This window comes from Chrysemys picta, chromosome 20 (assembly GCF_011386835.1).
Source record: "Chrysemys picta bellii isolate R12L10 chromosome 20, ASM1138683v2, whole genome shotgun sequence".
Classification (NCBI taxonomy): domain Eukaryota; kingdom Metazoa; phylum Chordata; order Testudines; family Emydidae; genus Chrysemys; species Chrysemys picta.
The window spans coordinates 24,590,713-24,861,214 of NC_088810.1; the positions used below are offsets into that span (position 1 = coordinate 24,590,713).

Genomic DNA, 270,502 nt, shown 5'->3' on the forward strand with positions numbered 1-270,502 from the left:
TTCGGACCCTCATCCTCTTCTGGGCACAAGCTGTTCCCAGGTCAGAGCAGTGCATCTGCATCCTGGGCTGCTGTCCTGCCCGTGGGCACCGAGCTGAGGCTGTCAAGCCTTGTTCTCCCGACGGAGCAGCACAGACTGCACGGAAACCCAGGGCTTGGGAGAGGAGCATTTCCACTGCTCACTCCACCAGCTCCTACGGCCCACTCGGAAAACTTGAGTTTGCAGAGCTTGGGTTTTGGATTCATGCCATTTGTGGCCTAGGCACCGGGCTCCTGCGTTCGTTTGGAGAACGAGGGAGAGAAATTGTCTGGCAGGGCATGTCAGGACTTGGCTGGGAAATGCCTTTTTAAAGAACGAGAGCCACTTTAGCTGGTGGAAACTGGCATAGCTTCTTTGAGGTCAGGAAAGCTACACTGGTTTGCACCAGCTGAGGACCTGCCTTGAATCTTTTTCTTCTCCGTGTATAGCGCCTATGCAATACATATTAGCAGTCACAAACTCACAGGGTTAGGAGCATGTGGAGTCTCTACAAATGGGTTGCAAAGGCTCTAATCTACTGACCATTTGCCTTAGTCCCTGTGTCAAGCTAAAATCTGCAGTGACTTGTACTCAGAAACAGACATTTGGACAGACGTCTCTGCCTGCTAACAAACTAGTTTGATACAAAAACGTAATGGAAAGTTACAATACCCTTTATAATATAGCAATAGATTTCATAGTTAAAATAAACTATTATGCTTTTCTCCTATTATTAAAAAAAAAGCAAGCAGTACAGAGGCAAGATGCAAACCCATATTGATGCCCATCATCTAAGTCTGAATATAAACACTTCAGTTTTGAGAGTTGCAAAGAGGATGTTCGATCGTTCTGGCATTCTGCTGCTTTGTGGTTTTTCCCTCGTGGACAGTGCAGAATAGAGGTTCTTGGAGCAAAACTGAGGCTGTGCCAGGAAATGAGATGAGCTGAAGATGGGTGGGTCCTGTCTGAGATTCAGAATGAGCCAGAGAATGGTTATTTTTCCCCTTCCATCTACCATAAAACGTGGGCATTGGCTGGTTCAGTCTGATTTGCGTGTGGTTTGTCACTGCTTTTTGTCTGTAGAATGTCAGCATCTCTTTGGGATGATAACGATGCATTATTTTACTCTTGTGCTTTTCCTCCCTCAGCCTCAGTTCTTCCCTTCCTTTGTTCTGGTTCAGTTTGAGGGGGTGTCATCTCCTGGCCCATTACTGCAGGTTCCAGAATGCCTTTCTCAGGTATGTAAACAGAGGTACCCCCTGCCACTGGGAGATGGAGACTGGTTGTAAAAGACTTGCCCATGGGCGACTCATAGGGAAATTCCAGGTCAGGTTAGGTGTTTCCAGTATAGGAGAGATGCCAGGGATAGTTTATACAAGGAGTCCTGTTGAAGCAGTTTAGTAAATCTAGGAAAACTCACCTGAGTTACTCAGGGCAAGCCTAGGACATTGTGGGAACTGACACTATACAGGAGAACCCCAGAGTTATGAACACCTCGGGCATGGAGGTTGCTCGTAACTCTGAACAAAATGTTCTGGTTCTTCTTTCAGAAGTTTACAACTGAAGATTGACTTAATACAGCTTTGAAACTTCACGATGCAGAAGAAAAATGCTGCTTTCCCTTTCGTTTTTCAGGAGTTTTTGCTTTTTTTGGCTCCGCTGCTGCCTGATTGCAGACTTCCGGTTCCAAAGGAGCTGTGTGGCTGACTGGTGAGTTTGTAACTCTGGTGTTGGAAACTCTGAGGTTCTGCTGTATTACTACGGATGTGCCTGTCTCATTAATATAATCAGTGGCTGGCTTATCCTTCTACTAGCAAAGGCTGTCTGACAGCAATGGCTCTGTAGAATCGTTTAAATGCCATTGCAAACATCATTGCTTTCACTTCCTCACTAACTTGACCAATGCCCGGACAATGGTAGCAGGCAACAAAGGAGTAAAAACGGGTATCAGAGGTAGAGTCAAACATGCTTGCCACTGATGATTAGATTAACCAGACTGCTGTCTAAGGTGCTGAATGTGAGGGACTGCAAAATTGGTGGGGTAGAGGAACAGTAGTGCCTGGTACTGCAGTGGTGACAACTGGAGTACTGGACCAGTCAACTGAATCACGGAACATTGCTTGGGGCAGCACCAGAGATACCAGCTGGCAGTGCAGTTGAGTATCTGTCTCTCTTTATAAACCAGCAAGAAACTTCTGTCAAGATAATAATCAATCCTAATGAAATTACACTGCACTAGACAGTTATGCCCGTAGAAAAATTCTCATACCCTACGTGTGATATTGAAGCTTTCACTGCTTATGCTTCATTCCTCACAAAAGCTTTGAATCTGTTAGTGATTTGGCATTTTCCAGTCTCATGGCATTCAGTAGGATTTACCAACATTGATTATTAGGCACAAGTTTCCTGTTGGTGATACTGATGCTTTGCAACCAATACTCCCTTTAGTGATCTAAAACTTGAGGATCTCTTTTTCTGTCTCTTGCTAGTACTTATATCACAGATTCAGTGTCAGCTGCTGTTGTTTCGTCCTATGTGAACCACCAGAGATGAAGACAAGTGTACTTTATAACACTAGTTAGCATTTATAGAGCCTTTCTCATCCCTAGACCTGAAAACACATTATAAAGATGGATAAGCATTGTCCTCACCATCTTACGGAGGGGAAATGGGGGCAGAGAGATGGGAAGTGACTTGCCCAAGGTCACACAGCGAGTCTGTGTCAGAGCCAGGACTAGCATTCAGGGCTCCTGACTCCCAGGCGAGTGACCTAACCACTGGCCTACACAGTATCTGAAAGGGGGAGCAGATGGCTACCGTGGCTAGAATATCTCCTCCTGGCCAGAGTGGAGGGATGCTGGCAGTGATCTTAGCATAGCCGTCTCTCCGCTCCGAATGCTGCACATGCAGTCAGGGCTGGGAAGGGGGGGGGGGGGGAGCAAGGCTCAAACGATGGCAGTGGAAATGGAAGCACTCCTGAAGTAGGAGAAAGGCCTGATGGCTACGACGGTGAGGGTGACAGGCCAAGCAATGGTTTGGCTATAAACCAAAAACCTCTCCCGCCATGGAAAGGGGTGTGCGAGCCCTGGCTTCTCAAGATGGTGACAGATGTGCTGAGTGAGGAGTACCATGGCTATTGGCGCAGGAAACCCTCTGAGGGTATGTCTACACTACAAAATTAGGTCTATTTTATACAGTCGATTGCATATGTCCACACTAAGCGCATTAGTGGGGTGGGGCTGATGGAAAGGTGTCCACGGTGCCCTTGTTCCTGCTGGCATGGGGCTGTGTAACATCCTGCCTTGCCTCTGCAGTACTTCTTCGGAGGGTGTATAATTTCCCTCCTGACCTCGGTCAATTGTGTTTATGGAGGCTCATTTTGCTCCTGCGTTACCGACGGGGTTACTCAGACCTCTGTGGTACTAGGGCATTATTAGCAGAACTCCCTTGGTATTTCTGCCACAATATGCAGCAGAGCAATACCGTTGTGCCACCAGCGTTAGAGCGGGTGGGAAGAAGGCATATTCCTCTCTCCAACTAGGGATGGTTTCAGTGTAGGGTTTGACCTACCAGCAGCAACAAGGAGAGTTTTGCATGTAAACCCCTCTGCTGCTGATAGATCCCTGCCTAGGTCCCTATGGAATCCAGTGTTCTTTATAGAAGTGAGAGAGTTACAGAGGAGAAGTTTCCAGGCTAAGTATGCCTGGAGTAACAGAGTGACTTTCAGTACAATTAGTAGACACCGCTGGGTGATGTGTAATTAATAGCACAGAGTAATTACATGGTTACTTCATCCGTTTAAAAATATATAAATATCCTCTGCTGAGTTTTCATTGAGAGCAGCCAACCCCATCCCGGAGTTCTAAGAAAGAAAGCCAGCGCCTTGCGGCTGCCCCCAGGACTCTGAACAAAGACCAGACAAGGCATTAAAACAACAAAGGCAGGAGCTGGGGCTGAACAAAGAGTTTTTAAAGAAGTGAAAATGTCAGAGGGAGAAGGGAACATTTTAGTTCCCAGAGGAAGCTGGGAGGTGACAACCAGCAAAGATTAGCCATCTCTCTCTCATGGACTGTCCTCTCCCACAGCCAGTGGTGGTAACTCGCGCGTCCATCCCCACTCCTGACCATTGCTGTTGAAGGCAGCTCCCCCAGCAGATGGCCATAAAGGGCAGCATCCCAGGCTGTGGATATCTGTCTAGCTCAGGGGTTCTCAAATTGGGGATCGGGACCCCTCAGGGGGTCGCGAACTGTCAGCCGCCACCCCAAAACCGCTTTGCCTTCAGCATTTATAATGGTGTTACATTTCTAAAAAAGTGTTGTTAATGTATAAAGGGGGTCGCACTCCGAGGCTTGCTATGTGAAAGGGGTCACCAGTACAAAAGTTTGAGAACCACTGGTCTAGCTGCCTGTGAAGCCGCACATTGCATCATTTACCCCGGGTGGTTCTGCTGCTATCTACCAAGACCCAACAGAATCACTGCAATGAATTCGTCTTTTGTTTTAAACCGATGAAGTGTCCTAATCAACATTCTTTTCTGTTTCTCCCGATTACTACCTCCCATTAAAGCAACCTCATGGTTAGGTCAAGCACTGTTTGAGCTAGTAGAATGTCATTGTTGTCAGACAAGCTGAAGGCAGGGGGGAGAATTTTTAAATTCATGTCACACATTAAGACCCTCTCTCTAATTGGCCCTGGGTGTTTCACCTTTCAGTTCTGAAGCCTCTTCAAAGAGTACCTGGACTGGAGAGGTACTGGATTATTTGCTGAGACTATAAATGGTGGCCCCTGGTGTGTGGGTGATGCAGGTAATTCAAGATCCACCACAAAACTTTTTCTACTCCTCAGAGGGGTTTTCAGGAGGAATGCAGGGTGCCCCCTTGAAAGCCCTGCAGTGCAGTGACCCTTGCTCCAGTCAAACAGGACTGGATGCAGCTCCAGGAGGAACCATCTGGTTCCATTCCACAAAGCCCTCCCTGACCATTGGCTGAATGCATTGCTTCTGCAACCCTCGCTGCCCCGCTGACTCAGGGTGCTTGGAACTCGGATGCCTCGCATGGCTTCACTGGAGTGGCAGTGCATTTTTAACAATCCACGCTGGATTGACTTGCAGTGTGTTTCATCTCCCTGTAACCGCCCTGTAAAGCGATAAACACCCCCGCGAAGCCGGCATGCCCCAGATGCCGTGCCCAGCACCTGAATGCTGCGCTCCAGCACGTGGCTTCAGGCAGAATATGGACTCACTCCTCTAAAGAGACTCAGAATAAAGCAAATGAAGAACCCTCCCCTAGCTGGAAATGTGTGTATGTGGCAGTGTTTTGGCAGGGGGTGGGGTGGCAAATGGGCCTCTGAGCTCAGAGCCTGTGCAAGAAGGCGAGATATTGGCAGTTCCCCGGTAGGGCTGTGGGAGGTGCAGGAGACAAAGGGATAGCAGTCTTGGCAAACTAATTGTCCTCCTCCCCCACTCTTCCTTGGCAAGACACTTAACGAACAGGGCTGGGAGGAATGGGAACGAAGGAAGGCCCTGGAGATAAGCAGCCCCTTTGCCCATGGCTCACAGCCCGCGCTGTGGAGTACTCTCCCTCTGTTGCAGCTCCATTGCTTCAGTGCTTCGGACTTTTTTTTTTTTTTTCCTATTTGAAGACCTGAGATTGAGTGTGGATTTCTGTCCTCCACCAAACACTGCAGCAAGGGCCTTGCCAGAGGCTTCCCCTCACATCCGCTTCCTTCTCATCGCATGTAGAGGCACCGAAACAGAGATTGGATTTCTGGTTCCAAGGCGTTGTTGAACTCCGAGGGCTCTGAGCTAACCTCGGCGTTAGTTCGGTCATGCTTTCAGCACTGGCTTGGCCTGGGTGGTTCTGTGGCGGCCAGAGGGCCGGAAGAAAGTTGACTTGACTCTGAAGACCCACAAGTAGCTCTTCTTGTCTGTCTCCGTGGGGCTTGGGGGCTCAGTCTGCAGTTTAGCAGCTGCTTGAACTGGTGTAGGGGGTTGGGAAGGAGGTGGAGCTGACCCCAATCGGACTGTCGGACAGGGGCGTCTGGGGGGTTCCCCCCGCCATACTGATGCCACGAGCATCAATGACAGCTGCCAGGAGCTGCTGCTGCTGGTGGCGCAGGGTTTCGGCGATGAGCAGGGGAAGAGAGTTGAAGCTCGTGGTGAGCTGCTCCAGTTTGGACTCTAGGCTGCCAATCTGCTTCTCCAAGTCCTCACTCCGGTCATTGAGCTCTGTGATCAGGTCATACATGACGTTCTGCATCTGGGGGACAAAGAAGACATCACAGGGGTTAGTGCAAAGGACACTCACAACCAGAACACGTGGGAGGTAAAAGCCCTGTTTACAGCTGAGCTGGCAAAGGCCTGCAAGAATGGAGCAGCAGCCGGCAGCATGTTGCACATGAAAGACCTGCCCTGTCTCTCTTGGAGCTCAGAAATATTTGGGGGAGAATCTCTTTGGTTGCATTTCTGATGGGCTGGGGAGAGCAGCAAGCTGGCTAACCCTGGAGTGAAGCCTCAGAGGCCGAGAGTTCTGTACTGGGACTAAGAAGAAAACATTTCACCCTGTGAAAGCTAAAGGGCAAACGCTGGATGTTGACTCTCTGTCCCGCCGAGCTGTCAGCTGTAGAAACCTTGAAAATACATCTTGTTGGCAAATCCCGGGAAGATTAAGGACAGAACATTCTCCCAGCTGAGCAACTCCTAACCAGCTAATGGCCAAAAATTAAGAAATTAAAACTGGCTGCTGTCTTTTGGGAACGCTTGGAATCATCAGAGTCAGAACATGTAGGACTAGATCTAAATAACAATGCTGCTTCGCACTCAGGTAGCACCTTCCATGGAAAGATCTCAAAGCACTTCACAAAAGTAAGTGTTGTCTAAGGCGCCTAGAGGGGAACTGATTTGTTCAGGGTCACACGGTGAGGCAGTAGCAAAGTTGGGCTTGCCCCTACTCTAACCATTAGGCAAGGCAGCCTCTCTGGAATCTGGCGTATGGAAATACCAGCTCTGTTGGAAATTACAGAGTCTTCCATCACATTTGGTCTTTTTTGTTCTTGGTGTGGTCTGACATGGGTGCGCACCCATGCAACCTCAGTGAATTGATTTCTGCACACCTCCACCTTGTGATTCTGATGCTGTTCATAAAATAGAGATGGGAACAGACAAATACAGGTGGCTAAAAGAAGAGAAGAAAGAATAGAATAGAGGGAAAATTACAGCAGGGAGGTGAAAGTTTGATTAGAGGGAGTTCGGGCACAGTTGCACCTAGCTAAACCAATACTTGTAACAAATAGAGCAGTGTGTGAACAGTGAAGCCTTTTCACATGGATACTGGGAAGAGGGAAATCTCTGTTCAGAGACTGAACTTCCAGTGCAACAGAGCAAATTGCAACAAAAGTGCTGAGTCAATAAGTGAAGATGTTTCCTGTGTAGCGAGGCACAAGCGTATTTTCCAAATCAAGAGAGAAGTCTTTAAAATGAATCAATGACCCGTTAAAAGAAAAGCCTGTTACAGGATTTTGCTCTAACGAGTTTCTTCCTTTAACAGGTTTTTACCAGAGAGATGCTATGCTCTTCTCATTCGTTGCCTGGTGACTGAATGCCGGGGGAAGCCTGGACAGAGACGAAAGATGTGAGACTTCTGGCTGGTCCACAGCATCCCAGTAAGAAAGACATTGATCAGCAGAACATCAGAGTTCACCTCTCGGCTGCAAGGTGCACACACTGGCAGCAGCTGGAACTGTCTGATTTAACTCTTTTCTGGCAGGACTCAGCCTAGGCTTGATTGTGTCAGATACTTGGATTTATTTACTAGCGGTGCGAGCAGCCTGCGCAGCTTCGCCTCTGGCTAATGCTCCGCAGTTGTTCTGTGTTACGATCCATCTGCACGCTGCGGAGATGATTAAACCTGATCCCCAGCGTCAGCTGTGCCTATCACCCCACAGGTATTTGCATGTGTTCTGCCTCCACCTCTAGCCCTTCATCTTCTGCACTGAGAGCCCTGGAGGCCATGAAGACGTCACCTGTGTTTGTACAACACCGAGTACAACAGGGCCCTCATCCTGAGTGAGGCCTTTGGGCACCCTCATAATACAATAGCAACGAACAGAAGAGGGACCTGCTTTCTGGGTTGGACCGGATCTTCCCCTGGTTTTAGGCTACACTGCTGTGTGGGTAGTTCCTGAGTTGCTTGTGGGTAATTTGGGACACTGATATTTGCATCATAAGGATAATCCCCATTGGGGACCTACTGTCTTAGCCCATCTCCGCCGTAGAGACAAGCCATCGCATTGACAGCAACCCAACTTCTATTTGTCAGGGAGAGGAAGCGCCAAGCTGCTCCCTAAATTAAATCTTCTTCCCAGCAGGACACCGCACGTGAACACTGAGCTCTTAGTCTGGCTCTCCAACTAGGTTTCCCGCTGCTACGAAATCTAACCCGGGACCGAGATGAGAGTAACCAGAAATAATGTCCTCCTCACATCTGAACCTGCCAATGGAGCAGCTGGGCGTGCCAGGCCTGGGAGCTTTTAGCTCTTGCAGTTCTTTGAAGACATGCATATTGCGACGCTGCTGCGGCTCCATTGATATTCGGTCTCAGGGATAAGCCCCTGTCTGCCCGGGTGAGAATTGACCAGAATTTTGTCTTCAGATGAAGAGCGTCTTTGGCTAATGTTTTACGCTGTCATTTTCAACAGGGCCTGAGCTAGTCCAGCTGCTGCTGACTTTCAGCGGGAATTGGGCACCTCTCTGCCTAAAGCCCCTTTGAGAAGCCTGACCTTAAACGATTGATCCCAGATCCTGCTTTGCTGTGTGTGGGTTGCAAAGGGAACTGGCACACCCCATCTGTGCCAGCTGCTCCCGTTCCAGAGATGAGACACAATACTATTGTACCTATCCAACTCCAGCCTCTGTTAGAATCTACACTGCCCCAATCTCCGAGTGCAGTAACAGCTACAAACAGGGGCCCTATCCCTTGCTGCAGCGTATGAGTAATACCCCAACTGTCATTTCCAGATGCCTAGTGTTTGACCTTTTGTCTATTGCGTTCAGCCAGCTCCGACTGATTGATTATACAGTAAATGTAGATGAAAGGCTTGCAGCCCTGTGGGCCTCGGAGAGAACTTCAGAAACTTGCCTTGGAAAGGTCAACCAGCGTGTTGGCCTGGTCACTCAGCTTCCTCTGCTCCATCTTCACACTGCGCAGCCTGTGGAAGAAGAAAACGCTGATACAGCCATGTCCTTTTTCCGTGTGCTGGTCCCTCCATCAGCATTAACTGCTCTGGAAATCCAGCTGGGATTAGTCCCACACAACAAATGGGTCACAAGAGACAAGCATATTTAGAATGGCATCTGGCAAGGAAATGGAAAATTGCTCAGATTTTCTTCTCTATGAACGGAGCTAGAACATCGAGGTCTGGACCATGTTGGTCATTCTCTCTCCCACCCCACTGTTTTTCTGGTCGCCATTTGGAGTGGATTCCACTTACTGGTGAATGGCTTGAAGGAACTTTCTCTGATGCTTCCTGACTTTGGCATGATCAATCTTCTTTAGCAGCTTTGTGTGTTTGTAGATAAACCACGTTTCCCGAAGGACGTTGGCTGCAGCATTCTTGATCTGCAAGACAAAAGTGGAGAGCCAGTTGCAGGTTAGTTTCTCCACCTGGCTCAGCGAGCATATGGGATGCAGTATCTTGTACGTTAGGCCTGGGGCAATGGTTTGGATTGGTCTGTACTGGTCCTACAAGCTGCTGAGCACCCTCCCCTCCATGAAAGTCAGTCAGAACTGAGGGCACTCGGCACCTTACAGCACTGCTTGGCACTTGGCAGGATCGAGCCCTTGCTCACCAGAGTGACGGGTAAGAAAGAGGGTTGGTGGCGAATGGGCAGATCTGATGAGTGGGCTCCTCCTTATGCTGACAAGGTGCTTTGCTGGACACTTTGCAGGTGAGGCAGGAGTGGATTCGGGACCACGCAGCAGTGTTCTTGTTTGGGTTCCCACACACTCCCTAGCCTGCCCCTCGGTTTTTACCTTGCACCTAAATGTGCAACGGTCTACCCTGTTCTGGGCAGGACCACGTTCTTCATGGAACCAGTTCCAGGCCATCCCCACATGCCACTGAGCGTCCCTGGCAGCTACGTTCCCTCTAAGCTGCGTGGGCACATAGCAGGCTATCAAGAGGCACGCAGGTGCGAGAGGCGCCTCTCTCCCTGCCGCAGCCCCAGGGCAGCCTGCACCCCAAACCCCTCATCCCTGGCCCCACCCTAGAGCCCGCACCCCCAGCCAGAGCCCTCCACCACCCCAACCATGTGCCCCAGCCCTGAGCCCCGTCACACTGTGAACCCCTTGGCCCCACCCCCACCACACGTCACCTCCATTTTGGTGCACATAACAAAATTAATTCTGCACATGGATGTAAAAAATTAGAGGGAACCTTGCCTGGCGGATATTTACCCCTGTCCCCGAGGGGGCATGGATTCTGTATCGGCCGCCGGTGTGAACATGCCTCACGTGCAGAGAGGAATCCACCCCCCGTGCCAGCTGCTCCTTCCCCACGGTAGCCAAACCATTGTGACAGCTGTTTCACACACAGGTAGGTTTGGTTACACTGGAAATGGGGACAGCACCACTGCAGTTTCCTGTACTTATCCCCAATGAATAAAGCCAGAGCTTTTCCCCTTTGCAGCGCCCTCTCCATGCAATAAAGCCACATATTCCTGCTGATGGCATGGAAACGGCTGATATCACTCAGTGCACCACCGATTTGAGACAGACCAACAGGATCCAGACGGCTAGGGACAAAGTCTTCATTTAAACACAGACATCTTGAGTAATTAGTGAAAAGAGCAGGGGAAGCGTTCCTTGGTTGCAGGAAAAACAAACTGATTTGTAATTAGCTGTTACCTTTTGGGTTTTGCATGTTTTGCTCTGTGTCGGGAGTTTAAGCACAGATAACCACTGCTCAGACATTTCCAAAAGCATTGCAGATTGCTACGGTTCTGGGGCAGGAGAACAAAGAGAGGTTGTGAGTACCAGGGGGATTTTTATACACAACCTTGTGTGAGTAACCAACAGCCTGGGAGACTCGGGTCCTCTGTCTACAGAACTGGCAGTGCAAGTGAAAGCTTCCTCCAGTCTCTTGTGCTAGTGCGTCGCCACCGCTTGGAGGGACTGGCCGTGGGGCAGCAGTCTTCATGGCTCACTCCGTCTTTGGCCTCGCTGCTGAGACTGCCAACCAGCCAATCGTTTGCTTTTGTTATGGCCACTTGTCCACTAGGGACTTGACTGAGACCCCCCCCAGCAGCCGTCAGATGTTAGTGACTCTCGGGCACGTGCTTCCCAGGTTTACTTGTCTCCGGTAGCAGGTCACACCTGAACACAGGCCTGTTCTGTCATTGCCCGTGCTGGCGAGAGAATGAACCAGGGCTCTCTTCTTTCTACCACCCCCAAGTACTGCACTTTCCATACATGGGTTTATAATTCAATTTCACATTAGGCTGGTGGTTGTGCCCAGAGTAATCAAATCCAGGTATTTCTTAAATCAGGACTCCACGTGCTCTCGTCGTGGCTAGGCCGGGCTGTCAGGTGTGGGAAAACAGGATCCTCCACCTGCGAACACACACGTACAAACCACAGTGCCACACGGACATCACTGAATTTACTAACCCCCTGCTGGTGGTTCGGGCCGAGAGAGTCTGTGCATGAACCTGGCTTGAAGAGTCTGCTGTTAAACGGCCGCTTTGGTGCTTGCTTTGAAATGAATTGGCCACAGTCCACCTGGCCCAAAGCCAGCAGATCAATAGCCACAGGAGGAGAAGGAACAGGTTTTAACCACTGTTTGCTTTTTGTATCGCTTATGTCACCGTAAACGCCACTGTGGCTGTGGTCTCCCTGCACGGCAGGCACTCTGCATTTCCTGCACAACACCCTGTTGGCAGCTTGCTCTTCGCAAGACATTCCTCCCTTGCCAGACACTCGAGCTCAGAATGGGCACCCTGCAGAAACAAATGTCTCTTCGCAGTGACACTGGGGCTGGGAGGGATGGAAAGGAGGAAAGTGCAGATTTCCTGAGGAAGGAGGGAGGCACCAGAATCTCCCCAAGATCCCGGGATATTCTGTGGGGTATGACAATTTTATCCCTAAACTTTTCAGGGGGTTCTTAGGTTTCCACCAGATTTTCCTCTTGGATTTTATCTGTAGCTGCCTTTGATTTCTGTAGGTCCTAGAGCATATTTAACAAAAAAAAATACGTGAGGGTTGGGGAATGGGGCAGAGGGCAAGTAACACGGGGCGCTGCTCTAGTGAGGAGAATGGAGAGACCAGAAAAGAAGCTGTAAGGAGGGTGCATGGACAATTAGGCTTCCTCCGTTTTCCTTCCAAACCATCACTTCAGGGGGTTTGTTGCTTTATAACAGAATCCCGGTTTTATCACCAAAAGGGACCAATCCACTGCATGGTCCTTGGAAAAATACGTCCCACATCAACCTACCGGCTTATTTTTTCACCATGTTTTAAAATCCCTTAAAAATGAGCACAGAGGAAGCTAGTTTTGCTCTTCTGACTGCCCCAAGTCCCTGGCTATGAAGATGATCATTTCCGTTCTCTGCTGCTTATGGGAGGTATCTGGTTTTCCTCCTAGATTTCTCCCTCTCTTCAGCAAGTGGGCACTGCATCGCACTCAAGATTTGTGTAACGTTCTTCATCTCTGACAGTTTCAATTCAATTCCCTGCTCGTGGTCTCGATCTCCTCTACTGCTACATCTCCACAGGATCCGGACACATTTGAAAATTGAGTTTCCAAGTCGTGACGCTGAGCCAGTCCAAAGTCATGTACCTACCTTTGCTTCACTGCCATCTCACTCGTACAAAACATTGCTGGCGCCACTCACATTTGAAATGACATTAGGTACAGTCACCACAGGGTATAAAGTGATTATACACTGCCAGATTTCTAGTGCAGTTCCATGGCTAGGCTGCAAAGACTGGGTCCTCACTGATTTCTTCCCCTCTGAGCAACTCTCTCATTCATGCTGGTGAAATCCAGGCTTAGGGGTTTGTCTGTACTCACAGCGCTGTACTGGTGCGGCTGCTCCTCCGTAGAGCTTAGTGGAGACACTACCTACCTCCGCCTCCCCGAGAGGCAGCAGCTGTGTGCACCAGGGGCGAGGCGGTGTAGATTTTCCATAGTTACACCAGCACAAGTTTGTAGTGTAACTCGGCTAAAGTCAGGAGAGTTGCACTAGTGCCACACTGGTGTAAGTGGAAAGATTAGCTCAGCATGCTTTGCAAGGATCATCCACTCTGACTCATGAAAAGTCAATGGGCCAAATTCAACCCTAGTGTAAGCAATTCCCTTCGCTTCAGTTGAGTTGCACCTATTTATACAAGTGTGAACCTGACTCCTCACGGCGAGAGGTGTAACTGCGCTGACTCCATCCTCTCCTCGTGGAGCGGCTCCCTGGCTAGACTCCCCTGCAGCTGTGAGAACCTAATGCTACCTGCTGCGCTCCAGGCTGGCTTGGTCTATGCATCATTCTAGCTCAACACGAGGGCTCCTCTGGCTTTCGGAAGGAACTCCCCCGGGCAGAGGTGCGAGTGGGGTCTGCGAGCGCTAGGCCACCATTAACAAGGGCACCTGACCTCCTGGTTTGCCTCTGGAAGGTCCCATGAGGGGAGGGGAGCGTCACCGAAATCCCTGCACTGCCCTGAGTGGGAAAAGCTGCTGGCTCTGCGGCTTTCCCTCCAGCCCTTGTCGGGAGCAGCGACTGGAAATCAGAGACATGGGGCCAAATTCTAGGCTGGTGTAAATGGATGAAATTCCACTGACGTCAACAGAGCTGCACCCATTTATACCAACCGAGAAGTTAGTCCAAAATGTGGTAAGCCCCGGATTCGATGTTCTGTTGAATCCCTCTGCTGGCCAACCCGCCAGTATGGCTCTAAAGAACAGAATATCTAGTTCACGTAGAACTAATTCTTCAGGAGACTTTTCCACTGCTCCTACAGCAAAGGCAGAATAAGTCCTATCAAAGGATTTGAAACGTACAGTAAACAAAACTACCTTTTATAATGAATGGATCATGCTCTCTGTTTGTATTATGGATTCCTTGGTTTAGTCCTTGGCTCTGTGGCCCTCTCAGCCCTGGAGGGCTCAGTTGCTGTAGGTATCCCTTCGGCCTTACAGTCTGTCTGAGCGTTTCTGATCATGAGATCTTGGGAGCAGGGCCAGTGTCTTCCTGTGTGTCTGTAGAGTGCCTAGTACACAGTGGGGACCATCCCAGCATAAAGAACGACTAGTCATTGGATGGGCAGCTGTCGGAAATGCTGCCCTGCTGCTGAAGTGCAGAGAACCTCTGAGCGATCATTGGGCCCTGCCCAGCTGGGATCCAAAGCATGTAAATAAGCACTGTGCCTCCAGTCGGCATAGGCCTGCTCTGGAGAGATGAAGAGGAGGATCCCCTTCTGAGAGGGGAAAGGACAGGGTTGTGGCACTTCCTCTGCTCGGGTGCACAGCTGGGCTTTCCAGATTTTCCTAAGTCCCTTGTAAACGGCAGATTTTGGGAGCAGAAGACAGACAGAGAGAGCTGGTGTTACTTGCTCATTACAGACTTGACAGCTCCTCTTCCAAGCCTGCACAGCATTCAGACCATGTACGGCTTATACAATTTATTTTCTATTATGCTCCAGCTGTTGCCGTGCCACTGTAGCGTGAAGTAGGCTGTATTTTTTGTATCGACAGCAGAGGAATATGTCCCTGAACTTTCCTTTTGACCTCTGTATATTCTCCTTTAAAAAAAAAAGCCGTCCGCCAACACAATTTATAGTCAAAGCAAAAAGAACAGGAGTACTTGTGGCACCTTAGAGACTAACAAATGTATGTGAGCATAAGCTTTCGTGGGCTACAGCCCACTTCTTCGGATGCAAAGCAAAGCAGCTCAACTCTCATGAATAATTCCCCAGTGAAACGGGGCTGCAGGGCCAACTGGGCATGCATTGCTACGACTCCACAATAAAAATCACTCCACGCTTAATTCGGGCTGCAGCGGATTAAAGCCGAGCTCAGTTTCTAATGAAGCTCCCAATGGGCGGCAGGCTGACAGAGACCTGTTGAGCACAGCAGGGCTTTGACACTGGTGGCGGTGGTGTTTCAGGATCCTTCTTGGGAAAAATATTCGTGATCTTCATGCAGACAGAAGTGTTGGGAAAACTTGTCACAAAAGCTGTACCTTAAAGAAACAGCTCCTGACGTGTTACTGTGCGCCATTGCTCTGTGATGGACACATCTCTGCCTGCTCTACAGCAGCGTTTTCCCCTCTGAGTGCTGTCTTTGCAGGCCGACCTGCACCAGGGCACCAGCTCAGTGATCTTTTCAGCTCTGCCCCAGAGAGGAGACTTTGGTTTTTCATTTTAATTAGCCACTTCCATAAGGAAATGAGGAAAATTACCTGGAGTGGGGAATTACCTGGGTAAGGGGGGAAATGATTTAGAGAAGGGCACTTTGGAGAGGAAAACGTTCCTGCAGAAATGTGGGGAAACAGAAACACTGCAGCATTCAATGATATTGTTCTGTCAGGGCTCAAGAAAAGCTTAAAGTGCAAATGGCCAGCGGCCCCCTTCAGCCAGCATTGTTGATGCTTGCGGAGTTTCTGGGTACAGGCAAGTTTTCTCCTCCCGGATCAATGTCCGGTCTCATTGTGATGTCACAATCTAGTTTACAAGATGAGAAGGGTCTGGCCAGACTCTCAGCAGGCCTAGAGCAGCATAGTTCCATTGAGATCAAAGTGGATTTATACCAGCTAGCTTAAGGTTTCCTGTGGTTACATTTGGGGATTTTTAACCCCAACCAGCCGTGACAGACACCCCACTGCCTGGAGCACCTTACCCGCTTCGTCAGCTGAGTGTCCATCATGAAGTTGTGCACGTGCTTCTCAGCTTTGGTGAGTTCCAGTTTCCTGGCCACCACGGCCACCACCAGGGCAGTGCAGCCAGCCCCCTGCCGTGGGAAAAGCAAGGGCAGGAGAGAAGAAGGCAAAGAGTTAATCGTGGAGCAGCGAGCGGTCCCCTCCTACTTCCAAAATGCCACTTGCCTTCCCGCAGAGGGACGCTTGGGATGAAACTGTGTAGTGATGGTGCTTTGCATGGCCGCAGCCCCATCCCAGCCATTTACATACATTAATTACACTTCACCCCCCACCCCCTTGTGCAGCAGGTCATCTATTTAATTATTCCATGGGGTCAGCTGCCTACAGTGCTGGACATGTGTCCTTGAGCGGCTGTTTGTGTAATTACTGGACCATGCTGCTGGTTGGCAGGGGGTCATCAGGAAACCGTCGCCCTCTCCTGACCCTCCCAAGACACTTAGAAGCTGCACTCAATACTCCAGCTCAGCTGGTGCAGTTGGCATAGTGCCCCTGAGCTAAGGAGCTGGCCCCACTGTTTTTAGGAGGCGAGCATCAGGATTAGGGGGCATTCCTGGCTCCTGGAGGAAGTCTGTTTTATGGGTTAGAGCGGGGGTGGGAGAGGGGGGAGTCAGGACTCCTGGGTTCTGTTCCCAGCTCTGGATGGGAGTGTAGGCTCACAACTAAGCCAGGGGGACTAGGAGCCAGGACTCCTGGGCTCCATTCACTGCTGTGGGAGGATTGTTAATGCAGGCAACCGGGACTCCTGAGTTTCTTACCCTGACTCACTGTGTGACCTTGGCAGCATATTCCTTCCCCTCAGTTTCCCCATCTGTGAAATGGGAATAATGACACTTACTGGCCTGACTAAACCCTTTGTTATTTAAAAAATAGCTTCCTTTGTGAGAGGTATGAAGGAAGCCCTTTGGGTGTCGCCTGTATTAGGCTGCAGGCCACGTGGCTGGGAAGAGGATGGCTCAAACACCCCAGCAGGTTTGCAGGCACGCTCCCTCGCTCTCTCTCAATCTCTGTTTTCTCTCATGGAGCTCCAGAGAAAAAGAAACCCGCCTATGCTTTTGGCACAGCTGAAGCTGGCACCTTCTCCTTGGCTCTTCCTAAGCGATTCCTTTAGAAAAGGCTGCTGCCACCCTGCACGGTAGTCAGCTACCCATTTTTACTACAATGAGGCTCGGCACAGAAATGAGATCATGTGAATCACTTTCTCCCTCCCCCTAAACGGTGACAGCTGGTAGCTCCTTTTTACCAAGCAATTACAGTAGGAACTGTGCCCGGTTGAGTCAGGATATGTTCCATTTGGCAAGCGGAGAGCCCCGTTGGTAGCTATTATCTCCTGGATAAATTTGGCTTTGAAAGCAAAAGGTGCCAACCTGAAAGCGAATCGGTGCATGTGTTAGAGATAGAGTGAGAGCGTCTGCCCGAGTCTCCCTGTGTGGGAATGAGACCGCCTCCCTTGTGCTGCCTGGCAGAGACCGTGACCTTGGAGAGCGACCTTTCATTCCTTAAAAATCATTAACAAACATCCCGGTCTGAGCTCTCCTGTAAGGCTCTGGACGTACACTTTTCATTCCCTCTGTTCCCTTGGAGTGAAGGTTCTTCTGGTTCGCCCAGTCTAGCTTGGGATTGGACATCTGCCCTTGGCTGTGAGGTTAGCTCGGGGCCGGGTCACTGCTGCAAGCGATTTTTGCTATTGTTCTTCTCTTCTGCCGTGCCCATCATGTTGGTGTCTGAGCTCTGCAGACCCACCCTGGCTCTAACACCAGGCTGATGTCTTTTACAGAGTGCACGTCTGAACGTTGCAGATACGCCAGGCATCCGTGCCTGGGGACTACCTGCCTTCGCTCCTCCAGACAGGACTTTCCATCAGATGGAGGGGGTGGGTTTTCAGGCCATGCCTCAGGTTCACAATAACCCCTGGCTTCTCTTTCAGAGCTTGGGGGGACAAGTGCAGCGCCCCCGGGGAGCTTCCGGGCTCCACCCCTCTGAAAATCAGACCACAGACTCGCTGGAACCCCCAGGAGGACTCAGCCCTCACCTGGAAGTGATGGAGGCTCGGTCCGTTCTCCATGGACCTGGCATGATTCGTAAGCCCCGGGGTCACTGGGGAAACATTTCCTTCCTTCCCTGGCTGTTGTGCAGTTAATTCTCACCCTCCACCCCGAAAGTGACTGCACTCAGGGATGTTGTGTGCATTAGCCTGGGATCTGCTGAGATGCCAGGGCTTGTATCAAGACGCTCTGGTTAGAAAAGGGAGCAGGGGGATAACGATATCCACATTTCTTACATTTTCATTCTCTTCCCCTTTCATCTTCCGAACAGACAGCGAACTAAACCTCACAACCTTGCTGAGAGCGGAGTGTGCTCACCTCCATTTTACAGATGGGGAAACCGAGGCACAGAGCGAGGCAGGGACTCACCCAAGGTCATTCAGGGAGTCGCTGTTAGCCTGAGGATTAGAACTCAGAAGCTCCTGGCTCCCAGCACGTGCTCTTTCCACTAGAGATAACCCAATCTCTCTAATCCTCGAAGGAAACAGCTCACCGATGGGAAAACAGAAGGTCTCTCCCCTGTTATTCATGGGCATGTCTACACTGAGTTTTAAAACCTGGAGTAGCAAGTCTCAGAGCCTGGCTCATGGAGCTCACGCCTGGCACTACGAACAGCTGGGCAGGTGTTCAGGCCTGGGCTGGAGCCCAGGACAGTTCTTCGGAGTCTGCGTCCCAGCCTGAGCTGTAATGGCTGCACTGGTGGGTTGAGCCCCCTAGCGCAAGTCGGTAGAAGCAGGCTCTGAGGCGCAGCTGGCGTTTTGTGATCCCTCACCTGTGCTGACAGGTGTTCCCTGGAGTGGAATGGCTGGGGCTGCACTGGAGGGCTCCTTGTGGTTCATGAGCCCCTGGGGCTCAAAGAACAGTAGGCTAGACTGTGATAGGCAGCATAGGTGGGTCCCCGATGTAATTCACAGCATATTTAACCACGCTGGAGGGCGCTATACAATCCTCTGGGTCTCAGGAAAGCAGGGGCGTACTCAGGTCCCCACTGTTCTGGGACTACGCCTGCTAAACTCAGACTAGGCCATTGGGTGCCTGTGACAAACTCTCCTTTTTGAGAGGATGGGGAGAGGCAGCCAGCTTAACTCCCTCATCAGCAGGGTGGCTCTGAGCAGGCAGGTTCCCTGGCACCCGGCTCCCTGTATGCTTAGCCTCACTCACACCTAAGCCTGACCCCTGTTGCTTCTGTTCAGCTGGGGAGCGTTTCCTCCCAGCTGCAGGCACTCACACGCCAGAAGATGCTGCTTGCTCTCCTCCACCGCGGCTGGCTGAGCAGAGGGGCTGATCTGTCAGCTGTGGCAGGAAGCACCAGGGGCTGTGGCAGGCGCTAACAGACTCATTTTCTGGCTGTTTGCTGGGAAGTGTCACACTCCTCCCGTTTGGCTGGCGTTACTGTGACAGCAGCCAGATAAAGTACTTTCCCAGGCTAGCGAGTGAATGCTCCCCAGGGGAGCTGCATTAAAAAGGTCTGAGCATGCTGGCACAGCACAACAGCAGCAGGAGCTCACCATGGAGGCAGGACTAAAACACAGACACTGAGGGGTAGTTTCTGGCATGTTGAAATTTATCTTTCTTGAGAGTCCGGCGAGCCTGGGATTCTAGGGGCAGGAGAAGGAGGGGGAACCAGTTGCTCTCATAGAACTTGGAAAATCTGTGAACTGGTCGGCCAGTGGAGCAAATTCATGCCTCTCAGTAGTTTGGCATGGTCCCTCAGGCCATGCCAGCCAGCGGGTGGCTCCCACAGCATTGCTCCAGCCTGATGCACTAGATCCCACCCTTAGTCCCACTCAGGAGCTAGGAGGAGCAGCAGATGCAGCCCATAAAGGAGAGGGTCTTGCAAGGGAGGCAGGCAAGTCCGGGCAGCAGAGTGGAGAGAAGCAGAGTGATGACGGAAGAGGAACCCTTGGAATGAAACAGGGCTGGGCTTGGAAATACCTGACGCTGTGTGTGCTCGGAACCGTGTTAGGGGAGCAAGCTGAGCCCTGGTCTATCACTGAAACGTCGACTGCCCTACCTCTGTGAAAAACCCACACCCCTGAGAGCTGCCGTTCAGCCACCTGGAGCCCCCATGGAGCTGCTGCAAGCTTGCCAGGATTCTTCCATTGCCTGAGCTATGGCCTCACTGAGAGCTGGATTCAATCCAGCAATGGGAAAACCCCCTTTGTCGGGGTCATGAGGGTCTACACTACAGCCACAGCACTGGAGTGGCTGCAGTGTAGACACAGCGTAAGCCTGTCTCTCTGGAGTTCCCAACTGCTGTCCTGGCCTTTGTGCCCCTCCTGTGAGCCCACGCTGAGCACCCACCCAAGGCAGCCTGGGGAGCGTGGACCAACCCTCGATGCCAGGACCTGCATCCAGGGCTGTGACCATTTAAACCCCAAAGGAGAAAGCAGGGCTTGATTGGTGCCTAGGCCTCGTGCAGCTGCTCAACACAGGTAGATTTTTACCCAGATTTCTGCGCACCCACAGTGGTTGCTGGGATCTCTCCTGACGATAGAAAGGAAGAGGAGAGAGAAGACACACCCCTATCCCCAGCACCCAATGATTGGGGAGGGAAGACTGGGACAGATCCTGAGCGATGCCAATTTACATCAGTTGAGGACCTGGTGTCGTCTATTGACTGGAGAAGCAGAACCCCACAGAGCGGTTCCAGTGTTGTCTCCTGGTGGATGTGGTGGCATTTGCCTGGTGACAGCAGGTCAGTACACAATAGAGCTCCGTCAAGATCATGCTGCGTCATGGCCCAAACAGTGCAGCACAGCACCAGGGCCTCCCACACGGACAATTTTGTGCATCTTCATTCAATAACGACCCATCCGTCTCTCTGGCTAGTCAAGGCTGCACACCTCCATCTTCAAGTGCCTCTCGGCTTCTCCTTCAGGCCGGCTTCCATGGGACATCTCCAGCTGGAGAACTCAAGAAACTGGAACGTATCAAGAGGATTTTGGAGAGGGGACCCGGTATCTCTCACTCAGCCCTGGGAGAACTGACTTCATTAGCTTAGTTTACGGAACACAAACAAAATGAAATATTAATGAAGAGGTGAAAATGACAAATGGAATGAGGGGGTGTGGAGACTTCACAGCTGGCTTCTTGTCTCTCCCAAGGATTCCTTACAACAGCTGGAGTAGCTCCAACGTGATTGAAACCAGCTGGCACTGAGCAGTTTTAGGATGGAATCTAGTCCCCACAAGTACACTAGGGATGCTCACCATCTCTGTTCACTGTTCTGACAAACAGCTCTAGGAACCAAGCACCAGCCTGCTCCAGAGATATCCCTACCTGTGATGGGGGTGGGTCACCCCAGCCTCCTGTACCGACTCCACCCATCCTCTGTTGGCCTGAAGCTCAGAGTCTGCTTTGCTTCCCTCTCAGAGCGAGACCGAGAGACACTCCTCCGCAGGCAATGTCATTGCACGGGGGGAATCAGCCCCAGTTCTCACTCTGGTTCTGCAGCCTAGAGCCGACAGGGCCTCCGGAGGCCACTGGCTGGACACCGCGCTGTTGGGTGCTTTCGAAAGGCCTAGCCAGAGAGGCGAGCTGTGCCATGCTGTGAGGCAGCTGCCATGGCGTCTCCTACCGAACTGCAGAGGAGCTCCAAGTGTCTGCTGTGGTAGGCAGGAGCCGCAGCGCTCTGACCCCTGCTTGGTGGCAAATCACCGCACAGGTACTCGGGTACTCGGCAAGATGCCTGTTATTAAACCTAGTCACAGCACGCGCACATGCAGCCCTAGCCTTGGCCTCCATGGTCACCATGGTAACCAAAGGGGGAGGTTGCCTTTAACTAATTACTGTAATCATCACCTGTGGTCGGGGAGTGAGGCGAGAGAAATGTCTCAGCAAGAGAGATTCCGTGATGCAGAGGGCGCCCAGGAGGACTAGCGCCTGCCTGGGTAACCCCACGGAGCTGTTGGCCTGAACAGGGGCTGAGGAGCAGAGGTCCCCGCATCCAAGTGTACGTGAAAGAGGAACCGGCCTTGGCTAGCGATATAAATGGCTGTGGGACTCAGACACCGGCTGTAAAACAGTGGGTAGCCACGGCTGGGTCGTTTAGCTTGATTAAGGAAAGCAGGGAGCATTATTTCATGCCAAAGCGAGGATCCTAGTGTATAATGCACAGCGAGAGTCGCCCATCGTAGGCTGCTGAGGAGTGAGGTAGCTGGAAAAGTTTGCTGTACCAGGTGATGTTTCATTCCACTAATAAAAATATTCTCCCTGCTCCCTTCATTCTACGTAGCACTGCGAGGAGGCAGCTCTGCACACTGAGGAAGAGGCCCGCTTTCCACAGCTTTTCTTGAGCTTGGCTGCAGGAGCTGGGGCGATTCGACAGTCAGTGAGACAATCCGGGATAGTCAGTCAGATGGGCTGCAGCTCAGTGTGGGGAGAGAAAGGCAGACGCTTGTAAAAACCAGTGGCTGAGAGGTTGGCCTGTCTGGGACAGCTGCCAAACCCCACTGCTGGGCACCGATTGAGGGATATTTCTGTCACACAGACCAGGGTCTCTGCGGAGCTGCTCCGATGAGATCAGAAAACTTCTGTCACACAGCACTGTTCAGCAGCCTGTACTCAGTGGCAGCTGGGTCTCTGCCCCAGCCCCGTACTTGTTCTAAAGACTCACCTGTGCCCATTACATATCCCCGGCTCACCCTGCGTGGGTTGGCATTAGCTGCAGTGTTCGAGCCTGCCTGCCTAGTGGGCAGCTCTCACTGCCCCTCTGAGGGTTGGCAACCACTGCTGTAGCCCAGGATTGCTGAGACACTATACAGACTACAGCCTTCCCACCCAGCGTAGCTCTGGGCATCCACTGGCTACAGAACTGGGCCCATGGTACTTTGGCAACTGTGTACTTTGTGGGCTTTTCAGGTATCCACGCAGACACACCCCCTCCAAAGTCATGTGTCAAGACCTGTTAGATCCTGTCTAAGTGTCATTCACTCCTCAGACAAAGGACATGTCAGATCCATGGAAGCCCAACGCAGTGATCCAGAGACCGGAGTGAGTTCCACCACTGAGTGCCAGCCTGCCCGGGAGGCCTCCCGTTCGTCCCATTGTCCCAGCGCATGCAGTGGTTCAGATTAACGCTGTGAGTTTTGCTTACCCTTGATGAGGGTTTGACCTCCCCAGCTCCCAGCATCCTGGTTGCTCACAGCCTTGCCAGTTTTCAGCAGGAGCAAAAGCTGTGAAGTCTTGCTCACAGACAAACTAGCTGAGAAGCCCCCGACCAGTGGGGAAGGAAGGGGGCTCTGTAAAATCCCCCAACCCACACCTGCCTGGTCTTGCTTCCCAAGCTGGGTTAGACCCTGGGAGGGGAATCAGTGGAGTCCCAAGGAGTGTGTTCTAAACGGGAAGGGAACTGAGGCAGGATCTCCAAGGCTCAGTATAGGAAGGACCCAGTGGGTGGGTGTGAGGGGCAATCTGCTGGCCCTGGCTCCCCGAAGCTTTACTCCGGATTGTGTACTTCCCCCTCCTGGGCCGCTTCCTTGAGAAAACACTCTTACCATGATGCCGGTGAGGAGGCAGACGCCTTTCCCACAGTATGTGTGAGGCACCATGTCACCGTAGCCAATGGAGAGGAACGTGATGGAGATGAGCCACATGGCACCCAGGAAGTTGCTGGTCACATCCTGCTGATCGTGGTACCTGCCAAGGAGACGTACACCTCAGTGTGGCAGGAGAGGACAGGAAACCAGTCATCTCACACAACTCTCCTCCCGCACCCGGGTGTCTCCGCCAGCTCAGATAATGGTGCTCATGGAAATAGGGCCTTGGCTATCCACTTTCTTGTCCCCAGTGTCAGAAGGCAGCTGCAGAAGACACTTGTCTTGTTCCTGCACAACCCAGCCCTGCAAAACCGACAGGTCAAAAGGGCATTTTCAGTGGCCTCAGGCTGGATGTCTGCAACCCTGCCTCTGTTTGGCCTCAGGACCACAGCTTAGAACCATGCACTGCTAAAGCAGCTGGTCTTAAAAAATTACTTGCAGCAAGATTATGGAATCAGATAAGCGCCACACCCCTCCCAGGACATAATTAACCTTGGGCTGAAAGCCTCTGGACCATATTGCAAAATAGGGAATAAATATTAATAATGCAACAGAATGTTCCCCAGCAGCAGCAATTTCCTCATAAGAACCCCCCCGACGCGCGCACACACACGCACACGCACACAAACACACGACTCAGCAGAAAGATTGATTTGCTTTCCGTCAGCGTCGCAGTCACATTTCAGCGAAATACCCTCCAAGCTCCATCTGCACTGGGGCCATGCTGCTGGACAGGGATGTCTGTTTGATGGGGAAACAGACGTGACTGAATGGAGAGGAGAGAGGCAGGCTGAGAGCTGCTGCTGCTGCTCCGTTCCCACCAGCTGCTCAACCTGTCAAGGTTCCTCATGCACTTTTCATTTACATTTGAACTCACAGCACAATGTTGTCTCCTGCAAACTCATTATCACCACCTCCCCGCGAGTGATGGAGACCTCATGAGAACAGATTCCTTCCCCTCCCGACAGCACTGAAATGCACCTGTGCCGGTTTACACCTCTGATAACTTTGAACAGGATTCCCTACTTGGACTCAAGCTGGCATGGAGACTGTCTGCGTTATGGGTGTTTGACAGCAATGGCAGCTCACCTCCTGCTTTTCAAAAGGAGCGTGCATGTGAAACTGGCCCTGGATTATGGGTTTAGCACACACATGCCCCCTGCGAACAACGAACATAAACTAACAGAGCGTGTTGGCAATTTCAACACCTTTCTGTGGCTTTATACATCATTCTGAACTTCTCTGGTTAGCAGCTTGGTCTTCAGGCGAGAGGCTTGTAAAACAACCCGGGGGGAGCAAATGACGTTAGCATCAACCCAATATTAACGTATTTTTCCTGACTTCTGTTACTACACCTACACACACGCACCCCCAGCCACTGACTGAGGTTAGGGAGACATTAACCAATGCCCCCTGCTCTGCTCCCACCTCCTCCTGGATCTTTCCCTGGCTGCCCCCCAGGTAAGGGGGTCAGGTTCCACTGCAGGAAACCGTATGCCCAATCAGGGCCGGCTCCAGGCCGCCCCAAGCAGCCAAAACAAAAAACAAAAGACAAACAAAAAAGCCGCGATCGCAATTGCGCTCTGCGGCAGCAATTCAGCGGGAGGTCCTTCACTCCCAGGCGGAGTGAGGGACTGTCCGCCGAATTGCCGCCGAATACCTGGACGTGCCGCCCCTCTCCGGAGCGGCCGCCCCAAGCACCTGCTTGAGAAGCTGGTGCCAGCCCTGTGCCCAATCCTGCAAAGACTTGTGAATGCGCTTTACTCGAAGCAGGTGAGGATTCAATGGCACTCCTAGCCTTAGCTAGGAACTCCAGGGAAACTTTGCAATGTTTCCATTGCCACATTCCGTCCTTTGGAACATGCAAAACACTGAATTCTGGTCCATTTCCTGTCCCTGACAAGGTCGACAAACTCTGGCTGGGCCCACAGCCTCCACTGCTTTTCTTCCTGTTCCTGTGCAGTAGTGAGGCCTGTTCCTCTGGCCCCCAGCCTCTGCAGGCGAGCTGTCACAGGCCTCTGCCAGATCCCCAGGCTCAGTTCGGGCCAGTCCAGACCATCTCCTCAGCAGTAACTGAGCCTGTAACCTGGGGGAGATGGACTGGAACCACTGGCTGGCTTGGACGGCGTGTCCCAGCGGCGATGCGTCAGCGTCCACAGCAATGGACTCTGGTCTGGTTACTGCTGGTCTCTTTCCCCGGCTGCAGGTCCAGGACGCCTTACCCTTTCAGATAACCTAGCTAGGTTTAAGATGAAGCTTGACAGGTTTATGAACAACATTCTATGAGGGGTTGCCTGCGACGGCAGGGAGCTGGACTCCGTGACCCAGGTGCTCCCTTCCAGACCTATGTTCCAACTGCTCAAATAACCAGAAACTCTGACTAGTGAGGAGCGGCCTGGCCTGCTAACCTTGTGGGGCTTTGCACTGTCATGCCAGATGGCACCCCCCAGCCTCTCGCTGCTCTGCCCCAGAAGGGCTGCCCGATTCCAGCCAGTCCGAGCAGTGCGGACGAACTCCTAGCGAAGGAATCCAATCCAGACCTCTCCAGCAGAGGGCAGGTGGCTGGGATGTAAGCACTCCGGGGGAAACGCACTGGCACTGGTGCATCCGAAGAAGTGAGGTTTTTACTCACGAAAGCTTATGCCCAAATAAATCTGTTAGTCTTTAAGGTGCCACCAGACTCCTTGTTGTTTTTGTAGATACAGACTAACACGGCTACCCCCTGATACTGGCACTGGTTGGCAGGCGTCAGAGGGCATAGCTCAACGTGCTGTTACGTGATTGCTTTCTGTACAGGTGCAATGGTAGTCGAGACTGGAAGCCACTTCCAACCAGCAGCAGCAAGCCTGTGTCTACGGAGCCTCTCAGAGGCACGCAGCCTTGTGATGCAGTTCCCAATGGCCTGGGTTCCAGACGTGATGAGAACCACAGCTCCTGTTATCTTCAAGACCCAGCCGTGACGCCATGGTTTCCTCTGAGACTTCTCCATCTGCTTGCTGTGTACAAGAGGTTTCTTTCCAGGCCCCTTTGGAGAAGAGGGGAGCAGATGCTTGATGGGGTGCTGTGGCTGGATCGGCCAAGGCCCGTTTGCGTCTCAGGGGCGGGTTTCGCTCAGCTTCCTTGTGAAATCATTAAGGGAAAACAGATGGAGTTTTTGGCAATTTCCTCTAAATCAATTTGTCCAAGTTTCTCAACTCAGAACTCTCTGGATTGCTTTATTATTATTTTTATTTCCCTAAGTCTCCTGTATCTGGAGAGTCTAATGAAATATGCAAGCATAAAAAACTATGTTGACAAGAATCTGTTTAATATCACATTCCTCACCCTAGTATTAGCAGAGAGAGGTCTAGTGGTTAGAGCAGGGGACTGGGGGTCCCGACTCCTGGTTTCTTTTGCCAGCGCTGCCCCTTGGGGAAGACACTGGGTCTCAGTTCTCACAAAAGGGGATAATGATATTTGGCCTCCCACAGGGATTAATGTTTACCTGCAGCGCTCTGGGATGGGAGATGGAGAACACTATTGAAGTGCAAATTAGGAACCAGGCTATTTGTTTTCAATATGGGTGAGAGGCTTCTGGTGTATAGAACAGCGCTAGAGTCAGTTCAGTCCCCTACTCCTAAAGCGGAGGCTTAGAGGCAAAAAATGCCTGCTTTGGAGAAGACCAGACTTCCCTCTCGGTTACAGACTCCAAGTTGCCGTAACGAAGCTGTTCAGGGGTGAGAGAGACCACAATTAATTGGCTAGCCCAGTGCTACAGAGGCAGCCCACCGCAGGGCTTCAAGTGCAAGTCTCCGGAGTGTTGTGGAGGCCGCCTGCTCCGCCCTCGGAGGAGGGAGCACCTTGCATCATCTGGATGGCCCTGGCTGATACAGAGTGACACTGACAGGCTGTAGCGGAGGGGAGTTGTGTTCAGCCCTCCTCCCTCAACGAAAGATCACCAAGGTCCTGGGAGAAGGAGGTGGGAAAACCTCCATGCCCTGAATGCCAGGAGAGATGAGGCAGAGTTCTCAGATGATGCTGGGGGCTTCATTTGATAAAGCCTCATTTCCTGAGCTTGCCTGCAGCTCAGTGTCCCTCTCCCCAGTCCCATAGGAGCTGTTCTGAAAAGCACCTCTGAGAATGGGCCAGCCAGCTATCTGGGAAGTCATATGCTGCAGTGTGGCTGACTGGGAAACCACAGGATGTGGGAAGCCTCCTGCGCTGAGGGGAGTTGCTGAAAACAGCCTCATAACTTTTTAATCTAAGTTAAAGACCATCTCCCAGCACAACATGAAGACAACTGTGCCCTTTGCAACCCACCTGGGGATGCCAGGCTAGAAAAACCAGACAGGCTCCCCACAAGTGCACAGCCGCACTCTCTGGGAACCAGGAGACGGGATACTGTAGGGAGCCAGTGCCTAGCTAGAGGCTGTAGGAAGTCAGAAAGGCAGGTCCCAGAGGCCCCAGCACTAAACAAAACAAGCTTCTCTCTTGCCATAGTCGGTCTCAGATTCATCGATTCCAAAGCCAGGAGGGACCACTGTGAGCATGTAATCTGCTCTCCCACGTAACACTTCCCAGACTTCATTCCTCTTTGAACTAGCGCACAGCCTTTAGAAAAACAGTGTCTGCCAAGGCCAAGGCAGTCCAGGAACGCTGCACGGAACCAGGGGCCGCAGAAAGACCCAGCCCCCCCACCCCTTCCCGGGCTGTATTTGTAAAAGGCAGATGGAGGTCACTGTTGAACTATGCGCAGCGAGGAGATCTCAGTGCCATCTATTCACCTCCCTTTCTCTGCACAACCAGTTACCTGGGACCAGTGTGCAGCTGTGCCAGCCTGGGCGCTCATCTTGCTTTATCACAAAAGCTAAGCGTGTAGCTGTTGCACACGAGACTCCAGGTAAACCCAGGGGCTGCAAGAAGTAGTGTTGTCAGTTCAGTAGGTGGCGCTCTTTCCCCCGAGTCAGTTCCAGCTAAGGCCAGTCTCTCTGTAAAACGCTTTGCCATCTTTCTGGATAAAAGCTGCTATATAAACAGAAGGTGGTGTTAGGATCTCGTACCCCTGGGAAAGAGATCCACCAGCATACAGTCCCACCCTCTAGAGTCAGCAGAGTACTCGAGGAGTGCCACACGCAGCAAAGGCCATTACAGTTCTCCCCAAACCCCATGCAGCCTGGCTGCTCCGCATCACTCCAGCACAGAGCAGTGCGTCTGGTCAACTACATACGTAGCCATGGATAGCGAGAGGTTACTGCAGCGAGGGGGGGGTGGACTCAGGAATCCCAGCTCTGTTTGAGGCGATTGCCAATACCATGACTGCTACTCCAGCCTCGCTCTCCACTACGCATTTAAACCATTCCTCTGCTGCACGTGCCCACACCCTCTCACAGGCAGATTTTCACTTGGTGGGTTACTTCTTTCTCTGCTAACCAGTCAGCAGGGTGTTCCTCCCCCTGGAAAAGTACTTCCCCATCATCAGGCAGCTGTATGCCTCCGCTAAAGGGCTTGGAGCGGCCGTCTGGCTGCCACCAGCAGGATGTGAACGGAGGAGCCTGGCTGATGAGAACAGTTTGGTGGGGTTGAGAAGGAAAAGGGTTAGGGACAGGTCAACATACCGACGTTTTTTTCTTTTTTCCCAAAAAGCACTGTTGAGCAGATGAAGCTTGTCCAGCAGGACAGCTGGCACGCACTGCCATGTGAAAGCTGCGAGCGGCTGCAGGACCACGCTCACACCAAAGGCCAGAGCATTCATTTCCACCACCCGCCTTCCCCTGAACAAGCAAAGCCAGGTGATGCTGCTGCTGGGAGCACTCACCCTGGCTACTTGGCTTCCTCTCGGCTTCCCTTGCCATTGCTTTCCCCCAGTGCAGGGCCATTCCCTACCAAGCCAAGCCAAGCCAAGCCTCTGGGACCATGTGTTCCTTCCAAGGGAGCTGTTCTAAGCTCAGCCCAGTTTGGAAGTGGAGTATCCGAGTCCAAGGATGCATGTTACTACTCCTAGGCAATGCCCACAGCGAGCCAGCGAGTGACAGGTGTCATGGGAGAGGAAGGGAGGGGAGTGACACGAGGGAGAAGTGGGCAAACGGAGGGGTTGAGGCTGGCAGTGGTGACGGAGCAGAGCTGGCTTGGGGAGGCTGAGCTAAGAGACAAGGGTGACAAGTGAGCCAAACACAGCTGCAGCTGGCTCTGTGGCAGGTGGGGAATGCAGTGCCCATCTGGAGAGCAGCCAGCCATACTCACAGGGAGCGCGTCACGCTGCCGCTGGTCACTGGGAACGGATGCCTTTTCCCACAAGCCAGAATGGGTGTGGGGCCCATGGTAGTCCGATAGCCCCAGAATCCCCCCCCCACCCCCCCCGGAAATGGGGTGGAACAAGCTGTCGCTGGGGGAGCTGTGCTGCAGGCTACCTGGCTCCAAGGAGCTTAAGGGGTGTGAACGTTCTGCAATGTGAAAAGGGTCCCTGTGCTCAGCACACCAGGGATAATTGTTCTGATGGGGGCAAAACATGTGGCCCCCTCAGTGGGGGAGCCGGCAACCTCACTGTGCTTCAGTCAGAAGCCCTGTGCCGAGCAGGCGCGGTGTATAAAGCATACTGATGGGTCGCTAAGCAACGCAAAGCCTTTTGAAAAACCACAACCCACCCCTGGCAACTCAGGGGGTTGGGAGGCAGCAGAGGAACGGAGCAGGGACCAAAAGGGCGGAGAAGAGAGAGCAGAGGGCTGTGAAATGCAGAGAGGAAAGGGAGGATGAATGGAGCTGGGGGAAAGCGACCAAGGGACGCAGCATCCCATGTGCCATGAATGTCGGGGTCCCCAGGTCACAGGTGCCCACAGCTCCAAAACCACCCCAATTAGCACTGCTGGGCCCTAAGTGCAACCTCAGCAGAGGCCACGGAGCTCGGGCTCCTGTGTTTAGTCCTAAAAGCAAGGAGCGAGTCTGCCGGCGCAGCCACACCAGCACGAGGCAGTGGTGACAGACACGCACGAGGATCCGGCTCCCCCACCCCCACCCCCACTCACTCACTCACGCTCTCTCTGTGTGGAGCTCTGCGCTGGCAGACACTCCCTGTATTGCAGCTGCCTCTAACGTAGCCACCAGATCTCCTGGCCGTTATGCTTGGGCAGCACTAGTACAACATGTCAAGTCATTATTCTGCGTTCTAACTGCCCCCTGCTCAGCAGAGTGTGTGTAGGGGGTTAGGGAGGTTGGTGGGGGCTGCTTGCCCTGCCAGCCTGTGTCCTGGCCCAATTCCATCCCCATTAATTGCATTTTGACACCTGCCTTTTCAGTTGGATGCAAAGTTATTCTGTATTTCCGGTCTGAAACAGTCATGTAGCATTGCTGCTTCTTGATGGATTCAGTGGGCCACCCTAAAGAGGGCTGCATTCCGGTCTCGGTGGCAGTCATAGTGCTCTGTAGTGACCGGGCGCCCCGCCCAGTCCAGGCACCTGGAAAGCAGATGAAAGGTCTCTTGCTCTCGGCAGCTTCATCTCCCATAACTTCCTGCCCGAGGTGCCAGGAGAGATCCTGAAGATTCCCCTACTCAGGCAGGGATATTGGAAGCACAAGCCACGCAGCTGAGGGGCCAGGCCACCCCTGAGTGGTGCTGCCATCCTGTGCACAGGTAGCAGTGCCGGGGGGTCAGGCAGCTGGGGGGAAGGCACCTGAGTGGGGGAGAAGAGGGTCAGGTGCCCCCCACTTCAAAGCAGAGGCTGCAGAGAGCCACTGAAAGGACCAGTGAAGGTCCCTGCAGTCCCTGGCACAGGTACAGCGGATTTTACCATCTCCATGGCAGGATGGGCTGCTTCAGGCACGAGCCTGCGTGTCAGGAGCTGTGGGTTCAGTTCCTGCACGATCTGGGGCAAATCACGTAATCCCTCTGTGCCGCCGTCTGTAAACGGAGAGAACAATCCTTCCTTTCTGCGTAGGGAGCACGCACAAGCCATCGGGATGGGGCAGCGCCATAGAGTGACCTGGGTCACTTGCTAAGCCGGGCTTATGTGAACAACATACATTTTAATATAACCAGATGCCAGGGCATACATCTCGGGATGCTGGTGCACTTCCGTGTCCTGGAAAGTCGTAGGGTCATGGAGATAACCTGAGCTGAACCTGAACTCGCAGTGCACTGCTGGCTGAGCGAGTCAACGTGATAGGGATGTGTAAACAGAAACACTGAACTGGACCAGGACCCTGTCTAGGGCATCAGTGAGACCATTCCTGGAACGCTGGGGGCAGGTCTGATGTCCACACTTCAAAAAGCATGTTGAAAAATTGGAAGGGGTTTATAAAGAGCTACAAGAATAATTCCAGGCCTGGAAAAACCTGCCTTACAGGGAGAGACTTCAGAAGCTCACTCTGTTTAGTATAACCAAGAGAAGATGAAGTGTTGACCCTGGTCTTTAAGTACCTACACGGGTGAAAAAACAGACTAGTCAATTATTGCTCTTTCCTGTGGCTGAAGCTGTAGCTAGACAAATTCAAACTAGAGTCTTTAAACAGGGAGGGAAACATTGGAACAACTTTCTTAGGAACCTGGTGGATTCTCTCCCTTGACATTTTTCAGTCAGGTCTGGCTGTCTTACTAAAGGACTGCTGTAGCTCACTCAGAAGTTATGGCCTGGAAACAGGAACTAGGAGCAGCTCAGACAAATCCCTGTCAGAGCTGGTCTAGACAATCCCTAGTCCTGCCATGAGCGCAGGGGACTGGACTAGAAGTCCTCTCAAGGTCCCTTCCAGTCCTACAATTCTATGATTAGTGGGTGAAATTGCAGGAGATCACTATAACCCCCTTTGGCCTTAAAGATCTAAGACTCGTGGCTGTTCAGGCCGTACACTCTGTCTCTCACTATGGTTCGTTCAGGCCCTAGCACAATATGGGCATGACCGTAATACAGTTATCATTGCCTGGGGAGCAAAAGCATAAGCCCAGGTTGCAAGAGAGTTTTAATGACCTAGAGCATAAGGTCAGTAGGACAGCGCCCAGCACGGGGGTGGAGGGACATTCCTTGATCGGGGTCTCTAAACACAGCTCTAATATCAATATTAGTCCCCTATTTTCACCCCTCTGATTTGCCAATAACGCCTTTCGGCCTGAAGCTCAAACTCCCCCAGCAGATTGCTCCTGTCAAACCGAGCCTGCGGACAGAACCCTGGCGTGAGGCAGTTGGCGACTGGGGCTTTTTGCACCTCTGGTGGCAGCAAACCCGCAGGGAGCTGATTCAGTGCTGCAAAGCAGTTCGGAGCACGTTTTTCTGTTGATAGTGGCTCGGTTCAGACCCCAAGGATGTGATGTGATAGCACTGAACAGAGTGCTAACTCCAACAAGACATCAAAGGTCAAGCTGTGTTCTCAGGCCCTAGGCTAGGCCGCAGCAGCACAAAGGGGATTTCACCAGGGCCGAGTACTGGGTCCTCCACGACCTCTCTAGGTGGTTACGTCTGTGCTCGCTTCTGGCCCGCACTGGCAGAGAAAACCCTGGCGCGCCGTCTGTACAGACCAGGTTAAAGGGAGAACGTGGTTTCCTGGTGTTTTACAGCCATTGCCGGGCATAGCTGCTCTCGCTCTGCTAGCGATATGCATGAGCACAGCTCTAAGCGGGGTTTGGTTTGGTTGGTAACAGGTTCCAGGAATCCAGACTGAGGCTCCCCTTTCCCAGTGCACCCGCCCCCTGGGGTGACAGCGACCCAGGGTACAGCCAGTGAAGTGAATCTGGGCAGGACCGTCTGCCCTAGGAAACTCCATCCTTTCCTTGCATGGCAGTAGCAGCGACTAACCCAAAGCGGGGCTGTGCAGGGAGGGACAGCACCATCTGGACATGGCAGTGCAAAGCACAAGCTGTCGATCTGCTGACTCCACACTGACACTGGGCTGGAAGCGAGGAGGCCAGAGCTACCCAAGCACAACGGGCGGAAGATGGAATCTGCCCAGCCGGGGAAGAGGCGCTGAAGAGGTGCAGCTGGAAGGTGTCGCCTGTCTCTCCCTCAGCAAACTGGAGAACTGAGTAGCTTTGGCAGGTGCTTTGCGCTACTGAAGCGGTGCTGCAAGCGCTCTTCCCACGGGGCTCCAGGAGAGAGCAGCACTCGCATTCCTGCCCAGTTCCCACCGGGGAGATCCCGACTGCCTGCACTGCGCAGAGGTGAACGGCAGCTGTAGCACCGCCATCGTCTGCACCAGCCCTTTGGAAAGGCGGTACGCTAGTGCATGAATGACGAGGTTCTGGTGGCGGACTGGCCTGCGGTGGGCAGCCAGCTGTGACAGTACTTTGCCCAGCTATGGGGTCTTTCGTCTAGGGCTTCATCTGCAAGTATTGATTAGACCTCGCAATGCGAGGACCCGTCTGCCTACCCTGGGGTGCACAGCAGCACAGGGAGCGGAGGGCCCTTGGCCAGGTGGTGACCAGCCGTGGGGAATATCCTTGAGGGCTTACACACGGGGAGCTTAGTCTGGTTCCTTACGTCAGGGCTGGGCTGGTCCTGGTGCCGGTGCCATGTCCCCGGCTGTGTCTCTGGGAGTTAGGAGAGGATTTTGTGACACAGCCTCCATGTATGGGACCAGAACTGAGAGAGACGTGAATGCTACGGAGGGGGCTCTCCGCTGCCCAAACAGGATGTGCCACTCTGCCGAGCAATGACCAGCTTGCAAGGGCGAAGGCTGGGCAGCGAGCAAGGGCTTCCCAAGGAAGAGAGAGACCCAAAGATCCAAGGGAAAGGGGGGGAGTGGAGAAGCAGCACTGGGGTGGTTTGAGCAGGAGGCCGGGAGTCAGTGCAGAGGCCTGCGTGCAGGTGGCCTGCGAGTCCTCAGAGCGCATCTCCTGACCCCTCATTGGCAGCCCTGATCCTCCTCGCAGACTGACTGCGCTGCTCTCCCGCTCCATGATTTCCCCAGCCCACATGGGCTGGACAAGTTCATCTCAGGGGGAAGGGAGCTGGCCCCAGGCTCCCAATAGCATGTCTAGCCCTGCCAGCCAGAGCCAGTGTCATTGTTAGGCAAATGGCAGGTGCAGGGCAAACAAGGCTGCTGAGAGTCCTTCTGAACAATTAGCTACTCTGGCCTCCTAGTGCTTTTCTCGCCGCTCTGCGTCAAACAGCCCCTGGCCCCCAGCAGCGCAGAGACAGAGCCAGGGCCATGCGCCACCGACTAGGCAGGCTGAGGACTGCCAGCTTTTGAGCCTCTGGCCTACCCCATCCCCTCCCTGTCTGTCCGTCCATCAGGTACTTCCAGGGGCGCCTTACCATAGTGCCGGAGTATCTCGCAGTGCCTGTGCTCCCTGCGCCCCTGCTCTTCTCTCCCTGTGTGTCCGTCCATCCATCAGGTACTTCCAGGGGCGCCTTACCATAGTGCCGGAGTATCTCGCAGTACCTGTGCTCCCTGCGCCCCTGCTCTTCTCTCCCTGCGGCAGGGGCTGTTTGGCCCAGCACCTGGCGCTGCGAGGTCCCGATCTGCCGGGCTCCTGGCAATACAGCTAACCCAACCATTGCCTCTCCCTCCACACAGCTAGATCTCACCCTTGTCTTGGCTGTCTCTCTGGCCTTGACAAATGCAGTCTGCCCTGCTCAGAGCCAGGCAGAGACCATTTTCCTAGCCTGTCCCTCTCCCCAAGTCACTTCGCTCTCACACCCCACGCAAGCGGCTGCTTTTCACTTTCCAGGCCCTTCCCCACCTGCCTAGCCTCTCAGTCACTACTGAGCTTTTGAAGCTCGCCTCTGATTGGCCCATAACACCAGCCTCCGGTGCCCATTTGTTACATTTTCAAACAAGCCACTTTGAACTTTCTCCTGCGCTGCCCTCACGGGTGGGAGGACACCCCCAGAGCCGCTTCTGCACCCGCCTTCCAGTCCCGCTGCCAAACTCTCCTTTGCTGCGATGCGCACAAAGCACTGGACAGCCATTCGGCTGCTGGTGTGCAGAGTCCAGGGCCTGGCATGCTGACCAGCACTGTCTCACTGTTCACTTGTGATCCCGTCTGCCTGGCTGCAGCCCTCTGGTGTCTCTTGGCTTATACGTGGGTTGGGAGCTCCTTGTGGCAGGGACTGTCTTTTTGTTCTGTGTTGTTCAGCTCCTAGCGCCAGGGGGGTCTGGCCCCTGACTAGGGCTCCTACAGTAACAATACAGCAGAGGTGGAAACCTTCCAGAAAAGGTTTTCAGGTGATAAGAGGCCAGAGACTCCTGGGCCGTGGAGGGAGGCTGGGGAGTGGCCGGGAAATGGCCTCTCAGCTGAACGGCAGGCAGGAGCACTGCCAGCAAGTTTTGCCCGTCCACAGTCAATGCCACGCAGCCGGTCTTAAAGAGACGCCTGCAGGGAACTTTTCTCTCCACCGTCTTACAAACATGTCCAATGCACCCAGCTGTGCCCATCTGCCTGCTCCCTGCTAGCCTCACCGCTTCCCCTTTCTGTCCACCGCTCAGTCCGTTTTCTAGGGCTCCCGTAGTTGCTGAGGGCCCTCAGGCAGCAGCCCTGCCTCAGTTGCCCTACTTGTAGGGGCATGAGGCTGTGCAAGTCTTGACAGGGAGCTGGATCGAGGGTGGAGCCTCTGCCCCCTGACATGCCTCGTCACTGCTTGGACAGATAGGGTGCTACCCGGAGAGCAGAGGGATATGAACTAGCAGCAAGAACAAAACAGGTTCAAAGCGACAGCACTAGAGAGCAGGGCACCAGCAGCGGCAGCTTATGTGCCTGGAGTCAAGGAAAAATCAGCAGGTAGTTCCCTTATCCGTGCCCACAAAGTGCTCAGTGCCTAATTGCTGCCTGGCAAGCTGTGGCACCGTGGGTGTCTGACTCACCCGGGGACAGCCTGCCTCTCCAAACCTGTCGCTGTCAGACCAAGCCTCCGGGAAAGCCGCTGAGCTCAGCCCCACGTGCTAATTCCCACTTGGAAGGGTTTAATTAGGAACCTGCATGGACAGATCTTTGCCGTGCTGGGAGAGGCTGGGGAAATGCCAGGCGTGCCCTGCAGGATGCCAGCAGCTGTCAGTCCCCCTCCTGTGTCATGACTAATATAATCCGGCTGTCAAGCCACATCTCTGTTCTGGCCCCAGAACAACGCGGAGAGCATTCGTGACCCCCGTAACCTCCCTCTGCCTGCAGGCGGCCTAGCGGGGTTGTGAGAATGAAAAGCCCAGAAGGAGACGTATCCCTACACCCTCTCCCCCACTCCCTCTCCCAGGCTAGGAGTGCACTCACTGCCCCACATTCACACCTCGTACAGGGCTGTCTCCACAGCAACCTCGAGAGATGTGCACAAATCCCAGCGAGATGCTCGCCCAGAGCTGCTGTGTAACCGTGTTGTCATGACAGTTGCTCTCAGCGAAGCGAGAGTGAGAGCCCGGGCATTGGGGCTTGGCAAGTTATTTTGCACCTTCTGAGTTTCCAGCAGCTCCCCCTGCACTATTCCACAGGAGACTGGCCATCGGAGCCAGCCCGGCCTTCGCAGGTGAGCGGAGTCACCCCAGCTGCCCGCACCTCTCCCCCAGATACAGTTGAGGACACTGGGAACCATTCTCTCCTTCTGACACTTGTGTGACTTGGTGGATAGGCTCTGCCCATTGTCAAACCCTGACCGGGGGGGGTCTGTCATCCTGCCAAGGACGACAGGGGAGCCTGGCATGGCAGAATGGGGCTGCTGGTGAGAACGGAGAGGCCTGGGAGCACGGCATGCACACAGCCTCCCTGGGACAGGAGCACTGAATCCTGGCAAGGTGGCCCTCCGTTGGGTACTTTGGGAAGGCACTGCCTACAGAAACCTGGGTTTCCATTTTCAGGCAGCCACTAATTTATTTTCACTGGCCTGGCCTGTGCCCGCTGGCCGGCATACCTGGACCCCACGATCCCAGGGGCAGAGGGGGTGTTGGATAGCCAGCTGGCCGTGCTTGCACAGCACCACACCCCCATCCCCTGGGTTTGCTCACATGGCACCAAGGACACCCGCAAAGCACTCGGCTCCTGCATCCTGCTCCCTGGGTACGTCTACACTGAAGAGACCCCCATGGCAGTGAGTCCCAGAGACTCAGGCTCACGCTCCGGGGCTAACCTTACCAGTGGAGACCCTCCTCCTTTGCTAGGGGCCAGCCCAAGCAGGATCCTCACCCTGTAGTGAAAACCCAGTCAGCGGACACAGGCCCTGCGACTAGCTGCCCTGGGGTTTGTTTGTGCAGTGCAGATGTACCCCAGAGGCTCAAGGGGTGCCTGTCTTAGGGAGGGAGAGTTCTGTACGGAGCCCACATCATCAAGTCAACCCTTCATCTCTGGGGGGCCTTAGCATTGCTGAGCCCCTCTCCAGGGCTCTAGACAGCTGTGGGAAGACGGGAAGGGTTCCATCTCCTCCCCTTCCTGCCCTGTGCGGAGGGCAGCATGCCACTCGCTGCTCCAAGGAGAAAGCTGGTTCATCCCACCTCTGGCTTACCTCTCGCAGACACGGACCGTCCAAGCGGCGATGATCCACAGGGAGATGCTGAAGACCAGCAGCACGGTGCCGGGGCAGATGGTCATGAGAGTCTTCATGACGAAGCGTGTGTTGAAGTTGATTTTGTTGAGCGCCCCGATGCTGCGTGACGAGGCATCAGTGAAGAGCTTGCTGTGCAGCAGCATGACCCGGGCAATCAGGTACAGGCGGAGGAACATGGGGATGGAGAGGATGATGTCCACATCGGCCTCTGCCCGTGAGGGTGTGTAGGAGAAGGCCAGACGTGCTGTCCAGAAAAATTTGTACTCCCCAGGGATGGGGTGTATGGCACAAACCAGCATCTCCAGGCTGATGTAAAGGATGCGCTCATAAGTCATTGCTATCCGCCAGTCATCGGCGCCGTTGTCGATCACGAAGAGCTAGCGGGATGGAAGGCACGTGATTAGAGACAGCACCCAGTTAGCGACACCCTGCCTTCCTTCCCATGAGCTACGCTGCAGGGCCCGGCCCCTGGGAATGGAGACCGCGGGCAGAGAGTGAGGGAATTCATACTGGCTATGGTACACGGTCCAGAACCCCAACGTGAGCCCTGCCCCAAAGTGCTCACAGTCCAAAGAGCGGGAGGGGAAACAGAGGGGAGGCAGTTTGCCCAACGGCAGCAGTAGGAACAGGACCCAGGTGTCCTGACACTGTGTCCAGTGCCCGAGCTGCCCCTTTTAGACACAGTCTTTCTTGGCTTGACTTGTAGCAGCTGCCCCCATGAAGCCCCAGGACTCACGTTCTAATCCTACCGCTGACACCAACCCCCCTGCTAATGCTTACTCAGGCAGGCAGTGCCGCGGGAATCGTGTACGTGACAACAGCACAGATGGGCAGGATCTGGCCCGTAGCTTTTCATCTCCATCCTTGGGCACCTGTGGCGCGCGGCAGTAACACGTGCTCACTTAGCCCTGTCTGATTGGAGCAGCGCGTGCCGGAGCCGGCTCAGCAGCAGGGTCCCTGCAGTCAATAACGCAGGCTGGAAGGAGGGTCTGTAGGGAACCGGCTGAATTGCTACACTCCAGCATGGGAGAGCGTTTGTAAACTCCAGGGCAAGTTCAAGGTCAGGTTTCTCCCGTGGGGCCCACAGACTGGAACCTGGCTTAGACGAGGTTATTTATCCCAGGAACAGAACCCTCCGGGGAAAAGCTTTCCCTCTCCTGCTCTCGTCTCTGCATTTCTCTGCCTATCACAGGTTCACGCAGGCACACTGGGGGGGGGGGGGGAGAGACGAGACACACTTCTCCAGCTGCTTTAAAAACTAAACAGAGGGAGCGGAGGCTCCACACCAGGGTGGTAGAAAGACCTGTCTGCCTTAGAACAAGGCTTTGAGCAGAGGCCAGGCACAGGGAGAGTCATGAGCAAGACAGCCCCATGGAGAGGGGGCCGGCAGCCCCAAGGCACTTAGGTGAGCTGCATGCCAGGGCCAGATCTTTGCAGGCTGCCTTGGGGGGGATACTGTCTGGCAGAGCCTGGCCTGGGAACGGTAATAGCCACCTGCCGGGCAGTGGTAAGGGGCTCAGTTGGTTTGGAGGCAGGGAGTGGCTCATACAGCTTTTCAGCTGGCCCCATTTGGGGAGGGGCAGCCCATCTGTGCATGTGGCATGATGGGACTCGGATACCGGCAGTCCTAGTGGATGCTGCGGTAGGAACCACTGGATAAAAGCTCTGGGGATTAGCAGGGGCCAACCCAGAAAGAAATGGAGATTGTGGTCTGCGCCCTGCACCTTTGGCTTGTAAATGGAGGGACAGAGCGCTGTACTCGGAGCGCAGGGCCTGCCTCACCGGTCTCAGGGCCCTTCTCCCCCCAGGCCCCTTGCATTGGACACTGGGCATAGCAAGAGCAACGCCCTGCACTGACGAGCTCCGGACAGGAGGGGAACCAGAATCCCAGGGAGGGCAGGTGACTCGTGCAGGGCCACCCAGCAGGTCAGTGGCAGAGCCAGGAACAGAAGTCAGGTGTCCTGGCTCCCAGCCTTGTGCCTTATCTAGCCGATGCTGCCTTTCTCAAGTGCACAGCAGAGCCTGCAGGGGCCCAGGGCCAACCCCGGGCTGCAGAGCTCAGGCGGCCGCAGTGCTCTCAGTCAGCCTGGGAAATGCCTGAACGGCCTTCCACCGAGCGTGAGGTGGGGCTTTGTCCAGCCCCCTTTGCTCTCAGGGGCCTCCCCTGCCAATGAATTTGTTGCTCACGCTGGGCCTTAGAATGGCCCAGCCCCCTGTGCAGAACCTGGCATCACCCGCTTCCACGCTGAGCATCACACTGTCAATTAACATGACTGAATGGCCCCTTAAAGGCCCCCTTGCTCCTAATTGCTGATGGACGGGAAAATCAGAGCAACACAATGGGGCAGCCAGCTTTTCAACTGCACCATTAAACACCCAGGCACCCTGCTGTAAGGAAAGATCCCATCAGGTTCCCATAGCAACAGCAGGTTTATCCTGGGCCAAGCAGTAAGGAAGCAGGGTCTCCTTGGCTTTGAAGGTCAGGCTGGCTTGCGCTGGGGACACCGCACTGGAAAGCACCAGGGCTGGCTCCTGCAAACCCTTGTTTATCTGCATAGCTCTTGCTCCCAGGGGGTTGTGAGTCCTGGGCCCGCAGGCTGCGTACGTGGGGCTCCCATGGGGCAGTGCATTATTGTATTCATTAAGCACTGACCATCACCCAGCTCCATAAGACACGCAGAGGGAGACTTGGTCTCTGCTCCACAGAGCTTACACTCAAACCACTTCTTCAGCTCCTTTTTGCTAAAGTAAAGGCCCAGTTTGCCCCCATCACTGCCTGGCTCAGCAGAGCTTTGGAAAGACGCTAAGGCTAGGAGTCCTAGCAGGGGCGGCTCTATGTATTTTGCCGCCCCAAGCACGGCAGTCAGGCGGCTTTCGGCGGTGCGCCTGCGGGAGGTCCGGCTGGTAATGCGGATTCGGCGGCGTGCCTGCGGGAGGTCCGCCGGTCCCGCAGATTCGGCGTACCCGCCGCCAAATTGCCACCGCAGCTGCGGGACCGGCGGACTCCCACAGGCCCGCCGCCGAAGGCCACCTGACTGCCGCCCCCACAGCAACCGGCAGGCCACCCCCCACGGCTTGCCACCCCAGGCACGCGCTTGCTGCGCTGGTGCCTGGAGCCGCCCCTGAGTCCTAGGCATGACAGCCAGGCTGGCTGCTAGCTGCGTCTCAGGGGGCAACATCGAAGGGGTTCCCAGACTGACAGAGCGAGGACAGCGGCAGCACAGAGATGTCTCTGGGCTCAGACAGGTCAGCCAAGCAGGAGTCTCCTCCAACCACTGACCCCTAGACTGGAGAATGTACTAGAGAACAAACCTGCACAGTGCTGGGGGGAAGGGGATGGGAACTCCTCGGGCTTTTCCATCCCTGGTTTGTGATTCCTAGCAGCTCTGTGGGAAAGACGGCACGCCAGCCGCTGTTAGTCACTGACAAACAGCTCTCTAGCGTGGAGAATTAGGCTTGCCAGAGTCTCAGACTGGAGTCGTGTTCGCTGAGGCGTCACCCCCTCCCCTTTCACTTTAGTCATACCGATGTTACAGCACTGGGGAGTGAGGGGGGGCGCTGAGCTCAGGGGAGCTGGGTGGGTCTCCCACTCTCGCCAGCCACATAAGTAATTAGAGCCCCCCAAAACTTGCAGTCTAAATAAAGACACAGGGTCAGAGGGGAGCAAGGAAGAGACTGTCCTAGGTCCTGCAGCAGGCAGCTCCGAGACCAGATCTCAGGCCTCCTGGCCACTGGATTCCCTTGAGCAGATCCCGGAAGATACTGGCTCCCACGTGACCAGGACCCCACTTGCCCAGCCAGGGACAGCACCTTATACCTGCTCTGCCTGGGGCTGGGTGTGAGCATCCTTTGTGGGGGAACAAACCCACAGGCTGACCCACCCAGCTCCTTGGGCTCTTTTCCCTGGTCTGTTTGGAAAGCTCCGCGGCTTGTAGCTGAAGCAATTGTTTATAAAAATGCTTCAAACTGCCAGGACGATGCTCAGGGGTGTGAGCAGCTGACAGCCCCTTCCTTCCTGCAAAGGGTATTACAAATAAACAAGCAAAGGAAATAGCCCAAAAGCTGCTTGCCTCCTTGTGCAGGAAAGGGGGGGATGCTTTCATGTTTGTTTGTTGTAACCTTACCGCACCAGCAGAGAAGTGAAAAGGGGGTGTGTGTAAAGTTCCCTCCAGCATGCACACTGGGAGTGCACCATTGCTACCGGGGTTTCCATGGAAACCACATCCAAAGTCCAGCCATATCCAATTAGGCTTCCCCAGGCTTGCCGCCAGGGAAAGGCGCGAGCGCACTTGCCCCAGTGGCTAGGAAACAGTGATGCAGCTGGAGAACGCAGCAAGAAACCCAGGGGAAGGAAGAAACACTGTTAAGAAGCACAGGCCTGCACCCATCGGTGTGGGAGAAGTTCCAGTTAGGGCAGCTCTGGCATTTGCTGCCACTTCCTGCGTGCCCTCTTACAGCTGGGGATTCGAGCACGCCGCAGCGTGTCACAGGAGCGCAGGCCTGGCTCCTACAGGACTCCTCAAGGGACGACTTCTCCTTAGTGCTCAGGGCAGGGCTGTTGAGAGGAGCCCTTGACTTCACTCTCAGGGATATGGGGCCATAGACATGGGCAGCTGGGCACATCCTTTCGAGCGGACATTGCAGCGCACGTGTCTGCGTAAAGATGGGACTTTCAGCACGATGATAGCTGTTGTACACCCCATCCGGGCTGTCTGCCTCGTTCAGAGCCCGGCTCCCCTGGGACCTTCCTGCACGCTGTCCTCCATCTCTGCCAGGGTACAGGCACTTCCGCTTGGGCAGCCCGGAGCCAGCTCCGGGGGCTCTGACCCTCCGAGTGTTTTACACCTAAATCAGTCACAGACAAGCCCTTTCCGAAAGCCAGCCCTGCCACATACCTGCTCGCCTTCCGCACAGCACGTAGCAGGCTGAGCCTGTGAGGAAGACATGAAGTTTGCTCAACAGGCACCAGGAACCACCTTTAGAGCAGACACAATCCACGTGCTGAGGGGTTGGATCCTGCTCGGTTAAAGTCAAGGGGAGCAGAATAGGGCCTATAGGTCTTGTGTGCAGAGGGGATCGGTCCCGATTTCAGACATTCATGGCCACCCCCATACAAGCCTCTAGTGCAGAGTTAACTGCTATTAGCCTTGATTTGGTAGGTGCAAGCTACCCTGGTTTCAAGCAGGGTTCAGCTCCACTGCTGCCCTCAGCAGGGGCTTTGCCAGTCTGCGGTGGTGCAGCTGTATGTTGGGCCAGTCCCCACATGGCCCAGGCCTTCGAGAATGCACACGCTGCTTTAAGCGCTCCCAGTTCTGCAAAACCCTTCAGCAGATGCTTAATTTTAAACACAAGAGGGCACCGCTGAATCTGCTCCCCTGTTCCTGGTTAGCTCTCTGGCTTAGTCTGCTGGGGGAGGCAAAGCAGGATGGGGTTCAAAGGCACAAGGGCAGTTTGGCACCCAACTCCCTTTGGAAGCTGGGCAGCTCTCCCCCACGTGCGCCGTTGAAAATCTCCTCCTTACGTTCTCACCTACAGGTCATGGAAGACGGAGGCGCGCTGTGGGGCCACGAACAGTGATGTTGGCCATGTGACTACAATGCCACACACACTTTCTCTCTCTCTCTCTCTCTCTCCTGCAGCAGCAGGCTGAGAAATCCATTTGCAGTTGCCGAACGAGTGCTAATTAATGAGACCGAGAGGCAGAAAATGGGAGAGGATTCCATTTCCCTTTCCCGTGCCTGGCCACAAACCAAAGAGCCGTGCTTAAGGCAAGTTCTCCTTCTGCTGATCGCGGGGACGCGGCTCCCACTCCCAGCCAAAGCTCCAGCAATTGCTCCCCACCAGCCTACCAGTTACTATCCGCTACGGTTAGAGCGGAGTTAAAACCCAGGGACCAAGGCTGGAGTGCACAGTTGGACTCCAGCCATACTGCTGTCTTGATCCTTCCAGAGAGCCTGGGCAGCGGGGAAGGGCCCTCGGTCCGTGCCCTTCCTCGGCGTGCTTGGAACACGATCTGCATTGCGTCGATTGCGCCGAGTTCTCACACCTTGCTCATCAGCAGGGCGGTGGGAATAAAGAGAGGCCTTCCCCCATGCAGGAGGCTGGGGGTACTAGCCCCACAGCACCCCTAGCCCACCACCCAGCCACATCCTTACAGGAGTGCTATGAGACAGGCACTATCATTAACTGCCAGAGGCCTGAGGAGCCAGCAATGATCCTTGCCCACTGCACAGTGCTGGGGGGAAGGGGATGGGAACTCCTCGGGCTTTTCCATCCCTGGTTTGTGATTCCTAGCAGCTCGGGGGGGGGGGGGGGGGGGGGAGGGGGAGCACTGCCAGCTCTCCCTGTAGTTGGCTTGCCTAACACTTTCCATTATAAAAGATTCTTTTGTCCTTTTCTATGAGAAGCTGTAACATCTCCATTGTTTGCAGCAGGCCTTTGAAATTGGGCAGGGACAAAGCCTTGACACTGGCATCCTGCCTTTTGCTAGTGCCAGGCAATTCCAGCCAGCTTGGGCTGAGTTCTAAACTCTTTAAAAAGTCACCATTACCCTTCTCTCACTTGCGCTCCTCAGGCAACACTGACCGCCAACGCTCTACAAAGCTGGGCCCACGCCCTGGCCAAAGCAGCAGCAGCAGCACCCCCTGCACTTGGAAGCCGGGGTGAAAAGAAGTTTGGGCAAGTCCCCGCCGCGCTCTCTGCCTCAGTTTCCTGATCTGGAAAATGAGTTACCTAGGGAGCCACGATGCTTACGTGGTTAATGTGCATCCAACCTGGGGAGAGGGGAAATGATCGTGTTTGTTCCAAGTGTTAGTAATCGTATGAGGAGAGGCTGCCCACAACGAGCACCTCAGCTGGCCGTGGCCAAGGCCTGCTCCTTGGGTAGCACGGAGCCCACACGGGATAAGAGAGGCCCAGCACTGCCATTTGTGTATTCTACACACCCCACCCTCCATTGGCAGGGGAAGGGAAAGGGGGCCCTGCTGTTCTCTCCCCCCAATGCCTCTATTCCAGGCCAGGTTCTGGGTCAGCTGGCAGCCCATTCTGCTCAAGCACTGATCGCTCGGCCCTGCAGAGTGAGGTAATTGGTTCATTGGCATTCTCAGCCTGCAAGCCATTAGCTGAGAGCGAGAAACCCCAGTCCCTGTAGGAGAGGAGAGTCTCTTGCCTTTGCTCTTGGAAATCAGTGCACATCTGCTTCCTGCACTGGGCGTCCCTGCATGGGGGCTGGGGGAGGGAGCAGCAGACAAGCTTCACCCCATGTGACCCAATGAAGTCAGAACAGGGCCACTGCCAAATTGGCAGCTCCACACAGCCTGCCAGCCAGGAGTCCCTGATGACACTGTCTCAAGAGAGGTAGCATCAGGCCCCTCCATTCAGTGCAACGTCTTCCACAGTACTGGCTTGAATTAGGAAAAGAAATGGGTCCCTGCCTAATTGGGTTTCAGACCCCCCAGTAGAGAAGGGACATGGCAGTATCCCAGTCCTCAGCCAACCTGTGCCCATGCCCTGGAGTTTGCTTGGCTGAGGCCTGGCTCAGCCCCGCCCCCCACTGGAAACGTGCACCCCCCCCCAAACTGCTGGCCCAGCCAGGCCAATGTTCAGCACATCCTGATCGTTTTACCGGAGGTAGCTGGAGGTGAAGCAGCTTCATGTGACTAAACAGAGCAAGCAGTTATGGACAGCCTAATCTCCCCAGCAGCTGCCTTCAGCCTTAAAGCTGCTGCCGTCCCACCCCCCCTCGTCTGCTCTCGTCTAAAAGGAGTCCAACAACAGAGAGCGACATTGTCCTCTCACCTGCACGCCCAGGTCTGCACTGAGGGCAGTGAGGTCACGCTGATGGCAAGAGGGGAGGCAGAGACGGTCTCACACCAGCTCTGTGCAGTATCTGGCCCACTTGGCTGGGGCCTCTCGCTGTTACTGGAACGGAAGTAACACTTGCCATCAGCCTCTCCTAAGGCGAGACCAGGTTCCCTTGTCTGCAAAGGTCACAGGCACCAGGCCAACTCTCCTTCTGACGGAAGGAGAGATTCTATGGGAGCCAGGACGGGGCCCTGGGGAAGGTCCAGTCCCTCAGGAAGCAACCGGAAGCACCCACAGCCAGTATCCTCATCTGCTCCACCTGCTCTCAGCCCCTCGTGAGCAACAGGCTCAGTCAGGCACAGGAGACGGGGAGGTGGAAATGCTCACACCTTGGCCTCGCCTGTCCTTTTCCTCATGCCAGTGGTGGTGGCTGGGTGCGGTGCTGTGCTGTGCTGGCGGGAGACGCTCGCTGTTCAGGAAGCCGCTCATCCTCACTTTGTTAACTTCGTAGGAGTGGAGCAGCAAACGGCCCTGAAACCAGAGGCTCAAGTACTCCCAAGTTCCCTAACGTGGCTCCGAGCTTACTCCATCCATGCCTGCGGGCAGCTCACCCATGGGCTGGAGGAAGGGCTCAAAGTCTTTCTCCAAGAATAATCACGTGTCCTCATTCATCTCCTCCCATTAGGTGTTCATTCAGGCTTAAGCTCCCCTTCCTCCCCCAGCCGTGTTCCATCCCAAACCTGACTTAAAGGGTACAAGGAAAATTCAGCCTCAGCCTCTGGATGCAGTGTGCCGCCGAGGCTAGTGCCCCATCCTGCGCTCCTGAAGTTAGCGTCTGGCTGCTAGGCCCTTCCTGGGGCTGGCTGGCAGTGGTGCTGAACCAAGCCCCATGGCCTGAGCTGGGCTCCTCTAACCCCGTTACACCTGCTGACAGGGCAGGGGCTCACCTCAACCCCCGGCTTCTCGAGACAGAGAGAGCACTTGGTCCTGTGTCCGGCTGTAGCTGCCTCACTGAAGCCACCTTCACCCCCGGTCTGGCTGTGTGTGCAGACAGGCACAGCCCATGGCACCGGCGGAGCTGAGTCCCAGGCCAGACAAGGCCTGAGAGCAGAGCTGTGCTGCCTCCAGGGCAGGCAGGCAGGGTGCGACAGACCCTTCAGGGCCAGGCAAGCGCTCAGCAGGTCCAGGGGCTGCACCGAGGCCTTGTCAGGGTTACAGGAACTGGCCCATCCCTAAAATGCTGGATGTGGCACAGGTCCCCTAGATGGTGTAGATCAGTATAACCATCTAAGCCAAAGAAGTGCCACCAATTTACACCCACTGAAAATCTGGCCCAGACACTCCCCCTAAGTTTGAAGACATCCTCGCTGGGAACACGAGCTAAGCCCTTGCCGCTCGGCCACTGACTGATTCTGGGTTTATCTAGCAGGACCTGCCCCACGTGTGGTTATGGGGTGACAGTTCTGTGCTTCTCCACCCAGTGAGAGCCCATCTCGTTTCCAAAGGGGAATGGCATTGTGCAGTCAGCACCCCGTAGGACAGTAGTGTCAGTCTGGGACGGGGAGCAGGAATGTCTCAGCAACACCCCCACCCCCATTCTCGTTCTAGCTGGGCCTTAGCGCTTTCCACTGCCCAGTTCCACCAGGGTCGGGTGCTTCCTTCCCTCATTTCCCAGAGTGCCAGCGCCTCCTCCCCCCACCCCCTCGGAATGGCCTGGTCTTTGCTGACAGCTCCCAGACACAGACAAACAAGGCTCCCTCCCCAAGCAATCACACACGGGAGGCGCATGTGCCGCTCTGCAGCCGGATAGGGATAGCTCAATCCAAACTGGCCAGGCTGGGGGAGTGCTGTAATATATCACACACGCAAACTGACTGACAAACAGCCGGGGCTGGAAGGGGGGCAGCGCATTCAGCACCATCCCACTAGAGTGCAGCTCCCCAGTCTCTCCCCCATTGTTGGGGCACTGCTCACTAAGCAGAGCAGGGGAGGGGCAAGGGTGGCTAACCCCAGGCCCTGAACACTCTGCAGGCTCCTGGCAGGGTCTGCTGTCCCCAGGCTAGCCAATCCCCTCAGGTGTATCTGCATTATACCCCTGTCACTAGGCTGCAGCGGAGCTCAGGGCTGTATGTACAGAGAGGGAGAGAGACCCCACCCTGCCCTAGGAGCTCACAGTGTGAATACACAAGCCCGAGGGCAAGAGAAAGGAAAGGGGATGGCTGCCCTTCTACAGCCGGGAGATCAAGGACCAGGCCAGCTTAAGACACGGATGTGCACAGCGGGTTGAACGTTGCAGCCTCAGTGCCTGGTCCAATGTGACAGAGGGCTGCACCAGAGCCAGGAGCTGAACCCAGCTCTGCCCCCTCCAGTCTAGCGCCACATTCACAAGCCCCTTCTCTGTCCCCTTGGGCTGCCATGCTAGCGGCCTCGGAGCATCAGAGAGGAGAAGGACCCTTAGATCATCTAGTCTGACCTCCTGCATAAGCCACTTACAGATGTTTGCTCCCTGTGCATCATCCCAAACAGCCTAGACTGCCAACAAATCCTCCAACCCTGTCCCACTTCAACGGAGCCGGAAACTCCCTGCTGGGAGCTAGGGGCCTGACCTGCACCAGTGAAAGGGTTAAAGTTACACACCCTGGAGCCAGGGGAAAGGACCAAACTGGCTCCTGGGGCAGGGAGAGGGGAGTTGCTTACTAAAATAAAGAGGCAGCGGAGCATACAGTTGACCACAGGGCACGGCCTCGAAGCAAAATAAGATGGCATTATTCATACAGCGAAACCATCACAAAGAAGAGGGGAGCTGGTGGGAGTGAGAAAGCTGAGTGTGGGAGGAGACAGGCATGGAGAGAAAGTAAGGTAGGCAGGGAGGGAGTCCCTCCAGCTGACAGGGTGGAGGGGCAGTTGGGGATGCGTTGTGTCTCAGACAGTCCAGGACTGACTCCTCTTTGCTGATGCGTTCTGTAAAAAGCATTATGTGCAATCAACATAAACCACAATGAACGATAACAACAGGGTGCGTACCAAGCTGGTGGTGTTTGCATGAGAGGCCCCACCCTATCGGCAGGCGCTAAAAGGGTTAAGGGAGGTCCGCTGATTCCCTGCTGATGCAGGGGGAGGTGACAAGAAGAGATTTGGGAGTAGCGCATTAAAGAGGGGGAATCTAGGGGGTGGGCTGGGCAGTGCAGAGGGAGGATCTTCAGGAGCACCCAGGCCTCAGGAAAAGGTCTGAGCTGAGCTTTACGGTACGATTCAGTTTTTTTGAAAGTGACTAACCGCCAGGAAGGGGGGTTGATTTGGACCCTACCCAATGTCCTGATTTTGTTTCAGAGCGAAGGGGAGAGGCACCGATTCACACCATCATCCCCCAGATTTGTAATTTCCAAGCCACGGTCTTTACGAGGTGTGGTATGGTGCGACCCATCCTGGGCAGGCTGAGCAGGGATCCCGGGCCCTCCCGAGGTGATCGTATGCCCCTGTAGGAAGAGCTGCTAGATGGAGATGTGAGGCGAGGCACGTTCCAGACAAATTACCTTAGACAGAGGGAAAAGCAGGAGCCCTTGGATTAGCATCCACGGAAGCTTTCGGGAGGAACATCCCTCCCGTAACTCTCTATGCCACTGGCATTTGCATTAATCTCCTTAACCTGTTGCCACAACTCCCTCATGGTCCACTCTGCTAAGGCAATGTCCTTTGTACCCTTGCAGCACTGAACTTCTTACCATGTTCTGGGCGCCAGCCCAGCCTCTCCAGCTACCTGGCACCTCCTGAGGGGTGCACCTCAGACCGGCACGCCCAGGGAGCCAGCTGCAAAGCACTGATTGAGGGGCACTTACTGCTCCTCAAACTCACTCTGCTGAAGTGCACGAAGCGGGATCTGAAGAGGCCCCAGCAGCTGTCAGGGCTGCAGATTCAGTTATCAGTGTCCACAGCGAAAGGCAAGGCCGGGTGCCTGGGGAGGTCGGGGCAGCTGGGCCCAGGTACGAGCGTCAGTTGAGTGTGAGCGAGAGTAGGAACGTGCAGCCCAGGGATGGGCAGCGCAGGGCAGTCTGTGAATGCAGCCTGAGCTCCTGTCTTGGACCAGGCTGCAAAGCTGGGGCCTGAGGACCACAGAGAACCAGTGCCCAAGGCAGAGGGGTGGCAGTTATCCAGCCTGCTTGCAGGCCCTCTCCCAGAGTGCCTCCACTGGCCAGGTCTGGTGGATCAGCAGTGCTTTGGCAGGGCTCAGGGCTCGGTTGGCAGGAGCCCAGCACTTGCCCCGGGGCCTGGCTTTCAGAGCAGCTCGGTGGAACATCGGGCCCCAGCCTCCCACAGGGCCTGGGCCTGCTCCTGCACCCACCAAAATCAGTGGCAAAGCTGCTGGTGGTTGCAATGGGAGCAGGTCAAGGTCTGTTATCCCAGATTGTGAGTGAACAGACAGCTCACATGGGGGTGGCCAGAGGATTTCTCCCTGCAGCACTACTCTGCTGGCTGGGGACAGAGCTCGGCTCCAGCACAACATCCCATTCCAAGCAGAAGCAGCCATCACCCCGATCAGACTCACCCAGGCTCGGGGCTGCTGTCACTCAGTGGAAGAGAACTGTTGCCTGGGCAGGGCGGCCCCATAAATCACCCACGTACTTCATTAAAGCCAGACCCCAGGAGAAATGGAGCCAGGAGCCCGGGCAGCTGCTCTTGATCTGGTTTTCTTGCCCGTTGAGCCTATAAATCCTCGGGAGGAAAATGTCTCGGCCTTGTCCTTCCTGCGTCAGCTCGAGGTAATGCTGGGATTCAGCGGCAGACGGTAGGGAGAGCGAGAAGTTCCCAGCGCAGTCAGACATGCCAGGCGCCACGGGGCAGCATGAATGCCCTGGACACTGGCAGAAGGACAGCAGAATCCCTGGGCATCACACAGGGCTGACAAGGCAGACTCTCCATGGCCACAGGATGGAGCGCACAGGCCTGTGCTCTCCATTAGCCCAGGTAACAAAAGTCCCACTCAGCGAAAGCATTCGGCCCCCTCAGCACCAGAAGAGCCAGGGAAGGGCAGGGCACGTAGCACTATTCTGTGTTACAGCATGGCCTCCTTTGAGGAGCTCCCCCTCGCCTGGGTCGCATAGACCGTCAGCGGCTGGAGCCGGCTGGACAGTGCATGGCCCAGCGTGCCCAGTGAGACAGGCTAAGAGCGGGAAGAGCGATCAGGACGTCAGCTGGACACCACTGCCATCAGGCAGGAACATTCTGCCATCTGCAGCCTTCCACCTTCGGGGCCCGTAACTGCTGACGCTTTCAGTGCTTTCTCCCGAGCATCTCCTGTTGGATGCTGCAGGCAGGATACAGGTTCCACGGACCAATGGTCTAATGTCACTGACCTTACATCAGAGTCAGGCCCACCTTCACGCAGCCTGACCTGCCACTGTGAGAAGCCCCCTGAGCTGTTAAACCCTGGGACTCAGCTCTAGCACTGCACCAGGGGCTAAGACTTAGGAACTAGCCGATTGCTATGGCATTGCTAACAGCTCTCGCTTGTTCCACCCATTACAACAGGGAACTCCCGCCGGCCTGGGCTCCAGCCTTCAGGAATGCCTCATTAAGCCGCGATACATTATCTAGCCAGCTTTAAACTCCGCTTAGGGAGCTGATCGGCCCAGCCAAACCAAAGGCTCTCCGAAGGAAGATGCCACCAGTCTGCTGCCTGGGGCACTGAGAACAAGACCCACGCAAAGCCCTCTGCAGTGGGAAGGAGACAGACAACTCTGTGCAGCAGCTGGATGGCATCCCTTGGTAGGAACAAGAGCATTCCTGTTCCCCAGCCCCAGAGGAGGCCAAGAGGGGTAATCCCCATTTTCCAGCAGGCACAATGGACCCAGAGTCGACAAAGGCCCCCACGTTGAGTGTCTGCCAGAGCTGGGAGGTGGATGATTAATCCAGTTTATTAGCTGGAAGTCCATTGTGCCAGGTGCTGTACAAACACAGAACAGTCCACAGGCATTACATTAGAACTCAGAAGGGCTTGGCTCCTAGACCCAGACTTTATCCACCACATCACGCTGCCTTCTCTGCAGCTCACTCCCAAACTTCATATTGAACTTCCCGACTGCAGCTCCAGGCGGAGGTGAGCCAAGACCAATACAGAAACCCAGGCTTCCAGCTGGAAAGCCTTTCCTGAGGGAGGAAAAAAGCCTCCATCTGGGAAGCAATTGACAAGAGCCCTGCAGCGAGACAGGCAAGGGGCAGTCTCTCTCTGCTCCAGTGCACGTGCAAAGCTTTTCTCAGCCCCATAGTGGCTCATGCCATCCTGCCAGGGTTCACAAGACAGCATCACTATTGGAGCGCCAGCCCACTGCCAAGGGACTGGAAAACGCAGGGGGCTGAGCTTTTCGAGAACACCCAGGGGATGGGTTAACTTTCATGTGAATTTGTGCAGCTTGGAGACTCAGCCTCGATGGACAGGACTAAATCAACTCCAGTCAGTTATTAGTAAAATGTACAGGCAGCTAGAGACCAGCGTGACATCTCAATTCAGCTCTCACACCTAGAAGTTAAACACGTCCTAACTCCATCTGGCTCTTCATTCAGCCTAAATTTGCTGTATATTTGGGAAACGGCAGATACTCTATTCCTCTTGGAGGCTAGGACTGGTTGGGAGCTGGTCAGAGAGGAGTTTTTTTGCATTTTGCTGCACAGCAAGGAAAGAAATTGCTTCCTTGTAGTGACAGATTTTACATTCCAGGCAGGAATGTTTGTCACTTAGGCTTACATGTTCTTGTTTGTGGCTGACAGGAAGACACTGACGGGGGAAATTCAGAGTTTCCAAGGCCAGATGAGACCATTGTGGTCATCTTATCTGACCTCCAGTACTTCCCAGCCCAGAGCCCCGTCCCCAAGTGATCCCTAGAGCAGAGGTGTTAGAAAACCAGCCACTCACCATTTAAAAGTTGACAGTGATGGAGAACCCAGCACACCCCTGGGTCAGTTGTTCCAACGGTTAATTCCCCTCACAGTTAAATATTTACACCTGATTTCCAATCTGAATTGGTCTAGCTTCAACTCCCAGCCATTGGCTCCGGTTAGACCTTCCTCTGCTAGAGAGACGAGCCCCTGATTAAATATTTGTTCCCAGATAGATCCTCAGACTGGGATCAAGTCACCCCTGAACCGACTCTCTCTGTTCAGCTAGACAGACTCGGAGCTCAATCAGTACAACTGACCAACCAGCCCCACTGCATGCGTCTCCGCTGCTGCCTGGGCCTGTAAGGACCCAGCACCCACAGGAGAGAGACACAAGGAGATAGGACGTCAGTCACAGTTAGTGCTTCTGATGCATGAGCTACTAGTGCTTGGAACATGGACCTCAGCTGCACGCAGGGACCCAGGCTCACTCCCCTGTCCTTCAAGCCCCGTATCCAAGCGCTGGTCGCAACGGACTTGGCTCGCTCCCCTGTCCTTCAAGCCCTGTATCCAAGCGCTGGTCGCAACGGACTTGCAGCAATCACAGATATTGAGCAGGAAAGTCAGTATGTTAGCAGAGTGTTTTATTAACAGGAGTCAGCTGCTAGGTCAGGCTTGGGTTTCCTCCAGGTGTTCTTTGTGGAAGATCTTTTCCCCTGGTACCTCTCTTCTGTTCCTACAGGTTGTTCTGACCCCTCAGTAGCAGAGTTTCTTTTCCCTTCACAGTTTCTCCACTCCATGCTGTAGAGGATAAGCACCGTCTCTGGCTTCCTGCTTCTCCTCTCCGAGTGTCATACGAAGCACGCATTGCTGCAGAAGGAACGTGGATTGGTTTTGTTGGGGCTGCTCTCGTTGGGTTGCTTTGAGTTTACAACCAGTAGCCTAGCCCCGCTGAAAGTTGCCGAGTTTTTGCTGGGCAAATATGAAAATGCCACCTGGAGATACTAGGGCCAAGGGTTGGCGCGTGGGTGCCAAACATTAGGCTCTTGAATCTAAGGCCTTGATTCAGTAATCAATGGGAATTTTGCCTTTGATTTCAATCAGAGGTAGATCAGACCTCTGAAGCCCTGTGCACAGCTCAAGAGGGGGACTTTGTGAACCTCTCACCAGAGAGGACAAGCAGGCCCAGGGGTGATGCTTGCATTGACAAAGCAGCCTCAGGGGAGATTATTTCTGCAAAGGCCAGAGCGCTCCCAAATATTTGCTTTGAAATGTTCAGCTAGAGGAAAGGTCAGCAACTGCTCATTTGCCAGTCCCTCTGGTGGAGTCACAGACCAATCCGTGCATAGCCCAGACGCCTTCTACTCCCAGAGCCCAAGGGGACCTGGGGCGTTTTCATGACACTATAAGATGTGGGTTCCTGGGAATGCCAGGAGAAATCAAGCGTCTTATCTAGCCTGAGCTAGAAGTGACCGAACATTCTTCACATGCTGCCTGTGCAGCAAGGAAAACACAAAACTGTTCCCTCAGGGCAGCAGCTTTTACACTTCTGACAGGTGCAACATTTGTCACTGAGTTCTCCGGGTGCTTGGCAGTGGGTGATTGCAAAGCTGGTAGGGGGGAGGGGACCACAACTGCCAGCTGGGCCAGTTAGAAAGGTAAAGGATCTGACATGCTGCATTGGCGGCCTAGGGACTAGGCAGTGCCTCCGAGTGCCACGGGCCCCAGCTATGGAGCAGCATTGATGGTCCCCCACAGCGCAGCTCCCTGTGGCATGCAGCCGGAGGAAGGGTTAGCCCAGGTGATTAGCACCTGGCCTGAGCACCCAGGTTAGCTCAGTTTGGGGGTGAGCAGCCACTCTGCGAAGCTGTACGGAGTTACCATGTGCCCCTGGTGCTGTGTTCCCCCAGCTGGGGCACTAGGACTTCTGGGGGCCATCTCCCATGGGGCTTTGAGCAGCTCTGATTTTCCCAGTGAATTGTGGGAGAGCTTGTCTGTCCCTGCACACACTGGAGGACTATCATCTTCTCTGCCAGGCGGGTGAGTCCCTAGCGAGAATGCAGGCTCCCTCTCATCCCCAGGACGGCCAGCCTGCTCAGGCTACGAGCAGCCCGTGACACCCTCAGCTGCTCTTCAGTGGTTCCATTGCCCTTCTGACCATTTGCTTTTGGAGCCCCTGGGGTGTGGTTCTCCCCACGCAGAGCACTACAGACTGCCAGCCCCTCTTGCCAGTAGCTGTGCTGCTGGTTCTTCTCCCTGGATTTGCACCACTCAGCTCCCTCTGAACACACTGCTTCCAGCTGCAAAATCTTAAACAGCAGCACTGGGAGAGGGAGAAATTAAGCCCTAGAGATGAGGGAGGGAGGGGAAGGGCAGGGGCTGCTGGTGCTCCCAGTGCAGGAGGCCTGAGTTGGCACCATCTCTACAGACACTCGTGGGCTCCTGCCACTGGCAAAGGTACATAACACTACAAATAAAAATCCGGGATCTGCAGCACCTGGGCCCAGCCTGGGTCACAGGCTGGACGTTGGGGTGGATGGACCTCGGGTCCCACTTACAAAGGGCTAATCAGCGACGAAGAGATGAGCTGCAGTGCTGGAAATGGGGACAAGTCCATCAGTAGCAGGAGCTCCCGAGGGCTCTGAGCAGCCTGGGGGCCTGTGGGATTTTATAACTATGCACAAGACTAACGCTTTAGGAATGGACCCTTCATACAAAGAACCAGAAATTCACCTGTACCTGGAGTGTTTTGTTCCACAGGAGTCTGTGCCGAGCTGCAGGCTCTTGGCTCAGGCTTGGGTCTATTCCCAGGCCCTCTCTTTGCTTTCCCATTTGGCTCCCATCAAACATTTCCATAAAGCGCCTCCTTACTGCAGAAGGGGCTTTTCTGCTCTCCCAGGAGCTGTTCTGGTTGGGCTCTGACCTGAGTGTGCTGAACATGGCCAAGTCTTCAGTGAAAAAACATAAAAATGACCCCCGGAGCCCAAGAGAACCTCATCACCAATGCACAGCGTGGGCTTTGTGGCTGCTGAGTTCTGAAACCATGGCACAAGAGGCAACACTAGAGAAGGGGGGTAAAGTTAACACTGGTAACCACAGGCAGCACGGCCTGCGGGAGGAACAGCATCCGAGCCAGGGAGCAGAACTCCATCAAATACTGGGGGTTGAAGTAGACAGTTCTCTTCCATACCAAGATCAGCTGCTTCAGACAGGCCAAATCGTCAGGGCTAAGCTGGGCTTTAGGGGACTGGTGGAGGATTGGAGCCTGCTGGGACAGAGGCTGTGGAAAAGGGGGGGGGGGGGAAGGGTTGATTTGCTCCCAGTCTCTGTCCCTCACTGTCTTGGGCTAATGTGTGTGTGTTGCTCCTCCCCCCCTTTTGCAGGGGAGCCTCATCATGGTAGGCAGGGAGCTCCACACTAGACCCTTCCCCGCTAGCAAACAGGGCCCCGAGAATGTCTCCCTTTTGGGCAGAGCCCTGATCAGCACAAACGCCACTAGGCGATTGATGAACTCTTCCCGCGCCCAGCCCCATCCCCTGGGAGCAGGCACCTTTCCCACCGGGCTCCTGGACAATGCTCAAATGCAGTGTGAGATCAGACCTTCCTGGGTATGGCTTCATCAACAAAAAAATCCACATCAATGTAACATAGCTCATCTCAGAACTTCTCCTCCCCAAGCATAGCTGTTCCTCCCTTAGGTTTGCTCAGCCCACCCCTAGATCTTCCTTCACCAGGTACTGTAATGAGCCCCTGCACGTCCGCAGTGCCCACTTACTCCTTCTCCAGAAGGCCCTGCTGATGGGGGGAGAGGGGATTGCCTGCCTGTTCAGACCCTCAAATAGCGCATGTGGCAGCATCCCTGCTGTGAGGCTGAGGTGCAAAGGTGCTACTCTCAGGTGGGAGCAGCCTGTGCCCTGCAGCATGTAGGAAGTGCTCCGATCCCTCCCAGCCCCTCGGATCCATGCTGACTGGAACAGCAACGCTGCCTTGTCTCCCCAGCAGAGCACAGCCCTGGAGCAGGCAAGTACTAACTCCCTAAAAAAATGTGTCTCAAAACACAGCAGCCCAGGTGCAGGTTTCAGCCTTGGTCTTCGGGGCTGCTCCAGGGAAGGTGCAGGGACCAAGCTAGCTCCTGGCTGTGGTGGGGCACGGGCTTCCAGCATGGGGGGGAAGGGAGCTACTCCCTCATGGTTCCCACTGGATCAGGCATTAGGTACCTGCATCCCCAGGGCTGCTCTCACTTATGCACCAGCCAGCAGGTCAGTCCCAGCCAGCAAGGCACCAAGGTGGATTGAAGCCTCTTGCTGCCCTCTCCCCAGGATCCAGCCTTGCCCCTTCCCTCACAGCCATGTGGTGCTTTGAAGGCCGGGCCGGCTCCCGTCTCACGGCCTGCGCTGCGCAGACAAGTTCTCTGCCCCCCGAGACAGACGGTATTCAAAGGACAGAGGGAATGGTTAATCCATTCAGAGCTAGCCTGAGCCCCCTGCAAGGCATGAGGCCTGCTCAGCTGGAAGGGAGGCCTGGCACGCATGGGGGTCCCTCACCTTCCTGCAGCACCACATGCGATACCGCAGCCAGCCTGGAGGCAGGGCTGAGAGCAGGGCGGGCCCAGCCACTTGCAGCTGGACAGCTCCCAGCCAGAGCAGACTTGGTATCTCCCTGTGTCAAACAGCAGAGAACAGTCACTCTCCCGGGAAGCCTGGTGGGAAGGACCATTAAACCAGAGCAGCTGGGGCAGAAGGTAGTTTCCCAGCCCCTCCACTAGCAAAGCTGCCTCCCAGCCCAGCCGACTCACGGCCTGGCCTGGCGCCAGTGCAGGAAGTTTGCTTTTCCAATCACCTTTCTTTAGTTTTTCACAGACATTTTCCCTGCAGGCTGGGCCGACCAGGGAGCCAGCAGCTGGCTGTCAGTTCAACGAGCCCAGCGCTGGGATCACGTTGGGGTGAGCAGGGATGTGAACCCTGCGGGGTGAACCCTGCTGCATGCGGAGACCGGGACCATGAACCCTGCTGCTCCTGCTCAAGGATCATGCCGCTCTTGGATTCCAGGGCCGAGAGCTGCTTTCCAGGGCCTCTACCTCCCACAGAGCAGCAGCAGGGCTCCTGATGGGCTGCGAAGGCTGGAGCAGGGCATTGCCGCTCCAGAGGCCCTGGGCTAGTGCAGCTCGTGTAGCGCCCAGACGGGCTGCAGGTATCCTCTGGGAATGAGCCAGCCCGTCTGGCTCAGTTTCTCCGGAGACCCTTGCCCTTCCCATCTCGGCACTGAGCGGCTGCAGGAGGGACCTGCGCTGCACTCTCAAACGAGGCTCGGGGGGTGATCTCTGCAGCATCCCTGTCACTCATGTCCAGTACAGATGGTGCAAATCCACTCCAAGGGGGACATTCAGCATTACGTCCCCCAACACACACACTGCTTCGTCACGACCACAAACGCAGACACACCTGGAAAGGTGCCTGGTTCTCCCCAGGATTCTCCCCTCTGGAGGAGCTCCCACCCCAAGGGGACCTACCTGCACTTCCCGTGTGTGGTAGGCAATGATCAAGCCCAGTAAGATGACGGTGGACAGGCTGATAAGGCATTTCAGGGCCAGAGAAAACATGGACTCCTGTAGGACAAGGAAGGAAAAAGCATTAGGGAAGTGAGGGCCAGGAAGGGGTCACCCCATCCCCACCCCACCGAGACATATGGGAACTGGGTCCATGGGCCAGGGCAGAGGGGAATGCACGGGCCTTGGAGAAAGCAGAATGCCTCCATCGCTACAGGGGAAGCCGCAGACACATGGATATCACAGAGCAAGGCATGAGGTGGAGGCATCTGCCCACCCCACCCCTGTTCCTGAGCCTGGAACATCAGCACATGCTCTACCTACCCTCCTCCCCCCACCCACACTGCAGGCAGCTTCCCAGAGACACCTGCTGTCTGGCCCCTCCCCACAGCCTCAGCCATGACTGTACAGCTCCTCCAAGTGCTTCCGGAGCAGCAACCCCCCCTCTTCTCCCCATCTGGAGGTCACTTCCACTCAGTGATGGGCCACCCAACCGAGAAGAGCGGGGGCCGAGCACAGGGTGCCCCAGCTGAGCATACTAAACAACAATACCTGTGCCTCTGTGACCCCTTCTGCCCCAGGCCCTCCAAGTGCGTCACAAACACTAATTCATCCTGCCCCCTTTTCTCAGGGCAAACTGAGGAACAGATGGGGTGAGTGACTCACCCAGAGCCACATGGCAAGTCAGCAACAGCTGGGAAGAGAACCCAGGAGTCCTGTTCCCCTGTGCCCTATTCTAGCCACTAGACAACACTGCCTCCGGGCCGCGGCAAGAACCTGAGACTGACGCTCCCTACAGTGACCACTAGATACTGCTCCTCGGAGAGCGGGCAGCCACAGGCGCTCGGCTCGTCTGCACCCCGCGGCGCTGCGAGAGCGCCACATTCCTTTGGGAGAGTGCACGGCACTGTGGCAGGAGGGGTACAAGCGGCCGCCTGGGCGCAGCTGGTGAGCTGGGCTGACAGCCCAGGAGCAGGACGGGGACTCTGCAGCCAGGAGAAATGAGGCAGCCAAAATCAGAGGTTCTTTGCAGATGATGTGATGGGGGCTCAGAGCTGGGATGGGCCATTATGGACAGCCCCTCTATCTCACTGCACCAGCTTGACCCCACCCCCCAAAGGTGCCCCTCGCCCTCAAACTGGCCATTGCCCCACCCCACACAGCCACCCCCGGCTACGGATTCACTCCTAATGGAGTTCAGGCAGCTGGTGCCGACAGTGTGGCCCGGTGCCTGGGGAACAGTCAATACTGTTTATACGTGAGCACTGGATGCAGCCTCACAAGTTACTGGCCCCCAGCCATGTGTTTTACAGCGGGAAGTCTGAGGCTGTAATGACACAATCCATCAGCATGAAGGGACACATCAAACCACCACTTCTTGGCTTGTTTTCGCTGTTGCAATTGGGAGGAAAAGACAGCTCCAAGGCCCCCAAGTTGAAGCCTCAGCGTCTGAACGCTAAGGTGTGGGAACAGAGCCTGGAGACCCTGCTCATCACATACATCCACCCAGCAGGGACCATTGGCGGAACTGGTGGTGCACAGGACACAAAGGCTAGTGCAAAGCTGGTGCAGTGGGTAGGATGCTGGCCTGCGGTCTAGTCCCTGCTCTGCCGCAGAGGCCCTGGGTCAGTCTGTTCTGTGACTCAGTTTCCAGTCTGTAAAATGGGGACATCCCTTCCCTCCTGCCCAAGGCTGTGAAGATAAAGGTGCTCGCACACGACACCACTGCAGGCTGTACACCTACCAGCATGTGAATGCCCGAGCTCAGGGGTGAAAGGTGCTGACTGCATGCCCCCATGCAGGCAGGCAGGCCCGAGGAATAGGGGCCCAGTGTGCAGTGCCCCAATCCTGCTGAACGGACTGGGCCACCAAGGTTAGCGGCTTCCTGAGGCCAAGGACCCAGCTGATCTCAGTCACACAAGCAACAGAATAGCAATAGTAGACCCCCCCCCTCATGCCTTCCTCCAGGGATCTCAACCCTCCTGCTTCAGGGCACGAGCCAGCCTCTCACTGGCAGTCAGGAGGGAACTCCCCTGGAGGCAGATTACCACATCACTGGGGGGGGGTGCCTTGCACCTTTGAAGCAGGTGGCACAGGCCAGTGAGATGGGGACTGCCCAGCCCAACACTCCCTGTCCCTAGGGTCTCAAAGCTCCACCCCATGGTGGGAGGGAAGTACTATCGATCCCCTCTTTACAGCTGTGCCAGCACCCTACTTGGCTACAGAGCCTGACCCCAGGCAGCCCATGCAGCAGCCGCTGCACACCAGGCCCACCATCCAGGCTAGTGACCGCAGCCACACGGCTGTATCCCGGAACAGAGGCCCAGGAGACTTACAGAACAGGAATCCGACCCAGGTCCCTCAGGGCCACCCCCACAGGCCCAGCCGTGCCGCTGCATGCCAGGCTACGTGAGCAGACACTGGACCAAGGGGGCCACGTCCCTGCGCCTCCGGGGGCTCAGCAGCTGGGAACGTGATGGTATTGGCATCGATTTGCCGTCTGGAAGAGCAGCCCTTTCTTCAACGAGGTTTTTAATCGAATGCTGTTGGATGTAATTACGTCTCCCCTCAGCCGGCCAGGGGATTCCAGCAATCTGCTGAGAGTCCGCATTAGCTCTGTAATATGGCATCCTAATGGATGGTCTAATTAGATCCTCCTGCTAATCAATGCTATGTAAATTAAACCAGCCCTTGGTTGCCCATGAGCAAAGCGGCTGCTTCCAGACCCTAGGTCTCTGCTGCCTGGCTTCCCACCCCACCCTCCAAACAGCACTCCCCCAGGGAAAGGCCAGGCAGCCGCACCCCTCCCTTTCCTCACGGTCTCACTTCCTACCCACTCCCTCCTTTTCCTCTCCGTGGGGCTGAGGCACGTGCGACCCCTGCCCTGTCTCGCCCACCCCCCCCACCCAGCCCTGGATGGCTGCCCTGGGGCTCTAACTGGCGTCACTGCTGGGTAGTGACGGACCTGGGCCAGCTCCAGCCAACAGAGTGATGGGAAGAGCTGGGGCTTGGCGCCCCAGCACAGCGTAGGTGTTGTTAGTAGAGGGGCTGGTTCCTCTCCCGGGGGGACAAGGGCCAGCAGCGAGCGTTCGGATGATTATTGCAGCTATCCAGTGACTCTGGCTCACCCAGCACACAAGAACCCCGGGCAATTTCAGTGCCACACAACCTGCCCCTTCCCCCCAGCAACAGGGGAGTTGGAGCCTGGCTTTTCCCTGACTGCCCCGGATGCTCTGAACACCTGGAGCCCTGTCTCCACCTCCCCAGCCCTTCTGCAAACCCCACACTGCAGCCAGCTGCCCCCTGAGGGCCTCCTGCCACCCTCCAGTGTTTATGGCTCAGCAGCCCCCATATTTCACTCCAGCTGACAGAGCCAACGTCCTTCGACGCTCTCAAGACAAACAAGCTTCTGGGTGACTTGCTTACAACACCGAGTTCCTCCTATTCCAGCCTGACTGTCTCATGCAGCACCAGGCTCTGCTAAGCACAGGGCTGGTGCAGTCAGAGCACTCCTGCCTGGGGCTTACAGGGGCAGCAGCGCTCGGAGACCCCAGCTGCAGGGTGCTCCCTACCGGCCAGGCTTGCTCAGTCACAAGAAAGACTAAAGGTGGAAAACCGAGGGAACCAGCAGAACAAGAAGGAACTGTCCCAGAGCCGGGACCCCACTGGGGTCACGAACCCCACAGACAAATACCAGCCCCTCCTTATTATCTGCATTGAGGTAGCACCTGGCGCTGCAACCAAGGTGGGGCCCTGTTGTGCCGGATGCTGCAGACACAGCAAGGCAGCCCCTGCCCGACGAGCTCCCAACAAAGGCAGGGTTAATCTCCCCATTAGCAGAGCTGGAACTGGAACTCTCAGACTTTCCCAGCAAGGTCAGCATGTGGGGAGCAGAGCTCTGTAGATCATCTAACCCCACCTGTGGGGGTCAAGCACAGGCCCTCCGGCCCAGGACACCCACCCAGGGAGCCTGCTAGACCCAGCAAACCAAGCCCAGCTTTCCTGAGTTGTGAGGCATTAACCACAAGACCCTCCTTCCTCTCTCTCTCAAAAGTGTTGCAAAGGGGGGCAGAGCCAGGGATAAGCAGGGCAGAATCTACCCTGGGAAAGGGACCAGGGGGGCTGTCAGCAGAGCCCCAGGACAGACCCATTGCTACAAAGGCCTCGGTAGTGGGTCTCCCTTTGCCTTCCCACGGAGCAGGTCTCTGCCAGGGCCACTGGTGCTAATGGGGTGGCTTGGCTTCTCACTGCAGCTGCCGGAAGGGAATTTCCCATAAACCCAACAGCAGCGCCAAAGGAAATCGGGGCATTTAGTGGGATTGTTCTAAGTGCCAGGAGATAAAGAGGCCCATGGGAGAGATACAGACAGGCAGAGAGTGCTGACAGATGAGCAGAGAGCAACAGCTGATGCCTCATGGAGAGTTACCCATGGAGCACTGCTCCTTTCCCAGGGAAGTTCCCGAGCAGGCTCCGCTCCGTGGGCAGGCTGCGGTGGAGGGTGGAGATTCAGGCAGGGAAGCCCTTCTCCACTAACCCCGTTTGGCTGTGCTGAACGGTTGAGGAATCCCGTGGCTCATGAGCTGAGCATGTATGCAGCCATCCACCCTCGTGCAGCCAGTGCTGGGGAAAGACACAACACACCAGCCCTGGGAGGCCAACCTCTGTTAATACATCAGGCAGAACAGCCCAGACAGCAATGCCAGCTTCCCTGGTCAGTGCGCTTCAGCCTTGCCAAGCAGGGACCGGCCCAGGGGCGAAGGGGAGTTCTGCCTCAGACACTCAGAATCCAAGGCCAGAAAGGACCCTTATCTGGGCTAGCCCCCTGCATAGCCCAAGCCAGAGAACCTCACCCAATGACTCCTGCATCCAGCCCAGAACATCTGGTTCAGCTGGAGCGTGTCTGGTAGAAAGGCGTGCAAACCTCCCCCCCATGACAGGGACTCCCCCGCAACCCTTGACAGGCTGTTCTGGTAGTTCGTTACCCTCCTGTGAAACAACTGCACCTTATTTCTAGTCTGAATGGGTCTGGCATCAACTTCTAGCCCCAGACCCTGTTCTGCTTTGGCTGGATTAAGGAGCCGTTTATCATCTGACATCTCCCACCCCACCCCCGTAAGTACCTGCAGGTCATGGTCAAGTCACCTCTTAACCTTTTCTTTGTTCAGTGAAATAGCTTGAGCTTCCTCAATCTGGCAGTGACGCAGGTTTTCCAGACCTTGACTCCTGGACCCTTTCCAACTCTCACCATCCTTTCCAAAGCGTGGACACAGTATTCCGGGACTGGCCTCGCTAATGCTGTTTACAAGTCACACCACCTCACTTCTCCACACTCATCCAGCCAGGATCGCATCAACCCAGCCGTGGAATCCCACGGAGTGTTTCTACCCAGACTCCTTAGTCTGTCTCAGTCACTGCCTTCCAACCTACAGCCCCTAGAAGTGCTATTGTCTTTGGCTGGATTAAAATGCATGCGAGCCCAGCACAGCAGGTGCCCAGGTCACTCTGGAAATGGCCAGTCCCCATCACTATCACATCTGTCAGCAGAGAAGCCAGTCAGTGGTGCTTTTTAGGATGTTCACTGGCCTGACACCACCAGCTTGTTTCACATGGGCTGCTGAAGAGCATAGTCTAGTGGCAGGCAGTGTGGCCTAGTGGATAGAGCCCAGTGACCTATGGGGGATCCCCCCCTTCCCTTAGATCCTCCCTGGGGCTCTGCCTCCCCCCGAGCATTTCAAAAAGAGAGGAAATCGGTCCTAAAAATAACCCGCTGGTACTAACGGGAGCGATATTCTGGGTGCAGCCTGGTGAATAGGCAGCATTGTTCTCCTTCAGCCCGGCAGGGCCATGCATTGTTGTCAGCTTCGCAACTTGGCACTCACCTCTCCATTGTTTGGATAGAATAGCTGGTGCCGAAAGGAGTGCCGGAGACCAAACAAAGGCTATTAATAGGCAGGCTCTAGAGTCCAGCTCCTGCCAAGGCAGCTACAGCTCTGACACGGCCACAGAGCCGCTGCCTCTACCTACCTCTGTGGCATCCAGCCCTTTAGAGATAGCCGGACATCTGGGCAGTCCCACACCTCTCTGGACTGCAGTTTGCCACAAACCTTGTGACGTGCAGGTCTAATGTCTCTCATGGAGACATGGCACCATGGCAAACCAGGCCTTGTTCGCTACCAAATGCGCAGTCATGGTACACACAGGTTGGGATTAAAGGGCATCAGCCCATCTACAGGGGCAGGGAGAGCTCCGGGCTGGAATAGCCAGGGGCTGCAGGCTAGGACTGGGGTGCCAGGGTGGGGACCCCCAAGCCTCGGAGAGTAGGGGGGCTGCAGGACAGGGTTGATGCATCTTGTTAGAGCTGAGCAAGGGGAAACTCACCCTTCACTTGCTAGTACCATAGATTTGCCTTGACCCGGCTGGTTCTTTTCAAGAGCGGGGAATGTCAACGACCAGTCAGAACATTTACATGCACAGAGAGTGACCGAGCCTCAGGATTCAGGGTGACTCAGCACCTGTAGGGGTCAGGTAGGAATCTCCACTGCCACCTACAGAACTGCACAACAGAATGACTAAAGGGAGTGGGGCTGGGGCTGTACCCAAGGCAGGAGACCACACCAGATGGGCCCGTGTCTGATCCAGTGCCACGAATCCCAAAGCTCCCCATATCAGGAGGGGAAATGCAGCCCCTGCTGTATAGTGTTGAGCATGGCCTGCTGCTGTTCCAGCCCGTCTCCCTCCATGCTGGGCCAGAGCCCAGTTGGCTTAAATCAGCATCATTCCTTTGAACCCAGTGCTGGCCCAGGCCAGGTCTGGCCCACGGTGTCCCACCAATCAGAGAAGAGGGACTGGCAGGGGGCTTTACAGCCCAGTATTATCAGTAGGGTAACCGGGATCAGGGCCCCATTGTGCCAGGCACTGCACATGCAGGCCTCCAGCCACCTAGACAAGGGCTAGGCGATTGCTGTGCAGAGACCACCAGCCTGGTCTCATGGTTTCCTCATTCTCCCCCATCTGCCTCGGGTTGAGAGCTGTCTGGAGCAGGACTGCCTTCTGGTTCTGCGTTTGTGCAGCGCCCAGTGGCAGGGGACCCTGGTCCATTGCTGGCTTGCTCCTTTAAAGAGGAGTAGGTGTGTGTGTGATTTGAAATGGATTTAGTGAAACTAGTGTAGCTTTGTGGGTGGACACAGGCAAGCTACCCCACAAGAAGTGTCCACAGCCCCCTCACACACACGGTCCACCCATCCCCATCCCAGTTTACTAACCCTAATCCTAACCCTTGGAACTTGTGTGTGCAGTGAACTCTCTCCTGAGAGGCCCTGCCCTGAAGAGCTCAGTCTAGAAGCAGGAGACACAGGAAGGGTGGTGGGAGGAGCAGAAGAGGCAGGAAGGGGTTTTGCCCCTGGTCACAGCAGGACTCCTGGGTTCTTTCCCCAGGCCCGAGGGGCCCATGGAGTTGGGAATGGCAGTGCCAGCAGCAGACAGCTATGTCTCTGACCACACTGGAGCTCGTGCTGCCGTTGCGCACCTGGTCCTGGTAGCTGTCCAAAAGAGGCTACTGGGCTGGCTGGGCCCTGGCCAGATATAGGGCAGAGCCCTCACATCCCAGGCGCCAATGCAGCCCACAGCTCGCTATGGCACAAGCCATGGAGATGCCTAATGGGAAGCCCTATTCTAAGCAGGTAAGTGTCACTGTGAAAGGAACACCCAGGATTAACTGCAATTAGGTGTCACTCCTGGAACTGTTCTGCCATCAATTATGGCCCGTTTCAGCCACTGTCTAGACAGTGTTAGCCCTTCACTGCCAGGCAGCTGGTCAGACCAGGAATGGCTGTTAGCTGAGGAGCCTTTCCCGAAGCAGAGAATACAAACACGCCCAGAAGGTTCTGTCAGTGCTGCTGCACGGAGCTGTCCAGGGCGCCCTGTAGGAGGCTGGCAGCATTCATCTGTAGCACCCCACCCTGTGAGCAGGGGTGGATGCTGCTAGGAAAGGGTTATGTGGGTCCTGTGACTCACTGGGCAGGCGGTATGCCTAGTATGCCACCCAGAGACAAGGGCGTGGCCCTCTGGAGGGGGATCAAGAGTGCTAGCTGAGCAATGCTGCAGGACGATCCTTAGGGACTGCCACGGCACGGGGGGAAAGATCGAGCTGAGCTTGTCGTCAGTAAAGGCAAACCCCAGCTCACGCCCACACACGGTTCTCACAGGACAGGCTTGGCTGCAGTCTGTTAACGTGCTAAAATCTTCACTGAAGAGTCCACAGTGCTCGCCTCAGAGCCCCCCCCCCCCCCCCGCATTCGCCTGCCATTGCCAAATCCCACGGGGGGTGCACAGCCACGGGACACAGTCACGACGGGGCCACTAGGGAAATCCTCCTGGTTTCTCTGCCCGTGGGATTCACTGCGCCTGGTTCCGGACCTGCCCCTCCATCACCCTGCTCTCAGGACACACGAAGCAGCTGGGACTAGGTCAGACATTAGCCTGATTGAGCATGGTGGCTTGGATACCAGTCTGTCACCCCCAGGGGCTCGGTCCGAGAAAGGCCCAGCTGTGTGGATGACACCAGCCGGGCAAGCATGCAGAATCCAGGGCACGTTAACATGTCCTTGCCCATTGGAGGAGTCTCAGACCCCCCGCCCCTGCATGCATGCTGCTTTCCAGCTTTAATAAAAAGCAATCCAAGCCAAGCTGGAACAGCCCAGGAAACCGAGCCAGAGCCAGCAACAATCCCCTTCGCCCTCTGGGGCCAGGGCACGGCAAGGCGGAAAGGTACAAGACAAACGATACTTTGGGAAAACCTGCCACACAGCCCCGGTCTTTATGCACCGCTCCCAGCAAAGCCGGCTCCAGAGGGGCCTGGACAGGAAGAGCGAGTGCTGGCTCCCACGCTCGCCCCCGGGAGCGGGCAGAACCGAGATCAACGCCATTCATGGGCAAGCAGAGTCCGGCTCGGAGAGGAGACTAGGACTTAGGGCAGGTGAGCACCCGGAGCAAGGACATGCATGTGCACACGTGTGTTGGGGAGGGTGGCTGCATGGCCCCACGTGTGTACACAGGGTGTGGGGCACAGACACCCCAATGACCAGCCCCTCTAGAACAGGCCCCCCAAACCTATCACTCACCAAAGGGATGGGGGTGCCAGGCTGCCAGGGAGACCACATGACAAGAACTGGAGATTCACAGTCACCACTGGGTGCATGGAGGGGTCCAGAGGCCAGGTCACCCACAAAAGGCCACTGCTCTATGGCACAACTGCACCTGGGAGCCAGCAGCCCTGGGGTGCCGCACCCAGGCTCCAAATCCCAGCATGCAGTGCTCCCTCTTGAGCCAAGTGGAAGGCAAGGTGGCATGCATGGCATGGTGTTCACAAGCAGTCCTACAACACCACACATGCCAGGCCTCGCAGTCCAGAGCCTGCAAACAGCCCTACAACAACACGCCCTACCTAGAACGGGGGTGCTGTCAGCTGGCCCCGCAGCCCAGGGTGCTGTCAGCTGGCCCCTAGTTCTTGGCTCCGGGTGCCACGCCCTGGGCAGTAGGGGCCCTATCCTCCAGCTGGGGAGAGGCTGAAACAAGCACCCGGCATTCTGCTCTCAGCTGAAGGCTGGAGCCAGGCCAGGGCCCAGCACTGCAGCAGCCCCAGACTCCTTCCCCCCAGGAGCACAAAACTCTTCTGCCAGCTCGCAACACTGGCTGCCCCTTCCATCATGGGCCCATGGACACTGCCAGTGAGCTCCGGTGCCTAACACAGCAGCCGTAGAGCAGCCTCGACCCTGCAGCCACACCGGGAGGGGCAGGGAGGGAGAGGGATGGGGACACACCTCAGCAGCCAGGTCACAACCACTCTCATTGTGGCAGGGAGTGGGCAGGACCCCTCTTGCTCAGGGGCAGCCTGCAGCCAGAGGCGGCTCAGGAGGCCCTGGGCCTGGGGGTGTTTGCCCAGGACGCAGAGACGCACGGCCTAGTCTCAGTTTCCCAGCAGCAGGCGCGACCCAGGTTCCTGGTCCCTGCATCACGGAGAGCGCAGCTTCCAGGCCACAGCGCGTCTGGACCGCTGCAGCCAGACCCAGCAAAGGGTTCCTCCAGAGAGCGCTGCCAAAGCCCCTCTCTCTGGCCGAAGCAACCCCTGCTAGTCCAAACCTGCCCCCCCCCCCAGCTCTGCCAATGTCCCTCTAGCCCCATCCACAGCCCCCCTACTATGCCAGCACCAAGTGCTCTTAAGCCCTGGCTGCAACACCTACCATGCTAAGCAACAGTCTCTGAAGATCATATTATGACGAGAGCCAGATACCCCTGTCCTGCCCAGCTGAGAGAAGCCTGGGGGCAGCTGGCCCTGCAGAGCCTTCTCCAGCTTCCATCTCTCCCCTCACTCCCTGGCCTAGCCCAGCTGAGACTCAGTGGGGGCGGGAGGGGCTTTCACCAGATGAAGCACTGCCTTGGGCAAGCAGGCCCAGGAAAGACTCCCTGCTGGGGGGGTGGGGGGGGTGCCAGACAGCTGACCACAGGGCTGGGCGGCATCACCGCGAAAGAGAAATGGATCATTCCCCCTCCACCTTGCTCCCTGGGGATCCACCACCCACAGGCTCCCCTCCAGCATCCCATAGTACAGGGGGGCAAACGTGGCGCACCGCAGCTACCTTCCCGGACAGCAACTGGCCAGACCTTTCCTAGCAGCCGCACCCATGCTGGGCAAACCACATCAGCACCACACAGAAACAAGGCACCAGAAAGACCCAGAAGCCAGCTCGGGGGTGAGGGAGGACAGAGCCACAGCTGTGGGGTCACCCAGCCCCTCCACGCGAGAGCCTTGAGCAAATCTAAGTGCAATTAATTTGAGCACAGGGGATCCTACTCCATGCCTTTGGTGCCACGGACCTCGCTGCAGCAGCGGGTGACCTGAAAGCTCAGCCCACTGCCTGTATATTCCTCTCAAACACCCAGAACTAGCCCTGTCCCACCACCCTCTATCCCTGCATAGCCCAGCCAACAGCCCAGCCCAGCCATGCTCCACCCCACAGATCAGTGCCTGTCTCCCGTTTGGGAGCACTGTGCACCCACCAGGACTTATCAGGAGGTGAGGAGAAATGCCTGATTTTGGTTTCAAGGGAAATGAAGAAAGGCAGGAGCTGAGTGCTGGAGCAGCCTTTCCTCTTCTGCCCCCTCCCCCGCCCCTACAGCCCAGCTCGCTGCAGGAAGCGGAGAGCAGCCCCTTCCCACACAACTCCCTATCTCGCTGCTCCCTCTGTGCCCACGTGACCCGAGCCCTGCCTGGCACCAGCCCAGCTGCAAACCCCCCGTTAGCAAGAGCCAAAGGAATGCCAGGGAATGGGACAAGCTGCACAGATCCCCCTCGCCACACAGCCCAGCGCCTGACCATTCCACCACCCCCTGCCTGCACTGCACACACCCCGCTAGCGCGGATGCCTATTCATCTCCCCTCTCCAGATAGGTATAAATAACATGACAGATGTCTATACAAAGAGTTATTCATATCCCTGCCAGCACACAGCCAGAGAGAGAGAGAGAGAGAGAAAGGGAGCCGGGTGGGGGGTTATAAATAAAACACCCCCCTTCCCAGGGGCAGGGGCACCAGTGTACTAGCTGGGGGTGCCTGTGCCACAGACCGTTCTCTAGGCAGGGGGAGAGTGTGCCATTCACTGCCACATGGGGTGCTGGGGAGCGAGCTGGGACACTGGGACTCACACATGTTGCCCGGACAGGCTCGTGCAGAGCAGCTTTTAACCACACAGGGATCAACTTTGAGCCGAGGGACTTGTCTCCAGCAGCTGGTACTCGAGGGCCCTGTTCAGGGCTGGGGTCGGCAGGGCAGCAGGACCCGCTTGTACATCCTCTGACTGTGGCCCAAACATCCAGCCCCAGGCAGTGTTTTAAAGCAAGTCTGGGGTCACAGAGCCAGCAAAACAAAATAATTAAAGTCAGGACATGAGGGGCACTTGAAGCCTGGGCTGCTCCCAGATTAGGACAGAGCCCCCATTATTTCAGACTTCTTTAAGCACCGGGCCCAGGCGCAGAGCAGCCGCAAGGGTCAAGGGCAATGCCCCACGGAGGCCAAGCAGCCATTTTAATGGTGCCACCCTCCTGTCACGGAGGTTGAAAAACTGCAAACACCCCTTGGCTACTCACCATCCTCCACTCCTCTACCCCACCTCTCCTGCAGGGGGCTGGGCTGCTCCGCCCCATTAGCAGGCGCTTCCCCCACCGGTCGGCTTTGTTACACAGGACCATCGCCCTTCCCCTGCCCGTGAGGGTGGCTCCAAGCAGCAGCAGGCTGAGGGACCACAGCCAAAAATCAAACCCTCCAGCAAGTCCAACAGCATGGAGATCCCCACCCCCAGGCTGAGCCCACCCCAGGGACCAGGCTGGAGGGCTGTCAGGCAGCAAGCAGACAGCTGTGCCCTCAGGGCTGGTGGCTGTTCGCAAACAAGGCCAGAGATGAGGAGCCAGGTGTGACCCCTGCATGCCAGCACTTTCTACAGGCAGCCACCCTCCTCCGGGCCTGAGCGTGTGGAGTCAGGAGAGCCCAAGGAAACAGGAGGGAAAGACACCAGACCTCCCTTAGTTAGGAGGTAGCCAGCCCCAGCCCCCAACCCATTCCAGCCATGGGCAGAGCCCAGAATCCCACGGGGGAGTCACAGAGCAGATGAGCCCTGGGAAACCCAGTCCCACCACTTGCTGGTCCAGTGTCTCCACTGGAGCAGATGGGGGTGGGTCTTTCCTGCCGGGAACGGTGCTACTGCACCTGGGAGGGCTGAAGCCACAAGGGGCTCCCCCCGCACCGAGGCAAAGGCACATCCCTGGCTGCAGGTGAGCCCATAGCAGGATGGCTGGGGATGGGGGCCGCAGCTTTGCCCTCGCTTTCTAATAGGAAGGAAGGAGTATTTCACAGGGCTCAGCCAGCTCCAGCTGCTTGGGCTCAAGGCTCAATCCCCTCTAAGCAGATAGAGCATAGCTGGGCCAGGCCCCCTCTCCCAAAGGGGACAGAGCCAGCCCAGGGGAATCCCCAGCCATACCCAGACAAGGAGCAGGGTCTCTGTACGCTCCCCACACAAGGGGCCCTAAGGCTGGACCAGGGCTACCAGAATACACACAAGGGCAGGTGTTGAGGAAAAAGGAGCTCTGGGGCAGCCAGTCCACCCTAGGTAACAATCCCACAGGACCTTGGCCATCGGGGACTGCCAGGAAGGATGGGGGTCGAGCTGCAGAGGGCAGGAAAGCGGGGATCAGAGAGCGCTCCGAGTGCAGAGGGAACTGAGCACTCAGGCAGTGGCGGGCAGGGGCGAGCGCAGCAGCAGCCGCTGGACTCCCATTGCCAGAGGCATCCCCGGCCCCTGCTCTGCGGCTGGGTTTCACGGAATAACGTGCCAGCCTCGCAACAGCTGCGCCCTGTCTGAAATTAGCTCTACTGAAAATCAACAGCTGAGCAGCACCAAGCACCCCGCCCACCCCATGGGGAAAGCCGGGGGGGGGGGGGGGGGGGGGAGAACGAAGAGAGAACTGACACCAGGCAAATCCCCCACACACCCCCACTGTGAACTCAGAGGAAGCGGCTTCTCCCTCCACCCCATCCCCCAGCTCTGGGCTGCAACAAGTGCCAAGCGCATCCAGCCACCACGGATCCCGGGACCCCCCCTCTGCTCAGTGTGTGGGGAGGGTTCCTGTGCCCCAAGCGCCCCCGGCCCCTCCACTCCGCCAGCCAGGGGGCTCGCTGGGTCCGTGCCCCCTGTCGGGGCTTACCTGCAGCCACGCTCGCTGCTGTTGTGGGGGTGGAGGGAGGACACCCTGGGCGGGGAGAGCCAAGCTGCAGACCCAGCACAGGAAGGGGGCGAGGGATCCCCACCCTGCCAGGTTGGGGGGACGGACGGACTGTACTTGGAGGGTTTCATCACAGGACATAAACATTTCACTGGAGATTGCTTGGTAATGCCTGGCGGTTCCACGGCGCGGGGGAGATGAGGGGGGCGATGACCGGAAACCCTGCCCCGCACCCCCAACTACAGCTCAGAACTCCCCAGCCCCCACACTTTGGAGTCATACCCGGGGGGCCCCCCCCGGGCCCCTCAGCCCCACCCACCTCAGAGTCACACCTGCATCCTGGCCCTGCCCACCTCAGAGTCACACCTGGGGGGGTTCCGCCGGAACCCTCAGCCCCCTGACCCCGCCCACCTCAGAGTCACACCTGCATCCTGACCCCGCCCACCTCAGAGTCACACCTAGGGGGGCCCGCCGGAACCCTCAGCCCCCTGACCCCACCCACCTCAGAGTCACATCTGCATCCTGACCCCGCCCATCTCAGAGTCACACCTAGGGGGGCCCGCCGGAACCCTCAGCCCCCTGACCCCACCCACCTCAGAGTCACACCTGCATCCTGACCCCGCCCACCTCAGAGTCACACCTGGGGGGGCCCGCCGGAACCCTCAGCCCCCTGACCCCGCCCACCTCAGAGTCACACCTGGGGGGGGTCCGCCGGAACCCTCAGCCCCCTGACCCCGCCCACCTCAGAGTCACACCTGGGGGGGGTCCGCCGGAACCCTCAGCCCCCTGACCCCACCCACCTCAGAGTCACACCTGCATCCTGACCCCGCCCACCTCAGAGTCACACCTGGGGGGGCCCGCCGGAACCCTCAGCCCCCTGACCCCGCCCACCTCAGAGTCACACCTGGGGGGGGTCCGCCGGAACCCTCAGCCCCCTGACCCCGCCCACCTCAGAGTCACACCTGGGGGGGGTCCGCCGGAACCCTCAGCCCCCTGACCCCGCCCACCTCAGAGTCACACCTGCATCCTGACCCCGCCCACCTCAGAGTCACACCTGCACCCCGGCCCCGCCCACCTCAGAGTCCCCCCCGGACCCCCAGCCCCGCCCCCCGCGGAGCCCCCCCTGCCCCCCCCGCGAGCCCCACCTTGGAGTAGAGCCCCCAGGAGAGCTCGGTCTCGATCACCATGACGACGATGCCAAACATGCCGAAGATGAGCGCGTAGTCGCTGAGGCGTTTGCGCTTCTCGAAGAGCGCGCGCCGGTGCCCGAGCCGGTAGCCGATGTTCTGGTGCTTCCGCTTGGGCGCGCGGGCGAAGGCGGCGGGCGCGGCGGGCGCGGGGCGGCGGGCGGCCCCCCCCGGGCGCGGCGGCCCCTCGCGGGACACCACGATCTCGGGCGGGCGCGGCGGCGGCGGCGGCGGCGGGCCCGGGCCGAAGGGCTGCAGCGGCTGCCCCTCGGGCTCGGCCTCCAGCAGGTTGCGGCGCGAGGCGCTGAGGCGGCTGAGCGGCTTCATGCCGCCGCCGCTGTACTTGCAGGAGCTGACGGCGATCTCGGTGAAGGGGTTGCTGTCCCGCCGCGGCGCCAGCGGGCTGGGCTGCCGGTGCCGGCCGGCCGCGGGGCCCGGCGAGGGGCCGCCCGGCGGCTCGCTCAGGTTCAGCTGGCTGCCGGGGCGGGAGGCGGGCGGCGCGCCGGGCGAGGCGTGCAGCAGGGACCCGGCCCCGGCCCCGGCCCGCGGGGGCTCCTCGGGGGCCCCCGGCGGCGGCGCCTCCATGCTGCGGGGGGGGCGGGGGGCCGCCTCAGCGCGCGCCCCGCGGCGGCCCGTGCCCGGCGGCCTCCCTCCCGCGCGCGGGCATGTGCGGGGCGGCGGCGGGGGCGCGGGGCGGCTGGGCGCCTTCGCCGGGGCTGCGCTGCGGGCGCCTTGTGCTCGCCGGCCCCGCCCACGCGCCGGGCCCCGCCCCCCGGCGGCGCAGCCGAGTGGCCGCCCCGCCCCGCCCGGCCCCGCCCCTCCCCGGCCGCGGGGCGTCGCCGCGCCTGCGCGGAGCCGCCTGGGAACGGGGGGCACGACGGGAGTTGTAGTTGGCCGCCTGCCCGGGCGGCGGAGGGGCGGGGCTTAGGGGCGGGGCGGGGCTGTGCGCGTCGGCTGGGGGCGCCCCGAAGGGGAGGGGCGGGGTGAGGCGAGGGGGTGCATGGTGGGGGCAGGGTGCATAGGTTGGGTGCATGGTGGGGGTGGGGGAGTGCAAGGGTGGAAGTTGAGGTGGGGGCAGGGTGCATAGGTTGGGTGCATGGTGGGGGTGGGGGAGTGCAAGGGTGGAAGTTGAGGTGGGGGCAGGGTGCATAGGTTGGGTGCATGGTGGGGGTGGGGGAGTGCAAGGGTGGAAGTTGAGGTGGGGGCAGGGTGCATAGGTTGTGTGCATGATGGATCCAGCGGGTGCACGGTGGGGATGGGGAGTGAATGGGTGGGATGGGTGCACGGTGACCAGGCAGCAAGTGTGGAAAATCGGGATGGGGGGAGGGGGTAATAGGCACCTATATAAGACAAAGCCCCAAATATTGGGACTGTCTCTATAAAATTGGGACATCTGGTCACCCTAGGTGGGTGCAGGGTGGGGGCGGGGTGCATAGGTTGGGTGCATGATGGGGGTGAGAGAGTGCTTGGAAGTTGAGGTGGAGGCAGGGTGCATAGGTGCATGGGTGCATAATGGATCCAGGGGGGCCCATGGGTGGGTTGAGTGGGGGTGGGGGAGTGCATGGAGGTTGAGGTGGGGACAGGAGGTGCATGGGGCAGAGTGAGGGGTGCTCAGTATAGCAGGGACTGGATTCCTTTCCTGAGTGCCCCAGAAGCAGGAATTGGGCAATTCCTGCACAGAGAGTTGGGAGGGGGTGACCAGACCCCTCATTTTCTCTTTGTTCTGCCCTTCTCCTCCCACTGTGGGATCTGTTTCAAACTGGCCCTGGGGGTTGGGATGGTGATGGAGGGTGACTCACTAACCCCCCCCCCCCCAATCTACTCAGCCCCTTGCTCCAGTTGTGGCCGCCCCAGGGTGACAGAGAGGCACTACGTGTGAAGTGGCAGGGATGTGACCACACTCACGCCAGTCATTACACAGCAAAGACTCATTAGTCTGAGGTGAGGCAGCCGTCTGGTCTGTGAGAGCCCTGGGGATGCCCCCCCCCCGCCCTCCCGAATCCATCTATCTCCCGTCTGGTCTGTCAGAGGCCAGCATGACCCCCAGGGACTTTGAAATTGGAACAATGCTCTTAGGACTTAACAGATGCCATTGTTTGATATTTGGAATGAAACTATAGACGGGGATCAGGTTGCGGTAGGGCTAGGGGTGGGTCCATCGGCTCAGAGACCCATTAGAACATCCCATCCAGCCCCCTCTCATTTACAAATGCAGGTTATAAAGTTATACTGGACATTTCATCGCAGTGGGTCCCTCACTAGTCTTCTATAGGCCATGCCTTTCCCCACCTTGCAATGCAGCCACTTCTGGGGAGGGGTCTGGCAGCAGTTGAACAGCATACAGCAAGGCTACACAGCAGTTGAAAGACATCAGCTGAACCTGCAGGGGGATTTTGATTGACACAGTGGGATTAGCAGAGTTAGAACTTGGCTGGGACAAGAGATTTCACAACCTGCCTTCTGGGGAAAGTGCCATGGGATCCCTGTTCGCGGCAGCTGCACCCTGGATACTGCTTCAGATGGAAAGAGCACCCCCTACTGAATCACCAGCCCCGTTTTCTCCAGCCGTGCAGGCTGGGTGTGAGTTGGCCCTGTCCTGCTCGGTGTGGAGAGATCACAGCCTGAGTCGAAACGGCTGCTGTGCTTCAGAAATAAGCTTGCTCTGGCTTCACGCTGTTGGTACCAGGAAATCCGCTCCCTGCCTTTCTCACCTGGAGCCAGTCACCTGCAGGTAAGTGAAACATCCGTCATGGTCACTCCAAGCAGCAGCAGCGTACTGGATCTGCTTTTGCTCAATGTAAAGGGCAAGAGTGCTCTCCTGTGGCTTTTCCAGTGGCCCTGCTGGACTGTTGGTGTGTTTTCTACCTGCGTCTCATGGGCGATACCAGGCATGTTTGGGTTGATCTAGCCGCCACGTCCAGCTGCTCAGGTACAATGGGTGCAGATGCCCCAGCCCCTGTCCGTCCACGCAAGCTGCAGAGGAGAGGCAGAGGGCTGCTTTAGTTAAATGCAGCATTTAACATCCTCGGAGGCCTCCATCCCCTGATAGTGATTTGGCTTCAGACGCCAGCCCGCTATAATTACATTTTCCATGGCATTAAATATGAATGGTTCGGGTTCTGCTGTTTCCACTCCAGGCCAAGCAGCAGTCTCCAGCCACCGGCATCTTTGTCTCATGCTTGGAGGAATTTCATTTAAAAATGGCTTTTAATTGCACCTGCTATTAGTTGGCAGCACCAAGTGAACGGCCGCACCCATCTCCAGGCTGGCACTGGGATGGCAAACTCATTCCTCACGGGGGAGGGGGGGGCTCAATAAACAGGGGCTAATTCTGGGTGGGGGCAGCTGGCTCATCCAAAAACCAGGTGGGTACCCTAAGCACCGCCTCTCTCCAGGGCTGACGAACAGGTGGCTCTTCGATGACCATCCAATCAGATAAAAGAAACACGGTTCATCATGAGCAAAGTCTGGCTGGGAGGGAGAGGAGCATCCTGGCATCAAACACCCGAGCTGCCAACTTCCCAGGTTCTCCAGAGAAGAGAGGATAAGGGATTGATAACATCACAGAGCCCCCCCCTTCCCATTGGGCCCCGATCCTGCAATGAGACCCTGCTTAGCTCATCACAGGACAGGGCCTTCATTTCCTGGAGGTTAGTAACAATTCAAGGGAGCTTAAGAATCACATTGTCATAACTAGCTGGTGGCCTGTGTGTGCGCATGCTTGTACAAGCCCTGCCCTTTGGTGGGTAACTGTGTGTCATAGGCACTATACTGTCTCCAGCTGAAGGAGAATCTCCTTCAGGCCAAGCAGCAGGTGAGCTGGGATCTAGAGCAGGAGGATCCACATTCTAACCCCAGTAGCTACAGCGAGTTGCCTGGGGCCAGCTGTGATGGCCCAGAGACCCATGGCTTTGTTATGCTCTTTTAAGACCCACACTTCTTTATCTGCAGGTTAAACTCCTGATTCAGGCCCCGCTCTTGCAGGCTCTTAGGAACATGCCTGTCTGTCTGCGCTGAGGTCAGCCGAGTGCAGCTCGTGTGCTCGTATCTGCGGGATCAAGCCCTCTCTTTACTGCCCGAGTGCCGTTTGCCTCTGGCACTGCATGTGCCATGGGCAGCGAGCCGGGCCCCGCTAGCGCATCTCACTCTTGCTTCCAGTCCACCTCTCTCCCTGCCTGCGCTGCACGGCACAGCAGGGGGGTCACCGCAAACAGAGAGCCGTTTCCACTGGGGTTCACAAAATCCCACAGCTGCAGCACCACTGGGCCTCTTGCAAAGCCTCCTCTTTATGCCTAAATCAACCCTGCGGCACCCCCTAGAACATGGCAGTCGGGGCCAAGGCCGGGCTCCGAGTGCAAGAGCAGGCCCTGCTGGCACCAAGCGTGGCAACGCTGTGCCCTGTCTGAGGAGCTGGACTCCGCCTTGAGAGGTGCCCCTTACCACACGGAAGCGAAGAACGTAAGGAAGGAGAAGAGGGACTGGATGCCGATGGCTGAGCTCCATGTCCCTCCGTCTGCCTGGCGCACACGTGCAGGGCATGGAGGGCCAGCTGGGGCCAAGGTGCTGCCCCACAGTGGTGCTACCCTAAAGCTCCACTTTTAGTGCAGAAGCTGCCCCTATCCGATGGTGTGGGAGGGGTCTCCCCTCAGGGCATCTCACTCCCCAACTATCCGTCCGAGAGGAGCCCTGGTGCTGGCTGCTCTCGGAGACGGGGCTATCTGCACCCTTGGGCTGGCCCACTACTGCAGCTCGTAACCACGGTCTGTACCTGCCTGCCTCTGCCCCATGCCTGGGAACAGGCCCCTCCTAGGGCGCTTACTGAGGGGTGTGGCAATCCCTGCAGGCACAGCTGTGCGGAGAGAGACTCCCCGCAAGTGGGGAGCCCTGCCCTCCGCCCTCCCTTTCCCTGCTCCGTGCCCATTGCTTGCCCCAGCTGCTAGGCAGGTGCTGTTTCCAGGGTTCCTGCAGGGATGGGGGTGGAGATTTAGGGGCCTGTGCCAGGCCCCCCACTGCCTGCTGGTGCACCCCGCCATTGCTTTATGGGGTTCTTTGCAGATCGAGCCCCGTGCCACGCCCCCTCCCCTACCCCAGGCTCCCTCCTGCCCGCGCTGCAGCGGGATGCAAAGGCTGTTAGCATCGAGCTCTGCCTCTTTCCGCCACTGCCAGCGCCCGTCCCACTGCCTGTCCCCTCCACCCTGCCCTGCTTGAAGCAGCCGCAGATGCTGGGGCTCCCCTTTCCCAGTCCGGGGACGGAGGGGGCAGCCTCGCCCTCTGGGAGGGGGCAGATGCCTCCCCAGCAGCACAGTACAGCCTCAGGGTGTTGAATGCGCGCTGCCCTAGCCGATGCTTCCATAAAGGTGAGAGTTAAAGGGTTGCCATGGACACGGCCTCCTGCTGCTCTCGCTCCTGGGGGGGACTCAGCCGTGATCTGCAGGAGGCGGACGCCTGCCCACGGGGCTGGCACTGGCAGAAGGGCCGGGCTGGGGCCAGAGGGAGCGGATGCCAATGCAGCGATCACTAACAAGCCAATACCCCGCGTCCCCAGCAGGCACTAGGGTGGGCCATTAATCTGGTGCCCAGGGAGGGGGTCCCAGCATGGGCAGGGAGGGCTCTGTAGCTTGGCACACACCACGCCAGCACATCGTCTCCCAGCCTAGGGGGGCCTAAGCCTCTGGGAGAGGAAATCGCGCAGGACAGGCTGGCTGCAGGGCGGTTAGCGGCCATCCCCCATCTGTCCCCTGCCAGGCTGTCCCAGCACAGTGTGCAGGGTGGGGGGGGTTACCCCTCCCAGAGATGGGGCCCAAACCTCTCCCCAGAGGATGACCCTGCCCCATGAGGTCCCCGCTCAGTGCAAGGGGATGCTGCCCCTTTAAAGAGTCTCCCCTGTCTGCTGCGATTATATAACGTCTCCTCTAATCGCCTTAGATGTGATTTTTGACTTGGCTGATAGTAGCAGACAGAGGGTGGGGATTACAGGCAGCAGCTGGAGATGGGAGTTAATGGAGCCCCTCAAGGCCAGCTCGGAGCAGGGGGCCTGGTCCCCCAGCGCTCCTGCCTGCCCTGACATAGGTTCCACAACCAAGCTCCATGCTGCTGAACCAAGGTTGGCTCCTGGGGTGGTCTGTGGAGGTAGCACGGCTGCCAGGAGTGGGGCCTGTCTCCATCCTCCCAGGGTGGGGAGCGCTCACGTTCACTGCAAGCAAACAGAAGCCAGATCAAACTAGCAAACACTTGTTGCAAGGTTGCATTGAATTGACTTGATTTCTTAGTCCCCAGAGTAGTAACACCCAAGAACCAAAAACCAGTGAGACACAAAGCAGGCTGCTCCCAGGACAGACACACAACTGACCCCACCCTGGCTCTGGTCGGCCCAGATCCCACGCTTCCCTGCAGAGTGCCATAGGCTGCACGCAGGAACAGGAATCCCCTGAAATTTAAAGTGACAGCTTACAATGTCCATATGCCACAGGAGCCACCCCACATGTAGGGTTCTCTCCCCTCAGGCCCCTACATCACTGGTTGTTTGCGTCGGCCTCAGGGGCTCACCCACGAAGCTGGGTGTTGAACCCAACTCTCCCCTGCCCCAGCTCAGCCCGTCTTCGCCATGTTGAGAGGGGCTGGCAAACGCAGTTGCCTTGCCCAAGTCCCCGCTGCTTTCCTCTTCTGGGCCTCCAGGCTGCCATGGTAGGCCGCCCCACCCAGGCTGCTGCAGGTGCATGGGTGGGCTGGCCCAGGGGATGTAGCTGAACATGGCCCCCGCAGCTCCCCCTGCCGTTGGGTTCAGGGACCTTGAGCGACCCCACCACTCTCCATCCGACTGGCTTGGCTGGACACCCCCAGACCCAGCTGCCTGGTCAGTCCTCCCTCCCCCAGGCTGGGAAGGGGCACGATTGGCCAAGTGGGGTGTGCAGGACCCAAAGCTCAGCCCAGCCCTGCAGTAACCGTATGCCCCTCCGTGGCGCTGAGTGGGGGGTGGTCTGTCCTATGCCACTCAGCACCCCACAGCCCAGGGCTCCCCAGCAATGCAGCGAGCCTGGGGGCAGCGAGTGACAGCACTTCAGCTCCCACAGAGAGAGGGGCTGCAGGCCGCCCTCCCCCCCCACCGGACCCCCAGCTAGTCCAGCCCGGGGTCTCAGGGCAGCCCTGCTCCTAGACCCTGCAGCGGTGCTGGCCCAGGTCTCCGGGAGCTCCCGCTCTCAGAGTCCTGATGCAGCAACTCCCCCCAGCAAGGGCATGCGAGTCACGGCTCCTGCCAGCCCCAGAATGTGACCTGGTGTGAAATGAACTGGGGTGGGGGGAAAGAGGCCTGCACAGCCCGGCACTCACCCCCCTCCCCAGGGCAGTATGTAGGTCTAGGCGTAGGGCTGCTGGGGTCCAGCACAGAACCCCCGGTTCCCCTTGGAGCAGCCCACAGGGCAGTGTCCTCCAGCCCCGCCCTGGCCCAGCCAGCTGCTCCCCAGGGAAACAGGATTGCAGTTGTTAAGTTACTAGACTGGCGCCTTCTGCTTAGGGCCTGGCTAATCCACAGGGAATTGGCTGCAGCGAACCTATTAACCGCAGCACCAGGCGCCCAGCTGCCATGCCGGCCCCAGGAGTTAAACCGCTTACTCACGCACGCAGGGGGGGGGGGGGGGGGGCTCCTGGCGCTCGGAGAGGTGCCGGCTCAGCCCGGGGCGGGGGGGGGGGCGCTGTGGCTCCAGCCTTTGATTTTCCTCCAGACAGATCCAAACAAACCTGCCTCCGAAACCCGAAGAGGAGCCCACCCCCCACCGAGGGCTCAAACTTACTTTAACTTTTGTCTGGGCTGGTACCTCCCTAGATCCAGGATGGCTCCCAGTCTCAGCCCTCTGCTAGCCCAGTCCTGAACCCCCCCCCCCCCTTTGCTGGTGCCCCTCAGTGCCAACCCACAGTCCTCCTTGCCCCTCCACCCCCATTATCCCAGCTCAGGCTTTTCCCTGAGCCAAGTGGGTGAGATGTGGACAAATATTCACCATGGACTAGGGACCAACAGGCTCTAGCCTCGAACTCAGCGCTGGAGACCAAGAGGCTGGTGCAGGACACTCTGACATGCCCTCAGGCTCGGGGGCTGGAGCTCAGGGACCTACAGTGTCCCCCCTCCTCTTAGAAAAATGGGGAACCATCAAGTCCAGTCACGCCCCGAGCCAGTCATTCCCTTCCCCAGGGCTGGCTTGGAGCCTGACCCCCCCCAGAGGGGAAAGGCCCCATGTCCCCTGCCTCACCCCAAGCCAGCTAATCCAGGACTGGAGCCGCATAGGAGCTGGTCCCCCCTAATCTCCCCACTACTGCGCCAAGGAGGCTAGTCCTGCTTGGAGAAAGCCCAGGCCCAATGGCTGCACCGTTGACAGGAGGCCACTAGAGGGAGCTGCAGATTCAGCCAGGACGCACCTGGTCCCAGCACCAGCACCGGCCTGCAGGTAACCAGGCCAAGGGGCAGGATGGGCCCCAGCAGGGACCGGCACCGCTCCACGAACCCCCCGCCCCACCATCTCACTAAGGCTGTCCCAGTTCCTGCCCAGCAAGGCTCCTTCCTGCCATGCTGTGGGCCCCAGGCCTTCAGCCCACAGGGGAGAGCCCCCCCATTGGTGAGCCCCATAAGCACAGGGCTCTCAGCCCAGCTGGGTCGGAGCTGGAGCAATTGATGGGCTAGTGGAAGGAGACATCCTGGCTGCAGGTGAGAGCACCAGGGGTTGTAACAGGCCTGGCACTGCCCCGCTCCCCTTCCAGCCAGAGGCACCCCACCCTCGCACCTACCTCTGCATTGGGGAGCAGCGCCCCCCCACCCCCGGTCAGAGTGCAGCTCACTCACCAGCCTCACAGAATCGTAGTGCTGGAAAGGACCTCGAGAGGTCTCTAGCCCAGCCCCCGGGACTCCTGGCAGGACTAAGTATTATCTAGACCATCCCTGACAGGGGTTTGTCCAACCTGCTCTTACAAACCTCCAGTGACGTAGATTCCACCACCTCCCTGGGCAATTTATTCCAGTGCTTAACCGCCCTGAGAGTCAGGAAGTTTTTCCTAACGTCCAACCTAAACTGCCCTTGCTGCAATTTAAGCCCATTGCTTCTTGTCCTCTCCTGAGAGGCTAAAAAGAACCATTTACCTCCTGCGCCAGAGAGCCAGCTGCCGGACGTCCTGGGGCCGGGCCAGGGAACAGGCTGCTCGCCTCACCCCCCAAGCTGCCTCTGGGGAGGGGGTGTGAATGGCTGAGCTCCATCACCCAGGCAGCCCCTCCCCACAACCCAGCACCAGGGGGGCTGGGATTTCACCCCATTTCCACGCGGTAAATAACAGGCGCACACGGGTCGGCGTTTCTCACCTGCCAGCTTTATTCCAGGTGCAGCGACACCCCATCGCTCTGGCTCCCTCGTGGGAGAGGGGTCAGGCGAGCAGTAGAGTCACAAACCCGGAGACGCAGCCCTAGGATGCCAGCCCGGCACCGGTGCTGCACGACCCAGCTTGGCCCAGGCAAAGCGCTCCAATACCTTCTGTGGTGGCTCTGACCCTCAGGGCCCAGTGGCTGGGTGAAGCGAGAGGGCCTGTCCCCGGCAGGGCCGCACGCAGCCAGGTACATGGCCGCAGGGCCAGGAGCTCCGCTCGTATCGACATCTGTCCCTGGAGCTGTGGGCCGTGATCAGCGTGCCCAGCCGGGCAGCCAATGGCGAGGAGCTACGTTCCCAGCGGGGGTTCGCAGCAGGCGAGATGGATGGGCACGGGTCCCCGTGACCCAGAAAGCAGTGCAGGGTGGAGCAGGCTGGTATATGGGCACCCATTACAGCCTCCCACCCCGCCCGTCAGCAAGGCACAGATAACCGCCGCCACGTGGGGCACGACGGTGCAGGGAGGCTGGAGCTAAGCAAGGGGCAGCGGTGCTGGGCATTCATGGCGCAGGCGATGGCAGCCCCAGGCCACGCTGCCAACGAGCCGGGATGCAAAGGGACCCGGTGAGCCGGGACAGAGCGGCCTGGGCCGAAGCCAGGGGTTCTCAACCTGGGGGTTGCGAGGGGTCAGCCCTGCACACAGGGTCACACGACAAAGCGTTTGAGAATCCCCGGCCTGAGCGGTGGGGCAGGCAGGGCAGCTACCGCTCATTATACAGCCCCAAGAGGGAAGCCACCATTCCGGCCGCAGCAAGGACCTGTCCTCCACCCCAGAGGTGCGGAGACCCTGCTCTGGGTCCCACCCAGGGGAGGGGGATCGCCCTGGAGGCTGAGGACAGGGCAAGGGCCCAGGGACCTGCTCTGGGGCCCGGTTTGGTCTCAGTGCAGGGGGGTCCCGCAGGGCGAGAGGCTGAACGGCACCTGCAGCAGGGCATTGTGCAACCCCCTGGAACGGGCTCTGAAAAGAACCCTGGAATTGGCCTTCTGGCCTTATGGAATGGAGGCTGGGCGCAGCCCCACTCAGCGGGCCTGGCCCTCCACCTGCAGCGCCTCCCACAGCAGGGTCCCAGCCCAGACAGGGCTTGCTGGACCCCGCCCCCGTCTTTGGCCTGAGCCCTGGGCCGCGCCCGGCCTCTCCGCCCGCTGCAGGACGCTATAATTTGCTGTAGATGAAGTGCAGCAGCTTCTCCAGCTGGCTGTCCAGGGACAGCTCGTCCCCGTTGTTGGTGATGACCCAGTCGAAGGTCACGCCCTGGTCCAGGCCGCACTCGGACTCCGCATTGTCCACCCCTGGGGAGGAGCAAACCCAGAGACGTGAGCTCCATGCAGATCGACTGGGGCAATGGACAGCCACTGGCCCCAGCACTCCCGATCCTGGCTGGATGGCCACGTGCTGCAGCCACATGGGCGAGGTCCCAGAGCCCTGGAAAATGGCCCTCCCCAGCGCTCCTCCTCCAGCCTTGCCTGCTCCACCCAGCTTAGCTGGGGGGAGCAACCAGGGGGCAGCGGCAGCTAGGGGTGCAATAAGGCCAACCCCAGGAGTCAGGGAGAATCTCCCCTCTCCCTTAGGGCTCCGACCTCACAGTGTGCAGGGAAACTCGGGTGTGACTGAAAGCTCAGAGGCGGCGAAGCAAAGACCTGAACCCCCGGCACCTCAGCATTTGCTGGGGCCTGGCTCGTGATGGCTGAACACGGGGCAGAACCTGGCCATTCTCAGCCATTGTCATTACCCCAAGCCGGTGCCACTCACCCACTATGAACACCCAGTTCCTCCTCTTCCTCGTCTCCTCCGTCGCCACCACCCGCACCAGCTGCACCGTGGACCCGTACACGTCCTGGAACCACTCCACGTCCGACAGGCGCCGGGTGTCACTCACCACCTGCCCGGGGAAGGAGACGTCACGGGGGAGCTGCGGCAAGGGGGGTGGCTCCTGGTTGCCCCTCCCCCCGACTGGCTCCCTCCTTACCCAGACGGGCTGCGTTACGCCCTCCACCACGATCCTGCAGAAGAAGCCCGGGTCTGTGTTGCGTTTCTCCTCCCCCCAGCGGATCATGTCCTGCCGGTAGGTCTCTTTGTAATCGCTGGCATCCAGCAGGCGCTGGAAATCCAGCCCGTGCTCCTGCAGAGAGAGAAGAGGTGGCCCTGAGCACACGCTCAGCCGCTCCTGGCGCCGCCTGGGCCGCAGGGGGGGTGGCAGGGCAGTACCTTGGCATACTGCTCCTTGAGGGGTCCTGACAGCTGGAGGATGGCGCAGACATCCGGCCCCAACCTGTCAGAGGGAGGCACAAGTGGTTGGAGGGTGACGGGCAGCGGCCCCGATTCCTGCCAGGCCCACGGGAAGAGAGAGATGCATTTCCCCCCACCCCAGCGGGTCTCAGACCCCTTACCCACGCCTGAGTGCCACCCCCCTTAGACACTTAAAACACTATTATAAATGCTGGAGGCAAAGCGGGGTTTGGGGTGGAGGCTGACAGCTCATGACCCCCCATGTAAAACCTTGCGACCCCACGAGGGGTCACGACCCCCAGTTTGAGAACCCCTGTCCTACCCGCACCCTGGTGGTGGGGCAGCTGCCAAGTCGGAGCCCCACCCTGGTCTGGGGGGTGCCCTGCCCCTGGGGGCTTCCCTCGCTGCAGTTGGGGAGGGGCCCGACCCAATCCCCCCGGCCCTTCCCCCGGCCTTAGGCCGCTCCCCCCACTACCACACCCATGGGGGTCCCATACAGGCACCTTGGCTTGGGGCCCCGCCCCGCACTGCCCCATATCCCCGCCCCCACCCCGGGCTCCTCCCTCCCGTCCTGAACTGCGTCACGCCACCAAGGCCTCCCCTGGCCTGGATCGCCGCGAACCGAGCCACCCCCAGCTCCCCCCTAGGCTGGTCCCGGTTCTGGATGCCCGGACCCGGCTCCCCCGTCCGGTCGGGTCCGGATTCCCCCCGGCCCAGTCCCAGCTCCTCCGGCCCGGTCCCTGTTCTGGAGCCCCAGCCCCGGATCCCCCCAGGCCCTGCTTCCCGCTCCCCCCGGCCCGGTCTCGGTCCGGTCCCCGCTCCCCCCAGTCCGGTGTCCGGTCCCCGCTCCCCCCGGCCCGGTCCGGTGTCCGGTCCCCGCTCCCCCCGGTACCGGTTCTGTATTTCCTCCGCCACGAAGTCTTTGCCCGACTTCCTCTTGCCGCTCAGCAGCAGCACCAGCCGCGGCAGCCCGGCCATGGGGCTACTGACACCCCCGCACGCCCCGCGCACGTGGGCCCGCCCGGGACAGACCATCCGGGCCGGGGGGGGTCCGACGACCTGGCTCCCCTGCGCGGATTCGAGCAGCCGGAAGGCCCGCCCCCTCGGGTCCGACATGGTACAGTCCGTATTCACTTTGCCGCCCACGTGGTGAAACCCGCTTCCCCCCCTCTGCTTGACATGGGCCGGCCCATCCTAAGCGCTGCTGCCCACAGGGGGAGCGCTACCACTGCACGCAAGAGGGGGGACAGTGCATCCCGGAAAGGGGTGGAGTCAGGCGTGATGAGGGAGGAGCCTCCATAGCTCCCCCCCCCCCCCCACACACACGGGTGTGAGGCGGAACTGGGGGCTTGGCGTCCCCTCGTGTTACGTCCATTCCCCCAGCCAGTCCCACCCACACCTGGCGGGGGTGGGCAGAGCCGAGACTAGCCCCCCCCCCCGCAGCTCACTCCATTGGAAACAGACCCCCTCCCCCAACACGGCTCTCCCCCCCTGAGCCCCGCCCCCCAACACAGCACCCCCTCCTGAGCCCCGCCCCCCCGGAACAGCACCCCCTCCTGAGCCCCGCCCCCCAACACACCACCCCCTCCTGAGCCCCGCCCCCCACCAGAGGCCCCCAGCACCCTAGTGACACTGGGCCAGCACCTACTGCCAGGGGAGCGCGCGCCGCTGAGCCCATCACCCCCCGGCTGTGCCCCTCACAAGGGGCTCCAGATTCTCAGCCCCCCGTTACTTTCTCTGATGGTGCCTGGTCTCCGTAAGGCAGCCCCGGCGTCCCATCCCAATCACCCCCGCCCCGGCGGCCAGCACGTGGGGCAGGCCCACGGTGGGGCTTGCACTGAGCTGCCCTGTGTCCCCCAGGCCAGGCATCGCTCCCCGAGGCTTGGCTGGGGGCTGAACTCAGAGTCCCCCTGGCTCCTCGCGCTAACGGGTCAGCGTTTCTGACCGTGGCATTTGGCTAGTTTGCGAGAGCCGGGGCTTGAGGGCGACAGGACAGCACCCCGGGAGACAGAGCGAGGCGTTGCGGGGCTCAGTGTAGGCAGAAAACCCCACTCCTCTGAGCCTGCCGGGCAGGTGTCCCCTCCCAGCACAGGCTGCAGGAGTCTGGTCCCCGCACTGCACACTGGCAGGATTACCATCCCCGCTTCTGGAGTCAGGCTCCCCAACGAGCCTGCGCTGGTGCACAAAGAAGAGCTTTGGAGTTCCTGTGCCTGGCCTGGTTGCTGAGCCGTTAGGGTGCACGGGGGTCACATCTGGAAGCTTTCTCCACAGCCACGAGGGCTAGAAACGTACTTTTGCTTTACGACGGAAGGCTGAAGCCGTGGGTCTTTCACTGCAGTGCAGCCAGATGCTAAGGGCCCCTGCCAGGGCTGGGCCATGATGCTCTGGTCCTCCTGTGCCGAGGGCACCGGGGTGGCTGCAGCTCCCTCCCGGTCTCAGTCCCAGCCTGGCCTAGCTCCAGCTCCGAGGGCAGCGGAGCCATGGGGCAGCTTTTGTCAAGGTGAGATCTGGCCCTCGAGCCCTTTAAAACCAGCCACAGCTGTGGCGTGTCCAGCTGCAGCCCAGGGCAACCAGCCCGACCCCCACGGCTCCAAAAGCAGCCCCCGCGTGCAGCCCGGAGAGCAGGGGCAGGCGCTGGGGCCACGGGCTGGGAGCTGATCGAGGGCAGCAGAGACGAGGTTTCCCCACGCTAAGGGCCCCTGGTGGTGAGAAGCTTGACCCCGGGACGTGTCCAGGGAACCCCCAACCCCAGGGAGCTGGGAGGAGCTGTCCCTACACCCCAGAGGAGAACAGGGCTGGGGAGCTGGAGCGAAGGGCCCAGCTTACAGGGAGAGGGGGGCCAGGCTGGACACAGGAATCCCTGGCTGGGTTCTCTGGCCTGGGCTGGACGGTGGGGGGCGGGATGGAAAACCACAATGGGCTCTGCTGGGCTGATGTGGGGCGGGCTGGCTGGGGGCCCCAGGAGGGGAGGGGCTGGGAATGGCAAAGGAGGCGTCTCACCGGGCGTTGCCTGAGCCAGGACTCTGGCATCATTTGCTGGGCTCCATCCCCAGTCCCCCAACGAAACGGGCACCACGGCAGCGCTGCCCAGGGAGCCGGGCGGGCAGGGGGCACGGTGCTGCCGACCCTGGGAAGCTGTCCCCCCCCCAGCGCCGCACGGAGCCCCGCCCCACTCAACAGTGGCCGGTCTCAGGAGCTTCCCAACAGCGAGTTTATTTGTTTCTAGCAAAGTGCAACATCACACGTGGGGCAGTTAGTGCCGAGGGAGCCTGGGTGGGGAGCAGAGAGGGGGCCCCACATGGCACGCCAGAGGGCGTGGGGGGGATCCCGCATGACTCGGTGCTGGGGATGGCAGTGGAGTGGGCACGAAGCCAGGCAGCAGCAGGGGAACACCATTACCCACCAGTGGGTGGGTGCACGTGGGAGCCCTGGCCCCATGCCAGGGAAATCGGGCCCCTTGGCACCTGGAAGGGACAGAGCAGGTGGCAGGGTGGAGGGTGCCGTGGGGAGCCCCATGGCACAGCACCAGGGGGAACTGCAGGCTGTGGGCAAAGCATTCAGGGCCCCTGCTGTCCCAAGGAAACCCGCCAATGCCCCCTATCCCTTTGTCACGGCTCAGCCCCCCAACTCAGCCATGGGAAGGGCTCTCTGCCTGACGGCAGGCGCATTGGCATCTCACTGGGGTGTGCCATTTGCAGAGCTGGCATGCTGGGCAGGGGCCGATGGCTGTGGGCTCGGATCGAACTCTGGCCATACGGATTTAGAGGGAGCATAACCTTCCCCCAGGGGTCGCTCCCTCCCAGCCCCCCTAGCCTGGGACACGGCCCATCAGAACAAGCATTGCGTCCCTATGGGGCACTGGCCGCTGTCCCCTACAAACTACAGGGCTGGGTGGGGCCCGGCTGGGCTGGCACCGCCTCCCCGGCTCTAGCCTTTGTCTGGCGGGCTGTTCTCCTTCCCACGGTGGCCGTCCCTGTCCCGCGGGGGCCCGTGCCCACGGAGCTCCTTGCTCTGCTGCTTTGCACGGCGCCGCTCTCTCTCCTTCTTGGTGAAGCTGCAAGTCCAAACGCATGGGGCGGGTTACCGGGGAGGGGCTCGTGGGGAGCAGAAAGGGCAACGCCCCCCCCCACATGCTGGGCAGCCCCGACTCCCCTCCCCTGCATGCACAGAGCCACCTCCGCTGCCCCTGCTGCCCGGCCTGACCCCGCTGCAGGCCCCCACATCGAGCACCCCCACCCGCGGACACGGCACCCATGCTCTGCTGTGCCTCGGGGGGAGGGGGCGGGCTCACCCTCCCGCCATAGGGGCTGGGGGGGAAGGGGGCGGGCTCACCCTCCCGCCATAGGGGCTGGGGGGGGAAGGGGGCGGGCTCACCCCTGCCGCCGAAGGGCCTGGGGGGGAGGGGAAGAGGGCAGGCTCACCCGTCCCCGCCGTAGTGCCGCAGCACATATTCCTCGAAGTCATCGGCCGCCTCCTCGTCGCCCTGCTCCTGCTCCGCCAGCTCCTCCAGCAGCTCCTCCACGTCCTCCACGAAGTGGCGGAAGCGCAGGCGGTCGTGGGCGAAGGTGCCGTCGCTGGCGAAGGCGCCGTCCAGCTGGGCCGCCAGCCCCGCGTAGTGCTGCCCCCAGCCCAGCCCGGCCATGTAGCCCTGCAGCAGCTGCAGGAACTGCCCCTTCTGCACGGGCGCCAGCTCGGCCCCAAATAGCTCCAGCCCCTCCTGGCGGGCGCAGTCGGCCACGCCCGCGCAGCCCTGGGGCGCCCGGTACCGCTGCAGCCGGGGCGGCTCCCAGAAGACGTTGTGCTCGTGGGACCCGCGGAGCGCCCCCTTCCCGCCGCCCGCCCGCCGCTGCCCGTTCTGGTCCTTGGCCGGCTTGGTGTCCCGCGGCTCCTGGCGGCTGTGGGGCTCGGGCTGCTCCCGGCGCTTCGGGCGCTTGGCACCATCCTGCTCCCTGCCCCCCGGGTCCCCGTGCCGGCGCCTACGCTCCTCTCTGGCCTCCGGCCTCTTGTGCCACCCCCCCTCCTTCTTGTCAGCTTTGGGTGGTTCCTGCCGGGGGGGGCGGGACGGCTCCGTGGCCCCTCGGCCTTCCCCACCGCGCCCCTCGCTGTAGTTCTGTTCCCAGCTCTCCACCCGCTGCAGCTCCTGTGCCACCCGCTGCTCCACACCGGCCAGCTCCACCCGCAGCTGCTCCATCCCGCCGGAGCCCCGGGCTCGCTGCAGGGCCCCCTCCAGCTCCCGCCACACGGAGCCCAGCAGCCCACGCTGCTTGGCCAGCTCCTGGTGCAGCAGCTGCTCCTCCTGGGGCCGCGGGGTCTCGGCCGCGCCCTCCCGCTCCAGGCCCTGCAGCTGCTCCCGCAGCACCTGCAGCTCGGCCTGGGCGGAGCGGTGAGCCTCCGCCGCCTGCTGCAGCGCCTGGTGGAGCCGCACGTTCTCCCCGGCCAGGCTCTGCTGCTGGGAGCCGGCCGACGCCTTCTCCCCCTCGCTCTTCTGCAGCAGGGCCTGGAGCTCGTCCTTCTGCGCCTGTGGACACCGGGGGGGCGGGGTCAGGGCAGACGGGTCCAAGCCTGGGGGAGGCAAACAGCCCCCTGGCCGACCTAGGGCACCAGGAAGGGCCAAGTCCCTGCTTGGCCGGGCCCCTTCCCCCAAGGAGGGAGGGGAGTAACCCCCCCTCCGGTGCCCCCTGCCCTTATCTGCGCTGCCTATTCATTAGGCTTCTCCCACCCAGATACAGCAAAGGGCTCAAGCTGCGTCCACACGGCCCCCAGCGCAGGCTGGAATTGCCCCGGGAGCGCCGTGGAGCTCAGCCGGGGCAGCGGGTGCTGGCTGGGGGCCGTCCCAGCGCACCGAGCGGGCGAGCCGGTCACAGACACGGCAAGGGGCGACGTGTGTGCAGGGCGATACGCAGGGCTGGCTCCCGGACCCCACACAGACCTGCTGCGGCTCGCCCCGGGGCAGCTGAGCGCCCTGGCCACGCTACGAGCTGGCCTTGGCCGAGAGCTACAGCAGACAGGATATGATGCCGCCAGTGCCCCCCTTGGGCTTCCCCAAGCACCCACCTGCAGCTCCGCCTGCATGAGCCGGATGTCCTGGTTCTCCTTGGCCAGTTTGTCCAGAAGCAAGCTCATGGAGTGCAGGCTCTGGTGGTCCCCGGCCGGGTCCAGTGGGGGCTGCGGCAGCCAGTCCTGCGAGCGAGGGTAAAATCTCGGCTCCGTGACTGTACAGGGCATGTGAGAGCCAGGATGCCGGGGTTCCCCTCTCAGCTCTGCCCCAGCCCACCCTGCCTCCCTCTGTGCCTCAGTTTCCCCAGCAGGGTGGGGCCAGCAGGTGGCTGACCGCATTGTGTGGTGCTGGCGGGATCTCACGTACAGGCCTGAATGCCCGGGAAACAAAGGCAGGGATGTCTGGGGCTGCATTTCCAGGCCCCTGCTCCCCCCAAAGCAAATGCCGGGGACACCCCCCCTTGTTCGGCAGTGGGGCGCCCAGCTAGTCTCAGGCCTGGAGACCTTCCCCCCCCCCCCACGTACCTTCGCGCCAGCAGCCAGTGGCTGCGGCTCCCCATCTGGGATGTCCCCGGGATCCATGCTCTCCGTGGGGCCTGGCAGGAAGGGAGGAGAGGAGATTTGAACAGCCGGCTGAGCTGCGTCTCAGCAGCTCCACACAGGGCGTCGTGGGGGGGTGTCAATGACACTGTTCCCACCCCCCCAGCAGGGAGTCTGGGGGTCGGAGACAGGCGGAGGCCCGGCGAGCGGCACGGCTGGTTAGTGAGGAGGAGGCCGCCCCGGTACTTACCATCCCCAGGGTCGTAGATGGCACCTGGGGAGAGAAACAGATGGTGAAGGAGACGCCGGCGTCAGCCCCATATCCGCCCCCCAGCAGCCGCAGGGCCTCACTCACCGGAGAAGGCCAGGAGCCCGACGCCCAGCAGCGCCAGCACGCCCAGCAGGCACGAATTCACACTGAGCCCACTCTCCCCGTCACCGGCTGCCTCGGCCCCACGGCGCTCGGCAGGGCCACACGGGGCCCGGTGTGAGTCCCGCAGCTGCCGCCGGCGTAGACCCTCGGCATCATCCTCGCTGCTGCTCACCTCCTCCGGCGGCTCCCCTGCAGAGCGTGAGGGGAGCCCACTGGGAGCGCCTCATGGAGCCAGGCCCCGCCCCCAGACACTCAGCCCCACCCCCACTGAGCCAGGCCCTGCCCCCAGACACTCAGCCCCACCCCCACTGAACCAGGCCCCGCCCCCAGACACTCAGCCCCACCCCCACTGAGCCAGGCCCTGCCCCCAGACACTCAGCCCCACCCCACTGAACCAGGCCCCGCCCCCAGACACTCAGTCCCACCCCCACTGAACCAGGCCCCGCCCCCAGACACTCAGTCCCACCCCCACTGAACCAGGCCCCGCCCCCAGACACTCAGACCAGCCCCCACTGACCTAGGCCCTTCCCCCAGACACTCAGACCAGCCCCCATGGAGCAAGGCACCACCCCCAGGCACATTCAGACCAGCCCCCTGCTACGTCAGGCAGCCCCCACCATCGAGCCATGGTTCCCTCCTGCACCCCCCTTCCCCTGAGACAAGCAACTACTGAGCTGGGCCCCCCCAGCACTCAGACAGGCTCCTCACTGAGCTCTCTGCAGAGGGGTGGGGGCTGTGCACCTGTGTCTGGGGCTGAGTCCTGCACAGCACCGCTGCGGCCCAACCCTGGAGCCTGTCCCTGGAGCTGCCCAGTGACTCGGGACCCACCTGCTCTGCCAGTGGGCGCGGAGCCCGGGGTGTTGGTGTCAGAGCCCAGCTCGGGGTCCTCGGAGCCTGGCCCTTCCTGTGTCGGGATCTCTGGCGCCTCGCGGCCCGGTGCACCAGGCCTGGGGGAGGCTGCTGGGCTCGGGGTCTCCTGGGGACACTCCTCAGAGTCCTGGGGACAGAGCGACGCTGTCAGGATCCATGCTCCGCCCACCCCCACGTGCTCCCCCTCCCAGGACGCAGCGGGCAGGAGCTCTGCAGAGGAGGGGGCTGTGTGCCCTGGGTGGGCTGGCTCCTTCCCCCCCCCACGACCGGGCAGCTTGGGAGCCCAGCTCTAGACTCCGACCCCCCACATCAGGGATTAGTGAATGACCTGTACTGGCCTCGCTACCTAGGCTGCCAAAGCTAACACCCCCCTTGCTGGGGGGCGGATCTGAGCCTCTAACGGCTCCCTACAAACCCCGGCTGCAGGGCTATAATTCCACCTGCGTCGGCTGCCGCCCAGTCTCGGCTGGGTGCAGGGGTCAGGGGAGCGAGCCGGGGTCCCTGCGTGCAGCTGAGGTCCATGTGCCAAGCACTAGTCGCTCATGGATCAGAAGCACTAACTGTGACTGACGTCCTATCTCCTTGTGTCTCTCTCCTGTGGGTGCTGGGTCCTTACAGGCCCGGGCAGCGGCGGGGACGCAGGCAGTGGGGCTGGTTGGTCAGTTGTACTGATTGAGCTCTGAGTCTGTCTAGCTGAACAGAGAGTCGGTTCAGGGGTGACTTGATCCCAGTCTGAGGATCTATCTGGGAACAAATATTTAATCCGGGGCTCGTCTCTCTAGCAGAGGAAGGTCTAACCGGAGCCAATGGCTGGGAGTTGAAGCTAGACCAATTCAGATTGGAAATCAGGTGTAAATATTTAACTGTGAGGGGAATTCACCGTTGGAACAACTGACCCAGGGGTGTGCTGGGTTCTCCATCACTGTCAACTTTTAAATGGCGAGTGGCTGGTTTTCTAACACCTCTGCTCTAGGGATCACTTGGGGACGGGGCTCTGGCGTGGGAATCTGTGACCCGCCCCCAGCAAACATACCTTGAACTCAGCCTCCTCGAGGCCGGGGGACATGTTCAGCTGGGAGCCTTCGCTCTTCCTGCCTGGGGACGCGCCGGCTAGGGAGAGACGGCCTCGTTAGCGTCCAGAGGGCAGCAAGCGGGGAGGCCAGTGCCGGAGGAGGGGGATGGGAGCTAGGGCCCCTCTTGCCCGATGCAGAAGCCCTGATGGGCACCTGAGGAAGCCCCCCCTTCCGTCCCCAGCCAAAAGAGGCCCAGGGATCCTCCCCCTCAGCCCAAAGGGGGAAGGGGGAGCTGGGAACCCAGCCAGGCGGCCAGAGCAACCCATGGGGCCAGGGATGCGCCTGTGTCAGGCAGCAAGCGTGGGCGGGGGGGGGGGGGGCAGGGAGATGGAGAGCAAGCCGGGGGCAGACAGCCCTGGGGGCTGGGGAGGCTGGGCAGAATGGGGGGGGGAAGCCAGGGGCAGACAGCCCGAGGGGCTGGGGGGGCTCATCCCATATCTGCTCCGTTCACGTGCCCGTGTGCACATCCTCGGCGCTGTGCCCCTGGGGGAGGGCGTGTCGTCCTGGTTCCTCGTCCACTGGAGTCTGGGCGACTGTGCCCAGCTCTGGGCCCACGGTTTCCACGGGCAAACCCTGGAGACACAGAGGGCGCGTTACACCAGTCACTACCCGCCCTCCCCGCGCTGCCCGGGACAAGGGGCAGCAGAGACGATCCTCAGAGGCTGAAATGAGATCTCCTGAGTGTCAGGCCCCCACCCCCGCTGCCCCCCAGGACATGTTTGGGGCCCAGACCCCATCTCGCCAGCAAACCCAAAGGGGGGGGACAGTACGACACCCTCACCCAAGGGCAGGCAGCTCAGACACCCAAGAACCCTGAGCAGGAGGCAGCAGCGGGGCAGGGGTTTGGGGCAGAGGTGGCAAAGGGGGTCGCAGCAGAGGCCAGGGAAAGCCAATTCCCCACCCCCGAGGAGCTCTGCACCCTGGGCCAGCGGGAGAAGGAGCAAGAACCGAAGAGACCGGCTTGGCCAGGGCCCCCCCTTGGTACATCCCCACCCTGCAGCCCAGGGCCTCGTGCCGCACCTCGGAGCCTGCGATCACCCAGCTGTTATCCGAGTCCCGCGAGTCCGAGTTCTCGGCCATTCCTGCTCCGGTCCCAGGACAGCCCGGATCGCACCTGCAGGGGACCGAGGGGTCAGTGCTGGGGCAGCCGGCAGCGACCCGGGGCCAGGGGAGAGACGCTGCCCAGAGCACAAGGAACGCCTGACACCCGGGACAGGGACTTTGCACAGCTCCGGGTGCCCAGGCTGAGGTGCTGCCCTGGGTGATTTGACTTGCAAAGGGAAATTTGCAAATGAAAACAAAGAGACCTTCAGGCCCCGTTTCCGCGCCGCTTGGCCTCCCAATGGGAGCGGGAACGCCGTGTTCCCACCGCGGCGCCAGACGGGACGGGAGCCAGGGAGAGACCCCACCCCGCTCTACCGAGCTGGGAATAGAGCCAGGAGCCGGAGCTGCCAACCCCACCTGTCCCCTCTCCCTTGCAGGGGCAGTGGGAGGGGCCTGGGTTTGGCACCGTTGATAACACAGATACCTGGTCCCCCAGCCAGGCGCGATGTGGGGAGGGCAGGCTCATTCCCCGGGCAGGGCCTGAGGGCTGGAGATCCAGGGACAGGGGAAGGGGGCAGGGAGGAGCCAGCTGCCTCCCGGGATTCAGCGCATTCCCTGCACGGCTGCCGAGGAGCCCGGCCCACCCGGGGGCGGGGGGGGGCATTCCCAGCTGGCCCAGGACCTGGCGTATGAGGCCCCAGGCCTCGAATGGCAGCTGGCCGCCCAAAGAAGGGGAGGGTGTCCAGGTGCCAGGCTGGGACTGGAGCTCCAGGTGCTTCCAGAGAGAGGGGTCACTCCCCATTGCCCGTCTCGGAGCTTCCTGCCCCCGGGGCTCTTGGGATTTCAGCCGGGAGTTTCCTTCCCACCCGGAGTAGACCTCACTCCAACGGCCCCTGCAGTGATGTCACAAAGCCAACTCCATGACCTCACAATGTTTCCATGACAATAAGACGAAGTCACACAGTTTTGGTTCACATCAAAGGAAGAACTGGGCTGGACGGGTGCCATTATTGGCTCCCCCTCGGCAAGCAGGGCAGTGGGGGGCTGGGAGCCAGGACTCCTGGGTTCTATTCCTGGCTTTGCTGCCACAGACTCACGGTGTGACCTTGCGGGAGTCCCTTCCCCACCATGTGCCTCGGTTTCCCCATTAGTACAATGGGGATAAAGATCCTGCCCCTGTCCTGGGACGGCTGTGAGGTCTGGGCTCTCCCACTCCAGCACCAGCCCAGGGGAGCGCAGGTCCTCTCCAGCACTCGCTCTCTCAGGGCAGGTCACCGAGCTCTGAGAGAAGCAGGAAGTGCCCCAATGTGAGGAAAGGCAGGAAATGCTGCAGCGAGGTGAGACTGCCGGAACGGGGTGCTGCCCAAGGGGGCCCACGGCCCAGCCCCCTGGGGTGACACTGAAGAGGGTCTACAGCAGTGGCTCTCAAGCAGGGGTCCGAGGCCCCTGGGGAGCCGCAAGCAGGTTTCAGGGGGTCCACCAAGCATGGCCAGTGTGGGGCAGAGAGCCAAAGCCCCACCGCATGAGCCCTGCCACCCAGGACTGACGCCGAAGCTGACCAATGTAGCTTCGTGGGGCCCCTGTGGCAAGGGACCCCAGGCAATTGCCCTGCCCTAATGCCAGCCCTGGCTTTTACATGCAGAAAACCAGTTCCAGGGGCCCAGGTGGGCCGTGGACAGAGAACGGTTGAGAACCCCAGGTCTACAGGCATGAGCCAACCTTCCTGGAGTGCTGCCCGGGGCGCCCGTCTCCCCACACCACTGAGCCCCACCGTCCTGTTCCCTGCGCAGCCCCCACCGTGCCCCTGCCTCCCCTCCCCCTCCCGAGCCCCATGCCAATGGCACCAGTTGCAACATGGGAAAGCGACACTGGGGAGCTATTTTTAGCTGGTTTTAATGCAGTTTAGCAGGTGGAAGCAGAGGCGGGTGCGCGCCGTCTGCCCAGCGGCTCCATAGGGAAGGGCAGCTCCAACTCAGCACGAGGGGCCCCTGGGCACGGCTTGGGGGGGGGGGGGGCATTCTGTCCCCTCCTCCCCGGGCGCTGCTGGCAGCGCCTCACAGGAAGGAGTTTATCGGAGCCGTGCGGGTGAGACGCCCTCCCCGGGGAAGCCATGGCACCGGGAGCCGGGGGGCACCGGGAGAGCTCACCCCGCTGGCCTGCGTGCCGGGGACCCGGTGCCTCAGGGCAGGGCAGGGCTCCCCCAGCCCCTCTCAGGACCACCCTGCAGCCGCCGGTGAAGGCGCCCAACCCCCCTGGGACCGGCGACACCCCAACATCAGCCCCCCGGGATGGGGGCGCGCCCCGGGCGGGGGGCTGCAGCCGGGCCAGGGTCTCCGGTCCCCGCGGGCTCACTGACCTGCTCCGGGCTGACGGGGGCGCTGGGCCGGGGGCACCTGGCTCTGTCTCCCGGGGGGGTCCCGGCCCCGGCGCGTCGCAGCAACTTTGTATCAAACTCCGCCAGCGGCTCGCTACATTCCGGACGGGCGGGATGGCGCACGTGACCCGCGGAGCCAATGGGAGACACCCGCTGCTCCCCAGCTGTCGGGCGGGGCTCCCCGGGGGGAGGAGACAGCCCCCCCCCCAACCCCGGGCAGGAGGTGGCATCAGAGCCCGGCCCTGGCAATGCCCGGCCCCACCCACCCCCGCCAGCAGCTCCCGCCTGGCCCCCGTGAGCCAGCGCAGACCCGGGGCCTGGAGCCCGGCCCCACAGCGCCCCACGCAGGTGACGGGCTCCCCACACGAAGCTTCGCGGCACGCAGGTCACTGCCCTTCCGCAGCAGGGAGCGGCCCCCCAGGGCTGGGGGAGGAAAGCCCTGGTCACCCCCTGACCTCGGGGAGCAGCCGCCTCTCCTTCGCCTGCGCCAGGCTCGGGGCCCGGAGGCACTTTCGTCTCGCCAAGCCCCCGGGCAAGGGCCTCAGCCCCGCACCCACTGGGCCGAGTCAGGCCCAGACACCTGGGCCCCTGCCCCGCCCCTCCTACTACTCCAGTTCCTTTGCAGCGACCAAGGGGCCAGGGAAGCCCGGCCTTGGACTCCTGGGAGCAGGTAGCTCAGGGGTCAGCAACCTTTGGCACGCGGCTCGCCAGGGTAAGCCCCTGGGGGCCGGGCCGGTTTGTTACCTGCCGCGTCCACAGGTTCGGCCGATCGCGGCTCCCACTGACCGCGGTTCGCCGGCCCAGGCCCATGGGGGCGGCAGGAAGCGGCGGCCAGTACATCCTGCAACCCACGCTGCTGCCCGCAGCCCCCACGGGCCTGAGCCGCGATCGGCCGAACCTGCAGACGCGGCAGGTAAACAAACTGGCCCGGCCCGCCAGGGGGCTTACCCTGGCAAGCCGTGTGCCAAAGGTTGCCGATCCCTGGGCTAGATGCTACCCAGGGTGTGCAGATAATATACCAGGCCAGGGGGTGGGGGGCACTGCTGGCACCCTCATGGGAGAGGCTAACAGAGCAGAATTTCTCAGCAAAACCAACCCAGTGCAACGGTGGGTCTCGGACAGACGGACAGACAGGAGTCTGCTTTCAAATAGCTTTATAGCTGGACAATACAAAAAGTTTTCCTTTAATGCTCAGACTGTTAAAACGGGGCAAGACCGCGCCCCCTGGTCCTGCAGAAAGCTCTGGGAGGTTAAAAACGATTACAAACCACACCAGCAACCACTTTACAAAAGGGAACAAGTCATCAAAACAGCAAGAAATTAACAAAACCAGGCGATTCCCCCAACCCACCCGAGAGCAGCAGGGCCCAGGACACAGGCCAGCTGCAGCCCAGTCCAGGGTGCCCAGCGAGGGTTGGGATGGCCCATGGCTACTAAACACGAGCAGCTGTTAGCCAGCTAGCAGACCTGCCTCCGGGCGCTGTGCGTACTCAGCAGGGCAAAGTGTGCACCTGCCAATCAGCCCCTGTGCCATGCACCAAGCTGCTTCCAGTGCTGCTGTTCTCAGCTCAGACCCCCCCCCCCCACCCATTCCCCACCCGCAGCTCATGTCAGGCCCCTGCCACCACCTGCCCACCCCCCTCAGCCACTGGAGCAGGAAGAGACCCAGCCCCATCTACCAGGCCAGGCCTCTGGGTTCACGCCTCCCCCCACGCGTCTCACTCTCTGCTTAACTGGCTCCAGACAGTCCCCCGACCACCACCACAGCTCGCTAATCTAGGTCTGCACCACTGGTGGAAAGCAAGCTGCCCCCTGCACCGCATGCACCGGCTAAGGGGCGCCCCGGCCCCGGGGGCTCCACAGCTCTCGCCGACACAGCAGCAGGCGCAGGGCCCTGGATCTGGGTGTCTGTTCCAGAATCCCCACTTTGCTTTAAACGTGTGGCAGCCAGGAGACCCTCACAAACATGACCCGAGTGCAGCCGCTGCCTGGAATGACAGCGCCGAGCGGTGTGAACGAACTGCCAGGCAGCCGAGGGAATCCGACGGGCTGGTGACCTGAGCTGCCCACGGAGCAGCCCAGCAGGCTGGGAGCCAGGCCCTGCAGCAGGCTACGTCCCTGGCACAGAGGGAAGGGAGGCAGCTCTGTGCTGGGCTGCTGGCAACCCCAGGAAAACACCTTCACACCCACTGCTGCTTATTGCCTGCTCCGAGCCCTAGCCCTGTGCGTGGGGGGCGGGACAGGAGGGGCCCGGACAGACTGAGCTGACGTTTCCACCCCGTTCAGAAGCTGCTTCCACGGGCCTGGGTCCTGCTTTGCCAGAGCGCGTGGCCTGGGCACAACATGCACATTTCCAACCTGTGCGCCCCCCACGCTCAGGGACAGCGGGACCCTCCGCGCCTCCCCGGCCCTGTGCCTGTAGCCAGCCCTGTGACGTAGCTCACGCTGGAAAGGGGCACGGGCAGCTTCTGCTCAGCTGCGTAACCCGCCCACTGGCTTTCATGGGCACCCAGAAGGCAACAGGCACCATCCAACCAATGACGAATGGAGCAGCCACGCTCCCCCTAGCGCAGACAGGCCCAGCAGGGCAGGGTGTGTCTGGCTCTCCCACCCAGCATGGCACGATGGGGCCTGGAGGCTCCATGGGCCCCAGGCATTCAAAAATCGTGAGTCAGACCCCAAAGTGCGAGGACATCCAACAATGGCTGTGGAGCCCCTGGGACCATGTCTCCCAGCTGCTCTCAGCAGCCCCCCGGGTTGGGGGGTGACTTGGAACGAAATCTGGGTCTCACCTCATCCAGGCCCAGGGCTGGAGCTTTACGGAAACCCAGCGTGCAGCAGGACCTGGCAGAGCAGCTCCTCCCGGGGGGCAGGGCGCCGAGAGCGCTGTGGCTGGGGGGTCTCGCCGCAGACACAATTTGTGAGTGATCAGGAGAACCCACCTCGCACCTGCAGCAGGCCCAGCTCGGCTCCGAGGGGCCTGCACTCCAGCTACTCAGCCGGGATTCCACACACGTCCCGAGCACCGGCTGCGGTCTGGGGAAAGGGAGAGAAAGCCGCCTTCCCTGCTGCTCTGACGCACGCAGGCAGCACACCTCCCCCCCACCCCCATCATGGTGCAGACGCACTGCCCTCCCCTCCGGCAACAGCACAGAGCCGAGTGCTGCTTGGGAAGTGGCGGCTCAGGGGTGGGACAGACACACTCACACCCATCAAGTGCAAAGGGCTCAGCGTGCTGGTTCCACTACAGGCCCCTGCCAGGAGACGGAGCCCTGGCTGTTCCAGCCCTCGCTGTGGCCAGGGGTGGGGGAGAAGATCTGTAACGCTGCTCTGGGCTCAACTCCCAGCTCTAGGGGTCACACCACAGCTCCCCCATCACCAGGACACAGCCCTCGCCAGCTCCGCCCCACTTCTATGCAGTAGAAACTGCTCTGAGCATCCGCATTTGCAGGACACCCCCGGCCCCAGGGCTCTCTGTGAAACAGTCACTTACTCTGCCCCCAGACAGAGATTCTGCTACCACTGGCGCTCAGCTCGGCCAGTAACAGAGACCTCAGAGCCCCGAGCCGGACTTCACACTCTGGGCTGGCAGGCGCGGGGGTATCTGGGGGCAGGAACTGGTCTCTCCTCTCCCTCCAATGGACACTCCGAGTATTTTAAAAGAGCATGAGCTGCACCAGGCCCAGCCACGCAGACGAGCAAGAACAGAGAGGAAACATTACCGAAGCCAGACGCCAGCCCTCGACATCGTCTCTTGCACGCACGGAGAGGGGTGGCTACAAAATAAGGGGGGGGATTGGCCCGAAAACCACGCAGGGATCTGTACGAGGGGAGGGCAGCACGGCCCCTCCCTAGCCGGGCCCAGCGCCCACTCAGCCGTCATTGGCCGCCACCAGTTGCCCATGCCCTCCGGATGTACACCGACTGGATCTCCTTGGTCTTCAGGCAGTAGTCGCAGGCCCAGACGGCCGAGGCCTCGGTGGTGAGCAGCCCGTAGGCATTCTCTGTCATGCCCGTGCACTCCCGGTGGAACCACTTCTGGCAGGAGGCCTCGCACAGGATGGCGTCCTGGTCGTCGTTCACCTCGCTGCGGCAGGCCCCGCAAGGGTACACCCAGGCCCGGCGGTGGCTGGTGCCCAGAGTTGCCAGACGCCTTGCTGGAGGGCGGGAGGCTGTTAGCTTCGGGGGTGCTGCTGCTCCGGCTGGCGCTGCTGGGGGCGAAGCTCGGCTGGGCCCCATTCACCGCGGCTGGTGAGCCTGAGTGCGGCTCCTGGCTGAAGGTGCTGGGAGGGGGGTTGAGGTTCTTCCCCCCATCATCCCCCCCAGCCGGAAAGCCGGGGTCAGCCCCAGGGAAGGGGCTGGTGTTTGGGGGCAGGTTCTGGCTGGGCCGCTGCATGGGAGACTGTCCAAAGAGATTGGCGGGCTGGCTGAACCTCTGGGCCATGGGGGGGCCGGCAGGGGGATTCAGGGCAGCCCCGGTGCCATGTCTCCCCGGGGAGGCTGCCCCATGGTGGGGGAGATCATGGGCCCCAAAGCCCCCAACTGGCCCCTGCATGAGCTGTCCTGCGGGGGGGCTGAAGTTCTGTCCGAGAGGCTGGTTGAAGGGCTGGCTGGGGAAGCTCATGGCACCAGGCTGCACGTAGTTGGGGTTCTGGGGGGGCATGCTGAAGGCTGGGCCCATCTGGCCCGGGGCGAAGGGCGGGGGCTGCCTCCGCATGGCCTGGGGGCCCCCCCCGTAGCCCGGTGGCACCTGGGATGTCATGCCCCCCTGCATGCGGAAGTTCCCAAAGGGCACCGGGTTGCCGAGGAACGGAGCCGATGAGGCCCCCACTTTAGGCACCCCAAAGTCATCTTCAAAGGGGTTGGAGGCCACCAAGTGATCGACCATTGGAGTCGGGGGCGGGGCGAACTCGGAGAGATGGGAATAGGCAGGGCCCTGTGGGGAGAAGGCACAGGAGTCAGTGTGGGGCTTACCCACGCAACAAGCAGACGTGTGGGGCCCAGGGATACCAGGAGCACAGGGCCCTCAGCTCCCGCTGGTGCCAGGCAGGGCCTGGGCGGAGACACACAGCACTGGCAGGGCCGAGCCCCGTAGTTCCTCTGCATAGCCTGGCTACGGACGGCATTCGGAGCAGCAGGAAGCCGCCCCTCCAGGAGCCTCCTGCTACTGGGGGGGGGGGGGGGGGGGGGGGCGGGGAGAGAGACGAGCCCTGTCTGGAGCAGGGACCCTGGGCTCCTAGCGCCATCCGTGTCAAAGGCACCGGGGACACTGGGATAGTCCCCAGGCCATGGGAACAGCCACCACTGGCTGCTTTCGAGGAAGGGCACCGCTGCCCGTACAGCCCCCACTGGCTGCGTGCTGCTCCATGGGGTGTGGCGTGTCCGGCCGGCGGCCCTGATACAGGACACTCCGAGCAGCCCCAGGGTTTGGCTTCAGCCTGCTGTGGGTGGGGCTGTCTGTGCCCACAGGTGCCATGCATGTGCTCGTGTCATGGTGCTGGTCTGACAGCCTGGCCCCCACACTCCTATCACGGAGTCTGAACGCACAGGGTCCCAGCCGTGCCCCTACCTGAGTGTTGGATTTGCGCCGTTTCTTTTCAGGGCTCTTCATTTGCAGACCTGTGAGGGGAAGCACGGGTGAAGTCAGTGAGCACCGTCAACCCTGGCAGGGCCTGAAGACAGCCCATCCCCCCGTCCCCCCTACGCACGGAGAGAAAATAAAGACCAGACACCCCCCAAACTCTTTTCTCCCATAAAGCCTCCCTGTTCTCACCCCCGACCTGCTCCCCCAGGGCAGGGCCAGGGCAGGGCCAGGGCAGACTCCCAGACACAGGCAGCGTTTCCACCCCATTGATGACGGGACAGAAGAACTTTATGGCCTGATAAGGTCACCGAGAAGTCTGATCCAGGGAGAACAGGAGCCGGCTACGGCCCCAGGACTGAGCCGCACCATGGCCCTGCTCATGCATCCCCGGTTCTCAGCTGCGTGCAGGTGGCTGGCGTCCCGGTCCGGCTCCCCCAAAGCTCCGTTCCCAGGTGAACGTGTTCCCTTCCCCACAAAGGGCCAGGCTCCAGTTGTGTTCAGCGCAACTGCTGCCCGTGCAAGCTCAACCCATGCGCAGGAAGGGCCGGCGGGGACGGCTGCTGCATCCCGCCAGGCCTCAGCTCGGCCTCTGCGCTCCGGCCCTTCCTGCGCTGCACAAACGCCTGCCAGGAACGACTCAGCCCTGGGTCAGCTCCAGGTCACCCCGGCCTGCAGTCAGGCGGCTTGTGCTGGCACAGCCAAGGAACAGCCATACCCCCTTGGAAGCGCCATGGGGTGGGGACCCATGGCCCAGACTCTCCGTGCAGAGCGCCAGGCATGCAGCCCCCATGGCCATACCCCCTTGGAAGCGCCATGGGGTGGGGACCCATGGCCCAGACTCTCCGTGCAGAGCGCCAGGCATGCAGCCCCCATGGCCCTGCCCCCTGCAAGCCCTGTCCAGGGGAGGGGGGTGCCGTGCAGACCCCACCGCCCCTGGCCCCGGGCTACAGCCCAGCACGTACCAGTCACGCAAGAGCCAGGACAGCCCTGCCAGTGTCACTGCTCCAGAGAGATGTGGGGCACTAAGCCCCCCCCCCCCACTGGCCCCTCCGCAACCCACTGGCCCCTCCGCAACCCCGCCAATCCGCCTCGCCCTCCCCACCCCCACCAGCACAATTCCCTCATCCCCTTCTGAGCGCCCCAGCCCCCATCGCCCCCTGAACCCCTTGCCCCAGGGCCGCCCCCCAGCTACACCCCCACGTGCCCCCTCGCCCCACCCCAGCCCCGCGCCCCTCCCGGCTACACCCCCACGTGCCCCCCCCCGCCCCACCCCACCCCCACGTGCCCCCCCGGCTACACCCCCACGTGCCCCCCCCGCCCCACCCCACCCCCACGTGCCCCCCCGGCTACACCCCCACGTGCCCCCCACCCCCAGCACAATTCCCTCATCCCCTTCTGAGCGCCCCAGCCCCCATCGCCCCCTGAACCCCCAGCCCCGCGGCCCCCCCGCTCTCACCTGCCTTCCCCTGCTTCCTGCCGGGCCCGCCGGGGGGGCCGCTGCCCGGCGGGTTGGGGGGCCCCGGGGGGGGCGGCGGGGCCGGGACTCCTCCCTCCAGCTTCTCGGGGTGCGGAGCCGCCATGGGGGGCCCGGGGCTCAGAGCCGGGGGGGCCCGGGCTGCGCCATGGCTCCGCGCTGCGGCTCCGGCCCGCACTCAGGGCGGCCGCGCCGGAACCGGAAACTGGCCGGGCCCTACCACCGCGGGAGGGGGGGAGGGTGAACCATTCCTCACGGGGGCGGACCCCACCACTCCGTATGCGGTGGTAGGGGGACCGGGTGGGACAAACCATTCCACAAGGGAAGGGGGGGCGAGCCCTACCACTCCCAGGATTAGACTATTCTACACTGGGGGGCGGGGGGTGCTGGAACAGACCACTGCAGGCTTCTGGGTTCCGCTCCCCGCAGCTGGGCCCTCGCCAAGGGGGCCCCAGGGTTGGAGCCCCTCCCCTGAGCCCCCCACCCTGGGAGCTGATCCCCTTGCTGGGGCCCCTGCCCATGGGGCACCCCCAAGTCGGGCCCTGCCCAGGGGGGCACGAGGGAGCCAGGAGCTGAGCTCCCCGTTCTGCCCCCACACTCCTGCCCCCGGGAGCCAGGGCTGGGCGGGGCACTCCGGGCCCCAGCTCTCTGGGGCTGTCCAGCCCCTCCAGGCCGGCCTGGCGTGAGCTGCCCTTGGGGGTGGTGGCTGAGCCCTGGCCCAGATCTGAGCGGCCATGGCCGGGGGGCAGCTGGCCGCAGGGCTGGGGGGCCGCTCTGCCGCCCTCCCGCTGCTGGGATGTTACCTCATTTGCAGCCGCCAACTGCAGCAGGAGGCGCCCGCCGGGGAGAGCTCGGGCAGGGGCAGTTACTGGCCATGTAAAGCTGAGGGTCTAAGAGCCTAGGAGAGGGGCCGCTGGGGCCCAAGGGGCAAAGCATCAGCCCGCTGGCTCAGAGAGCCCTCAGCCAAGCACACGCCCCGTGTACCCTGGAGGAGCAGCTGCTGGACACGGATGCAGCATCCACCTTCCTGCACGGACCCCTCCCCTCCTGTCAGGCGAGGAGCCACTCACAGCCATGCATTAAAGAAATACTAACTTTAATAATAACCATCCGATTCCTTTGGTATAATCAAGACCTGGTAACAAATCAAACCCATATAAAGGAGAAAGAGAAGGGGGAGGGGAGAAAGCAAAACCCTCCCCCCTCTGAGCCCAGGCTGACTCCTCTGGGGGAGCAGGAGGCGTGAGGGGAGGGTTACACTTTGGCTTCAGAGTATAACAATGTGCATGCAACAGTGGGATCCCCACAGTCCGTGCAGACCCAGTGGCGGGCAGGCTTCATGCCCTGCAGGGAGAGGGCTCACCTGCCACTGCAGCAGAGCCTGGGAAGCCCGGGAGGCTGCTCCCGGCGGACACTGCTTAGCGCTGGCTGGGGAGAAGGAGCAGAGCTCAGGCCAGCTGTCCTGTCCCCCTGGGACCTCAGCAGCCCACTTGTCCCCTGAGGTGGGGAGTTCTGGTTCCCCCCTTCCAGCTCCAATCTTGTTGGGTGCTACGTGCTTCCTTTGGCTGCGTGGTTGGCCCAGACCGAGCTGGAGTACAGGGAACTGGCTGTGACATACCCTGCCCAAGGGGCAGAAGGGCGTAGTGTACAGCACTGCTCCCCTCCAAGGGCAGGGGGACCAAGGGGCTCTTGCCCTCCTATGGAGAACCCCATTTACCCCATCTCATTTCCATCCATGCCCCTCCCTGGACACAGGCTGGGCGTTGCCTTCCAGGATGAGGAGTGGGACTGTGAGCAGCCTGCTGCAGAAGGGGCCACCTGAGCTCTGCTTCCAGCCAGCAGGACGCTGGGGCGGGACCAGGCCTGGCTGTGGCCTCTGGGAGCCTTGTGTGAGGACAGGGGCTGTGCTCCCAGGGTGGGCGGACTGCTCTCCCCAGCCTGCCCCAGGGCCAACTGCTTTGCATAAGTATCTGGGACCTGTGGAGGGTCAAGGCACAGAGTTAATACGTAAAGTGATCGGGTACATTCGGTGTGCGGCCGGCCCAGCCTTGTGCTTCGCAGAGCAGAGGGCCGGGTTCACCTGAGGAGGGCAGGGGCCCTCCACTCCCGCCCTCTGGGGAAAATCTCCCTTGTTCTCGCTCTGTGCAGCAGGAGCCATGGTGCTGCTCTGTGGTGCGGGTGGCTCTCCCAAAGGGGTCACGCAGGTGGTGCCACCCATGGGTGCTGACCCCTAGGGATTGCAGGGGAATGGCAGATGAGAATCCAGCCCTTCCCTGCTGGGGTGAGCTGCCTCTAGGGGAGGGCGAGGGCCAGGAGCGCTCCGCAACCTCCAGACAGGCAGGCCTCTGAGCCAATAAGATTGACCCTCACCTTCCTCACAGAGGCTCGGCGGTCAGGGCAGGCTCCCTCCCACCCGCCCTGCCTGAGGGGGGGGATGAACGCGGGGCGAGGGCGAGTGTGTGTGGTTGCAATTGGCCTTCGGAGCAGTGCACACAGCCACCCAGGCTGGAGCTTGGTGCACACAGCCACCCAGGCTGGAGCTTGGTGCTAGCAGAGGTGGAGCTGTGGCTGGTGCAGCTCCCTGGATGCAGAAACAGGCCCCCGCCCTCTGCCCAGTCCCGGCTCCCCCGGCCTCCTCCACCTCTGCTCTGTCTCCGGAGGGGCTGGTGTGAGCCCAGAGAGTCTGAGCTCATGGCGGAGAGACGGGGAGCCCCAGGGCCTCCTGGGGAAGCAGCGGCTGAAACAGTCCAAGAGCCCTGCTGGCAGAGAGGGGATGAGCAGGCCAGGGTGGGCAGGGCCTGGGGGGCTCCCCTGAGGCCACCCATGCCTCACAGTCTCCTCTCCACGGGCTGCTGCAGGCACAGCTCGCTGCCCGCCGAGATGATGGGCAGGTGATTGTCCATGTGGTAGCTGATCAGGTGACTGACGCTCTCAAAGCGATGATCCTTCGTCCGCACCTGCAGGGGCCAGAAACGGGGCTCAGGGGATGGCCAGGTAATGGGTGGAACCAGGAGGCACGTGCGCCCTCTTGTGACCAAATGAGACATGGCAGCACAAACCTCACGGAGAGGAGCTAGTGTCCTGTTCCCTTGCAGGACCCGGCTGAGGCATCTCCGGGAGGGAGGGGTGGCCGTACCCGCCTGGGGGAGGGGGGCGGAGGGGGGGGGGAGGAGCCCAGACGGCACCCCAGCTCTTCCCTCGAGTGCCAAGCCTGTAGGACTGGGGAAGGGAGCCCCCCGCCGTGGCCCCAGGGCCGACTCACCACTCCCTCGGGGTCGACCAGCAGCAGGTGCTTGGGCTGCCCGCCCTGCAGCCCGGTCAGCACGTACTGGCCCGGTGTGGTGGTGCTCTCCCGCACCAGGAAGTCCCCGTTCACCTTCAGCAGCTTCTCCGCCTCCTTGCGGCTCATCTTCCCGTGGTACCAGGGCTCCCGCCGCAGCTGCTCCTCCATGGAGGCCAGGAGCTGGGCCGGCGGCAGCCCCACCGGCACCGTGGGCGGGACACGCAGGGCGTCCTCGAAGGGCTCTGCGGGGGGAGAGGAGCAGGGGTTGGATGGACACAGAGCCCACACCCACGCCACGCAGAGCCAGTCAATGCCAGCCCAGAGCTGGGGCAGATGCCAGCAGGACGGGCCAACCCCCACTCACTCATGTCGAAGAGGTCTCGCTGGGCACTGCCGTTGGCCGTGCCTGGGATGCTGGCGGCAGAGGCCTGGCGCGACCTGTCCAGGTTCTGCACGTTGACGTAGGACGGGTCGTCAAACAGATCGGTGCGGAGGGCTGGGCCGGCGCCGGGGGCGTATTTATCCCTTCCTGCATGGAGGGGAGCTGCAGTTAGCAGGGCTTGCCAGCCCGAGAGCCAGACCTCCCCCGCCACCTCAGCTACAGGGTCCAACACCCCCCTGCTGGGCCTTGGGTTACCCCAGGGACTGCCGGCAGAGACCCCAGCTGGGGGCAGCCCCGCACTCTGCTGGGATCCCTTGATTTGCTCCATGTGATCCTGGCAAGCCCAAAGATGATGCAGAACCGGCCCCAGGGATATGAAAGCCCTGGGGCATTCGGCTTCCGGCCTTGGCACACACAGGGGATGCTCAGAGATTAGCCTGTCCCACTGCGGAGGGCAGCGGGGGGCAATGCTAGAGCTGGCACTGCCGTGCGGGGCAGTGAGGTGTCCGAGCCGTGCCGTGCCAGGCGACCCCCAGCAGGTGGGCAAGGGAGCCTGTGGCACAGCTGTGTGTGGTCCGGTACCTTGGGCAGGAGGGTGCTGCTTCCGGGGGTCGTGTTCTGCGCTGGACATCTGGCCCACAGGCTGCAGGAGGAAGAGACAGGCAGTGAGTAGCCAAGGCTCAGACTGCTCCCTTCTCCTCCCGGTGCCCGCAGCGCCCAGCCCCATGGCCTCCAGCCTGACCATCTGCCACCCATCCTGCTCCGACTGCCGACTGGCAACAGGCAGTGCCCCCTGTGCATGGACGTACCCTGCCAGGTCTCACCCTGGGGTCTGACCAAGCAAGGGGAACTCATTGGCCAGGTGGCCCCAGGCCCGCAGCTTCCCCTCTTTCTGGCCACACCTGGGGATGGCAGCTCCCCCGAGCTGGCACCAAGGGACCCGCCTGGCACAGCCCTGGGAAGGGGTGCAGTGGGACAAGCTGGTGGGAGCGACACCCTCGCCCCCCACGAGCAGTGCTTACCAGCGTTGCCCCCAGGTGATTGGGCGCCTGTGCCACGCTGGCGCCATCACGCAGCCGCATGTCCACCACGCCCCCGAGGGGTGGCTCTTTGCCGGGGAAGTCGTTGTAGTACTGGTGGTCCGATGGCTCTTCCTCCTCCTCGTCCCAGGCCGAGCCGTCGAACCCAGCCATCCTAGGGAGGAGGGAGCAGTAGGTGAGCGGCAACGCGCCCCAGCTCTGCCGCGCTCCCCCCGCCGGCTCAGTACCCGGCGCCTCACCAAGGGCACTGGTGTTCCTTGTCTCAGGCCCGGCAGCCCCTGGACTGGACCCAGGCAGCCAGTGCATCCTGCCCAGAGCCCCGCCGGCCGGCCAGGGAGCTCCAGGGGCTCCCCCACCCTGCAGCATGCCTCTGAGGGGCTGCTGCCCCCCCATACCTGTCATGGGGAGTTACGAGCTTTGGGGGGTTTTTCAAGTACTGCTTGAAGCGCAGCTCGAAGGCCTGCCCAATGGTGCTGATCACGTCCTGCGCCAGGCCCTCAGGGCACTCCAGGATATGGCAGGCTGGAGGGGGAAGAAAGGCAGGGCTCAGAGCGAGGGACCCCGCAAGGGACCACACACACACACACACACACCCCGGGCACTGCCAGGCTCTCGTTACACCCACCCCTGGCAGCAGGGCCCCAGCAAAACAACTGTTGCTGCAGGCCCAGAGCCAGTCAGGGGGTCTCTGCGAGCGCAGCCTGGGGAGTGCAGGGGGGTGGCCAACCCAGCTCTCGTGGCCTGGGCCGGCTGGGGGGCATCGCGGGGCCGAGGCAGGCATCCAGCAGCGGTGGGGTTAATGGCTGCGCCAGCCGGCCAGGAGATGGCACAAGTCACTCACCTCTCTGATTGACGGGGTCTTTGGCAACATAGGCAACATACTCTGCAGTGTCCTGTGGGGGAGATGCAACAGGTGAGGTGGCGGCAGCACCAGAGCTGGGGGGGGGGGGGGGGACACACACCACCCCTACCCGTCGCCCACAGCCTAGTGCTCAGCACACCGATGGCAGTCCCAGTGTGAGGATGAGAGGCCAGGGGGATGTCCCAGGGCCCCAGCCCGGCCCTGCTTTGCTAGCCAGCCCTGTTGGCGTGGCTCACCCCTGCTGGGGCAGTAAGGGGGGTGCCGGCCAGATGCAAGGGCTTGGGTCAGAACGGCACCACGAGTGGGCCAGCCGTGGGGGAGAGTCCCCCTCCCCCCTGAGGGAGCCCTGGGCGGAGGTGGGATGGAGCCCAGCCATCAAGGGAACCTGGACACGGAGCAAAGACCCCACAGCTGCTCACTCACCGGGTCTCCCCCTGAGGCGAAGGAGATGGACTGCATGTGATGGTTGGCGATGATCTGTGGGGAAGGGAGAGCCGTTGGTTAGACACAGCACCCGGCTGCTCTTCCCAGCCAGGGATGCCTGTGGGGGGGAGGTACCCCCAGGGATGTGGGGTCTCCACTTGGCCTTTGGACGCCCCCCCAGAGCTGGCAGCCATGGACCTGCCCTGCACAGTGCCCATATTGTGGCGTCATGGGCCTGGGTCGAACCAGTGACCTTCTGCAGGGGGCCCAGCACACGGGGTGCGAGGGGCAGGCCTGGCCTGTGTCCCCAGGTAGACAGGGAGCGGAGCTGCGGACTGGGTAGGCAGGGGCGGGAGCCCCACTCTGCTGGCTCCCCAGCCAGAGCAGGCGGGGAGGGTGCTCTGGGCCCCGGTGAGTCTCACCTGTTTGCAGTCGGACGCCATGAGGTTGAGGCTGCTGGTGGAGATGGTGAGGGTGATGGGCATGCCGGCAAATTTGAGGTTGCTCTTGCCCAGGATGGAGTTCAGTGAGCGGCCGCAGGGCTGCGGAAGCAAAGGACCGTCCGCTAGGGGGCTGGGGCAGAGACCCTGGGCTCAGTAACACCAGCTCCCTCGCAGCCCAGCCCCCGTGCAGGCCCCACCGCCCCAGAAAGGCCGCAGCCCAGCCCCTGCGGCCTGGCTTAGTACTCGATCTCCCCCCACCTCACATCCATTAACCAGCAGCAGGGCGCCCCGTGCACTGAGCGGGGGAGGGCCTCGCTCCTCCATTAGCGCCAGACAGGGCCGCTATCGATCAGCCCCCCGCAGCGGGGGGCCTATCCCAGCCCAGCCGCGGCTGCCATCCCACTGCCAGGGGCAGCCACAGGGGCTGGAGGCTCCTGCTCCAATAGATGAGGGGGGAGCACGGGCACCCTCCCTTCCCCCTCTGCAAACACAAGGGCTTCTCAGCCCCCAGTGTCCCCCCCGAAGCCTCCTGCCAGACACCAGCACTGCCTGATTCCTAGAACCTGGGGTCAAATCCCAGCTCTGACCCAGCTGAGCGGGGGCTGGTCCTTCCTGCCTCCCTGGGGCGAGTGGGTGAGAGCATAAGTGTGTGCGAGGCGAAGGAGCCGAGTCCTGGCCCTTTGCCTCTGCACCCCCACTCCTGGCCCCAGGGAGTCAGCGTCAGGACTGCCCAGACTCTGGGCTCCTGCTCCAACCGCCTTTCGGCCTGGCCTTACCTTCCTCCTCCGGACGGCTCCTTTGGCACCGGGCACTGCCTCGCACACCAGGCTGATCGCCTCCCTGCGGGAACCACAGGACAAAGTCAGGGCAGCCCCGGGGAGCGGCCAGGCCCCAGCCACTTCCCCCGATTAGCTCCCCGCAGTATCCCTTCCCTCAGGGCCCGGTGACACACAGACCCGAATGCTGGGAGGGCAGGCACAGATGGGGTGAGCGAAGCTACAAGGAGACGGGCCCCTCGCCCAAGGCCTGGAAGCGGCTCTGCAAGGGGGATCGGCCCTGCCCCCCAAAGAGGCTGCAGTCGTTCATACACACGAGCCTTGTGCAAAGGGGCCAAGGGGCGTGGGCTGGGTGCAAAAAGGGGGGAGGGGCTGGGAAGGGACTCCCATCCTGAGAGTCCCCAAACCGTCCTCTCCAGGCCGGCCCAGCAGGGCGCAGCCGGGGGGAGGGACGTGGGTGGGGCCCAGCCGGGGCGGGGAGGGGGGGGAGGGACACGGGCGGGGCCCAGCCGGGGGGGGGGGAGGGACATGGGCGGGGCCCTGCCGGGGGGGGGGACACGGGCGGGGCCCAGCGGGGGGGGGGAGGAGGAGGGAGGGACACAGGCGGGACCTCCTTTGTCTGGCAGAGGCTGGAGCCAGCGTCTGGTTTCACTTGGAAGCACTGGTCTCCCTGGCACCTCCCCTGCAGCTGCCGTTCAGACCCCAGCATGCTCCTTGGCAGCTGCCACCCAGCAGCACTGGTGGGGGGCAGGGGGCACCATGGGACGTGCTCTGGGCCCAGAGTGGCCTGGCTGCCTGATGGGCTCCCGCCCTGCTCCCCCGAGCTCAGCTCAGCCACAGGGCACTGGGTCAGAACCCACCCTCCGGGCCTGTGGGCATCAGTGCAGGGGGTACGTGCGGGTGCACCTCCCAGCGTGAGGCCTCTCTGCCCACAGCCAGCGTCCGAGCGCCTGCGGCTCACCTGGTGACCTGAGTCCTGGTGTTGAAATCCAGCGCCCGCATGGACTGCAGAACTTCCACGCAGCCCATGTACTGAGAGAGAGTGAGAGCGCATCAGACGTCAGCCCAATGGCACAGCCCAGCCCCTCCCGCCAGCCCCAGTGCTGCAATGCTGGCAGGCCCCTGCACAGCTCAGCACTCAGGGCCTCCCCCAGCCCCACAGCTCCGTAGGGGGAGCTGCAGGGGTTGAACAGGGGCACTGGCTGGCCTCATCGAGGGCCATGCATGGCTCCCCGTGGGCTCACATGGGGAAGTTGGGAGCTACAGTGCTAAAGAACCCTCCCTGTGTTTCTCTAGGGGAGGGTCTGGGCTGGTGCCTGGCTCTGGGGCACCATCCCTGAGATGCCAACACCCCCCAGGCATCCCCTGGGGGATTTCACCACACAGATCTCAGCAAAACTGTGGTGCCAAACCCACCCCTGCTGCAGCTCAGATACTGCACGTGCTCAGCTCCCAGCCCCCAGCCCAGGCATCGCAGGGAGTTTATAGGAGGAACCCAGCATCCCTTGCAGGAGTCAGTAACCGACCCTCTCTGCTCCCACGACCCAGCCCCTCTGGACTCCCAGGGCTGGAGGAGCCAGGACACCCAGGGGCTCGGGGGATTGGGAAGGTGTGTGCGGGGAGATGCTAGATGATTACAAGGGCACAATTCCAAAGCCCCATTCCCAGGATGGTTTCGGGAGCCCGCTTGTGCCCCTTGGCTTGGGAGAGCCCTGAGCACTGCCTCTCTTGGCTCATGCCAGCTGGGTAAGCACTGGCCCTGCGGGCGTTTGCTCCCTGCCCCTGGCTGGGCTAGGCACTCATGCCAGACACAGTAACTCTCACATCTGCTTAACAAGAACAAAGCTTCTCCATTCAGTGCCCCCCGTTTGTGGCCTTGAAGCTGGGGGGGGGAGGGGGGCTTCTCAGAAGAGTTAAATCCAGCCTTCCCTGTCTCTTCCTATGCTGTGGGGATGGGGGCACAGGGCTCTGAGGGGAGGACCCCAGCAAGGGACTCTGAGCAGGGCCCCCTGCGAGCCTCTGCAGGCTGGAAACGGGGCTGTTTAATCCTGGCTCAGGTCACAAGTGAAACGAGTTGGCTGGTCTCAGCCTGGTGCTCCGTGTGCATGTCCTGCCCCAAATGCATTGCACACACTCTAGACAGGCACACCCAGGCTGTGAGCTGCGTCAGCAGAGCTTGCGGGGAGCAGGGGGCTGCCCGGAAGAGCTGGGTGTGGGAAGCCAAGCCCCCTTCCCCGGTCCAGCCCCAGCCCGCAAGGCAGCACTCAGTAGCAGGCACCAGGGTGGCCAGCCAAGCTGAAAAGCATGAGGCAAACAGGAAAAGGCCAGCCCAGCTGGTACGCAGGGGGAAGTGCCCCACCACGCCCGTAGCTCTGCAGTTTGAGCTCACACCATGGAGGGAGACGGCCGGGAGCACCCCAGCACCACGGCTGAGGGCGTCTCTCGGAGCAGAGAGCTGGGTACTGTGCTCTAGGCACATGCGAGTCTGGCTCGGTGCTGCCCTCTGCCGCATGGCACCAGTGCTGCAGTGCTAGTGTGGGAGGCTGACCACATGTCCTGGGGGCTGTCCCTAGGGCCCCGTGCAGGGTTTACGCAGCACCCATGGATTGGGTCCAGGTATGACCCCTCCTCATCAGTTATTGGGAGTGGAGCACATCCACCCTGACTGAATTGGTGGTTCTCCCGTCTCTTCAGGTGCCAGTATATTTATGCCTGGATCTGTAATTTTCACTCCATGCTTCTGAAGAATTGTTTTTTAACCCACGAAAGCTTCTGCCCAAATAAAACTGTTAGTCTTTAAGGTGCCACCGGACTCCTCCTTGTGTGGGTATAGCTGGACATGCCCCATTCAAGGCACGTGGGGATAAAGGGTGGTCCAGCAGATGGCACAGCCCAGAGACTTTGATCCCAGCATGCAGTGCTCCACCTCCGAGCAAGTGGCCAGGCAGCAAAGAATGCTGGGAGCTGAAGTCTCCCCAAGCAGCTCCAACGAAGCCCCCCATTGCCAAACCAAACGTCCGTGGGACGGAGGGCAGGGGTCCCTGCATGGAGTGACTGGGGGTGCTGGGCACCGCGGGAGGGACCCCCAGCTGGGAGCGGGTCTGGCGGGCTGCACTGGGTCACAGGCAGGGGGAAGGTTCCTGGCCACCTGCATCTGCTCGGCAAGTCCTCCGTGCCCGACAGGCTCCTGGCCCAGCACACGAGGCTGCCTCAGGACACGGGCACCAGGGCTACTCAAGAGGCCAATGCCAATGCAAGCAAGGGAGCCTGGCAACACTCCATGGAGCAGCCATGTGCTGGAGAGCTGCCTTGGGGCTGACTGCCTCCTACAATGCCCGTCTGCTGATCCCGGCTGCCCCCCGGCAAGCAGGGGTTTGGAGATCTCAGGTGAAGGGCTGAGGCCCTGGACTCCCCGAGCAGCGGCACTGCAGAGCCACGCAGGGCCGGGCACTTGCGGGCCGCCCCCTCCATGCAGGCAATGACAGCGCCCCAGGGGTCAGAGACACGCCCTAACTGGCCCTCCCGTTGTCTCCCCCAAACCCCATCCTGCTCCCTGGCCGCCCGGCATGGGCCCCCCAAGATCTGATCCTGGAGGGCAGTGCACAAAGGGGAAAGTGCCATCTGTGCTGGATCAGCAGGGTGAGCTCCCCACACACTGCCCTGCCCAGGGGCCTCTCTGCTGGGGCGGCTCCGGCAGCTGGGCCCCTCCCCGTCCGCGCCCTGCTCCCGGCCCCTCCTCCACCCCGCCAGGGCGCCCCACTGCACTCACCCTCACGAGGTAGGAGACGCCGGGGCCCATGACCTTGTCGTCGGGGTGCAGCCAGCCACGGGTGGGCTTATTGACGAAGCTGCCGTGGCGGGTCCATTCGTCGCCCCCCAGCTGGCCGCCTTCCACCCGCGTCTTCTTCCCGCAGCTCAGCTTGTTCATATCCTGGGGACAGACAGCGACAGGCCCCGCTGAATCGGGGCCGGGGGCACCCGGCTCCCCGAGGCTCCCCGCCTCCTTCATGCCGACGGCCGAGAAGCCCCGCAGGCTGAGCAGGTTGGCGGGGTAGGAGAGCTTCAGGTTGGCCATTTTGGGGAAGAAGGAGCACAGGGTGGTGGGGCTGTCCTCGGACTCCGACGAGAGCTCCCCGATGGGCAGCATGGGGCTGAGGGAGGAGGACGACAGGGAGCCGGGTAGGGACTGCGTGGCGACGAGGGACTCCACTGGGGACCCTGGGGACCCCACGCCGGCCACTGCCTCCTCCAGGGAGGAGACCGACTCATTCCGGAGGTGGCTGTATTTACTCTTCTGCAGCAGATCCATGCTGGAGGGGTTCGGGGGGGCCAATCCGGCTCCGGAGCAGGGAGCGAGGTGGCAGCCCCCTGGAGAGGCGAGGAGCCTAGGGCAGCCAGCACCCTGCAGAGCAGGAACTGCAGAAACATGGGGCTAGGCCAGCCCCCCTCCAGCACAGCATGACCGCTGGGAGAGCCGGCCTCAGCGATCCCAGCACCGAGCCCCCAGCCAAAGGGACTCCGGGCGAGCGTCACCGGGAGCAGGCAGGAGGGAGCAGCAGCGTCTGTTCACAGTCAAAGCTCATCTCCCCGCGACACGCAGCCCCGTGTGCACCGGCGCTCCCCGGGTCCGAGGAGCCAGCAGGTTCCCACTCGTTCCAGCCAGTCAATAACAAGCAGCGTGGCGAGGACAGGACAGGGAGGGACACGCCGGGGCAGCCAGCTGGAGAGCAACCCCTGGCCCCTGCCCGATTCCAGCTCAGCTGCAGAGAGGAAGCAGGCGAGGCCGCTGGCTGCACCCGAGAGGGCCGTGGGCGAGGCAGCCGGCGCCACAGGCTGAGCGGCTCCTCCACCTGTCAGGAGATCCTCACGCCGTGCTGCCCAGAGACCATTGTCCAGTCCAGCGCCCCGCACCCTGCCACGCCGCCTGCCAGCACTCCCCGGCCTGCTGCGCCAGCCCCTGCCCCCAGCCCAGCTCCCGCCGTCACCAGCTAGCAGGAAATCAAAGGCATGAATATTTAAAGTCCGGAGACAAGGCAGCCACAGAGTGTGTTCCAGCCCAGCCCGGCTGCACTCCGGGCACCAGCCTGGAGCCGACGAGGCCCCCTCTGTGGGATTGGCGGGGGTCCCGTGGGCAAGGAGAGATGCGGCTGGCGCACGTGTCCAGCCAGGGCCTGGGGCCCCAGAGCCCCAGAGAGGAGCAGGGAGCTGGGTGCTCCGGATCCGGCCGGGCAGGGCGCAGGAAGCCGGTGCGTTCAGCCGGCCTCGGCCAGAGGTTCCCCAGCTGCCGGGAGCCGGGGAGGGAGCTGCTGCAGCCGCGGCTAATTGCTGCTGCTTCCTGCGCGGAGCTGGCTCTAAGTGACTGCGGCTCCCGGGAGAGGAGAGGGGGCTGCTGCCAATCGGAAGGGCAGTGCTGACTCACAGCCTCTGCCCACAGCCTGTGGGGGGGCCTCGCTCGCTGGCTCCCTCCCGAAGGGGTGGGGTCGCAGGGAGTATCTAGAGCAGAAAATCAAGGTCACGGGTGGAGCCAGAGCAGGGGGCTCTGCCTGCTGAACACATGGGGGCAGCACAGACCGGGAGTGCCCTGTCTCTGCAGGGACCCGTGGGCCTGTGTGCCGGGCGGGGGCACCACAGCTTCCCGCGCTCAGCCCTTTCCCCCATCCGGCCCAACGCCCCCCTGGGCACCAGCAGGGCCCCGCAGCACAGAGCAATGGGCTCCCCCAGCACCCCACTCCAAACTCCCCTTTCCGTGCTGTGCCCCAGACGCTCCGCCCCCCCGCTGTGGGTGGAGAGAGCCTTCTCCTCTGCAGCGCCTGCCACCCGCAGCAGCCGTTTGCAGACCCCGCCGAATGTGCCCTTGCCAAACCTGCCAGTCTCTCTGAGCACCGAGCAAGCACCGAGCTTGTTCCAGCACTGCAGGTGCTGGGGGGCAGCACGCCGGGGCACAGGAGACCCTAAACCCACGTTCTCCCGCTCCTTGCACCCAGGCCCAAGCCCCAGAGAGTGGCAGCCCCCGCTCCCCACTGCACGCTGCTGCAGCCAGCCCTGGACATGGCGGCACTGGGCTGAGGCCAGAGGCCTCCGGGGCAGACTCGGGTCAGAGTTTGTACCAACTGAGACGCGAGAGGGATACAATCAGCAACTTGCAAATTGGCAGCTCCCCACTGGGCCACAGACCCGTGTCTGGAGAACACGGCGCTCTCTAGCCCAGCGTACCCAGGCGAGGTGGGCAGTCCTCACTAGTGTTCAGAGTTAACGCCCAATTTAGGCCACACCACTCAAAGCTATTGTTTCAGGCTCCCTGCAGACTCAGGACAACACCTCTGCCTCGGGTCCATGCGAAACCCGTTGGCTGCTCTGCAGCCAGAAGGGCTGGAAACACAAGGGTTGGACTCCGTAGCAAACTGTGCTGGGCCCCAGACCCTGGCTCCAGCACTGGACCCAACGCCCCTTCCGACCGCCCTGGCTCTGAATGGAGGCTGAGAGGCCGGAGCTGAGCCCCGCAGGGCAGGATGGGTATTCCTGGGCGCTACCGCCCCTCAAAGGAGAAGCATGAGTAAAACACTCCTAGAGCCAGACACATCGCAGGGGAGGTTCCAGCTCCGAGCCACGGAGCAGCATCACCTCGCCATGGCCACCCCCCCCACCCCAGGTGTCAGCGCTTCCCAGCCGCTGTGCGAGCCCTGGCAGGCAGCCACGAGCAGCGAGGGAAATGGAAGTCTGGCCAAGGCTGGAAATAGCCTCCCGAGCGGAGTGCGAAGCATCGCAAAGGGGCTGCTGCTAACTATAGCAGGGAGGTTCAGCTGGCCTCCAGGAGCCACCAGCACCATAGGGGAGAGTCCCCTGTGTGCACCCCCCAGGGAGATCCCTGTGGAGCGTGCCCCCATTCCCACCCCAGGGAGATCCCTGTGCACCCTGCACCCCCACCCCAGGGAGAACCCTGTGCACACACACCTCCCAGCAGGATTCACCAGTGCTCACCACAGCCTCTCGCACCAGGGAATGACCATTCCAGGGGTCCCTGCACAGTCCCCGGACAGAGCAGAGCTCACCCTGGCCTGGGGCCCAGCAGCTCTGCACAACCACTTGAAAGAAATGCAGGAAGCCTGGGGCCAGGAAGCAGCGACTCACCTACCCGGCCTTTCCGTGAGCCAAGCCCTGCGCGTTCCACCCCACGGCCTAGCCAGGCTGCATGCTCTTGGCAGGCAATGGAGGGGGCTTGCGCCCCCCAGAGGCCAGACAGCTGCGCACTGCCCTCTGCTGGAAGGGGCAAACAGCCAGCCCATGGAAATGGAGTCAAAGGTCACCAAGCATTTTCCAGGAGAGTCCAGGTGTCCCATGCAAACTTCAACGCCCCCTCCCCCAGCGAGTGCCCGGCCTCTCGGCTCCAGCCCTGCACCAAAGCGCTGTGCCCTACCTGCGTATCACACTTTGGGATGGGGGGCTGGAGCCGTGCCCTGCCACTCTGCCAGCGGCACCAAGACCAGCCCCAGCAGCAGCGGGAGGGGGCAGAGCTCTCCAGTGCCTGAACCCCCCCGCTCTGCACCTTTTCCACTCCCCCTTGAGCCAAGGGTCTGTTCCTGCCCACCCCACCTCCCTGGAGCAGCTCCCTACAGCGCAGGGGCCAGGATCAGAGCCGCTGGAGTCGCACACAGGAAGCAGCTGCCCTTGGGAGCAGGGAGTGAGGGGCAAAGGGAGCAGCTCAGGGCTTGGCCTTAACTCCTTCACTCCCAGACCGGGCCCAGCCCCGGAGCACAGGGGTGGGGGAGCAGGCACGGGCAGTGAGGGCTTGGTGTCGGCCTCTACCAACCGATCCCAAACGAGACCTGATCCTCTAACTCACTCCCGATCTGCAGGTTCCCCTGCTAGCCCAGCCAGACTCCCCCCATAGTCCCGACCAGCAGCCCCTGCTAGCCCAGCCCTGGGCTCCCCCCAGCTCTGCCAGTGCCCCTCAATCCCGACCCGCAGCCCCTGCTAGCCCAGCCCTGGGCTCCCCCCAGCTCTGCCGGTGCCCCTCAATCCCGACCCGCAGCCCCTGCTAGCCCAGCCCTGGGCTCCCCCGCACAGCTCTGCTGGTGCCCCTCACTGCTGCCCTATGTTCCCCCTGCTAGAACAGTCCTTGGTTTCCCAGACATGGAGCACAGATTACATGGACCTGAGCCAAACTGCAGAGATTTAGCAAGAACATCAAAGTGGGACTAGGCTGGGACTGGACAACTCACGTCACATGTGTCTTGGGCCAGGCGGAGCCACCCCCGGCGGGCACGGACGCTCCTTGGTCCCCAGAGTCCCTTTTGCACAAGTCAGCCCCTCGGCAGAGACAAGCAGTCAAGCTGGGGCTCCACCAGGATCTGCCCCAACACTGCCCGGCTCCCCCCAGCACAACCCCCGACGGACAGCTGGGTAAACCACTCCCAGTCACCTGCTGCCCACTCAGGCAACAGCGGGGAAACCGGGTTAAAACACACCCCTGGCTGCGTCTGGTCTGGCGGCCCCAGGAGCCCTGTCCCAGTCACATGCCCCCCGCCCCGTGGGGCCATCCGCCAGGCAGGACCAGCCAGGCTCTCCCATCTCTGCAAACCGGGATGGGGCACTGTTAGGTTCAAAGTTGCTGCAGGTGTAGCTCCCCAGGACTTCAACGGATCACATAACGGCTGCAGCATCCACCTCCCCAGGGCCTGCTGGTGGCTCTGCGCCTCCCAATGGGGCACCCCACCCCTCTGGTGTAGTTCCCTGGGATGGAGAGCACATGACAGGGGACTCCACTAGCTAAACCTACGGCACTGCCTGTATGCGGGCCAGCAAGGCCTCCGTGCCTGGGAGTGACAGGGCCGGCTGCAGGCAGGTCTGGGAAGTAGCCCGGGCTAGCCCATGCCAGAAGGGGAGACTGCAGCCCGTGTGTGGCAGAGCCATTAGCGAGGTTTAACTGCAGCACAGCAGCGGGTGGGGGAGCTGAAGAGGGCAGGGAGCCCATAGCTAAGAGGGGTTAAGACCTGGATGCTGCTGGGAGGTGGAGGAGGCAGAGCCCTGGGATGGTGCAGGGACAAGGCCTGGGGGATGGGGAGCCAGCGCCCTTGGAGAGCCAGACCCAGATCCCTTGAGACTGGGAAAGCAGGTGGGCCAGGAGCCTGGGCTAGAGACACATGGTCTGACCCGTGGCCACACGAGGCCTAACTCTTCTTCAGCCGCCTGTGCACAGGGAGACCCTCCCCGCCAGGCCCAGCCTTCCCAGGGAGCCATGGCCTGTGCAGGCGGCAGCCTGGGGCCAGGAGAGGAGAAGCCGGCCCCAGGGCTCTGTGGGCCCAAGGCCTGTGCTTTCCAGCCACCCTGCTGCGCTCCTGGCAAAGGCCAGACAGCAGGGCCCATGCAGCGCTGCCCCAGCCAGGCATCGTGGGGCAGGGACCCAGAAGGGGGAAGAGTGCGGCCCAGCTGCTGGGCATGGTATGTGCTCTCTGGCTGTGGGACTCCAGCAGAATCCAGCCCCTTCCAAAGCAGCTGCTCCGTCCCAGGGCTGAGCGCGCTGGCTCCAGCCCTGCAAGATCCCATCCCATTTCCGGAGAGCTGGTGGGGAAACCAAACCCTGCAGACAGCCCTCCCCCACAGCCAGTGAGCAGCACGAGAGACTCCTCCAGCCCTGCCAGATGCTCTGAGGAGCAGAGCTCACAGGGCCGGGGGCCCTCGGGGCCGTGCTGGAAGCCTCCCAACTCCTTCTCGAGGGTGGCCGCACCCAGCGGCTCTGCCTGAGCCTCCGCTGCAGGGTCCAGCGCCCGACGCCCTCCCAGGAAACGCGAACCCGGGAGCTGAGACAGCTTGGGAGCCAGACAGAGACAGTCTGTGCGAGTTCAGGAGACGCTGAACCAAGTCACACCTCCTGGGCCCTTCCCGTGACAAAGTGGGGGATTTTCTTGTTTGTTTTCTTGTTTTCGGTGGGGTTTCAATGGTTTGCATGCGGAGGGGGTGGGACTCGGTTTCCCTGGGTGTTACTGGTTTAACGAGGTGAGGGGAGAGGGAGTTCATTGGGACACAGGACCGGAGAGGGAACGTGGGACCCCAGCCAATGGCCTGGAGGATGGATACCCCAGCGACCGGACCCGGAGACCCAGCTCAGGAATCGCAGCCGGTTCTGGCCAGTGGGAGGACAATGGGCTGCAGAGTGAGGACCCAGTGACCTGACCAGCCGGTTCCAGCCAGAGGACAGAAGCGAGGAGAGGAGGCCCCGGTTTACGACCCTGTTTACCTGGAGAGAAGACAATGGACTTGGGGCCGGAGAGCTCAGATGCCCAGCTGGGAAGCAGGGGGGCTCTGGGCTGGAGAGGGGGAGCAGGCAGCGCCCACCTGGAGGCAGGGAGACTGGGATGTGCTGGGCTGAGGGAGGCCAGGCCTGAGGGTCAGAGAGTTTCCTGTGCTGTGTTCAACTCTCAATAAATCCTCCCGTTTTATGCTGGCTGAGAGCCACTCCGGCCTAGAGAACCTTCGGGGGTGGAGGCCCCGGGGGTCCAGAGCGAGGGGACTCCCTGAGAGAGCCCACGGCAGAGACAGACGTGCTAAGGCTCAGAGAGGTGCGGCTCCAGGAGGTGGAGGGGCCTGACCTCAAGAGAGAGTGGACCCCCGAGAAGGGCTGTCGCACTGAAAGGGGCACCCCCCACGGACCGCAAGGGGCCAAGAGTGGGCACGATCTGTGAGTCTGTGACACCACCCCGCCCTCGCTGACGGGCCCAGAGACACGGCTACTGGTGGGGAAGCCGTTTGTTCTCGCCCAGAGCTGACACACGGTCTCTTGGACGGGACAGGACCCCCAGCTCAAGGGCAGGGGCGCCTTGCAGACCCTGCGTTCCTCCCACTGCCCTCTTTGGGCCAAACAAGCATGACACGACGTGCTCAGCTCCAGGATCGTGTGGCAGGGGGCAGGGATTTCGTTCCACGCGCTGGGTTCGGCGCTTACGCCGCCCTCCCAAAGGCCCAGCCTGCTGCTCTGGAGATCCCCCGACAGGCTGTGGACGTGCGGCTCAGGAAATGCACCAGAGAAGGGAGACAGGCAGATGTTCGGCGAGGTTCGGCCAGTGGCAGGTCCTTTCCCAAGCGGCACAGCAGAGGCACTGGTGACACCGCTACCAGATCCCATGGGGTGACAGTATGTGTCCCAGATCCCACGCGCACCCCAGCCCTCTCTCCCTCTTGCACACGCAGGCTCCCTGCAACTCTCTGCGACAGCAGGAGCCGTGCGTCCAATGGCTCTTCACCACCAAGGGGGACAGAAAATTGTGGGACCCCCAGGAGTCACATTCATGGCCCCGTTTGGGGTCATGACCCCGCAGTGGGCACAGCCGCTCAGTGAGAAACACACCAGAGCCCAGAGAGAAGGCGCAGGAGAGGCCAGCGGGGACCAGCAGGTCCGAGCGAGAGAAGGAAAGTCTGGTCCATCACCAAAGCCGCCTACCCACCACCACAGGCCCCGAGAGCCGCTGGCCTTACCACATACTCCATCTGCGCCGCACACGGGGAGCAGAGCTGCAGAGCCCTTCTGCGTGGAGTCCAACCTGCGGTTCAGCGACAAACAGGGAGTTAGCCGGCTTGGCCCAGCCCTCAAGGAGGCTGCCGTGCACTCAGCACTGACGGGACGAAGCGAACCACTCGCCGGAGCTTTTGAAGACACCCCACCATCGGAGCAGCCTCTTCCCCCGCTGACTCACTGCTGGCTCCGTCTGAGCTAGGCCTGCCCCAGGAGGTCACTATGAGCCGGGGAGGAGACGGCATCTGGCCGCTGGGGATCGTACAGGGGAGCCCCTGGCACTGGCTCCGCGTTTGGATCCCTGCTTGCCTGACACACCGGGCTTGGGAGGCCGCCTGGCACCCGCTTCCCCTGAGGAGGCCTAGCAGACAAGTGCGGGAAGTTTGGGGTCTCAGCCAAGGTGAGCCTGGCTCGATCTGCCAAGAGATGCCGGGGCCTGGAGCAGCCGGGGTGCAGTGGGGAGGTGAAGGGACGCCTGGGAACGCTGCTTGCCACACACACATCAAGCCAGCCCACGGGACTCTCCCTTAGAGGAGCAGCAAACCCAGTGAGCCCATATCCTTGTGCAGCAGCCCAAGGGGCTCCAGACCAGAGCAAACCAGCCCAGGGGCCTGCCCGCCTCCAGACAGAACCTTCTGTGACACCGCAGCCAGTGGGCCAGACCGACGCGCCCTGCAAAGAGGGGCTGGGCTCTCATCCCCACGGCCAGGGAAGCCAAAAGCCTACGCCAGCACCTCCAGCCAGGAAGGGAGCAAAGCAGAGGGGGCCCGTGGCCGGGGCCCAGTAAACACCCAGGGCTGCCCAGCACCATGGGGTCTCCCCAAGTGTCAAGGGTGAGTGAGCCGCCCAGGCTGCTGTTGGAACTGCCCAGGACACTGTGCAGCTTTGCTGGGTTAGTGCCCCCCCCAGGGGGGGCCCACAGCACCATACAGAGCCCGTGGGTGGGGACGGTGCACTCACCTTCCGAGGACACCGCCCCGGCGGGCCCAGCCACTCCTCCGCCTGGGGAAGCAGCATTCGCAGCCCAGCCGTTGCCTGACTCCTGCCCAGAGCAGCACCCAGCAGAGGGCAGGGGGGGTAGGAGGGAGGCCAGGGAAGGGGAGGAGGTTTCAGGCCCAGGGAGAGCATGGCAAGGGCAGTGGGCACAGAAATGCCCTACTCAGCTCCCAGGCCCTCCCCTCCTCCCTTTGGCCCAGGAAACCGCCCTCCAAACACAGCAGGGAAACAAACCCAATTTACTTCCTGGTAGCTACTGGGCCCTTCTCTGGGGCTGCAATCCCAGCGCCACCGGCGCTAACCTGATCAGCCCAGGCGGCAGGGAGATAAGGGGCATGTTGGCCAGAATGGGCAGGGCGTGGCAGCATGCCCAAGCCAGTTACTGACGGCCAAGGGAACTACCAACCAAGTCATGCAGTGCAAAGGCCCAGATGGGGGAGGGCGGGCTGGGAGCAGGCAGCAGGTACAAGGGGGGTGCTCCCTCCATGCTGGGCTAAACACACACACGCTTGCTGGGGTGGGATGGGGATGGAGGGAGGGCGGCGCATGCTTAGCTGGCAGGCTGGGCCTGGCTTGCCCTGGCCAGAGGCTCTATCCCAGTGCCTAGTGATGCCTGCTTAATGCAGCTGGCACCCGGAGGCATCGAGACAACAGGTTTAGTGGGAAACAAGATGCAGCTTCACTGGTATTGACGTTATGGCCCTTCAGAGGGGCTGTCAGAGCCTCCTGGGACCGGGCGTGGCCAGAAACACACACACACCCCCGAGCACGGCCAGAGACACACACACACACACACACACACACACACACGGGGTTGGGCACGGCCAGACACACACACACACGCACTCTGGGACCGGGCGTGGCCAGACACACATACACACACCCCGGGGCTGTGCATGGCCAGAGAGAGAGAGAGAGAGACACACACACACCCCCGGGGCTGGGCGCGGCCAGAAACAACCCTCCCCCCCCCAGGGCCCGGCGCGGCCAGAAACACACACACACACGGGGCCGGGCGCGACCAGAAACACACACACACACACACACACACACGGGGACGGGCGCGACCGGAGACGGAGCCAAGGAGGGAAGGGGACTCTCCTGCTGCACAGGCAGTGACGGATGACAGATGCAGGGACCGGCCCAGGCACACACGGGCAGACAGGGGCCATACTGGGAACTGAACCCAGGTCTCCTGAGTCGTAGGCCAGGGCCTGACCCCCGAGCCCAGCTGGCCCGTAGCTTTCCAGGGCCCTGTGGCAGGGGCCAGCACACCCAGCCCGTCCCGTCCCCCGGAGACATACAGCTGACGGACAGCACGGCCCTTGGGCTGCGGCCTGGGCCCAACAGAGAGCAGCCACAACTATCTATCTGGGCCCTTCCCAGGGGACCGTCTGCAGCGGAGACGGCCCCGTGGTCTCTGGAGATGGGCCAGAGAAGGGACACCCCTCCCGTTCCTCAGTGCAGACCCCCGGGGGGCATCACAGCGCCACGGACAGGCCAGCTGGGAGTAGATGTCACTTGCCCTTTGACCCCGTGTCCAAGGGTAACAGCCCATTAGCATGAGCCATGCGAGAAGGTCACAGCTAGCTGAGTTTGGGGGGTTGGGGGGGATGCTCGGTTCCGCTCCAGGGCACCCCAGGACCCAGTTACAGGACTGGGACTCCCACGCCAAGGCGAGCCGTCACACAAAGCACCCGGGGAAACACGGCCCAGAGAGAGGGGCGATGGCGGCACAGCCACTAACAGGGTGGGACATGGGAGCCTGGGAGCCCACAAGATACCCCAGAGGTGCTGGAACAAAGCAATGCCCAGGCAGCCCCCAGGGGCTCTCCGACCAGCCCAGCCAAAGCCCCCCCCGCCCTTCCCCAGGGCTACAAGAGCTACAGGCAGAGGAGGGTAAACCCCAACCAATCAGAGCTGGCAGCATAAAGTCAGGGACTGCTAGTGCCACCACCCCTCCCCCAAACACCATGTCTGGCTCCCCGCCCCCAGCTGCCCCCCCGGAGCTGGGCTGAGCCCAATCCCAGACACGGGGCATGCAGGGCGGGCACCAGGCAGCAGTTTGGCCAGAGGCTGGTGTGGTCTCTCCTCTCAGCCTTCTAGACAGGAAGCTCTTTGGGTCGCCTGAGCATCCACCACGGTGTGGGCGCTGGGGCAACCCCCAGCATGCAGCCCTGGGCACACCCAATGCCAAGCCATTTTGGGGACCTGGAAAGCCGAGCGCCTCCTACGAGGCAGGAGAAATCCGCTTTCAAAGCCTGCGTCCTCGAGGTTATTTCAGTCCCTTTCTTCTGCTCACAATGGCAGAGACAGCGAAAGAGTTCTTCCCATCCGGGGCTGGCTCCAGGCTACCCCTTCCCACTCACGTCCTCCCTGCGAGCCAGAGGATTAGCACACTGGACATGGAGCCTGAGGCTCACATCCCTTCTACCAAGCTATGAGCCCCAGCTGGGCCCACCCGGCGTTCAGCCTGCTGGGCCCACCCGATTCACAGCACAGGAGCTCAGTTCCTATCAGCTGTTCCCTGGGTGGGAGCGGGGGCTGCCTGGGCCTGAGCACGCAGGTTGGCTGGGCAGCTGCCATGCAGCGTGGCGAGGGCAGGGGAGTCATGCCAGCAGCAGGCTCAACTAGTGGCTGGTAGGGCCCTGTGACTAGAGAGGCCCAGATTATATCCCTGGCCCGCAGGGGAAGAGTTCAGACATAAATAAATAAACAGCCATTAGGGCCTAGGCAGCCAGCAATAAGTCACGTGGCAGAGCCGCCAGGCACAACACGGGCAAGGCAGCGAAACCTCAGCAGCTTTGCCAGCAGAGCCCGGTGCCATTAAAGTGACGCTCACCCCATGTCACTTCAGGGAACACTCCAAGCTACCCACACAGCAGCAACCAGGGGGACCCCAAGCCGGGACAGAGCACGTCCGGGCTCAGGTTGGAGGCTGCAGTGCACTGGAGGGGGAGCCGAGATGAGCAGAGAAGCAGGAGGGAGCGTTGGGCTTTTGGAGAATGCCTGATCACTGCAGCTTCTGATGCCAAGACCTCAGGGAGGTTCTTAAAATATATCCGGGGAGAGACTCTGCGAGGCTGGGACACAAAGGCAGCAATGTAGGTGTTAATCCAAGGCCCTAGCAACAGAACCAGTGACTACTCCTACCCGCCCGCACTCCCGCTGCACACTGTCATTTACCAACATCAGCTACAAAACCCAAAGTTCACACAACGCTCACATTCTGACAGCAAACCACAAGAGGCAGGAAATTCGCAGGCCAGGTGAGAACCCAGGCTGCTTTTATGCAACACGGCTGGGTTTGGTGGTGAGAGAACACTGCACTTGCAGCCTGAACTTGGCATTTCTGTGCTGGTTCAGTTGCCTCTCGGAGGGGAGAGTCCAGCCTGTGAAATATACACCCAGCAAGCGACAGCCCAGCAGTCTATGCCCTTTGTTCACAATCGCGTCTATCACAGCAGGAGGAGTCCATCATTCTCTTTTGGTGCATAAGGACCTAGTGCCCAAAGGGCCCTTGGCAACAGATGAGCCAGAGCGTGCCAAAGGCGACGGCAGGCCAGACGTGACTCCCAAACCCTCCGCCCTACACAGGAGACAAACATTCCATTCCACACAACTGCCCCGCCCCCGGGGTCAGCAGCTGCAAGCCCCCCCCAGTCAAATCCCTCCTGCCCTGCCCCGTCATGGCGTTAGAACGCACAGCCACTGCTTGGGCAACCCCTTGGAGCCCCTTTGGGATCACGGGCTCTCAAGCATGCTTCATTTGCTCATATAACACTGGCCAACTCTGCACAAGGAGCGGTTTCAAGCTAGCGCTGCGCAGGGACCGGTGTGATCCGCCTGGCGTAGCTACCTGCAGTGCTCGGCTTTACAAAGCACCAGTGCCCAGTCCCCAGGGCCACCAACCTCCCCAAGCCACTGCTGAGACCTTCCCAAACAGCTCCCAAACTCCGTCAAAGCTCTGCAGCTGAGCGCAACCTGTCTGCTCCTCCCAGGGCCAGGTGTTGAGCCGAGGGATTTACCGCCCGGACATGTTACCCTATGCCCCGAGAGCAAACTACAGCTACTCGGTCTGCCAGCCCAAGCAGGGAGACACAGCCTCACAGGCTGGGCCGAGGAGAGGCTGCCGGGAAACAACAGGAAATGAAGAAACACCAGGAATGTTTCCAAGGGGGGTGGGGGGAAGGTGAAATCACAGCTGGACAAAGGTTACCAGGGATGTAAACACCAAGCATGGCCCTCAGCCCCCACTTCCTGTGGGAAGGGGGCGTCTGGTGGGGGGCAGCCAAAGGAAGCCACACTAGAGGCACAGTCACAGTTTCCCGTGCTTTGGCTCCACTGCACCCAGGCTGGGACTAGAGAGCAATCCCGCCCTGCGACCCACATGGGGAAAGGAGCGACTTGCCCCCACACCCCGTCCCAAGTGGAACCCGGGTACTACCGACAGGAGCATTGACATCATGCTCCTCACTCACAGCCTGTACCCACACCTCCTGGTCACAGAGCCAGCCGGGCTGCCCTGGCAATCACCCCACAAGGATGGAGGCTAACAGCGAGGTGTCCTGCTGGGGCCCAACCAGCCCTGGTCTGAGGCACTGGGAACCTGGCCCCATCCCATCCTGCCAGTAGCCCTCGCTTACTCACCATCTATTCTGCGACACACAGGTGAAAGTACAAGCACCCAGAGGCTCCCTGCCACTGGCAGGTAACCACCCAGCTCAGGGTGCCCCACAGGGACGTCTCATGGCCCCCCTAGACATTAACTGTCGAGCAAGGAGCGAAAGGCTCCCGGGGACCCAGTGCAGGCGCAGCGATAGTAACTGGCCTACGGCTGGCACCATCTACACCCATGAATGGAGCCGCACCCCCGCCGCGGGGATGATGGAGAACAGGCAGAGAGGGGCACTGGGGTGAGCAAAGAGCGAGCAAGGGGCTGCCAAGGGGGGGAAGGGGAGCCTGGGGGCCAGGCCATGAGAGGAGGGGCACGAGTGGGGGAGACGCAGGCAGGATTCTGGGGGGCACCAGAGCCAAGGAGTTTGTTGCACCTGGGGAGTCTGAACCCCAGGGACCAGTGGGCAAAGGGGGAGTCGTGGGGAGGCGGTCAGGAGCAGGCCTGGTACAGGATGGGGGGGATCGGGCCCAGGGCAGGACCGGGTGGGGCCCCCCAGGCCTAGGGGGGGCAGGATTAGGCTGGGGGGGGCGGGAGGGACCAGGCCAGGGGTTGGGGGAAAGGGGGAACCCGGGGCAGGATCGGGGGTGGGGGTGGGGGAGGACCAGGTTGGGGGCGGGGGGATCAAGACTGGGCCAGGGGGATCGGACAGGAGGGGGAGGGGGGGAGGGGAAGATCGGGCCCGGGGCAGGACTGGGCCAGGGGGATCGGACAGGAGGGGGACGGGGGGGATCAGGCCGGGGGGCTGGCGGGTGGGGACGGACAGGAGGGGGCCGGGGGGGGATCAGGCCGGGGGGGGAGGGGGGGAGACCAGGCCGGGGGTTGGGGGGGGAGCGGGGCAGGACCGGGCCGGGGGATCGGACAGGAGGGGGACGGGGGGATCAGGGCGGGGGGCTGGCGAGCGGCGGGGGGGGGGTCGGACAGGAGGGGACCGGGGGGGGGGGGGGATCAGTCCGGGGGGGGGGGAGGGAGATCGGGCCCGGGGTAGGACCGGGCCGGGGGGGGGTCGGACAGGAGGGGGACGGGGGGGGGGATCAGGCCGGGGGCGGTGCGGGGGGGGGTCGGACAGGAGGGGCCGGGGGGATCAGGCCGGGGGGGGGGTCGGACAGGAGGGGGAGGGGGGGATCAGGACGGGGGGCTGGCGAGCGGCGGGGGGGGGGTCGGACAGGAGGGGGCCGGGGGGGGATCAGGCCGGGGGGGGGGTCGGACAGGAGGGGGCCGGGGGGGGATCAGGCCGGGGGGGGGTCGGACAGGAGGGGGCCGGGGGGGGGATCAGGCCGGGGGGGGGTCGGACAGGAGGGGGCCGGGGGGGGGAATCAGGCCGGGGGGCTGGCGAGCGGCGGGGGGGGGGGGGGTCGGACAGGAGAGGGCCGGGGGGGGATCAGGCCGGGGGGGGCGGGGACGGGGAGGGGCGGGGGGGTCGGACAGGAGGGGGCCGGGGGGGGTCAGGACGGGGGGGGGTCGGACAGGAGGGGGAGGGGGGGGATCAGGCCGGGGGGGGGGAGATCGGGCCCGGGGCAGGCCCGGGCGGGGGGTCGGACAGGAGGGGCCGGGGGGGGATCAGGCCGGGGGGGGCGGGGACGGGGAGGGGCGGGGGGGTCGGACAGGAGGGGGCCGGGGGGGGGTCAGGACGGGGGGGGTCGGACAGGAGGGGGAGGGGGGGATCAGGCCGGGGGGGGGGAGATCGGGCCCGGGGCAGGCCCGGGCGGGGGGGTCGGACAGGAGGCGGCCGTGGGGGGGATCAGGCCGAGGGGGGCGGGGGGGGTCGGACAGGAGGGGGCCGGGGGGGGCGGGAGATCGGGCCCGGGGCAGGACCGGGCCGGGGGGGTCGGACAGGAGGGGGACGGGGGAGGGTCAGGGCGAGGGGGGCGGGGAGGGGCAGGACCGGGCCGGGGGGGTCGGACAGGAGGGGCCGGGGCCCGCGAGCGGCTCTCACCGGGGCACCATGGATCGTCCGGGCTCGCTCGGCTGCCGGCGGCCGCGGCTCCAGCACAAACTTCTGCCCGAACCCTCCCTCAGCCACTCACTTCCGGCCCCCCACCCCCAGCTCGGCCTCATCGGGCCCCGTCACGTGACGGGGGAGCGCTACGTTCCAGACAAACGCCGGCGGCCGGAGACGAGCCAATAGGAACGCACGCTCCTTTCCACCCCGCCCAACGAGCGCCAGGGCGGAACGCACGCGCCCCTTCTCCTGGCTTGGCCAATGAGAGCGCAAGGGGAGCCGGGCGGGGACACGCCCCCTGCTGGACTTAGTCAATCGCGTCCCGGGCGATCACGTGAGGGGAGTTCGCCCCGCCTCCTCCGGCTGGACCAATGGGCGCGGGGGGCGGCGGCGTTTGAAAGCGGCGGTTGAGGTCGGTGGGGGAAGGAGGGGGGCTGCGGGCGGGCGGAGGGCAGCGCGAGACCTACCAAGGCGTCGCGACGGCCCGGGAGCGCGCAGAGGCCGCCGGGAAGGGGGCGGACCGCGGGAGCATGGCGCACAAACAGATCTATTACTCGGACAAGTACGACGACGAGGAGTTCGAGTACCGGTGAGAGGGGGCGGGGCCGGCGCGCGGCCGGGGCGGGGGGCGGGGCTCCCCCCGGGCCCGTGTCTGGCGGCTCCGGCCGGGGGCCAGGCCCGAACCCGGCCTTGCCGCGAGACGCGAGCCCGGGGATGTGGCCGGGCAGGGGCGCCCCCAGGAGCTGCGCGGGGCGCGGGCGGGGCCTGGCGTCGAGTCTCTCACCCCGCCCTGACCCTGCTGTGTGGACAGGAAACACGGGCCTGACACGGGCCTAACCCCTTCCAGAAGCTTCGCTTCCAAGGCCGCCCCCCCCCCCCCCCCGGGCGCAGGGTGCCCACCCCTGGGCTGACCGATGCCGAGCCCCCGCCCCGTCTGGCCTGGGACCCTAGGGGAAGGGGGAGCGTGTGGCTCCGGGGGGAGCAGGTCACTGAGGGGCTGGTGGGTGAATGGTGAACGTACCTGTCATGTTGAATTCTTCCTCCTGCCTGCAGGCACGTGATGTTACCAAAAGATATCGCCAAACTGGTCCCTAAAACACACCTGATGTCTGAATCCGAATGGAGGAACTTAGGAGTTCAACAGAGCCAAGGCTGGGTCCATTACATGATCCATGAACCAGGTTAGTTGGCCATGATTCACGTCACTAAGCCTATGGGCTACTTCACTAGTCTGGGATCTCGATTAAAGTTATAGTCATTCTAGTTAGAATGAAAACTGAAGCTTCGTGATGCTAGATTTGATAGGGTTTGGCACACTTGGCGATGGCTGGGAGCCAAAATCCTATTGGGTACCGGATACGGGGCAGGTTTTGTGCTGCGTTCACATGTGTAATCATAATGACTTCAGTGGGAGTTAAATATAAGTCAGGAGAGTGGAATTTGGCCCCCAGCTGGCTTACTGCCTCAACAGCCGGAGCATCCAATTTCCTGCAATGCTAAAAGTCTGCAGCAGGCCGAGCCTTCTGTTCCTAATGGTGATGAGCGTTTAAAAGAGAACTGGATAAATTCATGGTGGTTAAGTCCATTAATGGCTACTAGCCAGGCTGGGTAAGGAACGGTGTCCCTAGCCTCTGTTTATCAGAGGGTGGAGATGGATGGCAGGAGAGAGATCACTTGATCATTGCCTGTTGGTCCACTCCCTCTGGGGCACCTGTCATTGGCCGTTGTCGGTAGACAGGATACTGGGCTAGATGGACCTTTGGTCTGACCTGGTATGGCTGTTCTTATGTTCTTATATGAGCTTTGCTGAAAGAGACAGTGCCCATTTCAAAATCAGAATTTAGAGACTCCTGCTATTGCAGTTCCTTCCTAGGAGAATCCCTGCCCCCCTTTAATGGGATATAAACCCTGCTGCATGCTAGTGGGGCTGCTGTTTACGGTAGAGCTGTCACCCAACTGGCCTGGGGAAAGAACTGAAGCTGAGTGTTCAGTTTGCCAAGTGAGGCACGGAAGGACAGGGTATTGTAGAAGTGATCTTTGTAGCAATAGGGGATGTTGTCCTGTTGTCATCAACCAACTGGGATTCCCTTTGTCTGCAAGTTTGAGCACATGGGGGAGACGTAATCTATAATGTGAGTATATAATGAGACACCTGGCTAAAGGGGCTTCTGGCAAATTAGATCAGACTGTCGGTATCAATTTACAGGGCTCCGGGTCTGTGGTTTTATTCCCTTTCTAAACATTGCAGACTAGGGAATAAGTGAACAGAACGCTTGTGCATTTTACCCTGCAGATTGTCCTAATGCTCTGCTCTCCATCCCCTCTCAGAGCCTCACATACTGCTGTTCCGACGGCCACTGCCAAAGAAGCCAGAAAAATGAACCTGTTACGTCTGACCTGTGTATAGAACCTCCCCTCTCTGTCTTCTCTTAGATACATGCACCTTTGGGGGCTTTGTCTCCTGTTTTAAATATCTGACACGTTTCAATACATTCAAACTCCTGGCGATTTAACTTCAAGCAAATCCAATCATCATGACAATAGTGGCTGGTAGAAAATGACTTGACTCAAAACTAGAGTCTGGCTTTTACATATGAAATATCCTGTTGTATAGAACCCAATGATTCTTACCTACTGAGTGTGTCAATGCTCTCCTGAGCACTACTTGAGCAAAGAGATTTTAACTGCAAAATCTAGACTTCAACAGTTGAACCATAAATATTTTAACATTGTTTGGCACATGATAGTTGCTGCTTGTACCTTATACTCCAGGGGGTATGTTGGACTTTATTCCAGGTGGACACTGTATCCACTTGCTTGGCATCTGCTTTAACACTGTTTGATATGTATTTTTGAATCTGTATTTTTGAATAATTTTTAAAGTTCTAGAAAGCCTGTTCAAAATCTGTGGTTGAAGTCCTTCAATAAAGAGGAAGTTTTTTTTAAATACATGGGTTTCCTCTCATTCATCTGAAACAATCCTCTCTGCCACCTTTTGTTGTCTAAACACTGGATATTGTTCCCCGCTCCCCCCCCCCCCCAACCCCCCGGGAGTGGGTGGTGCTAACACATGCCTTTGTTTTGTTTCATTAGTTTCAAGTGTTAATCCTCCACAGATGTGTAGAGAGAAATAACTTTGCAGGATTCTGGTAATGTGCCTTAATCTCATTTGCTCTCAGAAAATCTTTCCTAAAAGAGATGAGACTATTTAACTCTTTAAAAGGCTTATTACCTCACTACTAAGTACCCAAGGATTCTCTAAAAATGTCTAAGACACGCCCCCACCCTTTGTCTACAAAATTAGCCTTGATGCCCTAACATGAACTTTTGGTCCAACAAGGCAATAATCATAGATAGTAAGAGTTTAAGTATGGTTAGGTCTGCAGCATTCAAGGTTTAGAACAGGGGTCCTCAATCTGGGGGTTGGAACCCCTTAGGGGGTCACAAGGTTATTACAGGGGGGTCATGAGCTGTCAGCCTCCACCCCAAACCCCGCTTTGCCTCCAGCATTCGTAATGGTGTTTAAATATATAAAATAGTGTTTTTAATTTATAAGAGGGGGTTGCACTCAGAGTCTTGCTATGTAAAAGGGGTCACCAGTGCAAAAGTTTGAGACCCACTGGTTTAGAAGACCTCCCACTGTCTAACTAGATGGCTAAAGCAGGTTTTCCTAGTGGGGAGATTTCCTATGTCCTTTTTGGAGTCTGTATCTGCAATTGATGTACAGCTCCTCTGCTTTTCTCATAGAGAAACAGGTCAAGCACTTGACTCTGGGTAGCTGCAGGCCTCTGACTTCTTGAACCCTAGTCAGCCCCCTTACTGGCAGCTTTTTTTAGTGGGTCATGACTGAGCAGTGAAGCAAGGAGCTAGTTCAGTGTAAAGTGGTATGGGCAGGAACCATGCCCCTAGTGCTAACTGCCAACAGCTAATAATACCTGAAACAGTCTACCCGAGCCAGCTCCAGCCTGGTGTCCATAGGCAGGGCCCCATGGTGTAGGGAGGGAAGGGTAGCAAGCCCGATTCCTGCACTGTGCCACAATCCCAGTACCATGAAATTCGCAGGGAAGGGTGCATGCCTAGCACCCCTTGGGCTGGGCAGCGAGCCAATGCCAGGATCCCAGCACCGGGGGGAAGGATGCCGAGATAGGGCCTCATGGGGTGGGCAGGCAGCGAGCCCAGATCCGGGCCCAGGGGAGGGTGCCAAGGTAAGGCCTCGGGGGGCAGGTGGGCAGCGAGCCCAGATCCAGGACCTGGGGAGGGGGCAGGGAAGGATGCTGAGGTAGGGCCTCGTGGGGTGGGCAGGCAGTGAGCCCAGATCTGGGCCCAGGGAAGGGTACCGAGGTAGGGCCTCTTGGGGTGGGCAGCGAGCCCGGATCCAGGACTGGGGGAGGGGGGGGGGCAGGGAAGGGTGTTCAGGAGGGCAGCGAGCCCAATCCCTGCAGCATGCCAGGATCCCAGCACAGGGGGGAAGGGTGCCGAGGTAGGGCCTCGTGGGGTGGGCAGCGAGCCCGGATGCAGGACCTGGGTGGGGGGCAGGGAAGGGTGCCGAGGTAGGGCCTCGTGGGGTGGGCAGCGAGCCCGGATGCAGGACCTGGGTGGGGGGCAGGGAAGGGTGCCGAGGTAGGGCCTCGTGGGGTGGGCAGCGAGCCCGGATCCAGGACCTGGGTGGGGGGCAGGGAAGGGTGCTCAGGTGGGGCAGGAGGGCAGCGAGCCCAATCCCTGCAGCATGCCAGGATCCCAGCACCGGGGGGAAGGGTGCCGAGGTAGGGCCTCGTGGGGTGGGCACCGAGCCCGGATCCAGGACTCGGGGGGGCAGGGAAGGGTGCTGAGGTAGGGCCTCGTGGGGCAGGTGGGCAGCGAGCCCAATCCCTGCAGCATGCCAGGATCCCAGCACCGGGGGGAAGGGTGCCGAGGTAGGGCCTCGTGGGGTGGGCAGCGAGCCCGGATGCAGGACCTGGGTGGGGGGCAGGGAAGGGTGCCGAGGTAGGGCCTCGTGGGGTGGGCAGCGAGCCCGGATCCAGGACCTGGGTGGGGGGCAGGGAAGGGTGCTCAGGTGGTGCAGGAGGGCAGCGAGCCCAATCCCTGCAGCATGCCAGGATCCCAGCACCGGGGGGAAGGGTGCCGAGGTAGGGCCTCGTGGGGTGGGCACCGAGCCCGGATCCAGGACTCGGGGGGGCAGGGAAGGGTGCTGAGGTAGGGCCTCGTGGGGCAGGTGGGCAGTGAGCCCAATCCCTGCAGCATGCCAGGATCCCAGCACCGGGGGGAAGGGTGCCGAGGTAGGGCCTCGTGGGGTGGGCAGCGAGCCCGGATCCAGGACCTGGGTGGGGAGCAGGGAAGGGTGCTCAGGTGGGGCAGGAGGGTAGTGAGCCCGGATCCAGGACTGGGGGAGGGGGGGGCAGGGACGGGTGCTCAGGTGGGGCAGGTGGGCAGCGAGCCCAATCCCTGCAGCATGCCAGGATCCCAGCACCGGGGGGAAGGGTGCCGAGGTAGGGCCTCGTGGGGTGGGCAGCGAGCCCGGATCTAGGACCTGGGTGGGGAGCAGGGAAGGGTGCTCAGGTGGGGCAGGAGGGCAGCGAGCCCAATCCCTGCAGCATGCCAGGATCCCAGCACCAGGGGGAAGGGTGCTGAGGTAGGGCCTCGTGGGGTGGGCAGCGAGCCCGGATCCAGGACCTGGGTGGGGGGCAGGGAAGGGTGCTCAGGTGGGGCAGGAGGGTAGTGAGCCCGGATCCAGGACTGGGGGAGGGGGGGGCAGGGACGGGTGCTCAGGTGGGGCAGGTGGGCAGCGAGCCCAATCCCTGCAGCATGCCAGGATCCCAGCACCGGGGGGAAGGGTGCCGAGGTAGGGCCTCGTGGGGTGGGCAGCGAGCCCGGATCCAGGACCTGGGTGGGGAGCAGGGAAGGGTGCTCAGGTGGGGCAGGAGGGCAGTGAGCCCAATCCCTGCAGCATGCCAGGATCCCAGCACCAGGGGGAAGGGTGCTGAGGTAGGGCCTCGTGGGGTGGGCAGCGAGCCCGGATCCAGGACCTGGGCGGGGGGCAGGGAAGGGTGCTCAGGTGGGGCAGGAGGGTAGTGAGCCCGGATCCAGGACTGGGGGAGGGGGGGGGCAGGGAAGGGTGCTCAGGTGGGGCAGGAGGGCAGCGAGCCCAATCCCTGCAGCATGCCACGATCCCAGCACTAGAGGGGGGCCACGGACACGCTCGGACTGTGGCCACGCCCTGTGCATCAGCGCCCCCTGCCGGAGAAACGTGGAGCAACCTCAGCGCCCCGCCCACGGGGAAGATGCAGGCCAATCGGCTGCTAGGACGTTCCATTGCTGGGAGGAACCCTCCACGGGCTGCAATGGTTCAGCCCCTGCCCTGAGAAGAGCAGGAGTCTTCCGGCTCCGATGTACGTCACTTTCTCTCGGGTCAAGACTGGCCAATCAGCGCATTCACAGTCTCCCTGTCTACTGACTGGCATCCCGACTATCTAATGAAAGGAGAGAGGGCCGGCGGAGGCGGGGCTTCACTCGCTGTGGGCTGGGGAGGCGGGTCCGGGACTGGAGGCGCTGGGCTGCCAGCAGGTGGGGGTGGCCGGACTCCTGGGTTCTCTCCCTGGCTCTGGGATGGGAGTGGGGGCTGGGGGCCAGGACTCCTGGGTTCTCTCCCTGGCTCTGGGAGGGCAGTGGGGGCTGGTGGTTAGAACGGGGGGGCTGGGAGCCAGGACTCCTGGGTTCTCTCCCTGGCTCTGGGAGGGGAGTGGGGGCTGGGGGCTGGGAGCCAGGACTCCTGGGTTCTCTCCCTGGCTCGAGGAGGGGAGTGGGGGCTGGTGGTTAGAGCAGGGGGGCGGGGAGCCAGGACTCCTGGGTTCTCTCCCTGGCTCGAGGAGGGGAGTGGGGGCTGGTGGTTAGAGCAGGGGGGCTGGGAGCCAGGACTCCTGGGTTCTCTCCTTGGCTTTTGGAGGATAGTAGGGTTTAGTGGTTGGGGGCTGAGAACCAGGACTCCTGGGTTCTTTTCCCAGCTATGCCCCCACTCATTGTCTGACCCTTTGTTTCTGGCTCTCATACCCAGTCTCTCTCCTTTGGGCCATTTCTGTGCTCTCTCGGGTGTTCATATTTATGCCACCTTAGCATCCTTGTGAGCACTCTGATGTTTGGTTGCAGGTGCTGTTGTCCTGGAGATGCCTGGGTGTCATCTCTAGAGCTGGGGGGACCTGACTGCAGGGGCCCATGCACTGGGCCCTCAGGATCTGTAGGAGCATTGGGCGGGTGGGACGGGAGAGCAGGCCTTTCCAAGCCATGGCTGCGCAGAGCAGCACCCTCCCTGCGCAGAATGGCCACGATGCCGTCACAGCCGGGATCATCATCATCGGAGATGAGATCCTGAAGGTACGATACTGGCGCTGCACTGTGCACTCCCCAGCTGCCCTGTCCGCTGCGCCATATCCGTGTTTGGGATCAGGCTCCAGATTGACAGAGACTGGGACAACAATTTCTCAGGCTGGCCGTGAACTTTATCTTCCCCCACGCTTGGCCAGATTGCATCACCCGTGCTCACCTTGGTAGCTCCTCACGCTGCGGATCGACGCGGGCCTACTCATCAGGATGGAGGGGTCCCCATTTAGCCGTAAGCTAGTGGAACTCACCCTAGAGTCCCAGTCGAGTTTTATTGAGGGGCCTAGCTAGGACATCCCCATTGTGGGGAGGTCGAAGTGCACAGGCTGGTAAATGTTCAATGACAGCACCTTCCCCCTGAGGGTCTGAAAAGTCTCGGGCATTAACCACTAGTCTCCTCTCCCTCCCAGAAACAGGGATGGAACCCAGGAGTCCAGGCTCCCAGTCCCCCCGCTCTAACCACTAGTCCCCACTCCTTCCCAGAGACAGGGATGGAACCCAAAAGTCCTGGCTCCCTGCCCGCCCGCTCCCCTCCCCCCCCAGGCATCTCCTAGTTCTGCAGCATGTGGCCAGTGGTGATGCACCGCGCCTTTGCTGGCTGGGTTATCTCACAATATTTTTGCCTCCAGGGACTCACCCAGGACACAAACTCCTTCTTCATGTGCCGGAAGCTGCGGTCGCTGGGAGTGAAAGTTGCCAGAATCTCCGTGGTCCCCGATGACGTCGATACTATCGCCACGGAGATCTCTTCCTTCGCAGCCAAGTTCACCTATGTGCTGACATCAGGAGGCATTGGCCCCACCCACGATGATGTGACCTTTGAGGCGGTGGCCAAAGCCTTCGGGGAGCAGGTTTGCCCCCACCCAGAGCTGGTCGCCCTGGTACACAGGTTCTTTGGCAAGACGGACGTGCATTGCCCCGAGATGAAGCTGGCACACGTCCCTGAGTCCTCGCTGCTCAACTACGGCACGGACAAGAGGACGGGCGATGCCATGAAATACCCCCTTGTCAGCGTGCGCAATGTCTACGTCTTCCCGGGCATCCCGGTGCTGATGGAGCGGGCACTGGAGGGGCTCGGCCACCTCTTCCGCAACGAGCAGACCCGCTTCCACTCCCGGGAGATCTACGTCAGCGCCGACGAGGACGCTCCTGGCACCCGTGCTCAACCAGGCCAACGCCCACTTCGGGCGCCACACGCACCTGGGCTCCTACCCTGACTGGGTCAACAACTACTACCGCGTGAGGCTGACCCTGGACTCGGAGTCTGAGCAGCACCTGGAGGAAGCCTACAGCTTCCTGATGCAGAACCTGCCCCCTGCGCTGGTCGTGCCCCTGGTGACAGACCCTGTGGCGCGGGCAGCCACGGACGTGTATGCCCTGGCTGAGTCTGGTATGGCCTGGCTGGAGTAGCTACAGGGGCGTGTGGCTCTGGGGCTTGGTCCTGCTGCATATAATAGGGGCAACCGAAGCACCAGGCTCCCTCATGGTGCTCCCCACCCACCTGCCTGAGCCCGGACCTGCAGGGATCAGTTTGAAGGGGGGGTTCAGTCAGACCTGGGCCTCTGTGGAGGCTGCCAGCCCTGGTGGGTTCGGATGTGAGCACCCGTCCGGCTCCAGGCTGGTCCCTAGCCCGTTGTGCACAGGCCAACAGTCCACCATGGAGTCACAGCTGGTCGTGACTGAGCTGGGCGGCGTGGAGAGGGAGCTGCCTGGCCGTATGGTCACAGCATTGGCCTGGGATCTGGGTTCAAATCCCAGCTCTGCCACTGGCTCGGTGTGACATGGGCCACTCACTGCCTCTCCCTTCCCTGGGTCCGTCGATAAAACCAGCCGCTCCGTTCAGCCTGGGAGCTCTTTGGACAGGGACTGTCTCTCTCTGTGTCCATGCAGCGCCTGGCACCATGGGTGGGGCCTGTAGGCACAGCTGTAATGTGCTGCTAATGAGGGTGGAGAAGGTCTCTGGAGCCTCCATGTCCTTGGGGATCAGGCAGGCCTCGTCAATGCCAGTCTAGCGAGAGCAGCCGTGCCCTCCTGGTGTGGGAGCATTGGCAGAACTCTGCTTAGGGTGGCATAGATTGTGCCGGGTCCCCGCACCGGCACGGTTCTGCCAGTATAAATGCGTCTGCGAGGGCTCGTACCAGCAGCGCTGCGTTGGTGAAATGTCCCCAGCGCTGACAGAGCGGGGCAGGGTCACCTGCCAGCGCCATGTGGGCCTTCAGATTGGGCCTCTTCCTCCCGACACGGCTGTGCTGCACAGGCCAGGCCCGAGGCTGATGGGGATGGAGCTGAAGGATGGCTTTGCTAACCTTGTTCAGACCCCCCACCCCAAAGCCAGGCTTCCGGGGCCCTGTGGAGAGAGGGGGAGCGCTCGCAGCTGCCTGGCCAGGAGTGTAACCAGCAACCTCCCAGATGGGGCAGCCCCAGGCTTTGAGAGGCTGGGACCTACCCTGCTGGCTGCTGCACCTGCCACATCCCTGGGGGGGTGGGAGGCTCCGACCTGCACCAAGCCCAGTCCCCCCTCGAGATCCCACCACCCGGGTCCTCGCCGACTCCTCTCCTCTGCGGCAGGTTCCGCCCTGGGCCAGAAGGTGGCAGCAGCGCTCCGGACCATCGACGAGGCCTTGGATCGGTTCAGCCTGGCCCAGATCTGCGTGGGTTTCAACGGGGGCAAGGACTGCACGGCCCTGCTGCACCTGTTCCATGCCGCCGTGCAGAGGTACCCGCTGCTTCCCCCACCTTGCTCAGGCAGGGCCCGGCCTGCGTCAGAGCCCCCAGCGGGCGGGCTGGCCTGGGCATGGTGCTCAAAGGACGTGGGGTCTAGGGAGTTAGAGCAGTGGGGTGGGAGTCAGGACTCCTGGATTCTATTCCAAGCTCTAGGAGGTGAGTGGGGGCTACTGGGGAGCGTCATAGAAATGTGGGGCAGGAAGGGACCCCACAAAGTCATCAAGTCCAGCCCCCTGCGCTGAGACAGGGCCAAGTCACGCTAGATCGTCTCCGACCGGGGTTTGTCCAACTTTCTGAAACTTCTGCCATGGTGGAGAGTCCGCTGCCTCCCGCTCCAGAGTGTAACTTGTCTTCGAGTCAGAAAGATTTTCCTGAATCTGCCCTGCTGCAGATTCCGACCATCGCTGCTTCTCCTGCCTCGGGTGGAGGTGGTGTACAATTGACTCCCATCTCTATAGCAGCCTCCACAGAGCTGCAGACTGTTCTCAGGTCCCCCCTCAGTCGTCTTTTCTCAAGACTGAACATGCCCCGTTTTTGAGCCTTTCCTCCCAGGTCCGGTTTTCTAAACCTTCGATCAGTTTTGTGGCTCTCCTCTGCGCCCTCCAGTTTCTCCCCATCTTCCTTAAAGGCCTGGCCTCCCTCAGCCCCACACATCCCAGTCTTCCTGCATCCAGGTGGGCTCTGCCTGCTCCCCCTCTCCAGACCCAAGCCCCCCTGCTTCCCAGCTGGGCATCTGATACCCCCGGCCCCAAGCCCCCTCTGTCCATTGTCTTCTCTCCAGGTAAACAGGGTCATAAACAGTGTCGCCTGGGCCTCCTCTCCCCTCTTCTGTCCTCTGGCCCATCTGGCTGGAACCGGCTGGTCAGGTCACCGGGGTCCTCTCCCCGCAGCCCATTGTCCTCCCACTGGCCAGAACCGGCTGCGACTCCTGAGCTGGGTCTCCAGGTCGTCACCGGGGTCTCCATCCTCCAGGCCATCGGCTGGGGTCCCAAGTTCCCTCTCCGGTCCTGTGTCCCAATGAACTCTCTCTCCCCTCACCTCGGTAAACCAGCAACACCCAGGGGCACTGAGTCCCGCCCCTCTGCATGCAAACCATTGGAAAAAACAAGAAAATCCCCCACTCCGTCACATAGTGCAGTACCCAGAACTGGACACAGGACAGCTGGAGCCTCAGCAGTGCCGAGCAGAGCGTGACACTTCCACACAACTCTCCCAGGAATGTGCCCTCGTAGTGCACTTTTTTTGCGGCCGCATCGTTTTGTTGCCTCCTATTGAGTTTGTGGTCCGCTGTAAGCCCCAGACCCTATCCAGCAGTGCGACCCCCCCCTCCCCCCGGCTAGTGCCCCTTTGTAACTGTGCATTTGGTTTTCCCTTCCTGACTCTCGTGCTTTGCACTCGTCTTTTCTGAATTTCATTGTGTTGATTTCAGATTCATTCTCCAATGTTGTCAAGCTCATTGTGAATTCTCATCCCGTCCTCCCACATGCTTGCAACCCCTCCCAGCTTGGTGTCCTCCACATCTTTTATAAGCATGCGCTCCGCTCCATTATCCCAGCCAGCAATGAACACACTGAGCGGTACCAGAGCCAGGCCCGACCCCTGCAGGATCCCACTAGATCCGCCCTCCTACTCTGACAGTGAGTCACTGCTCACTACTGTCTGAAGACGGCCTTTGAGCCTGTTGTACACCACCTTATAGTCCTTTCGTCTAGACCCTGCTTGTGAGAGTGTCATGTGGGTCTGTGTCAAAAGCCTCACTAAACTCAAGATCTCTCACATGACCTGCTTCCCCCATCCCTATCAGAGCGGGAAACTGGGCTGGCTTGGCATGACCTGTTCGTGACAGATCCATGCTGGCTGTTCCTTATCGCCCTGGTCTCCTCTGGGTGCTCTCAAGTTGATAGTTTAATAGCACGTTCCAGGGTCTGAAGTTGGTCTGACTGGTGTATAATTCCCCGGACTCCTGGGTTCTGTCCCAGCTCTGTCACTGACTCGCTGCGTGGCCCTGTGTAGGCCAGGCCAGGCGGCTGGGGACGGTGAGTCATGGTGATGGATGTCTCTCTCTCCAGGCGATTCCCACAGCGGGAGGAGAAGTTGCAGGTGCTCTACATTCGCATCGTGTCCCCCTTCCCCGAGATGGAGCAGTTCATTCAGGCCACCACCCAGAGGTAAGATGGGGCTGTATTTCCAGGTAGCTCCCCACCTCCCTGCAATGGAACCGCCCAGGCAGGCTGGGCTTCAGAGGCCCCTGGCACTTGCAGGCTGGTGAGCCTAACTTCAGTACCAGGCAAGTTGGTTGAAACAACAGTAGAGAGCAGAATGATCAGACCCAGAGCTGAATGGGACAGGTTGGGGAAGAGTCAACACGGCTTTTGTGAAGGGGAATCACGCCTCAGCACTATTCGAATTCTTTGAGGGGTCAACAACCGTATGGACAAGGGTGATCTAGTTGATATAATGAACTTGGACTTTCAGAAAGCCTTTGACGAGGTCCTCGCCAAAGGCTCTTAAGCAAAACACACAGTCATGAGATAAAAAAGGTCTGATCAGTAACTGGTTAAAAGATAGGAAATAAAGGTTAAGAATAAATGGTCAGTTTTCACAGTGGACAGAGGTAAATAGCAGGGTCCTCCAAGGATCTGTACTGGGACCAGAGTTGGTCAACATACTCATAAATGATCTGGAAAAAGGGGGTAAACGGTGAGGTAGCCAAGTTTGCAGACGATACTAAATTACTGGAGATCGTTAAGTCAAACAAGTTACAAAGGGATCTCACACCTGGGTGACATAGTAACAAAATGGCAGATGAAATTCCATGTTGACAAATGCAAAGTGATGCACATTGGAAAACATCATCCCAACTCTGCATACGCAATGATGGGGTGTAAACTCAAGAGAGATCTTGGAGTCATTGTGGGTAGTGCTCTGAAAACACCCACTCAGTGTGCAGTGTTGGGAATCCCCCGTGCCCTGGGTGTCCCTAAACCTCTGAGTGCCAAGAGCTGGGACTGGAGACGGGCTGGATCACTGGCTACTTGCCCTGTTCTGTTCATTCCCAGCGAAGCATCAGGCACGGGCCACTGTCGAGAGACAGAACACTGGGCTAGAGGGCCCATTGCTCAGACCCAGTCTGGCCGTTCATACATTCTTATGAACCAACCAGTTCATTGGGGTGGGGGCCTTGACATCCCCATGGGGCTTCCCCACCCTTCAATGTTGTGTCCCCTGCGGCTCTTTCTGCGTGCCAGGTACGACCTCCACCTCTGCGCAGTGCAGGGCCGCATCCAGCAGGCACTGGCAGACCTGAAGGCCCAGCACCCCCAGCTGCAGGCCGTGCTGATGGGGACGAGGAGGACTGACCCCTACTCCCGCACTCTGACGCCCATGTGTATGACCGACCCCGGCTGGCCCGAGTACATGCGGGTGAACCCCCTGCTGGTGCGTCATGGCGCTAGGGCTGCGACTAATGGGGCAGAGAAGTGTGGTTTGAATACAGGGCAGGGAGCCAGGACTCCTGGGTTCTATCCAGCTCTGGGAGGGCAGTTAGCTCTAGTGGGTTATAGCAGGGGGCTGGGAATCTGGTCTAAGGGATGAGACCTTAGTCCCGCCTCTCCTGTCCGGCACTTCCTCCTACCCCACCTCTCCCCTCCCCATGGCATCCCTCCCGCCTCCCCTGGGCAGCACTGCCTCCACCCCCCCTCAGACTCTAACCCCTGTGGGTTGTCTCAGGCCCTTCCCAGCAGCGATCCAGTCCCAAGCTAGTTCTCCGGACAGATCTTTCAGACAAGCCCCAAAAAACCTGGGCTAGGAGTTAAAGCTACTGTGTGCCTGTGTCCGCGCCCCGTGGTTCCCTGTCCTGCCTTGTGCCCACATCCGCATCCTGTGGCTCCCTGTCCTGCTGTGTGCCTGGGTCCGGGCTCTGTGGCTCCCTGTCCTGCCTTGTGCCCACGTCCGCATCCCGTGGCTCCCTGTCCTGCTGTGTGCCTGGGTCCGGGCTCTGTGGCTCCCTGTCCCGCCAGGTGTCCGGGTCCAGGCCCTGTGGCTCCCTGCCCTCCTGTGTGCCAAGTCTGGGCCCCGTGGCTCCCCACCCACCCCAGCTGGCCATGCTGAGGGGATGGTCGGTGTGCCGAGAGGGAAGGCCTTGGGGGGACAGTGACAGTCCCAGTGCCTTTGAGGAAGGGATGCCAGTGGCTTGGAGCAAGGACTGGCTGAGCCCCACACAGCCCTCCCCCCCCCCCGTGCCCATTGGGCTCACAGCCAGCTGGCCTCAAACGAGGGGAGGGGGAGCCAAGCGCCAAGGGCTCCGCACGGCTGCTGCAGTGACCTCTGTTCTGCCTCCAGGACTGGACGTACCGGGACATCTGGCAGTTCCTGCGCAGGCTCTTCGTCCCGTACTGCATCCTGTATGACAAGGGGTAAGAGCCCGGCTCGGGGGGCGCTATGCCTCCCCTCCCCCAACCCTGTCACTGCTCCCCGAGCCCTCGTCCAGAAGGACCGGCTGGGCTGGGCTCCATGGCCCGGGGGGTGGGCAGCTAGGGGTCCGTGTCAGTCGGGTGTTGCCCAGGATCTGGAGGGGCGGAGTGAGGGCTGGGCAGTGTGGGAGGGGAGCTGAGGAGGGGGCAGCGCGGTGCATGAGGTCAGATGCCTGGCCAGACTCGCCCCCATCCAGGATTGTGCAGGGGCTTTCTAGCACAGAAGGAGGCGCTGGGCAACGCCTGGCGTCTAGGACCCCTTGTGCCCCCGCCCTGCTCACAGCCCCCCTCCCCCTGTTGCAGCTACACCTCCTTGGGGAGCATGAGCAATACGCAGAAGAACCCGGCGCTGCGCTCCACCAACACGCTGGGCCAGGAGAGCTACCGGCCGGCCTACCTGCTGGAGAACGAAGACGAGGAGCGCACCTCGCGCCAGTGAGGCCCTGCCAGGCGGGCCCTGGCCACAAGAACCCCCCGCTCGGCGGTGAACTGGGCTGAGCGCGGGCTGCTCCCCTGGGACACCCACCCGCGGCCTGGGGCCCTGCCTCCCAGACACCTGGAGCAGCCGTGTGCCCCCCGCCCACTGGGCACTGCTGACTGGGGCATGCGGAGGGAGGGCCTGGGGGCCCTATGAATAAACCCACTGTACTCAGCCTCCTGCCTGTGTCTCCTGCCAGCACCGGCTCCCGGTGGGCTCAGAGCGGGGCCCCCACGGTGTGGGTCGGTGGGTACATGGCAGTCCGGCCTGAGGAGGGCGGAGGACTCTGGGAGATGGGATGTGCAGGGAATGTGACCCCTCCCTGGGCCCATTGGCAGGGTGCCCCCGGCCAGTGCTGCCTGGTCTCTGGCAGCCTCCGCTCCTGGCACCACATCTCCTCATCCGCACTCTCCCTGGGTGAGCGCCAGGGCCAGGCTCCCACTGGTGCCACCTGGCTGGGGCCCCATGCCCTGTCCGAGGGGGGGGTGGTCCTAGGGAGGCTGCGCCCCTTTTCCAGCAGGTTCAGTCTGGTTGGAGGCCAGGCCAGGCCCCCCGAGGGCAGGAGCGAGCAGACCAGGCCTGGCGCAGGCAGCAGCCCCTCCCCCACCCTGCCCGGGGCCCTATTCATGCAGCCCTTTGAGCTGCAAAGAATCCAGCTGCTTCCAGCTTCTGTCACGCGGCTCTCCCCTGCCCGCGGCAGGGCCCAGACCCGGCTCATCCCCACATGATGCATCTCCTGGGCAGACGCCTGGCCTGGCAGCCCCGGTCCCTGACCCGCTACCCCCTGGCGCAGCTGGCCCCGTACCCCCTGCGACGGGCGGTTCGGGGCATGGTGCTGCCGGGGCCCCTCCCCAAGGGTCCTGTGGGGCTGAATCGCAGCTTCTGGCTGTTGGACGTCCTGCGGGAGTGCGCCTACCTCCTGCTATGCTGCTGGTGCATCAAGGAACTGCTGGACTAGCCCCCCGCCCCCTCGTGTGCCGTGCTGCCGGGTGCTTGTCCTCCCAGCTCCTCCGCAGGGCTGGACCCACTGGCTGCACTCTGGGATCGCCTGACCCCTTGCTGCTTGGGGGGCCTGGAGCGGATGGAGCTCCCACCAGAGGGACCCTTTGGGACGCCCTGAGCCTGTAGGAGGTGGGTATGAACGTCCCCCGGCCTTGGCACTGCCCCCTGCCTAGCCAGCCCAGCGCTGGTCAGAGTGGGGCCAGGACCAGCGGGTGCCACCAGCCAGGCCGGGGAGTCTCTACCCCCAGCAGGCAAATCCACAAGTGTCTCCCCCAGCACCCTTGTCTGCGGCTAGCGACGGCCAACGGGTGAATGGGTCGGGCTGGCACGGCCACCCCAGGGCCGCGCAGTTCAGAGCCATCGCGTGGGGCTCCAAGGGCATCTTCCTTCCTTCCCAAATACCAGCATGCGGCAACCTAGCTCCCCCTCTGCCAGCAGGGCCTGGCACCTGACCTGGCCTGAGCGCCTCTTTCCCACGATGCCACAGGGGGTTGAGTGGGCAGCCAGGAGAAGCGGGCTCGGCTCAGCCCCTGGGCTGTGGGGCCCAGTGAGGGAGGTGGCACCTGGACTCCAGGCTGGGGGATGGGCTGTGTCCTCTGCTCAGGCACTGGGAGGTGCTGTCTCACGGGGTGGGGACGGGCTCTTTCCCCCCAGGTCTGTGGGCTGCAGGCTGCGTCCGAGCCACGGCTACTGGCTTTGTTTTCTCCCCTCTAGCTGGAATCCCGGCTCGCCAGCCCCGACAGGACGGGAATGGGACTTGACGGTGGATGCCTGGCCCCCGGCCCTGCGCTCCCCAATAAACCTGAGCAATGCGTGACCGCTCCGAGTGCTGACTGTGTGTGGGCTGGGGGTGCCTCTGACTGGGGCTGGGCCCCAGGTGGCTCCATCCGCCTGCTTCAGCTGCCCTGATACCAGGCCCAATGCACCTTCCAAACATCTACCCCGGCTGGGCCTGGGAGCTGGTGGGGGGAAGGGGGGCAGGGCCCACGGCGGCCAAGTCTCTGGGCCGAGTTTCCTGCAAAGCTCCTGCTGTTTATCCAACTTTTCCTTCCTGTGTTTGGGACATTATCAGCGTGGTCCCAGCCCCCTCCCCCAGCCAGCCCCCACTTGGGCGGGCAGGAGTCCCTCGCCCAGCACACTGGGCCGCTGCTCAGAGTGAAGCTGGCATGGGCAAGGAAACGAGGAATGACCTGGGACGGGGGCTCTGCACAGCTCACAGGGGGCCAAATGCCCTGGGCCAGGACATGGCTCGACCCCCAGAGGGAGCATCTGTCCCCCCTCTGCCATGGAGCCCCGGCGCTGGGCAGGGGATGGGCCCCTGGGCCTGAGCACCAGGATGTCGGGGTTCTTGTGCCAGCCCAGGGGTACCACAACTGGCATCGGAACCCCCCACTGCCTCCCGCAGCACCGGGGGCCCCGGGAGGGCTCGGGCAGGGCCGTGCTGTAGCACCTTTGTCTGAGGGTCCCAGGAGTCCTGGTTCCCAGGCTACCCCTGCTCTAACTGCTAGCCCTTATGCTCTTTCCAGACACAGGGATAGAACCCAGGATTCCTGGCTCCCAGCCCCCACTGCTCTCACCACTAGCCCCTGCTGCCAGTCCTCCCCTCCCCTCCCTTTATCTGGCTGTGACTCAGTTCCTTGTTTAGAGAGCTGCTTTCTCGGCCTGTCTCCACTCCAGGCTGTTTCCTGTCGCCTGCCCCCCAAAGATCCCGCCCGTGGCTCTGCCAAGAGCCGGGGGAAGCTGCAGAGGCGGGAATGCACCCAGCGGGCCAGACTGGCTGGAGCTCCGGCAAAGGTCACAGACCGACCGGCCACTGACCGGCAGCTTGGCGTGCACCAGGCCCTGCAGGGCCTCCCCGGCCCGGGGCATCCCAGCCTGGGCCTGGCAATGCAGGCGCCTGGGGGGGCCCAGGGGGAAGGCTGGGGGTGGGGCCTGGGTCCCCCCAGAGACCCTGGCTGCGCCATGCCGCCCGCCCCAGCAGAGGGGCTGCCCCTGGCACTGTCCCGGCACCGGCGGGGACCCGCTGTGCGGAGGCTCCGCAGGGCCTGGGCCCGGAGCAGAGTTGAGTGGCTGGCGCCAGCGAAACCTCCCTTATCTCAGTGGGAAGTTGGGAGCAGGAAGCCCGGCTGAAAGTGGGATAAGGGCCCGTTTACATTAACCGCCTTTCCATGGAATTTGCTCCCACCCTCTTAAAGGGCCAACCCCCCAGCGTCAGCCTCGGGGAGCCCCCTCCCCACAGCCTGAGCCAGGGCCCTGGGCGCAGAGCTGGGGGGGCGAGGGGGAGCAGAGAGGGGGTGGACAGAGGTGGTATGGGGGTAACAGCGGGGTGGGCCAACGGGCGTGGGGCCGGCAGAGGTGGTATGGGCGTAGCAGCGGGGCCAGCGGGGCAGGCCGACAGGCGTGGGGCCGGCAGAGGTGGTAGGGGGTAGCAGCGGGGCCGGCGGGGTGGGCTGACGGGCGTGGGGCTGGCAGAGGTGGTATGGGGGTAGTGGCGGGGCGGGCCGACAGGCGTGGGGCTGGCTTCTCAGGCCAGTAGCCTCGGTGCCTTTGTGTGGCTGTGCGGGAGCCCAGACGGTGGGATTGGAGGCCTGGAGCCCGTCTCATCCCACAGTGCTCTGCCAGGGCCCTGCTCCCCCGAACCACGGGGAACCCAGGGGTGTGACAGCAAAACTGGACGACCCAGAGGAGACACCAAGATGGCCCCACGCTACAGAGCCCCTCAGTGCCCCACAGAGCCCCCCACCCAGCACTGCCGAGTCTGCCTGCCCCACAACACAGAGCCTCCCCCACTGGGCAGGGCAGACTCCGGCTTGAGGGGAAATGGGGGGAGTCGACCCCAAGGCAGCATGTGACCCCCCCATCCTGCTGGCCCCTCTGGCCAATTAATGCCGTGAATCAAACCAAAGATGGGGGTCTTCGTGTGAAAGGGGGAGGGGTGCTGTGAGCCCCGGGGTGAGCTGGTTGTGATGAGGGTCCTGGTACCTGCCCAGCTCCCGGCCCCTTGCCGCACTTTGCCGCCATCCGTCTCCTGTCTCTGGGGGCAGGGGCTGCTCCGGGCACCGCGTTTTGGGCCTTGTTCCCCTCTCAGAGCTCGCCCCTGCCCAGGGCTAGGCCCCTCCGGGGCTCCCCCTCAGCCCGCCCCCGCCCCCCGATCTGGGGATCTGCCCCCCTGGGGTTCCCCTCAGCCCATGCTCTCCCCGGTCTGGGGCTCTGCCCACCTGGGGCTCCTCCTCACCCCACGCTCCCCCCTGCCCCGGTCTGGGGCTCTGCCCCCCAGGTCCGCCTCAGCCCCAATCCCCCCTGTCCAGGTTCTGGCCCCCCGGGTCCCCTCAAACCCTCCTGCCTGGGGCTCTGCTCCCTGGGCTCCCCCTCCCCCCAGGGTCCCCCCTGCCTGGGGCTCTGTCCCCCAGGCTCCCCCTCCCCCCCAGCCCGGGGTTCCCCATTGCATTGTTTTCACTGAGCTCAGCTTCCCTCTGTGTAGCCCAGCCAAGGCGTCTGGGCAGCCTCTAATCAATTGATTCCCCCGGCTGGGAGGGCCGTGGGAGGGGAGCCGCCTGCAGGAAAAAGCCCTGGCCGCTGAGTGCGCCAGGCAGAAGTGTGCCAGCCGCCCGGAGAGCAGGGCCCCTCCACTGAGACCCAGCGCCGGGCACCGCACCCGCCTGCTGCCCCACAGTGAGTGAACCGCCCGCCCCACGGGCACCATCCCCTCCCCGCTTGGCCTCTTCCTGTGACACCCCAGCTCTGCCAACGGCCCCCAGCTGCCTTGCCTGGCACCTGGCGTATGCGTGTCACTGTGTGCACGCGTGTTTGTGAGCATGTGCTCTGTGTGCGTGTCAGTGAGCACTGTGCTGTGTGCGACTGCATGTTCACATATGTCAGGGCGTGTGCGTGCGCCAGGCGGTACATGTGTTAGGGTGTGTGTGCGTGTGTGTGTGCACACCGGGAGGCATGTGTGTCAGGACGTGTGTGTGTGTGTGCCAGGCACTACGTGTGTCAGGGAATGTGTGTGTCAGTGTGTGTGTGTGTGTGCGCCAGGCACGGTACGTGTGTCAGGACGTGTGTGTGCCAGGCACTATGTGTGTCAGGGAATGTGTGTGTCAGGATGTGTGTGTGTGTGCGCGCGCACCAGGTGCGGTACGTGTGTTAGGAAATGTGTGTGTATACCAGGCACTACGTGTGTCAGGCACTACGTGTGTCAGGACATGTGTGTGTGTACCAGGCACTACGTGTGTCAGACATTATGTGTGTGCGTGTGTGTGCCAGGCACTACGTGTGTCAGGGCATGTGTGTGTGTGTGTGTGTGTGTGTGTGCACGCGCCAGGCACTACGTGTGTCAGGGCATGTGTGTGTCAGGATGTGTGTGTGTGTGTGTGTACGCGCCAGGCACTCCGTGTGTCAGGCACTATGTGTGTGTGTCAGTGGCTGTGTCTCTTGGGGTGTCTGGGTGGGAGGCCGCCCAGACCAGGCCCTTGTCCCTCCTCCCTGCCCCGTCTTTGGCTCCATTTCTCTCCTCCGCCCCCTCCCAGCCCCCCCACCCCCCGGCCATAAATGCAGCTCATCACAGGCTGGGTCACTCAGATCCCCACCTGGGGAACGGGAGGTATGTGGGGAAGGGGGGGCAGGTCTGGGGGCTGGTGAGTGGGTACCTGTGTGTCCCTGCCTGAGGGAGGGGTGCGTGTGCTGTGGGCATGGGGGGGTTTGCTCTCTCCCTGGGGGGTCAGCACGGGGACCAGGCCCCAGTCCCAGCCGGGGCGCTCTGCCCCTCGCAGGGCCTAGCTACACACTCCGAGTGTGGACGCAGCGCTAGCGGGTGGAGGTATCCCGTCAGGGAGGGGTGAGCTGGCTGGGCAGGAGGCCCCGTCACTCCAGGGGGACTGGCCCGTCCCTGCCCAGGGCTGCACCCGTCACTAGACCAGGGGAGCTGCCCTGGGCAGTGCTGGCTCTGGAGATGGCCAGCAACGCTCAGCACGGCCTAGGGGAGCTGCTGCGTGGGTGTCAGTGTGTGTGTGTGACGGGGAGCAGCAACGTGTGTGTGACTGTGTGTGTGACGGGGAGCAGCAACGTGTGTGTGACTGTGTGTGTGCTGCAGTGTGTGTCTGCACAGGTATCAGGGTATGTGTGTGTGACAGTGAGCGGCAGCGTGTGTGTGCTGCATTGTGTGTCTGCACAGGTGTCAGGGTATGTGTGTGTGACAGTGAGCAGCAGCATGTGTGTGACTGTGTGTGTGACAGTGAGTGGCAGCATGTGTATGACTGTGTGTGCTGCATTGTGTGTTTGTACAGGTATCAGGGTATGTGTGTGTGACAGTGAGCGGCAGCGTGTGTGTGCTGCATTGTGTGTCTGCACAGGTGTCAGTGACTGTGTGTGTGACGGGGAGCAGCAGCGTGTGTGTGACTGTGTGTGTGACAGTGAGTGGCAGCATGTGTATGACTGTGTGTGCTGCATTGTGTGTCTGCACAGGTGTCAGTGACTGTGTGTGTGACGGGGAGCGGCAGCGTGTGTGTGACTGTGTGTGTGACAGTGAGTGGCAGCATGTGTATGACTGTGTGTGCTGCATTGTGTGTTTGTACAGGTGTCCATGTGTGTGTGACAGTGAGCGGCAACGTGTGCGTGACTGTGTGTGTGACTGAGCGGCGGCGTGTGTGTGACTGTGTGTGCTGCATTGTATGTCTGCACAGGTATCAGGGTATGTGTGTGTGACAGTGAGCGGCAACGTGTGTGTGACTGTGTGTGTGACGGGGAGCTGCAGTGTGTGTGTGACTGTGTGTCTGCACAGGTGTGTCTGTGACTGTGTGTGCTGCATTGTGTGTTTGTACCGGTGTCCGTGAGTGTGTGTGTGAGACAGTGAGCGACAATGTGTGTGTGACTGTGTGTGTGACAGTGAGCGGCAGCGTGTGTGTCTGTGTGTGCTGAATTGTGTGTCTGCACAGGTGTCAGGGTATGTGTGTGTGTGACGGGGAGCAGTATGTGTGTGCACAGGTGTCAGTGACTGTGTGTGTGACAGGGAGCAGCAGATGAGTGTCAGTGTGTGGCAGTGAGTGTGTCAGGAGTGAAAACTGGCCTCTCCATCGAATTCTCGGTTTGACTCTCAGGGTCTCTGGGGACGTGGCTGCCCGGTGGGTGCTGCTGAGGGGTGATGGGTGCAGCCCCTCCGCTCCCTGGCAGGACCAGGTGCCCCGCTGCATCATCGGGGGGTTCGTTCCTGCCCCAGCAGCGGGCGCCAGAGGTGCAGAATCCCTGGCTGGCCTCCGGTGCCACCGGCCACTGGCCAGCGCCCAGCATTGATCCTGCCCCCTTCACTCAGGCCCTGGGTGTTTGGATACAGACTCCCAGCCCAGCGGGCCTGGGGGAGCTCTGGGGGAGACCGGCTCAGCGGAGCCCCAGCCAGCCTGGCCTAGACGAGGCAGGCCTGGAGCAGGCCGACTCCCCCTTGGGGACCCCGGTGTCCGGCTGGATCCCTGCTATACCTGATGCCGGGGGGCGGGGGGGTGCAGGGCAATACCTGCTTACCCCAGGTGCGGCTGGGTGCCCTGGGCCTGGACAGGCAGGGACATGGGACTCTGGAGCGGCACGTGACCCCTCTCTCCCCCCCACAGGTGGGCCCAGCCCCCCATGTTCCGCTCGCGGCGGGCCAGCCTGGTGCGGCGTCTCTGGAGGCATCGCTGTGCCGGGCCCGGCCCCGAGGATGGGCACGGCGCCCTCAAACCCGCCGCTCACGCCCTCTTCAAGAAGCTGAAGGACGAGGAGCTGGAGCTGCTGGTGCAGGCGGTGGAGAACCGGGGAGCCGGGCCGTCGGGCTGCGTCTGGGTGGCCCGGGCAGAGCCGCGTGGCACCAAGCAGGCCCTGCCCCCTCAGGTGCTGCTCTGCCGGCTCTACCGCTGGCCCGACCTCCGGCACCCCCATGAGCTCAAGCGCCTGAGCTGCTGCCAGAGCTTCGGGGTCTGGGGGGGCTGCGGCGAGGGGGCCACACTCTGCTGCAACCCCCACCACCTCAGCCGGCTCGCCATGCCCGGTGAGTGGGACGGGGGGGCCGGGCTGGGGGCCCACCCATGGCGCACCTCGCCCACTGCCAAGCAGCACCGCTATCTATCTATCTATCTATCTATCTATCTATCTATCTATCTATCCCCATCCACCCCATCTATCTATCTATCTATCTATCTATCTATCTATCTATCTATCTATCCCCATCCACCCCATCTATCTATCTATCTATCTATCTATCCCCATCCACCCCATCTATCTATCTATCTATCTATCTATCTATCTATCTATCTATCTATCCCCATCCACCCCATCTATCTATCTATCTATCTATCTATCTATCTATCTATCTATCTATCTATCTATCTATCTATCCCCATCCACCCCATCTATCTATCTATCTATCCCCATCCACCCCATCTATCTATCTATCTATCTATCTATCTATCTATCTATCTATCTATCCCCATCCACCCCATCTATCTATCTATCTATCTATCTATCTATCTATCTATCTATCTATCTATCTATCTATCTATCCCCATCCACCCCATCTATCTATCTATCTATCTATCTATCTATCTATCTATCTATCTATCCCCATCCACCCCATCTATCTATCTATCTATCTATCTATCTATCTATCTATCTATCTATCTATCCCCAGACACCCCCTCTATCTATCTATCTATCTATCTATCTATCTATCTATCTATCCCCATCCACCCCCCTCTATCTATCTATCTATCTATCTATCTATCTATCTATCTATCTATCTATCTATCCCCAGACACCCCCTCTATCTATCTATCTATCTATCTATCTATCTATCTATCTATCTATCTATCCCCAGACACCCCCTCTATCTATCTATCTATCTATCTATCTATCTATCTATCTATCTATCCCCAGACACCCCCTCTATCTATCTATCTATCTATCTATCTATCTATCTATCTATCTATCTATCTATCCCCAGACACCCCATCTATCTATCTATCTATCTATCTATCTATCTATCTATCCCCAGCCACCCCCTCTATCTATCTATCTATCTATCTATCTATCCCCAGACACCCCCTCTATCTATCTATCTATCTATCTATCTATCTATCTATCTATCTATCCCCAGCCACCCCATCTATCTATCTATCTATCTATCTATCTATCTATCTATCTATCTATCTATCCCCAGACACCCCCTCTATCTGTCTATCCCCAGAACTTGGCCCCCCTTGCCCTGCTGGTTTTGGGGCTGTTTTGGGCCGGAAGGGGAGGGCTGGCATCGGAGTGGGGTGGGGAGGGGGCTGCCCCGAGACAGCTGCTCACTGGTTTCTGCTCTTGTCTGGTTCCCTTTCAGAGACACCGCCACCCCCTTATTCCAAAATCTCCCCCTTCAGCTGCCTCTGGGCAGAGGTGTCGGAGCGCCCCAACTCCAGCCACCTGGAGTCTGGTTGCAATGCCCACGGAGACTGGCGAGGTACGGTGGGGACCGGGGCACAAGGGATGCCCATAGGGACTGGGGGGCACCCAGGGGATGTGACCCCCCAGGCCCAGGCGGGGAGCGTCAGGGGACTCCGAATGACCAGCCCTGGGCTGGGTGGGGACCAGTGTTGCCAGGCTACAGCCCTGGGTATCGAGGGGATCCTGCTGCCACCTTCCTCCCGCACGAGATTTTGGGGGCCCCACTGGGGAAGAAGGGCCCCTGGGTGGAGCCATCGAGAAGCCCCCCGCTCAGGAACCAGCAGCACCAGGTGTGGGTCAGGTGCTCCCCCTCCCCCGCTGAGCCATCCCAGCCGTCGGAGCCTGGAGAGCTGCCGACATGGGGCCCCTGGGGCCTGCTGGGCCCTCCCCTGCCGGCTCAGCCCTTTGCAGAGCAGGGGCCCAGCTGCGGGGCCCGGGGCTTCCCCTTCCGTAGGTCAGAAAGAGTTGGGGGGAGGGGCGGGGGGAGGTCTGCCCCCCCCAGAGCAGATCTGACCTTGCTGCTGCCCCCCATCTCCTCTGGGGCTTCAGGGGAAGGGGTTGGGGGGGTGATAACCACCCCCCGTCCCCCGAGTCAGGCCCCCCCACCTGAGCCCGGGAGGAAAAGCTGCGCCTGTTATTTTTGGCCCGTCCGCGTTCCCCGCCGCAGGAAGTGCTGCCCACAGGGACACTCACAATGTGCCTTGACGCACAAGCCGCGCTCCGGCCTGGCTGCCGGCCACCGGCTCCTTCCCCACGCTCCACCCTCCCTCCCACGGCTCCAGGGCCTTGGGACCGGCGCCCTCTGCCAGGCCCGCCCCCCACTTGCCGCGCCACGGCGGGCGGTCCCCTGGGACGGTGGCTGGGGCCGTCCTAGGCCTACGTGCCGGCTCACAGCACCCCACCGTGACTCACGCCCCCGGGGATAGTCCGGCTCCGCGACGGAGTCGGACGCCCTGCTCCAGCCCAGCTGCCCCACAGTACCCCGGGGGGCTGACCCTGGGGAGCTGGGAGGTCCGTCTGCTTGGGGCCAGCGGGGTCAGGCAGCCAGAACCCCAGGAGGGCCAGCAGAGATGGGGCCTGAAACTGGCCCTTGCAGAGCCCAGGCCCCGTTGCCCACCCGCCCCCCACTGCTGGCCGGGCCCAATTTCAAGCTGGAGCATTCAGGCTGGCCTGCCGCCAGCCCCCAGCCACTTGAAAGAGACGCAGGGGCCTCCTCCGCTGCTGGGGCTAAACTGGTTCTGTATCCAGAGCCCCGCAGCTCACCCATGGCCAGTGCCAGGCAAGGGGTCCCTGCATAACCAGCCCCCGTGCCCCACCCCAGAGCCAGCTGCCTCTCCACACCAGGTGAGGGGTCCCTGTTTAACTAGCCCTCACGTCCCCATCCCCCCCACAGCCAGTGCTGGGGGAGGGGTCCCTGCATAACCAGCCCCCGTGCCCCACCCCAGAGCCAGCTGCCTCTCCGCACCAGGTGAGGGGTCCCTGTTTAACTAGCCCTCACGTCCCCATCCCCCCCACAGCCAGTGCTGGGGGAGGGGTCCCTGCATAACCAGCCCCCGTGCCCCACCCCAGAGCCAGCTGCCTCTCCGCACCAGGTGAGGGGTCCCTGTTTAACTAGCCCTCACGTCCCCATCCCCCCCACAGCCAGTGCTGGGGGAGGGGTCCCTGCATAACCAGCCCCCGTGCCCTACCCCAGAGCCAGCTGCCTCTCCGCACCAGGTGAGGGGTCCCTGTTTAACTAGCCCTCATGTCCCCCCGCCCCAACGGCCAGTGCTGGGGGAGGGGTCCCTGTATAAACACCCCTGCGTCCCACCCCAGAGGGGCTGCATCCCAGCACCGGGCGAGGGGTCTCTGTATAACCTGCCCCCCACACCCCACCCCAGAGGGGCTTCATCCCAGAGCCAGGGAGGGTCCCTGGGTGGTCTATTCATTCTCTGGGGGCTCAGTGGGGGGGTCTGGGGGCTGCTCTGTGCATGGGCTCAGAGGTTCCCTTCTCGCTCCTGCAGACCCCGGCCTGGCATGGAGCACCACCAGGGACGGCTGCTGGTGCAAGTTGGCCTATTGGGAGCACCGGACACGGGTGGGCCGTCTCTACGCCGTGCACGAAACCTCCGTCAACATCTTCTGCGAGCTGCCGCAGGGGAGCGGCTTCTCCCTGGGCCAGCTGCAGGCCGAGAGGCGCAGCGCGGCCGTACGCCGGGCCCGGAGCAAGATCGGCCGCGGGCTGCTGCTGAGCCGGGAGCGGGACGGGGTGTGGACCTACAACCGCAGCGAGCACCCCATCTTCGTCAGCTCTCCCACGCTGGGGCCCCCCAGCGCCCGCGGCCCACCCGTGCACAAGGTGCTGCCCGGTTACTCCCTGCAGGTCTTTGACTATGAGCGCGCGGGTGGCCAGGCCGGCTGGCGGAGGCCGGGCGATGGGCCCTGCGACCCCAACAGCATCCGCATTAGCTTCGCCAAGGGCTGGGGCCCCTGCTACTCGCGGCAGTTCATCACCGCCTGCCCCTGCTGGCTGGAGATCCTGCTCACCAAGCCCCGCTGAGCCGGGGCCCAGCCCAGCCGCTCCCGCTGCGGCCACGGGCCCTGCCAGCCGACTGGAGTGGGAGAGCGTCCTCGGGCCCCCCACCGCTGAGGCCTGGCCCAGCAGCCTCTGCCCCTCTGCCTAGAAACCCTATTGCAGCCTCCCTCTGCCCGACCCAATCATGGCCTCTGGGCCTCTCCAGCCATCCCCAGCCCGGGCGCTACGGCCCTGGTCAGCCCCTGTCTGCCCCACTCCCGCTGGCCTGCCCCCCAGCTTCCTCCCCCGCACCTCTTCCCCTTATCTCCAGCCCCCCATCCCCGTCCCTCTGGCAATCCCACCCCCCTGTCCTCCCCCAGCCCCACCCCATCCCTCTGCCCCCACATCCCTTCCCCACCCCATCTCCCTTTACCCCCAGCCCCCGTCCCTCTGCCTTCCCCCAGCCCCTGCCCTGTGGTGTCGGACACGCCTGGCAGGGAGGCAGTGGTGGGGGACTGGGCGGTTCTCACATTTATTTCAAATTATCTTATTTTTGTAAAGAAAAGTAGATTAAAAATCTGCAAGTGCGGGGGAGCGGCTCCATGTGCCAGCCTGACCCCCTGCCCACTTGCCAGCTGATCCATTCTGGCACTGGCCCAGGGGGTAGCCGGTCTCAGCCCCCGCTGGGAGCCTGCTGGGCTGAGCTGAGCTGGGCTGGGCTGGGCTGGGCTGAGCTGGGCTGGGCTGGGCTGGTTAGGGGTTTCGAGGTTGAGAGGGTCTGAGCACGTCTGCAAAGGTGGGGAGGAGGTGAAGCAGGAGGAGGTAGCAGTGGGGGCAGGACTCAGCACAGGGCGAATTCTTGGCCCTGGGGGCTCTGCCCAGGGCCCGATCCCCAGGGCTCAGAAGGATCCTGGTAGCCTCAGAGCTTGGGCTTTGGGGTGTGGGCTCAGAGGCTGGTCTGTGCATAGGGGGAGGCACAGAGAGTGGGGAGAGGCTGGGGGGCAGCTCAGAGCTGGCAGAAGAAGCCAGCAGGGCTGGGGGTGGCCAGCAGCAGCCAAAGCCCCCGCGTTAGGAGGGCTCCGGGGCTGGGGGGGGAGTTCTCATGACTGGCAGAGTGTCCTGCATGCAGCAGACAGCACCGGGCCCAGCCTGGCAGGGCAGAGGGGCAGTGCTGCAGGTTCCCCCGCAGTGCAGACCCAGACCTGGCCATCTCCGCAGCCAGCCCTGCTGGGCACAGGGGCCCTGCTGGAGTCGGGCCGGGCCGGCACCGGTGTTGCATGAGGAGCTCTAAGTTCTTCCAGCCACATGCCTAGCCCGTCGCTGTTATTTATAACTCCAATAAACGGTGCCACCGAATCGCTGCTGCCAAGCGTTGTCCCTGCGCCGGACCCACCTCCTGTGCCCAGCGCATGGGGAGCTGCAGCGCCGCCCGGGGCGGGGGGGAGCTCGATAACCACCGTGGCAGTTGGCGAGGAGCCAGCCCCCCCAGTGCTGGGTGCTACAGGTATTGTCCCATCACAGCTGGGTCTGGGTGTGGGGCAGGGAGGGACCCCAGCCTGTGGGCACCAGGCCTCCCTTAGAATTGGGGCTGGGGGTGGGGGCCTTCCTGCCATGGCTCTGATATGCACCCCCACCCCAAACACCGGCACCACCACATCACACACCATGGCCCCACAGCGGGTTCGCTGGGCAGCCCAGCCCGGTGTGCCACACGCATGTCCATGCACCCCTCACAGGCCAGCATGCACACGCATGGGCACACACACACGTATGTACAGCACCCCTGCACACACATACATATACCCCCCTGCGCACACACACACGTACATGCACCCCTGCGTGCACACATGTACATACACCCGTGCGCGCGCACACACACGGGCACCCCTGCGCACACACACACACACACCCCTGCGTGCACACACACACACACACACGTGCACCCCTGTGCGCACACACACACACATGTGCACCCTGTGCACGCACACACACACGCACATGCACCCCTGCGCACACATTCACACACGTACATACACCCCTGTGTGCACACGGGCACGGGCACCCCTGCGCGCACGCACACACACACACATGTGCACCCCTGCGCACACTCGCACGGGCACCCCTGTGCGCACGCACACACGCACACACACACACGTGCAGCCCATGCCGGCTCCCCTTTGCACGCCGGCTCCGAAGCGCCTCTCCCCGGTCGGTGCCCAGCAGTGCCCTCTGCAGGCCAGAACAAGGCAGCGCCGCCCGCAGCTGTCGGCAATGACCGCCCGGTCCTTCCTGCCACGCTGCCCGGCTGGGCAGAGATGGGATCAGAGGCTCCCTGCCCTCAGGCTGGCCCCACTGCCCTCAGGCGTCTGCATCTCTGCTGTGCTGCCCAGCGCCCCGGAGGGCTGTGTCCTGGGGGGGCGGAAGGTGAGTGCCCGGCGATGCCCCCGCCTGCCCTGCTCGGGGCCCCTGGGAATGTCCTGGGCTGAGTGGGGACAGGGCACCTGCAAAGCGACTTCCCAGCTCCCTCATGCTGGGGCTGAGCTGGGGGTGCCAGCCACCGCCCCAGGGTCTGCGGTGGGGGGCACGGCCAGACGAGGGCTGAGCTGGGGGTGCCGGCTGCACATGGGTGGTTTGGGGGCTCTGGCTGACAGGCTCGCCCGTGGCAGCAGAGACGGGGATGGGCCCAGCCCCCGTGCCACATAGCCACAGCCCCGCACCCCAAAATAGACCAGTGCCTAAAAATAGCACCGCGCAACCCCAACAGGGGAAGGGGGTTGGTATCTGCCAGCCTGCACTGGGGCGAGGGCGGGGCGCCGGGGGGCTGTGTGGTTTGGTGTCTGGTTCCTAGAACACTAGGGGCTGCGGGCTCAGCAAGACCTGGGGGGGCCAGGGGGGAGAGACTCTTTCCTATAAACACGCGCCAATCCAGCCCACGGGGCTTGCAGAGAAGCCGCCCGACTTAGAGAAAACCGGGGGAGGGGGAGAGAGAGCGAGGGAATGGGGAAGCGAGGGAGGAGGAGTGCGGCCTTGCCAGCTGTGAGCACTTCCCCCTACTACTCGCCGGAGCCAGGGGGTGTTGGGGGGGTGCCCGCCCAGCGCCCAGGCCTGACTCCCAGCAGCCAGCAATGGGCTTGGCTGGCACCATCTGCAGCGGGGAGGCCAGGGCAAAAGGGGGGCCGGACGCTGTCCCTGGCCTCTTGCTCTGCAGTGGAATCTCTCCATCCAGTGCTGGGCTCCCACCCCCATGGGCTCTGGCACCTGAACTGGGCTCCCCGGTAGCCCTGGGTGCCGCCCTATGTGGAAGTGGGAGGCCGTGGGCCAGGTCTGAGCTGATGCAGGGAGCTGGGGGCTCCTGCCCCTCCTGCCGGTTCCTCCTTAGAACCATTTCCCCTGCGGCGTCTATAAATAGCTGGCGACGCCGGGGCCTGCGGTGGGTTTGATTTCGGCTCTTGGCGGCCTCAGGGGGTTTGTGACACGAAGCACTGGGCGCCTTTCATCCTCCGAGCTGCCTCTGAAGTGGTCGGGGTGCAGGAAGGCTCGGAAGCTCCCCCCACCCGTCTGACGCCCCCAGGAGCCGGCTGGGACATGGATGTCTCTGCACAGCAGGGTCTGCGCCTCTGCATCCCATTTCCCAGGGTGTGGTGCCCCCCACCCGGCCCATGGGGGCCAACGGTGACCAGCCCTCAGCGGGCCTGGGCCAGGCTTGCCTGGCATTGCCCAGCGCCTGGCACCTTAGGCCCGTGGTGGCCCTGATTCCAGGATCGTTCCAGGGACCAGGGCTGCCAGCCACATCCTGGCCCCCCAGCCCCCCCCACCTCCCTGGGGTGCAGCTGCACGGCCCCTGAAAGTGAAAGTGGGAGGGACCGTGGGAGGCTGGTTTCGGGCAGGTGGGCGGCTGGGCCGGCTGCAAGTCAGCACCAAAGAGGGGATTTTCTTTGGATTTCCCCCTCACTCGCCTCATCCGTCCCCACGCGTCCCCAGCTCCTCAGCAGCCCCCTCCCCTGCTTCCCTGCTCAGGCCAAGGGGGGACAGCAGCCAGGCTGGGCCAGGCAGGCCACTCCCTGGAGGTACCCCAGCTCTCGCCAGGCCCCCGGGTGGCTCCTGGCTAGCTCCCTCTGCCCCCCTCCCCAGCATGTGGGTTACTGTAAGCAGAGTGCCAGGGCTTTGCGGAGCAAGGGGGAGAGGGAGGGAGGGATGAGCAGATGGACCAAAGCTCCTCTCGCTCTCTCTGGACAATGCAGAGGATTTGCCCTGGTGGGGGGGGAGGAATGTGGGAGGGGGCGCGGGCAGGGCCAGGCACCTCAAGGCCATCGCCCCAGAGGACAGGTTTGCAACCCTCCCCCACCCCACTGGGGACACACCCAAGGGCTGAACCCCCTTGTCGGGTCAGCAGCCAGGTATGTGCAGGGTAATTGCCCCAGCAGGAGGGATGACCCGGCCCTGGATCTGTGCCCACTGGAATGGGCTCTGGCGGCAGTGATCCGGCAGCAGGGGAGAGCCGGAGCTGGATCCCTGCCCCCGGAATGGACTTGCCTCCTGCCAGTGAGCTAATGTCTGTACAGAGCCCCTGTTTGGCTTGGCGGCTGGGCAGTGGGGGCCTGGCCCAGGGCCATGTCTGAATCAGGCCGCCAGGGAGCCCCTCCTTGGAGCAGCAGGCGGGGGCAGGGGGTGGAGGGCAGGGGCGGGCGGGCGGGTGGGTGGGGTGAGCTGAGGTGAGCAAGGAGCCAGGAACATTTTGATTCTTTCCCTCCTGGGCACCGGTTGTGGCCAAACAGGTTGTGCCTGTGACCCCACCCGAGTCACCTGCGCAGGTGGGGGGAGCTGCTGCTCGGGGAGTCTGCCCCACCCTGGCCTGCCTTGCCCTCCTGCCTGCTCTGAGTGTCTCGCTTTACATGAGCCCCCATCGCCCTGGGGCCTTCCTGCCACTCTCCCAGGTGGGCACAGGGAAGGGAGGCTGGTGAGGCGAGTGTACTCGGGTGGATACCCCTCTCCCATCACCTCAGAGTCCTCCCTGCCCCCGGAGGAAGCGGGGCCTGGGCTATACCTCCGAGTTCACATCACCACCTCCATGCAGCGAGCTGGGGCTGGGGGACATCACCCAAGGCCACCCAGTGACTCTGGCAGACAGGGTTAGAACCCCGGAGTCCTGGCTCCCAGCCCCTCTGTTCCAGCCCCCTAGGCCCCCCTCCCCTCAAAGAGCCAGGGACAGACCCAGGAGTCCTGGCTCCCAGTCTTGTGTTCTGACCCAAATCCATCTTCTTCTCTCAGTGCCTCAGCCCGCATGCTGGGTTCCCTGTTGGCTGCGTAGTTATGCCCAGGTGCAGGTGAGACATTTGGACATTGTTTGCCAGGAGCTGGGAATGGGCGACAGGGGATGGATCACTGGATGATTCCCTGCTCTGTTCATTCCCTCTGGGGCACCTGGCACTGGCCCCTGTCGGAAGACAGGATACTGGCCTAGATGGACCCTTGGTCTGACCCAGTAGGGCTGTTCCCATGTTCTGACAAGCAGGGCCCAGGGCGTGGGGCTGGGAGTGAGCGAACCGGTTTTCCAGCTGGCTGACACCGATGCTGCCCAGAGAACAGCCAGTCAGGTGGGGGCGGTGGGGAGGGAAAGCGTCCCCCATTCTGGCTGTGTCAGTGCCTCAGGGCTTTGGCTGGTGCGGTGACAGAGCACGAGGAGCGATTAGATGGGTCTATGTGGGGATGGCTGGAGGGAGGGGCAGAGGGATCTGTGTGGGGATGGACAGATGGAGGGCGGGACGGACAGAGGGCAGGACAGAGGGATCTGTGTGGGGATGGACGGATGGAGGGAGGTACGGACAGAGGGATCTGTGTGGGGATGGATGGACGGAGGGAGGGACGGACAGAGGGATCTGTGTGGGGAGGGACAGACGGAGGGAGGGACAGAGGGATCTGTGTGGGGAGGGACGGACAGAGGGAGGGACAGAGGGATCTGTGTGGGGATGGACGGACAGAGGGATGGATGGACGGACAGAGGGAGGGACAGAGGGATCTGTGTGGGGAGGGACAGACAGAGGGATGGATGGACAGACGGAGGGCGGGACAGAGGGATCTGTGTGGGGATGGATGGAGGGAGGGAGGGAGGGACGGTCAGAGGGATCTGTGTGGGGATGGACGGAGGGAGGGACAGAGGGATCTGTGTGGGGAGGGACGGACGGAGGGAGGGACGGTTGGACGGAGGACAGCCAGGGCAGGGCGCCCGGGAACAGCCCTCCCCCCTGCTCTAGGGTTGCCAATTTCAGTTCGACGTGTTCCTGGAGGTTCCGTCACGTGACATAAGCTTTAAGTCCTGGAGACTCCAGGCCAGTCCTGGAGGGTTGGCAAGCCGCGGGAAGCGGCAGCCGCCACAGGCCGGGCCTTTGGGGGTGTCCAGTTCCGGGGCTCCCCGGCCAGGCCGGCCCCCCCAGTCGAGAGCCGGGCCAGGGACGGGTCATCCTTTCCAGCTGCAGCCTCCTTCCCCAGCGCCGTGACTCACCTTCCTCCCCGCCCGCCCTCGCCTGGCCCGAGTCCCGCCCTGCGGCCGCCGCCCCTCCCGGGCCGGGCCCCCCGCCCGCACTGCGAGCCCCCCCCCCATCCCGGGCCGGGCCCCCCCTCCCGCGCTGCGAGCCCCCCCCCCATCCCGGGCCGGCCCCCCCGCCCGCACTGCGAGCCCCCCCATCCCGGGCCTGGCCCCCCCCCCCGCACTGCGAGCCCCCCCCCCATCCCGGGCCGGGACCCCCCGCCCGCACTGCGAGCCCCCCCCCATCCCGGGCCGGGACCCCCCGCCCGCACTGCGAGCCCCCCCCCATCCCGGGCCGGGACCCCCCGCCCGCACTGCGAGCCCCCCCCCCATCCCGGGCCGGGCCCCCCCGCCCGCACTGCGAGCCCCCCCCCATCCCGGGCCCCCCCGCCCGCACTGCGAGCCCCCCCATCCCGGGCCGGGCCCCCCCGCCCGCACTGCGAGCCCCCCCCCATCCCGGGCCGGGCCCCCCTGCCCGCACTGCGACCCCCCCATCCCGGGCCTGGCCCTCCGCCCGCACTGCGAGCCCCCCATCCCGGGCCTGGCCCCCCGCCCGCGCTGCGAGCCCCCCCCCCATCCCGGGCCTGGCCCCCCGCCCGCGCTGCGAGCCCCCCCCCCATCCCGGGCCTGGCCCCCCCGCCCGCGCTGCGAGCCCCCCCCCCCCCCCCGGCAGGGCCCCTCCGCACGCGCTGCGAACCCCCCCCCCCCATCCCGGGCACGGCCCCTCGCCACCGCTGCGACCCCCCCCCCATCCCGGGCACGGCCCCTCGCCACCGCTGCGAACCCCCCCATCCCGGCCACGGACCCCCGCCCGCTAGCGCTACGAGCCCCCCCCAAGGGAGCGGTGCAGCTTTAAGGGACCCATTAGCCAGGGGGGGGGGACCCTAGCGGCCGCTGCTGCAGACACTGTCATCCCCCCCTCCCCCGCCAGCTCCTCCCCCCGCCCCTGAGAGGTGTGTCCTGGGGGGGCCCTGAAGGGCAGCACCCCCCACCAATGAGAGGCTGGGAACCCACCCCCTGCCCAATGAGCTGGGGAGGGGGCGGGCGCTTCCTGGTAGCAGGTTTAGGAGGGCGAGGGGGAGATGCTGAGCGGCTGGGGCCAGGTGGAGGGGAGGGGTCGGGAGGGGATCGGGGGGGCCCGGCCGGCGGAGGGGCGCGCAGCGACGGGGGCAGGCAGGAGGGGAGGGGCCTGGCTGCGGCTAGGCGGGGCTGGGGGGCCGCTGGGGGTAGGACAGGTGGGGGGCGGGGCGGGCCAGGTGAGGTGGGGACCGCGGGGGGCGGGGCGGGACAGGTGAGTGAGGTGGGGAGAGCGCAGGGGCGGGCAGAACGAGGGGCCCCTGGCGTCCGGCCCCCAGCGGAGCGCACCGACCCCGCCTGCTGCACCTGAGCCGAGCGGAGACCGGTGAGTCCTGCGCCTGGAGCTGCCTGGAGCCCCCGGGTGGGAATAGCTGGGGGGGTCCGGGTGCCCCGAGCCCCATTAGCGTCCCCCTTGGTGCCCTGGCTCCTATCACCCCCCTCCCCCGCCCTAGCTCGGGTCCCTCCCTGGACCCCGCCAGGTGCGTCGTGGTCCCTTCAGTGGAGCCCCCCCCTCGCAGCCCCCATCACCCCCCGGGGAGGGCTGCCTTGGGCCGGGAGCAGGCCTGGTTGGTGGCTCAGGTCTGGGGTTATAAATAACCCTCCTTAAGCTGGTAGGTGAGTGGCAGGGATGGTGTGTGTGGCCCGGCCTGGCCCGGCTCGGCCTGGCCGGGGGATCAGAGACACCGGCTCCGTAGATCTGCGCTGTCTGGGCTGCCTGGGCCCCGGCTAGCCTGGCCGGTGCCCCTCGGGGCTGTTGGCAGCTCCCTGCGGAGCGTCAGCTCAGCCGCCGGCTGGGTAAAGGGCGGCCCGGGCTCCACCGGGCGCAGCTCCCTTGGCGCGCTGGGGGGCGGGAATGGAAACCCTGAGTGCGCCCGTGGGGAGCGGCAAGTTACGGCGAATGTGGACACGTCGCCAGGCCGCTGGCTCTAGCTCTCCTGGAAGCTGCGGGTGGGCAGGGTGCCAGGCGGGAGGGGAGGGGTGGGGTGGATTACTCGTCGCATCCCCTGCGCTGGCCGCGTCTGGGTGGGGGAGTCTGACTGCTAATGGGCTAAACTGGCAGGGGTGGGGAGAGGGACCGCGGTTCCTGGCATGGGTTGCTGTGTCCGGACGGGGCAGCGATGGAGGGGGCTGTCGCCAGGCTAGAAACTGGGTGTGGTGTGAGCTAAGCAGACCCCCCCCCCACACACACACACCCACATGCTATCTGGGGGGTGGCCTGCTCAGGCGTTGGGGCTCTTCCTGGCCAAGCTCCCCCCACCCCATGGCTGGGGAGGCCCCTGGGAGGACAGTCTGATCCGGCCCTTTCTGGGTCCTGTTTGCCTCTGCCTGGCTTCCGACCCAACAGTAACAAACCTGGTGAGCGCTCACCCCCTCTCTGTGTCCCGCTGGGCACAGGGCCCCTTGCCCTCCGGTGTCCTGGCCACTCTGATGGCCAGCGGGTGGCCCAGGGGAGCAGTCTCCCCGGGGGCCAGCAGAGCGGGGAGGAACTGGGTGATGCTGTCACCTGCAGTAGACTAACGCCTGTGGCACTTGAACTAGGCCCTGCACTGAACCGAAGACCCTCCCCCCGACCATCACTTAGCACATGTGATCTACTTTGTTTGTGTAGGGCCTACAGTAAATGGGGGGAGGGGGGGTTGTCTGGCTGTCCCTCAGCGAGGGAACGTTCCGTGGAAGTGTCACCTGTCCCTGAGTGGAAGGAGGCCTCATTGGGAAGGGATCATCCACCCCTCCCCGCCCTCATTAACGCTTATGTATCCCAGGATGACCGTGTGTGTCTGGCATGGGGGTTCTTGGGGCATCTGGGTCAGACTCTGCTCCGGGGGCCGCCTGCCGGGAATCTGGTGCCCCATCATTCTCACCTTGCTCTGAGGCTGCTGGACTCTGCCCTGAGTGTGCCCAGCCCTTGGCAACTGTTCCCACCCGAGCCGGCCGCCCCTGGCCACGGTGTTTACCCAGGGGGTGGGGCGCGTATTTACCCTCCCAACACTGTCTGGGCCACAGCGGGATGACGAGCAGCTGCTGTCTCAGGGCTGAAGCTCCCCTTGACCTGCTGGGATCTCCCTTCCCAGGACAGCTCCTGCTGGCACGCGGCTCCTGTGCTGGGCCGGAGTCCCAGGGGTGTTCTCATGGCTAGTGCCTGGGACTCCTGGGTTCTCGCCTGGCTCTGGGAGGGGAGTGGGGTCTAGTGGGTGGAGCTGGAAGCCAGGACTCCTGGGTTCTCGCCTGGCTTTGGGAGGGGAATGGGGTCTAGTGGCTAGAGTGCAGGGGGCGGGAGGACTCTCGGGTTCTACTTCTAGCTTCTGACACTGCGGCTTTGGGCGGCGAGTCCTTTCCTGGCTCTGCCTCGGTTTCCCCCTCCCTAATAGGGAATCGACTCCTGCTGAGAGTGGGGCAGGCAGGCTGCTGCACTCTGGCGCCTCCGGGTTCTGCCTGCTCGCCATCCAGGGGCGTGCCTATCGGCTGTCCCCGCGTGGGGCCCCCTCCTGGGCCCCTCACTGGGCTGGCATCCCGTGGGCACAGAGCTGTGGAAAGGGGAGGGGGCCTTGCGGGTCTCTCTGGAGGCCTGGATGGCCGTGTGTGAAGAGGGCGGGGGCACGGCTGGGGAAGTGTCCGCGGGTTGGAAGGGGAGGCGGTGCTCTGCAGGGCCTTGAAAGGCAGAACAAGGCGCTTGAGCTTGGTGTGGGGGAGAAGGCAGCGCTAGAGGGCCCTGGGGGTGGGGGGGAGGCTGGGTAGGAGGGCTGGGGGGGAGGTGGGCTGTATCTGCAGAGGGGTGCATCGGCCAAGGCAGGAGGCGCCGCTGGCTGTGTGGAGGGGCAGGTGTGGGGTGGGTGAGGCGTGAGCGATGGGGGTCAGGCCGGGAGGCAGTGCTGCTTGGCCCCCTGGCTGGTGTGTTCCTGGGAGTTCGGTGGCACTGGCCTTGCTGTGCTGGCAGTGCCCTGGGGAGGCTCTGAGATCCGGAGGGTATTTGGGGGGGGGGTCTGCCGAGGACGCCCCCAGCAGCCCGGGGAGTCCCAGCTGCATCACACAGGGGGCTGAGCAATGGGATTTGGAGCCGTTCCCTGCCCAGCGATGTGATGTGAGACCCAGGGAGTGCACCTGGGCCCCAGCTCCTCCCAACACCCCCTGCATCCATGACCCCTGGCTGGGGGCACCCTCTGCATCATGGGGTGCATGGAGAGCCCCGTGTGCTGGTGCCCTGGGCGCCCTCCCCAGCTGAGCGGGGTGCAGCAGGAGGTGGTCAGTGGGCCAGAGGGGCCCAGCCTGGTCCGGCCTGGCGGCGCTGGGTCTCAGAGGGGCAGGGGCTGCTGCCATGCCCAGCCCAGGAACCTCTCCCCCAGCAGGAGGGGGTGGATGATGAAACCACAGAGAAATCGCTGCTGGTAGCGTGCTGGAGCCCCGGGAGCCCACACCGTGCCTTGGGGCCTGCCGTAGTAACCTTGGCGTGCTGGGGGAGGGGGGCTCCAGCTTTGGGGGGATGGAGTTCCAGGAGTCGCGTGTGGGGGCGGGGGCAGAACTGAGTCTGGATGTGATGGGTGACTCCTTCGTGCTCCCCTGTGGGGGGCAGAGTGAGCCCCATTGGGCCAAGGGGACAGCATGACATGTCCCTTGCTGCAGCGAGATGGGGCATCCTGGGGGCGGGGCGCCCACACGGGTCTCTGGAGTCAGGTGCTGGGCTCTGAGGTCCTGCAGACGATGGGTCTCGGCTGGGACTGGGGGATTTCTCCCTGCTGCGGGGGCCCAGGCTTTAAGGTCACTTGTGCTAGGGGGCCAGGCTGAGACCCAGCCAGCAGGAGGTGCCTGGTGCCCATTCGGGGAGCCCCAGGGAACCGCTCCGTCCACCCCTCTGAGGCTGGTGACCTTCAGCTCCTGTGGGGAGGCGCTGAGCCGCTCATGGTGTCCCTGCCCTGCCCATGTGCATTCTTGGCACCTTCTGGAGCTGCTGGGCCTTGGAGCCCCACGTCCCCAGGGAGCAGCCGGCGTGACTTGGCCGGGTTCCCCTGGCGGGTGGGCGGGCGGGGGGGGACCAAGCTGCGGGAGGGAAAATGAAAGCAGGTGATGCGGAAGGAGAAGTAGGTCAGGCGAGCTCTGGCCTCTCCCGGCAGGCAGGCTCAGGGTGTGCATGCGTTGCTGCTGCCAGCTTGTCCCTGCTGCTCCAGCCCCGGGCCCCGATGGGCAGCGCCTGGCAAGCGTGGTGAGTACTTCTCTGTGCGCTGCCCCTCTGGGCGGGGTCCTTCTGCCCAGGGCCACCCCCCCTTTCTGGGCACTGTCTCCTCCCAGCCTGCAGCCCAGGCACTGATGTCAGGCTGGGCTCATCGGTGGCTCCCCCAGGGCTCCCGGTGAGGGGTGCTAGCTCTGCTCCCCGGCTGGCTGCTCTTGCTCCAATCCTCTCCTACTCCATGTTCCCCCGGAGGGTCAGGCGTGGGGGGGGTCTTATCCAGTCTGACCCTGAGCCCCCTTCCGTGTGTCCTGGCTGATCGCCGTGGGGGAGCAGGGCCTGACCCCAAGCGAGCTCCTGAATCCAGGCACTGCTCTGTGCTCCACCCCCTGGGTGTCCTCCCCCCACCCCCAGCCTGGAGCTGCCCAGGACCCCTCCGCTCTGTGCACCGCTGGGTGGGAGCAGAGCCTTTGCCCAGGGCAGGGAGTAGCGTGAAGGAAGGTGCCTTGCTGGGCTTCCCCATCTCCAGGTGACCCAGTGTTGGGGAGACCTGCCCTGGCAGAGCTGGGTGGGAGGGAGCTGGCGAAGGCCCCCGGTGCTGGGAGCCCCTGCTGGCAAGGGGGAGCAGAGCTCGGGGACATCCTGCTGCGCAGCACCTGTCCACGCTGTCCTGTGGCCCTGATGCCTCCCTGGTGCCGGCGGGGGGACAGCCGCAGGGGCAGCAGCACTGGCTATAAGCCCCCCCTCGCCCCCCCGTACTCAGGGTGCTGCAAGGACATTAGAGTCCTCTCCTAATTAGTAATAATTAACCCTGCACAGAGGGGTCGATGGGAAGGAGGTTTAGCAGAAGCGTGTGGGACTGCAGAGGAAATGAGTCCCCCCCCACCCTGGGCGGCAGGGCTCAGCAGGGGGCGCTCTCCCCTGGCAGTGCTGGCCCCAGTGCAGGGCTAGGGGGCGCTGTGCTGCAGGGAGCGGGTGGGGGCTCAGCAGGGGGCGCTCTCCCCTGGCAGTGCTGGCCCCAGTGCAGGGCTAGGGGGCGCTGTACTGCAGGGAGCGGGTGGGGGCTCAGCAGGGGGCGCTCTCCCCTGGCAGTGCTGGCCCCAGTGCAGGGCTAGGGGGCGCTGTACTGCAGGGAGCGGGTGGGGGCTCAGCAGGGGGCGCTCTCCCTGGCAGTGCTGGCCCCAGTGCAGGGCTAGGGGGCGCTGTGCTGCAGGGAGCGGGTGGGGGCTCAGCAGGGGGCGCTCTCCCTGGCAGTGCTGGCCCCAGTGCAGGGGGCAGCACTAGGGTGTAGTTGCCCCTTGTGACAGTCACTCGCCCCGGGATGCTGCTGCATCCTGCCCCGGGACTGTGGGGAGCGGTTCCCAAGCCCATGGTTGGGGGGCCAGCACGGCCTGCCCCAGCGTGGCAGCCGGCACCGCGTGGGCTGTGGGAGGGTTGAGCAGGGCGGGTGGGGCTGGGATCCTGGCAGTGGCCTAGTTCTGAGCTCTATTCCAAGCTGTGGGGCTGTGGGGATTAGCACGGCCCACCCCGGCTGGCGGGGATCAGCGCTGGCCTGGCCGCTGGGCTCAGGTGCAGTTCGGTGGCCTCAGCAGCTGCCTTGGGGGCGGAAGCCGGGCTATTTTTGTTTTGGGGTGGGGTGGGCTCCAAGCAGCCGCTGTCCTTACGGGGCGGCTCATCGGCTTGGCCTGGTGGCGGTGCTGAGCCCAGCGCCCTGCTGTCTGTGGCTCCGGCCCTGCTGGAGCGAGGCCGGGACCCTGCTGCCCTGCATCCCCATGTACGGGGGGATTCTGGGGACTGGTACGCGGGACGACGCCGGGGGGCTGGGGGGCTGGCCTTCCCCGTGAGCTGCAGTGTGGAGCTGGCTGGGGAATCGTCTTGCACCCGATGCTGCGCTCGTTCCATGGGGTTGGCACTTGGGGGGGGGGGGGGGAGGGGGTCCTTGCTTGCTTGCAGCTCCTAGATGGGGGGGGGGTTGTGGTCCCCACTCCTATGCTCTGGCCATTCAGCAGAGCTGCCTCCCTCCCTCCCTCCCTCCGCAGGCTGGGCTGGGCTGGGCTGGGCTGCGCTGCTCTCTGGGTCTTGGTGCTGCTAGTGTCGGAGACCAAAGGGGCAATGGTGGGTGCTGGGCCAGTGGGCCCTCCTGGGCTGAGATCTGCCCCAGCATGGGCCAGCTGGCACTCTGCTCCCACCTGGTGCCGGGCCGAGAGCTGGCACTGCCCAGGGGCCCTGCCTTGCCTCTTCCCACAGCCAGGGGCTGGCCGGCCTCCAGCCAGCTCCCATGAGTGCTTGCACTCGTCTGGGTGGGGAAGCTGCTGAGGGGAGCATGGAGGGGCGCTGAATGCAACAGGGGGGTCCTGTCCCCCACCCCAAGGCTGCAGAGCTGGGGGGGCCAGAGACCGGGGGCTGATCCAAGGGGAGAGCGTGGCTGCTGCTGACTCGCCGAGCTGAGCCCCGGGGAGGAATTAACCCGCTAGTCCGGGGCAGGTGGAGGCAGTGGCTAAATGCAGCAGCAAGCCCCTCCTGGGGCAGCAGCAGCCGTTCCGCCCCCCACCCCCCCGCAAGGGCAGAGCCGGAGGGGCCACATGTGCTTTGCAGCGCCTGTGCTCTGGAGCAGAGGTTCCCGCGAGGGGGGAGCCCTGTCCGTGCTTTGAACTGGGCTGGGGGGAGGGATCTGTAGATCATAGAGGCGTGGGGGTTCCCTGGCACGCTGCCCCCAGTGCCTGGCTGGGTGGGTGGCTGAGCGGATCTCCCTCTGAAGGCCTCGGGGGCGGGGAAATGGGCCTGGTTCTGAGGCTCCTGGATTGTCCCAGGCAGGGCAGGCTGAGCTGGCCCCCCTCCTGTGGGGGGTGGGGGGAGGCCTGTGCCCTGCTCCGGGACTCACGCCCTGAGTTCATCTCCCTTTGGTTTGGGGTTTTTTGCTGTTTAATATTTCCTTCCTGTTCCCCCATCGACTGCGTTTCAGCAACTCCTTCCTTCCGCTGCTCCTGCCTCCCACGCGGCCCTGCCCCCCATGCCAGCTGCCCCCCAGAGCCATCGCTGGGCTGCGGGGCTTGCCCTGTGGAACCCCTCTCCTTGCAGGGGGGCCAGGTGGGCTGGGGTCTCCCCCTCACACGTTGCTCCCCCAGCAGCCACAGCCTGATTCAGGGATGTTCCCCCCCCCCCCATGACCCTTCCCACCCGCTTGGCACGTGGCTCCCCAGCCACCCACAAGGGGTCTGCGCCCTTGGTGTGAGCCCCCTGGGGCTGGGGCCCATCCCATGGCTCAGCCCCGGGAACCCTCTGGTGCAACTCATGGAGCCTACGAGTCCCAGCATGCAATGCTGCCTGGAGCATCTGGCAGCTTTCTGGGGCCTGCAGTCCCTTGGGGGTGGGGTGGGTCAGGGCTGCTTATCTGGGTGGGAGTAGAGGGTCCTGCAGGGGATCTGTTCTACTGGGTGGGGAGGGGGGGTCAGGCTGGGGAGCTGTCCTGGGCGGGGGGGGAGTAGGTTTGAGGATCCATGCTTCCTTGCTTGTCTGCGTCTGGCAGTGACACTGGTGGGGCCAGAGGTGGGGGGCGGTGCCCAGCCCTAGCTGGCATCCTGGGCCCAATCCCTTGGTGAATAACAGACACCTCCTCCCTAGAGTTGGCTGGGCGAGCTCCCCCCAGCACCTGGGCTGGCCCTTGCCCCATTCCTTGGGCTCTCGTAGGACCCTGGAGCTGGGCATGGAGGGACTGTCTAAGTGGAGGGGGGGACGAACCTGTCCACCTAGGGCTTGCTCCTCAGGATACTGGGAGCTGTAGGTGCCCAGGCCTGCTAGGCTGGCTGGGTTGGGGGCTCTGCTGACGTTGGCCTTGGGCATCCGTCCGCCATAGAGGAGCGGTATCCTGCCTTGGGTGGGGGATTCGGGGCAGATGGGGAGCTTGCACCTTGAGGCAGCCAGGCATGCTGGGCGCAGAGCCCTGGTGGGCGCTGAGGGTGCATGAGGGGCAGCTCTGGAGCGAGAATCCATCTGAGCCCCTTGCAGTCGGGGTCCGGGCTGAGACTGGCACGGGGAGAACGGGGGTTCCGGCCTGAGGCTGGCATGGTGGGGGTAGGTGGACGGCAGCTCTCCCAGCAGCATCGCCTCCAAGGAGGCCCTTGGCCGGGCTCTGAGCTTGCAGCGGGGGCACCTGGTAGTTGGTTTGCTGGAGTCCATCTGGCTTTGGCCTGGCTGGTGGGTGCCCCTGGCTCCCGGTGCCCCCCGCGAAGACCCGTCCCTGCCAGTGACAGGGAGCAGTTTGTGGTTTGCTCTGGTGACTGAAAGCAGGAGGTTGCAACACCCCTGGGGGGCGGGGGTGGGACGACCCGGTGACTCACTTGCCACCAGCGGGATCCTTCTGACTCAGGGCTGCGTGCGACTCCTGTGCCCGTGCCCCTCCCTGCCCGCCTCGCCCACCTTATCTCCTGCCCTTAGCACCTGGCGCACCTGGGCTGGGGGGGCTGGCTCCGCTGCAGCCGTTCCCCTCCTTTATGGGGGCAAAGGGCAGGCGGGGAGGGCTGGCAGGCAGGTGCCTCGCGCCCTTCCTCTCGGAGCTGTGCCCACCGGGGGCAGCCTCTGCTGGCCCAGACTGGCTGCTCCGCTCCTGGCTGGCGGCTGGGGCCTGGCGCTCCCTGCAGTAGGGGCCTGGCCCCGCGGCTGCTCTGACCGAGCCTGTGGGAACTTGGGTGGGGCCGGGGGTAGGGGGCTGCACTCTGCCCCAAGGTTGAGGGCTTGGTGCCAGGCTGGGCAAGGCTCCTGCCCTCTTGCCTGTGGGTGGCACCGGTGATGCTCTGGCTCCCGCTGATTGGTTCTGCTCGGTGAGATGGCTGCAGCCGAAAGCCGGAACCCTGTGGTCTGGTGTGTGTGGGGGGGTTCAGTCCTGGCACCCCCGAAATGCCTTAAGGGGGCCTGACACTCATTGACTCCAGCAGGGGCACAGTACCTCTGGGACCCAGCCCCTTTAAACTCTTCACAGAAGGAGACCCCAAATGTTTCCTGGCTGCGTCCCACCGGGCTCAGCGTCAGCACCTGCCTGCTGGGGTGTGCCGGGGGGGGGTCATGCGGTGGGGGGTTTGGTGCAGCATGGGAGGGGTCGGTTGGCATGGGGGGCACTGCCCTGGCCCCGGCTGCCTGCTCTGATGCCGGGCAGAGCAGCTGTGCGATTGTTCTCTGGATTTGTGCTCGGCGTGTTCCTGGCACTGCGTTTGTGAAGCGCTGGTGGGTAACGACTCACCGCCATGGAGGGGGTCTTGGTGGCATCTCCGCCCCCTCCCTGGGGGGCTGGGTGCCATTGGGTGCCCTAGGTTGCTGCTCCCTTCCCCCTTGTCTGGCTGCCAGGGGCCCCCAGTGCTGCTGGGCAGGGGACCGAGCGTTCCTGGGGACTGGTGTGGTGTGAGCATGGACTCGGCGGGCAGGGTGGGAGACTCTGGGGGGCTGTGGGGTTGGGAAACCGGCACTGGCCCATGGCCCCTCTCACCACCCGACCCCTCTGGCGTGGCCTGTCTCTCTGAGAGCCCCCAGTGCTGGAGCCGCTCCCTGACCGGGCTGGGGACTGCGGGGGCTGGGGCAGGAGGTCCCTGCTGCTGCTGCTCTCCTGGGTTCCCAGCGCCACTTGCAGCGAGTGCCCAACCCTGCTCCTGGGACGGCCCCTAGGGGCCCTGTGGCGGCCCCTGTGCCTGGCTGGGCGGTGGGCTGCAGGGCGAGGCCTAGCGAGGGCTGTGGGTGGGCTGCAGGGCGAGGCCTAGCGAGGGCTGTGGGTGGGCTGCAGGGCGAGGCCTAGCGAGGGCTGTGGGTGGGCTGCAGGCTGTGGCAGGTGTGTTGCGAGAAGCCGCAGCTCTGCCAGGGTCGCCAACCCTGCAGGATTGTCCTGGAGTCTCTGGGAACTAAAGATTGTGTCATGTGATGAAAGCTCCAGGAATCTGTCCAACCGAAGCTGGCACCGTAGGCTCTGCCCAGGGGCTTGGAGCACCCAGGGCACTGGCAGGGGCAGTGCCAACAGCGGGTGGGTACAGATCAGTGGGAGGGGGTGGCCCCCACCGGCTCAGGGGCGTCACCCCTGGTGCGTAGGATGAGGGAGGGGGTGAAGCTGAGTAAAGGGGGGTCTGGCTCTGATGACTGGTTCCGACTCTGGCCCCGCTGCTCAGGGCAGGAACCGCCTGTGAGATACGACATGTGCACGGCACCTGCCCCATGCCCTGCCTGGGATCTCGTCCACTTGCTGGCTGCGCGGCTTGCCCAGCGCTCCCAGGAGCCTCTCTCGCTCCCCGCCCTACACGGCGGTGCTCTGCCCAGGGGCTGGCGGGAGCTCGCTGAGCACCCGGGGGTGCTGGTCATCCTGAATGGAGCCTCAAGGGGGGCATGCTGGAGCCTCCCCTGGCCTAGAGGCTCTCCAGCACCTTCCTGCCGTGCACACGGGAGCCGGGGGCCTGCAGGCCCCCACCCCCCGGGGCACTGGGGGCAGCCAAGCTGCCAGCCCGTCTTTCTCCGGCATGCGGGGCCAGGCGTGTCAGGCCAGGTCTCTCTGGGGTGGCTCCTGGGGCCGGCTGGCCGGGCATGTCACGGCGCGCAGCGCAGCGCCTGGCTCTGGTGGTGATGCAGCCCTGCTCCCCGGGACGAGCCCAGGGTGGGAGCCGACAGAGCACAGCCGGCAGCTGCTGAGGCTCCCTGGGGGGCGGGCAGTGCACCCCACCCCCGGGGCTCCTGGGGGGCTGCGCTGGGCAGGGTGCTGGGGCTGCAGTTAAGCCAGCAAGCGGAGCCTTATCCCACAGGCAGCAGGGCCCTCACTAGGATGGCTGGGGCAGGGGACCTGGGGGGAACCCCACCCCCATGGCTGGGCTGGGGGCAGCCCTGAGCCCCCTTCCCCCATGCGATTGGCCTCTGCATCCCTTGTTCCCCTCCCCACAGGGGCTGGCATGTGGGGAGGGGGTTCCCCCGGCTGTGCCTCACCCCAGGCGCTCTGACGCGTCGGCCTGGCGTGCTGGGAATTTCCTCTCTTTCGGGGCGGGGGGGCCCCCGGCGCCGCGGCCAGCTACCAAAGGGTTAATGCTGTGTGTGTTCTGGGGAGCGGGGCTGGGAGGTGCGTGACCCGGGGTGTGGGCGTCGACTCCTTTTGAGGTGGGATGGGAGGTGAAGTGTGAGCGGGGAGCAGGGCCAGGTTCACACGGAGCCTAGCCGCCCTGCCGAGAGCCAGCCGCGCGGGCACGCAGCCGAAGGTGAGGGGCCGTGGTGCACTGGCACCTTTGGCGGGGAGTGGGCCTGTGTCACCGACTCACAGATCGTGCCCACTCTTGGCCCCGTCACAGCCTGGCAGCCCTGGCAGGGGGCGAGCGGAGTCGGGCGGTCTGGCTGTGCCCTGGCCGTGCCCACTCTGCAGGCGCCAGGCGGTGCTGGGATTGTCTGGGGGGCGCTCTCCCCTGGGAGCTCTGTGCCCAGGTGGCTGTGGGGCAGGGAGGCTCTGGGGGGCTGCATGTTCTGGGAAGAGGATGCAGACATCTTGGCCCTTTGCTGGCATGGCAGGTACCCCTTGCCGGGAGGGGCTGTGCCCTGGCTTCCTCCCGGCGAGTCTGAACCTCGCGGTCCTGAACAGCCTCGGTCTGTGCCCACCTGCCCGGAGGGAAGGGCCTGGGGGAGCCAAGGCCCCAAGAGAGGCGGGACTGGCTTGGGGTGCCAGCGAGAGGCTGTGGCGGGGCTGCGAACGGGAGCCAGGTGCCCCCAGGTCTCAGCCCGGTGACCTAGTGTCAGGCTATCCCTGCCCCTCCGGCTGCCGTGCATGCTCTGCGGGGTGCTGGGTTCAGGTGGGCGACGATCTCCACCGGGGGCTGGGTGTGCTAGTGGCGATTGCCCCCGGCCGCCCAGCTGTCCCGGGGCTGCCAGCCCTAAGGGGTCCCCAAAGGCCGGAGTGGGACCGAGCCAGTGAGCTGGACCCATCTGCACAAGGTGGGGAGACCCTCAGTGCTTGGGACCCAGCTAAACTAGGCCTGCCCTGTGGGGGGAGAGGCCTGGGGGAGATGGGGTTGGGACAGCCCGGCCTTGGGGGGAACGCAGGCCCAGGGGGTTGGGGATGCAGGCCCTGGGGGAGCTGGGGAGGGGGGCAGGCCGGCTCTGGATGTGTGTGTGGTTTGGGGGCTCTGGGGGAACTGGAGACAGATTGGCCCTGTGGGGGGATGTGTGCAGGCCCTGGGGGAGTCGGGGTTGGGCTGGGACGGGGGGGAGTTTGCAGGCCCTAGGGGAGCTGGGAGCAGGGCCACCTAGTCTCTCAGTTGGGCACTGTGGAGCAGAGCTGAGACCCCGGGTGTTATGGTGGGGTTGGTGCTGGATCTGAGGGGGGTGGATGCCCCCCACTTGTGGAGCTGCCCCACATCTAGGGGCCTTCTCCTGATGCCCCGGCTCTGCCCGGGTGACGGGTGGCTGGAGGCACCGGGAGGGTGAGCGTCAGCCTGGTCTGCTCGCTGGCCCTGGCGCCCTTGGGTGCCTCTTGCCCCAGGCACTGCCTGAGCCCTGCATTGGGGGTGGGCTGGGGTTTAAGATGCACTGGGGGCCTGGCTCCAGGGGGCCTTGCCACCTGGCCTGGCCTCCCCTGCAGCCTGCTACACAGCAGGCATGGCCGTGGGGGGGACGGGGCTCCCCCTTCCTTGGTGCTGGGCCTGGGATGGGATTGCTCTGGCATCTGGCCCGGCCTGTGAGCGGTGGGGGTGGGGGTTGCCCTGGCTCCTTAGGGCAATGGCTGGGTGTCTGCAGGGAGCGTGCGTCCCACGCACCGCCCCGACCTGACCCACTAGAGGAGCAGGGAAAGGCGTGAGTTCTCCCCAGTAACACCGTTGTCCACGAGGGCTGGGGCTGGCCCCGTCGCTGTGTGTGTGTGTGTGTGTGTGTGTGTGGGGGGGGTGTCCCTGGTCCCTTCGCTGTACCCTGTGTGGGGGGGATCCGTGGTCCCGTTGCTGTGCCCTGTGTGTGTGTGGGGGGGGGGGGGGGGGGTCCGTGGTCCCGTCGCTATGCCCTGGGGGGGGTCCGTGGTCCCGTCGCTGTGCCCTGTGTGGGGGGGATCCGTGGTCCCGTTGCTGTGCCCTGTGTGTGTGTGTGGGGGGGGGGGGGGTCCGTGGTCCCGTCGCTATGCCCTGGGGGGGGTCCGTGGTCCCGTCGCTGTGCCCTGTGTGTGGGGGGTCCGTGGTCCCGTTGCTGTGCCCTGTGTGTGTGTGTGAGGAGGGGGGGGGAATCCATGGTCCCGTCGCTGTGCCCTCTGTGTGTGTGTGTGGGGGGGGGGAGATCTGTGGTCCCATTGCTGTGCCCTGGGGGGGGGTCCGTGGTCCCGTTGCTGTGCCCTGTGGGGTCTGTGGTCCCGTCGCTGTGCCCTGTGTGTGTGTGTGGGGGGGTGTCTGTGGTCTCGTCGCTGTGCCCTGTGTGTGTGTGTGGAGGGGGGGGGGGTGCCGTGGTCCCGTTGCTGTGCCCTGTGGGGTCTGTGGTCCCGTCGCTGTGCCCTGTGTGTGTGTGTGTGGGGGTGTCTGTGGTCTCGTCGCTGTGCCCTGTGTGTGTGTGTGTGTGGGGGGGGGGGGGTCCGTGGTCCCGTCGCTGTGCCCTGTGTGTGTGTAGGGGGTGTGTGTGTCCGTGGTCCTGTCGCTGTGCCCTGTGGGGTCCGTGGTCCCATCGCTGTGCTCTGTGTGTGTGTGTGTGGGGGGGCGTCCGTGGTCCCGTCGCTGTGCTCTGTGTGTGTGTGTGTGTGAGGGGGGGGGTCCGTGGTCCCGTCGCTGTGCCCGGGGGGGGGGGGGGGAGGTCCGTGGTCCCGTCGCTGGGTCCAGCTGCCGCCTGGCAGGGTGATGCTGTGATGGATGCAGTTGAGCTCAGAGGTTGACGCACAATTGGCTCCTGCCGGCAGCTTGACAGAGCGCTGCAAAGAATGGGGGGGGGGGTCACACAACTCCCTCCCCCTCCCCATGGGGCTGCTCGCCCCCACCCCCTGCCATGGGGCGGGTGGGTTTTGTTTTCCTCCTTGTTTAAAACCATTTCCTTTCTTGTGTGTTGGTTGTTTTTCGTAGAACGGCACTCGCTCAGCCCCCATCCCCCTGCCTGCGTGCACAACGGGGCCCCACTGTCACCAGACACGGGCCTGGCAGCACCCCGGTCATGGGCAGGCGGGGGGGTCTCTAATCTCAGCAGCTTCTCGCAGGGGCTGGGAGCCAGGAGTGGTGGGTTCTCTCCCTGGCTCTGGTAATGGGTGGGAGGGAAATACGTCCCAGTGGTTAGAGCTGCTCTCACCTCCCCTGTGACTCACATTTCCCAGTGCAGCTGTGAAGTCCCTCGACAGCGTCCCTCTCCTGGGGGCCCGGCTCTGGTGTAACTCAAACAGTTACGGCTGCTGAGGCTGGGGGGCTGGGCCCCAGGCGGGGTGGGGTGATCTCCAGTCCCTGCATGTTCCACTAGCAGCAGGGCATTTGGTTTCCCCCCGCCCAGGGGGTTAAATCACCATTGCCATGGGGCCCAGGGCAGCAGCCCAAACCCAGGCCTGCCCCCAGGGAGGAGGGAGTGGGGCTGGAAGGAAGGGCTCTGCAGAAGGCTGGTGCTGGGGTTGGACGATGGTGAAGGGCAGCGCGTTTCTGGTGGGAGAGGCTCAGCGTTGTTCTCTGGATTGCCCCAGGGGCTGGCCAGGGCTAGCCAGTACCTCCGGGGTTTGCCCCCCATGTGTCCCCGCGGGGGCAGCTCGCTGCTGTCGCATGTGATGCGGGCTCTGAGGTGTGAATGTGCGGATGGCTGCTGCTGGTTCTGTGACGTGCCCAGCGATCCCTCGCCTGGTGCTGAGAGGCAGCTGCCTCTGGGGTGGGGTAGCTGTTTAGTAACACACAGCAGTGCTGCCTAGTTCGGGGCTGAATGAAGCGTCTCCAGCTGGAAGTGCAGCGGCTTGAGGCTGCCCCGCAGAGAGGGTGTCCCAGGCCCCTGGGTCCCGCCACAAAGGGCCGTGAGAGCAAGGAGGAGCCGAGCGGTTGGGCTGTGCCCTTGCCAGGTGGCACCCAGGCCCCTGCGATGCCAGGGGCAGGGCTCTGACCTGGGCTGCGGCTCGTTCCCTGGGAACCGGCTGGTTGCCAGGTGAAGCAGGGCAGGTAACTAATAAAGTTGCGCAAGGGCTGCTCCTGCGTTGCTGACACACGGGGCGGGGCGGGGCTGGCCTGTGCGTTGGGCCCAGCCCGCCGGGCGCACGGTGTCAGGGTGACCCGCTGGGGATCGCATTGTTCCCCAGCAGGGGCTGTGGCCCGGTTACCGGGGAGACGGCTGGGGCCTGTTGGGACCTGGGGAGCCGGGCCGCCCCCGCTCGGTGGGACGGCTGGGCCCTGGCGAGGCGCTGCTGCCCGCAGAGAGGAGCCGTGGGCGTGGGGAGCGGTGCTGCCTCGCCGCAGTGATTGGGAACAGGCCCCCTTACCGGCACCGGCTCTGCCTTCCGGTGCCAGAGCTGTGCTGGAAAGAGTGAAATCACCCTGGGCCCAGGCCTGGCTGGGAGCTGACGCAGCTTCCAGACACCCTGCCCTGCCCTGCTGCCGCTGTGCATGGAGCAGGGGGACCCCCCGCCCCTGCTCTGTGGCTCGCCGGGGGGAGCGAGGGTGCTGCCTTGGCTTGCTTCGGGGCATCGTCGGCTCCTGCAGGCCCTGCTCGGTGCTGGGCGCTGCAGGCCTGAGTCACGGGTGGGCCCTGTCCCAAAGCGCCCAGCCCGGGCTGTGGATGATTCACGGCAGGGAAGGGCCTGGGTGCTGTGAATGGGTCTGAGCTGGGGGCTGGGGGGGAGGGGGGGCACTGGGTATTGCAACACAAGTGGCTGGGAAAGCAGGGGGGTGGGACGTAGGCCCCCTGCTCCTCCCCATCTCTGGGATCCTAAGGAGCATTGCTGGGCTGGGCTGGGTTGCAGGATCCCTGCCCATGCATGACCCGCCGTGCCCCCTTGCAGGCCAGGCTGCGCTCTGCCGCAAGGTGAGGGGGGGCTGGAGTCCCACCTGCTCACAGCTCGGCCCAGCGGGGCTGGGGAGGTGCTGATGCTCCTGGCCCAGAAGAATGGGGGTAGGGGAGTTGCTTGCTGTTTTCTCTCAGCCTCGCAGCTGCAGGGGGTGGCTCCCTGGGCCCCATCTCCCCCCTCCCCCCCGGTCGAGCCCCCAGCCCCCTGTGTTTGGGGTTGGGGAACCGTCTCCGAAGGGGCTGGCCGGGGGGTCATGGGATCAGAGCCCTGGGGCCTGGCTGCTCCACGGGGCGGGGGCTGCGCCGTGCGGCCGCTCTCCATTTCCGGGCTGCGCTCTGCACCCACACACCTGCACCCCGCGTCGCTTATCGCTCTCATCTGCCTCGATGGTAACTCCGGCTCTGCATGCAGTGCTGCTCCCGCGGGGAGGATGCACGGGGGGGGGCAGTAACAGGCAGTGCGGGTGACGGAAAGTCCCCCCCTTCCCGCCCGCTAGCCGCTGGGACGGGCCTGCCCCTTGGCAGTGCCATCCGGCCTGTGTGCCGACCGCTGCCCATCTGCCAGGCCGGGGGTAACGAGGCAGCTGACCCCCACGGCCCCCTGTTGCTGTGTCAGGTGCAGTGTCAGGAGCGCCCCTGAGGGCCGGTGCCCCCTGAGGAATTGCCCAAAGGGCTCTAGTGGGTCCCCCTGCCCCCCAGGGCTGGAGGAAGGGAGCGCCGAGGTGCTGGCTGTGGGGCCTGGCAGGCCTGGCTGGGCGCAGCAGCAGGGTGGGAAGCGCTGTTGTCGCGGGGGCCTCTCTCTCACACCCGCAGGGAGAACCACACCCGGGGGGGGGCAGGAGCTGTGAAACTGCGAGAGACGGGGGGGGGGGGGGGGGTGTGGTGGATCTGACTCTGGCAGGGGAATCGAGAGCGAAATGCTGGGCTTCTCAGTTAGCTCTCGCTGCACCAAGCCATCGGCCCTGTGGGGAGCGGGTCCGGGTTGGGGCTCCAGGGGGCCATCGGTGTAAGAGGCCCAGAATGGGGAGCCCCAGGGGGCCAACCCATGTGGGTGCGAGGGGCCCCTATCCCCCTGCATGCGGCCTGGGCCGCTGTGGAATTTCCCAGCGGGGACCTGGGCCATTTGGGTGTTTTGGAGGGGGAGGAATGTGTCCCCCCCACCCCACCATTAGCTGCCAGGCAGTCTGGTACGGCACTGGGAACCGGAAGAGCTGTGTGAGTGTGAAGGTCCCAGCCGGGCGCCCCTCTCCCGTGCGTGGGTTTGGGTTTGGGTGGCTCCGGCTGGCCCCAACTCCCTGGTGCTGCAGGACACTGGGAGCAAAACAATATGGGGGGGGGGATTCCTGTGCCCCCTCCCCACTCTGCCGAGAGCCCTCTGCCATCCCAGGCCTCCCCTCCCCCCCCCGCCGGTGCCCCCCACTGCCAGCCTGGAGCTGCCTCCTCTCCTGGGCATGCCCAGCCCCAGTTCTGCCAGTGCCCCTCCCTCCTGCCAGTCTTTCTGCTTCCCCCCTCTGCCCTTGGGGATGCTCTGGTATCCCCAACTCAGCGCCGGCTGGGTCCCCGTCCATGCCCCCCTCTGTGCCAGTGCTGTGGGTGAGGGGCTCCCTGAGGATCTCCTAGCAATGTGGGGGGGGTCCCCCAACTCCTCCAGTGCCCCCCACTCACTTGGGGCTGATCTGCTGTGTGTGAAATCTCCTGCCTGCTAATCCCCCCAGCTAATCTCCCCTGCTAATCTGACTGGGGTTTTGTCACGGCTTGTCTGCGCTAAGGGGTGTGATGGGTTAATCCGTGCTAATCTGCTCCCTCTAATCCAGCCCCGCTTGCACCCTCTGAGAAACGCCAGCCAGGGAGGCTGCTGGGAGAAGGCACGGCCAAGTGCTCGGTGCCCAGTGCTGGGAGCCCGGACTCCTGGGTTCTGTCCCCAGCTCTGGGAGGGGAGTGGGGTCTGGTGAGTTAGAGTGAGGGGGGCCCTGGCTTGCTGTGTGACCACGGACCAGTCCCTGCCCCTCTCCTCCCTCCCCAGATGCTGAGGGGGTGAGCACCAGCTAGCAGGAGCCCTTGCCTGAGGGCTCTTTGCTGTGGCCGGGGGGGGCGCTGAGGCCACAGCGGAGCATCCCCAGAGATGTGAGAGGCGAAGTATCCCGTGGCAGGCGGGCTGGGTGCTGCGGGGCAGCAGGGTCTGTGTAGCTGGCACGTCCCTTCTGTGGGCATCTGGGCAGGGGCTTGGACCAAACCCTGGAGATGGGCTTTCAGCCCTGCCGTGCCCCGCTGGCCCCGTGACGCTGCCCGCGCCAGGTGGGTGGCAGGGGCCGGGGGCCGGCTTGACTTGGCTTCCGCTTTCCGGGGGAGGCTCCTGCCCGCCCTGCCGGCGGATCCTGCTTGGCAGAGAGGGGAGGGGCAGCTTCGCTCAGCGCTGTTCCCACCTCCCTGCACCGGCAGGCAGTCCCAGCTGGCTGGTACCCAAGCACAGGGAGCGGCCGTGGGGGGCTGGGCCTGTTTGCCATGGGGCCGCCGTCCGCACCTCCCCCAGCTGGGCAAGAGGGGGCATGTCCCCCGCCTTCCCGCACAGCTGGGGACAGGGAGGGGCCCCTCACTCACCCTCATTCCTTGCTACGCTCTGCCCCCACCCCCGCGCCGGGCGCTGATCCCGCGCCGCTTGGCCCCTCTCACCAGCTCGCAGTGGGGAGCGCTGGGGCAGGCTCCCCCGGCAGCAGCAGTCTCTGGTGGTGGGAGGCGGAGGGTGGGTGCCAGGACTCCTGGGTTCTATCCCTGGCTCTGGCTGACCTGGGCTAAGTCCCAGCTGCCCCTGTACCGTTTGCCTCCCTGGCGGGTCTGGGGCTCTCGGAGCTTGTGTTGGCGCTGGGCCCTGGAGCTCTTAGGGGCCACAACGTGGCTGGGGAAGGGGGTGCTGTGGGGTGAGGCTGGGCTGGGCCTTGTGGGGGGGGGGCTGGGGGGCTGGCAGTGCCCCTGGACAAAGCCCAGCCCTGTGTCCCAGCCAGGGAGGGGGTGCTGGGCCCAGGGAGCAGTCCCCATGGTACGTCTTGGGCCCATGTGGGAGGGGGGTTGTTCTCCATGGCCCTGCTGCCCTCAGCTTTGGGTGGGGGGCCCAGTTGGCGCTGCTTGTCTCAGGGTCCGTGGCTCCCTTCACACCTGTGCCTCCTGGAGCCCCCCAGCATGCCTGGGGCACCAAGCTGGGGTACGGTGCCCCAGCTCTGCCCCTCGCCTGGCCCCAGGGAAGTGCTGGGGTGGCCGGAGCTGCCTGTGCTATCCTGCCCCCTCCCCTGCCCGGGCAAGAGGTCTGGGAATGACCTACTCCCGTGTCCGGGGCCACTCCCTGTCCGGCTGCGGGAGGGGTGCTCCACCCAGTGCCTGTCCCAGGAGCCAGGCCCCCCAGCTGTGCAGCCCCCAGGTGTGGTGTGGTGGGGGAGGCTGGCCCTGGGGGACTGCATGGGGGGAAGAGGAGGAAATCTCCCCCTGCCCAGACTCAGGCGGGCCAGGGCTGAGCCCAGCCTGTCTCCCCCTGGCCGGGCCACCGTCAGTTTTGCAGTATAAATCCTGCCGGTCCTAGCTGGGGAAGGCCCTACCCTTCCCCGCCGCACCCATGCTGGGCTGTGTGTGCTGGTGCCCCCCATCGCAGGGGCAGGAGCCTGGGTTCGCGCGGATCCTCCTCTGCCAAGGGCAGGAAAGGCGGCCCGGTCCCTGGTCTGGTTCCCAGCCTGGCTGGGCTCCATGAGGCTCTTGGCCTTGGCCGGGCCTCGTTCCCCAGCATGGGGGGGCACAGGAAGAGTAGCAGTGACAGCCTGGGGAACCCTCGCTCGACGCAGCCCGGGTAGCAGCTGGACACGCTCCCCTGCCCACCCCCAGTCCCCTCACTGTCTGGGGCAGAGAGAGGCCAGTCCGCTTGGCCTCTGCTGGGGCTGCCGGCATGGGTCCCATGTGTGCCCATGGGGATGGGGGCATCTGCCCCATTAGGAGCTCGGTGGCGAGGTTGGGGCCCTGGGCCCATGTCTCATGCCCACGTGGGAGCTGGTGCGTGCCAGGGGAGGTCTCAGGGTTGGGCGCTGGGGGGCTGTGAGTGGCGGCTCAGGAAGCCGCCTGCGCCGGTTGCCAATTCAAATGCGGCGTGCTGAGATTTCCCCCTTTGGTGTGGTCGTACCGAGGGGGGCGGCGAGCGGGTGCTGCGGCTGCGTCTGGGCTGCGGGGGAAGGCGAAGCCCCGGTTCCTGGCAGGGGGCCCTTGCCCAAGAGTGAATCGAAGCCCTGGGCGTAGGTGCGTCCCCTGCCCTGCTCCCTGGGACCATAGGCATCAAGCCCCCTCCCCAGCTCTGGCCTCCGTCTGCACAGACTTATCTCCCCCTCCCCAGCTCTGGTCCCTGCTGGGGATAGGGAGCCCCTGGTAGCATCTGGCTTTAGTGCAGCTCAGTGGGTCCCCCAGAGAACTCGGGGGGGGGGGGGGCAGGGCTGCTGACACCCCTGAGATGGGGGGCAAGGAGCCGCTGAATTTCAGCACCTTCTCACTACCAGACGTTGCCCTCTGCTCGGGGGTCCTGCACATACTGCTCCCCTCCCCCCCCCCCGGCCTGGTTGGCGTCAGTCAGCTCCTCGGGGCAGATTTTATCGGTGCCGTGGGAGCGTGGAGCCGGCGTTATCTCTTCTAGGAATCTGCTGTGCTGGGGGGCTGCACGCCCACTCCCCCTCTGCGCACCGGCATTGGCACCGCTCCGGGGCAGGGGGGGGGGTTTCCTCAATCGATGGCGGAGCTGGCGCACTTAACGCTTTCACCACAGAAGTTTCCTTTGAGTAGCTGCTCCCTCCCCCTTCCATCGCCACGCGGCCCCGTGGGCTGCTCCCCTCCCCCCAGGCCCTGTGGGGCTGAGGGCACTGGCTGCCCCCCGGAGCAGTAGAGGGGGTTATCCCTGGGGCTTGGGTGTTGAAGCTCTGGGGAGGGCCCCAGCCCCCTGCAGGGCCTGGCTAGTCCCAGTGTGGGAGCTGCCCTCGCTGCCCCCCGGCCAAGCCTGGCAGGAGCTGAGGCTGGCGCGGCAGGGAGCGTGGGGGGCGGAAGGCTCTGACCAGGCCGTGTCTCTGCCCGCAGGTGAGGAGGATGGGGAGCCCCGAGGATGACCTGATCGGCATCCCCTTCCCGGAGCACAGCAGCGAACTCCTGAGCAGTCTGAACGAGCAGCGACAGCTCGGGGTGCTGTGCGACGTGACCATCCGGACGCAGGGGCTGGAGTACCGCACCCACCGGGCCGTGCTGGCCGGCTGCAGCCGCTACTTCAAGAAGCTGTTTGCGGGGCCGGGGCCGGGCACGGGGCAGGAGGTCTGCGAGCTGGACTTCGTGGGGCCCGAGGCGCTGGGCGCGCTGCTGGAGTTCGCCTACACGGCCACGCTCACCATCAGCAGCGCCAACATGGGCGAGGTGCTGCAGGCCGCCCAGCTGCTGGAGATCCCCTGCGTCATCGCTGCCTGCGTGGAGATCCTGCAGGGCAGCGGGCGGGAGGCGCCCGGGCCCGATGACGGGGACTGCGAGCGGGCGCGCCGCTATCTCGAGGCCTTCGCCACCCTGCCGGACGGGGCCGGGGCCCCCCTGCTCCCTGCCCGCCCGGCCCCCCGCCGCAGCAAGAAGACCCGCAAGTTCCTGCAGGCCCGATCCTCCCGGCTCAATCACCATGCCGAAGAGCCGGGCCCCGGCAGCCCCTTGCCCGAGCCTCGGGAGCCATCTCCCCTGCTGCCCCCGGCGCCCGAGGGCCTGGCCCAGCCCTACGAGGGCTACGAGGCGGCTGAGGAGGAGGAGCTGCCCCCGCACCCCTACCCCTACCCGTATCCCTACCCCTACCAGGCAGCCCTGTCCCCCGAGGACGCTGGCTCCGATGAGGACCCCATTGACCCTGACCTCATGGCCTACCTGAGCTCCCTGCAGCAGGAGCCCCTGGCCCCCGGCCTGGACAGCCCCGACAAGCTGGTGCGCAAGCGTCGCTCCCAGATGCCCCAGGAGTGCCCCGTCTGCCACAAGATCATCCATGGCGCGGGCAAGCTGCCCCGGCACATGCGCACCCACACCGGCGAGAAGCCGTTCGCCTGTGAGGTGTGCGGCGTCCGCTTCACCCGGTGAGTGCTCCCCGCTTCGTCCACTGAGTCCCCCCCGTGTGCCCCCGCTTCACCCGGTGAGTCTCCCCCCTCCGTGTGCCCCTGTGCCCCTGCTTCACCCGGTGAGTCCCCCCCTCCGTGTGCCCCTGTGTGCCCCCGCTTCACCTGCTGAATGCCTCACACATGCCCCCTGCACCCCCTACTTCATCCAGTCAGTTCCCCTCCTTCCCCCTCCCCCCGCTTTGCCTGCTGATTTCCCCGTACGCACCCCTGCTTCTCGACTAAGGGTGGATATGCTAGAGGTCTATAAAATCATGACTGGTGAGGAGAAAGTAAACAAGGAAGTGTTATTTACTCCTTCTCCTAACACACGAACTAGGGGTCACCAAATGAAATTACTAGGCAGCAGGTTTAAAACAAATAAAAGGAAGTTCTTCTTCACACAGCGCACAGTCAATCTGTGGAACTCCTTGCCAGAGGATGTTGTGAAGGCCAAGGCTATAACAGAGTTCCAAAAAGAACTAGATCAGTTCATGGAGGACAGGTCCATCAGTGCCCATTAGCCGGGATGGACAGGGAGGGTGTCCCTAGCCTCTGTTTCCCAGAAGCTGGGAATGGGCGACAGGGGATGGATCACTGGATGATTCCCTGTTCTGTTCACTCCCTCTGGGGCACCTGACATTGGCCACTGTGGGAAGACAGGACCCTGGGCTAGATGGACCCTTGGTCTGACCCCGTCTGGCCGTTCCTATGTTCCCAGGCCAGGGGATGGATGACGGCGCCCAGCTGGGACGGTGGTTGTATGCGGTGCGGGGGGGCACGGAGCCGCTGTCTGCCGGGGGAGTAGGGGCAGTTCTCGTGTGATCCTGGCCCTTGCTTAGGCTGAGCTTGGGCATCTCCTGGCCCAGCGCCCTCTGCCACTGACCGGCACCTCCCGCCCCGGCCCCCCGCTCACGGTTCTCTTCCCCACCCCCCACAGGAACGACAAGCTGAAGATTCACATGAGGAAGCACACGGGCGAGCGGCCCTACTCCTGCCAGCACTGCAGCGCCCGCTTCCTGCACAGCTACGACCTGAAGAACCACATGCACCTTCACACGGGCGCCCGGCCCTACGAGTGCTACCTCTGCCACAAGGCCTTCGCCAAGGACGACCACCTGCAGCGTCACCTCAAGGGCCAGAACTGCCTGGAGGTGCGGACGCGCCGGCGCCGCCGCGAAGAGCCGCCCCCGCCCCCTGCCGGCCCCCAGGGCCTCGACCTGTCCAACGGGCGCCTGGAGAGCCTGCGCCTCTCGCTGGCCCGCTTCTGGGACCCGGCCCGTGTCCCCCCGCCCAACGAGGACGAGGAAGAGGAGGAGGGGGAGGGGGAGGCAGAGGAGGGCCCGCAGCTGGACGGGGCCGTCCCCGTGGAGACCGCGTAGGGCCCTGCCCCAGGCGGGCGGCCAGAGGCACTATCCCCAGGACGGGCGCTGCCCTGGGGGGGGCTGCTGCGGGCACAGCTCCAGCAGCTCCCGCTCTGGGGTTGGGAGTGGGGTGAGCATGCGCTGGGCGGGGCCGAGGCCCAGCGCCCCCTGGGGATAGTGCATCACGGCGCCCCCAGCTGGAGCACACGGACCCTGCCCCTGGTGGGAGCGGGCACAAGAAGCAATAAGGACCGTCTGGGGCTTTCGGGCATGTGGGTCTCGTGGGGGGAGGGCAGCCGGGGCTGCCTGAGGAGTATGTCCCAGCTCCCCTGGAGCAGGGGCTGTGGGCTGGGCCTCTTCCCCTTCTTGTGTCTCACGGCTCTTCCAAGCACTGGCAGAGGACTGGGAAACAAGACTCCTGGGCTCTGGGAGGGGAGGGGGACTGGTGGGTTAGAATGGGATGGCTGGGAGCCAGGACTCCTGGGTTCTCTGTCCGGCTCTAGGAGGGGAGTGGGGGCTGGTGGTTAGAGCGGGGGGGGGCTGGGAGCCAGGACTCCTGGGTTCTGTCCCCAGGTCTGGGAGGGGAGTGGGGTCTAGTGGTGTGTGTGTGTGTGTGTGTGTGTGTGTGTGTGTGGCTGGGAGCCGGGACTCCTGGTTCTATCCCTAGCTCTGGGAGGGGAGTGGGGGCTGGTGGGTTAGAATTGGGGCGCTGGGAGCCAGGACTCCTGGGTTCTGTCCCCAGGTCTGGGTGGGGTGGAGGCTGGGGGGGGGTTAGAGATGTGCGGGGCTGGGAGCCAGGACTCCTGGGTTCTCTCCCTGCCTCTGGGAGGGTGGTGGGTTAGAGCAGGGGGCCAGGACTCCTGGGTTCTGTTCCCAGGTTGGGGTTGGGGTGGGGCTGCAGCCTGACCCTGCTCCCTGGGCGGGAAGCCATTCCCCACACAAACTGTCTCTCACTTGACGACGCAAGTTTCTGTTCCTGTTTTTCCCGTCGCTGTTTGTTCTGAATTATGCAAAGGGGGAAACTCCCCCTGGCGGATTTGCACAATGAAATGCTGGGGGGGCCTCGCCCTGCCCCTCCCCATAGCCTGGGGGGCAGTGCCAGGTGCTGGCTGCTGTGCCTGCACTACCCAAGGGGGGTGAGACGGGATCTCGCGGTTCTGCCAGCTCACAGCCCCTCCCTGCTGGCTGGTGCTCAGAGCTGGGGGGGGGAGGGCAGCGTGTCCACACCGACCCAGCTGGCAGGGAGCCACCCGCCCCGCGGGTGGGACAGGCTGTACCTGGAGCCAGCTTGTATCAGGTGCCCCTTCCCTGTATGAATCAGGTGTGTTTAACCCTTCGTGTGCCAGGCCTGGCTGCGCCCCCAGCGCTGGGGTGTCGCGCCCTGACAGCTGGCCATGGGGCGCCACCTGGTGGCCTCCCTGGGGCATGTGGCCGGGAGCTGGCTGTGCAGAGTGGGGACTTCACGCTCCCCCCTCCTGTGGGTTTGGCTGGCAGGGCCCTGGGGATGTGGGGGGGTCACTTAGCGATGCGCTGGCAGGAGCTGTGCTGCCCCCCTCCCCCCTGGGCATTTGCCAGCCCCTGGTTTTTAAAGCTGTATGTTTTTATTTCCCGGCTGGGCGGTGGAGGAGGAAAAGCGCTTAGTGCCCTGGGGCAGAGCTGGTGTCCCCGAGCGCCCCCTTCTTAGCCCCCCCCCCCATTGTAAATAGCTTGTGGACTAGAGCCCCCTGCCCCCAGCTGTCCACTGCAGGGAAATGCAAATCTAGGGTGCCCTCTGCACCTCCATGCCTTAACTGAGGAGCCGCCCCCCCACCCCGACGGGCCTCACTCGCCCCTGCACTCCTTGCTGCTTTCTCTGGTTGCACTATTTGGGCAAGTTGGCCCAGGAAGGGGAGGGGGCCCAGACCCTCCTGCGGAGGCAGATGACCCCAGGGGCCACCCCAGAGCTGCGGCTTTCCTCCCCCGAGGGGCGTCTCTGCTGTTTGCACATTCCCGTCTGCCCTGGCAGCAGCGCCCCCCAGCCCCCGGAGCGCCCGGGGAGTATTAGCCCCCAATCAGAGTTTATCTATATTTAAAGAGATGATGTAATATATTTCTCCCCCCTCCTAGCCCCCAGTGCTGTCTGCTGTCATTGTCAGTCCTTTGCGGGGGGGTGGGGGGCCTGGCCTGGCCTGGCTTTAAAGTGCCTTATGGTGAACTTGAAATCTCAGCTACTTGAACTTCTCTAGTGTAAAGAAACCAAACTACAACTAGAATCAGCGGGAGCTGGCCCAGGGTCGGGCCCCGCACGCGCTTTTCGGTTGCTGTTGTTATTTTTATTTTTTAAATGAAGGCTGCTTGATAATAAACGGAGAAGCAGGGACCCTGGGCGCTCCTGTCTGTGTGTGGCTGGCTGCCTGGGGGAGCAGGGCCTGGCCCCAGACCCCTGGACCCTGCCTGTGCTGGGGACCCAGGGCTCCTGGCCCTCTCCTGCTCCTGGCCCTGGGGGTGGCCTGGGCTCTGCAGGGTCAAGAGCGCCCCCGGGTGGGGCAGGAGGTAAATGGGGGTTTCTAGGGTAACAGTAGCCCCTGGCCCCAGAGAGACGGGGGATGCAGCCAGGCATTGGGGGGCAGGGGGTGCATCTGTCTCCTTGGCACGGGCCCGGCTCCTGGTGCTTCCCTCAGTGGCTGGGATCTGGGATCATCTTCACTTCCTCCAGCTCCCCTGCCTCTGGGGGGCTGGGCCCCGGCAGGGCCCCTCCCTCCCCGTCACTGCCCTCGGGCTGGTCCTGGTAACTGAAGTCCAGGTCGCTGCAGGGCAGAGAGAGGAGGCCCGTGAGATCAGTGCTGGCAGATGGGGGCCAGGTGCTGAAGGCCCCGTGCTCCCCTCCCACGCAATCCTGCTGGGCCCCGTGCACCTGCTCTCCCTCCTCCTCCTCCTCCCCTCTCTGCTTCTTCCGGGGCTGGGAGCCCCTGCCCTTCAGCCCCGCCCAGCGGCTGCCAACATTGTCTTTAAAAAATCCGGGCTGGGCCATGTGTGGGTGCCTGCGAGACCCCCTGCGTGAGGTCACAGGCCTCCCCAGCTCTGGCCCAGCTGCCCCCTAGGAGAAATCCCTCCTGACTTTCAGGCCGGGCTGTAGTGGCGCCGGGGTGGGCATGCGGGGGCCAGATTGCAGCCCCAGCCCCAGGGAGGCTGGAAACACGGGGGGGAAAGGCAGCCTGGGCTGACGCAGTGTGGGGCAGGCAAGAGCCCTCCCCTAGAGCATAGGCCTCTTGGCTATCCCCTATGGGCCCTCGCACCTAGACCTGCCCCCCTTGGGCCTATGCCCCGTTCCCAGCCGCTCACCTGGAGCTGTCGTCAGCCACTGCCATGGGGCTGGGCGTGCTGGCCCCAGTGCTGTCTCCACTCTCGTCCTCCTCCAGCTGGGCCCAGACCCACGCAGCCAAGTCCTGGGGCAGGCGCCGGCCGGAGCCCTGGCCCTGCACCGCCTGCCGGATGCGTTGCCTCAGCAGCTGGCGCAGCCGACGCCTCTGCTCCTGCTCCTGCCCCCGCAGCGCCCGCGTGGCGTCCAGCCACAGCCCCACGGTCTCCTCGTCGCTGGAGTCGCTGTGGGGACGAGGGCCAGGCTGAGGCAGGGGACCCATCTCCTCCCGCTGGGCCCCTCGAATCTCACCCGCCCCCAGCCTGGCTCCCAGCCCTGGGGGGAGCCAGCGATGCCATCCCCCAGCTGGCATGTTCCAAGCAGGAGCTCTAAACGACTGGCAGCAAAGGGCTAGTGCCAGCCGTGGGGGGGCAAGAAATAATGCAGCGCCCCCCCAACGCTACACGATTGGCCCCCACGCGCCGGAGAGCTGTAAATATAGAGGAGCTGGTGGGTTTGGGGGTGTTTTGATCTTTATTCCCTGCCCCGCCCCCACGCTGTGTGGGACAATTAGTGTTTCCAGGGCTCTCGGATTCATTAAAGTGATTTTCTGCTTCCCCCCATCAGTTCTGTACCCCCAGCCCCACCTCTGCTCCTCCTGTAGCTCCAGGGGCTCTTTACCCCCTTTCCCAGGCCTGGGGGGCTACACTGGGGTCCCCTCTCCCCATCCTAGGCTGGGCGTTGGGGAGGCAGAGGAGCCGGGGGGCTGGAGCAGAGCCAGCCTGAGATCCTATTTCTTCTGTCTCCCACCCCATAAGAAGGGAGGGGGCAAGAACACTGCCTGCCTCCTTCAGCAGCTGATTGGCTGCCCTGCCCAGGGAGGTGGGACAGTGGGGCAGGCAGCCAATGGGAGGGGAGATGTCATCCCTCTCCTGGGACTTCTCGTGGCATTGCCTGACGGACACCAGCCACGCGAGCCGTGCCCATGATGCCCCTGCCCCCAGCTGATGCCAGCCCCCCTGCCATAGGCTCTGTGCCCCATGGTGGGCGCTGGGTGCTGGTGCCCCCAGGGCCCCTTCCACCCTCACTCACATCTCTTCATCCACGTCGCCCTGGTAGGCCAGGGGGGCCATGCAGATGGAGCAGACGTTGCTGAGCAGCTGGTAACATTCCCTGCAGTAGATCCCTGGGGAGGGGAGCAGGGCAGGGGGAGGGAGGAGCGTCGGGGGGGGGAGGTGTCACCCACCCACCCCTGTTCCCCCTCCAGCCCTGCCTTCTGCTGCCCCCTCAGTCCCAGGCTCCCCTCCCCTCGCTGTCACCTGCGCCCCGCTTCCTACCTCTGCAGCCGGGGGTGATGCAGGTGATGAAGTCCTGGCTGGCGGCCCCCCCGCTGATGCGCCCACAGCCCATGCAGTACTGCTGGTGGACGCCCATCCTCCGCGCCAACCAGGCGCACAGGGGCAACCTATGGGTACAGAGCCAGGGGGTCACTGGGCACGCACAATGGGGGGTTGCACAGTGGGGGGTTGCAGGGTGGGGTATGGGGGTGACTCAACCCGCACCGGAGGGGGAATTGCACGGCAGGGTGATGGTGAGGGGGTCACGCAGTGTGCACAGAGGGGGTTACTCAGGGTGGGGGTCACATGACATGCACAGCGGTGGGGACAAGCCCTGGGATCTCAGAGGGAGTAACGCCACCCCTCGCACGAGGGGCTCAGGGGTGTGAGCTGCCCCATGGGCCCCCCCTCAGGTCTCCATATCTGCCAGTCAGGGGCCCTGGTGCTGCCCAGCCTCCCGGCTCCTTCCCCAGGGATGAATGGGGCGAGATGGCCGCCAGGGCCTGGGATGGGTCCCGTGAGCCCCACACATGGAAAGACCCAGGGGACAGTTCCACCCTGCCCAGGCACCTGGCTTGAGACCGGGGGGCTGGCCCGGTGGGGGAGGAGCGGGGGGGCTCCCTTACTTGGAGGCGAGGATGAGGATCAGGTTGGTGTGGCCTTCGTCGGCTGCCCGCTGCCTCGTGGCCCGGAGCAGGGAGCTCGCCAGGCCCGTCCGCCGTGTCAGAATGGTGTTGTAGAGGAAGCACGTCCGCTCCTAGGGCACAAAGGGGTGGATGGTGGGGGGGCTGGGAGTGAGCACTGGGGGGGCAGGGCCTGAGATAATCATAAGGGGCAGGGGCTGGGTGTGGGGCGGGATGCTGGGTGTGGGGGGCATGTCAGCGGCACGGGGTGGGGCGGGGGTCTGAGTGTGGGGGCATGTCAGCGGCACGGGGCGGGGGGCTGGGTGTGGGGCGGTGTCAGAGGCACGGGGTGAGGGGCTGGGTGTGGGGGGGCGTCAGCGGCATGGGACGAGGGGATGGGTGGGGGGCATCAGCGGCACGGGGCTCGGTGTGGGGGGACGTCAGAGGCACGGGGTGGGGGGCTGGGTGTGGGGCAGTGTCAGAGGCACGGGGCGGGGGGCTGGGTGTGGGGGGCATGTCAGTGGCATGGGGCGGGGGGGCTGGGTGGGGAGGGGGCATGTCCATAGCAAGGGTCCATGTCCTGGCTGGGGGGAGGGATGGAGAGATTCCCATGCTGAGGGCCCAGGGAAGAGCCCAGGCCTACAGTCCCTCTGGCTAACGGAGGGTCTCACCTGCTCACGGGAGGGGTAATACGAGGCGCAGATGACCCTGCGCAAGCGCCCCACGTAGCTGCCGAAGATAGCGATGAAGAAGCACACACCGTACATGAGTCCTGTGAGCAGGAGGGGGCACCAGTCACACGTAGGGGGCTGGGCACAGCGGGGGGGGGGGGTGAGGGGCTGCTGGGGCACAGCAGGGGGGCACAATGTGGGGGCAAGGGGCTGCTGGGCGCAGTGGGGGCATCTGCCAGCCACGTTGATGGAGGGGGACTGAGGCTGACCCTGTGGGTGCAGCTCTCCCGTGTGGGCTGGTGAGACGTAGGGCCGGGTACACGCACTGACATGGGCACCCCCGGTACACACACGTGCACCTGGCTGTGCACCGGCCTGCTCTGACAGCGCGGTCAGTGACGGCTAGTGCCCGGGTGCCCCCCCCCCGGCAGGTCACCGATGAGCAGGTAGGTGCGGTAGTCCGGCTCAGCAGGGCGCAGGCGGCACCGGCGGGACAGGACGCTGACGTTGCCGCGCTGCAGGGAGTCGAACGCCGAGACCAGGTCGCGGTAGATCTCGCCTGTGTAACCCGTCCCGTTCACACTGACGCTCATCACTACGGGGGCTGTGGGCAGATGGGCCAGGTTAGTGCATGGCTGGGTGTGGGCAGGGAGTGGCTGGGGGCCCAGCGGCTGGCGGGGCCGGGTGTGGGCGGGGAGCGGCTGGGGGTCCGGTTTCTGGCAGGGCTGGGTGTGGCCAGGGAGTGGCTGTGGGCCCAGCGGCTGGCGGGGCCGGGTGTAGGTGGGGAGCGGCTGGGGGTCCGGTTTCTGGCAGGGCCGGGTGTGAGCACGGAGCGGCTGGGAACCCAGCGGCTGGCGGGGCCGGGTGTGGGCGGGGAGCGGCTGGGGGTCCGGTTTCTGGCAGGGCTGGGTGTGGCCAGGGAGTGGCTGTGGGCCCAGCGGCTGGCGGGGCCGGGTGTAGGTGGGGAGCGGCTGGGGGTCCGGTTTCTGGCAGGGCCGGGTGTGGGCGGGGAGCGGCTGGGGGCCCAGCGGCTGGCGGGGCTGGATGTGGGCGGGGAGCGGCTGCAGGCCCAGTTTCTGGCAGGGCCGGGTTAGTGGCTGAATGCCACCGCCTAATGTGCCATCCCTGGGGCCAGCAGGGACAGGTGGGCCTTGCCAAGGGGGCAGCCCTGAAGGGTAGCCGGGGAGGGGCGGGTCTGGGCTGGGGGACTCACCCCTGGCGATGATCTCGCCATGCAGCTGGTAGCGGACCAGGTCGAGCAGCCAGAAGACCCCGTAGTCGAGGAGGATGAGGGCGAGGCCGAGGAGCACGTGGCGTAGGACGCCAGCCAGGGCCAGGCTGTAACCGAAGCGCTCCCGGCGCGACAGGAACGGGGAGCCTGGGCCAGGCGGGAGGGAACCCCATTGAGAGCGGGTGGGAGCCGGGCGGGGAGCAGCCCCCTTTGCCCAAGGCCCTGCCCCTCTGCTCCCCGCTCAGCCCTGCCGCAGCCCCTTACCCGGGCAGATGTACTTGGTGCTCTCCCGCGCGGAGAGGGGCAGCACCGTGGGCCTGCCCTGCTGCGCCCGCAGCACGTCCATGGCCAGGAAGCGCCCCGTGATGTAGATGTTGTCGAAGTCGTCGTCGTGCAGGTACCGTCTGCGATAGAGCAGGGCCCTGCGGGGACACCAGGCTGAGGGGGGCACGGCACAGGGAGCGGGGCAGGGGAACCAGGACTCGCTGGACGGGGAGTGGGGGCTGGTGGTTGGAGCAGGGGGCTGGGAGCCAGGACTCCTGGGTTCTGTCCCCAGGTCTGGGGGGCAGTGGGGGTCTGGCGGTTGGAGCAGGGGGCTGGGAGCCAGGACTCCTGGGTTCTGTCCCCAGGTCTGGGGGGCAGTGGGGTCTGGCGGTTGGAGCAGGGGCTGGGAGCCAGGACTCCTGGGTTCTGTCCCCAGGTCTGGGGGGCAGTGGGGTCTGGCGGTTGGAGCAGGGGGCTGGGAGCCAGGACTCCTGGGTTCTGTCCCCAGGTCTGAGGGGCAGTGGGGTCTGGCGGTTGGAGCAGGGGGCTGGGAGCCAGGACTCCTGGGTTCTGTCCCCAGGTCTGGGGGGCAGTGGGGGTCTGGCGGTTGGAGCAGGGGGCTGGGAGCCAGGACTCCTGGGTTCTGTCCCCAGGTCTGGGGGGCAGTGGGGTCTGGCGGTTGGAGCAGGGGGCTGGGAGCCAGGACTCCTGGGTTCTGTCCCCAGGTCTGAGGGGCAGTGGGGTCTGGCGGTTGGAGCAGGGGGCTGGGAGCCAGGACTCCTGGGTTCTGTCCCCAGGTCTGAGGGGCAGTGGGGTCTGGCGGTTGGAGCAGGGGGCTGGGAGCCCGGAGTCGGGCTCAGGGACGCACTCACTGCAGGTACAGGTAGAGGAGGACGCAGGAGGAGACATGTGCGAAGATGCCCAGCACCTCGCGGGCTGGCTGCAGCCGCAGCCCAACGGCCTCCATGATGTCCAGGGCCACCTGGGCCAGGCTCTTGGTGGAGTTGAGGCTGACGTCAAACTGGTGCACGGCCGAGATGTTGAACTCAAACTCCCTGCGCACGCGGCTCAGCACCTTCAGGACAGCTGGGGGGTCAGAGCCACAGGGGCAGGGGGTGAGAACTGGGGGGTAGAGCCACGGGGGGGGAGTGAGAACTGGGGGGGGCAGAGCCACAGGGGGTGAGAACTGGGGGGGCAGAGCTACGGGGGGGGGTGAAAACTGGGGGGATCAGAGCCACGGGCGGGTGAGAACTGGGGGGGCAGAGCCACGGGGGGGTGAGAACTGGGGGAGCAGAGCCATGGGGAGTGAGAGGTGGGGGGCAGAGCTATAGGGAGGTGGGGGGGTAAAGCCACAGGAGGGATGAGGCCTGGGGGGCAGAGTGACTGCAGGTGGGGGAGACCCCAGTGGGCTGGGGGAGGGGGGAGACCTGGGGGAAGAGCAGGGGGGGCTGAGGCCCAGGGGCAAAAGGATGTTGGGCACTGCAGTGCTGCTGAGCACATGGCGGGGGGGGGTGCCCCTTCCCAGGGCTGCACGGCAGTGCCTCCCCCAGCACATGGAGGGCTGCGTCCTGGGGACATGCCCCCCCCACCCCGCTGCGGCCCCCGGCACTCACGGGCCACGACTCTCCTGCGCAGGAAGGGCTGCACATACTGGGGGATGACGCAGAAGACCAGGAGCGCTGTGGGGAAAGTGGGAGGCTGCATGAGGGGAGCTATGCTCAGGTGAGCTGGGGGGCTCCATACATATTGCCTCGGCCAGCCCCACCCAGCAGGCCCCGAGGGGCCCCCACACTCTGCGGTCTAGGGTCACCGGGTCCTGCCTCGGTGCCCGGGGCTGCACCCTCACGGTCCCTTCCAGCCCCACGTTGCTGGGAATCTATGATTGAGGATGGCCCCGCCCCCTGGAGGTGTTGGCCCCGCCCCTGAAGGGTACTCACTATTGGCCCCGCCCCCTGGAGACACTCATACACCATTGGCACCACCACAGTGTACTTACTCACCATTGTCCCCGCCCAGGGAACTCACCATTAGCCCCGCCCCCAGGGAACTCACCATTGGCCAGGCCGCAGAGCGGCTTGAAGAGGAGGAGGATGTAGCAGAGGAAGAAGAGGGCGGGGATGACGCGCTCACACTCATCCTTGGCTGTGTCGAAGAGCCGCAGGCACTTGGTGTAGGGGGCGCCCAGGTCTTGGTTGCACACCTCGCCCACGTGCACCAGCCAGTACCACACGTTCCGCAGGGCCCGGGCTGTGGGGACGGCATGGCAGGGTACCCTGGGGCAGCAGGGCAGGGGCCCGAGGGTGGGCGAGGTGGCGTAGGGACGATGGACATGAGTAAGGGGTTGCAAGACAGGGTACGAAGGCGGGATCCTGGGGCACAGGGGAGTGGGCATGATGACAGGGCTGTGGGGGGGATTGGGGCATGAGGGCAGCGCCGTGGGGCACCATGTGGAGCAGAGGAGATGGGCTTTGCTCCAAGCCACCGCTGGTGCCTACGTCCCCCCGCCCTAGGGAGCACACAGAACGGAAGCAGGGTCGGGCTGGCTGAAGGGTTGGCTGGAGGGTGCGGGGACAGGTCAGGGGACTGGGGTTGGGGGCTGGCTGGGGGTAGTGAATGGGGTCCCAGACTGGAGGCTGGCATGGAGGAACAAGTTGAGGGTTACAGTTTGGGGGCTTGCTAGGGTGAGGGGTCAGATAGGCCGGGGGCTGGCAGAGGGGGTGGATCGGGGTTTTCGGTGGTGTGACGAAGTGGGACTGTTCTTAATGTTTCCTTTGAATACTGTGTGGTTGCCTCAGTTTCCCCTATGCATTTCTTGTCTCCAGTGTGCATAAATGGCTGACACTCTGTCTCCTAGCAACAAATGGCCAGGGCCCTTCCCCCCTTTGTTTTACTGCTCCCCAGTCACTTACTGTAAGAAGTGCCATTCACGGGGTGCAGTACATCCCACTGCTGCCACCAGTTGTCACGGAATCCCCGGGAACAGGGTCTAAAATAGAGCTTGTAGATCCCTCCGCCGGATCCATTCTGGGGCCCATTCTGGTGGAAGAGCAGGGGGGCTGAGGCCCAGGGGCAAAAGGACGTTGGGCACTGCAGTGATGCTGAGCACATGGCGGGGGGGGGGGGGTTCCCCTTCCCAGGGCTGCACGGCAATGCCTCCCCCAGCACATGGAGGGCTGCGTCCTGGGGACATGCCCCCCTACCCCGCTGCGGCCCCCGGCACTCCAGCCAGACACCCCCGTCTGCCCTCACTCCCCGGCCCCAGGCACCTTGTGACGAACTGGGCCTGTTCTCACTGTGGTCTGTGAATGCTGACAGGGGAGTGTGACTAGGATGGTCTGCATCGGGGGATGGGAGCCGGCCCAAGGGAACATACCTGAGCTTGTAACATGAGAACCCAGGAGGGGGTTGGAGGTCAGATGACTCCGGGGCCCGGGAAACTGAACAAAGGCTGTGGGAGGGGTCGCTGAAGGCAGAGGGCTGGAAGCAGGCTGGAAGGAGGCTGGAGAGATGGCTGGGAGGCAGAGATGGCTCTGACCCCCCAAGGGGGGTGGGCTGGCATGCCCTGGGACCCCAAGCTGGACCTAACTGAGGGGGGCCCTGTTGTCTGTGCCTGCAAGACCTGTCTTGGACTGTATTCCTGTCATCCAAATAAACCTTCTGCTTTACTGGCTGGCTGAGAGTCATGGTGAATCGCAGGAAGCCGGGGGTGCAGGGCCCTGAGTCCCCCAATACTCCGTGACAACTGGTGGCAGCGGTGGGATCTACTGCACCCCGTGGACGGCGCTTCCTGCAGTAAGTGACTGGGGAGCAGTAAAACGAAGGGGGATTGACGGGGACCAGGCGTGCTGAAGAGTGAGAGAGAGACGGTTATTACCCCTGGGAGTGTGTGACCAGCGAGAAGGACTTTTGCAGTAACAGGGTCCCCCGGGGGGATCGCAGCGAGTGGTCCCAGGGGCGGAGGAGTCTGCAGCTCGACCCTGGCAGAGAGGTGGTGACCTCGAGAAGGGCTGGCACACTAGGGGTCCCCCTGGGAACTGTGGGGAGCTGTGAGCACACAGGCCGGTGAGTGGCCAGCAGGAAGATGTATGCCAAGCGGCTTAAGAGCGACCTGGTGGAGCTGTGCAAGCAGAGGCGGCTGCGCATTGGGAGGCTCACCAAAGAACAGCTCATTGCCCAGCTAGAGGCGGAAGATCGCGCGAATGAACCGATCCCTGTGTCTCAGGGAAGCAGCCTGGCAAATGCAGCGCAGGCACCAGTGTCTGTCCCAGCTGGGAGTGGTCAGCTGGCTGCTGAGGGCTTCCCGAGACCCCTCCTTCCTATGCCTAGGGGAAGGGTGGGGAGGAGCCCAGCAAATACCGAAGGCGCCGTGGCCCCCCCGGCCAGCAGGGGACCCTCCCGGCGAAGCTCGCCGGCCAGCAGAGGATCCTCCCGGCGACGTTCGGCATCCGGGGAGCGGAATTGGCTGGAATGGGAGAAAGAGCTAAAACTGAGAGAGCTGGAGGATCGTGAACAACAGAGACAGCATGAAGAGAGACAGCGTCAGCATGAACGGGAGGAGAAAGAGAGACAGAGACAGGAGAATGAGAGACAGCATCAGCGTGAACTGGAACTGGTGAGATTGAAGGGCAGTGAACCCCCGGCTGCGGTGAGTGATGGGGGACCCAGGACTGCACGGAGCTTTGATAAGTGCATCATGGCCCCATACAAGGAGGGGGAGGACATGGATGACTTCCTGGAGGCCTTTGAGACGGCCTGCGAGCTGCACCGGGTTGATCCCGCGGACAGACTCCGGGTCCTTACCCCCTTACTGGACCCCAAATCTGTGGCATTGTACCGCCAACTGGGAGAGGCAGAGAAAGGGGACTACGAACTATTCAAAAAGGCCCTGCTACGTGAGTTTGGGCTGACTCCTGAGATGTACCGGGGAAGGTTCCGGAGTCAAGATAAAACCCCTGAGATCTCATATCTGCAACTAGCCGTCCGCATGGAAAGATACGCCAGCAAGTGGGCTGGTGGGGCCCAGACGAAGGAGGACCTGATTAAACTGCTGGTACTGGAGCAACTGTATGAGCGGTGCCCATCCGACCTGAGGCTGTGGTTGGTGGACAGAAAGCCAGAGAACCCGCGACACGCCGGGCAGCTGGCTGATGAGTTTGTAAAGAGCCGGTCAGGGGGTGGCAGGGAGGAGCCCCAAAGGAACAGGCCCGCCGTGATGCAGAGAGAGAGTCACCCTGGGACCTCCCAAAGAGGGAATATGGGGAGTCCCCTCCCACGGGGAATGCCCAGCGTCAGGGACAACCGACCGGCTCGAGGGGACCCACAGGACATGAGCTGCTATTACTGCGGCCGAAGAGGCCACGTTCGGGCCCAGTGCCCCAAGCTCAAGGACAGACTGAGCAGACCGAACCCGCATAGGGTTAACTTGGTAGAGGCCCAGACGGACGAGGGGCAGGCTTCTCACGCAAGAGGGGCTGGCAGCTTATCAACTGCTCAAGAGAGAGAAGGGCCCCAGGCCAGCTCCTCTAGGGGGCTGGATGCCCCAGACTCAGGGTTTTTGGTTTATACGGTGGGCGCGGGGCTGTCCCTCCGGAGAGAGTACCTTGTTCCCCTGGAGGTGGATGGGAGGAAGGTCAATGGATACTGGGATACGGGCGCAGAGGTGACGCTGGCCCGGCCCGAGGTGGTGGCCCCAGATCAGGTGGTGCCCAACTCCTACCTGACCCTGACGGGGGTGGGCGGAACACCAGTCAAAGTGCCCGTGGCAAGGGTACACCTGAAGTGGGGGGCCAAGGAGGGCCCCAAGGATGTGGGGGTACACCCGTATCTGCCCACTGAGGTATTGATGGGGGGGGACCTGGAGAACTGGCCAAGCAACCCCCAAAAGGCACTGGTTGTGACCCGCAGTCAGAGCCGGCGAGGGGCCCTGCGCCCTGGCCTTGGGGGGGGTGCCTTGCCTGAGGCGCAGGACCCTAACCTGGTGGGGAGGGAACGCCCAGGGACGCGGCTCAGGGAGGCTGCAGCTTCGGACCCAGCGGGCGATAAAGAGCAGGTGGCCATCCCTGTCCCAGCTGCTGAGTTCCAGGCCGAGTTACAGAGAGACCCCTCCTTGCGGAAGATAAGGGACCTGGCCGACCTCAATGCGGTACAGACCATGGAACGAGGTGGCCGGAAAAGGTTCCTGTGGGAGAAGGGGTTCCTGTACCGAGAATGGGCTCCCCCAGGGAAAATGGAGTCAGGGGGGATCAGGAGGCAGCTGGTGGTACCCCAGAAGTATCGCCGCCAGCTGCTGTGCCGGGCCCATGACATTCCCCTCTCAGGGCACCAGGGAACCTGGCGTACCCAGCAGAGGCTGCTACGGAGCTTTTACTGGCCTGGGGTCTTTGTTACTGTCCGACAGTACTGCCGATCCTGTGACCCCTGTCAGAGGGGGAGGAAGGCCTGGGACAAGGGGAAAACAGCTTTAGGACCCTTGCCCAGCATAGAGGATCCTTTCCAGAGGGTGGCCAAGGTAAAAAGGGCGGCTCTGAACCAAGAGAGCCCAAAGCACAGACCTCCAGACTGGAGCGCTGGGAGAAGACCACAGCCCAGTTGGAACCCCAGAGGTATGGGGGTGGGAAAAGGGCACAGGCCGCATAAACCTTCCCACATGCGAACTGCGAGTGCCATCAAGCACCCCCGACCTAAGGGGGGGCGTGGAACGGAAGGGGCCTGGTGTAATTCTCACCAAGGAACTGGAGGGATGCGGGGGCATCCATGGGAACGGGGGTAGGTTCGAACTTCCCCGGGTCACTGGCTAAAGTGACCCCGCTCAGTTCGGTCTCGAAGGGGGGAGAGATGTGACGAACTGGGCCTGTTCTCACTGTGGTCTGTGAATGCTGACAGGGGAGTGTGACTAGGATGGTCTGCATCGGGGGATGGGAGCCGGCCCAAGGGAACATACCTGAGCTTGTAACATGAGAACCCAGGAGGGGGTTGGAGGTCAGATGACTCCGGGGCCCGGGAAACTGAACAAAGGCTGTGGGAGGGGTCGCTGAAGGCAGAGGGCTGGAAGCAGGCTGGAAGGAGGCTGGAGAGATGGCTGGGAGGCAGAGATGGCTCTGACCCCCCAAGGGGGGTGGGCTGGCATGCCCTGGGACCCCAAGCTGGACCTAACTGAGGGGGGCCCTGTTGTCTGTGCCTGCAAGACCTGTCTTGGACTGTATTCCTGTCATCCAAATAAACCTTCTGCTTTACTGGCTGGCTGAGAGTCATGGTGAATCGCAGGAAGCCGGGGGTGCAGGGCCCTGAGTCCCCCAATACTCCGTGACACACCTCCAAACTGAAACCCCCTCCAGCCCCTCCTTCTCTGGGCTTGGTCTCTTTCCCGGGCCAGAAGGTCACCTGATCTCTTTGTTCACCTTTAGCTATTTCCTTGCAAGGGGGAAGGGCCCTGGCCATTTGTTGCCAGGATACAGAGTGTTGGCCATTTATGCGCACTGGAGACTTAAGAAATGCAGGGGGGAAACTGAGGCACCCACACAGTATTCAGAGGAAACATTAAGAACAGTCCCACTTCGTCACAGGTGGATGAGGGGGTGGAGTCAGACGGGGCAGGGTGGGTCAGGTGGGAGATTATGGCTGGGGGAAGTGGGCAGGCCGCAGGCTGAGTTGACCTGGGTGGGGCTGGCTGGGGGCAGGTGGAGCAGGTGGGGGGCTGGACAGGGGGCGGGTGGAGCAGGCCGCAGGCTGAGCTGACCCGGGCTGCGGGGGGCCAGCAGGAGGCGGTCGCTGTCAGTGCCGTGTCCCGGCTGCCCCCCCCCTCCCCCCCCCCCACTCACCAACGTGCCGCACGGAGTCCATGACGGCGCGGAAGAACTTGCGGACGCGGTCGCCCACCACCTTGGCCTTCTGGGCGATGGCCTTGATCCTGGTCAGTGCGCCTGGGGGCGGGACACGGTGAGCACCCAGGAGACAGCCCCCCACAAGGGCTCCCCCCGCTGCTCCCCACATGGGGTGCCCCCCAGCACCCCCCACGGGATACCCCAATACCCTGAAAGACCTAGCCCTCCCCCCAGCTTCCACAATGGATCCCTCCCTGCCCCCCCGTCCCCCTCTCACTGAGCAGCGGCTCCCTGGCTCTCTGCAGCAGCTCGGCCGTCTGGTTGAGGGTGAGCTCGGCTCCGCAGGACACGGACTGGGCCGCCCGGGCGAAGTTCCGCAGGATGTTGGTGCAGGGCCCCTGCATGGCCATGCCCAGCGCCACCAGCAGCAGCATGTGCTTCCCCTGCTCTGCAGGGGGCGGCAGTCACCCCACGGCGTCAGTGGGGCAGGCAGGGCAGGGTCTGGGGGGGATGCAGGGTGCCATGGGGGGCAGACTGGGAGCTGGGCGCTGGGGGGAGGGTGTGGGGCGAGTGGCACCAGGACAGCTGCCCCCACTTCTGCCCACTCCCTGTGGCCGCTCGCGGTGTGCCAGGCAGGGGCACGGCTGGTATATTGGGCTAGGGCCAGGGGACCCCAGGGGGTGTGAGGATAACGCCGGGCGATCCCGGCACTGGGTTTCGGCCCTCTGGGATCGGGGGGCCGGGGCTGGCGGGGGTCACTTACTGGAGAAGACGTGGGGCAGCATGAGCAGGACGGTGACGCGCACCTTGCTGGAGAAGGCCATGCCCAGCCCCAGGCCGGCGCCCAGGCTGGCGGTGGACACCAGGCAGTACCAGACGTTGTAACTCTCCGCGAAGAGCACCAGGGCACCGTAGAGGCTGGCCAGGGTCATGCCCAGGGCGAAGCCGCCCGTGCTGCGCACCACGCCCCGCACGGGGCTCTCCCCCGCCAGCCCTGGTCCCCCACTGTGCTTCCTGCTCCTGGGCCGCGGGCCCTGCTTTGACGTGCCCAGGGCCCTGCGGAGAGCTGAGACAAGCCCCATGGAGCTGGCGCTGGTGGGGGGGACCCCCCAATCTTCCGCTTCGCCCCACGGAATGGGGCCCGGGGCTGCGGAGAGACAAGGCATCGCTGGGACCCAGACACCTCCAGACCTGGCCCCTCTCCCCACCCCTCCTCAGCCTCCTCCCCGCCCCACCCCCAGCCTGCTTGGCTCTCTCCTGCTCCAGGTGCCCGCTACGTGCCCGGCTCTCAGCACACCTGGGGGGGCATGGGGCTGGCTCCCGCCTGCTCAGCCTGTGGGGGGCGTTGAGCTCGGCTGGTCCGGGGGGGCTGTGTGATGCACAGATCAGCTGGGCCCCACTGCGGACGAGGTTGGGGCCAGCCCATGCGGCTCTGGGGTGGTAGAACCCAGCTGGCCCTGGCCCCCACCAACTAGTGAGGGACCTTGTTTCTCCTTCTTACCAGCCCAGTCTGTGGGGCTCTGTGTTCGAGTCTGGCCTGGGGCAGGTGGCACACGCCAAGGGGCCGCGGCAGTGGGGTGTGTGGGGATGGGGGCAGCTGTGCAGTGGTGCGGGGACCCGGCGTCCCACTCCTGGAGAGTCACAGGCACCGGTCTCACTCGGGCAGGATTCCATGGCGGGCATCGCTGCCCGTTGCCGGGATACGGGGCACTGGCGGGCGCAGGGAGCCCCAGGCATCGCTGCCCGTTGCCGGGATACGGGGCACTGGGGGGCGCAGGGAGCCCCAGACGTTGCTGTCCGTTGCCGGGATACGGGGCACTGACGGGCGCAGGGAACCCCAGGTGTCGCTGCCCGTTGCCGGGATACGGGGCACTGGCGGGCGCAGGGAGCCCCAGGCGTCGCTGCCCGTTGCCGGGATACGGGGCACTGGCGGGCGCAGGGAGCCCCAGACGTTGCTGCCCGTTGCCGGGATACGGGGCACTGGCGGGCGCAGGGAGTCCTGGAGCCACAGCGGAGGGAGGACAGCACAGGTGGCATGGGGAGACCGAGGCGGCAGAAACCGCCGAATACGAGTGAGACCCACTCTCAGGGATCCTGACCTGGGCCCCAGCCCCTTGAATCCCAGGCCCTGTTACTGGCGGGGCAGCCTCCCATGGCGCCCTGGGGAAACCTGGCATTAACCCCTGTCTCTTGTTGTACTTAAAGTACTGCACAGGATCTTTTCAGGGGGAATAAGGCAAAACGCCACATTTATTAGTAATACATGTATTCATTAACACTGTATTATATGCATATAATATATTACACTTACACTCACACACACAAACACAAACCCATTCCGTCTTGTTGTTACCAATTAGTTGCTCCCCTTAACTTCACTGGCCAGGTGAGTTAGATGGGGGAGGGGGTGGAGCCGGGCTTCTGCCGATCCGGATCGATGCTCCCATGTTGACAAGACGAGACCCGGGGTCCTCTGCAAGACACCTCACTTTTATAGCAGCTTTCCTCTTATGCAAATCTATACCAGATTCAAACTCTGTGTCTGTGTCTATTGGTCCTTTGTGCTGCTTTCTTTTGAGTGTTGTCCCAATGCTGCAAAGAGGGTGTTTCCAAAAGAAGGTGCTTGCTTCTAACCCCCGAGGCCGTCCATATGTCTGCTTGTCTTTAATGAGCCCACTTGACACGTTTTATTGTCCTTGGGTCTGGCTCCCAGCCCCTCTCCAACAGTTGAGGCTGTCTGGAGGTGCTGCCTTCCATGCCTTGCTCATCCACACCTCATTCATTCAACAGGACAATTGATTAAGGGGGGCGGGGGGGAGAGCTCTTGTTCTACTGCTAGCAAAAAGAAATTTTTCTTCTATCTTATTCTATCCTTAGGGGCTATAATATTATACCAAGGGCAATGCAAAGTTTCTAAATGAGGCTTTGATACAAAGTTCCATGAAAACAGAGGTCACACGTGGGTAGACCCACCACAAGGTTATATGAAGAGGCACAATGTAAAGTTATATGAAAATTATCAGAGATTTATCTACACTCTCCCCACAGCCCTGAAGCGAGCCGTGCTCGGCCTGCTGCCCGCCTGCTGTGCCCGCTTCCTCTGGAGCCAGCCCGACCAGCTCTGCCTCAGCAAGTTCTTCCTGGGCGCAGGCGTCGGGGGCTTCCTGGCCCTGGGTGAGTCCAGCCGGGACTTGTAGGGGGGCTGGGGAGGCCTTTGGGGTCCCTGCTGCGGGTGGGGGGGGTTAAACGGAGGGGCTGCTTGGGAGCCTGTGATGGGGGCCAGTAATGCCAGGGCATTGGTGACAACAGGGATGTTGGGGTGTCTGGGGGCACTGGGGTATCGGGGGGATATTGGGGTGGGGGGGTCACCGCAGTTTAGCTCCATCAGCCTCCAACCCCATTTTGTTAAAGCGGTGCCATTGCCTTGCGCTGCCCAGGCTGCAGCCTTCCTGGGCGTGGCACAGCTGGGGGGCAGGGCGTGTGTGGGGCCGGAGGGAGGGATGTGTGGGCAGGGAAGGGCCCCAGGGGCTCAGGGCAGCTCCAACATTCCAGCTTCTTGGCTGTCCAGGCCTCTCCCAGCTCCTCATCTTCCCCATGAGCCTCGACGAGGGTCACAAGATCGAGCTGATGTACGGGCTGGCAGGTGGGTGCCCAGAGGGTCGGTGCCCCCTGGTGGGTAGGTGCCCATGGTGAGGGGTCAGTGCCCCATGGTGAGTGGGTGCCCAGGGGGTCAGTGCCCCATGGTGGGTGGGTGCCCAGGGGGGCAGTTCCCCATGGTGGGTGGGTGCCCAGGGCAGGGCTGTTTGTGTTTCCTGTGGTGGGTGGGTGCCTTGTGGGCCTGACTGGTGCCCAGCTGGGCCGCAGGCTGTGGGGAGAAGCCACCAGCTCTCTCAGCCCCTCTCCCCTGCAGGTGTCAATGCCCTGGGCTGGGGCATCTCCCCGCACTTCCGCTGCGCCAGCCTCCTGGTCGCCCCCAAGTTCCTGGGCAAGGAGGGGCGGCTCTACCTGCTCACCTACGTCCTGGCTGCCGTCTATGACGGTAAGGAGACAGGCCAAGGCTGGAGATAGGTAGGCGCGGGGCCCCCTTACTGGGCACCTGGTGTGACCCCCCCCCATTGGGTACCAGGTGTGACCCCTCCCTCCCCACTGCGCCCTCACTGGGCACCTGGGGGTGACCTTCCCCCCCGCCCGACTATAACGATGCTGCCTCTGGCAGGACACAACAGAGTGTATCAATTCAGGACAAATTGCTTAGAGCAGGGCAGTCACAGCCCAAGGCTGGCGTCCTTTACACACCCAGGCAAATCAAACCAGCCAGACAGAGAGGACTTCGGTCTCACCCCACTGGCTAACCACAAGTCACACAAGCAATTCCCTCAGACACTCCAGTTTCCCAGTATCCCCACCAGCGCCACTCGTTACGGGGACGAATGATTATGAAAACCAACACCCCAGTAAAAGAAAAAAGGTTCTCCGATCCCAAAGGACCAAGTCCCAGACCCAGGTCAATATACAAGTCAGATCTTACCCACAAATCACACTGTTGCCAATCCTTTACAATCTAAAATCTAAAGGTTTATTCATAAAAAGAAAGAAATATAGATGAGCGCTAGAATTGGTTACATGGAATCAATTCCATACAGTAATGGCCAAGTTCTTGGTTCAGGCTTGTAGCCGGGATGGGATAAGCTGCAGGTTCAAATCAAGTCTCTGGAACATCCCCCGCTGGGATGGGTCCTTCAGTCCTTAGTTCAGAGCTTCAGTGTAGCAAAGTCCCTCCAGAGGCAAGAGGCAGGATTGAAGACAAGATGGAGGAGCTGCAGCAACTTTTGATAGTCTCTTGCCATGTGACTTCTCTTTCTTTGTTCAAAAGACAAGCTGCCCAGCACATGGCCTGGAAAAACCTCCGAGTTCTGTCCATGGGCAGGTCCCTGCATGTCTTGCTGAGTCACAAGGTGTATCTGCTTCTCTCAATGGGTCAGTTGTGTAGCTGACGGTCCGTAATAGGCAATCAAGCAGGCTAGGCAGCGCTGACACCAACTTGTCTGGGGTGTCACCCAGAAGCACACACGGAGTTGGAAATACAGACAGTCTAGAGCCGATACTTATAACTTTCAATACAAAAAGATCCATGCACCCTGATAGCATCATCATACCCAGCAAACCAGAACCTTGTCGTAGACACTTTACTTGATCTCCTTTGTACAAGATTTGGTGCCACTACAGGACCTTGGTTGCAACCATGACTTATATGGTCCCAGTTTGTGTCAATAATGTCACCCCCCTCCTCACTGCACCCTCACCGGGTACCTGGTGTGACCCCCCCCAGCCACTGCACCCTCACCAGGTACCTGGTGTGACCCCCCCCCAGCCACTGCACCCTCACCAGGTACCTGGTGTGACACCCCCCCAGCCACTGCACCCTCACCAGGTACCTGGTGTGACCCCCCCCCCAAGCCACTGCACCCTCACTCGGGGTATGGCAAGGGGGGGGTTGCGTTTTTCACCCCATCTCAGCAGGGGCTGGCAGGTGGTTCTGGCGCAGGGTGGGGGCTGCCAGGTGGTTCTGGCCCCAGGCCTTGCCCTGGCGCCAGGAGCTGTGACCTGGCCACATGGCCCATCCCCAGGCCCCATCGCCAACATGCGGCACAACCTAGACGAGGTGATCCGCTCCATGGGCTGCACCGTGGAGCTGCAGATCAACCACAGCCGGCAGATCTGGAGGGTGTCCACGGCCCCCCTGCGCGCCGTGCTGCGCGACATGGTGGTGAGGAGCAGGGAGCCTGGGCAGGAGACCGGCTGGGATGGGCAATGAGGAACTCGGGCCAGGGGGGCACAGTGTGTGTGCAGTGGAGGGAGCGTGGGGGATTGGGGGGGGGAGGCCTGGAGCACTGGGGAGCCTGGCTGGGAGGGGGGCAAAGACACCAGGATGGCGGGGAGCCCAGCTGGGGGGGCGCACGGACACCGGGGAGCCTGGCGGGGGGGGGGGGGGCGCGGGGACACCGGGGAGCCTGGCGGGGGGGCGCACGGACACCGGGGAGCCTGGCAGGGGGGGGGGGGGGCCGCGGGGACACCGGGGAGCCTGGCGGGGGGGGCGCGGGGACACTGGGGAGCCTGGCGGGGGGGCGCACGGACACCGGGGAGCCTGGCGGTGGGGGGCACAGGGATACCAGGGAGCCCAGCTGGGGCGGGCAGATGAGCTGGGCAGTTGAGGACAGGCACTGGGGTAAGGGCAGTGGGGCAGGAGCTGCACTGGGTGGTGGTTCCTGGGAGTCCCCCACTCAGCCCAGGGTGGGGTCCCCCCCATCAGCAGACTCCCCCCCCGTGAGCACCTTTTCCCCCAGCAGAAGGGCGGGCAGACCCTCAATGCGGAGACCCGGAACGTCTCGCAGGCGTTCGCGGGGCTAAACGAGCAGGTGGCCAGCGAGGCGGGGTACGGCGTGAGGCGCCCGCGCCGGGCACAAGGGCACCATGCCCCCAGCACACAGCAGCTGTACGAGCAGAAAACCAAACTGCGCTGCAAATGTGAGTGTGCCCAGGCTGCGCGGGAGTGGGGGGCACAGTGCCAGGCGGGCTGCGGGGGGCCGGGAGCCGAGGCAGGGCCAGGCTGCACCAGGCAGGGCTGCGGCTCCGCTCGCTCTGTCGGGCCGAGCCGGGGGGCTGCGCTGGGCTGTGGCGAGAGGCCCCAGTGACCTGCTCCCCCCCCCCCAGACGTGATTGACGAGGCGATCGGGCGTTGCCAGGCCTGGTTCGACGCCAAGCACAAGGCCTGTCTGCGGCGCGTTGCGGTGCCCCTCATCAGCCACCTGCTCTGTCTGCCCATGAAGTTCAAGTTCCTCTGCCACGTGGTTCAGGGTGAGTCTTTGGGGAGACCCTGGGCTGGGGGCAGCGGCGGGGGAGGGGAAGGGGCCAGAGGGTGACCCCATGGTGGAGGAGCTGGGAGCCCCGGGCTGGGGGGAGCAGGGCTGCTGCGTGCCCAGGTCCAGGGACGTGGGTGGTGGGGAGGACAAGGCCTGCTGCAGAGGGTGAGAGACCCTCGTTCCATCGCTCCCCCCACGCTGGGACCCTCCCCCATCCGGGGCCCCGGTGCTGCCAGACCCCGGCTCTGAGCCCAGAAGAGCCAGGAAGCCCCCCCACACCTTTAGCGGCCCTGAGGGACAGGTGGGGCTGTGCCCACGACGGGGGACAGGTGTGGGGCTCCCCACTCCATGCAGCTCACTTCACCACCACCCCCCCAGTGATGCACGCCTGGTGCAGGGACAAGATCCCCGTGGAGGGCAACTTCGGCCAAACTTACGACAAGGTGAACGGCTCTGTGGCCGGCATCAGCCAGGACTTCAGCGCCCAGCTGGTCATCAAGGTGTGAACGCCCTGTCCGCGAAGTAACGCCCGCCCTTCCCCCTGCCCCTGATGTAACGCCTGCCCTTCCCCCATCCCTAGGGTGTAACGCCCGCCCTTCCCCCTGCCCCTGATGTAACGCCTGCCCTTCCCCCAACCCTAGGTTGTGACACCCACCCCTCCCCCCAAGATGTGACACCCACCACTTCCCACATCACTCTAGGGCAGAACGAGTGCCCCCCCCCCGGGGTGTGAGCCCGACCTTTCCCTCCCGGCCAGGCCCCAATGGTGCAGAAAGCCCCCCCTGTACAAAGTGCCCCCGGAATTGAGATGCCCACGCCTGCTGGGGCTAGGGTGACCAGATGTCCTGATTTTATAGGGACAGTCCTGATTTGGGGTCTTTTTCTTATATAGGTGTGACGGAGCAGGGCAAATTTGACCTGGGAATGTTGCAGGGGAATTGCAGTGAGGAGGGGGGACTTCCCTTGAAGGAAGCTACCTGAGCTGTAACCTGAGCCAGGAACGGGGGTGGGGAGAATTAACACCTTCTGCCCGGGAGACTGAACAAAGGAGAGGAGCAGCGGGAGGGGCTGGGAGTTTAGTTTCGGTTGGGGCTGGGTGGTGCAACGCAGGAAACCCCAAGCTGGGGTCTAAGCTCCCTGAACCTCCCAGAGGAACCTAATTAAGGGGGTCTGGTCGTACCTACACGCTCTGCTTGAGACTGTGTTCCTGTCCTTAAATAAACCTTCTGCTTTACTGGCTGGTTGAGAGTCGCAGTAAATCTCGGAAAGAGGGGTGCAGGGCCCTGACTCCCCCACACTCCGCAACAATAGGCTCCTATTACCCCCCACCCCCTGTCCTGATTTTTCACACTTGCTGTCTGGTCACCCTAGCTGGGGCCATGGGGAGGGCTGCACGCCCCTGCTGACTGGCTCTCTGCCCCCCAGCACGAGGCCCAGGACACGCTGGTGGGCGTGAACGTGTCCCGGGAGCAGCTCACCGAGGAGGTGACCTCGCACGTGCGTCAGCAGAGCGTGCGGCTGGGCCAGGCCATCTCCGTGCTGCGCCTGCTGCTCTCCTGCACCTTCCTCTTCGTCTTCATCTCGTGAGCTCAGCCGCCGGCCCGCAGGGGGCAGGGGACGGGCTCTGTTCCCTTGCATGGGATGGCACCGAGCCCCCACGCCCACATGCCCTGGGGGGATGTTATGGGACGCAGCACGGCCTAGGGGGTAGAGGACGGCCTGGGACTCTGGAGACTGGGATTGGCCACTGGGTGACCTGGGGCAAGTCCTGTTCCAACTCCATGCCTCAGTTTCCCCATGTGTAAAACGAAAACCGGGATCCTGACCTTGTAAAGCCCGTTGCGACCTGTGGACGAGCTGTGTGCAGACTGGGACGAGGCCTCCCCTGGCAGCAAGGGGTGGGCCCTGTGCCCCATGTGCCTGTCTGGCAGTGCCCAGCTTGGGGGGGTTGGCCCAGCGGCGCCCCAGGTCTCAGCTCCCCCACTCATCTCCCAGCGCTTTCTCCTACACGAACCACTACAACCACGATATCCGCTTCGACAACCTCTACGTCACCACCTACTTCCGCCAGCTCGACGCCCGGCGCTGGAAGCAGGTGAGGGCACCTGGCCTGGCTCGGGGAGGGCATGGGGAGCCGCGGGCTGGGGATCGGAGGGCTCGGGGATGGGGTCTCAGGCAGACAGTCCACGAATTGTCCTGCACCTTGTTGCCATTCCAGGTGAGTGCCCCTGGCCGGGAGGTGGGGTGAGGGCCCTCGGGAGGGGCAGGCCCTGGGTGCCAGCCCGTGCTGCTCTGCTTTGTCTCTCCAGAAGAAGCGTACGTTGCTGCCCCTGCGCCGGGCCGAGGTCTCCGGCGTGATCTTCCCCTGCAGGCCGGCCGTGCAGCCGCCCGAGCTGAAGAGCCTGGTGAGTGGGGGCCGGGGGCCACGCTGGCACAGGCTGTCCTGGCTGCCCGGCGGCGTCACCCCCGTGGGAGCCCTGGCAGCTGGCGCTGACCGAGCATTGCAGGTGTGCCTTGCGGGAGCACTGGGCTGGGAGCAGGGGACATTTGGTTTGCCGGGGGGTCTGGGGGAGGCTGTAACGCTCTCCCCCTCAGATGCTGGAGCTGCTGGAGTGCATCCCCCCGCTGCTCTTCCTCCTGCTGGCCTGGGGCCTCGACCATGTGCTCTACACCATGTTCAGTGTTATCCGGCACCACTCCTTCGTGCAGTACTCCTTCCGCAGTGAGTGCCTGGCACGGGCAGCCGCCCCCCCATGGAACCGTCCCCAGGGACAGGCACAGCTCCCCTGCCCCATGGAACCATCCCCAGAGGGGGCAGTGCCCCCAGCCCCACAGCACCGTCCCCAGGGACAGACACAGCTCCCCCGCCCCATGGAACCATCCCCAGAGGGGGCAGTGCCCCCAGCCCCATGGCACCGTCCCCAGGGACAGGCACAGCTCCCCTGCCTCATGGAACCATCCCCAGAGGGGGCAGTGCCCCCAGCCCCATGGCACCGTCCCCAGGGACAGGCAGAGCTCCCCCACCCCATGGAACCATCCCCAGGGACAAGCAGAGCTCCCCTGCCCCATGGAACCATCCCCAGAAGGGGCAGTGCCCCCAGCCCCATGGCACTGTCCCCAGAGACAGACACAGCTCCCCAGCTCCATGGCACCGTCCCCAGAGGGGGCAGTGCCCCTAGTCTCATGGCACCATCTCTGGATGATGGCTTCCCTCCAGCAGCAGCAAGTGCCTTTCACAACGTCTGGTAGGGGGCACTGGCATTCCAGCCCCACAGGTAGGGCTCGCCAACTCCCCTCCCTGCCTTCCCTAGGCCTCTACAACCCCCCCCCTTGTGTGTGTCCCAGGGTCCCCCTCCCCATGACCCCGACTCTCTGCCCGCTGCAGGCAGCCACCACCTGGAGGTGCGGGTCGGGGGCCGCTCCCTGCTGGCCCGGCTGCTCCGAAGCACCATCGGCGCCTTGAACACGTCCTCCGAGATGGCGCTGGAGTCGACTAACCTGGGTGAGGGTGGGGGAGATGGACACCCCTCCCCCACATGGAGGGTGCCCACCCCCCAGGCATGGGGATCCTGAGGGCGCAGGCTCCCGTGGCCTGGCCCATCTCTGCCCAGCCGGGGGGCTGCTGCCTAGGCCAATCCCAGCCGCTCTCCAGACCCTTGGGCCCTGCTCCCTCCCTGTAGATATTCCCCCTTCCCTCTGGAAATTCACTGGGGTCATCCTGAGCGAGACCCCAGGGCAGCGCCCTCTCCCCTCCTCGGCGCTCCGGCTGCTTGGGGCAGGGGACGAGGGGAACAGGGAGCCGAGGCCTCACCCTGTCCGTCTGTCCGGCCCCGCAGCCTGCCTGCCGCAGCCCCAGGCCATGACACAGAGCGACTACCTTTCCAGCTGCCTGCCCCTGGGGGCCCTGGTGCTGCTGTGTCTGGGGCAGGTGTATGCCCACCGCCTGCGCCGCGTCATTGCTGCCTTCTATTTCCCCAAGGTGAGCCCCCCGCCCTGCATTGACCCTGACCCCTCCCCCTGGCTGAGACGCCCCCGTGACTCCTCCCTCCCCTCTATCTCCAACACCCCCCTGACCCTCCAACACTTCCCCTCTTCCGCCATCTCCCCTCTGGTCCCTCCACACGCCCTCCCTCCTGTCTCTGTTAATGGGGCCCAGGTAGATTCCAGCCAGGGCCCCCTGCCTGGGCTGGGGGCTGACCCTGCTCTCCCCAAACTCCTGGGGGTGGGGTCACCCCCAGATCCCAGGGGAGTGGAGCTGGGGGAGGGGCTCTGCCTCCCTGCCCCCACGGCCCCTCAGGCTCTCCCCTCCGGCCAGCGGGAGAAGAAGCGGGTTCTCTTCCTGTACAACGAGCTGCTGCGCAAGCGCCAAGCCTTCGTCCGGCTGCAGAGGAGACGCATCGCCCGGCACGCCCGGCGGCACCAGGCCTTTGTGAGTGCAGGCGTCGGCTGGGCTGGGCAGGGCGCGGGGATGGCGAGGGGCAGGGGAGGGCCCTGCAGCCCCCACGTACGTACACACCTCTGCACGCCCAGGGCAACATGCGCCTCTGGGCACCTGTGGAGACAGCAGCCACACTCACGCCAGATGGTGAGAGCCATCACACACCCCTTTGCACAATTGTGCACATGCTCACACATGCATGGGGGAGCCATTGCACACACCCTCTGCACACCTGTGCACACGCCCATCTGTGGGAGATGTTCCACGCCCGTTGCCACAGGTGGACGGCCACCCCTCCCCGCGCAGCCCTCCCCAGCTCGCGTTATTCTGCTCCTCCCCCACTCTGTCTGCTGTCCCCAATTCCAGGGCAGGGCTTCCCCTGCTCGGCCCAAGTCCCATCACGGGCTCTGGCTCCCACTCTGACCCCACAGCCAGGACAAGACCCCGGCCTGGGCTGCGGGGGAGGATGCCAAGCAAAAGCCCAGGGAAACGGCCTCTCCCAGTCCCGGGGGAGAAGGACCCACTGCCCACGCCCGCCTAGAGCACCCGGTCTTGTCCCTGCTGCAGGAGAAGCCCCTGCTGGAGCGTTTCTACCTCTGGTGCCCACTTCTGCGCCGCTGCCTGCGCCGGTACTGCGTGCTGTGCGGTTCACCCGAGAGCCGCACCTCCCAGCCGTGCCCGACGCCCACCTGCGGCACCATCTACTGCCGGCCCTGCTGGAGGGACATGGGGCAGGTCTGCTTCGCCTGCACCCCCGGCCACGCGCCCCTGTCTGGAGACAGCAGCAGCGAGGAGCAGATGAGCTACGCGGACTGAGGCATGGGGGGCCAGCAGGAGGTTCCTCCCCAGGTTGGGGCTCCTGGCTCATTAAACAGACGCTGCTCTTGGCCTTGGTGGCGGTCTCCTGTCCCCCTCTAGCGGCTGGGGCACAGTCAGGATAACGGCCTGCTGCCCTGCTGGCAGCCTGTGGTTGGGTCAGTCCTGGGGAGCCGGTGTTTGCAGAGCAGGGGCTGATCCTCAACTCTCCCCTCCCATCTTTGGTCCCCCCCATTGCCCCAGCCCCCCCCCGCCAATGCCTGTGACCCAGCGAGAGCAGCCGGGAGCCAGCACCACTAAGGGCAGAACAGGAGGACTTGGGGCACCTTAGAGACTAACACATTTCTTGGAGCATAAGCTGTCGTGGGCTACAGCCCACTTCATGGGATGCATAGCCTGGAACATATAGTGAGGAGATACTGTATATACACATACAGAGAAGATGCTATACCAGCTGTAAGAGGCTAATGAATGAAGATAACCTCTATCAGCAGGAAAAAACCTTGTGTAGTGATAATCAAGACGGTCAGTTACAGACCTAAGGAGAGTCATAAGGAAATAGATTCAAGTAGTGTAAGGACTCCGCCATTCCCAGTCTTGATTCAAGCCAGAGTTAATGGCCAGAGTTTTGTATGACTCAGCTCCAGCCCCAGATGTGGGAGCCAACTCCCCCTTCAAAGGTAGTCCCCCCTCCCCATCTCCAAGCGGCCCCCGGCCCATCTGGGTCGCCCTGAAGCCTGTTAGCCCCGTCCTCCTGCGCCATGGTCAGCACTGCAGGGGACAAAAGGGACAGAGAGAGTGGGGGCTTGGGAGAGATTTGGGGGCACAGGGGGTGGGACTGGAGAGTGAGCAGGGCAGAGGGATCAGAGGGGGTGGGGGACAGAGCAGGGGGTGAGCAGGGCAGACGGTGTTTGGGGGGAGGAGGTGGGGAGCGGGGCGGCAGGGACAGAGCCCATTCAGGGGGCGGGGGGGGGGTGAGCAGGGCAGTTGGGGGGCAGGGGGATCAGGGGGTGTTTGGGGGCAGGGGGAGGGGAACCAGGCAGTTGGGGGGCAGAGGGATTGGGGTGTTTGGGGCAGCAGGGAGGCAGAGGGATCGGGGGGAATGGGGCAGTTAGGGGGCAGAGGGATCAGGGGGAGTTTGGGGGAAGGGGATGGGGAGTGAGGTAGTTGGGGGCAGAGGGGGGCTGAGCAGGGCAGTTGGGGGTCAGAGGGATATAGGGCTGTTTGGGGGCAGAGGGGGGCTGAGCAGGGCAGTTGAGGGGCAGGGGGCTTGGGGGCAGGCAGTGGGGAGCGGGGCAATTGGGGGGCAGAGTCTGGGGGGCAGGCCGAGGGGATCAGGGGCTGTTTGGGGGCAGAGGGGGGCTGAGCAGAGCACTTGGGGGGCAGAGGGATCGGGGTGTGGAGGGCAGGTGGAGGGGAGCGGGGCAGTTGGGGGGCAGAGTCTGGGGGGCAGGCTGAGGGGATCGGGGGCTGTTTGGGGGCAGAGGGGGGCTGAGCAGAGCAGTTGGGGGGCAGAGGGATCGGGGTGTGGGGGGCAGGCAGAGGGGAGCGGGGCAGTTGGGGGGCAGAGGGGTCGGGGTGTTGGGGCAGGCGGAAGGGAGGGGGCAGAGGGATCGGGCTGTGGGGGACAGGCGGAGGGGAGAGGGCAGTCCGGGGGCAGAGGGATCGGGCTGTGGGGGGCAGGCGGAGGGGAGGGGGCAGAGGGGTCGGGCTGTGGGAGGCAGGCGGAGGGGAGGGGGCAGTTGGGGGGCAGAGAGGTCGGGCAGGCGGAGGGGAGCGGCCGGCGGACCATGCCGAGCTCCCCGGGGGCCGGCGGGCGGGCGGAGGCGGAGCTCGCTGGGCGGACCCGAGCCCTGGCAGGGCCGGCCGGGGAGGGGAACTTCCCGGCCGAGCGGGCGCTGCCAGGCCCGGCCCCGCTCCGCTCCGTGGAGCCGGGAGGGCGAGGCGGGGGCGGCCCGGCCGGAGCGGGGCTGGATAAACCCGCCGCCGCCGCGCCCCGCACGCCAGGAGCCAGGACCGGCGGCTGAGCCCCGCCATGGGGCTGCGGCTGCTCGTCTGGCTGCTCTGGGCCCTGGGCGGCAGCGGCTCGGGGCTCCCCGGGCCCCGCCACGAGTCCGGGCCCCACGGAGCCGGCTGGGGCGCCCGGCGCGCAGGTGAGGTGCGGCGGGGGAGACCCCGGGCTGCCCTGGGTGCGGGGGGCGCTGGGGCCGGGAGAGCGGGGGGGGGGCACGGAGACCGCGTGAGTCACTGGGGTCGGGGGGGCTAGAGCGGGGGGGGGGGCGCTGGGAGCCAGGACTCCTGGGTCCTCTCGGCGGCGGGGAGCGGGCACCTGTCTGCGGCTGGGACGAGCACCGCGCTGCCTTTCCCAGCACCTGGCGACCCTGTAGGGAGAGGCCGCGACAGGTGCGAACCGGTGCTCATGTGACTCCTGGAGACTTTGGGCCCAGGCCCCCCCCTCCCCCCGGCTGCGCAGGTGCCCGTCGGGGCTAGCTGAGCTGTGGGGCCAGGTGCCATGAGGATGCCGTGGGAGGCCGGAGGTTCCTGTCTGACACGGGTGGGGGACCTGGGCCCACTGTGCTTTTCCTTGCCTGCCGTGCCCAGAGCACCCCTCTAGGTGAGGGTGGTGGGGGCCCCAGAGCAGTGGGGCTTGGAGCTAATGCCCCAGTGAGAGGCAGAGAGCAGCTTCCGTCTTGGGGCAATTGGCTCAGGCTCTCTGCAGACTCAGGCAGGTTTCGCTGCGTCAGTTGTACTCAAGGCAGCTCCCCCCCATCACGCAACTGACTCTGCCTGTGTTTGCAGAGAGCCTGAGACAATCGGTTGGGGGGCAGGCATTGGCACAGGGCCTGGCATCGCTGGGGTGGGGGTGGGCTGCATCTACGAGCCATAGGGAGAGCCGTATGGAGCCAGGGGGCTGCAGGTCATGGAGTCTGCCATGGGGCTGGGAAGGCAGGGCCCTGGTGTCCCTGCACCAGTGGGGGTGGAGGAGGTGGTCAGGGGATACGGGGGGGTGGGCTGAGCCCCCTTCCCAGGGTAAGCTTTGCCATCACAGGCCCTGGGGGTGGGAGTGGATGCAGAGTGCCTGGGGAGGAGATGGGTGAGGGGGTTGAGCTCTTCCCTTGACATCCCCCAATCCTTGGCCGTGCCTGCGGGGCAGGTGTCTAGACTTGCCCAGGGGATAAATGTCGTCGTCCCCCCCCCCCCCGTCCCCCCCCCCCCCCCCCGCTATCTGCTGCCCAGCCCCCGGCTGGTGTCTCAGCAGAGCCGAATGGATGTGAAGCCTGAACGCCTGTTGGGGGTGGGGGGGGTGGACGGAGGGAGCTGGGGTTACCTAGCCCCCCCCCCCCCGGGAGACCCAGCATTACAATTATCGGGGAGGTGGGTCTCCTAGCAGGGCGGGAAGGTCTGTGCTGGCATCCTACCCCGACCGGCTCCTCCAGCTCCACCCGGGGGCTTGGCGTGTGGCCAGGGGCTGGGAGGAAGGACGGGGGCGGCTGATTGCCCCGCCCTGACCCCGCCAGGTCGCCTGGCTTCAGGTGCAGCTTTGGAGGGATGGGCCCTGCCGTAGGTGAAGGGCTTTCTCTGTGTGGCCCCAGCGGCTGGTGCCCTGTGGGGCTGGGGGCTGCCCATGCCTGCTGGGCCTTGGCCAGGCTGTCTCAGAGTGGGACCCTTGGCAGTTCTTTCCTGATGCACATGTGGGTCTCTCGGCACCGCCTGCCCAGTTCAGGCAGGAGACAGCCCCATGCTGGGAGCCCCCCAAGTCACCCTGATTCCCCCCCACTTACGTCCTCAGTTCCCTAGTCTTTGTCTACACCAGCACACCTCTGCTCCCGACAAACACGCCAGTGTGTTAGCGCTAAGTCAGCCCGGGAGACGCTCTCCCACCGCCGCTCGTTAGGGGTGGTTTGATTAGCCGTGGGAGAGCTGTCCCCTGGCATGGAGCGGGCCCTGGCAGTGGTACAGCCGTGCTGTAGTGTAGACATGGCCTACGTATCCCGAAAGCGCCGCCGTCTCTCCGCGGGGCAGGGGACACACGCAAGTGAACGGCGGGAACAGGGTGTGGGCCCTGCTCTGAGCGCTTGCCGAGAGAGGGGTGTGCGCCCCACCTGCGGTGTGGGGGTGAAGAGCCAGAGACACTCGCCAGGCCACACGGGGTGCCAGGCTCAGAGCTGGGAATGGGACCCAGGAGTCCTGGTTCCCAGCCTGCCCCTGATCCTTCCCGGGGCACCGAGTCAGATGTGGAATAGGGCAGGGGTCTGGATCCCAGGGCACGCTCTGTGCACCTGCCCGGCCTGGAGCCCCGGGAGGGGTCTGGGGCCCCATGTGCCCATCTGGGGGAGGGGTGCCGTGCTCTAGGAGCGCATGGATCTGTGCTGCGCGGGGCGAGGCCTGGGTGACGAGGGGCCCCCGGGGTGATGGCTTTGTTCTCGGCCCCGTGCAGGCGGCAGCACCAGGCGGCAGCGTGAGGACCTGGGACATTATTGGCACGTGACGCCCCGGATCCTGCAGGGCAACCAGACACTCAGCATGGCCGAGACAGAGCTGGTAAGGACTCTGTCCTCCTCCCCAGCAGCCCCTGACTGCATTCCCTGGCACCCCTACTCCCCCCAACTGATGCACACCCCCCCCCGGTCTTGTCCCTCAGCGGGGGCCTCTCCCTGGCCCGGGCGGGACCCAGTCCAGCTGGCAGGGAGGGGCACTTGGGGAGCCCTAGCGCTTCCCTCCCAGCCCCATGGGTGCTACTCTCGCATCGCTCCCCCCACCCCAACTGGATTCCCCGGCTCCCTTTCCAGGCACAGGAAACCCAGCCCCTGTCCCGGCTCTGGCCTCCGGGTTCCCAGCGCCTGCCCAGTCCCCGGGGTCCCGGCAGGGAGCAAATACCTGCAGCCTCTGGGGGGGATGGGAGCATGGGGAGACCCCCAGCCCTGCAAGGATGGGGGAGAAGGGACCTGCTGCATTCCAGCTCCCCCCATCCCTGTGTGGGAGTCCCCGGCCCCAGCAGGCCCCGCTGCCTTGAGTGGCTTCCTCAGGGGCATCTGGGACTCGAGGATGCCTGGAGAAGGTCCCTTCAGACCCACGCTGGGGGAGGGGCAGGGAAGGAGACGCTGTCCCTGTAGACTCCCCCGTCCCCCCCCAGCCAGGCGGGCTGTGTGAGCTCATTCCCGCCCGCCCCCCCGCCGGAAGGGCCTGGCCCGGCCACAGCTAGGGATCCTCTGTGGCATTTCCTCTTTGCTCCGTGCTGGGCAGGAAGCGCAGGGTGTGTGTGTGGGGGGGGTGGGACACCTCCTGCAACACCCCACCCCCAGGACAATGAGCTAATGAGGGAGGGGCGCTTCCTGGTGAGCTCCGGGAGGGGACCTCCATCCTGACCTCTTCCTCACCCCTGGCACTCTAGGGCCTAACCGAGACCACATGAGTGGTGGGGGCTGCCCTGTATCCCGCTCCCTCTGTTCCCCCCTCACCTGCCGGCACAGCTTGGGCCCCGTCGGCGATGCTGGCTGGGGAGGGTCCGAGCTGGGCGACCCCAGTCCCGGGCTGGACAGAGCTGCGATGCCAGGGCGGGGTGAGCCGGGGCATGGTCTGCCAGGGGGCATTGGCGGGTGCCCCCCCCCACACGCTTCCTCCTCCCAAACACCCTCCATGTGGCCATTTCCTAGCAGGATCCCCCCACCCAGCTTCCTGCATGGGGGGGCTCAGCCCTGGGGCAGGGGCAGAGGGGCTGGCTTCACCCCTCTCCAGTCCTGGAGACTCCATCTCCCCCCCCCCCCCACCCCCCCGGGCTGCCCTGGGGCCGGATCGGGGCGCCCCCTGGTGGGGACCAGCCCTAAGTTACCTCCTGGGTGAGTGATGGGGGTGACTCCCAGGCTGGGGGTCGCTGGCAGCTGGGCCTGTAACCTGCTCCTTGGTCTCCCCCAGGACAACTTCCCAGCCCGGCTGCAGGTGGCCCTGGACCTGGAGGGGGTGCAGCTTGTGCTGGAGTTAGACCAAAACCGGTGAGTTGGGGGGGGGGGGAGGCTGGGCGTGTTCCCTGTACCCCCTTCCTCCCCTCCCTGCCAGCTGGCTGCGACCCCGTGGGGGGGAAGGGGGGAGCAGCTGAGCTGCACAGGGCCTGCTTTGCTGGGCCCTAGGGGGGAGAGCTGGGGGGCTGCAGTGGGTGGCCGGGGCACCCGTGTGTTGTTCTAGGGAGCTCTGGGGGTCAGGGAGCTGGGGAGTTGCGGGGGGGCTGGGAGGCCCTGGGGGGCAGGGAGCTGGGGAGTTGCAGGGGGGCTGGGAGGCCCTATGGGGAGGGAGCTGGGAGGCTGCAGGGGGGGCTGGGAAGCCCTGGGGGGCAGGGAGCTGGGGAGCTGCAGGGGGGGCTGGGAGGCCCTATGGGGAGGGAGCTGGGATGCTGCAGGGGGGGCTGGGAAGCCCTGGGGGGGCAGGGAGCTGGGGAGCTGCAGGGGGTGCCCATGCGTTGTCCTGGGGGGACTCTGGGGGGTGGGAGCTGGGGGGCTGCAGTGGGTGGCCGGGGCACCCGTGTGTTGTTCCAGGGAGCCCTGGGGGTCAGGGAGCTGGGGAGCTGCATGGGGGGCTGGGAGCTAGGGAGTGGCCGGGGTGCCCATGTATTGCTCTAGGGGAGCCCAGGGGGCTGTGCAGGGGCAGTGGCCTGGCAGCAGATTGGCTCCAGCTGGGTCATGCTCCCCCCGGCCCCGCCTGCCCCTCCTTAGGCCCCGTGGAGGGGGAACACCCTCCGTCTCTGTTCTTGGGGAGCAAGGCCGTGTCCCTCTGGCCTACGGGGATGCTCCCATTGTAGCACTGGGGGCCGTGCTCCAATGGGCAGTGCAGCCCCTGGCACCCCAGAGCCCGCGGCTGGGGGGAAGCCTGTCCCTGGGCTCCCTCTCACTGTCTGTCTCTCTCTCTGGCAGGGAGGTGGCTCCGGGCGCCCGGGCACTACTCTATTACCTGCCCAACGGCACGCGGGTGACGCAGGCCGCTGGCTCGCAGGTAGGTTTGTGGCTGGCCATGTAGGTGTCACAGATTCACGGGATCAGTCTCTGGCAGACCCCTGCAGCGTGGCAGACCCCCAGGGGTCCCACTCCTCCCCCAGGGCAGGCCATGTGGCTTCACCACCTCCTTAGACCGAACCGCTCGGGCACCTGCCCTCCTGCTTCACCCAGTAGGTGACTCTGATGGCAGTGCCCTGGCCATGGCAGGTGGGACTCGGGCTGGTGGTGGTGCTGCGAGCTTCCCCAGGGCAGTGCCCTGTCATTGACACTGTTGTATTTGTACTGGTACCAGTGTCCCCTCTCCTTGTTGCTCGCCAAGGTGTTATGCTCATACAAAGCACACGGGATCTTTATAGAGGAAGGCAAATACGCAGCATTTATTGAAAATACAACAGTTAGCATATGCTTCCCTCTCTCTCTCCCTCCCCCCACGCCCCCGTTCCCTCCGCAGTGATGTTTATAGTTACCAGTCTGTTGTAGATCGAGTCAATCTAAAGGCCAGTTCGATTGAGCACGAGTGTGGAGCTGGGCTCTTTTCAGAGTAGCAGCGTGTTAGTCTGTATCCGCAAAAAGAACAGGAGGACTTGTGGCTCCTTAGAGACTCACACATTTATTTGAGCATAAGCTTTCGTGGGCTACAGCCCAAAGAAGTGGCAGTCCTCCTGTTCTTTGAGCTGGGCTGTCAGTCACGACCCGATGCTCTCAGGCTTTGCAGGACTGAACCCAGAGTTCCATGGCAAAACACCCCAGCTTGATAATTGTACATTCCCATTTGAGTCCCTGCATTTTGCAATGTTATCCTGTAACTATTAGTCCTTAAGTGGTGTTAATCTTGGGGTTTTCTGCTGTTATCATTTGATGGTTCTTGTCGGGCTTCCCATCGTTATCTCCTATTTGTTGTCTCGCCTTCGGGGGTCCCTGCCTCACCTCTGAGGCCTTCAATGCTGCTAACATGTTTAGCATCGCGTACAATGGATGTTTTCTGATTGTCTCTTGGTCTTTCCGAGTCTCTCACTTTTTCTTGCCCATCTGGACATTTGTGATGGCTTTCACACCTCATCTTTTCTTGATGCAGACATTCCTCATTCACACAAACAATCTCTGACAGAAACCTTCAAAGGTATCCAGACAGCAGTTTGCATATTCAGCAGAATACATTGTAAATCAAGCCTTGCTAAATCTTATTACTAAAACAATTCACGTTGGGGCTTCAGGCCCTCAACATTCCTCTAATCTTCTTAACATAGATACAATACAAGATCCTGTCTCTTACTTACTGTGACGAACTGGGACTGTTCTTAATGTGGCCTTTGAATGCAGAGTGGGGAGTGTTGGCTGGGAAGGCAGGGGAGTGTGGCTAGGATAGTCGGCATGGGGGGATGTGAGACTGGCCGAGGGAAGATACCTGAGCATGTAACATGAGAACCCAGGAAGGGATTAGAGGCCAGGTGACACCTTTGCCCGGGAAACTGAACAAAGGGTGGGGGGAGAGTTTCAGAGCTGGCTGGTGGAATGGCTGGGAGGCAGATGGGGCTCTGACCTCCCAAGGGGGCTCTGGTGCCCTGGGACCCCAAGATGGACCTAACTGAGGGGGTCCTGTTGTCTGTACCTGCAAGACCTGTCTTGGACTGTGTCCCTGTTGCCTAAATAAACCTTCTGCTTTCCTGGCTGGCTGAGAGTCGTGGGGAATCGCAGGAAGCCGGGGGTGCCAGGCCTTGTGTCCCCCCACACTCCATGACACTTACTAAAACCTTAAAACAAAGAAATGTCTATTTAACTAGAGTGCCTAATTTGTAATACATATCGGAAACCATAGTAGACGTTATAACTTTTCCTAAAACAAAAGGGAGACCATCATCAGTCATGAGGATTGTTCTGGTCTCATTCCTTTCGGCTATTCAAAAAGGGGGGCTGACAGGATGAAATCAAATCCTACATTAATTCTCATGGGACATTATAAAATCCTGCCCCTACAAGGGCTGCTCTGCAGGGGGAGAGGTCCCGGCTGGGCCCCCCCGAGAGCTCGGCTGGGCCCCCCCGCTCAGAGCTGCAGCTAAACTCGGCTTCTCTCCGCTGCAGGGAAACTGCTGCTATCGGGGCCATGTCCGGGAGTATCCAGGTTCCTGGGCCAGCGTCTGCGCCTGCTCCGGACTCAGGTGGGGGAGAGCTCTGCAGCTCCAGACTGGGGGCTGAAATCGGAGATGATGGGGGGGGGGGCGCGCAGGGGCAATGGGTGGGGGGTGCCCTGGCCAATGGAAAGAGGCGGGGGGGCAGCTCTGTGGGTTTTAAAGAGGAGCCGTTCTGGGTGCCCCTCAGTCCCGACCTGCAGCCCCAGTGATCTTAGCCCAGCAGGGGCTGCGGTTTGGCTGAGCCCCTGATCCCTGCCTCTCTTGTGACCTGCCTTGCCCGTCCCTGCCGCCCAGCTAACGCCCCGTCTCCCCCTCCTCTCCTAGCGGCATCCTCGTGGCCTCGGAGAACAGGAGCTACGGCCTGGAGCCGGACCCCCAGGGGCCCCGCGGGAGGCACCTGGCCTACAGGCCCCGGGATATGCGGCTGGGACACAGGGAGTGTGGGCTGGGCCCTCCCAACCACACGCACCCGCTGCTGGACCTGGAGCCGCGCAGGGTAGGTGGGGGAGGGGAATTGGGGGTGTCTGGGGCCACAGCCCCCCCCAAGTCTCATTCGTCTCTGAGATGGGGGGAGCTGTTGCCTGGGCCACTGCTGCCTGCCCTCCCCGGCCCATGGGACCCCCAGTTCTGGCTCTCGTGTCCATGTGGTCGCTGAGTGCCCTGCTCCCCACTCACTGGCTCGCTCTTCTCCCCAGGGGAAGCGGGAGGCAGCCCCAGAGCAGCCCTTCGTGGAGCTGGTGATGGTGGTGGACCATGCAGAGGTGAGTGACTCCTGGCCATGGGGCTGGGGGGGGGATCTGCCTCACTCTCCTGGGCCCCAGGGAGGCTCCCCCCCCCCCATGTGATGTGATGTGATGTGGGTTGTGACGGAGCAGGGAGTGGGGCAGATTTGACCTGGGAATGTTGCAGGGGGGGTTGCAGGGGGGATGTGGGACTTCCCTTGAAGGAAGCTACCTGAGCTGTAACCTGAGCCAGGAGGGGGTTGGGAGAAATAACACCTTCTGCCCCGGAGACTGAACAAAGGACAGGAGGAGCTGGGGGGAGGGGGAAGAGAGGAGCTGCGGGAGGAGTTTTGGTTTGGTTTCAGTTTGGGCTGGGAGGTGCAACGCAGGGAACCCCAAGCTGGGGGCTAAGCTCCCTAAATCCCCCAGGAGGACTTGATTGAGGGGTTCTGGTTGTACCTACACGCTCTGCTTGGGACTGTGTTCCTGTCATCTAATAAACCTTCTGGGTTACTGGCTGGCTGAGAGTCACGGTGAATCCCAGGAAGAGGGGTGCAGGGCCCTGATTCCCCCACACTCCGTGACAACCTCCTCTCCCCCCTGCAGTTCCAGAATTACCCCCAACATGGAACGGATCCAGACCCGGATGCTGGAGATCGCCAACCAGGTGGACACGGTGGGTCCCTAATGGCCCCTGGGATGCCCTCTTCCCCCCCCCAGCTCTGCCAGTGCCCCTCACTCCCACCCCACAGCCCCGGTTATCCCAGCCTGGGCCTCCCCCTCCCCCCAGCTCTGCCAGTGCCCCTTGCTCCTGCCCCACAGCCCCACTTATCCCAGCTCTGTCGTGTTCCCCTTCCCCCTAGCTCCACACCCCTCACTCCCGTCCTGCAGCCCCAGTTATCCCAGGTCTGTGTCATTCCCTCCCTGCCCCCCAGCTCCACGCCCCCCTCACTCCCATCCTGCAGCCCTGTTGTCCCAGCCCTGACTCCCGGTGTGGACTGCCCTGGTGCGGGCAGTGGTGCCATCAGTGACTCTGGTCTGGCCCCCACTGCCCGGCCAGCATCTCTAACCCCAGCTTCCCCCCCCCCCAGTTCTATCGGCCCCTGGGCGTCCGCGTGGCGCTGCTGGCGGTGGAAGTGTGGAACCAGGGGGACCCCATCACCGTGGGGCCCAGCGCCCAGGCCACGCTGGAGCGCTTCCTGCAGTGGAGACAGAAAGAGCTGCTGCCCCGGCTCCCGCATGACAACGCCCAGCTGCTCACGTGAGTGCGGGGGTTGGGGGGGGGCCGGGCTGGAATCTGTCCGATGCCAGGCGCACGTGGCCAGGATCTGGGCTCTGGCCCCCCCTAACACTCGCTCTCTCTTGCAGGGGGGGCCCCGCTGGAGGGGGGTAGCGGTGGGGATGGCGTCCCAGGCCTCCATGTGCTCGGCCGCGCGATCGGGCGGGGTCAGCGTGGTGAGTACCTCCCCTCCCCCCTCCCCCCCAGCCCCATTCCCGCCCGCTCTGATCCAGCCTCTCTGCGCAGGATCACTCGGTCAGCGTCCTGGTCGTGGCCTCCACCGTGGCTCACCAGCTGGGCCACAACCTGGGCATGACCCATGACGGTGCCGGGCGCCAGTGTGACTGCCTCGGTCCCTACCAGGAGCGGAGCTGCATCATGGCGCTGCCCACGGGGTGAGTCTGGGGGTGCCTCGGCATGGGGGCGCAGGGGGGTCCCCGGGCCCTGCCCCCCCCCACTCATGGGCTCCCCTCCACAGGCTGATGCCCGGTCTGAGCTTCAGCAGCTGCAGCCGGCAGGACTTGGAGCGGAGCCTGCGCCGGGGCCAGGGCTGGTGCCTCTTCAACGTGCCCGAGCCCAAGAGCTTGGTCGTGCGCCCGCACTGCGGGAACTGGCTGGTGGAGAAGGACGAGACGTGCGACTGCGGCCTCCGGGGGGTAAGAGAGGGGAGGGGCGGGGGGATGAGGGGATGTCTGCTCCCCCCCTCCGCCCCCAGGGCCCCGCTGTCACGGACTCAGAGATCGTGCCCACTCTTGGCCCCGTGCGGTCCGTGGGGGGGTGAGACAGCCCTTCTCGGGGGTCCACTCTCTCTCCGGGTCAGGCCCCTCCACCTCCTGGAGCCGCAGCTCTCGGAGCCTTAGCACGTCTGTCTCTGCCACGGGCCCCCTCAGGGAGTCCCCTCACTCTGGACCCCCAGGGCCGGCTCCAGGGTTTTTGCTGCCCCAAGCAGGAAAAAAAAAGAGGCACGATCACGATCAGCTCTGCTGCCGCTGCTTCAGTCTTCGGCAGCAATTCGGCGGCTGGTCCTTCGCGCCGAGAGGGAGTGAGGGACCCGCTGCCAAATTGCCACCAAAGAACCGGATGTGCCGCCTCTCTCTCCGTGGGCCGCCCCAAGCACCTGCTTGCTGGGCTGGTGCCTGGAGCCGGCCCTGCCTCCACCCCCCCGAAGGGGTTGATGCAACCCTGTTCTCTAGCCCGGAGCGACTCTCAGCCAGCGTAAAACAGGAGGGTTTATTGAGAGTTGAACACAGCACAGGAAACTCTCTGACCCTCAGGCCTGGCCTCCCTCAGCCCAGCACATCCCAGTCTCTCTGCATCCTGGTGGGCTCTGCATGCTCCCCCTCTCCAGCCTCGAGCCCCCCTGCTTCCCAGCTGGGCATCTCAGATCCCCGGCCCCAGGCCCCGCCTCTGTCCATTATCTTCTCTCCAGGTAAACAGGGTCGTAAACCGGGTTGCCTGGGCCTCCTCCCCTCTTCTGTCCTCTGGTCCCTCTGGCTGGAACCAGCTGGTCAGGTCACCGGGGTCCTCTCCCCGCAGCCCATTGTCCTCCCACTGGCCAGAACCGGCTGCAACTCCTGAGCTGGGTCTCCGGGTCGTCAGGTCACCAGTCACTGGGGTCTCCATCCTCCAGGCCATCGGCTGGGGTCCCAAGTTCCCTCTCTGGTCCTGTGTCCCAACAAACTCTCTCTCTCCTCACCTCGTTAAACCAGTAACACTCAGGGAAACTGAGTCTCACCCCCATCTGCATGCAAACCACTGGAAAACCAAGGGAAAAACAAGAAAATCCCCCACTTTGTCACAGGCGCTCACCCCGCCCCTCTGCCCCACAGGAGTGCACTGACCCCTGCTGCAATGCCAGCAGCTGCCAGCTGGCCCCTGGAGCTGAGTGCGCCACGGGGGATACCTGCTGCCAGGACTGCAAGGTGAGTGGGCAGGTGTCACGGGGTGTGGGGGAGTCAGGGCCCTGCACCCCTCTTCCTGGGATTCACCGGGACTCTCAGCCAGCCAGTAAAACAGAAGGTTTATTAGATGACAGGAACACAGTCCCAAGCAGAGCGTGTAGGTACAACCAGAACCCCTCAATCAAGTCCTTCTGGGCGGTTTAGGGAGCTTAGCCCCCAGCTTGGGGTTCCCTGCGTTCCCCACCCAGCCCAAACTGAAACCAAACCAAACCTCCTCCCGCAGCTCCTCTCTTCCCCCTCCCCCCAGCTCCTCCTCTCCTTTGTTCAGTCTCCCGGGCAGAAGGTGTTATTTCTCCCCACCCCCTCCTGGCTCAGGTTACAGCTCAGGTAGCTTCCTTCAAGGGAAGTCCCCTATCCCCAGTGCAACCCCCCTGCAACATTCCCAGGTCGAATCTGCCCCGCTCCCTGCCCCGCTCCCTGCTCCGTCACAGAAGGGCCCTGCTAGTGCCCCTCACTCCTGACCCGCAGCCCCCTGCCAGCCCAGCCCTGGGCTCCCCCTCGTCACACGATCAAATGGCAGCACAATGAACATTAACGGCGGGGGAAGGAACGGGTTATACCTGGGCTACGGTCGCTGGAGTCCAGTGGCGGGGCTGCTGCTGGAACTAGCTGAAGCAATCCCAGACCCACTGGTGTTTCTCGTCGAGAGCCCCCGGAGGGCGGAGACGGGCAGACGTAGGGCCCAGGGCGTTACCGACTCATCGGCCTGACCTCGCTGGCTGGCAAGAGCAAACAGTTCAACACCTCGGAGCCCCTGGAGCAGGCGCTAAGGAGCGGCCGGTGCGGACTGGTCACGGACATCCCCAGCCAGCCTCTGGCGGGGTCAGCGGGGAGCGTGGGAGGTGTTGGGTTTAGTCAGGCTTTGAGCACCGTCCCACACGACAGCTGGTTTTACTGCAAGGGGGGGGTCACGGCTCTGCGGGGTCGGCTCTGTGCCCCCAGCTTGGGCCCTTCGATTTGCCAGACCCCCCCCCCCATGGGTTCCCCTCATCCCTCAGGGCAGGCCATGCAGCCTCCTGAACATGGGGGCTCCGGCCTCCTGCTTCACCCCGGGAGCACTACCAGAGGCCAGGCCAGGGACCCCCCCGTTCTGACTCTCTCTGATCCCCAGCTGCGAGGGGCCGGCTCCACGTGCCGGGAGCCCCGTGGTGAATGCGACCTCCCCGAGTTCTGTGACGGGCTCTCTCCACGCTGCCCTCCCAACACGTACCTGCAGGACGGGCAACCCTGCGCCGGGGGCCGGGCCTCCTGCTACGGGGGGGCCTGCACCACCTACCAGGGCCAGTGCCAGGAGCTGTGGGGCCCAGGTAAGGGGCAGGGGGCTGGGGGGAAGGGCGGGATGCCGTGGAGCTGAGTGGGGGAAGGGGGGTGCCGAGGCCCCGGCGATGCTTATGGCTCTCTGTCCCATGCAGGTTCGGGCCCCGTCTCTGACGTCTGCATGGCCTCCCTGAATGCCAGGGGGGATGAGCATGGGCACTGCGGGCAGCGCCCCAACGGCACCTACATCCCTTGTGCCCAGTGGTGAGTGACCCCTGTACACACCACCCATCTGTGTCCTCTCCCCCCCCCCCCCCCCGGGTCCGTCCATCCTCCTGACCCCTGTCTGCCCGTGTAGGGACGCTGGCTGCGGGAGGCTGCAGTGCCAGGGGGGCAGTGCCCAGGGCACCCTGGAGGATGGGGGGGCACCCAGCTGCCGCGGGACCCCCCTGCCCCTGGGCGAGGATGTGAGCGACCTGGCCATGGTGCTGCCGGGCACGGCCTGTGGCCCCGGGAAGGTGAGCTGGGGGGACACCCTGGGGTACAGGGGAGGAGCAGGTGCAGCAGCCAAGTGGGAAGGGGGTCGCTGCCCCCCCCCCATGCTGGGCCAGGGGCCCCCCATCTCTCTCATGACTCCCTCTCTCTCCGGGCAGGTGTGCAACAGAGGCCAGTGCCGGGACGTCTCCGAGCTGGGAGTGCAGGAGTGTGGGAGCCAATGCCACGGGCACGGGGTGAGCAGGGCAGCAGGTCTGGGGCGGGGGGGAGGCTGTGCCATCCCTTCGCTGAGAGCCCATCCGTGACGAGGCTCCTTGTGTCTCCCCAGGTCTGCAACAACAAGGGGCACTGCCACTGTGAGGCGGGCTGGGCCGCCCCCGCCTGCAACAGCCCAGGGGCCGGGGGCAGCGTGGACAGCGGCCCCGGGGGCCTGGAGCAAGGTGAGGGGGCTGGGGGTGGGCAGGGCATGGGGGTGGGGCTTATCGCACTGTTTCTGACACTGATGAGGCTGGGACCCAGGCGTCCGGCAGGGCGGGGTGGGACTCAGACCCAGCTCTCCCTGGGGTGGGGCTGGTGGAACCCGAGGGCCAAGCTGGGCATGCGTGGCGCATGCAGGGCCCCCCCCAGCTGCGTGGGGCGTGAGAAGAATGGGGCTTTGTGTGCCGGTGCCAGGCGGGCGGGGGGGGGGAGGGACTTTGCTGCCAGGGACACTAACAGGCTGTTCTCCTGCCAGGGGGCAGCGCGCTCCCCACCACCCTGCTGATCCTGGCCACGGTGATCCTGGTCCTCGCTCTGGGGTTTTGCTACGCCAAGCGCACCGGCCTGCACCAGCACCTCTGCCAGCTCGGCAAGGGCACCAGCTGCCAGTACAGGTAACGCCGCCCCCCCCCCCCCAGCGCCTGCCTCCCCCCCCCCCCCCCCCCGTGTGTCCCCAGCACAGTAACCACCTCTGCTCCCTGCCTCTGGGGAGAGCCTCCCCCCGGGTCGTGTGATACGTTCTGGGCCCGGGGTGCGACCCTGACTCTGTTCTCCCTGCAGCGCCAAGCCAGGGCCCCAGGTGCAACTACTCAGCGCAGGAGTCTCGGCCGACCCGAACGGGTAACTCGCTCGTTGGGAGCTTCCCCACGGCAGTGCCGTGTCCATGGGCCCCGGTGGATAGATGGGGGAGCGGCACGGGTTCCCCTGACTATATTCCCAAATCCCCCCCAAGTGGGGGGGCTCAGAGTCACTTGCCCGGAGGATCCCCCCCCCCCTCCCCGAAGCAGGAAGCCCTGTCCTCCAGGCTCCGAACGGGGACTCTCTCTGCTGGTGACTGGTCGCTGAGCGCTGTCCAGTCCCTCACCCCCAGCTCTGCGGGGCCTGGCAGTTTGCGGGGAGGCAGGGGGCTGGCCTCCCCAGGAGGTTAGGGGGTGTGGCTGCAGCACAGGCGGTGGGGTGGCTGGTCGCCATGGGCCTGCCAGGCTGGGGGCAGCTGGCCCCAGCGAGATGCCGCCCTGATCTCCTATAGGGGGCTCCTGCCTGCCCCCCGGCTGGGGAATTGGGGACACGAGGGCCAGGCACGCCTGGGGGCAGTGCCGGCCTGGGGGGCCACCTGGGGCCTTGCAACCTGGCTCCAGCCTGACCAGAGACAAGGACGCCCCCGCCGGCTCCCAGCCCCATCCCGCCCGGGGGGGGTCAGGACCACAGGAGTCCAAGACCCAGGAGTCCTGACCCCCACCCCCCTTGCCAATCCCCTGACCACCCCTGTGTGTTCAGCCTTGCCCCCCCCCCGCCATGGCTCCCTGGCCTGCAGTTTCCTGGCAGGGGATTGGCCGCAGAAGGGTTAACCCTGAGGGTTGGGGATGTGTGAAGTGGGGGGACCCTGCCCTGCGGGCACCTGAGACGTGTTTCCTCCCCAGGATCTCTCAGCTGGAGCCGCGAGGCTCCACCGAGCCCCACCCCGGGCGCCCGCGGCCCCTGCCTGCAGAGCTGCAGATGATGCCCATCAGTAAGGTGAGTCCAGCACTGCCCGCCCCACCCGGGGGCCTCTCCCGCCCCGCCTGGGGCCCCAGAGGCTTGGCTCATTGCTGGGGCAACTGGGGCTAGGCTGGGGGGCAGGGTCCTCTTCCTATGGGCCACATGTTCCGGGGATGGGCTCTGAGCTGCTACAGCTGCCAAGACGGCCCCCGTGGCGGACGGCAGGTGCTCAACTCAGGGGCACAATCCCCAGTCAGTGCTGGCCCCAGGGGCACTGGGGGTGCTGTGCTCCCGGGCGGGGGCTCCGTAGGGGGCTCTCCCCCCTGGCAGTGCTGATCCCAGGGGCACTGGGGGGCCTGTGCTCCCGGGCGGGGGCTCCGTAGGGGGCTCTCCCCCTGGCAGTGCTGATCCCAGGGGCACTGGGGGGCCTGTGCTCCCGGGCGGGGGCTCCGTAGTGCGCTCTCCTCCGGCCGTGCTGGACCAGTGTCCTGGGGAACTAGGGGGCACTTGTGAGAGTCGGGCTCCCGACACGCCAGGGGGAGAACGGGAGGTTTAAACCCCCCCGGAATGAGTAATTGAGTTACCGAGTGGTGGAGTCCTACGTTCACTCGCCGCCCGAGTGTCTCAGGTGAGCGCTCTCCAGCCAGCGAGTCGCCCCTGCGCGTGCCGGGCTGTGCCGGGCATGAGGGCTGCGGCTGGGAAGGGGTGTGCATGAGTGTGCGTGTGGGTGTGTGCGCGGGTATGGAACTGTGATTGGAACAGTGGTGCCACTTCAGCTTCCCCTCGCGCCAGCGCGGCGAGGCAAGTCACAGCCCTGTGCCACGGGGGCAGCAGGGGGCGTTCTCCGCTCTTCTCTGGCCCCAGGGCGGTGATGGGGGGCGGGGCAGCAGGGGACGTTCTCCCCTGGCAGTCGGGGCTGGCCCCGTGGGGCACTAGGGGGCGCTGTGGGGCAGGGAGCATTACGGGGGCTCAGCAGGGGGCGCTCTCCCCCGGCAGGCAGGGCTGGCGCCGTGGGGTGCTAGGGGGCACTGGGGGCGCTCTCCCCCGGCAGTCGGGGCTGGCCCCGTGGGGCGCTGTGGGGCAGGGGGCGCTCTCCCCCGGCAGGCAGGGCTGGCCCCAGGGCAGTGATGGGGGGTGGGGCCGTGCTGCAGGGAGCATTATGGGGGGCAGCAGGAGGCGCTCTCCCCTGGCAGTTGGGGCTGGCCCCGTGGGGCACTAGGGGGTGCTGTGGGGCAGGGAGAGGGGCGGGGGCTCAGCAGAGGGCGCTCTCCGCTCTCCCCTGGCCCCAGGGCAGTGATGGGGGGTGGGGCTGTGCCGCGCCGCAGGGAGCATTACGGGGGCTCAGCAGGGGGCGCTCTCCCCTGGCAGGCAGGGCTGGCCCCGTGGGGCGCTGTGGGGCAGGGGGCGCTTGTCACGGAGTATTGGGGAACTCAGGGCCCTGCACCCCCGGCTTCCTGCGATTCACCATGACTCTCAGCCAGCCAGTAAAGCAGAAGGTTTATTTGGATGACAGGAATACAGTCCAAGACAGGTCTTGCAGGCACAGACAACAGGACCCCCCCAGTTAAGTCCAGCTTGGGGTCCCAGGGCATTCCAGCCCACCCCCCTTCGGGGGGGTCAGAGCCATCTCTGTCTCCCAGCCATCTCTCCAGCTCTCTTCCAGCCCTCTGCCCTCAGCGACCCCTCCCACAGCCTTTGTTCAGTTTCCCGGGCTCAGGAGTCACCTGGCCTTCAACCCCTTCCTGGGTTCTCCTGTTACACACTCAGGTATGCGCCCTCGGGCAGATCCCATCCTCCAATGCAGACTATCCCAGCCCCACTCCCCTGTCAGCATTCACAGACCACAGTGAGAACAGGCCCAGTTCGTCACATCTCTCCCCCCTTCGAGACCGAACTGAGCAGGGTCACTTTAGCCAGTGACCCGGGGAAGTTCGAACCTACCCCCGTTCCCATGGATGCCCCCGCATCCCTCCCATTCCTTGGTGAGAATTACACCAGGCCCCTCCAGTTTCACGCCCCCCCTTAGGTCGGGGGTGCTTGATGGCACTCGCAGTTCGCATGTGGGAAGGTTTATGCGGCCTGTGCCCTTTTCCCACCCCCATACCTCTGGAGCTCCAACTGGGCTGTGGTCTTCTCCCAGCGCTCCAGTCTGGAGGTCTGTGCGTTGGGCTCTCTTGGTTTAGAGCCGCCCTTTTTACCTTGGCCACCCTCCGGAAAGGCTCCTCTATGCTGGGCAAGGGTCCTAAAGCTGTTTTCCCCTTGTCCCAGGCCTTCCTCCCCCTCTGACAGGGGTCACAGGATCCGCAGTACTGTCGGACAGTAACAAAGACCCCAGGCCAGTAAAAGCTCCGTAGCAGCCTCTGCTGGGTACGCCAGGTTCCCTGGTGCCCTGAGAGGGGAATGTCATGGGCCCGGCACAGCAGCTGGCGGCGATACTTCTGGGGTACCACCAGCTGCCTCCTGATCCCCCCCTGACTCCATTTTCCCTGGGGGAGCCCATTCTCGGTACAGGAACCCCTTCTCCCACAGGAACCTTTTCCGGCCACCTCGTCCCATGGTCTGTACCGCATTGAGGTCGGCCAGGTCCCTTATCTTCCGCAAGGAGGGATCTCTCTGCACCTCGGCCTGGAACTCAGCAGCTGGGACAGGGATGGCCACCTGCTCTTTCTCGCCCGCTGGGTCCGAAGCTGCAGCCTCCCTGAGCCGTGTCCCTGGGCGTTCCCTCCCCACCAGGTTAGGGTCCTGCGCCTCAGGCAAGGCACCCCCCCCCAAGGCCAGGGCGCAGTGCCCCTCGCCGGCTCTGACCGCGGGTCACAACTAAGGCGGTCTGGGGGCTGCTTGGCCAGTCCTCTAGGTCCCCCCCCATCAACACCTCAGTGGGCAAATGGTGGTGCACTCCCACGTCCTTGGGGCCCTCCTTGGCCCCCCATTTCAGGTGTACCCTCGCTACGGGAACCTTGAATGGGGTCCCGCCCACCCCGGTCAGGGTCAGGAAGGTGTTGGGCACCACCCGATCTGGGGCCACCACCTCAGGCCGGGCCAGTGTCACCTCTGCGCCCGTGTCCCAGTATCCATAAACTTTCTTCCCATCCACCTCCAGGGGAACAAGGCACTCGCTCCGCAGGGACAGCCCCGCGCCAACCCTGTAAACGGAGAACTTTGAATCCGGAGCATCTGGCCCCCCAGAGAAGCTGGCCTGGGGCCCTTCTCTTTCTTGAGCAGTTGATAAGCTGCCAGCCCCTCTTGCGTTAGAAGCCTGCCCCTCGTCCGTCTGGGCCTCTACCAAGTTAACCCGGTGCGGGTTCGGTCTGCTCAGTCTGTCCTTGAGCTTGGGGCACTGGGCCCGAACGTGGCCTCTTCGGCCGCAGTAATAGCAGCTCATGTCCCGTGGGTCCCCTCGAGCCGGTCGGTTGTCCCTGACGCTGGGCATTCCCCATGGGAGGGGATTCCCCATATTCCCCCTTTGGGAGGTCCCAGGGTGACTCTCTCTCTGCATCGCGGCGGGCCTGTTCCTTTGGGGCTCCTCCCTGCCACCCCCTGACCGGCTCTTTACAAACTCATCAGCCAGCTGCCCTGCGTGTCGCGGGTTCTCTGGCTTTCTGTCCACCAACCACAGCCTCAGGTCGGATGGGCACCGCTCATACAGTTGCTCCAGTACCAGCAGTTTAATCAGGTCCTCCTTCGTCTGGGCCCCACCAGCCCACTTGCTGGCGTATCTTTCCATGCGGACGGCTAGTCGCAGATATGAGATCTCAGGGGTTTTATCTTGACTCCGGAACCTTTCCTGGTACATCTCAGGAGTCAGCCCAAAGTCACGTAGCAGGGCCTTTTTGAATAGTTCGTAGTCCCCTTTCTCTGCCTCTCCCAGTTGGCGGTACAATGCCACGGCTTTGGGGTCCAGTAAGGGGGTAAGGACCCGGAGTCTGTCCGCGGGATCAACCCGGTGCAGCTCGCAGGCCGTCTCAAAGGCCTCCAGGAAGTCATCCATGTCCTCCCCCTCCTTGTATGGGGCCATGATGCACTTATCAAAGCTCCGTGCAGTCCTGGGTCCCCCCTCACTCACCGCAGCCGGGGGTTCGCTGCCCTTCAATCTCGCCAGTTCCAGGTCATGCTGACGCTGTCTCTCATTCTCCTGTCTCTGTCTCTCTTTCTCCTCCCGTTCACGCTGATGCTGTCTCTCATTCTCCTCCCGTTCATGCTGTCTCTGTCGTTCACGATCCTCCAGCTCTCTCAGTTTTAGCTCTTTCTCCCATTCCAGCCAATTCCGCTCCACGGATGCCGAACGTCGCCGGGAGGATCCTCTGCTGGCCGGCGGGCTTCGCCGGGGGGATCCCCTGCTGGCCGGGGGGGTCACGGCGCCTTCGGTATTTGCTGGGCTCCTCCCCACCCTTCCCCTAGGCATAGGAAGGAGGGGTCTCGGGAAGCCCTCAGCAGCCGGCTGACCACTCCCAGCTGGGACAGACACTGGTGCCTGCGCTGCATTTGCCAGGCTGCTTCCCTGAGACACAGGGATCGGTTCATTCGCGCGATCTTCCGCCTCCAGCTGGGCAATGAGCTGTTCTTTGGTGAGCCTCCCAATGCGCAGCCGCCTCTGCTTGCACAGCTCCACCAGGTCGCTCTTAAGCCGCTTGGCATACATCTTCCTGCTGGCCACTCACCGGCCTGTGTGCTCACAGCTCCCCACAGTTCCCAGGGGGCCCCCTAGTGTGCCAGCCCTTCTCGAGGTCACCGCCTCTCTGCCAGGGTCGAGCTGCAGACTCCTCCGCCCCTGGGACCACTCGCTGCGATCCCCCCGGGGGACCCTGTTACTGCAAAAGTCCTTCTCGCTGGTCACACACTCCCAGGGGTAATAACCGTCTCTCTCCCACTCTTCAGCAGGCCTGGTCCCCGTCAATCCCCCTTCGTTTTACTGCTCCCCAGTCACTTACTGCAGGAAGCGCCGTCCACGGGGTGCAGTAGATCCCGCCGCTGCCACCAGTTGTCACGGAGTATTGGGGAACTCAGGGCCCTGCACCCCCGGCTTCCTGCGATTCACCATGACTCTCAGCCAGCCAGTAAAGCAGAAGGTTTATTTGGATGACAGGAATACAGTCCAAGACAGGTCTTGCAGGCACAGACAACAGGACCCCCCCAGTTAAGTCCAGCTTGGGGTCCCAGGGCATTCCAGCCCACCCCCCTTCGGGGGGGTCAGAGCCATCTCTGTCTCCCAGCCATCTCTCCAGCTCGCTTCCAGCCCTCTGCCCTCAGCGACCCCTCCCACAGCCTTTGTTCAGTTTCCCGGGCTCAGGAGTCACCTGGCCTTCAACCCCTTCCTGGGTTCTCGTGTTACACACTCAGGTATGCACCCTCGGGCAGATCCCATCCTCCAATGCAGACTATCCCAGCCCCACTCCCCTGTCAGCATTCACAGACCACAGTGAGAACAGGCCCAGTTCGTCACAGCGCTCTCCCCTGGCAGGCAGGGCTGGCCCCAGGGCGGTGATGGGTGGGGCTGTGCCGTAGGGAGCGTTATGGGGGGCAGCAGGGGTGCTGGTCCCTGCCCCCCACATAGGGCTGCTGTGTTGCTGGAGGTGCTGTCTGTGGCTTGGGGTACAGCCGAGCACTTCACTCGCTGACCATCCCTGGCCCTGCCACGAGGCTTGGGGTGCTGATCCCGGCTCTATGCCCCCTCCCTCCCTGGCAGTGTCGGGGGTGGGCAGTGGATGCCGCTGGGCGAGGGGCTCTGGGGTGGGGGGTCCGATTGCTCTGTGGAGCCCTGGGCCAGCCCTAGTGTGAGGGGAGAGGATTGGCCCCTAGGGAGTGGGGTGCATCCCCCCCAAAAGGAAGGGGCCTCCCACCCGGGGAGCAGCCTGGCACGGGGCTGTGCCTCAACCCAGGGCCCCCTGACGCTGGCGTGGGCTGCGACCTCTTGGGATCCTGGGGGGTCCTTGCGAGTGGAGCCTGCACAGGGGCAGGGGGAGGCAATCTGCTCGGCCCCGGGGGGACGTGGGCAGGCGGGCGGGCGTCTCTGTCCTGCGACTTGACTCCGCATGCTGCATGGCGACTGACTGACCGACTGACCGCTGCCTGCATGGTCCCCCGGCCCGTCTCTTAACCCCCGTCCTGGTCTCACTGACACCCCCCGCCTGTCTCACTGACTCCCCCCCCCCTCCCCCCCGCTGCCGCTTTCTCCTCCTCTTCTTTCTGCAGCCCATTCCCCACGGCTGGGCCCGGCCTGACCCACCTTCCAAGCCGCTCCCGCCTGACCCGCTTCCTAAGGAATCCCAGGTAACGTCCTTGGGCCCTGGCGGGCGCGGATGGGGGCCCAGGGCAGCGGCTGCTGTAACCCCCCACCGAGGCCCCTGCATGCCTGTCACTGCATGGACTCACCAGGGGCACTGAGCTCTGCCCGGCTGACACGGGCTCTGCCCCCACGGGGCTGGACTCCAGGGCTTGGTTCGGCCTCCTGTCCCGTGCGCTGGGGGGTGATGGGGTCAGAGCAGCAGTGAGGGCAGGGCCTGAGCGTGAAACCCGTAAGTCTCTCTTCCCCAGCCCCGATGTGGGGGCAGGGCGTAGCCCCGTGGGCCATGCACCCCTGTGCCGGGCTGTGGGGTCCTGGGTGCAGCCATGGGATGGAGCCTTTGCCCCAAGCTCTCCCCCAAGCCTGACAGGCACACCTCAGCCCAGGGGCCCAGCACGCCTTGCCCAGGGTCTCACGCCTGGCCGCTGGAGGTGCGCTGGGCCGGCAGCTCCCCACAGGCCCACTGGCATTTGCACCCAGGCTGGGAGATTTTAGCCCCATCCCATTGGCATTGGGCTCCCCGCGGTGCAGCCTTGGCCCCGTTCTGTCCCTGGAGCCCCCAGTCCGGTGCTGGGCTCCCATCTCCCCCCGGCTGAGGCAGGCAGGACCTGCCTCTTCCCCAGGGGTCTGTGCGGACCCCAGCAGCTGCCAGCGTGGGGCGCTGTGTCGCTGTTTCATTGTCCCTGCTCTCTCTGCCCAGGCCTTGCTGCGGGACAGGCCGCCCCCCCCCACGCGCCCACTGCCTGCAGACCCTGTGCTGAAAGGCACTCAGGTAACCGCGCCACGCGGGGTGATGCTGGCGGTGGCACGGATCTGTGTGTGGGGAGGGATGTCTGGCTGTGGGGGCCAGGCTGCCTGTGTGGGGTGGGGGGGATCGACCTCGTCTCCCCCCAAGGGATGTGCAGGGCACAGCTGGCGGGGGGGGAGCAGTGGGTGCTGCGTGAGCTCCCTCGCCTTGCACGGGGCCCCGGGACATGAGCCCTCCTCAGTAACTCGCCCTGACGTTTCTCCGCAGCCACCAGGCCCTGCCCGGCTGCCTCTGCCCAAGAGGCTGCTGCCCTCGGATCCCACCGGGCCCCTCGTCTCCGGGTCTGAGCTGTCCTCGGTGCACTCCTACGGCCCCCACGTCATGGTGCTGCCCTCCAGGTGAGCGCTGGCTGCAGACACTGCTCGGGGGGCATCTCGCTCACTGGCACTGGGGGGTGGGCTGAGCTGGGACACTGGGGGGGGGGGTGACTAAGGCAGACCCCTGCCCCCATTACTTACCTGTTTCACATTTCCTCTCTCCCCCAGGCCAGCTCCCCCGCCCCCCGCTGGGCATCTCCAGTACACCTAGCGTGAGATGGATACCGCTGCCTGCGTGTGGGCTGCCCGGGCTCTGGAACTTCCCCTCCCTCGCTGCCTGTTGGACTCAGGGTTACTGGGCCCCCGTCGCTGGCATGGCCCCCCCCATGCCCCCTCCGTTGCTGACTCTGGAAGTTCCCGAGCGCTGGGATCTCTCTGGGCTCCTCCCCCTCCCCCACGGAGACGCCCGCCAGCTCGGGGACGCTGCGGAGCCGGATCGGAACTAGCCTTGGGCTGCAGGAGTCTTGGCCTGTTACCCAGGAACAGCATCCGCAGCAGAGTGTATTTGCCCAAAGCCCCTCTTCTGCCCACACTCTGCCAGGGCGCCATCCCCTCGGCTGGACCTGCCAATCCCCTGCCCTGGGAACTGGGCCCCGAGAGGCCTTGGGTGCTGGGGGCTCCAAACACTGGGTGTGGCTGGGCGCACCCCAGGGGAGCGGCTGCGTCTGGGCAGGGAGCACGGGTGAGAGTGGGTGCGTGCCGGAGCTTGTCCTGGGAGATTCGGCACCACCAGAGCCATTCGCTGGGACGCTGCCTGGCTGGGGTGGGAGGGACTCCCTGGTAGGGGGCTCCCCCTTCCTCTGGGGCGCTGGCTGCTTCTGAACCCGCTTTAGATTATCTGCAAACTGTCTAATAAAGGGGCTGGGAGCTGCCTGAGTTAACTCCTTCCACTCCAACGTGAATTCTCTGTGCCCCTGGGACTGGCATGTAGTGCTGGCCACACCCTGGGCAGTGCCCCAGACTCTGCCCATCCTGGGGCCAGCTCTCCCTCGGGGGGCATGCGGCACTCTCGTGACGCCAGGAGCCCTCCAGGGGGCTCAGATCCCTTCTCCATGTGGCCTAATGGAGGCTTCAGGGGGATTCCCCTCAGCCTTGGGGCACTGCAGGGCAGCAGCTTTGAAGGGCCAGACCAGGACCCCAGTCCAGAGCCTCACGCTGCCATCCCCACCCTGGAGAACTGCCCCGCCACCAGGGCCCAGCAGGGAGCAAAGCCCAGGTCTGATCTACTCCCAGGGCCAGAACCCAGGAGTCCTGACTCCCAGCCTCCCCCCGGGCATGCTCTGCTGGGGGTCTCCAGGATGGGGTTGGGTTGCCAGGGGGAAAGGAGGTTCTGTGCCCCCCCAGCATGGCATGGGAGGGGAGCCGGACGTGCTTTGTTCTGGCTGGGGCGTGTGTGTGGCCCAGGCACCAGTGGCTCAGAGGTGGGTGGCTCGGGGGGCTGCCAAGCCCACTCCCCGTTTGCCATTGACCTTCCCCTGCCCAAACCCAGTAGATTCCCCTCCCAGAGCTGGGCATAAACCCTGGGTTCCTGCCTACTCCCCTCTTCCCAGAGCTGGAGCGAGTCCAGCCCCTCCCTGAGTGCCAGGCTGGGTGCCCTGGGGCAGGGCCGTGTGCAGGGTTAGTGCGTAGCCCTCCCCCCTGCATGGGGCGTTGGGCGCAGCGGGAAGGGCCAGGCCCAGGATGAATTCTATTGCCTCCTCCCGTGGGGGGAGGGCAGCGGGGGGAGCCCTCTGAACTGGTGCCATTGACCTGCCTGGGGGGCTGGGGTTGGGCCCTGCTGCTTGCTGGAGCCAAGACCCCGAAATTCCCCCGGCGGTTACCCCGATGCTCCACTAGGTGGCGCGGCGGCTCAAGCTCCAGCCAGGCACAGAGCCAGGCAGCCTGGGAGGGGCGAGTTTGGGGATCCCTGGGGGTGGGGGTGTCTCTATTCCTAAGGGGGAACCCTTCCCCCTCGGTGGCAGGCATGGGGGGCCCCCTCTGCCTCTGGGTACCTTCCCCATTGGGGGCAGACTCTCCATGCCCCCTCAAGCTCGCCCATCCGTTTCCCCAGCGCCCTGCAGGGGGGTGGCCCCCATAGGTAAGAGCTATGGACGCCCCCCTGGGGGTGCTGCTGGGGTGTGTTGGCATCACTCCCCCCGCCCCAGCAGTTCCCATCCCCCCTCACGCTGTGCAGCCAGGACCAGCCCCGGAGCATGGCTCTGGCATCTCGCCCCCAGCTCAGCCTGGTGCGGTCGCTGCTGGTCCATGCTGCCAGGTGTCGCTCGATGGGCAGGACTGCGCCAAGGGGGTGGGGGGCTGGTGGTAGTATGTCCCGTGGCCCTGTGCCCGGCTCCGTCCCATGGCACTGGCCCTAGGGCCTGAGTCCCGGCTTCTCCCCCGCGCCAGCCCAGGTAGCGAGCACAAAGGCTGCTGTTCCTTGCACTGTGTGTGCCAGAACCACTCAGCGCTGGCACCGCCCCCCCCCCCCGTCCCCCCCCCAACACAGAACAAAGTTTCTCTTGTGCTGCCTGGCCGCATGGATCCACTTACCTTTTATTGCCACAGGGGCTGTGGCATTGGCCTGGCTATGTGACTAGACCCAGCCGGGGGAGGCGCTGCTGGGAGGGCAGCGTAACCAGGCTGGGGCGGGCGCTGCTTAGAGCGGGGGGCACTCGCAGCGGCTCTGGCCCTTGCACCAGGACTACAGCGGGCTCTGGGGAGTCACCTGTCAGCACGGGGGCAGGGGGAGGCCTTGGGTCTGAGATGCAGCCCCCAGGGGAGAGGGGTGGCAGGGCCTGTGCCCCTGGGGCAGGGACCACGGCCTGACCCTGCCATGGGGAGCTGAGGCTGCATTGCTGGGGATGTTTCCTGCTCACCTGGCAGAATGCTGGGGGGGTCGGGGGGGGGTGCTGCGTGGCCAGGAGCTGGGCAGACTGGGCCCGGCAGGGGGGTCCCAGGGCTGCAAGGTGAGTGCACCTGGACAGCTCAGCGAGGAGATGGGGTGGGGAGAGCTCAGGGAGGACAGGTCCATCTGGGGCCTCCCCGGCTATGCTGCCAAGGGGGGGGGTTGCCGGGGCCGTACAATGGGGTCTGTGGAGCGGGCTGGCTTTCGCAGACTGAGGCTCCTTGCCAAGCCCAGCTGGGGCTTTGGAAAAGTGCCCGAGCTGTCTCTGAAGGGACTTCCCCAAACGCAGTGGTTAGGACCGGCTCTGCCCTTCCGCTCCCCCCAACAGCCCAACTGGGAGCTGCCCCCACTGATCTTAGAGGAGGCCCCACGACAGGCCCCCTTTGGTGAGATCTTGAAATGATTCGCTTCCCCGAGATAAGGGGAAGGTTTGACTAAGCGGGGGGCCACTGGAAGTCAGGCTGCCTGGGCTCTCGTTCCAGCATGGGGAGGGGAGAGAGGTCTAGTGGGGTCCTTGATGCAGGCCTAGGGTAGCTGGGGTCGTCGTAGGGAGGTGATTTTACCTCCCCCCTGGGCACTGCTGGAAGCCAGGGGCCCACAATCTAAGGACGCTGATGAGCTGGTGAGGGGGCAGAGCGGAGCCCCCAGCCTGGTAAAGGGTTAGACTAGGGGTCTGATCTGGCCGGGCTCCAGGGGTCACCCTGGGTAGCTTATGAGAGGGAAGGCCCGGCCTGGGGGGGACAAACGGGATTACCGAGAGCTCCAACGGCTGGGAGTAGAAATCAGCCAAATTCAGACTAGACCTAAGCTGCCAGACCATAACCACTGGGCTGGGGCGATTTCCATCCCTGGCAGGTTAATCCCAGGGCTCTGCTCTGGTTCACCCAGGACTGGAGGCGGGGAAGGGGAAAGCCCTGGCGTGGCTCTGGCCTAGGTGACCCCAGGACTCCGCTCTGGTCTTATCCTTCATGCAGTGAGTGCAGCCTTTCTCAAACTGGGGGCCTGACCCAAAAGGGTGTCACAAGACTATTGTAGGGGGCAGAGGTGGCTCCAGGCACCAGCGCAGCAAGCGTGTGCCAGGGGCGGCAAGTCGGGGGGGGGGGGTGTCGCTGTGAGGGTGGCAGTCAGGCGGCCTTCGGCGGCATGCCTGCGGGAGGTCTGCCGGTCCCGCGGCTTCGGCGGCAATTCAGGGGATACATGGAAGGCGCGGGACTGGCAGCTCACCTGCAGAAACGCTGCCGAATCTCCGTGACCAGCGGACCACCCGCAGGCGCGCCACCGAAGGCCGCCTGACGGCCGTGCTTGGGGTGGCAAAAAACATAGAGCCGCCCTGGTAGGGGGGTTGCGAGAGCAGCGGCTGCTGGCCCAGCACCCAGCTCTGAAGGCAGCGCCGTGGCCAGCAGCAGCGCAGAAGTGAGGGTGGCATGAGAAAGGGAGGGGGGTCGTCACAGCCTGGAATATTTTCAAAGCGAGTCACAGCAAAAAAGTTGGAGCCCAGCCCAGCAGCGTCCCTAGGGCTGCTCCACGCCAGGGGGGCGGAAAGGGCCGTCCCCCCCCCCCCCGGGAAATGGGGACACTTCGTCCAGAACCGCGGCCGGGAAACCAAAACTTGGGTCCAAATCTTTGGGGTTTCCCCCCAGTGCCCGGCTCCGCTGAGCTGTTAGCGGGGGGCGCTGGCGGGGGGGGGGGCAGGTGCGCTCGGCCCCCAAAGGGTTAAGCTGGGACTTGGGGAACTTTGTTGGGGTGGCTGCGCTCCAGCCGCTGATTGGCCCGAAGTTGGAGCTGGGGGCGGGGCCCGCCCGGCCCCTTCACCGCCCGCTCCCCCCGCCCGGCAGCCCCGCGCCCGCTGCCCGACCGGCCGGAGCGATGCGCCCGGCGCTGGTGCTGCAGCTCCTGCTCTGGGGGCGGCTGGTGTGGGGGCGGCTCCGGCCGGGGCGCATCCCTCGGCACAGCGTCTACTGGAACTCGAGCAACCCCAGGTACGGCCCGGCCCGGCCCGGTCCGGTCCGGGGGCCGTAGGGAGCGGGGGGGCTCGGGGCGCCGGCCCGGCCTGGCGCGCTCGGGGGGCTCCGTGGCTGGGGGTCCCCGGCCGGTCCCGGCTCCGCGCTGCGCGCCCGGCGGCTCCTTTGTCTGCACTGCCCGACCCCCCCCGCCCCGCCCCGCCCCGCCGGCCCCGCAGCCCTGCGCCGATGGGGGCCCGGCTGCGCCCTGCAGCTCGCCCTGGGCTCGCAGCTCTGGGCTAGTCCCGGGCCGGGCTCCCCGGCCCCAGCAGCGACTGGCCGGTAAAATGCCCCGGGGGGCGCTGCGGGCCGTGCGAGGGCTGGACCAGCCCCTGCCCAGCTGGGGCCGGGCGGCGGGGCAGGGAGCGGGCGTTGCGCTGGGCAGGTCCTGCCAGCCTCACCTGTGCCAGGCCGGCGTTCCTGAGCGGCGCCGCCCGGCCAGGGGGCGAGTCGGGGCGAGTCTGGGGCGACTCGCTCCCCGGGAAACGTCCCGCCTCCTACAGCGCCCGGCGTGGGAACGGCCCGGCAGCGCCCGGCGCCCTGCAAAGGGGCACGGGGTTGGGGGGCCTGCTGCTGCCTGAACCGGGTGGAAAGTGCTGGCCCCATAGGCCCTCCCCAGTGATCGCAGCTGGCCCTGCACCCAACGTGGGCGTGGCAGGGCCCAGCGCTGCTCCAGGCTGTGCCCAGGGGATGTGCCTGCCCCCACCCCCCGCCTCATCTGTAGCCTTGAACTGGGAACTCTCCTGTCTGCCCGGGCGTGAGCCTGTGGCACCGAGCCCCAGGGCTGAGCTGCCAGGTGGGTTCTGGGGCTGGAGCGTCAGGAAGCAGCTTTGGGGCCTGCCTCTGCTGTTTCTGTCCTCCCCGAGTGTGGCAGTGGCTCCTGCCCCCTCTCTGCAGGCAGCATGAGGGTGCCACCCCCCCTCCAATGGCGAGGGCCCCTGGGCTGTGCCCGAAGGCTTCAGGACAGGCTGTGCCCTGTGACACGGGGGGAGGGTGGCGATGGGGGAGCTGCAGGGCCCTCCCTCTAGAAAGCTGAATTGTGTTTGAGACTTGACTAAACCAGACTGTGCCCGGGGCGGGGGGCTGAGGGGACTGGCAGTCTAGGGCATGGGGGTCCCTGACCTTTCCCTGCTATTCCAGGCAGGAGGGTCCTGGCCCGTCCCCGTGGTGCTGGGCACAGGCTGGGCACAGGCTGCCCCGGAGGGTCTTGCACAGGTGCACTTGGGGGTGAGCCCATCTCCCCTCCCCCTCCCCCTGCCGCCTCATTTTCAGAGCTCTGTCAAGCGGATGCCAGCCTGCTCGCAGGGCTCCGGCCTGCTGGGGGGCAGGGAGAGAGCTGGCTCCCAATGCGGCAGCATTGGGGGCGATTTGGGGCAAACCCCACCGTGAGCTCCTGACTTCTGCCGCGGGACGCGCTTGGAGCTGCAGCTCTTCTGGGGCGATAACGCTGAGAGTCCTGCCCCGCAAATCACTCTGTCCAAGTGCTGTTAGCCCCTTACCCCTCAGCTTCGGGGCACAGAGCACATGCAGGCCCCTTGCCTGTGCTGAGACCCACTCCACCCCCAGCCCCTGTGGGCTTGGCCCCTGGCAGGGGTTAAGGTTGCTGATGCTCTGAGTGGGGTGGGAGGGATGGGGCTCGACCTGTGCCTGACACACAGCGGTTACTGTGCCAGCCCGTCACACCGGAGCCTGGGCCCTGCTGAGGGGAAGGGGCTTCCCCAGGACCTGAGCACAAGTTGGGGGAAAGGGGGCAGGCCTGGGAGCCGTAACCTGGGCAGGGCTCGGGTACAAGGAGGAAGTGGTGGTAGAGGAGTCCAGCATCTGGGGCAGGGGGGTGCCCAGGGCCAGGCCTGTGGGGGGCTCTGGGCCTCCAGGGAAGCCCCTGGGGAGGCTGTGAGGGGGTCCAAATTCCCCTCTTACTCATGGGTGAGGGTCTGTGTCCAGGTGAGATAGGAGGGCTCCCTCCCCTGTGGTGCTGGCGTCTGGGCCAGCCAGGGGCGAATGGCTGCATGAGGGGGGCACTCCGTGACCTGCCCCGTTTTGCGTCTTTGTCCCATGGCTTGGGGCCGGTGCTGGCGGGAGCTGGCAGAGCAGGGCGTAGGTGGGGCCGGCTGGCCACCCACTCCCCCCACGGCAGCGTGGCTAATAGCCGCGGCCCAGCTGCCCGAGTCAGGACTGAGGTGCTGGCTGATCCAGCATCAGCCTTTGCCGAGGCCGGTGCAGGGACTAGCCGGGCTGTGCTCACCGCGCACTGCCGACCCCGCTACCCGGGGACCTGCCTTGGACGGCCCTGCTGTAGGGCCCTCCCTGGTGTCCTGCAGCAGAGAGGCTGGATTGTGGGCTGGGGGAGAGGCTCAGCAGGGCGTGCACCCCTAGTGCTGGGCATTCCCATCAGAGCTGCCCCCCACGGGACGTGGAGGTGGCACGTGGACCAGGGGGCACCTGGACCTCGGTCTGTGGCTGGGAGGCCAGGTCAGAACTAGGTCGTAGTTTTCACTGCGCCCCCCTAGGCAGCCTGTCCCCAGCCCTGTGTGTGCCCGCGCCAAGGGAGCGACGCATCAGGGCTGTGAGTAGCAGGATGCCCCTGGTAGCCGGGCCCCGCTGTCCTCCTTGGCTATGCCAGGCAGGTTCCCAACTGCCTAGCCCAGGAGATGGCGTGGGGCAGAGGGGAGGGGGGCAGCGGGGCTTGGCCTGCAGCCCTGTTTACATCCCGGGCTGTTGCCCAGTGAACACAGACAACGCCAGCCCTGCCCTGCCCGGGGGAGGCGGATCGGCCAGGTGTCTGCGTTTGGCTGGTGGGTGGGGCAGGGCAGTGTGAGCTCTTACCTGCCCAGCCCTCGTTAAACGGGCACTGATGTCCCAGCCCACTGCCTGCCAGGGCAGGGCACTGCCTGGCGCTCCCTGCCTCCTGGGCACAGCCGCCAAGCTGCCCTTGCAGCCTGGCAGAGCAGGGGGTGCAGCTGGACTGGGGCTCCTCTCAGCTGCCCTTGGTGGGTCTGTCTCATGCTCAGGGTGGATTGACAGCGGGCACAGCCCAGTCCCCTGCACCTCCTGGTCCCATTCCTGCGCTGTAACCACTAGACCGTTCTCCCTCCCATTGCCAGCGCTGCCCAGTCCAGCCTCAATCCTGCACTGCAGCCACTGGGAATCTGGATCCTGTTGGAGCTGCCCCCGGGCCTGGCCACGCGTGGGTCTGTGCACAGGTGTGTGAGCTCCCCTGGGCCTGGCCGTGCACTGTGTGTGCGCGCACACAGGCGTGTGAGCTCCCCTGGGCCTGGCCGTGCACTGTGTGTGCGCACACACAGGCGTGTGAGCTCCCCTGGGCCTGGCCGTGCGTGGGTCTGTGCACAGGCGTGTGAGCTTCCCTGGGCCTGGCCGTGCGTGGGTCTGTGCACAGGCGTGTGAGCTCCCCTGGGCCTGGCCGTGCACTGTGTGTGTGTGCACAGGCGTGTGAGCTCCCCTGGGCCTGGCCGTGCGTGGGTCTGTGCACAGGCGTGTGAGCTCCCCTGGGCCTGGCCGTGCACTGTGTGTGTGTGCACAGGTGTGTGAGCTCCCTGGACCGGGCCATGCACTGTGCACACCAGACTTTGCACAGGGGCCCGTGCTGGCCCCAGCAGCCCGGTGTGTGAGCAGCGTCCCTTCCCCCCACTGGTATGTCACAGCCGATCAGCGCAGCGGGGCGCTGAGGCCTGCGCTTGGGGCAGGGGCTTTGTGCGCACTCAGCTCACGGCCCGGCGTGGCTGGGCTCTGAGCCGCGGCCCTGGCTCCCCAGCCGCCCCGCCGAGCGCATTCAGTTCCAGCAGGCTGAGCCTAATCGGAGCTGATGCCTTTTTGTTCAGCGAGGCCGGCTGCCCGGTAGCTGTTTCAACAACAGGCTGGAGCCGAGCGCTGCGTGGGAGCCAGCGGCTGACACGTCCACTCCAGGTGTTGGGGTCTGGGCCTGCCAGCGCCTGGCCTGACCACCGGGGGAGGGGGCCTGGGGCTGTCCCCCTCGCACGGCCCCAAAGCTGGCGTGTGCAGTGGGGTGAGTCGGGGGCCAAGCGCAGCTGTCAGTCCCTTGACCCCGTTGGCTCTGCCTGTCTGGCCTGTGCTCCCCTGGGAGCTGGCACCTGCTGGGTCCATCCCTCGGTCTGAAGTGCCCAGGAGGGGCGAGCGGGAATCTCATCACCCTGTCCCAGCGCCCTCCCCCTGCAGGCAGGGCCAAGGTCGCCAGCACAGGAAATGGGCACAAAGGAATCTGTAAAGCCAACGCAAGCCACCCCCGAGTTCCCAGTTCCTTCCCTGGCGTTAGCTGGTGCCCTGTAACCAGCCAATGGGAACCAACCCTGGAGACACACACGGACTCTGGGAGAAGGCAGGGGCAGGGGAGGAGGGTGCAGCTGTCAGCATGTGGGGCCTGGCTGAGACAGCTCTGCCCCCGCTGCTGCTAAGCGTCCGGCTGCAGGAACTTCACCCCTCTGCCCATGCAGCCGGCTCTGAGCCCACAGGCAGCGCGGGCACTTGTCAGCCCCGGGCCAGACCTTCTCCGGCTGCTGGGTACAGTGGGCAGATGGTGGGTGTGGCTGAACTCTGGCTCCCCTTCCCCCACAGCTGCTCCGGACAGGGTTTGCTGGGGGCGGAGGGGGTGCTGCTGTCCCCAACCTTCCCAGCTCCCTGCCCCTCCTGGCACCATGGCTGCTAACCCCACCAGCTCCCTGCCCCCTTGCTGGCCCCCCTTAGCCCTCCTGGCACCATGGCTCTGGGCCCACTCCCTGGCCCCTTCTCTCGCCCAGGTTCCTGCATGACGACTATGCTGTCCAGGTCTCCATCGATGACTACCTGGACATCTACTGCCCGCACTACGAGCACCCCGTGCCCACGGGCCAGGCCGAGACCTTCAGCCTGTACATGGCGGACTCCGAGGGCTACCGGGGTTGCTACGAGACGCCTGGTACCTTCAAGCGCTGGGAATGCAACCGGCCCCATGCGCCCTTCGGGCCCGTCCTCTTCTCCGAGAAGATCCAGCGCTTCACGCCCTTCTCGCTGGGCTTCGAGTTCCAGCCGGGGGAGACCTACTACTACATCTGTGAGTGTCCCCCGGGCCCGCTTGTGCCCCCAGGCCCTGCCAAGCGGGGCTGGCTCCAGGCGGAGCTGTGGGCTGGGTGCATGTGGGAGCAGCTGGGAGGCAGTGCCCTGACAGGGGTTCTGTCCCCGTTTCCCCAGCCCACTGCAGTGTGCCAGGTGGCCAGGAGGGGGCGCCCCTTGCCCAGATCTTGGCTGCTGCCTGAGTTGGGCCCTGGCTGGGTACCCCTGCTCCAGCCAGCCAATGCCAGCTTCCCCTGTGACGAAGTGGGACTGTTCTTAATGTTGCCTCTGAATACTGTGTGGGTGCCTCAGTTTCCCCTACGCATTTCTTAAGTCTCTAGGTGGTGGGGAAAGACCAGTGTGCATAAATCACTGACACTCTGTCTCCCTGGCAACAAATGGCCAGGGCCCCTTCCCCCCCTGCAAGGAAATAGCTAAAGGTGAACAAAGGGATCAGGTGACCTCCTGGCCCAGGAAAGAGACAAAGCCGGGAGAAGGAGGGGGGGGGGGGCGAGTTTCAGAGTTGGAGCTACTTGGGGACTAGGAGTGAGGGCAGACGTGGGTGTCTGGCTCTCTGAACCCCAGAATGGACCCGGCAGAGGGGTCCCGTTCGCTGTACCTACAAGCTCTGTTTTAGACCGTGTTCCTGTCATCTAATAAACCTCTGTGTTACTGGCTGGCTGAGAGTCACGTCTGACTGCGGAGTTGGGGTGCAGGACCCTCTGACTTCCCCAGGACCCTGCCGGGGCGGACTCGCTGTGGGAAGCGCACGGAGGGGCATATGCTGAATGCTCCCAGGAGAGACCCAGGAGGTGAAGCCGTGTGAGCTTCTTGCCCTGAAGACGGTCTGCTCCGAGGGAGAGGAGGCTCCCCAAAGTCCTGACTGGCTTTGTGGGGAGCAGTTCCAGAGCATCGCCCGGGGACTCCGTGACAGCCCCCAAGAGCTCGCTGGCCCAGGCTGCCAGGGCCTGGGCTCTGAGAGGGGTGGGGAGCGGCTCCCCGGGGTCTCTCCCCCTGTCACGGAGTATTGGGGGACTCAGGGCCCTGCACCCCCGGCTTCCTGCGATTCACCATGACTCTCAGCCAGCCAGTAAAGCAGAAGGTTTATTTGGATGACAGGAATACAGTCCAAGACAGGTCTTGCAGGCACAGACAACAGGGCCCCCCCTCAGTTAGGTCCAGCTTGGGGTCCCAGGGCATGCCAGCCCACCCCCCTTGGGGGGTCAGAGCCATCTCTGCCTCCCAGCCATCTCCCCAGCCTCCTTCCAGCCTGCTTCCAGCACTCTCTCTCCAGCGACCCCTCCCACAGCCTTTGTTCAGTTTCCCGGGCCCCGGAGTCATCTGACCTCCAACCCCCTCCTGGGTTCTCATGTTACAAGCTCAGGTATGTTCCCTTGGGCCGGCTCCCATCCCCCGATGCAGACCATCCTAGTCACACTCCCCTGTCAGCATTCACAGACCACAGTAAGAACAGTCCCAGTTCGTCACACCCCCCCCCACACCACAGGCCATCCAAACAACCTGCTGCTATGCCTCTGTGCTGGGTGGGGAGGTGGTGCTGGTGCAGCACCCCACAGTGGCCGGCCTGGGGGAGCGTTGGTCTGCTCAGGGTGCGAGTGAGGAGTGGGCTGTCGGGGGCAGGGCTCCCCCGGGGTCGTAGCCTCACTGCTCTCCCCAGCAGCTCTGGCCGAGGGGTGCGCAGAGATCCCCAGTGCCCAGGGGGCATGGCGGGCACTGCCCTGTGGGTGGAGGGGCCGGTGCCCGCAGGCAAGCCAGGGAGTAGCTGGGTCCGTTGGCGTCCCCCTGACGGTGACCCCGGCTGACCCTGCTTTTCCCCCGCCCCGAGGGAGGGGCTGGACTGATGTTTCCCAGCTGGGCGGGGGGCGACTCTCTTCTGCTGGGCCCAGGGGCTTCCTGCTGCACTAAGACCCCCGCCACGGAGCCGCGCGCCAGGCGCTTGGGAGCTGCTCATAAATCCCCCTCAATGGCCCCTCGAGGGGAGGGGTCCGAGCGGGCCGGGGCTCCCGCCGAGTGGGGACTGGAGGGGGAGCCCGGATGCCTGGGTTCGGGGCAGGCCTGGCTCCCGGCTGTGCCCATATGGGCAATGCCCTGATGTCCCTGTCTCTGCCTCCAGCTGTCCCCACCCCAGAGAGCGCCGGGCGGTGCCTGAGGCTACGAGTGGTCGTCTGCTGCAAGGCAACAAGTGAGTCCGTCTGGCCGGGCGACGGGGGGGGGGGGGGGGGGCGGATGGGGGGGCGGAGCAGGGGCCCCCCTACGCAGCAGGAGCTTGCTAATGGGACCCAGACGGGTGGGCATGAGGCCTGGGGAGGGGGAGGGGCTCTCCCGTTCTCCATCTAGACTCTTCCCAGAATCCCATGCGGCAGGAGGAGGGCGTCTCTGTCTGGGGGACTCCAGGTGTCTGGCTGGTTCCACCCTGGCGTGGGGGCTGTGCTGCTGGCACTGCGGGGAGGGGACCCCCGGTTCTCTCTGGCTCCCGCGGGGGGGAGGGAGGCTGCTGATTTCGGAAGGAAATGCCATGGACACCCCCACACCCTGTTGGGGGGGGGCAGATGCACATTGGTGCAGGGAGGCTGGCCAGGGCCAGTTCCCAGGATCTGGGGGGAGGGCAGCACAAGGGCAGTGCTGGGGGTTGGGGGGGCTTCCTGTTGGAGACAGAGTTTGATTTGTTTCCAGCAACAAAGCCTGTGACAGAAGTTCCCAAATCTCAGCCCCGTGGGGGAGAGGGGTCAGAGGGTGAGTGTGTGTGTGTGGGGTGCTACATGCCCCAGGGAGATGGGGGGGAAGGGCAGGAGGGGGGTTGGGGTGAGTATGTGGGGGGGTGCTACATGCCCCAGGGAGATGGGGGGGAAGGGCAGGAGGGGGGTCAGGAGGTGAGTATGTGTGTGTGTGGGGGGGTGCTATGTGCCCCATGGAGGTGGGGGGCATGGGCAGGAGGGGGTCGGGGGGCTACATGCCTTGGGCGGGGGGGCATGGGCAGGAGGGAGGTCGGGGGTGAGTATGTGTGTGTGTGTGTGGAGGGGTGCTACGTGCCCCAGGGAGGTGGGGGGCATGGGCAGGAGGGGGTCAGGAGGTGAGTGCTACATGCCTTGGGCGGGGGGGCATGGGCAGGAGGGAGGTCGGGGGTGAGTATGTGTGTGTGTGTGGGGGTGCTACGTGCCCCATGGAGGTGGGGGGCATGGGCAGGAGGGGGTCGGGGGGCTACATGCCTTGGGCGGGGGGGCATGGGCAGGAGGGAGGTCGGGGGTGTGTGTGTGTGTGTGTGTGTAGGGGTGCTACGTGCGCCAGGGAGGTGGGGAGCATGGGCAGGAGGGGGTCAGGAGGTGAGTGCTACATGCCTTGGGCGGGGGGGCATGGGCAGCAGGGGGGGGTCGGGGGAGCTCACCATGACCAGCTCCCCCCAGCTCCCAGGGCCTTTTGCTCTTGTTCTCTCTGCAGACACCGAGTCGCCGGGTCACAGCACCGCGCTGGCCACGCTCCGGCCCCACGGCCCCTGCCTCAGCCTCGCCCTCATCCCCCTCCCCCTCCTGTGGCTCTGACCCCCCCTGCACTCTTGGGGGGCGGGGTCTCCTTGCTGCAAAGTTGGGGATTTTTGGACTTTGTCCCCCCCAAACCCTCCAAGCAGCCGACCCCACGCCGTGGGTTGTGGGGCGGGCGCCTTCACCCCAGCTCAGTCCCCCGGCTCAGCTGCTCCACCTGCCGGTCCCCAGAGCGCCCAGGCCGAGGTGCCGGAGCCCAGGATGTGCCGATCCCAGAGATGCCCCGTGCTGGCGTTCAGCTGGAGGAGGAGAGGCTGGCTGGGCGGTAAGAAGGGGTGCCCGGGTGGAGGGCAGGTACCAGGGATGTTAGCAAGGCCAGGGTGCCTGGGACTGGCCGGGAGCTGGGGTGCAGTGTCTCCAGGGGGGCTGGGGAGGAGCTGGGGGGCTCACGGTGGGAGGTTGGGGGGGGCCTGGTGCTGGTATGCTGTGGGGATGAAGGGAGCTCTGGATAGACCTGCCCCCCGTCTGCTCCATCTTCGGGAGAGGTGATTTGCTGGGTGGGGGGCGGGGTCCCAGGCAGGCTCCCCCTTGGTGCTGATTTCTGGGCCCGGGCTCCTAGCTCAGCGCTCAGTCCCTGGGCACCGTGCCCACCCTCCTGCTCCAGCCCGGCGTGCTCCCCTGATGGGCTCTCTCCCTCCCCAGGGCCCTTCTCCGTCGTCCCCGCTGCTGCTGGTCAGACGCCCGCCTCCATCCTGGCCTCATTGGCACCTCCTGGTGGTCGGGGCTCTGTGCACCTATGAAATGGGCCTTTGCTTATGGACGACTCCCAGAGACTCCAGCAGGAGGGACCCTGCCGGGGGGGCTGTCGCCATGGGGGGGGGGGCCTCCTCCTCGCCTGGCACGTTCCCAAAGGCCCCATGGGGAGTCGGAGGATCCTGTTGGCTCTGGCCCTGCAGGGTGCGGCCCTGGACAGCACCCAAGAGTTGGGCCCCCCCTCCACTGGCAGGGCTGGACGCTCTCCCCCGGAGCCCCTCACGCCTCGGGCCCTGGTGCTGGGCGCCCTCGTGGTAAAGCCCCTCGCTCTGGCGAGGCTGATCTGTCTTCCGTGAAGACGCCCCTCTGGGCCGTGTACAGTTCATATTTTTGTATCTGTGTTAGCGACTGAGCCAACCAATAAAGCGTTTGCAAGACGCCGGCGGCTCCGCTGGCCCCGATACCGCCAGCCCCTGAGGCTGCAGCCGGGCCACATGCCGGGCGCTGCCCCCCTCGCTGTAGGGTGGCTCTCAGAGGAGCTGGTGCTGGTCCGTACCATGCCCAGCCGTGTGCCGCCCTGGCCCCTGCTCTCCCCCCAGGCCCTGCCCAGTGGCTCACAGGGGTTGGGTCCCATGCGGCTGGCTCGGGGTGACTCTGCCCCGATCTCAGGGGGCACATCCCCCCCACGTGCATCGCCCGTGCGCTGTGCCTCAGGGAGAGGCCTGTGGGTCTGGAGTGAGGGGTGGGGGGAGCCCCGTGTGGGATCGTGGGGGGCCCTCCCCTGGCCTTGGCGTTGCTCCCACAATCCCAGCCGATGCGGAGCTTCCTCCTGGCCCCAAGGTGCCATGCAGGGGGCTCCCCCTCTGCCTATTGCCTCAGCACAGCAGCTGGGTTGGGGGCCCACCACCCTGGGGGGACCCCAGAGCCCTGGGAAAGGGAGGGAGTGTTGTGCTCATTGGTACCCCCCCACCCCCACTCTCCAGGTCTTATGGAGCCTGTCACAGGCCCTTGGGCGCTGGAGGGGGTTGGGGGGGATGGTCAGATGGAGGGGGGGCTGGCAGGGGCGGGGCGCATGGTGGGTTGGCTCATGGTCCCCGTTCCCGCGGGGGGTTGAATTGCTGTGAGTGGGATTGGGGAGCTGCGCCTCGCCAGCAGGGGGTGCCACGGCGCTGCGGGGCCCTCCAGCAGGGGGCGCTGCTCGGCGGGGCTGGCGGGGGCCACGTGGGGAGGCCGAGGCCGACCTGCCATGAGTGATGGCAGGAGCCGTCTGCGGCACGGCCAGGCTGGGTTTCCGTGGGGACGGGGACGGGGGAGCAGGGAATCGATAACCCGCTCAGCGTGGCAGAGCCAGCGTGGGCACCGCCGGGCATGGCCCCCGCAGCTCTCCCGGGGCTGGTCCTGGGGGCACCGGGAGACGGCTCCCTACGGCCGGGGCTGCTGTCTGGGCCGTGGAGGAGGCTAATGCAGCAGTCAGGGGGTTAACTGGTTTCACTCAGCAGCTGGACTGGGGTCACTGGGCTCCGTGGGGTGGGAACGGGAAGGGGGTGCCCCACTCGGTCACCGCTCTCCTGCCTGGTACGTGGGAGCAGGTCTCTGCTCTCAGGGGCCACCCGAGGGCCTGCGGGGAGCCCGGCGGGCAGGGGGGCCCCGTCCCCAGGCCCAGGGCTGTTGCTGCAGGCAAGGGGAACCCGCGCAGGAGCCGGCGGCTGCTCGCTCCCCGGCTGGGCTGAGGCTGGCGCCCGGCCAGCGATCGATGGGGAATGTTGCGCTGATTAGCCGAGCGCGCTGGCTGCAGCGCCGGGAGATGTTAACAGCGAGACTCCGCCGGAGACACACGGCGGGGAGGATCCGGGGGGGGGAGGGGCAGGCCTGCATGGCGGCGGGGGGCAGCGTGGGGGTGAGCGGAGAGTTGGGGCCCCATGGTGCTGTGCTCAGCTGGGGGCACCGAGACACAAGCGGGCTGCAGCCCTGGCCTGGGGCTGGGGTGTCCTTCCCTGCAGCCCCCGGCCGGCACACAGCCCCCCGTCTCCCCTTCCTGCCCCCAAAGCCTCTTGGGAAGAGAATAAACTGCAGTGGGTTGCTGAGAGCAGAGGGCGGTCCCCCACCCCGGGCAGTCAGTGCCCTTCCCCACCCCCTGCGCCCCCAGCAGCAGGTGCATGGGGCCCAGCTGGCGGCTGGCATGTGGGGCGGGCACCTCGCTGCCAGGGAGATGTTAATTTCCAGGCCTGTCATTGCTGCGTGTTGCTGGCAACGCGACAACAAGGAGGCGGCAGCAGCATCAGCGCTCAGATCAACAACTGTGAGTGACTCCTGCAATGCAGAGCTCCCCTGCCACTGCCCGGCCGGGGCCACTGCTACCGGCAACTCCCCGGCACCAGTGCCCAGCCGGGGCCCCTGCCGCTGCCAGCTCCTCTGCACCACTGTCCAGCCAGGGCTCCTGGTGCTGCCAGCTCCCCTGTCACAGCCCAGCCGTGGCCCCTGCCACTGCCCGCTCCCCTGCACCAGTGCCCAGCCGGGGCCCCCGGCACTGCCAGCTCCCCTGCACCGGTGCCCAGCTGGGGCCCCCGGCACTGCGAGCTTTCCTGTGGCGGTGCCCAAAGTGCCACGTCTCTGCCCACCCTCTGCTCTTCAGCAGCACCCGGGCATGAGCTGCAATTGTACGTTCCCAATGAAAACAGCTGTAAAAAGCCCATCCCATGGATTTATTCCCTGGAGCTGGCGCCCCCGCCCCGTCTAACTCTGCCCCCCCCCCCAACGCCTAAACGAGGCAATTAGAATACGCAGCGCGGATAGGTGCTAGAGGAGAATTAGTGCCAGCCATAAAGCAGCGTGACTAGCCTGGTTATGAGCCCATCCATCCTCTGGCAGCACCCACAAATCTGCCAGCCCTGTGCAGCGGTGTCTGCAGGGAGACAGCCCCACCCCCAGCTGTGCTCAGCGGAGCCCATCCCTGCGGCTGTGTAGGCCTCCCACTGCCCGGCAAGCTTCCCTGCCAGGGGCACCAGCTCTGGGTAGGGCCTGCCCGTGTCTGGGTGGGATCCACCCTTCGAGGCTGGCTCAGTGGGGACTGCGCTGGGCCCTGCTCCCCAAACCTGGCTGCCCCATGCCAGCGCCAGGGCAGGGGGCCTCCAAAGCTAAACACACAGACCCTGCCCCACCCCCGTGGGGCCAGCTGCCCTGATAGCTGGTGGCGCCCAAGGCCACAGCTCCCCAGTGCGGTCACCAGGCTTGGCCTGGCTGGGGGATCTGCTCCTGTGTCTGGTGCCTGCAGAGACATGCTGGGAATGGAGTCCCCGTTGCCCCCACCAATGGGGATGGCAGAGCCGGGCTGGGGCTAGGCCCCGGCTGCTAACTACCCAGGAGAGTTGGAGAGAGAGAGGTGGTCAGAGCAGGGGGGTTGGGAGCCAGGACTCCTGGGTTCTGCCCCTGGCTTTTCCATGGGAGTTGTTGTGAGGCTCTGGACATGTCCCTGCCCCTCTCTGTGACTCAGTTTCCCCTGTGCTTAGGGGCTAACCACCAGCTCAGTGGGTTGGGCTGTGGGGCCAAGAGGCCAGGGCAGTGCTGGAGGATGCCCCACGTCCTCTCCAGACCTTCAGGGTCCTTTCCCTGCCCCCCAGCCCTGTCAGTCCTTTGGCTCCAGGAGCAGAGCCAGCCTATACCGGAGGGAGCAGCTGGGCGGCTAATGTGCGGCTCCACGGGCGGCTGTCGCAGGCAGCGCCGCAGTGTGTCAATTTCACGGCCCCTTATGTGGAACATACAGCTTGATCCCTCCGATCCAGCTCCGAGCAGCCTGCGCCACCCGCCTCTCGGTCCTGCCGCCTCTGCCCTGGGGGGGCATTAGCAGGAGTCCCCTGTAACCTGCTGCTGAGCAGGGTTCCCCGCCAGGGCCTTGCCCCCCATGCTGCTGGCAGAGCTCCTCTGGGCTGCCAGGTAGCACCATGCCCTGCGCCCGTGCTGGCCCCATGCCGAGACACTGCGCGGCTCTAGACGTCCCAGAGAGAGAGGAAGCCAGTGGCAGCTGCGTCCCCCTGGGCTGCGCTGATGTGGCAGAGCCCCAGGGTTGGCGCTATGCCCCTGGCTTTGGCACAGGCTCTCAGGGGACCCCTTTAATGTCAGACCCCAGGGGTCCCCCTCAGGGCAGGCCGGGCGCTCAGCGTGGGGCTCCATTCCTCCTGCTTCGCCCCAGCAGCGCTGCCCAGCAAGTCCTCCTGAGACAGACGCTGGGCAGAGGCCTGGCGCTCTGCGGGGACGAGGCCCCTCACCCAGCATTTGCTGTGACCCCGAGCAGCGCTGTCAGAACAGTGGCGTTTATCAGCCAAGGGGCCCCCGGCACTGTAGGGCCGTAGGTCAGCGCAGAGCAGGGAAGGGTCGAAACACAGGCCGTTCTGCGCAGCCCAGAGCTAGTCCCCAGCACACTGTTGGGAGCTCTGTTGTCAGGGGGTCTCTGGCTTCCCCCCGTAGTTCCCAGGTGAGCGAGCGCCACCCCCCACCCCTGGGTTCTCCAGCTGGGGGTCTCTGCTCTGCTTCCCCAGTGTGCGTCCGGCCGTGGGGCTCGCGCTGACTCGGGCCCCCTGGTTGAGCTGGGTCGGTTTCAGCCAGTTCTGGCCTGCATGGAAACTTCATCCTGCCTTTGCCTTGGGAGCAATGCAAAGGGCCGGGGAAACTGAGGCCCGCCAAGGATTCATAACAATATTACAAAAAATTCCCCCTTCATCCCAGTTGGGGAGGGAGAGGGGTGGTGCTGGACATGCCCTGCCCCCAGGGAAGACAGAGAACCCAGTGGGGTGGAACTGCTGCTGGGCTGTCTCTGGAGGGAGGGGGAAGCTAGCAGACCCAAACACACCGTGCCTGTGGGGCTCCCTGGCAGTGTCAGCTGACAATTAGCAGGGATGGGGGGAGCCAGGACTCCTGGGTTCTAGTCCCTGCTCTGCTGCTGACTCCCTGTGCGGCCTCGGGCGAGTCGTTTGACCTCTCTGCCTCGGTTTCCCCATCACCTGGGGATGGAGTCGCCCTCACTGTGTCTGGAGGCCTCAGACAAATACAAATTCTTCCTAGTTTATTCTTCACTGGGGGAAGTTGGGCAGCGAAACCCATCTGGGCCCCGCAGGCTTCGCTGCTGGGCACGGCGCATGTGGGGTGAGGGGCACACCCAGGGCTCCTGCGGGCACGCGCGCTGCTCCCGCGCTTTTATGGCCTGCTGCAGTGGCGCCGTCACGGCAGATGGGTTTTACGGCGCCTTTGGAGAGATTGTTCAACGAGCGGCTGAGAAAAGCCTTCGCCATGTCCCCTCCCCCACAGCTCCACCGTCTGGCTGGAGCACCCCCCACCGTGGTGCCCCACCCGCTGGGACATCTCTGGCTCCATCGACAAGACCCCCCCCCAGCCTGGCACCCCTGACCTCTCCCCACCCCATAGCAGGGCTCTTGCTGGCTGCTCCTCCAGGAGTGAGGGGGGCTCCCCTGATTCTCTGCCCCGCTGGCTACTGCCCTCCCTTTGACCCACTGATGGCACCCCCGGCAGCACCTCAGGATCCTGCCCCAGTGCCCACCCCCACCTCAGCAGCCCCATTCGCCACCCAAGGAGCATGGACTGCAGACTCTGGCACCAAGCCCAGCCCCCCACTCTCTGGGCAGGCCCTCACCCAGGGCAAGGCTTGGGGGGTGGCCCCCTCAGGGATCCCACCAGCTTGCCGCCACCCTCCCCTCAAAATGGCTGCTGGTTATTACCTTGCCTGGGGAGCAGCATGGCCGGCCCAGCCGCCCGCGGGGCTCAGGGGAGCCCTGCCCGGACACAGAGCATCATCCTGCCAGCCGGTCCCACAGGCCCTGGCCTGGCGCTCAGGGCGTGGGTGTCCCCCAGGGGCTGACCGGGAGCCCGGCGCCGGGATTCTCCCAATTGAGGAGCGGCGTGTTTACGCCTAGTGCAAGGCCCCAGGAAAGGCAGAAGAGTCGTGACCCCCCCCCCCCCAGGCAGAGCTGGGCCCCGTGTCCTTGAGCTGGGGGCACTTGGTATTCTGTAGCCAGCCACGGCTTCCAATCCCATTGACTGCCAGTGAGGAATGGCATCAATAAAAGCTAATTGATGGCGTGGTCGTTCCAAATCAAATTCCCCGGCCCCCGAATCGAATTGATGGCTCCGCGCCCCGCAGCCAGCGGCGGCAGAAATTGAATCTATTAAAGGACTTTGCGCCATCATCCCTTCCCCTCCCTCGCTCCCTTTCGCTCTGCCTCAGACTCCCCCGGGGCCAGCTTCAGTCCGGCCCCCTCTCGGGCTGCAGAGCCAGCCAGCCGGGCCGGGCGGCGCCCGCCGAGGGCATTGCTGGGCAATGGGATAGGGAGGGGGGGGGCGTCAGGACTCCTGGGTTCTGTCCTCAGCTCTGGGGGGGTCTAGTGGGTCAGAGCGGGGGGCTCATAGCCAGAACACCTGGGTTCCATTCTGCTCCGGGGGCCCTCAGGCAAGTTCCCATCCAGGCCCTAAGACCCAGGCTCAGGGCGGCGGGGGGGACTTGAGTCACCGGCAGGCGTATGCTGCCCAGCGCTGCTGCATGGGGCACTTAGCCCCACCCTTCCCCAAGCTGGCAGCCGCCCCCATGGGCAGGGCCGCATGCCCACCAAGGGGACTGGCAGCAGCAGCGGGGCTGGAGCCCCCCACGGCACAGGGCAGCCAGGCTGGTGCACCCAGGTCCTAGCACCGTGGGGCTGGGTGTGGTACTGGGGCCGAGGCCGTTTGCTCTGGCTGCACCCAGGCCAGCCCCCATGGAAACTGCCCAGAACCCCCTCTGCCAGCAAGTACAAAGGGGGGCAGGGTGAGGAGCAGGGGGTGTGGGGGCAGGACATGGGGTAGGGGGAGGAGTGGGACGGGGGAGCAGGGCGGGGGGGGGGAAGGAGCCCTCTGATTGGCTGTCTGCCCCACTTGCCGCCCACCTCCTGGCACAGAACAACCTATCAGAGCTGCTGTGGGCAGAGCCTCCTCCCCTCCTCCCCCTGCACAACACAGAGCTGCTCCTGGGGTGGGGGGCAAAGAGCAGGGTTGGGGGGGCTGAGGATGGTGCATGTGGAATGCTGGGGGGTGGGGCGGGGTGGGGTTTGGAGGGTGGGGTTGGGGGAGCTGGGGATGGTGCATGTGGAATGGGGGGGCTGGGGGTGGGGCATTGTGGGGTCAGGGGTTCTTGGGGGATGGGGCAGGGCAGGGTGGGGTTTGGAGGGTGGGGCAGGTGGGGTTGGGGGGGATGGGGATGGTGAATGTGGAATGGGGGGCTGGGGGGGCATTGTGGGGTCAGGGGTTCTTGGGGGATGGGGCGGGGTTGGGTTTGGAGGGTGGGGTGGGGTGCGGTTGGGTGCGTGGGGATGGTGTAGTGTGGAATGGGGGGGCTTGGAGTGGGGCAGTGTGGGATTGGCAGCACAGTGTAGGGCGGGGCGGTGTGGGGAGGTTGAGTGGGGTGGGTCTGGTAGGGCGGTGTTGGGGTAGCACTGTGGGGGTCATGCTGTGGGGTGCAGTGGGCTTGAGCAGCTCATTGCGGGACTGGGGGGCAGTGTTGTGGGGTGGGGTGAGCTGTGCCCGGAGGACGAACTCTGGGCCCGGGCTGGGGGTGGCACCGGAGCTTTTGGAGCTGGGCTGGGGGGTCCCTGTCTCTCCCTGTGACTCTGGCCCTGCCGTGCGGCTCAGGAAGCCGTGTTCACTCGGGGTGCCCCCTATCTGGGGGGCAGGGCTTCCCAGCTGCTCGTGCCCTATTGCTGTGCTCGGGGCTGTGGCCAGACAGGGATAAGGAGGCGCCCCTGGCCCACGGCCCAGATTAGCAGTGGGGCGGTGGGAAGTGCCTGGGGCAGGGGTTCCTGCCCCTTCCTCACGTTCTGGGATTTGTGGAGTTGCCTGAGGAGGGGGCTGCTCTACCCTGACTCTGTGCTGGGGGGTGGGGCCCAGTGGGACAGAGGGGTCCGGCAGGGCCGGGTCTGGGCCCCGAGGGATGCATGGCCTCAAAGCCGGGGGGAAAGTGGGCGGCCAGGAGCCAGGTCTGCGTCTCACCCGGTGCCATGAAGGCCCCATCTGGGGCTGGTGGGGCCCTGGACCGGGGTTACCACATGGAGGCATGAGGCCTTGTGGCTTCAAGACCCTGGCGCCGGAACCAGCTCCTTTTTCATGACTAGGCCCTACCAAATTCACGGCCATGAAAACGCGTCACAGACCATGAAATCTGCTCTGTTGTGTGCTTGTTCCCTGGACTAGGCAAATTTCTCAAACTGGGGGGCCTGACCTGAAAGGGGGTTGCAGGAGGGTCGCAAGGTGCTTTTAAGGGGGTCGCAGGATTGCCACCCTTACTTCTGCGCTGACGTCAGAGCTGGGCGGCCAGAGAGTCGTGGGTGTTGGCCGGCGCCCAGCTCTGAAAGCAGCCGCTGTCAGCAGCATCACAGAAGTCAGGGTGGCAGTACCACAACCCCCCCTACAATAACCTCGCAACGCCCCCCACAACTCCTGTTCGGGTCAGGACCCTACAATTACAACACGGAGACATTTCAGATTGAAAGAACTGAAATCATGAAAGTGACGATTTTTTTAATCCTATGCCGGTGAAATTGACCACAATGGCCTGTGAATTTGGTAGGGCCTATTCATGACGCTTCAGTTACTGTGCAGCAGAACCAAGCAGCTAATAGAGACCAACCCCCGCCTGCCCCTTGCCCCATCCTGCCTCCAGAGACCGGGGCTGGGACCCCCAGCAGCTGATCCCGGCGAGGTCACCATGCCCAGCCACGGTGCCCACCCTCCTGCCCGGGCTATAGGGGAGAGCGAGGGCATGTAATGGAGCAGCTGCAGGGCGGAGAGCAAGTCACCACGGTGGGTATGGGGCAGGGCAGAGGCCTCCCAGCTTAAGGGGCTCAGGGACAAGCGCCCCCCAGTGTAGCTGCCCTCTCTCTGGGCCCCTGGTGGCCAATCTGCACGCCCAGGCGCCACACGGTCGTGATCCCCTCTGCCTGAGGATCTCCCCTGCTCCAGCAGCCGGGCTCCCGGCCCAGCACCACTCCCCGGGGAGGGCTGAGGGGAGGTTTTCTCCCTGTGACTGACCTTGGGAAGGCCAAAGTCCCACTCCGGGCTAGGCAGAGCTGAGCCGGACCTGATCTTTGCCAACGGCGCCGGCCGCACGAGGGTTAACGCCGCACCAGTGTGCAGGTAACAATTTATGGCCGGGCACAGAAACGAATGCGAACCAGGACTGCGCAGCCCGGAGAGAAATACATGGCAGGGAGCGAGGCGACAGCCAGGAAATACAGCACTGCCACCGGCGCCAGAGAGAGATTGATGGGCACCCACGTGTGCATGGCCAGGGATGTGCTGCCACGCCGCTAATTACCAGAGCCTGAGTTACAGCCGCCCGGGGCCCGTCACAGCCCCGTTCATTGGGCACCGACTGCCCCCGAGCAGCACGCACGGCCTCTCCAGGGCAGAGTGTAGGCGCCAGGGGCCAGGAGGTGCAGGGCCAGGCACGGGAAGGGCTGGTGCCGCTGGGGAGCCCTGCAGATGGGGGAGCACCTGGCTGTGCCTCTGTGAGGGGCCCTTGGCGCTGACACATGCTGAGTGTCCCCATCACATGGCAAGCACAGAGCCCGGATGGGCTCAGGCCCGTCTGGACGGCCCAGCCGGGATGACGCACCGGCCGTGGGAGGCAGCACAGCCAGTGCCAGCAGCTATGAACCAGGCTGAGGGTGACTCACCTGCTCTGGGGTGACCCCAGGAGCCTGCCCCCCACCTGCCAACCTTGGCCTGACGCCCTCCTGGCTGGGTGACCAGGCCCTGTGCAGAGAGGCCATTAGCGGCTGGGAGCAGCTCCCAGGCCAGGGGGCTCCAGGAGACACAGGCAGGGCAGATGGGGTTCTGGGGCCATGCGGGCAGCACAGACCTTTCCTCGCTGTCTGCCGTGGCTCTGGCTTGGGCCAGGGGTGCTTGGCACCGGCTCTGCCCCTTTGCCCAGCCTGGCCCTGGCCTCCAACTCTCTCCTCCCCCTGCCAGATGTCCCCCTCCCCCCGCCCGGGCGCTGGCTGGAGCTGGGAGCCTTCGGCTGGTGCCAGCCCCTCCCCGCTCGCCGGGCTGACCTACAAAGAGCAGCTCTCCGCTGGCTTTGTGCTGGTTCAGCATGTTCCCGAGGAGCAGCCCGGGAAGGGCACATGTGTGCGTCTGGCGGGGGCAGGGCGGGCGCGTGTCTGGGTGGGCTGCGGGACACCCCCCTCCCAGCAGTTCTAGCCTCCTGGGCCCAGCTGGCCACGGGGCCGATTGGCTCCCTCCCCAGCAGCCCTCCAGCCATTCCCAGGGCTCTCCCCAGCTGAATTGTCCATGTCCCAGCATGGGGCTTCCCTGGGCCCTCAGTAACCCCCCGGCTCTCTGCGACCCCTCACCCGCCAGCCCTGTCTGAGTCTGCCCTGCCCCATCTCCTTCACCTCCCCAGCAGAATCCCCGCAGGGCCTCAGAGCAGGAGTCCCAGAGCTCTGCCCCATGCCTGGGGGTGATGCTGCAGCCAGCAGTGGTCGGGGTGTCCTGCTCTCCTGCCTCCCCTCCATGTCCAGGGTTCACGCCCGGGCGGGGGCTGTCTCCTCTTGGCTCCCCGGCGTTCCCAGCCCCTGGCTCAGCACGGGCAGCCAACGGGATTAACCGGCCCCGCGACGGGGACAGGGAACTGCCCCACAACCCCTCTTGGAGTCTCACCTGCTGCTGCCCACTCAGCGAGCGCTGGGAGCGTGAGTCCCATCCCGCCCTGGGCGGCAGCACCCAGGCACGAGGCTCGGGGGACGAGCAGCGACAGCTGGGGGGAGCAGAGCCGAGGGTCAAGGGGGGGTGGCAGCTAAGACCCATTGGGGCTGGGCTGTGGGGGGCGTGTGGGGCTGAGCCCAGACCCAGACAGGGAAGGCGCTGGGGCCAGGCCGGTGCTTGGAGTGGACTCAGCGCTGGGAGCCAGGCCCCGGGCTCTGGGCCAATCGTTGGGTTTGGGGCAGTGGCCCTGGCCCAGTTCAGAGCCAGTCGCTGGTTGCTGGAGTGCGGGCGAGACCCACATCCAACCCCCCACCCCTGTGGGCCCACGCCCAGGACGCAGGGCTGGGCAGGGCTGTGCTGACCAGGTCCCGGAGCTGCCTGGCTATGGGGGGGGAGGCACCTGCTGGTGATTCTCCCTGGGGCTGGTGCCAGTGGAAGGGCCCTGCACCCGCCAGCACTGGGGCATGCAGCGCCCGGGGTGGGGGGTGCAGAGCCTCCTGGGGACCTAGACCCAAAACACCCGCTAGGAGCTGAACCCCCCAGAGCCCGGGCGTGGCTTCTGCTGCCTGCTCCAGATGCTCCCTTGAACCCCCCAGGAGCTTTTGGGATGAGAACAGAGAGCCGCAAGCCCCGCTCTGCACTGCCCCCATGCACACCTGTCCACACGCTCACGGTGCCCCATACCCAGCCGCCTCTTGCTCGCGCTCCGTGCATGACGCCAGCCCTTGGCCCGTTACCGTGCTGTGCCAACGACGCGCGACAGCTAATCGCATGCGGGCGGCGTGGAGGGAACTGACTCGCTGGCTCCAATCAGATTTTCAACTCAACCCACACGGATGCAGCCGCTCCCAGACGCTGAGCCTGCGACGGGCTGCCCGTGCGTAAGCGGCCAATCCCCATCGCGCCTGCAAGGAGCCTGGGCCGCCGACGGGTGCTGCCAGTGGGCACCCTCCAGGGTGAATACAAGACACCCCTCAGGGGTCTGCATGGATCACAGCCCCTGCCAGGACCCTGCAAACCGCTTCTCCCCCCTCCGGCCTGGCTGCCGAGTCCACCTGCCCGGCACGCCACAGCCGGGTCCTGCTGCGACCCCCTCCCCCCGCCCTGGGGCCCATGTGCTGGCTGCAGCGCGGACACAAAGGGCAGGAACCGCTGGCCCGGCCAAGCATGGTGCCCTTTGTGGCAGCCTGGGCGGCGCGGTGATGTCAGGCCACGGCTGTCAGGGTGCGTTTTCCACCCCGACCCTGAGCCCCTTTGCCTGTGGGGCCGGAACACGCGTCTTTGTCTGGGAATTAACGCTACTTCTTGGGGCCTTTTCTCTCGCTGCTTCCGTGTGAGATGGGAATTGGCAGGTCAACAAGCGGCACTGGCCTCTCCAGCGCAGCTGGCATGCTGCGGGGCGCTGCGGGCCAGCAGCCTGACCTCCCTGACTGACAGGCGGCAGGACAGCTGGACAAGGGAGCTCAGCCACTCGCGGGGATCCCTGACAGCGCTGTGCTGGCACGGCCAGGGCTCACAGCCACTCCGCTGGCACCCACAAAGAGCTCAACGGCCTGGCATTCAATAGGCAAAGAATAGCCCCTCGCTTGGAGACAGGCCGCTGGGGGCCACGGGACAGAGCTGACTACGGCCACTCCAGGGAGTCCTGGAGCAGAGTCTGGGGTGAGGGTGGGAAAGGACTTGGGATGGGGCAGGGGGCACTTGGGAGATGGGGCCCAGGGGGAGCAGAGATGGGGGAGGGGGAGCCTGCCCCCCGGGAAGTAGCCCCACGTGGTGCTTGCCACTCCCCGCCTCAGCACTAGCAGCTCTGCAGGGGCTGTAACCATCCCCTGGGGACCAGCAGCCCCAGGGTTGGAGGGCAGCTGTCACCGCCGTGGGGCAGAACCCACCCTGGCACTAACCAGCCCCTTGCTGCCCCCAGCCCCGAGCCAGGAGCACGTGGGCCATGGCCGAGGGCTGCCCTCTGCCCCCCAGGCATCGCTGGGCAGGGCGAGGTCCCGGGCGGAGGCTGGGGCGCAGCACCCCCTGCAAACCCCCGGGATGGGGGGAAGGGGGGCCGTGTCACTGTCTGCGTCTGCCAGGAGATGGGGAAATGGCTCCGTGTCACTATGGAAACTGGAAACCGACTCCGTCACCCACCAAGGGGAACTGAGGAGTGTGACGAGTCCCAAGGGGGGATCATGATAAGCGCAGCCCCCCCCGCCACGCCCCCCCCAGGTCCACAGGGCAGCCCCGGCCCACCTCCAGTGCCCAGCGTGCAGCCCCTCCAATGGACGAGCAGTGACCCCCTCAGCCCGGGCGCACCGGAACCTGGACGGAGCTATCTCCCACTCCCCACACTGGGCCTGGCCCCGCGAGCTCCCAGACCGGCCCTCGCCCCGTATCGCCGGCCCGGCCGCATCGCTGCTGTGGGGTGATGCCGAGCCCCGCGCCTGCCAGAACCAGCAGCCGTGACTCAGGGGTGCAGCTGGCACCACGATGGCTGAGGGGGCCTCCTGTGGGCACGGCAGCCCTTGCCCGAGCCCCTCTCTGTGCCAGGGCTGGGCAGTGCCAGCTCGACATGCTGTGTCCTGTGGGTGCTCCGTGTGTGAGCTACAGGCAGGACGGGGTGCTGGGTACCACTCGCCATAGCCCTGCGCTCTGATACCCAGGAGCCTGTGTCGCCTTGTGGGGTCTCTGCCAGAATCGGGCTCGGGCTCTGGGGGGCACAAACCTACCCCTCCCCCAGGACTGGACTCGGCCCTGACCCAATCCCTAACCAGCTCCTCATGCTAGCCCTGACTTTGACCTGGACTGCAGAGTTGGGCTGGGGGGAGGCATGCCCTCCCCACAGCACAGACCCTCTGGCGTTCCTAGTGCATCAGTTGGCCCCGCCTGGTGTGCACGTCTGGATGTGAGAGTCTGTACAAGTGTGGGTGGGTGTGAAGGTGGCGCTGCGTGTCCATGTTCCTGAGGTCTGAATGTGCACGTGCAAGCAGGGGTGAACAAGCATGCGTACAACTGTGTGCGTGTGTTTGTGAGTGTCTCTGTAGAAACATGTGTGTATCTGTAGTGGGTGTGCACACACGGGCGTGTCTGTGTGCATGCATCTGTGGTCATGTGTGTGTGTCTGTGGCCATGCGAGTCTGTGTACACGTGTGTCCGTGTGTCCCCCTGTCTGTGCTGCTCTCAGCTCCCTCCTCTCCCTGCTCTAGGCCTGACGGACAATGATCCTGCCCTGCCGGAGCTGGACGCGCACTAACTGCCCTTGGTGGCTGCAGCCCTGGTGTGACAATGCGGCTCTGGCGGAACCCAACTGAGAGTGCCAACTCAGGACAAATTGCTCAAACAGGGCAGTTACAGCCCAAGGCTGGTTTTTTTTCCACCTCTAAGGCAAACCAAACCAGCCAGACTAAGAGGACTTCGGTCTCACCCCACTGGCTAACCGCAAGTCTCACAAGCAATCTCCTTAGACACTCCAGTTTCCCAGTATTACCACCAGTGCCACTCGTTATGGGGACAAATGGTTATGAAAACCAATACCCCAGTAAAAGAAAAAGGTTCTCCTGATCCCAAAGGACCAAGCCCCAGACCCAGGTCAATATACAAATCAGATCTTACCCACAAATCACGCTGCTGCCAATCCTTTAGAATCTAAAATCTAAAGGTTTATTCATAAAAGCAAAAAGATAGAGATGAGAGTTAGAATTGGTTAAATGGAATCAATTACATACAGTAATGGCAAAGTTCTTGGTTCAGGCTTGCAGCAGCGATAGAATGAACTGCAGGTTCAAATCAAGTCTCTGGAATACATCCCCCACTGGGATGGGTCCTCAGTCCTTTGTTCAAAGCTTCAGCTTGTAGCAAAGTTCCTCCAGAGGTATGAAGCAGGATTGAAGACAAGATGGAGATGAGGCATCAGCCTTATATAGTCCTTTCCAGGTGTAAGAACACCTCTTTGTTCTTGCTGTGGAAAATTACAGCAAAATGGAGTCTGGAGTCACATGGGCCAGTCCCTGCATACTTTGCTGAGTTACAAGGCGTATCTGCCTTCTCTCAATGGGTCCATTGTATAGCTGATGGTCCTTAATGGGCCATCAAGCAGGCTAGGCAGAACTAACACCAACTTGTCTGGGATGTCACCCAGCAGCATAGCATAAGTTTGAAATACAGACAGTATAGAGCCAATATTCATAACTTCAACTACAAAATTGATACACACATATAGACAGCATAATCATAACCAGTAAACCATAACCTTGTCTTAGGCACCTCATTTGACCCCCTTTATACAAGCTTTGCGTGCCACTACAGGACCTTGGTGGGAACAATGATCTATATGGTCCCAGATTATATAAATAACGTCACACCTGGTCAGCCCTGCTGGTGCTGCTACATGCCCAGGGCCCCGGCGGGGCTGCGCTGCAGGGACACTGCACCAGAGCAGCGTGGAGGAGCCAGGCCTGAGTTTCTGGGGCCGGGGAGTCATCCCACACTACGCCACTGGCCCTGTGTCAAACCACAGGCGGGGCCGTGCCCCTCATGGAGCGCCAAGCACAGCCGAAGATAACCAGTGAGTCAGGGTCAGCTGAGATAGAACCCAGGAGTCCTGGCTCCCAGACACCCCCCCCCCTCACTATAACCCACTACAGGGCCACCCAGAGGATTCAGGGGGCCTGGGGTCTTTGGTGGCGGGGGGGGGGCCTGCCGCCGAATTGCTGCCGAAGACCCCGCGCGTCGGCAGCGCGTCCCAGAGTGGAAGGACCCCCCACTGCCGAATTGCTGCCAAAGACCTGGAGCGGAAGAAGCTCCAGGAGCCCGGGCCCCACGAGAGTTTTCCGGGGCCCCAGGAGCGAGTGAAGGACCCCGCTCTAGGGGCCTTGAAAAACTCTTGTGGGGGCCCCTGCGGGGCCCGAGGCCTGGGGCAAATTGCCCCACTTGCCCCCACCTCTGGGCGGCCCTGACCCACTAGACCCCCCTTCCCAGATCCCGCCTTCCCCCCAGGGGTCCATTACAGGCATTTGTGGTTAATTATTGCCACCTGCCAGGGCTGGGACCCAGGGTGGCTAATTGGCTCCCAGTCCTGGGCCGGGGAGTCGGGCTGTGGGCTGCAGAAAGGCCAGAGCGCCAGTGAGCGAGAGCAGCCAGTGGGGCATGAGCCGCCTGGCCCAGCCCAGGGTGAGTTTTGCAGGGGGCTGTTGGGGGGAGCTGGAGCTGTGTGGAGGGGAGTGGCAGGGGCTGGGGCAGCAGCGGAGGGCACAGTGGTGGGGGCTGTGGCCATGGCTGGTTGTTGTACTTAAAGTCCTGCACAGGATCTTTTCAGGGGGAATAAGACAAAACGCCACATTTATTAGTAATACATGTATTCATTAACACTGTATTATATGCATATAATATATTACACTTACACAAACACACTCTGTCTTGTTGTTACCAATTA

General features: G+C 62.9%; 14 protein-coding genes across 23 annotated transcripts; 8 read left to right on the plus strand and 6 right to left on the minus strand.

The window, feature by feature from the left end:
* Positions 1-676: 676 nt before the first annotated feature.
* Positions 677-73,882, minus strand: KCNN3 (potassium calcium-activated channel subfamily N member 3). 2 transcript variants are annotated; one of them, XM_065574373.1, is made up of 8 exons: positions 73,076-73,878; positions 58,125-58,220; positions 37,901-38,319; positions 23,478-23,619; positions 15,898-16,008; positions 9,505-9,632; positions 9,153-9,222; positions 677-6,275 (listed from the first exon to the last, which is right to left on the minus strand). In XM_065574373.1, exons 1-8 carry the CDS (start codon positions 73,700-73,702, stop codon positions 5,979-5,981), a joined length of 1,890 nt encoding a protein of 629 aa, XP_065430445.1. In that variant the 5' UTR covers positions 73,703-73,878; the 3' UTR covers positions 677-5,978. The 2 variants fall into 2 exon arrangements, with proteins under 2 accessions (XP_065430445.1, XP_065430446.1); XM_065574374.1 differs by lacking the exon at positions 15,898-16,008 and having other exon boundaries at positions 73,076-73,882.
* Positions 73,883-82,442: 8,560 nt separating this feature from the next.
* PMVK (phosphomevalonate kinase) lies at positions 82,443-85,971 on the minus strand. Its single transcript, XM_005280644.5, has 5 exons — positions 85,635-85,971; positions 84,722-84,785; positions 84,483-84,635; positions 84,266-84,395; positions 82,443-83,805 (listed from the first exon to the last, which is right to left on the minus strand). Exons 1-5 carry the CDS (start codon positions 85,856-85,858, stop codon positions 83,669-83,671), a joined length of 708 nt encoding a protein of 235 aa, XP_005280701.2. The 5' UTR covers positions 85,859-85,971; the 3' UTR covers positions 82,443-83,668.
* Positions 85,972-87,939: 1,968 nt separating this feature from the next.
* Positions 87,940-97,165, minus strand: PBXIP1 (PBX homeobox interacting protein 1). Its single transcript, XM_024108607.3, has 11 exons — positions 96,996-97,165; positions 94,616-94,709; positions 94,051-94,168; positions 93,556-93,632; positions 92,481-92,649; positions 91,635-91,841; positions 91,530-91,553; positions 91,265-91,335; positions 90,797-90,922; positions 89,164-90,260; positions 87,940-88,796 (listed from the first exon to the last, which is right to left on the minus strand). The coding sequence occupies exons 2-11, from the start codon at positions 94,673-94,675 to the stop codon at positions 88,670-88,672; spliced, it is 2,076 nt and encodes a 691-aa protein (XP_023964375.2). The 5' UTR covers positions 94,676-94,709; positions 96,996-97,165; the 3' UTR covers positions 87,940-88,669.
* Positions 97,166-98,150: 985 nt separating this feature from the next.
* Positions 98,151-104,999, minus strand: PYGO2 (pygopus family PHD finger 2). Its single transcript, XM_005280643.5, is given in 7 exon segments — positions 98,151-100,922; positions 100,924-101,126; positions 101,128-101,463; positions 101,466-101,543; positions 101,545-101,949; positions 102,583-102,632; positions 104,054-104,999. Coding segments are annotated over 7 exon segments (1,233 nt in total). The 5' UTR covers positions 104,178-104,999; the 3' UTR covers positions 98,151-100,885.
* Positions 105,000-105,150: 151 nt separating this feature from the next.
* Positions 105,151-130,552, minus strand: SHC1 (SHC adaptor protein 1). Of its 4 annotated transcripts, XM_065574377.1 has the most exons (14): positions 130,394-130,540; positions 122,750-122,814; positions 115,050-115,211; positions 112,242-112,312; positions 111,281-111,344; positions 110,484-110,603; positions 110,062-110,115; positions 109,618-109,669; positions 109,172-109,298; positions 108,759-108,930; positions 108,319-108,379; positions 107,719-107,883; positions 107,334-107,596; positions 105,151-107,028 (listed from the first exon to the last, which is right to left on the minus strand). In XM_065574377.1, the coding sequence occupies exons 2-14, from the start codon at positions 122,759-122,761 to the stop codon at positions 106,900-106,902; spliced, it is 1,452 nt and encodes a 483-aa protein (XP_065430449.1). In that variant the 5' UTR covers positions 122,762-122,814; positions 130,394-130,540; the 3' UTR covers positions 105,151-106,899. The 4 variants fall into 4 exon arrangements, with proteins under 4 accessions (XP_065430449.1, XP_065430450.1, XP_005280696.2 ...); XM_065574378.1 differs by lacking the exon at positions 122,750-122,814 and having other exon boundaries at positions 130,394-130,552; XM_005280639.5 differs by lacking the exons at positions 122,750-122,814; positions 130,394-130,540 and adding an exon at positions 115,571-122,721.
* A 269-nt stretch (positions 130,553-130,821) lies between these two features.
* Positions 130,822-133,348, plus strand: CKS1B (CDC28 protein kinase regulatory subunit 1B). Its single transcript, XM_005280636.4, has 3 exons — positions 130,822-130,988; positions 131,453-131,580; positions 132,728-133,348. The coding sequence occupies exons 1-3, from the start codon at positions 130,930-130,932 to the stop codon at positions 132,778-132,780; spliced, it is 240 nt and encodes a 79-aa protein (XP_005280693.1). The 5' UTR covers positions 130,822-130,929; the 3' UTR covers positions 132,781-133,348.
* Positions 133,349-136,841: 3,493 nt separating this feature from the next.
* Positions 136,842-145,619, plus strand: FLAD1 (flavin adenine dinucleotide synthetase 1). Its single transcript, XM_005280635.4, is given in 9 exon segments — positions 136,842-136,960; positions 137,540-137,764; positions 138,400-138,918; positions 138,920-139,160; positions 140,339-140,486; positions 142,564-142,662; positions 143,743-143,932; positions 144,836-144,909; positions 145,270-145,619. Coding segments are annotated over 8 exon segments (1,566 nt in total). The 5' UTR covers positions 136,842-136,960; positions 137,540-137,605; the 3' UTR covers positions 145,406-145,619.
* Positions 145,620-147,924: 2,305 nt separating this feature from the next.
* Positions 147,925-158,744, plus strand: LOC101951996 (mothers against decapentaplegic homolog 6-like). 3 transcript variants are annotated; one of them, XM_065573561.1, is made up of 4 exons: positions 147,925-150,118; positions 153,043-153,458; positions 154,791-154,910; positions 156,898-158,744. In XM_065573561.1, exons 2-4 carry the CDS (start codon positions 153,059-153,061, stop codon positions 157,431-157,433), a joined length of 1,056 nt encoding a protein of 351 aa, XP_065429633.1. In that variant the 5' UTR covers positions 147,925-150,118; positions 153,043-153,058; the 3' UTR covers positions 157,434-158,744. The 3 variants fall into 3 exon arrangements, with proteins under 3 accessions (XP_065429633.1, XP_005280691.1, XP_065429634.1); XM_005280634.4 differs by lacking the exon at positions 147,925-150,118 and adding an exon at positions 150,958-151,046; XM_065573562.1 differs by lacking the exon at positions 147,925-150,118 and adding an exon at positions 151,178-152,562.
* An 883-nt stretch (positions 158,745-159,627) lies between these two features.
* Positions 159,628-190,923, plus strand: ZBTB7B (zinc finger and BTB domain containing 7B). 3 transcript variants are annotated; one of them, XM_065574347.1, is made up of 3 exons: positions 159,628-159,812; positions 186,167-187,182; positions 188,141-190,923. In XM_065574347.1, the coding sequence occupies exons 1-3, from the start codon at positions 159,660-159,662 to the stop codon at positions 188,580-188,582; spliced, it is 1,611 nt and encodes a 536-aa protein (XP_065430419.1). In that variant the 5' UTR covers positions 159,628-159,659; the 3' UTR covers positions 188,583-190,923. The 3 variants fall into 3 exon arrangements, with proteins under 3 accessions (XP_065430419.1, XP_065430420.1, XP_023964323.2); XM_065574348.1 differs by lacking the exon at positions 159,628-159,812 and adding an exon at positions 165,140-165,313; XM_024108555.3 differs by lacking the exon at positions 159,628-159,812 and adding an exon at positions 169,031-169,183.
* A 63-nt stretch (positions 190,924-190,986) lies between these two features.
* On the minus strand, positions 190,987-204,988 carry DCST2 (DC-STAMP domain containing 2). Its single transcript, XM_065574352.1, has 15 exons — positions 204,611-204,988; positions 204,125-204,295; positions 203,845-203,946; positions 198,080-198,274; positions 197,641-197,706; positions 196,900-197,113; positions 196,028-196,185; positions 195,746-195,910; positions 194,969-195,136; positions 194,533-194,633; positions 193,865-193,995; positions 193,239-193,366; positions 192,994-193,087; positions 191,886-192,146; positions 190,987-191,350 (listed from the first exon to the last, which is right to left on the minus strand). The coding sequence occupies exons 1-15, from the start codon at positions 204,927-204,929 to the stop codon at positions 191,221-191,223; spliced, it is 2,403 nt and encodes an 800-aa protein (XP_065430424.1). The 5' UTR covers positions 204,930-204,988; the 3' UTR covers positions 190,987-191,220.
* LOC135976802 (uncharacterized) lies at positions 199,282-207,021 on the plus strand. Its single transcript, XM_065574346.1, has 2 exons — positions 199,282-203,279; positions 206,896-207,021. The coding sequence occupies exon 1, from the start codon at positions 200,109-200,111 to the stop codon at positions 202,794-202,796; it is 2,688 nt and encodes an 895-aa protein (XP_065430418.1). The 5' UTR covers positions 199,282-200,108; the 3' UTR covers positions 202,797-203,279; positions 206,896-207,021.
* A 903-nt stretch (positions 207,022-207,924) lies between these two features.
* Positions 207,925-212,623, plus strand: DCST1 (DC-STAMP domain containing 1). The gene is made up of 5 exons (XM_065574349.1): positions 207,925-209,614; positions 210,192-210,372; positions 210,559-210,702; positions 211,086-211,207; positions 212,133-212,623. The coding sequence occupies exons 1-5, from the start codon at positions 209,090-209,092 to the stop codon at positions 212,292-212,294; spliced, it is 1,134 nt and encodes a 377-aa protein (XP_065430421.1). The 5' UTR covers positions 207,925-209,089; the 3' UTR covers positions 212,295-212,623.
* Positions 212,624-217,784: 5,161 nt separating this feature from the next.
* ADAM15 (ADAM metallopeptidase domain 15) lies at positions 217,785-241,034 on the plus strand. The gene is given in 26 exon segments (XM_065574351.1): positions 217,785-218,114; positions 220,400-220,503; positions 221,875-221,951; positions 222,864-222,942; positions 225,024-225,100; positions 225,398-225,569; positions 225,769-225,834; positions 226,402-226,413; positions 226,415-226,471; positions 226,887-227,060; positions 227,164-227,250; positions 227,321-227,469; positions 227,553-227,730; positions 228,904-228,996; positions 230,147-230,342; positions 230,448-230,556; positions 230,651-230,810; positions 230,946-231,023; positions 231,116-231,227; positions 231,521-231,659; positions 231,826-231,885; positions 232,686-232,779; positions 238,933-239,010; positions 239,724-239,795; positions 240,039-240,169; positions 240,317-241,034. Coding segments are annotated over 26 exon segments (2,715 nt in total). The 5' UTR covers positions 217,785-217,996; the 3' UTR covers positions 240,360-241,034.
* A 3,798-nt stretch (positions 241,035-244,832) lies between these two features.
* On the plus strand, positions 244,833-254,784 carry EFNA4 (ephrin A4). 2 transcript variants are annotated; one of them, XM_005280739.4, is made up of 6 exons: positions 244,835-245,011; positions 249,805-250,097; positions 252,231-252,299; positions 252,791-252,850; positions 253,553-253,918; positions 254,296-254,784. In XM_005280739.4, the coding sequence occupies exons 1-5, from the start codon at positions 244,899-244,901 to the stop codon at positions 253,651-253,653; spliced, it is 636 nt and encodes a 211-aa protein (XP_005280796.1). In that variant the 5' UTR covers positions 244,835-244,898; the 3' UTR covers positions 253,654-253,918; positions 254,296-254,784. The 2 variants fall into 2 exon arrangements, with proteins under 2 accessions (XP_023964379.1, XP_005280796.1); XM_024108611.3 differs by lacking the exon at positions 252,791-252,850 and having other exon boundaries at positions 244,833-245,011.
* The last annotated feature ends 15,718 nt before the right edge of the window (positions 254,785-270,502 follow it).

Bases quoted from the DNA above. Each gene is read 5' to 3' on its own strand.
- LOC135976802 (XM_065574346.1), top strand. From the start codon at position 200,109: ATGTATGCCAAGCGGCTTAAGAGCGACCTGGTGGAGCTGTGCAAGCAG.
- DCST2 (XM_065574352.1), bottom strand. From the start codon at position 204,929: ATGGGGCTTGTCTCAGCTCTCCGCAGGGCCCTGGGCACGTCAAAGCAG. The intron at 198,275-203,844 runs GTGAGTGGGGGG...CCGTCCCCACAG, and splicing joins GGACTCCGTGCGGCACGTTG to CCCGGGCCCTGCGGAACGTG. The intron at 192,147-192,993 runs GTGAGTGAGGGT...TCGTCCCCACAG, and splicing joins GGCGACGTGGATGAAGAGAT to CGACTCCAGCGACGAGGAGA.
- KCNN3 (XM_065574373.1), bottom strand. From the start codon at position 73,702: ATGGAGGCGCCGCCGCCGGGGGCCCCCGAGGAGCCCCCGCGGGCCGGG. The intron at 58,221-73,075 runs GTGGGGCTCGCG...CTTGTCCTACAG, and splicing joins CCTGGGGGCTCTACTCCAAG to GAGTCCATGTTTTCTCTGGC. The intron at 9,633-15,897 runs GTAAGGTGCTCC...TTTGTCTTGCAG, and splicing joins ACACTCAGCTGACGAAGCGG to ATCAAGAATGCTGCAGCCAA.
- EFNA4 (XM_005280739.4), top strand. From the start codon at position 244,899: ATGCGCCCGGCGCTGGTGCTGCAGCTCCTGCTCTGGGGGCGGCTGGTG. The intron at 245,012-249,804 runs GTACGGCCCGGC...TCTCTCGCCCAG, and splicing joins TGGAACTCGAGCAACCCCAG to GTTCCTGCATGACGACTATG. The intron at 250,098-252,230 runs GTGAGTGTCCCC...CTCTGCCTCCAG, and splicing joins GGAGACCTACTACTACATCT to CTGTCCCCACCCCAGAGAGC.
- SHC1 (XM_024108606.3), bottom strand. From the start codon at position 115,589: ATGGATCTGCTGCAGAAGAGTAAATACAGCCACCTCCGGAATGAGTCG. The intron at 112,313-115,049 runs GTGAGTGCAGTG...ACTCTCTCTCAG, and splicing joins GCGTCTCCTACCTCGTGAGG to TACATGGGCTGCGTGGAAGT. The intron at 109,299-109,617 runs GTGAGTGACTTG...TTCCCCCTCCAG, and splicing joins AGACCCCGTCAATCAGAGAG to CCTGCCATATCCTGGAGTGC.
- ZBTB7B (XM_065574347.1), top strand. From the start codon at position 159,660: ATGACCGCCCGGTCCTTCCTGCCACGCTGCCCGGCTGGGCAGAGATGG. The intron at 159,813-186,166 runs GTGAGTGCCCGG...CTCTGCCCGCAG, and splicing joins GTGTCCTGGGGGGGCGGAAG to GTGAGGAGGATGGGGAGCCC. The intron at 187,183-188,140 runs GTGAGTGCTCCC...CACCCCCCACAG, and splicing joins TGCGGCGTCCGCTTCACCCG to GAACGACAAGCTGAAGATTC.
- PBXIP1 (XM_024108607.3), bottom strand. From the start codon at position 94,675: ATGGCCGAGAACTCGGACTCGCGGGACTCGGATAACAGCTGGGTGATC. The intron at 92,650-93,555 runs GTATGTTTGCTG...CTCTGTCCCCAG, and splicing joins TCGAGGAGGCTGAGTTCAAG to GACTCTGAGGAGTGTCCCCA. The intron at 90,261-90,796 runs GTGGGTGCTTGG...CGGTGTCCACAG, and splicing joins TCATGCAGGCGGAGCTGCAG to GCGCAGAAGGACGAGCTCCA.
- CKS1B (XM_005280636.4), top strand. From the start codon at position 130,930: ATGGCGCACAAACAGATCTATTACTCGGACAAGTACGACGACGAGGAG. The intron at 130,989-131,452 runs GTGAGAGGGGGC...TCCTGCCTGCAG, and splicing joins GACGAGGAGTTCGAGTACCG to GCACGTGATGTTACCAAAAG. The intron at 131,581-132,727 runs GTTAGTTGGCCA...ATCCCCTCTCAG, and splicing joins TTACATGATCCATGAACCAG to AGCCTCACATACTGCTGTTC.
- LOC101951996 (XM_065573561.1), top strand. From the start codon at position 153,059: ATGTTCCGCTCGCGGCGGGCCAGCCTGGTGCGGCGTCTCTGGAGGCAT. The intron at 153,459-154,790 runs GTGAGTGGGACG...GTTCCCTTTCAG, and splicing joins CAGCCGGCTCGCCATGCCCG to AGACACCGCCACCCCCTTAT. The intron at 154,911-156,897 runs GTACGGTGGGGA...TCGCTCCTGCAG, and splicing joins TGCCCACGGAGACTGGCGAG to ACCCCGGCCTGGCATGGAGC.
- PMVK (XM_005280644.5), bottom strand. From the start codon at position 85,858: ATGTCGGACCCGAGGGGGCGGGCCTTCCGGCTGCTCGAATCCGCGCAG. The intron at 84,636-84,721 runs GTACTGCCCTGC...CTCTCTCTGCAG, and splicing joins TCAAGGAGCAGTATGCCAAG to GAGCACGGGCTGGATTTCCA. The intron at 83,806-84,265 runs GTGAGTGGCACC...GCTCCTCCCCAG, and splicing joins GAACTGGGTGTTCATAGTGG to GGGTGGACAATGCGGAGTCC.
- DCST1 (XM_065574349.1), top strand. From the start codon at position 209,090: ATGACTTATATGGTCCCAGTTTGTGTCAATAATGTCACCCCCCTCCTC. The intron at 209,615-210,191 runs GTGAGGAGCAGG...CTTTTCCCCCAG, and splicing joins CCGTGCTGCGCGACATGGTG to CAGAAGGGCGGGCAGACCCT. The intron at 210,703-211,085 runs GTGAGTCTTTGG...CCACCCCCCCAG, and splicing joins CCTCTGCCACGTGGTTCAGG to TGATGCACGCCTGGTGCAGG.